A 288,358-nucleotide genomic window follows, 5' to 3' on the forward strand; every position below is an offset into this window, starting at 1 on the left:
TTAAAGAAAAAAGATACGATATATATATATATATATATATCTTTTTTACTACCTTTTAATTTAATATTGACTATTTTTTTAATTTCATATAGAAATAAATAAAATTATAACGAACACTTAATAAGTGTTAGACGATATTTCACATTAAGTGTAAATTCTCATAATTTTAGCCGGTCGAATTATTTTTGAGCAAAAGGTACAAATGTGTACCCCTTTTTTTACATGTACTATGATATAATAGCATTTGGTGGATATATTAGTATCAAAAAATAGTAAAAAATAGTTTTTATAAAATATTATTTATTTAACCCAAAAGGTTTTGTATGTATGTACTAATAGTTTATTTTTTTAAAAAGAATAAATTTTAAATGTGAATTTAAAAGACAAATTTTACTATGTATTCTGTTTAAAAAAACATATATCGCTTCTTATACGTTGCGATGTTTTAACTCTTCTATTGATATTCTATTGATTATACATTGTATATATATAATACATACTGTATGCCTTCAAACATATTTATGTATTTTTCCTTTAAACGTTTAAACAAATAAATAATAAAAATTTACGCAAAAATAATTTCACCATTTTAATATGTCATAACTTAGATCATTATTTATATAAAAACTGTAATAGTATGTTCATATGTAAAAAAGTACTTGCCATTTTGTTCCATTACCAAAAAAGTATTTCTTATATATATATATATATATATATATTATACACAATATTATTTGTACATACATGCATATATGACATTTTACTTGTTCCTATCAACATATCAATTTTTAAGCTTTTGCCTTAATTATATTACGAACAAAAAAAAAAAAAAAAAGAAAAATGGGGACGGCAATATTAACAACAGTGTCATATAATTAAAATATAATAATATTTTCAGAAAAAATTATTATTATTTAAAAGGGGAAAAATAATATATTTTTTCATTATCAAAAAACATTTATAATAATATCACATTTTGTCCAAGCAAAATTTTGTAATTGCAATTAAGAATATCCTTCTTTAAACACATTCATTTTAATACATCGGAATTACAATTTATAATAAAGTATTACATAAATACTTGTTTCAGTTATGCATATATATAACATTTCCCAATCCTTTCCTATTTTTTTTTTTTTTTTTCTTTGCTTATTCAAAAAATATATGCATTTTAAATGCTTCTAACTGATAAAATAAAACATTATAAAAAATGTTTTTAATTTTAAAAAAAATTATAGAATAAATATTCACCACATTTAAAAGCACATAAGCACTAGGGGACTGTTTAAAAAAAAAAAAAATTGAACATTTTAATACATCAATTGTATAATAATATACATTAGAATATTTATATAAAAATACTTTCAAATAAGTTGCACAAAATCAACTTATCGTTTATATTATAAAAACAACATTATTTAATTCTTAAAATAACACCATAAAAAGTAGTTTAAATATAACATTATCATTGTTTCCAAAAAATTTCTTTCATTTAACTAAGTATTGCAGCGCAATAAGTAATTATATGTTTTGTGAGCAATTAAATATATATGTGTATATCGTATATATATATATATATTATCTACATATATATATATATATATATATGTCAATATATACCTATATATAATTTAGTATCTTTTTATTTTCGTTTGAACACAACTGTAATAAAATATTATGGAAAAAAATTTCCCATCATTAATTTATCATAAGGGAAAACACCATATATTTAAGCATTCTTTTTCACATTTCAATATTTTGCAATATTTTCTTATGCAGAAGTTATGTGAAAAAATATAAAAAAAAAATATTTAGTACCTTTTATTATAAGGACAATATATAAATTATTTGTTTACTGCTATTGTAAATAAATTTGTAATTATATAGTAAAAGGGGTATATTATATATATGTATATATATATTATATGTATATATTTTTTTTTTTTCTTCCCCCGAAATTATATAATGTATACATTAGAAAAATGATTAGGCGTTTTATTCCAAGTACATACGTTTATATAACAAAAAAAATTATATAAAAAAATTCTACATTGAACTAAATATATTTACACCTCTTAATAAAAGAAAAAACATTAAACATTTACATATATATATATATATATATTTATATACATATTTATATATATACATATTTATATATATAAATACATATTATTTATATATAATATACATATTATTCATATATAATATACATATTATTCATATATATATACAGAATATTATATATATATAAATATATTTTTATATATACATATATATATATATATATATATAATATATTTTTACGTATATACAAATTTATTATTTTTCAATGTACTCTTTTTTTCCATAAAAAAGTACTGGTTTGCAACGAAACAAATAAAATAGAAAAAAGAGAAAATCCATTTTTCATTTTATCTAAATTTTAGCCCATTTTTCTTTTCCATAGTAAAAATTTATTTAAAAATTAATGATTAATGATTAATTTTTTTATTTTTACGTATTACATCAACACAAACTGCATTTGTTGGCGTTTTGAAGTTTTTAAATAAATTATGTAAAACGTAAATGGTAAATATAATATATATTTACATTTATATATATTATATAATTATATATATAGTACTTTTTTTTTTTTTTTCCACGATAATTACGTATATTTATTATTATTATTTTTTTAATTAATTTTTTCATTATTATTGTACATTACTTACATCATTATTCTCACTTTTTTCACAATTCATATACATGCTTTAAAAAATTTTGCACTGGATAGTACTTTGTAAATTAATTTATGAATTACATATAATATATAATGTTATTATTTATATAATTATTTTTTTTATCATGTTTTACTGAATTTTTTTATTAAAATAAATTATCCAAAAATAATAAAAAAAAAAAAAAATATATATATATAAATAAATAAATTAATTAATAAAAAAAATGAGTTGTATTGATGTGAAGCAGGAAAATATACAAGATATTGAAAAAAACGTAAATGAAGTAATAATATATAAAAAAATAATAAAAAATAAAATATTTGTTATGTTATATTCGTTATTGGAGTTGTATATATACATATACATATATGTATGTATATATTACGTGCAAATGTACATTTGTTTATTTGCACGAATATTCATATAATCATTAATTTTTTCTCTTTTAAGGCAAAAGATTTTGCAAAAGACGTAAATAAAAAAAAAGGAAACAGTCATCATATGAAGAGGTACATACAATAATGAAAATATGTGCAAATGTATGTGTGAAAATGCGAACCATAGAATGAGCCTAATTGTCATTATTTAGTCATTTTAATTTAAAACACATACTTGTATATGCATATGTATATATTTATACACACACACAAGTGCATATCGTATATATTTTTTTCCCCTTACAAAGATTTAACAAGCCAGCACAAAGTAACAACACGTCGAAAACGTACAAACTGCAAGGATCTACTAGCATGAATACAAATAATAATAGCCATAAAAATAGTAGCAGTCAAAATAATAGCAGTAATAATAATAATAACAGCTCTAGTAATAATAACAACATTAATAATAACAACAACATTAATAATAACAACAGCAATAATAATAACAACACTAGTAATAATAACAACACTAGTAATAATAACAACAGTAGTCATAATAACAACAGCAATAATAATAATAATGATGAAGTCGTAGATAAGGAATGGAATAAATTGAGAAGCGGGTCTAATCAAACTTTTAGAAATACAATTAAGTCCATTGAAAGTGACAACTTTTCATCTGTCAATAAAAAGGATAGTTCAATGGATCAAGGAAATTGGAGATTCAAAAAAGAAAGAAATTCAACGAATTTTAGAAACAATAATAATCATAACACGAATGAAATGAACTCAAATATGAATGGTACAGAATTTACAAAAAATAATTACAATAAAAGTCCGAGCAGATCAAATAGCTCAAAATATAATTTTAATAGGCCATTTAAACATAGCCATAGTAACAACAGTAATAGCAACCACAATAGTAATAGTAAAAACACAAAGGGGAATAATTCTAGTATGGAAAATTCCAAATCCATTGAATCAAATGCCAAAGGAATGAACAAAAATTTTAATTATAGTAGTAGTGCTCTAACGAACAGTGTGAATAATGTGGATTTAGAGAACTATACAAATAATGAAGTTATTTTGAATAATCAAAATCATCAAAAAAATACTAGTCAGAATAATTACAATAATTCTAGCGGAAATATGAATAATAGTTTCAACAACATGAATAATAAACCATTTTATAAAAATTCAAATCGAAATAATAAATTTTATAAATCTAATAGTAATCAAAATAATGATGGTACAAACAATTACAGCAATAATATAGAGTATAAGGAAAAGAAGAAAAGTATTAATAATTATAAGAATCATTATAAAAATCATAATTATAAAAATGATGGGAATGCAAGTAATATTCGGAACAGAAAAACAAATACTGATGAAAATATGAATAGAAACAACTCAATTGATTTTAATGTGAACACAAATTATAATATTTCCCAAGCGAAGTTTACGGAGCAAAGGGAAGGTGCAGCAGATAATAATAGTAATAATAATAGTAATAATAATAATAGTAATAGTAATAATAACTATCAGAGCAATGATGCGCATTTCACGGGACAGATGACCATACCAAATAATACAAGTAGTCAAACTTATCTTAAACAGAAGTATGATAATAACAATGCCATGAAAAGTGAGGATTTTAACAGAAGCGATTCACCTGTCAGTGCGAAGGGGGATACGGGCAAGTACCACGGTAGTTACTTGAACCAAAATGATATAACTAACAGTAGTATAAATGTCAACAATAATAAAAACAGTAATATTAGCCGTAATCATGGCCGTTCTTATAATAATAGTAAAATGGGTTTATCACAGGTACAAAATTCTGTGTTCACGAATTATAACAATCAAAATAAGCAGAGCAACATGTACATCAATATAAATAATGAGGGATCCAATAGAAATAGGTTAGATTTTTTTAACAGTACAAATTCAAGCAATAAATTTACAGATAGAAACAAAAACAACGATGATATAAACAATAATTCTTATGTTAAACGAGGAAATAATTACATAGATGAAAGTTATTACATGAATTCCGAAATGAATGCTAGTTTTAGAAGCAGCGGAGAATCACGTAATTCAAGTAATACGAATAGAATAAAAAATAATAATGATAGTTCAAATTATATGAAAAGAGAATGTACAAGTGTAAATAATTATTACATAAAAAATATTGATAAGCAAAATAGCCATAGTTATAGTACATATGACAACTCACCAAATGTAAATACAAATGAGAGTTTTAATGATCACTCTGATTTTATGAACAAGACACCTGTATTTAGTAATACAAACATGAAGATGTGTGATAATACCAACATAAATTTTAATAATAATAATAATAGTAACAATAATAATAGTAACAATAATAATAACAATAATAATAATAATAATAATAATAATAATAATAATAATAATAATAATAATAATAATAATAATAATTATAATAATAATAATAATAGTGCAAATTTTATGAACAGGGATAGTGCCCAAAGTAGCCATAATAGTGTAAGTTTGATTAACACAAATAATAATAATAGCAATATTAATAATGACTGTATTAACAATAACAGTATTAACAGTAACATCATTAACAGTAACATCATTAACAGTAACATCATTAACAACAACAGCAATAACAACAGCAATAACAACAACAGCAATAACAATGAGGAGGAAGATGATAACGACGATTGGGGAGAATTAGGTGAAGACAAGTACATTGACATAAATTCAATAATTAAAAAAAAGAATGTTATTCTGAATCAACTAGAAGCGGATTTAAGTAGTCTTCCTAAAAAAGGTCAAGATAACAAAAATAAAAAAAAAATAAAGTCCAAAAAAGAAAGAGACAATTTGCATTCATTATTACTTGAGGTGAATGCAATACCACAGGGAGATAAAAAGAAAAACAAAAAAAATAAAAATAAAAATACTAAAAGTAGTAAAAAAGAAAATGAACCAAATGGGAAGGAAGCAAGTAACTATAGCAATAGTAATATTTTGTTGAATCAGAAAAAAGGAGGGATAAGTTCTTTTGAAACCGATAGTAAACTTACAGAACAAAAGACTAACACGTATAGCGAAATTGATATAAGAACAAACGAAGAGAATAATTTAGCAGAGGAAAAAACGAATGAAACTGGCACAGATAATAATATTAATAATAATAGGAATAGTAGTAGTAATAATAAAGTAAGAAAAGCGGACGATTGTAAAAACGAAGCATTGCAGATTAACGAAAAAAAGGAACAAGGTGAAAAACCTGCTAAGGCTATTTATGTTTTTAAAAAAAAGGAGAATATGTCCCCACTTGAATATATGGAAAGACAAATAAAAAGTTTGCTTAATAAATTAACTGTTGAAAATTTTCCTATTATAACAGAAAAGTTATGCCAAATTATGGACTCGCGTGTCAACACTGATGAAATTCAAACCGTGGTAAATCAAGTTATTAATAAGGCCGTCCTGGAACATGACTGGTCAGAGATGTACGCGGATGTTTGTCAGGTAGTAGCGCCTTACGAGGAAAAATATATACACATGCTTACGTACATATGTATGTAAGCATGTATATATATATATATGTATGTTGAAATGTGCTTGTATTCATTTATTAAGAAAAATATATAAACCGTAGTGTAATGTTACATGGTGTGATGTAACAAAATAAAAGGAGCCGGAAAAATTGCAGAATAATAACGTGTGCAAATTGAAGATATCAAAATGAAGGCCTTTTATTTTGCAAACTTTTGTGTTACATATATATATGCACCTTAAGACAAAAAGATTGTGTATTTTCTTGATATAATATTCCTTCGTTTTTTAGTTTTTCACTCCGTAGCATGTTGTACCCTCGCCGTTATGTTTTTTCTATTATGCTTCTTTTTATCATGCTTCTTTTTATCATGCTTCTTTTTATCATGCTTCTTTTTATCATGCTTCTTTTTATCATTATTCTTTTTATCATTCTTCTTTTTATCATGCTTCTTTTTATCATGCTTCTTTTTATCATGCTTCTTTTTATCATTCTTCTTTTAATCATGCTCCTTCTTGTCGTACCCCTTTTCAGGCTCTGAAGTGGAGATCGCCAAATTTCGAAATGAAGAAAAAAACGTCGTTCGAAATTGCATTATTAAAAAAGATTCAGGAAGAATATGAGAACCTACCAAGTACATTTGAATCTACCATGAAAGAAAAATTAAAAAATGATGAAAATGAAGAGGAGTTAAGTTTTGTTGAACAAAAACAAAAAAAAAGATTATTTGGAATAGTCAAATTAATAGGTGAATTATTTCAAAGGCAAATTGTGTCTATTTCAATTGTTATAAGTATAGCACACGATTTACTAATAGCATATGAGGATCCAAAAGAATACTGTATTGAGGCATTTCTTCAACTTATATATTCAACTGGATTTTTTATTGATAAGATGGAAAAGTATAGAAATATATTAGATACTTGGTTTGGTAGATTAAAAGAATTACAAAGGAAGAAAATGTATTCGAAAAGAATTAAATTTGTTATACAGGATGTGTTTGATTTAAGATTATCTGAATGGAGAAAGAAAACACATAAAGATACAGCCAAAGGATTAAATGAATTAAGATCACAACTAGAAACAGAGGAAATGATGGGTGGATCTATTCATTTAGCTCAGTTAGGAAATATTGTTATTGTAGGTGAAAGACATAATATTAGAAATAATGAATCTTATTCCAAGTATATGCAAGAACAGGAGCGATTGAGTAAAGCTAATCAAAAAAAGTAAAACTAGTCAAAAAAATAAAGCAATTTTTAAGTTGTCTTACCTTAGTATATTATATACAAAGCGTACAGTTATAGAAGTGTGCGGGTGGATGTGTCTTTATATATATATATATATATATTTATATATATGTACATACATACATACGTACGTTAAATCCAGTGTTAAAAAGAATGCGCAGTGCTAAAGTAACAGTTATTTAATTGCTTATTAATTCATATAATATATACAGTATATATGCTGTATATATTCTTTACATACCATGTGTACCGTATATTTCATTTATACTATATATACTATATTTACAATTTAATTAATTATAACCACCCGAAAAAAAAGGCAAACAAAAGCGTAAAATTAAAACTTTGGACTCTTTATGTTGTGTTTCCGTACAAGTAAAGATATTGTAGTAGTTTTTTATTGTAGTATATCATATTATGTTCTTGTACGTCTATTTGCAGGAATTGTGTAATTTGTACAAATTAATCTTATCATGTGTATACATGTATATGTATATACATACGTGAATATTTACATGCGTTATATACATACCTACATGCATGCATATTCGCGCAGCTATATACATGTGTCCTTAAAACGTACTTAATAGCACATTAAGAATAAAATATGTTTTGTCTCATAATATAGAAATTTATTGTACATTTAATTTTTTTATAGTATATTAATGTTTTACTTTAATTAGATAGGTCTTCACGTCATTTGCATATATTACGTACAAAAAGGGTAGTACGCACTTGGAAAAGGCGCGTGCATATTTGCATGTAGATGTATTTTAAGAATAACACATGAATACAATATGTGTGCACATACACACACTTACATTTGTGCTTTTGTTATGCGCACGCATATAATTTTGAAGATAACACAAGATTAATATGCAGATGACATAAAAATTTAGCAGAATTGTACTGTTGTATAGCACATTTATAAAAAAAGAAATTTGTAATACATAAAATTTTTGTTTTTTAAAATGAAATAATTTTTTTTTTTTTTTCCAAAGCTTCTATTCTTAGCTAAATAATTACTCTCTATATGTAGTAGTTTTTTTCTTCACGCATATTTATGCCTATTTTGAATATTAACCTTTATGTGTTAAAATTTATACTTTTGTTGTAATCAGTAAAAATATATGTATTTAAAAAAAAAAAAGAAAGAAAGGAAAAAGGAAAAAGGAAAAAGGAAAAGAAACATCATAATAAAGGTATTAAAATTACCCATTAATAATACTTATGGTATATTACTGAGAATAAGGAATGCATGAATGCATGAAATATTCATAGGAAAAAATTATATACACACTACTAATTCATATTTTTTTTTTTTTTATATAATTTAATATGTGAAAAAACTTGTAACGCGCCTTTCCATTTTGCCAATAAGTAATTTCGGGTATTCAACTACAACATTTTAAACTTTAAAAAAAAAAAATTCAACAAGTAAAAATTTATAAATGCGTAAACAATCGAATAAACAACGAGTACAAAATGACGAATAAATATATTTTGAATAAATAATAAAGTAATACTTATGTGTGCAACGAAAGCAGCTTTCATATAAGACAAAAAAAAAAAAAAAAAAAAAAAGGAAAATAAACAAAATTAAAATGTTACGTAAATGTTTTAACGTGTAAGACATTTAAAAAGGAAAAGAAAAAATTATGCACAGCGTGTGTGTATAAATAATGTATATTAAGAAATAATACAAACTAAGAAAGAGAAGGAAAGAAAAGGTGCTTCCTCCAAAATTAAGAAATAAAGTTTCTTCCCTTTTTTCTTTTTATCTTTTTCTTTTTCTTTTTTTTTTTTTTTTTTTTTATTATTAGTATTTTCCTCCTCGTAGTTGTAAAATCATATGAATGGTTGAACCGGGTACAACCTTGTAATCGCTTAACTTCATCTCATCATGCATTTGTTTTCCTTTTGAAAAAAAAATAAAAAAAAAAAAAATAAAGAAAAAATAATTAAGTCAGTGTAAATTTGTATATAAAAAAATGAGATGAACTTAGGAGGTGATATCCAAGAATATAATATATATCAAAGGCGAAAAATGGAAAAATAAAAAGAAAACAGATATAATACGTATAACAAATATAGCATACATCGCCAACTTAGCAAACATAGCAAACATAGCAAAACCTGAATAAATAAGCCTTATTTGTTTCGCATCTATTCCTTCTCTTTCCTCAATAGCCATCTTTATTTGATAAACAGTACTTGAGGGTTCGAAATTAAATGACTGTCTTTTTCCAGTTAACGTTTTTACTAATATTTGCATCTTTCTTTCTATTCCTATTTTTTGTTTACTATTTCAAATTGTTACATTTCATAATAAATTTAAAATGTATACACAATTCAATTGAGGGCCTTTTTATTTTAATTATTCTATATTTTGTAAAATGGAGAATACTTAAAAATCTCATACATATGCAGAATGAATTGTAATACATATGCAGAATGAATTGTAATACATATGCAGAATGAATTGTAATACATATGCAGAATGAATTGTAATATATATGCAGAGTAAATGGTAACATAAATTCGGACTGAACTGCAATATAGACTTGGAGTGAATTGTAAAATTTTTTTTTTTATTTTTTTATGTATCACATGGAAGTATTAAAAATACCTCCTTCTTTTTCTGTTAATTATATTAGCGCTTAATATAATTGTAAATAATTTGTGTAAACGTATATTATAATGTGAACATAGTGTAATGTGATTTTTAATTTTTACTGCTATTACTTTTCTATAATTTAATGGGGAAAAAAAATTTGCTTCTTTTTCTTTCTTTTCTTTACTTCTATACTTCTATACTTTTTTACTTCTTTACTTCTTTACTTTCTTGTTTTTTTTTTTTTTTTTTTTTTTCAGTAACTTATATAATAATATCTAATGCACGTTTTCATTTTACGTACAAAATAATTCGCGACAAGCTGAATAAAATATAATGAGTACTAATGTCAATACAAGCCTTTTTCCATTTTCTCTTTTAATTTAAAAGTATGTAATGGGAGAAAGTTTTTACCTTTCTTGAGTATTTCTAACTGTATTTCGTAAAAAATATTAATTTTTTCTGCTATAGATCAGAGGAGTGATAAATACATACACTACATCAATAACACTTAGAGAGTAAAATATTTAAACGTTCTTGAAAAAAAAAAAAAAAAAAAAAAACTGGATAAAAAAGAAATAGCAAAATGGGAAAATTTAATGAAACAAGTTAAGGAAAGCTTTAGCTATGAATTTTAAAATCACAAAGAACGCCCAAGTATATTCAAAATAGTAACTTGTAACATAGGCAATTATGGCAAATGGAAAATTTTAATTCTGTCCTTATATACACATACATAATACTCGTATATGTATATATATATAAAGTACGTTGAAATGCTTGAATTTTTTACGTTAATTTATTTTACATTGCTTTTGTTTTGTTTCATTTTGTTTCATTTTGTTTTATTTTGTATTATTTTATTTTGTTTTGTATTATTTTATTTTGTTTTGTATTATTTTATTTTGTTTTGTATTATTTTATTTTGTTTTGTATTATTTTATTTTGTTTTTTTTTTTAACGAATGAATGCGTGCTTTAAAATATTACTTTACACATATATACATATATACATATAGATATATATATATATGTATATATATATATATGTATATGTATATATGTGTATATATATATGTGTATATGTGTATATATGTATATGTGTATATGTATATGTATATATGTGTATATATATATGTGTATATGTGTATATATGTATATGTGTATATGTATATATGTATATATGTAGCTTAAAAACAATGGAAAAAATTACATAACTGTATGTACAAAACTGCCATACCTTCAACATAAACATACTTTTGCGAATTTGATGTTTTGCAAAAATATAAGAAATAAACAAAATTAAAGAGAAACGTTCGCAAGAATTTGTAATACTTTTTGATAACAGATATTAAGGATAACGTATGCACATAAACATATATATATATATATATTTATATACACATATACACATCATAATACATATATACATATATACGCATTTGTGTATATTTTTATTTTTAGCCCTTTTAAAAGAATATGAAAGGCACAATACACTTCTGGTCTTCTTATGTGATATTCACTGAAAAGTAGTGTTCTCGATTCAAATGGGCCTTTTAACATTTTTTTTTTTTTTTTACTTCCCTCATAGGAATTTTGCGATAAGTTTTTTGGAATATACTATTTCCATAAGGCACTCAAAAGGATAGAGCAATTAATTTTAATTTTTTTGCATACTTCAAGTAGAATGTTTTTTTTTTTTTTTTTAACAAGTTCATAGAAGTTTCTCATTTTTGTGCTCTTTTACCCCAGTAAAAATTTACAAGTGCAAATTGTATAATTTTAACATTTCGAATGTTCAATTTTTTTTTTTTTTAATTATTCCGTAATGTGTGTAGTAATAAAATTGTAATAGATCCGTCTTACACATTTATGATATGGGAATAAGTTCCTATTCATCAATTAAAAAAAGTAACATTCGTACTGTAAGCAGTTATGAAATTAAATAGAAATGAAAAAAAAAAAAAAAGAAAAGAAAAGAAAAGAAAAGAAAAAAAACAATTCAAATACTTTTCCTCCATAAGTGCCAAAAAAAAAAAAAAAATACACATATACATATATGTATATATATATATATATGTATATATGTACATATGTACACATTACTCGCAAAAGACAGCGCAGCTAAAGCAGTATACGAACGATTTATTTCTTAAATTTTAGCATCTATGCGTTTTGGTCGTACAAGTAGATTATTAATTCGTGCAGACCCCTCTTTCTTCTTCACCAGAAAAATGTAAAATTCCGCATCCCCACTTTTAATGGGAACATAATAGAAGCTATAAGTAGAATTAATGCGCATACACATACTCATATATATACAATATGGAAATAATTTTTATAAAAAAAAGAAAAAATTTTATTTACTGCTTTTATTTGAAGTACTGCAGAATAAATACAGTAAGTGCTAAAATAAGTAAATCTGTATTTCTGCATGCATTTTCTGGCATATTAACTATATATATATATATTTTTTTTTTTTTTTTTTTTTCTTTTAATGTAGAATTTTTTTTTATTCCATAATATCATTTTTCTTTCCTGAATTTCTTTGTGCTTGGCCTCTAATTTTTTTGGATCTTTTTTCCTAATCTAGTGCAAATAGAGGAAATGTAAATGTGTCAGCACACTCGTATGTTTGCATGTTTGTTTTGTATTTGTGTTATACACATTCCATATGTACATAATTCGTTTATGTGCACATTACAACTATCTAAGCAAACGCATTGTTTGGAAACTGGAATTTTATTACTGAGGAAAAGAAACAAAATGAAGTAAAAATAATGTTAAAAATGAAAACCCATATTTTACTTAAAAATTTTGCAAGTTATTGCATAGCTGGGAAAAGAAAAAAAAAAAAAAAATAAAAGCTATTTAATTTTGTTCTTCGAAATAATTTTTTTTAAAAATCATATTTTAAACAGCTCACACTTCTTTTTTTCTTTTCTTTTTCTTCACATTGGCATCTTCTACATGTATACATAAATATGTACACGTGTGTACATGTATATATAGGTAAATTTATGTACGTATATTCAAGTTGATACTTGTCACTGCAAGAATTATTCTGTTAAGGAAGATCTGAATATTTTATTTTGCTTTATTGTATTTTACGGTATCTTATTTTGCTCAATTTTATTTTATTTTACTCTATTTTCTTTCATTTTGCTCTATGTTGTTTTTTTTTTTTTTCTCTCTTTTTTGTTTCATTTTGTTTTATATTTCTCAGTTTTATTTCATTTTGCTCTATTTTTCATTTTATTTCCCATTCTCCCTGAACGGATTGTGCGTACGTTGTATACGTTTAACACGGGTTGCATGTATTACACTTGTTCAACATTTGCTTAATCTGGGGCTTAAAAAGTAGAAACTGAAATATTTAATAATGACATTTGGCACTATATAAATTTGTTACTTCATAAATTTGTTACTTCATAAATGTGTTACTGCATAAATTTGTTACTGTATAAATTTGTTACTGTATAAATTTGTCCCTATTTTAATGTGCTCCTATTTAAACGCTTTTATAATATACGAAAAGTTGAAAAAATAAGTAGATAGTGTTATCTTACTATATGTATGTAACGCAAATCGCTTAGTGTAAAATGCTTTTATATTCTTCATTTAAAATTTTTTCCACTTTTATGCCTTCTTTAAAAAAAAAAAAAAAAAAAACTACTCTTCACTTTTTAAGCATACATGCTTTTTAAAATGTATTAATATATATAGAGGTACATATATGCGCATATGTGAACATATGTTTATATATCTGTAGTGTTGCTGTTCTTTTGTTTTATATATATGCTCATTTCCCCCGAACTGACATCTTAACTTTTGCTCATCTATTCACACAGACTTACCATCATTAAACATACATACATAGACAACCTTTTATGCTTTTCTTAAGCATCCCTTTTTTATTTTCAAATGAGTACTGAAAGGAGCGAAATTCTTTTAGAAGATAAAAGTTCACTATTTAAAAAAAGAAGAAAAAAATGTAAAATAACACGTAAACGTAAAAAAATAAAATTATATTACAAAAGGAAATCTCAAGAAAAAAAAAAAAAAAATTATAAAATTTTTAAAAATAATACAAAAATTACAAAAAGAAGGAAATTAAAAAAGAGTTATAAAAACATAAATTTTGTTATGCAGAATGATAACCTGATGAAACTTATTCAGATAGATACCAGTGAAGAAAGTATAAGGTATTATGAACAAGCAGGCTACGAGGATTCAATAGTTGCATGCCATGTGGAAAAAATAAAAATGGAGTTATGCTCTAGGAAAGAGAATGCTTATTCAGGCTATACCAGCCCCAATGAGAACAAAAATGGTACTACTAGGATTAACGATAGTGGTGGTAGCAGTAGTAATAATGGTATTAGTGGTAGAGGTAATCACAGTCGTAGTAGTAGTCGCTGTAGTAGTGATATATGCATAGAGAGAACTGATGGCTTCACTTGTGTACACGATGACCGCGGCAATGAAAAAGGGAATGTAGTAAATATTTCAAAAGAAATTGTGAGAACAGCTGAAAATTGTAAAAGTAACTCAAGCAGCCCAGGAAGCACAAGCTACCCAAGCAACCATTTCAATTTGAGTACCCAAAAAAAGACAGAATTTTTCAAAGCGCAGAAAAATAACTGTGCTACATGCATAGCTACAACGATAAGCACAAAGAAACATTTTCTGCAAACGGACAGATTAAGAGAGAACGACAAACGTTCCAGAAATGTTCAGAAAAAAAGATTACACGGTGAAAGTGATTCTACTGTTTTAAAATGTGAAGAAGAATATGCATCTAATGTAAACAGGGTAAAGAGCATCATAGATGAGATGCCAGTTCAGGAATATAAAATCGTAGAAAAGGAAAATACTACTACTTATAAGAGCAGTTCTGATCGTGCTACTAGTTGTGACGATATGAATTATGTTCACGTAATACTAAAATACGAACAGGAGGGGAAACAAAAAAATTTAATTTTTGAAAAATCGCAAAACAAAGTGTGTGCTATAAGAGCAGACGCTTTTGCAAATATTACTTCTAATACAGAGGACAAAGAAGGGAGGGATCCAGAAACAGAAGGGGGTGGAAAGGTTGAAGGGACTCATCACAAGGGAGGAAACAGAAGTAGTAGTAGTGCAGGGGAAAATGGAAGTAGCGGTATAGCAGGGGAAAATGGAAGTAGCGGTATAGCAGGGGGAAATGGAAGTAGTAGCATAGCACGGGGAAATGGAAGTAGTAGCATAACAGGGGGAAATAGTTGCAGAGCAAGTGGTAATAGAAGTAACGGGAATCATAATAGCCGCACCCATAGAGGAAATCCCTATGGGAGAAGACGCAAAAATGTAACGCAGGATCCAATTATCGAGCCCGTTAGTAAAAATATATCATATGGTGAAAATCAAGATAGAGGTAAGTTCCCAGATGACCAAAAGTTTATATCAGATATAGAGGACATATCAGCTGATGGATTTAAAAAATTATTAATTTGTATGAAAAATAACATAAAAGAAATATGTGAAATATTAGAAAATTTAAGCGAAGAAAAATTGGTTTATTTGTCTCTTCCTTTTAATGAAAATTATGAAATAGTAAAATACTTTTATTTATTGTCTATAAAAAAAATTGATAAAATGATAAAATTGTTAAATGTAGATAACTATAAAAGTTTTATATTACTATTTGACGAAAATAAAATAACAGAAATTGTGAATAACGTTTCTTTAAATACATCGATAAGTATTTTATTGCATTTACCTCAACACAAATTAACACATATATTTAGCCAGATGAATGTTAAAAATATTATAAAATTAATAAATGTAATACCTTTGTGTAAATTCTATTATATTGTAGAATGCATACCTATAGAGATAATTAGTCCTCTATCTAATAATATTACTTATGAAAAATTATGTATTATTCATAATTCCTTATCTTCAAATAGCTTGGATCTTTTAACAAACAATTTGTGTATAAAAACAGTTAACAGACTTATAACTGATTTACCCATATACAAATCGATAAAAATTTTGAAAAGTTTGCCCCCCAAAAAAATTGCAGATTCGATTAATGTAAATTCTGCTTCTTTCAATTTTTCTGTCCAGTTGTACACATCTTTTAGTGCACATGAAATAATCGAAATAATGACTCATCTGAATATGAAATGTATAGGAATTTTACTAAAAGAATGTTGTAAATTAACCAAAATTGTTTTGTATATTAATTACCACATATCTGTTGATAAATTTAAATTAATTGTCCAGAAATTACCAACAAAGTTTTTAAAAAAAATTATAAATGATATATCACTAAAATTATTAGTAGTATTCTTTATATCCTTTTCTAAAAAAAAGACAGTGCCTTGTTTGTATGTTCTATCACGTAAAAAGTTAAATTACATTTTGCATAAGATGCCAGAAAAAAAAAAAATAATAATAATAATACGTTCAATACTTGAGAAAAATTATACGAAAAATACATGTAAAAAGTGGGAAAGAAAAAACCAAAAGTTAATTAACCAAATGGATGATAAAAATGTATGCCTTATTTTAAATATGTTGAAAGGTCGAGATTACCTTCATTTTTGTAAGCTATTATTATATTCTAATAAAATACAAAATATTATTAATACTGCTATACATAATAATGATGATAAAAAAACTGCAACTATTATTCTCTATTTACCTATTAACAATATTATACAAATAGTTCAAATGTTTGAGGAGAAGAAGTTAGACAGAATAAGCAAATATTTTCCCATCTATATAAACGATAGAATTATAAAATCTAATGTTTCTATTCATAATCAAATTAGCAAAATACAGCAAATATTTATTATGTGTAGACTACTTCGATTGAGACATATTTGTTTTAATTCTCATATTATTAGAACATATACACAAAACGTTAAGTCTAACTACATTGTACATAGAAAAATGAATCACATAATTCATAGCATAAATTTAAAAAATTATAAAAAATTTTTAAATAATATTTCTTGTGCCAAAATTATCGATATGGTTAATACCATAGACAATGTTATGTCTAAAAATACTTATAATGAAAATAAATTAGTTAACTGTATTTTTATTTTCTTCAATATATATCATCAAAATGGGGCAAAAAATTGTGTGGGGAAAGAATTTCTTTTTCAAAAAGAGAGTAACAAAAAAAACATAATTAAATATAGATGTAAAAAAGATTTATCATTATGTAAAAGTCTATCACATATTAGGAACACCTCTTTTGACAACACTAAAAAGTGTTATCCTTTTCAAAATATAAATAGGGCGAATACTTCAAATGAGAACAAATCTGGAAAAATAAATTTCCCTATACAAAAAAGAGTGCTCACTTATGTCAGCAGTGAATCGGAAAACAATATAGTTCCCTTGGTCATCCCCTCAGGAAAATCTATTATTAGCAAATTAAGAAACAATTTCTGCGCATTTTTGATAAACCTAGTTTCGTTCATTAAATTGCACATTCAGGAATACGTCCTACTATCCCCTGCTAATATCAAGAATGGCAAGTGTGATATCTCCGCGTATTGTGGAAACTATGCTCAGTATGACAAGTGCGATAACTGCGATCACTGTATCAAACATGGAAATAGCAAAGTTATTGTGAAGAACATTCCAAATGGGTTAAACAGTGCAGTTCGGATAAATGCATACACAGAAAACCATTGCAGTAGTGATAACAAGATACTTACTAATAATGATGAACCGACGTTAATATGTAATCCCCTCTGGGGAAAGGAATACATATATAGTAAAATTATTTTTAATGCGGTAAGAAGAATTATGAAAAATATTTTTTCAACTGTTAAAAAAATAAATCAAATGGAAAATTCATCATATATCAAAAAGCACATTTCTATATTAAATATTGTTAATTCAAATATTGTACATTTTAAAGATCATACAAAACAGAGCGTATTAAACATGCTAAATGAAAAGGCTGTCTTGAAAGAGATTAAAACACCATGTAGATATTATACAGATGGACACATTAATTATAGTGGAAAAAGTAATAGACAAAAAAATTCTGGTGGTAAAAAGTTCTTTATCAAACATCATTCTGGTAAGAATAGAGAATGCGATGAAAAAGGCGAAAAAATAGGAGAAATAAAAGGCGAAAAAATGGGAGAAATAAAAGGCGAAAAAATGGGAGAAATAAAAGGCGAAAAAATGGGAGAAATAAAAGGCGAAAAATGGGAGAAATAAAAGGCGAAAAAATAGGAGAAATAATAGGCGAAAAAATGGGAGAAATAAAAGGCGAAAAAATAGGAGAAATAATAGGCGAAAAAATGGGAGAAATAATAGGCGAACAAAAATACGAAAAAAAGGAATTTACAATTAAGACCAAACAGACAACTAATGAAACAATGCTTAAGTATGACAGCAAAGGGGAAAAAAAAAGTAAATTTAAATTAACCAAAATGCAAGAAATACAAGATGAAAAAACAGTTTTAGGAAAAAATGAGAGGAACAAATTAGAACAAATAAGTAGCAATAGAATAGACTTTAACATTCCAGGTGATGACTTATTATTACATAATGAAAAAGAACTATTACGGCACTTATCTATTGATGTGCCAATATATTCAAAGAGTAAAGAAATTGCTCTTTTCGATATCAATCACAAGGGAAAACGTCCATACAGTGGTGCAACTAGTGATGAAGCAAGTGAGGCGCGAAATAACGGGGAAAATATCATACCGAATAGCATAGCTATTAATGTGCAGAATAATACAAACAAAACGCAAGCTCCTTCCTGGGATAACCAATTGGTAACATCCTCTACATACAAACAGAATAAAAGTGAAGCCAGTGAAGTAGGTAGAAATACAGATAAGAAAAGTTATTTCTTTAAAAGATTAGCTTATTTTCAAAACATATCCATATTTAAAAAATTACCTCGAAGAAAAAAAAATATTTTTCATAGTACACGAAATTTATCGCTAGCTAACAATTTTAATAGTGCTAAAGGTGCACGCCAAAAAATTTTTGGCACCATAAATAATAGAATAAATTCGAAAAATGCGAAACGTGTACATTCAAGAAAAAAGGGTATAGGAAGTGGATCTGGTATATCAGGCGGATCGGGCACAGCGGATGAAGCGGACGGAGCACGCAGGGAAAACGCATCATCGGGCGTGAGCAAAAGCAACAAGGAAAAAACCTGCTGCTTAAAATTCATATTCATGCTAAATGATGCTCACCTAGAGCGTGGCACTAACAAGAATGCTACTCTAGTACTAAACCTATTTTTTCTTAGAAAAAAAAAGCTTTTTAAAAATTATGACTACACAATTTCTGGAAGCTCATTAAATATACATATAAATAATAAAGGATACGAAAAATTTGTAAACGTTAATCCTGATCACAAGGACACATTTTGTTACATTAACTCAAATATCATTTCGCTAAATTATGATATTACTGATAATAGTAGTAGAATTAGCAATAGTAATAATAATAGTAACAATAATAGTAACAATAATAGTAATAATAGTAGTAATAATAACAATAATAATAATAGTAATAATAACAATAATAATAATGAAACTATCAAAAATTTGTATTCACTAACGTCTAACATGTCTTTTCCAATGTCCAATATTAGAAACAATTTTGCTCTTAACTGTGATGTTTACAATATATCGAATAAAAACACAAATGATGGAAAGAATTTTCAAAAAATTATAACATTCGCATCTACAAAAATAAGCAAAAAGTTAACAAAATCGACCAGAGAAATATATCACAATTTAAATAGTAACATTACCTTATTATGGTCCTCCAAAGAATTAGGATACATATTTTTAGATGCCCATAAATCATTATATATAAATATTAATGATTCTTCAAATCGTTTGCGAATAAATTTGAGTAGGCAAAACAATGATATATCACAAGGGGGCGTTACCTACAAAAAAGACAGTCTATTTTTTGTTAAAGATATTAAAGAAAAAATAAGTCTCAGAAAAATAAAAACAATGTTTTCCAAGATATTCGAAAGGAAAAAATCCAATTATCGTATGAACTATTTAATGCCAAAAAAAAGACAAAATGGAAAAATAGAGGAACAACAAAATAATAATTACTCCGAGAATAAAACTACTCTTAACGGAAAAAGAGAGTACTGTGCGAAGATATACAAAACTGATATAAGCGCAGATATAATTAAACAAGTACGCGCTAAATATGAGGAGAAACCAAAAGTAGAGGTCAACCTTACGGATGATGAAAATGAAATATACTTCGGCGATGAATACTACCATTTTTATAATGAGGAGGGGGAGAAAGAGGAAGAAGAAGAGGAAGACGAAGAAAAGGATGACGATAATGACAAAGATGAGAACGAAAAGAGTAACTTAAACGATCTTTCAAAATTTTCATATAAAGATATATCACTTCTATGCGAAGAACTAAATCAACAGAACAACATAACATATAAAATGACGCACCAGTTGGAAAAGACAAATGATACGGTTAAAACTCAAAAAGAGGGCGCTAGTATTATGATCCTTCGTCATTCTACTCATGGACATAAACACAAAGCGCTTAAACAGAAAACACTTAAATGCAACACAAACGATATTAATAATAATAACAACAAATTTCCGCTAAACAACAAACACAGTATAGTTATTAACAGCTTTAACAATGTTATAAATGAAGCGCAAAAAAAATTATCTCTCAAGGAAAAAATAATTAATATGAAAATATTAGAAGATGCTAATTTAAATGCAATATCTCTCAATCCATTAACTGAAAGTGAAAAAGAAAAATTGCAAGAAATAAAAAAGAATGAGCTGAATAAAATTATTGAGGAAGAATTGCATAAAAGAAATATCAGTTATAAACCGCAGGACGTATATTCCTTGGGTAATTCCAGCTTTACTGATGATGAATTTAATATAATATTATACTTGGAAAAGAGGAAAAAAAAAAAGGACAAAAAAATTACAAAAAAAGAAAAAAAAGGTATACCATTTAAAAAAAGCGTTAAATATTTTATCCCGTCTAGTTTTAATGGTAGTAAAATATTTAAGTTAAAATTACTTTCCCTTATTGAAAATTCTCTGTGTAATTATAACGTTACATTGGATAACACTACTATCAACTGTAAAGGAAAAGACTATACTGAAAATAAAAAAGATTTTTGCTGCATTTCACCTAAAAATAGTGCTCCTGTTTGTCATTTTTCAAGGAAACACCTCTACTATAATGCCTCTCCTACGAATGAGGAAAACCCTTTATTTTTTTTTATAAATGAATATGAAGACCAGAAAAAATTAGAGGTAAAAATAGGGCTCGAAAAATATGCTCAGAGTGTGCAAAGTGTGCAAAATGGAAAAAGTTTGCATAATGGGCAAAGTGTGCAAAATACACCTCATAAAAACACCCTAGCAGAAAAGGTTGATAATATCGCTTCTTTATATGATGGAAAGAACTCCTTTTTTAGCAGCGATAACAGTGTTAAATTATCAAATGAGTTGCTTATCAAAACAGAGAGGAAAATATTTCACCCTAGGAAAAATATAAATTCAGGAAATTATCTGCGGTGCGAAAAAAAAAAAAGAAGCACAGACAGCGAAAATAGTAACATCACTACAAACAAAATTAAACAAAACATGGGACAAGAGAAAAATGAAATATTAAATAATTCTTCAACCCTTTTGGAGTTTGATTCATTTGATAGTGCCACATATTCTTTAGCAGATAAATTCTCATTAAATAAGTCAGAATTATGCATGAAAAAAAAAGCTCTGAACAAATCAGGTATTATAACAAAAAAATGTACAGAAAATCCCAACATGCTCATAAATAAAATAAAAAAAAAAGACAAAAATAACTCAAGAAATGGATCACAAAGAAGTGTATCAAAAATATCTATTAACAATAAAATACGGCATGAAAATATTCAATCTGTTACTAAACTATACCATGAATCGAACAAATTTATTGATCATTCCGTGAAGGACTCCTTGAGAAGAAGTAACGGCACTATTGTTGAAATGGGTAAAAATTACAGTGCAAAAAATAAAATAATGAACCGCAAAATAGTTAGCAGAATAAGTCATAATAATTTATCTTTGAAATACAATGAAGTGGAGGATATAAATTTAAATAATAAATGCGAAGATTGCAATATAAGCCCTATATTTCTTAGAAAACATAAAAAAGGTAGCAGCTCCTTGAATCAGGAAAAAATAAATCAACCAAAAACTTCTAATCCTCCACTGTACGAGGAAGAATCAGATAAACGTTCACACTTCAGCTTAGGGGAATATTGTGTAAAAAAAGAAGAGGATGAACATATACATTTAGCACAAATAGAGGAAGATTGCTTAAATGGATTTCTAAACTGTGAAAGGAGAGCTAACAATTCCGTTGGTAATAGTAGCAAAGGTAATACTAATAACAGCAATTGCCACAGTAATTATTGCAATGATAGCAATAACAGCAATTGCTACAGTAATTATTGCAATAATAGCAATAACAGCAATAGTATTATTAATAATAGCAGTACTAGCAATAATAGCAATTGCAGTAGTAATATCAATGATAGTAATTGCAGCAGCAGCAATAATGGTGGAGAGGGCAGGAAAGAAAAATTGGGCTTCTTAAATTTGCACTGTTTGCTGGAAAATAGAGAAGAAAATTTTTACTTAATCAGCGAGGGTTGTGCTAACGCTAGTAATTATGTTAAGGATAACATGTTAATCCATACAAAATTATACAATGAAATTTTCAATATAAAAAAGAATGATATGTTGATATCAGACAAGTTCACTATACTTAATAATATGTCAAATGAATCATATAAAGATAACATATTCTGTGTACATAAAAAAAAAAAAATTTTATGTAATATATGTGGAGATATATTAAAAAGAAATATTTTAAATAATTTATTCTTTTTCAGAATAACGATAATAAATAAAAAAGGTCTTTTTTCAAAACACGTAATTATCAACATTTATTATCAGAGTCCTTTAATCAAAGCTCACTTTACCGAAAAAGATAAAATTAAATATTCCTTTGAAAAAAACTCAAAGGATTATAATTTAAAAATTGTCGTTATAAATAAAAATAAATTACACAAAAAATTTTCCTGGTCAAAATCAAAATTTTTTAGAAAATGTCTAGAAATCCAGTTGATAAGCACATTAGAAAATGTTGGACAGTTGCAAAATGTGCAAAACGGAAATACACAAAGCCGAAATACCCATAACCAAGGTGTTCAAAAATATACACAAGAGCAATCTTATTATTCTAAAAAAGAGTCAAATCCTTCTAATGACAATGAGGAGAGGGATCCTTTTGCAACAAAGAAAAAGTCTTTATCCTATGAACAAATGAATGACTATTCAAAAAGCTTATCAAAAATGAGTCAAATAAATGATTTTTCCCCCTGCACATATAATAACTCGCATTTTGCTATACTCAGCTTTAGCATCCTTGATGACAAAAATAAGAAGTAACTATTCGTTATTCTTTCAATTGTTCCAATATTTTCAATTTTCCTACTTCTTCATTTTTATATTTATCTCTCTTCTCCAATATATGCATTTGCTTTCTTAACTTTTTGATTCTACATTTTATTATATGAATGCGAAAAAAAAAAAAAAAAAAAAAAGGACGATTTCTAAATTTTTGCCCAATATATAAAAGAATTTGTTCGCACATTCCTTCTGCAAAAGAGATACTTCACTATTTTAACATATGAACATTTCAATATTAGAATGTTTGGATGATCTCTTACGTGCATTCCTATCACCTATTATTTTATAACTGCCTCATATTTATTTAATACCTTTGCTTCTTCTTTTTTGCAGGAAGTATGAAGTAGAGAGTTTTGTTGTTCCTTCCATAATGCTCTGTACAAATCGTTGATAAATTTTTTAAAAGTTTCAAAATTATAAGATGAAAAAATAAAAAAGGGGGAGGAAGAAGGCCTAATTATCTTCATCAGAACGGTAGAAATCGGATTATACTACAAGGTGATAGTATCATTAAGCGTTACGATCTATAATTTTCCGTAACTCGTACTTATTCAGCAATTATTCTTTTTCTAAGTTTAAATTTTATGTTTTTTGCTGCCATCTACTTCCGCTTCTATTGGCTATTTTTCTTAAATTTCATTGGCTCTTTTTCTAGCATTCTTTGGCAACTTTTTTTAAATCAGTTTTTTCTTCCTTTTTTTTTTTTTTTTTTTATCGTATTTATTTCATTTTCCCCTCGTTTTACTGTAGCTTTTTTTTTTTTAACTTTCACTTCCTTTTTTTTTTTTTTTATGTGTACGAGCACTTTTTACGTCTTCATATTGTATTATTCCTTCTCCCCATTTTTACATGGTTTTTTTGTAGAACTAGTATATTCTCTCATCCAGATATTTATTTGTTTATTTGTTTATTTTTTTATTTTTTCGTTTGTTGTTTGTTTATTTTATTTTATTTTTTTTTTTTTTCCGAAACTTCGAACATGCCAAATCGTAACCTATAAAATTTTCTAATACCTTCTAAAAATTTATGCTTCTATATTTAGTATACATTTTAAATTCATTCTTAGCATTATTATATATGAAAACTAAGAGAAGCAAAGTTTTAGCACATATTTATGAGAGTAATATGGGCAGAAGCTCATTTACTTTTTACACCATGTGATAAAGCTTGAGTAATTTACAAACAAAATAAAATAAATTAAAATGCAGTAAATTAAGATACGTTAATTTAAAATATAATAAAATAAAATGCACATGAGAGAGAATAGCGCATGTTTACAATATAAGTCCGTCGTGTACCCCTTCAAGGAGAAACAGGGAAAAGCAGACGTATATATTGTTATATATGTACATATATACGTAAATGTATGTACATAATATGAATGTACGAAGATTATGTTTTGTGCATATATTGTTCATAATCCTTTTGAGAAGCCATTCTTGCAAATTATGTTATATACCTAATCCAGTTTTAAAAAAAAAAAAAATATCTTCCAAAATTCTGAATTACTTTATGGAATTAATTAGTACTAAAAATGTGAGAACGTGTTCCCAAAAAAAAAAAAAAAAAAAATATTTTAATACATCAAATTTCAACAGGTTAATGTTAAATGATGATAAGACCTATACAAACTTTTTAAAAACTGAACGAGTTGTTATGAATGATAAGGATGATGCTGCTATCATTGGCATGTTCAATTACATATCTCAATGTATTGATAAAAGTGGGAGTAAAGATAATAATGGGGAGATAAAAAGCATGATAAAAAAAATTAATGATATCACAAATATAATATTTATTGAAGTAAAAGGTGTTGTTAAAAAATACCCATTCTTTAAGTATCAAATTGGTGTCAATAATATACCTAATAGACAAGTGGAAAATAGGGAATTGGGAATAACCAGATTATGCCATAATTTGTTATTCCCTAACACATGGAAATACTATGCTGTAAGGTTGTATATGTATAATGTGTACTTAGCAATAATTCGTATAATTGAAAATACACTAGGTAACAAAATATTTTATGTAGATATGAAAGAAGAGCTGACAAAAAGAAAGGATATAATTATTAATATGCTGTATGATATTTACAGAGTTAAACATGTAGATAGTACGTATAAGGATAGTTACAATAACATGTGTAATGATAGACATAACAGTAATGCTCATTGCGATAGGAAGCCTATTCGCATCTTATACATTGGAAGTAACGAATTCAGCGCTATGTGCCTTAAAATAATTTTATTAATAATAAAGACAATTAGAAATGATATAAAAGTAGAGGATATTATTACGAAAAGCCCAAGAAGAAAGGGAAGAAATTTACATGTGAAAAAATCAAATGTAGAAGAAGAAGCTAGGAAAAATAAAATAAATGTTTTTTATTATGACAAGTTCAAAAATACAATACATCAGTTAAAAAATAAATTATTTGATCTTTGTATTTCTATTTCTTTTGGAGAAATATTTAATAGCTCATTTTTTAAAACAGTCAATTCTAATATTTTTTCTTTACATCCGAGTTTGCTCCCATTATATAAAGGTGCTTCACCAATTCAAAGAAGTTTATTAAATAATGAATCAATATTTGGTTACACAGTTTTCTTAACTAATCTACGCATAGATGCAGGAACTACATTAATAAAAAAATCTTTTCACTTTGATGAAACTTTTAATTTTAATGATATAATCACTATCCTCTTTACACTAGGTACTTTACATTTAATAAAAAATATTTTCTTTTTGGCAAATTATAATAATTTTATTCATAAGGAAAGACTAGTATATGATATATTTTGTAACTCCTTTTCTACTCGAGTAAATAATGAATATACAGAAAATATCAAATGTTCATATGCTAATAAAAAAGGGGTTTTCCCAATGTTATCCAGTGTAAATTCAGAACTGAGTGGCGTCAATTGCCCCCATCCTAGATGTTTCCCCACGAGCTCATATAACAATAGTGGTAGTGGTGATAGTAGTAGTAGCAGTAGCAGTAGAAGTAGAAGTGATGAACATACCAGCGGTAGTTGTAGCTGTAACGGACAAAGTAAAGACAACAAGAATTACGCCCCTAAAATAAAAGCTGAAGAAAAGTACGTTTGCTTCTTTTGCTCCTCATCCATGTATATTCACAATAAAGTAAGGGGTTTTATAAACTGGCCCAAAGCAGAATGCTCTCTTTTTTTATATCAGAATAATGCAATTAAAAAAATTGAAGTCAAACTAATTAAAACATCCTACGATTTATATGTTAATAATAATAATTATGCATTTCGGAAATTTCATAATTCGCTTGAAGGTCATAAATGTTTTGATAATGTTCCCAGAAAATTTGCAATCCTCGATAAAAACTCCATAAACATTCAGTGCAAAGATAATACTTTGTTAAGAATTTATAAATTACAACGAAAAAATAAAAAAATTATGGATGCCATGTCCTTCTTTAATAGTATTAATAAAGTATATCTGCTGTACTAGCCCTAAAAATAGCGTTGTCTCCCTTTTTTTCTCTTTCTTTTTTTTTTTTTTTTAAACAAGTGAAATGCTAACCGTGTATTAAGCATTTAAGGCTTATAACCCCCGTGCAACGTCTGAACCATTCTGGTATTAAAATTATATGAGTTATATGTATTTTACTATATTATATGTTATTTTATATTTTATATTTTATATTTTATACTTTTTACTTTATATTTTATATTTTATATTTTATACTTTATATTTTATATTTTATATTTTATACTTTATATTTTATATTTTATATTTTATACTTTATATTTTATATTTTATATTTTATACTTTATATTTTATATTTTATACTTTTTACTTTATATTTTATATTTTATATTTTATTTTTTTGCTAAATCTTTAAAAAAGCGCAAGTGTGGGTAGTTTGATGTTTTCCTCCCATTAATTATTTGAATTATACATGAAGATGTGCAACATTGGAGTATGCATGAATGTATAAATATAAGCATGCATACATACATATAATGAGAATAATAATTCTTTTCGTATTTTATTTGTTTTCCTTTGCTGGCATGTCAAACATAATTTTGCTTCCGACTGTTCCATTTGCGTGTATCCTTCTTTTTTTTATAGTAAAAACAAAATTCAAAATTTAACAAATGAACAACTTTTTATTTTTTTTAATTTTTTCAATTGTTTCTATTTTTTCAATTGTTTCTATTTTTTCTATTTTATTCTATTTACAATTTTTTTTTTTTTTTTCCATAATAAAATGAAAAAGAACCTAACAAGCATTTTTATATGACAAAAGCTGAAAATAAAGTTCAGAACTAGTAATACTGTCATAAAAAAATGATAAACTCTATCTATAGGTATTTTTTTTTTAAACTTCATCACAGGGATCATAGGAAAATTTTTTCATTGCAAAATCATTATTTTAAGGAGAAGAAAAAACAAATCTTCAACAGTTTTTGTAACCTCTTTTTTATTTATTTAAATGCATATTTTATAAAGAAATTCCTTTTTTCAAAAAACATTAGCATTCTTCTCTTGGAGGAAAAACTAAATGGCTCCTTGCAAAAAATTTGTAGGGATAATGCCCCCTATTTAAAAACAAAAAGGTAATAAAAAAGACGAAAAAAGGACGAACAAAAGGGAAAAAATAATATAACTACATAGAAAGGATATGAAAAAATGAATAAAAATCGAATGAGAATGGATTGAAAAATGAAACACTGTGGAGGTACAACTTCTACGTGTACAAAAAGCTACATCACACATGTGGGTTGCGAATGCAGACAACCTTAAATATATATATGCCCATATATATATATATATATATATATATATATATATATATATTTACATTTATGTGTGTGCGTGTGTGTATATATATGTACATATATATGCACGGGTTAAACGTCAATTTTAATTCGTTTTTCAGCGGCATACTTTATAAGGATATTATAGAGGGTCAATTAGACGGTTATACTGTCGAAGAAGGCGATACAGTATATATTCATTACCAAGGAAAAACGACAAACGATTTTCGATTAATTCAATCGACTTTCAGTTGTGTGTTCCCCCCTAAGATAAAAGCAGGTTATTATGACCATAAACATATAAAAGCTATCTACGAAGTTGTCATTGGTATGAAAAAACATACAAGACGGCAATGTATCATCCCTCCTCATCTGGCCTATCCACACCATTTCCCAAATCAGGCATGTTAAACGAAAATTAAAAAAATAATATAACAAAATAAAATAATGTAACATAACATAAAAATATAAAATTATATAGAAAAAAAAAAAAAAAAAAAAAAAAAAAAAAAAAATAGAAAAAAAAAAGAATTTTTATACACAAGCCTTCGCTATCTTAATTTTTTTTTTTTTTTTTTCCTTTACCATTAGCCACTCATTTATGAAATCGATGTAGTAAAAATAGTTAAAAAAAATTCACCGAACAGAACTCTTTATGAAAGAATAGAAATGAAAATTGAACTACTAAGGCAAGCCATATCTTCCTACTTTTAATTTGTTACAGTGGAGCAACTGCATAACTAATTTATCATTCTTCTGCCATTTTGAAAACCTTATAAAAATTTCCGAAAGCCTGTTTTGCCAATTCCAAGACTTATCTGCGTAGATTCTTTACTCCTTGACGAACTCCTTCCACTTACTGATTTATTTGTTATTTCATTTTACTATATATTTTCATTTTTGCCATAATTTTTCTGTAATTTTTACCTTAATTTTTTTTTTTTTTTTTAATAGTAATTCGAATAGCACGTTTTATGAATCTCATTTGAAAAACGATGGTATGTTCATTTCTCTCCGTATACCATTTTAAGTAACAAAAAAAAAAAAAAATAAAATAAAATAATAAATAAGTTAAAACAGATATCACATGATAGGTAAGCGATGAAAGAAGAGGTATGTTAAATGGATATACTCATTGTTCCCCTTCTTTCACTTCTTCTTTTCGTAGTTGTTGCTTCAAAACCCTCGAAGCATTAGCGCCACTTGCTGCACTCGCTATATACACAATGTGTTATCGCCCAGTTCATTTAATATACACGATGAAATATAATTCAAGTCGTTTTTCTTCTGGGTTGTTTTCTCTTCACTCGAAGATTTTCCTAATTTTGATAAGTCTCTTTTCAAGCGCAATTTGTTAAAGTCCACTTTTATGTTATTTAACCAATTTCTGACCATGTTAATATTTTTTTCATCTTCCAATAGTATTGAATGTCCCATATTATCTCTTCTGCCAACTCTCCCACACAAATGAATATATTCATTTACATTTTTTGGCTTATTACATAGTATAACAATGTCTAGGTTATTTATATGAAAACCCCGAATACTGTCAAAGGAGCTAATAATAATGGGAAATTTATTTATATATTTTTGTTTTTGTTCTTTTTCCACCTTCACATCCACTTCTGCTTCTGTTGTTGCTTCTTTTGATTCTATTACTTTTTTTACCTCCTTTTCTACCTCTTCATCCCTAGAAGCGATTTCTCTTAAATTTTTTATGTCTTCGTAACTTCTACACATTTTACTTAAATTCTTGTTGTTGTGCCGTAGGGATATTTGTAACTTCTCATGGAGTAAAACTGAGAAAACTTTTTTTTCGTTTAGGTATTTTTTTAGATCCATTAATGAGTAACCATTTTTAACTAAAATTAGAATTTTTTTATTTTTAAAATCTTCTATTATTTCATAAGCTTCCTTTATTTTACTGCTATATAATTGATCACTTACTACATGATAAAAATGATATATACTGTTCGGTATTCTAACTTTTATAACATATTTTTGCAATGTATCTTCACTATTTATGTAATTATCAAAGTTGAATAGATTAGCATTTTCTTTATCCCATTCTTTACCCTCCTTTTTATTGAAGCTGTTTTGCTCATGAGAACACATAGTGGAACAACTTTTCTCATGTATACTGTCACAGTGTGAGCCTTTTCCCAATTTGTTTATTTGTGCCTCCTCCTTAGGCTTTCCACAATTTTTGATCACTCCGTTATTCATTCTGTTACTTGGAGTGTCGCTCAGATTGCTATTCAGACTGTTACTCATATCGTTACTCATATCGTTACTCATATCATTACTCATATCGTTACTCATATCATTACTCATATTGTTACTCAGATTGCTACTCATATTGTTACTCATATTATTACTCAGACTGTTACTCATATTATTACTCAGACTGTTACTCATATTGTTACTCAGACTGTTACTCATATTGTTACTCAGATTGCTACTCAGATTGTTACTCAGATCGACACTTGTCATGTGCCTTGTTATGTCACTTGGCGTCGCACTATCCGTGTCACCGAATGCACCCGATGAATAGTTCTTCTCCCTCAACACGTAAATTTTCTTTTTTTCATTGCCTCTGTTCAAACACAGAAGCTTACATATTCGTCTGTGTGTTTCCCTATTTAGAGTACTTGAACATCCAACAAAAACTGTATCTTTTCTATTCATATACATTAACGTTTCCAATATTAAATGTGCGTTTTTTCTTTTAATATTATTTTTCGTTCTTAATGATCTGCATCTCTTAACTGACGGAAACAACCTATCAATTTCATCAAAAAAAATATATTTAATACTTTGTAAAAAAGATTTTAACATACCCTTTTCTAGCTTTAAGATGTAATTTTTAAAGCACATAGGGGTTCCTACAAGAAAAGTAGAGTCCCTTAAAGTTTTCATTTCATCGAATATAATCGCGTCGCTTAGGTTTTCAATATTTTGGAAAATATGGCCCCCATCGCTATTACGGCTATTAGCGTTATTATTGATATTATTATTAATGTCATTACTATCACTATTACTGCTGTTATAATTGTTGTTACTTATGTTGCTTATCTTACTGTTATTGCTGTCTGAGCTAGCCAACTTCATGTTTATTCCCAACTTGTGTCTTTTTATTTGTCCCACCTTTTTTTCACCATTAACACTGTTTTTTATGTTCTTAAACAAATTGGGGTTTACATTATCACCAATATCTTTGGTTATTGAAGGATCTATGTCTAATTTCCCTTTTTGCTCTTCGTTTTTTTTGTTTTTTATTATATCCCTCGTACTCTGTTTTTGCTTTGCTATCACCTCATCTTGCTTATCAATAAACAACTTAACAATTTGTGCCTTTTTATTATTTATAAAGGATAGTATATTCTGAGCAATCTGTACACATAATTCTTTAGATGGGCATAAAATAAGAATTTTTTCCCCCTTTTTTAATACACTTTTAAATCTTCCTTCTAGTAATAAATCTTTGTTTTCTTTAATATCATAAATTTCCTCATACTTTTCACTAAATGATGTGTACTTAAGCTTATTTGCATGCCCTCCTTTTTTCGCCTGTTTATTTAAGCCATATATGGTACTGCAATTATTATAGTTGATGTAGTTATAATAATTGCTGTGGCTATTATAGTTACTATGGTTATAGCTGCTGTAGTCATGCTGGTCATCTGAGTTATTATTATAAAAATTTTTGTAATATGCACTGTTATACAAATATCTGTCTCTGTTAATATCTTCGTCAAAAACAAATTCACAATTGTAAAAAAATTTTAAAATAAAATAAAATAAACAAATAGTTGTTTTTCCACTAGATGTCTTTGCATGCATAAGAACATTATTATTCCGTTCGAGGAGGTAGATAAAATTTTTTTGTAAATTACTCAAGGATTTGATTTCTTTTACACTACTATTATTTTTAAAATTGCCTTTTATATAACTTACTTTATTCTCATCGTTTGAAGTACCCTTTTCAATAAAAACAACAGTCTTCTTATTTTTATTTCCTTGTTGTTCATACTTTTTCTTTAAATAATAAATGTTATGGATATTTTTATCATCACTGTTTCGTAAAAAATTCTGCGCTTTGACAGAAGGTACTACTTTTCTAATAAAAGAGAAATGTGTATTTTCCTTTGTCCTCATACATTTTTTCGCTAATAAAATATTTTTTAAATAAATGAAGAAAATTATATATCTGTAGAGGGAACACCTCTTACTGCTGTTCAAATTAAATATAAAACATTTCAACAAAAAAATATATTCAATTACATAATTTTCCATAAAACTGTATATAGTAATATATATGTAAGTATATATATATTCAGGTATATGTACCGGTATGCGTGCAGTTATATGTACAGGTATATGTACACGTATATGCAATTGTATATGCATATGTTTACAATTAGCGCAACAAATGTTTTATTTAAGCTTTACTACAGCTTATCCATTTTTCGTTTAATATTGTAGTAATAATGCAAAATTTCATAATTTATTTAATTCACTTATTGCAATACAGCAAGCATACTAATGTTGTGGATTATGTTTCTACAATGTATGAAAAATTTATAAAAATGGTGCGTAAAACGATGAATCGGTTTGCTTATCTGCGGGGAGAAGCCGCATATGCATTGTATATATTTTGCAAAGCGGCAGAGAAATTTAATGAAAATGCTTATATTCACACCGCTAAATAGATTTAAAAAAAAAAAAAAAATGACATAAAAAAAGGGGCATAAAAAAAAGGGACTTAAAAGAGGGCATGAAAAAAGTGTTTGCCTCTTGCAATTTCGAACAATAAAGAAGCCTAAAAACGTACAGGCATCCTCCAATCTGCAAATACATATATATTTATATATGTGTGTATATATGCATAATTTTTGATCAAATTTTATGCAAAATATAATGCAAAAATACACAATACAATTATTTATTTTTGTTTCTATACGCACACACATGTATTAATAAACATTTAAAACAAGCTTCGTCTTTAGTAGGATTTTATAATTTTCTTTTTAAACTACTGCAAGTCAGTGTTCTACAAATTCTGGTGTTGTATCAGCTATTTAGCTTCAAGCTAATGCATTCTTTTCTTAAATGTTATGGTATTTGTTTTTATGTAAGCCCTAAGAATGCATAATAAATATTTATTAAAACGTTGCGTCCTGGCGGATTAAACTTATTTGAATAATTTATATTTTTTTCTTTTTTTGTCCATCTCGTTTCTTCGTTCTCGTTTCTTCGTTCTCGTTTCTTCGTTCTCACTTCTTCGTTCTCACTTCTTCGTTCTCGCTTTTTCGTTCTCGCTTCTTCGTTCTTGCTTTTTCGTTCATTTTTCTTTTCTCTCCTTTCTTCGTGCTCCTTCCCCATTTATCTTATTTTTTTTCGCATAAGGCACTTGCGTCATTCGTATTCCATCCCATGTATTATCCTTTTTTTCCCCCTTTAAAGGTCCGATTTAACCTGTTGTAGGTACTGCTTAAAAGATGAAATTCTGTTTTTATTTGCAGTAACTATTTCTTCGTTCATACATATTTGACTATTTATTTTTTGTATGTAAGCCTCTGATGAACTTAGCAACTTACTTCGAAATTTCCATTGTAACTGTATTTTCCTTAAATCCGTCCGTAAAAGGTGCACATTCTCTTTTAAATTATCACTTTCCTTTTTCAATATTTGCGTTATATCTTCCTTATTTCTTAGCTGATCTCTAAATATTTCAAAATACTGCAATATATTATGAGTTTCCTTATGAGCAAACTGTTTTATTTCTTCATTTAAGTACTTCCACTGCTCATTGCTTAAATGCGTTAATGTAAAAGAGGAAAAATCCTCTTTTTTTTTACTAGCTATTTTTTTTTTTTTTTTTTTTTTTTTTTTTTTTTTTTTTATTAAAATTAGGTAGCTAGCTAAAATGGGGGCGAAAAAAGAATATATAAAAAGAAAACGTATTAAAACTAATTGAGGTAATACAAGAAATAAAAAATAAAATGTATTGCATTTTAGATATATTTCCATATTAACTAAACCTAATAAAAGTACAACAGAATACATAAGCTGTTGACATATGGTCAAATCGTTAAAGCCATCAATACCATAAAAAAAATAATGAAACATAAAAAAATTAAGGTAAATAAATAATAACATGAAGAAGCATTTCCTTATTTGCTTTTTATTAAAACACAATGCTTCATATAGCTTCTCCCTTTTAATGTATTTAGACAAAAAAATAAACATGTTGATTGTGATTAAAAAGGTGAACAAATAAAAAATATTTGTAAAATGTGAAAAAAGGTAAAATAAATTTATGTATACATTAAAATAGCTGCCAAAATCATTTGAATAAAATTCAATCATGTTGATATATATAGAAACAACAAACCACAACACAACAATAATAAAATGTGCAGCAAAAATGAGTAAGTTTAAAATGTCGTATTCGCAAATATACGTCAGATAAATTTTCATTTTAAACAATAAGCTAATACGAGAAGACTTTTCCGTTTTGTTGTTCATATGAATATTACCATAATTTCCGTAAAAACCGTAATTTGTGCTATCGAAGTTATTTGCAGCTAAGTAGTTACTTGTAGACACGTAGTTATTAACATAATTGTGAGAGTTAATATTATTTACGTTCTCCAAATTTTGCAGTTCACCCATGTTACTGTTTAACTTGTTACTTTGCCATTTGTTCATTGGTAAATGGACAAAATTCTTACTTAAAACTGAAAGAAATATATTATAAAAATCCCTAAAATTTGTAATAAGATATATATATATGACTATAAATAAAGAGAACAGTATGGTGATAAATAGTAGATTAATTACTACACCTTTAAAATAAGAAATATTAAAAGACTTAAAAAATAAATGACCAAAATATATATTTTTCGATATATATCCACTTGACGTAAAAACAAAATGTATGGTAACTAAGACACTATGAAGATCATTCTTATCGAATAAAATAAAAGAAATTTCAATTCTTTCAACTGAATTATTAATTAGTAACGCTATATCGTCTAATTTGCTTTGTAATATTAATCTTTCGTTCTTTATATTTATATAACAATTTTTCCTCGCTCTATCACATATAAGAGCATTATTTGAAGAATTGATTTTCTCTCTAAATGTAATATTAACTTTTATTTCTTCACCCCGAATACTAAATATGTCCATCCACTTAAACGTTTCATAATTATGAACGTCATTTCCAACAGCAGTTGGACTATTTTGCAAAAACGAAATAAAAGAATTATTTAACCATTTAATAACATCACTTTTATTCTTTATTTCATTAAAATTAAAATTTCCTTTTTTAATATTAACATTTATATTTTTTCTTAAATGATGAAATATCATTTTCGTATATATACTACTTCTAGGTGAGGAATCTATATTTTCCAATTGATATTTCAATAAATTATCGCTTTCTCTTATTTTTTTATAATCATTAATAAGGAATAACATAATAAAGATCAATAAAGTTGTGTATACAAATATAGAAAATATTATTCCCACACTTTTTTTTTTATGGTTATTATATATTCTTAAAATAAGTTTTTTTTTTTTAAAGGAAAGAGGTAAAAAGTCATTCAAGTTTAAAAATTTATTGAAAATTTTTTCTATGCGAAATAAGGCCTTTTTTTTTTCTTTTTTTTCATTATTATTTTTTTCCTTTTCCACATTCCTTATATCTTCATTTCCATTTGACTTTTCACATATATCTAAAATATCATTGTAACATAAATCCTTGTTGTCTAACTCGTCCGGATCTACTTCATAAACATTTGACTCGTTCGAAATGTTCAAATCATCTGAGTTATATAACGAGTGCACACCACCACTTATACTGCTGTTACTGCCGCTACTTCTGCTACTTCTGCTACCACTACCATTGCTTACCATTTCTCCAGTGTATTTTTGCGTATTATCACTTCTGTCTTTTTCATATTGTTCGTCTATCTGTTCATGCGAATGTACAATTAATTCCGTTGAATTGAGTCTACTTGTTTTTTTTTTTTTTTCTTCTGTGGAACATTCTCTTACGAATGATTTTCCTTTCCGAACTTTACCTTCGTCATATATGGTATCATCATCCTGTCCGCTTTCAATTTTATTTCCTTTATTTTTTTTGTATTTATTATTATGTCTTAATAATTTAGTGCCGTATTGATATATAAATGCATCATAAATTTTTTGATTTCTTTTAATGAACGATTTAATAGCCAGAAAAAATATAAAAGAAAAGCTTACAGTGACAATAAAAAAAAGAGCAGGAATCGAATAAAAATAGGATAATGTTGTTTCTTCACTAACAATGGACGAAATATTAAATCCTTGGAAATTTGCAAATATAATACATACATTAAAAATAAAAACATAAAGCATACTAGAGTTCACATTTTCTGAAATATGAAAAAGTTTATAGCTAAAAAGAGAAAATATAGCTAAGCATCCTAATATTATAGCTATAATGATGAAAAAAGGATATAAAAAATCTTTTTTGATATTTTTCTCAACGTTGCTATATTTTTTTATTAACAGTCCAAAACGCTTTAAGAAGACGAAACACGACAATGTAAACGTTACTATTGTTATACTAATCAAAATATTTTTTATTAATTCGATAATGGAAATAGTAAAATTCACTTCTTGTAATAAATCTGCAACTGCTTTTACGTCCCCTAGAGAATGTAATGCATGCATTTTGTGTTTTCCCTCTTCGTAACTGGCCAGCTTAGGAAGCATTGAATGGCACAAACAATAAATGAGTAAGAATGTCAAATTTGAAAGGAAACAAACTGAAAAAAACAGGTGTATGAAAAAATAAAAAAAAGTTATTAAGCAGATAAGGATGTAACTTCCTATGCAGTTATGTAGATATGCCATTATGTAGATACACGACTAAGGTGATCGGTTTGACAACTAAATCCCACGGTCCCATTATCACAAAATGAACGATTTAAGTGCAAGCATGTGTATATGCCCACATGTACGAATATACATACCCATATATGTATGTATGTATGTATGTATGTATGTATGTATGTATGTATGTATGTATGTATGCATATACATTGCTCAAATCCCCTGCGCGAAGATGGAGGAAGCGCAGTCAGTATATTGCCGAATTACCGATGAGGAAAAACTGGATATAGTAAGATTTCACGTACAGCTTAAAACCCACCATTGCAAGTTTTCGGATATTTGTTAAAACATATATAAAAAAAATAAGAAGAAATATAGCTAAGGAAAGGATAAAATAAATACTGAACTGATTATATGATGCAGCCATTGTTACTATTTCCTTATACGTTTTCGCATTAGGCAAAAAGGCAAATTTTAAAACATTATATGAGATCATATTTAATACAGGATTAAATAATAAAAAGTCTAATGCCACAGAAGATACATTATAATTTGTTAATATAATAGCTGGTATAAAGTAAGGAAAATCAGCTGAGTATATATTAGTACCTTGAGAAAGTTGTTCTTGAATTTTATCATAATCCTTTTCACATATTATTTGATATAATCCTCCTATTTTTTTATATGATTTCTCATATGAAAATAAATAATTCCATTTTTTATCAAAATAAAGAGAATTAACATTTCTTGCGTCTTCTATATCATTTGAAAATATACTGTCTGGATATATTTCATATATTTTTTTATATTTATATATATTCCTTAATATATCCTCCCCATTTTTTTTATATAATCTCATAGTTATTCTCCAGCAATTTCCAAATAAAATATTGCTGTTCAGAAAATTTGGATAAGACACTTTTTCAGTGAATGTATTTTTTACCCATGAGGACAGTTCAAATTTACTGTGTATATTTTTGAACAGTGTATAATCCTTCTCTCTCGTTGCATAAGAAAAATCATTATTTATTTTTTTTATCTCATCACTTAAAGATTTATAAAATGATTCAGAATATGTCTTCGATTCGTTTATGTTGTTATATATATAGTTTTGAAAATTTTTTGTATTTACTATACTATTTGAGGTATAAAGAACAATAAAAAAAAAAATTATTACAATTAAATCAATATTTATTTTAATTAATCTTTTTCCATTTTTTATTTTTTCTGACAATAAAGCTAGCTCCACAGACACTTTTTCCTTTTCTTCCACTGTATATTTAAACAAAATATTTGCATATACCTTTAAATATCTTAAACCGTCTTCATTGTATATCTTTTTTTTATCACTTATCATTTTTGAGCTTCTTGATCGTGTGAACTATTTCTCTCATTTTACCTGCACGCGTGCATACTTAATCTGTACAAGCGTTTGCCTATTTATTTGTATGAAAACATAAACGTGCATATGCATAAGCATATGCGCACGTACATATATACACATCCACACATATACGCACATATGCACACACTAGTTGATCAATTAATATTCTCTGTTAACCCTCATGCAAATAACACTATTAATTCTTTCTTACCACAGAAAATTTTTTAGCATTTCGGCACGGTTCGTCCGTGTCTAGTACATTGGCATTTTGCCTTTCCCCTCAAATTGCGCATTACTGCTGTGCTACACATACGTAGATAGCCTGCGCAAATACATATACATATATAAGAAACACTTGTGTATTTTATTTTTTTTTTTTATTATAACTTGGTCATAATGATCAGAGGTGGCAATTAACACTCCTGCTTACCTGTGTTAACATGTTCTATTTTGAATACGCGTTTTACTTTACTCTTTTTAACTATTTTTAAAATAGTCCAATATGTTCATGTATATTTTTGCCAATAAGAAAAATAACAGTGAATTTATGATTTTACTAATGTATGGTTATTTGTGCCTTTGGGCATTCGGAGATGCATTTAGTGTAAGTCCTTATAAATATGTATACATAATATATGCATATATATATGCATTTATACATATATATAAATTCAAACATATATATATGGGCAAACATAGATAAGTTTAGCTCTTGCAATTTCTGCCCCTACAAAAAAACACGAAGGCATACTAGCATAAATTAAAATTAGCCAACACTAATTATATAATTAATTTTTAACAAAATAACAAATTATGTTTAAAAATCTGAAATTAAAAATATTCTGGGAGATTTAACCTAATTTTTTATTCTTTCATGTATGCACGTTTTTGCATAAAAACATGCCCACTTTTGAAGATACAAAAAAAAAAAAAAAAAAAAAAAAAAAAATTGGCAAATAATTCGCTTTATAACATATGCATTGTAATTTTAAAGAACATTTCATCTTGTATTATTTTCTTTTTATATAAACATGGTTCACCCTTCAAAATATATTTAAACTCATCACATGGTCTACTTCGCAATTTTTTCATTACAGGGGAAGTATAATTTGAACGAGGACGACAAAGTAAAAATAAACGAAAAAAAAAAAAAATAATACAAAACAAAACAACGAAGCAAAACAGAACAGAACAGAACAGAACTAAATAATAGATCAAAACTACTAGTACACTACAAATAACTTCAAAAATGTTTTAAAAAATACTAACCATTTAATTTTATTCGAATATTTATCATTATCATTTCCATTATTATTATTTTTATTATATTTTATTTTTGTTGGTTCTTTTAAAAAGTTTTCCTTTATTAATACATAACTTGTCCCTTCTTGCCTGTTCGAGGTCGCTTCGTGCCTTTCTTCATTCTGCTGTGTGCGATTTTGATCTTTATTTTTTAAGCCACGACTAGAATTTTTATTTTGCTTTGTTAAACGCACTGGGGAAAGACAAAATCGTAGGGTTATTCACAGCTATGTTTGACAAGAAGTCAATATTTTTTATTATATCCTTTCCATTGAATGTTGAAATTTCTGGGGGTAAATTATTACGCGCATATCCTGAATTCTTCTCTCTATTTACATTATTTACTAGATCAGTTATGTTCTTTTCCTCCTTATTTAGTAAATGTTGTACGTATTCTGAGTACTTCTCATAATCTCTAATATTGTTCAATGATTTTACACGAAACAAAACTAGCTGTTTTTGTAAAGGTGTCAAAAATAATTTAACCAAGTCGATTAATATAAGTAATTCCATGTGATTACAAGTACCTTTCATTACACTAAAAAAAAGTACATCAAACCATACAGTTGGATTTAATAAATAACTAGGCTTATTTTTCTTAATTTGCATATTTTGCTTATTTTGCTTATTTTGCTTATTTTGCATATTTTGCATATTTTGCATATTTTGCATATTTTGCATATTTTGCATATTTTGCATATTTTGCATATTTTGCTTTTTTTTTTTTTTTCCTCTTTATTATTATAGCTTTCACACTTCAAATAGCAATATTTACATATATCTTCTATACTAAAATACGTATCATCAAATAATATTTTTTCTATGGATATATAATCGTACTCCTTTGTATAGCAGCTCCTATGAAAGAAATTCTTATGTTTGTTTAAATGAAAATCACTAATTTGAAAATTCAGTATCCCTCCTATATTCTTTTTATGATCATTCATGTAATTATCGTCAATTAATTCGTCTATATGCACACCATCGTTGTAGTAGTAGTTGTTGCTGTTGCTGTTGCTGTTGCTGCTACTACTGCTACTGTTGTAATTGGTTTTATTATTAGGTCCACATACCACTGCTTCTACACCTTTCCCTGTTCCCCCTCGACCCCCTTCTAACCGCGCACTTAACTGATCATCCATACGATACTGCATAGAGTTAAATAAAGAATTAGAATATTCCCCTCTTCCATTCCTCCTAAAAGTCAGTTGCTTAACAAAGGATGACGAGTTTTTTGACAAAACTACTGCAAGCAATTTTGAAGCTAACATAAACTGTTTGTTCATATTTAATGAAATAACTTTAATTTTCAGGATTTGTTGTATTACTGCAAAAATTCTTTCCGTATAATCCTGTATTGCATTCTTGCTACTGTCTTGTATATCGGACAAATCTTCTTTGCTATATAACTTCCCAAATATATCCTTTGCAAATACTACACTACAGTTCTTTTGTCCTTTTAATTTATAATATAATTTAATATATAAATCTATAGCTTCTTTTCTATATTTTTCGTTTTTTTCATTTAAATAGTACTGTTCAAATGTTACAAAATCAGGTAAAGAAATTTTCTTTTTTAAATGAACATTCGAAATATTGTCTAGCAGTATATTTGGACATATCAAATCTTTGCAACCAATATATTGTTTCATTTGAGCTAAACGATAAATTGTATATAATGTCAAATTATGTGATGACCAAGATGAACTACTTAACGTATTTAAACAATCCTCAGCTATTTCTATTGCCTTATCAAAATTTCCATTATTTTTCAAAGAATCAGCTAATAAACATTTATTTTGTAAAATAATAAATTCTGATATTTTACTTCTTTTACAATATTGTAAAGATAGAGTGTAATATTTTATTGCTCTATGATATTTATTTAAAGACATTAAAATATTACCAAGTAACAGTAAGGAAAAGATACATATATAATGAAAACACATATCATTTAAACCAGTATACAGCATGTGGTAACATTGTTCAGAATAATATTCTCCCTTTAGTAAATTTTTTTTTTTTTTCTCAAAAAAATAAACCGCATCTAACATTTCACCCCCTACTTTTCCTGTTCCCTTTCGCTCTTTATTAAAATCTTCATCATTCGATTCGTCACTCGATTTGGCATAAGTTTTCCTCTTAAGCTGCTGAGTCTTTTTATGAATCTGCAACTTCCCCCCATTCTTCTGTTTCGTAGACCCTTCTCTTGCTCCATCAGTCTCATACCATTTGGAAGCACTGCACGCTTTATCATAATAATAGTTAGCCAACAAAATATTGGACAACAAAGTGCTCAAGTTACATTCTCCATCGTAATATTTACTAAATATTAAGATCAATTTATAAATTATCAATGCGTCATCTATATTTTCTTCCTTAACCTTACACTGTAATATTAAAATCAATATATCCCTTGTAATAGTACCTATATGAGGAATGGCATTATAAATATAATAACATATTTTCAGGCATTTGTGCACATAACCATGTTCAAAATGTAAATATGCCAGATACAAAAATTTTTTAGCTATATCAAATATATTTTTATTAATACTCACATTTAATAATAAATAGATACTCTTCTTAGCTCTAATATAATTTATACATTTCATTTTTTCATTCAAAATACAATAAGGATGACAAGGAATATTATATTCATAAATAAAACTTTTTATTTGACTACAAGATCCAACATTACATATGTTATTTACATGTAAATAATCGCTCTGTTTTATACGAATTATTTCTATAATATTTTCTTTCAAAATATTCCTTATCTTAAACTTCTCTTGTATTATAATATTAGAAGATAACATCTCAATAATTTTATGATACCATGTTGTATATTTTGGATAGCATATTTTACTCTTAGGATAAAAAAAAACAAAATTTATTTTTTCGCAATGATAATAATTATACCTTGGCGTTTTTTTCTTTCTAATTTTATTATCATATACATTTTTATCCCAATTGTTCATATTAAAATTATTTATAGTCGGATCCTTTCCCCTAGTTCTACTACCATCTCTTGATTGAGAAGATAAATAGTTCTCTTCACCCATTCTTTTAAATATGGAATAAATGTTTTTAATGCCTCCCCTTTTCCTTTCGTAACTTGAGGAATCATGAGTTTTACCTAAACTGTTCAGGCTTTTCTCCGTCTTTTTTAAATCTCCATTTAGCCTATTATTATGCTTTTTTAATTCACTTAAAGTTTTGTACTTTTTCTTTGACTTATATTCCCTACTTAAACAATCACTATTCAGGGAGTATTTTTCTTTATTCTTACTTTTGATTGGTCTTTTTTTTAAATACCTTTTTCTGTTAGGAGCATCATGGTCATAATCTTCATCGCTGTTATCGTCATCGCTGTTATCGTCATCATTGTTATCATTATGGCCATCATCACAATCATCTTTTATTTTGCTCCTTTCATAAGCCCGTCCTTCCCGTATGCATAGATCCCCCCTTTTTCTAATACCCGCTTTAAAAATATTTTTCAAATGAGATACATTAGGAAATAGGACTTGCTCCTTTTTAGAATCAAAAATGGACATATCCTCCAAAGTTAGAGGCAGTTTAACACAGTAGTTCTGTTTACATTCCTCTTTAAAATAAACTCCAAAATGAAATTCTATACATAGAAGTAATCCATATATTTCCATATCTTTTATTTTTATATGATCATTTAAATTAACTTGAAATTTTTCCATGCACTGAGGTATTAGTATGTTATGCCAAAATTTTACTGAATCTACTGTATTAAAATTTAAGGTTAGATTTATCAGTCTAATTAGGATTTTATGTGGAGCTAATTCTGGAAAATAATTCCAACATGTATAACACTTGTTACATAAGCAAATAAAATTTTGACACTTATTTGTGTGATATTCGAGATGGTTATTCTTCCTGCAACTATCTGCAGTCGTGCTACACGCGCTGCACATGCTGCTACTGTCCCTACCATGATCATTGCTGTGATTACTGCTCAGAACATTTCCGCTAATATTGCCACTAACATTGCAGTGAGCTCTACCCCCGCGATAACTACCTCCAACTCTGTGCGGTTCCTTCTCTAAAATTTGTGTTATGAAAGCATGTACGTGTTCATAATATATACATTTTAACGTGCGGCAAATAATTTCCCTGCATAACACTTGTGTAAGGAATTCAGGTTTTTTATCACTATCTAAGAGATAGCCTAAGTTTCGCATATTTACCCCATGTGCGTGGTAAGACTCAGTTATATCATGACTATCACTAAAATTAGTTAAAATTTTTATAATTTTAGGAAGAAGGTAATTTTCAATATTATTAAGATTCTCTTTACTAGCATCCTTTAAAATATCTATATTGTTTTCGTGATTCTTCGTTTTATCATATCTTATATTAATAGCTGAAGTAGTATTATATAATGGACGATCCGAATAATAGTATTTTATAAACTCATATCTTATTCGGGTGATATAGTTTTCTTTACTAGAACTGAAAAGAAATGGAGGCAGTATTTCTTCTGTTCCTCTTATGATAAATAAATTGTCTATAACTGATCTATACATCTTAACATTATTTCTTTTTTTAAATATTCTACTCTCAAAATAATTAGATAACCCAAAAGGAAAAATGCAACAATTGTAATTTAAGTAATCACTCATTTGTTTTATCTGATCATAGATTATATGATCATAATTTTCTATTTCTAGCATTAGTCTTTCATAAAATAGCTTTTCCTTTCTTCTTTTAAAATATTCCTCTTTTTTTAAGCTTCTTATCTTTCTCCTCAAGAACTTCATTCTCCTTCCTTTTCTTCTACCATTTGATATGCCTTTTTTCTGGATGATATACTCACCCGTGGGTACGTTCTTTTCTGGGTAGTTATTACTACACTTCATATCGTTCATAGGGTGATAAAAATTCGCCCCCTTAGCAGATTTAGAAATAGATTTCCTATCTACCTCTGCTATATATTTCTGAGCTTCACCCGATTCATCCGATTCATTCGATTCATTCGATTCCTCTTCACCCTGCATTTCATTCCTTTCCTTCTCTTCCACCGCTTCCCTCACACAGTAATCACTAATTTCCACTTTGCTCAATAACTCCTTAACCACATCAACCGGAAGGTGCGCTTCATTTAGTGGCATGAGTGGCTCCGAAATTACCCGCATGCCCATAAAATCAATTTGGCTAGCTATAGGCAAGGAAAATTTGGAATCCCTTTTTAAATTAAATATACAATCACATAGAACTTTTTTCCCCTTAAGATCATTGCTATATATTTTTCTTGCTGTGTTAACATTAATATTTCTTTTTTTGCTTCCTAATATTACCGTAAATACAAGACTATCAAATAGAAAAACTAAATCATCTTCAAATTTTGGTTTATATATTTTATAAATGTGCGCATAATTTTCTTTAGATATATTAACAAAGCATTTTTTGAAATAGTTATAAGTATCATTATTTTCATTATTACTTAAAAATAAACAATATATTAATCCACATGCACCGATTTTACTAGACATGTGATATAATTCTAGTTCATTAAATAATTCCTTCTCGCGTTCCCCTTCCTTTTTTTCATCATAAATATAATCCTTTAATGCCCATATATTTCGAAAGGCATAATTTATTCTATCATGCCAATTAGAACTCAAATACGAACTTTCATCTTTGCACAGAAAGTTATATAAAGGGTGGATAGCATCGATGTTATGGCTTCTCGAAGGCTTAACATTATTCATAAAATGGTTAAAGATGTTAGTTTTACAGCTCAAGAAATTCGACGATATTGCGTCTTTAACTAACGGAGTACCACTTCTTCCGCTGCTTTTGTTACTATGCTGGCCACTACTGATATCTCTACTACTGTTAATACTACAACGCACAGAATCATCTTCAGACGAGTTGCTACTACCCCATTGTTTGAATTGCTTGCACTTGGTAGTACTCTGCTCCTTTTCGCTGATATCTCTTTTGTTGTATATTTTTCCAAACAATTCTTGCAAATAAGGAGCATTTATTTTATTTATTTTGACTTGGTATTCTTCTTCTGATGTATTTCTATCACTTAAAACATGTTTATCCTTTCCTACGTTATTAAGCAGCTCTACCTTTTCCGATACATGTTCTTCAATAGGAGGGGTATTATTATTTTTTAAAGTTTTATTAAAATCATTTATTTGTTTATCAATTTTAGGTTCCTTCTCTTTTACCTCTTCTATTGTATTTTCTTTTTCATCAGATTTTTTATTTATTACTTTAATAGGTATTTCCTTTTTATTGTCATTTTTATTTTCATTATTATTTCCTTTACTATTTTCTTTTTTATTTACGAATTTAACTTTAAATAATTCATTTTTATGTACTACTTTTTTTTTTTTTTTTTTAAATATTAACCCCCTTAACTTCTTAAGTTTGAATAAATATATTGTGTTATTTATTATCCTTTTTATATGTCCTTTCACATTTTGCACTTTTATACCCCCCTTCCTATTTTTCGAGCTTATTATTCCACTACTATTTTTATTTCCATTTCTTGGCTCCCCTTTTATATCACTTATTAAATAATTGTCTAAAGCAAGTATGTCACTATTATATGTAGAACCCTTCCCTTTGTTTCCTTTTAGACGTTTCTTTTTCTTTTTTAATGAGGTAAATGTGCTTTTCAGAATACTCATTGTTCTTTTTTACTTTTATTTTTACCTTGCATGTACATAATTTTTTATTTTGATTTTCTCCGCATATTTATTGTTCCTCAAATAATATATTTTTTTTTTTTTTTTTTTTTTTTACCAATATAGGATTATATCTATTTGTTCATTATTTTTCATTCCCCCGTTCCTTCAATTATTGAAACAAATTATTTGTGCTCCGTAATGTAGCAAGACGCTTCTTATTAAAAAAAAATATATTATTAATAATAATATTAATAATATTAATAATAGTAATGATAAAGGCGAAATTTTGATGTATCTACAGAATGTTTAAATATAAAGGAAGAAGTGAAAAAAAAAAAAATTAAACAAAATATATGACTAATAAATGATGGCTTACAACCAACAGCTGGTGCTACGTTTATCCGTTTTTTCTTTTATGTTTATTTTAATGTGGCTAACTTTTCTTCATTTTATTATTCTTTTTTATTTTGTTATATTTTTTATTCCATTATTCTTTTTTATTTTATTAAATTTTATATTTTATTAAATTTTATATTTTATTAAATTTTTTATTTTATCATATTTTTTATTCTATTATATATTTTATCAAATTTTATATTTTATTATTTTTTTATATTTTATTAATTTTTTATATTTTATTATTTTTTTATATTTTATTATTTTTTTATATTTTATTATTTTTTTTATTTTCTTATTTTTCTTATTTCCTTATTCTTTTTATTTTATTTTATTTTATTTTTTTTTTTTGATGTGTAAAATTAGACGAAAGTTACAAGCGTGATACAAGCCGATTTTATAAAATAAAAGAATAAAAGACAGAATTACACATAAATATATGCACATAACATGTATGTATTGCAACAGCAGGTGCTATTCCTCAGATTATTGTGTGCTAAGGTAGATACATACATAAAAGGAATATTTACAGCGTGTTTACTCTTACAAATTTCAGCTGCGCATATATATGCGGGCGTATTCGTAACGGATTCTTTTTATTTCAAAATGAGAGAATTAAATGCCTAACATTTCAGATATTTTCACGCTCCAAATAATAAGCACCTGGTATGTACATTAAAATGTCGTGAATGAGTTCCTTTTAGTAGATAAAACAAATTTATTCAGATAAGCAAAAAAAAAAAAAAAAAGAAAAAAAAAATATATAATTATATACATAAGCACATACATATGTATTATATACATGTACATATTAGCTCACTCGTCTCCACCTGTTCTTTTTTTCTTTTCTTTATGTTTATAAAAGAAAAATTAATAAATGAGAATTTTTTGTATTTTCTCGCATTTGTATTTTTCCCACCTTTCTGTTACTTCGTTTGGCTGCATTTTATTCTGCTTCAGTTATTTTTGGTATCTGCACAGTAGTGCATATAGTCTTTTACGCATAAAATTGTCTCTCCCTTTCGTAAATATATGTTAAAAAAAAATGTAGTTCGGGAGTATGTTCTCAATTAATGTATTTTCTTTCACTTCATAATTTTTGCAAATTTTTTTCTCACATATCAGGTGTTATATCGTTGTAAATTATATCGCATTTTAATATGCATTATGGCATGCTTTTTTAATTTTTTTTTTTTTTTTTTATCTTTTTTTACTTTCCATCAATATTGCTTTATGTAGCTACAAATGTAGCACACTTTTTTCCTGGAATGTCTACATTAATAGTACAATCTCATTCCGACTCAGGATTAAAAAAAAAAAAAAAAGAAAAAAAAATTTTTTTTTTCATGAACAATTCTGTAACAGAAAAATTGTAATAACATTTGTGCAATAATGAAATATATATGTTTATTTATGCATATATATACAAATATACCCCCACATACGCATATGTTGACATATGTTCAAATGTATTATGCTTAGGTTTACTTCCCCCGTACCTATTTTCTACCCCTTCTCAAGGGGCGTATCAAAATGAAAATTTCTTTTCCATGTATAACTTAGTCAATATTTTGGAGAGCTTATTTATGGGCAGCCCCATAACATTGTAATAGCATCCATCTATTTTTTTTATAAATTGACAGCCTACTCCTTGAATGGAATAAGCACCAGCTTTATCATATGGTTCCTTCAAATTTAAATATTCTTCAATATCTTGTTCCTTTAGATTATCAAAATGTACTATAGTTCTTTCAACAAATGTAACAGGGATTTTTGTTCTATATAAAAATATACATACAGCAGTATAAACACTATGGGTATTTGAGGATAATTTTTTCAATATTTCCTTCGCATGATTTTTATTTGAAGGTTTTTCTATTATTTCTTCATTCAGTGTAACAATAGTATCACAAGAGATTATTATATTTGGTATAGGGTCGTAAGTACTTTGCAATGTTTTCATTTGACTTATATTCGTTACACGTTCACCCAAATCATTCATCTGATTTGACCCACTTGGCCCATTTGGCTCATTCGGCTTATTCGTCTCATTTATTTCACTTCCTTCATTTCTGTCCGTATGAATGTTTCTACCCTTTTCCATTTCTACCACCTTTGACTTATTATTATCATTCATATTACTACTGCAATGATTGTTACTGATCTTATCGTTCGCTTTGCTAAACCATACGTGCTCCGCTACGTTTAATCCTTTATTTAAAGCATTTTCTTTAACATAATCTTCAGCACATGCAAATTTCTTTTTATCTAAATTCTCTTCAAATCCGGACTCACAAATGTATAAATTTTTTATACCCATTAACTTCATTAGTTCTATTCTTCTTGGGGATTTACTTGCCAACAAAATCCAACATTTCCTTTTATCTTCAAATATATTACCTAAACCGATCACATGAGAACATTCTTTCATTTCTACTTTAGGTATAGAGGTAAATAAGGATATGAAAAAATAGCCGTGGAAACACTTCCAATTTGTAAAAAAGTGTATGATATGAGAATACGTTGACCCGTTTTTTTTTTTTTTTTTATTCTTCAAAATAATCCAAAAATGAAATCAATTTTTTACATGTATAGGCTTTAAAAAAAGGGGGGGAAAAAATAATAATATTAACAAATTAGTGAGCAGCTAAGTGCGCCTTTATATTTATAGTAGTAATGCTCCTTTATTTGGCAAGTATTTAGAGTTCACGCGAATGTATACCTATCTGTTATGTATATACGTATGTATTTAGTATATATGCACACCTTACAATTCAAAGTTGCAACAAATGTTATTCTTGTGTTCATTTGCTTATCGAATGGACCATTAAAAGTTACGTAAATATTTGAAAATTTTGATTTCGATAGTTCATCAAATGAAAAAACTGCTTAAACCAAATGACAAAAACGTTTTTACACACAACTGATGAAGTGGTTTGGAATATGTATACACATATTCTTATATGCATATGATATGTATGTATATGTATATGGGCATTTGCCTCTGCCCCTTCACATGTATTACAAACGCATATAGCTAAAAATATGAAGCAACTTTTAACTATTTACTAACTCCATTTCTATAAAATAAAATTTTCCAAAAAATAGCTAAATCTGATAATTTTTCAATACTCTACTTCCTTCAATTACAAAGAGTGTTTTTATTTAGTCCCTCGTTCCTTTTGAAAGGTAGAGCAACGTTTCTTAAGTATAAAAAAGAACATTACATGTAAATATACAGCTTACTTCATAAATACACTACTCATAAAGTAAAAGTGAGGCACTAATTTCTCGGATAAAATATACCCAGTAGTTATCGCACTTTGTGCATTATTCGTAACGTACATATATGTATAATTATTTAAGGTCATCTATGTACGTATGTATGTATACATATATATATGCGCATATGCATATATATCCATGCGTTTGACCTACACTGCAACGGAGGCGATATGGCCGAATGATTAATAGTTTTAAAATTTAGGATAAGTGGAAGAAACGCAAAAGATTTAAAAATATTACGAAGAAACGAAAAAAAAAAAAAAAAAAAAAAAAAAATATATGTGCATATACGTATATACATACATATATATGTGTATGTATATATATATATACACGTATGTGTGCTATAAAACTACAGCATGGCAAAACAACAAAAAACAAAATGTAGTAAAAAAAAAAAAAAATAATTCTCTATAATGAAAATATCACATAGAGTAAACTTACTCGACTAATGAACCACATCGCAATTACTTGTTCAAAACAGAGTAACTGCAAAATTGTTTCATGTATACAATTCTATACAATGGTAGTCGTAGAATAAAGCTACAAATTAACATCCCACAAAAAATTGTTCCAAATAATACAAATTGGTAGGAACGCTACTCTTTTTATACTAATTCAAAAAACTGAAATCTAGCTTTTCACTATTCTGTTTATTTTTTAATTCCGTCTTTTTCTCTGTATCAATTGATTCTTTCATTAAATTATATATTAACAACTTTTCATCCGAATTTATATCGGTAAGAATTTGTTTGAAAAATGATGAGTTTTTAAAGGCAATATTTCTGAATATGTTAATGACCTCTTTAAAATAAATAGTCATGTGATTATTATCCGAAGGAATAAAATTAGACTTGATCAGATTATTATGCAAATACATACTTTCACTGTGACTTTTTAACATACTTGTTATTTTTTCTTCGTCTAATTGATATATTAAAAATCCTTTTGTAATTAATATATAGTCTTGTTTACATATATGTATAATGTTGTATATAAAACTGATGAAAGGAATTAATATTATCCTCATTATCACTTCATTGTTTATAAATACGTCAAAAAGGGTATTTAAAATTTTTATAGAATGACACACTATTTCTTCTATACATGAATTACATGGAAATAACTCATCATATTTAATATTGTCTATTAACCCCTTGCTTATTATTACGGGTAGAATATTATTCTTAGTTAGGTTATAAATAAAGTAAAAAACAAGTGAGTCTTCTTTATCCTTAATTTGGATTATGATGTTCTGAATAATATTTAACGCTGAAAGGATTATTTGCTTTTTTCCGTTCCTCTCCTCATTTGCACACTCATCAGTTGCATACTTGTGGCTATGATTAAATCTGTTAGTTCTGCAGCTGTGGTTAGTTCTACCTCTGCTGTTAGTTCTACCTCTGCTGTTAGTTTTACCGCTGCTAATGCTAACTTCACCATAGAGATACAACATTTTCATGGTATTCGAGAAATGTATAAACAGCTGCAAAATCTGCTGCGTGTAATATAGCTTGCTTTTCCTACTTAACATATCAGTTGTAGAAACAAAATGAATGTACACAATTATTTTAATGTAAAATATTTTTAGTCTCTGTAAATCTCTTTCATTTATAATAGTAATAGTCTCTTCTTCATACTTTTTCATTTGTTCTAAATAGCTATTTAAATCATTTATAGAAGAATTCTCAAAAAAATGTCTTAGCAATCTGCTGGACAATTTCTCCTCCACCAACAAATTCATTTTTTTTAAGAACATTTTTTTTTGTAATAACTTAATGTTCTTTTTTAATTTTAAATCTTTTACTTTTTCTATTATGATGAAACAGTTTAATAGAGTATGCCAGAGCAAAATGGATATTTTTTTTCCCCTATCTGTAGTAGTATTTTTTTTAGTTAAAAATTTGTTCACTAGAAAGATACTTAAAGTGAATATTTTGCTTACAGTCAGATCATGTGCTTCTTTAACTTTCTCATTAATTATTAGTTCATTATTAACGACTGATAAAAATTCTAAAACGCGTACTACATTATTTTCACTTATACATTTCATCAAATGTTTTAATATATAATCTAAAATTAATCTAAAAAAAAAGAGGGAATCTCCTTTCATTTTATGAGCATAATTACTACCAGGGGCGTATTCAGATTGGCGAGTTTTATTACCTGGTACAATTTTCTTGTCAATGTAATTGTTACTACCCCCCTGGGAGGGTTTTACTCCAATCTTGCGTTCTATCGTTTTATTCATATTTTCATTCTCATTGTTTTCATCCTTTTTTGGTATTTCTCCGGGATCAGCGGTATATTCCGTTGTATTATACGATAACCCTTCGGCAAATACAAGCAAACATAGGTAATTCAAAATGAAGGTTAGGTAAACCTCTTTGGTGTCCTCCTTTAACGACTTGTTATATTCTTTCAAATGATAACAAATGAAGAAAATTAATATTTTAAAAATACGGTAATTCTTTTTATTCAATATAACATATTCTCTTACAACGTTCAAGAATTTTACAAATATAGGGAAGGATGTAAAATAAAAAATGGATAGACTTCGGGCCTTTTCATTTATACAGGTAAAAAATTTATGTACATTATTATTCAAAAAATCATCCTCTTCATTACAATCAATGAATGACCACATATATAAAATAACACTGTCATATAAAATATAATTAACTATTTTTACGACTGATTTTATATTAAATATGGACAATTTATTTTGAGCTTTCTCGTTATTTATTATGTAGTGGCAAAAAGATTTGTACGAAATGAGATAATAAACACAAGAATCGAACTCTGAAAAAAATAAAGAAGAATACAGGGGAGTCCTTCTTTCCTTCAATATCGTAGTAGTACTACTACTGCTACTACTACAACAGCTAAAATTATCAACGCTCTCTTTAACAGAATTGTCTATCTCATTAGTAATTAAATGCTTTTTTGTGTAACTACTATGTTCATACACCTGCCTCTTCACATCAATGCATTCTTTTTTCATTGCAAAATAGAAAAAGTCTTCTTCAAATTTTACATTAGAATTATACAGCTTAATATCGTTAAGTAATAGAAACAAATTGTATATATCCATTAGGGGGTACAAAAAAAAATGTGAGAGCTGAAAATATTCCGAGCCTTTATTACTCGTGCCATTTGAATTATACCTACCAAGACTATATTTCTGATCCTTAAAATTTATACACATAAAATTAAAAGATTCATAATACATTTTCAGAGAAGTGAATATATTGATTTCATAATTCGTGAGTAACCTGATTTCACTGCTTTTACAAAAATCATCAATAAGTATTTTTGAAGACTTAAAAATATTCAAATATACACTTAATACTTTTATAGCATACCTTGACAATTTATAGAATTTTATTCCATTATTTACATTCTGTAAAATAACATTTAACAATGATTCAAAATTATGATATAAAGAAAAATTTTCAATGATGCTTTCTTTCTCTAAGTCTTTCAGCTGCTTTTCCTTCATTCTAGTACCATTATTTGTATCTCTTTTGCATATTAATATTTGTTCAATGTAATTAATTTTGCTGAATATATCGTCATTATCTTCTTTGGGTTTATTCTTCCCTTTACAACATCCACGGTAATCGCTGTCGCTCTGCACATGTACGTGTTTACTATCTCTGCCAAGGGCTGTACCGTGGACTTTGCCTTGAATATGATCTTGAACTTTGCCCCTAACTTTGCCCCTAACTTTGCCCCTAACTTTACCACTTACTTTACCGCAGACATTTGCACGTTCGTTCTCCCCTGCAAGTGATGCATAACCTACGTCTACAGTACTGCAGTGGTAGCTACTACTGCGCCTACTTCTGCAACTTCGACTACTACTAGTACTACTTCTACTACTGCTGCTACCACGATGATACCTTCTCTTGTCGGAGCTTTTTCCGCTTTCTAAAATAAGCTCCTTCAAACGCCTTTTCATGTAATTTCCGTAATATGCATCATTGTGGATGTAAATATAAGGTGAGGTACTTAACTTCCTCAAAAAGAATAACAGTAATTTCATCACTAGTAGTTTTGTGTCGTAGGAAAAAGTAAAATCATTTTTTCCTGTTTTAAAAACATTGAAAAAGTATTTTGCTTTCTTATTTTTTATACAACTACTTTTTATAATATTTTTTTCTTCATTCAAATTTATATGAGTAGAAAAATTCAAATTTTCATTGAATAAAGAGGTATAAAAATGGAAGTAACTACTATAACTATTATTTTTATTGTTCTCGTTTAATGGTCCTTCATTTGATAACAAGTTATTTTCTTGCCTATTCATATGTTCATACGAATGTTTACCCTCCTTTTTATCTGCTCTGTTTTCCTCGTTACAACTTGCAGCATTCCCCCCATAGTTACTTCCATCATTGCTTCCACCACTGTTTCCATCAATGCGTCCATCATTGTTCCCATTATTGTTCCCATCTTTGTAGTCATATTTGGAGAAGGTATCCTTAGATTTACATTTTATAATATCATAAAGGAAAATATTTCTAATATTTAAAATACTTACAAACAGTTTAATCCACTGATTAACATTAAAAAAAGCATATTTCAAAATTCTTAATTTTAAAATGTTCAGAAAATATCTGTCTAACTTCTTAGTATTATGCATATTATATATTACCAAAAAATAATAATCAAAATTTTCATGTAACGGTATTATAATATTCTTTTTCAATAGCTTTCCCAAGCAACGTATAGAACATTTCATAACTCTTTCACTATTTGAAAAAAAAATATTTTTCTGCATAATTACAGATATTTTATAAATAAACTTTTTCAACTTGCTCATTTTGAATAAACCAAATATATGGTTAATAGTACAAAATAAGGACATGTTTATTTTCTTTTCATACGAATTTATCAATATTTCAAAAATAAAAAGTATTTTACCTTCAATCCGTCTGAATACTTTTCCACGTTTTTTCTCATTTCTTTTCGCAGTTGCCATCTTTGTCATCTGTGTAAACTTTTTCGCATTCCTCCTCTTTCTATTCCTCCCCTTTCTATTCCTCTTCATTCTATTCCCCTTCATTCCATTCCTACTTCTGTTCCTTTTCTTTTTCCGTATTAGGACACTCAACAAACTGTTGAACAACCTTATAACGTTTGTTCCCCTCTTAATTTTAAAGGTATACGCATCAACATTGTCGTTCTTTAATATATATGCTAGCACGACTTCTAAACAACTTTTTACTCTGCAAAAATTAATGCAATGATGTAATTTCTTTACAACCGTACTAAAGTTCCTTAACACAGTTGTAAATACATTTTTCCTGTTCGGTATTATCCTTAACATGTTCAGAAGGATGTCAAAATATTCAAACATTTTTGTTTTTTTATCATTAAAATGTTTACCATTTACTACTTCAAGCATATCTGATTTGTCATTTTGTTTCTTATCTCCACTTACAGCTGATTCATAATCCTTGTCATCTTCTACATCGTTATTATTCTTATCACCATAAGGATGTTTCTTTCTTCTTTTGTTTTTATGCCAACTCATTATTTCTAAACTATTAATAACATGACCTAAATCTAAAATTCTAAAATTTCCTAGAGAATGTGATTTCATCATAGAATGTAATAATCTGGGTTTTTTATTTTTATTTAAAAAAGGATCATATTTACTCTTATTATGTAAGTAACCGCCATGGGTACTTCCATAAGTATCGCCATGGATATTGCCATATATCAAATTTGTTTTTCTATTGTTCCGAGATGAAATGCTTCTAATTACTTCTAAATACTTATATTTAATTACTCCATCTATGGAAATTCCATCTTTTATTTTATTATAAGACAAGATAACATTTTTTAATATAATGGAAATAACAACACATATGTTATGACCCTCCTCACACATTTGATTTGAATACTTTTGATATAACTTCATAATATACATGAAAATAAAAGAATCAATATTATGGTCATTACATATGAAGTGTGCCATATTTTTTACCGTCAGAACGATGAGAAGATTATAACTATTGCTATTATTGCTATTATTATTACCAATATTATTGCCTCTATTATTTCCAATATTATTCCCTCTATTATTTCCAATATTATTACTATGATTATTAAAATGATTGTTTATAGCATTAAATACTGGTAGCATACTTTTAAATAACTTCACTTTTTTATTATTATAAAATTTCGTTTTTAAAAGTTCATCAAATATGAGCAAGTACATGATCAACTCGTTTTCGTTTAAATCTATGTTTAAAATGCACCTGTATACATTTTTAATTATTCTACAATAATATTTTTTCTTTTCTAAATATACCTTAAACAACCTTATAAAATTTAGCAAAGTGAGTTCATAATATGTATCATAATTGTTGGTTAAAATGTTTAATATGTCTAGTTCATTTATATGTTCAAGCAGACATTTCTTTCTTTTACAGCTACTCGTAGTTATACGTATATTCGACTTGGAATTCATTTCACGTCTTTCTAAGATGTTAACTACAAAATTATTGAATGCTTCCTTATCTTTATTCTTTACAAAATTAATTAAATGATTCAAGAAAAACTTAAAATACGTTTCTTCATTTGCTTTAGCTTCTATCAACGCTTCATATATTGAAAGCAGCCGCTTGTCATTTTGAATTACATATTTGGAATTACTACTGTTATAATATTTGCAAGAAAGGGGATCATTGGTAGAATCCATCTTTCTATTGATTCCCATTTTGTTATCGGAGACTATCTTACTACTGGAGCCCATCTCACTATTGGAACCCATCTCGCTATTTGAATCCATCTCAATAATAGAACCTATCTCCATATTATTATACATCTCCATATTATTATACATCTCCTTGTTATTACACATCTCCCTGTTATTACACATCTCCTTGTTATTATAAATCTCCCTGTTATTACACATCTCCTTGTTATTATAAATCTCCCTGTTATTACACATCTCCTTGTTATTATAAATCTCCCTGTTATTACACATCTCCTTGTCATTATAAATCTCCTTATTTGAACCTATCTGCTTCTTAACATGACGAGTTGGTTTACTTTTTTCTACGTTTCCGTTTATCCCCAGCTCGTCTACATTTCTTTGCCCCACTTTTTCTGCACTGTTCAGGGAGGTTCCCAAAATTACCCTCAAAAAAATAGTAATTTTGTACAAAATTGCAAGCATATATATAAAAAAAATAAGGAGTATATTTTCGATGTTTATTAACCTACATATTTGAGTAAAACCATATTCAAAGAAATAAAATATATTACTTTCTCTTTTAAAATAATTACAAGTCGAATTACCTCTGTCCCTTTTTATTTTTTTTTTTATATCTATGTCGTTAATGTTATTGATTTGTTCTTCATAAGATTCGCTATTATAATATTCATAGTTCACTTGATATATTTTACGTAAAAAGTGGAACAACTTGTTTACAATTTTGTAAATATAATCGAAATAGAGATATGTCAACATGTCTGATGAAAGAATTATATGTATACATTTCAAAATGTATACTAAAATGAAAAGATTATCTACTATAAAAAAATTATAAGAGTTCATTTTCTTTTTTTTAATTTGTTCTTCATAGCTGTTAATAAAACATTCAAGTTTTTCCTCATCCATTTCACTTAGTATTTCATTCAGAACATCAGTTAGTAGTTTAAAAATAACATTATCATATAAAACTTTTTGTTTATTAAAATAGTTCATCATATTGCTTATTAAGGATGTGCTACTCGAATGGATATTCCTCTTATTTGCACTTACTAACATGTACTCATCATCATTTAATTTGTAACAGTCATTACTTATTACTTCATAAATAATTATGGAAAGAATTGAATGAATTAATGTAAACGATATTATTCTTCTCAACTCGTTAATTGTTTTAAGTGGATGCGTTTGAACTTTTGATAGAAACAGTTTGCATATATCAAATATACAAAATATTAAATTATTTAAATGATATATTTTATAAAAGCTTGAAGAGTGATATAAGATTTGTTTTAACGACACAGAACTAATTATCAATATACTTACTTGTTTTTCTATATCATCAAATGTATTTAATGTTAAAGAAGTCATAAAATTTGCGTTAACTATTGTTATGTAATTTACTAATAAGGTTATTAAACTGTATATATAATATGGAAATTTTAGAAAAACGCTCAAAAATGTATGTATGATATGTCTTACCAAATCTATATCGATGTGAATGCCATTCACATTATTTATTATCGTTTTTAAAAAGTTTTCATACTTTTCATATTTATCTTTTTTTATATTATTATTATTTATTATTATCTTATTGTATAAAAGGATTAACGCTTTTAAAATAACATCATTCTTTTTCTTTTCATTCACATCCAAATTCATATCATTGTTTAGGATTAGAAAGCGCCTCACCTGTTTTTCTATGAATATTCTTATGCTGGAATCTCTGGGAGGGTTTTCACCATTCTGGTCTCTGCTTGCATGTTTGCTTCCGCTTCTACCTCCGCTTACGATTCCACCTTTGTTCATATTTTTATTTTTTTTTACCGTTTTTGCTTCCTCCTTGTGGTCATTGAGGTTTGAGAGGGTTATCCCTTTTTCAGCATGATGGTCTTCATTGGTACCACTGTTTCCTTGGCACTGATAATTGCAATGTTGAGCAGCAGAAGAGTTATCACCTGCATTTCGTGAAGTACTCTTTGTTAACTGATCATCCATAGAGAATCCACTGTAACCCCTCGTCTGTTTATTTAACGCTTCTTTTTTCTGCATATCATATTTTAGCTCCTTTTCGTCGTCTTCCATATGGTTCTTCCCTTTTTCTAAAGAGTAATTCTGCGCAGTGCATTTATCATCAACCTGATTAACTTTGGTAAATATATTTTCATTCTGCTCATCTGCTACAGTCTGTTCATCCTCTAGATTTAACTTGTCTTCCCCATCATCATACGCATCAGTGTTCTTCGAACTGTCGGCGTAATGTATCACATCCCCTGTGTACTGCTCATTTAGTTCTGACTTATTTTCCTTCTCCTTAACTATCGTGTACATGTCCTTCTTTCTATGAACAATCAGGTGACTAATAGTTGTAGTAAAGTAATATATCAAATGCTTTATTTCAAGACTATTTGATATATTATTTGTGTATAAAGGCATTTTTGCATCTTTCCTTTTAGCACAATTTGCACTCACAATATCTAGAGTACTTAAAAAAAAATTTATAATTTTTATAATACTTTTTGCAGTAAATTTTTTAGAAAAAAACAATAAATTTTTAAATGATTCTAAAAAAATACACCTTAATAATGTATTTCGAATTAACATATTATATGATTTAAGAAAACGTTTTTGCTCTGCAGATAGGTTTGACTCATCATCATAATTGGCTTCTTCTTTTTCTATCATTAACTTGTGATCCTTCTCTAAGAGAAAGTTAATAAGCACCTCCTTATCTGTAGTGTCTACTGCACTTCCTATTTTTGTTATACTTTTCCGCCTTCTCATAAAATTATAATTTTTAGAACGTTTTATATATGAATCTTCGTTAGGTGATACTTTCCCAAAATAATTGTATTTTTCTAATTTTTTCCAAAAATGCATTCTTCTCAATACTGAGTAGTCATGATGTGTATCTGTGAATATATTTAAAAGTATCTTCTTAAAATATACTAGAAATGATGGAAAATTATAAACGTACAAATAATTTTTTTTTTTTCTAACTATTTTTTTATTAAAATCGTTATTATTCATAAATAAAAACCCTTCGATAGTGTCTGCTTTAATATAATTCTCCTCCTCCTTTTCGTCTATTTTTATTTTATTAATTTTTGAAACTATTTCATCTGTTGCAATTTTTAAAAAGTCCGAAAAAAAATAATTTTTTTTGTTCTCATCATCTTCTTTTTTCTCATACTTGTAATTCTTATCATTGTAATTATTATTTTCACTTAAAGGTCCTTGTTTATTATTGTCACAAGTACTTTTTTTTTTTTTTTTTTGTACATTAGATGATGATAACGAATCATCTAAATTTTCGCCTTCATTTTTTTTAACCAAAATATAGTCGCTATTTTTTCTGTATTTCACATTAGCACAATTACAAAATAGTACGCTAAACAGCTTGACAATATATTTAATATTCAAAATACTCAATTTGCTATTTAGACATATGCTGTCTATAACATAATTTATAAAATATTCATATTCTATAATGGAATATTCAGGATGGGCTATAAACAAATTTGTAAGGCATTTAATTGCACTATATATTATTATGTCTTTCTTTTCATTAAATTCTTTTTTCACTAGCTTGTAAATCTTTTCACATTCTATTGAATTTGTTGCTGAACTTTTTATTAACTCATTAATATATCGGTAGTAAAAATATCTCAGTTGGGTATCTTCTGATTTTCTTATTTTTCCTAACAATAAAAATAAAGGGGAAAAAAAAAAAAAAAAATTAGATAAAAATGAAGAAAATTAAGAGGATGAATCCGCCCACGTAGTTGTGGAGAGTTTGCATAGGACAAGTAAAACTTATACGTGCACAGTACATATATATATGTATTTATGTATATGCACATATACAGGCGTGTGTATAAGCCCCAGACGAACGTGTGGTACGTCTATACACCCGCACATTCACACATGTATAGGAGAGAAATGGTAAAAAGACAAAAAAAGGAATACATTATCGCAAATATTAGAAGTTCTGAGGATATACAGGATGAACTATTCACTACAACCAAAAAGGAAATATGCATGTGCTAACACATAAATATATTCACGTACGTGTACACTCACGTATGTATTCGCGCACACATGTATATATTGACTTATGTATCCATGCACGTCTGCATTACTCGAATAGTCAACCAGAGTAACCACGTGGGGTATCACTTTTGAATGCACTTGAGCCAGAATTAAGGAGAGTAGGAGAATAGCATTTTTGAGCAAATTTTCATGCACAGCTTTTACTTCACTGGGAAAGTTTGCAAAATTTTTATTTAACGTTACTTCGAATATATTATTATAATGTTCATTAATACTATAGTTTGCATATGTACAAAGTTTTACATAAAACGTTGATAATAATTTTAAAATAAAATTGTAATTATTCTTTTTTAATATTAATAGTAATTTGCCATCTATGTTCTCAAATGTATTTACCACATGCTGTATATTCACTTTATCTATTACATCATTTAAAATTAAAACATTCTTAATTATTCTAAAGTGGGCAATATTATTACTTACGTTTATGTTTGCTATCTGTTCATACTCCTTTGTCATTAAGTTATAATTCTTCTCAAGGCTGTCAAAGTTTTTAGTTTCCCTGTTATTATGCTCTATGGGGGAACTAAAACTAGTTCTCATTTTCTCTTTATAAAATAATACAAACAAACTGAAGCAAAAATTAGGATATCTGAATATGATAAAAAAATAAAAAGAAATAAATAAAAAGAAACGACATTAAAGCAATTTATCACTAGCGTATAGTAGTAATGTATGAATAGCATAACAATAGTGTTATTCAGAATTCTAATCTGAATAAACGAACAGTAATACTTCCCAACATGATGTTTTTTTTTTTTTTTTTTTTGTTACATTACATAATTAAAATAGTTATAGCATATGGTACATATGAAATACTTACCACATAACTCTTCAGCAAATATGTGCAAAATGGTAATATACATAAATACGGATGTATGTGTATGCTTACGTATATGTATGTACGTATGAGTATATGTACGTACGTATGAGTATATGTACGTACGTATGAGTATATGTATGTACGTATTAGTATATGTATATATATATATATATATATGGGAGCATGTATGCCCTCTCAATGCGTATATGTGACAAAGGGCAAAATGGTACGTTCGTAGTGTAATAGTAGGTGTACCACGTAAAAAAAAAAATGGGTAAGGAGATATAAATAAATATCTACCCATACGCAAACATATATATATAGGTAAGGGCTTACATGTACACGCCAAATAATTCCAAAGAATTTTCGGTAAATACACATAAGTCGTTTATCCCATTTTTCTAAAAATCGTAGTAGATCCTCTGCGTTGCTGCATCAATTTAATATAAACACAAGGAAAGATATTTATTAACACAATTCATTTAAAAAAAAAAAAAAAGAAGGTAAACATTATAACGGATAAAAATGAAAAAAAGGGAGGGAACCTATACCATTATACATATTAATATACATACGTATATATATATATATATATATACATTTATACACATATACTACCGCACGTGAAAAAGAACATATTTTTTCTCGATCTTTTAAAAAAGTAAAAAAAATAAATATTTTTTTTTTTTTGTTTTTTTACATTTATTAATAAAGGGAAATATATCCTTCGTAATAATTTTCACTAATATTAAACCCTCGATTTGGTGCTTTTTTTTTTTAAAAAGAGCTAAATTTTGTTTTACAACAAAAAAGGGCATTTTCTTAATGTTCCTCTGGTTTTGCGCACGTCAATTGGGATGTTACGTAGGAATATATACATATATATATATATATATGTACATATGATGTACGCTTATGGGTATGCGCATATATTCGTTGATGCACATGTACCCATGTACGTAGTGTAAATGGTGAACGGAGTAGGATTTACATCCTGATGACAATACCTTTACTTTTTTATACTTCTTTAACTTTAATATTATATATTCTTTTCTTAATTACATTTGTAGAAGGCTCATAATGGTTATAACAAAAAAAAAAAAAAAAAAAAATTTAATTGTATACGTATTTGTAACTGTAAATCTAAATTATACTGTGAATGTGCAGAGACGAAGGAAATTCATAACTCCACCCAATACAGTATTTTAAAATACATACTATATCACAGTATCTTATCATTTTCCTTTATTTCTTTTTTCTTTTTGTTAAACGATAATTTACATACAATTATTTTACCTAGCAGTTCGAGCAAACTGTTTTCATTAAGATGAAAAGGAAGCAAAAAAACAAAAAAAAAAAAAAAAAAAAGAACATATAAATATGCAGATGAGAGTGAAGAGCAATATAAATATAAAGAAAAGAATAGTACATATATGCTTGTATGAAAAAATATTTGATATGCTTAGCAAGGCAATTCTGTAGGCGCAGATGACAATCTAGGGGCCAAAAAAAAAAAAAAAAAAATACATATCCACACAGGTATATGTATGTGTGCATGAATGTATGCACGTACATACGCCTGACACGGGTAAAGGAACTACAAACCATACGATGGAATCATAAATGAAATTAAAACTCAAATTACAAACAATAATTCGACATAACGACGTGTATGTAGACACGTGTGGAAGCTTTACATCCCATTTTAACAATATGAGGGAACCACGTGTTGAGAATATATTTCCCTTAAATGGTAGAACAACATTATGTAATACACCATATATATATATATATATATGCACATACTTATATTTATATATATGATGGATAAATAGGGCTGTGAAATCTATTTGTATAAAAGGTTTCTAAAAAAATTAGAGGGTTACATTAAACGAAGAAACGCTTCGTTGTACCTGTTCATTATTACTTTTATTATTACAACTACAACTACTACAACTACTACAACAGTTCAAAAGAATAATCGCCCCCGCTTGATTAAAGATATGATTAGGCTGTATATAAACAGAGAAGTAAATATAAAGGAGACTATATAAGACACATATTTTAGTTTTCTTGTTCTTCTTTGTTCATCTAACATTTGTTGATTAGCTAAGTTCCTTTCATTTTGTTGCTCCTCTATTTCCGCATAATACTGTTCAAGGGCATTGAAAAATCGATTTCTGTCTTCTTTATTTAGGCTCATTTTTTTTAAAGATGAATCATGAATTTCTAGAAAAGCCCTATCTACATATATATAGTTATGCTTGTAAAAATGTGGTATTAGTGTTTCTAAATTGTATGCTTTCAAAAAATTAGACACATCCGTTTTTAACATTGCATGTTCATAATTTTTTCTTTTCCTTATTTCCTTTTCTTCATAATTTTTTTTTTTTTCTTTTTCTTTTAATATAGCATTTTCTTCATGTTTTTTTAAGATATCACTATATGTTTCGTTATTATTATTTTTTATAGATTCATCAAAATTGTATTTTAAATATAAATTGCATAGGCTTTTTATATTTTCCTTTGCTGCTATATGTAATGGAGTATTATTTTCCTTATCCATACAATCGTTAATATTAAATTTGTGGGTTCCTAATATATATTGTGATATATTACTTAAGTGTTCCTTTGCACAGATATGTAGAATACTGTTCATATCTTTATCTTTAATATTTACATCTGCATTATTTTCAATTAATAGAAGAGCTGACTCTTCTTTATTTCTTCTAATTGAACACATTAATGGTGTATTATTATCATAATCTACTGCATTTATATCAGCATTATTTTTTAATAATAATTCAATACCTTTTAAATAATTATGTTCGCTAGCTATATGTAAACTAGTTTTTCCATTTTTATTTTTTTCATTCACATTTATTTTCTTTTCTATTAATAGTTTACTAACATTTATCATGTTATTTCCTGTAGCCATACATTTCATCAGTGCATTTTCCTTTTCTTTTTTATCTTTTAAAAAAATATTTACATTTTTCTCATTTATTAAATAATAACAACATTCCGCACACCCCTTTTCAATACCAAATAATAAAATAGTTAGCCCATCTTTGTTATATGCATTTAAGTCGATCCCTCCTTCGCTCTGTAGGTAATTTGCAAATTTACTTACGTCATCTTTTAGTATCACTCTCCAAAGCTTGGAGCTCATCTTACTTGGTAGGTGGCATAAAGGTGGGAAAATAAAGAAGCGGTGTAGTGATAGTGGTAGTGGTAGTGATAGTGATAGTGATAGTGGTAGTGGTAGTGGTAGTGGTAGTGATAGTGGTAGTGGTAGTGATAGTGGTAGTGGTAGTGGTAGTGGTAGTGATAGTGGCAGTAGCAATGACGGAAATATGGTAAAAACAAAATACACGAACAGATGCGTGCGAAAAGAACAAAGCCGCAGCTATTTAAAGACCTCTCTTTTCCGCCTTAGAAACTGAAAAGAAAATGTGCTTATTTAGGTGTCCCTAGAAAAAGTGGTCTAAAACGGTTGAACACGTAAGTACGCACCAGTTTGTGCTGCTATTCGTTCATGTACATGTACATATATCTATATATATGTGTGTAGGTACATGTGCATATTTGCATATGTGTACATATAATTCATAAAAAAAAAAAAAAAAGGAAACTAAATGAAATAAAAGAAAGTGACACCTAGGCACATTTCACGTCGTTCTAATTTTGTTGATATAAAAAAGAAAAAAATTGCTTAACCTATTTTGCACACGCTTCTTTGAACTTTTCTGAAAGAATTATTTTACTATTTAACTTTTATATACAACTCACAAAAAATTAAAAAAAAAAAAAAAAAAAAAAAAAATTGTTCTCTCCCCTTTCACAAATTTAACAATCGTTATTAAATATCCCTCATTCACTTTCTCACAAAGTAAAATACCTGCTAATTTTGATGAAGGCGTAATTTTTTTGTTCTTTTATATTTAGTACATTTTAGTAGATGCCATACCGTTATCCCTTTTTTTTTTCTTTTTTTTTTTTTTTTTTTCTTCCTTTTTTTATGTATTCTTTTTTTTTTTAAATTTATTTTATTTTTCTTACATCTTTTTTAATTTCGACAGGCAATAAAAATGAGGTGTAACTTAACTCTTTTACTAAAATACCAAGATGGTATAAGGAGTATTTTTCCTTTTTTTTAAATCCATTTCTGTAAAATTTTACGTATTTTTAGTTCATTATATTTTTTTTTTTTTTTTTGTTTTAATTTTTTATTTTACTATATTTGCTCGTTCTATTGTACTCGTTCGTTTCATTGCGTTTTCTTGTATTTATTTTTTTTTTTAATTATCGCTTCCTCATTTCACCACTCAGAACATGATATCTTCAAGAAAATTTTTTCTAAAGGGGAAGGAACATTTAAACGTTTTTGATCAAATAAAGCGATTTAAAAAAGTTCATACTGAAAAGAAGGTTATATCAGATAGTTCGGTTACTCTCGATAGGCATACCCCTATTTATAATAAAAGAGAAGATAATATTAATAATAATAAAGCATATTTGACAAGTTCAAAAGGAGGTAAAAACGATTTAACAGTTAATACGGAAAATGCGAAAACGATAAGGGGTGAAAGACCAACAGATAGTAGCTCAAATAATGTAGACAAAAAAAATATAAGAAGAAGTTACATGCCCATAGTAGGGTATGAGAAAAATGTCAAAGGATTGGAAAATAAGTTGGGGATCTGGGAGCGAAGCGCTACTACTGTTAGTAGCAGTGGTATTGGAACAGGTGGAGGCAGTGATAGCGGCAGTGGTAGAAGCAATGATAGGGGCAGTGGTAGAAGCAATGATAGCGGCAATGGTAAAGGCAGTGGTATCGGCAATGGTAAAGGCAGTGGTATCGGAAATGGTAAAGGCAGTGGTATTGGAAATGGTAAAGGCAGTGGTATCGGAAATGGTAAAGGCACAGGAAGTGGAAGTGGCACCAGCAGAAGCATCAAATGGCTGAGTAACAGCGCGCGGAACAGTTTTAATGCGAAGAGCGATAGTGAAAACGCAAATGCAAATGTGTACATCAACAAGTTACATGATTACTTAGACATTTCCCATAAATCGGAAAATGACAAGATAAAAATAAATAAGCTCCTGAGCAAATTAAGAAAGGAGAATTTAACAATTTTAGTTATATTAGATGTATTAAAAAGTTTGTGTAATTTATTTTTAAAGAAAGGAAGCTATATAAATTATAATTCAGATTGTTTAGTAGTTACTGAATATTTAAATACTAATAATACATTGAAGAGATTTAAAAATGACTTTGAACAGTATTTTATGTATATAGAAAATTATTTAAAAAAGTATATTTCTTTTATTAATGAACAGAATTTATTTGATTTATTAAAATATTTTTATTATCTTAATTATTCACCTTCCTTAGACACTATGGAAATTTTACAGGAAAAATTTTATTTACATATGGATAAACTTGAAATTTTGAAAACTGTTCAAATATATTATATCATCCAGTCTTATTACAAACATTCCTATATGAAAGATGTTGATACATTTCTGTCCCTTGCTGTTGATGAAAAATTAAGAAAGTGTTACCAGGATAAGGGCATTTCTAACAATTGTGCTTCTTTTATAGAGCATACAGATAAAGACACTTATAGAAGCATTACAAGTAGTGCGGTGGAATATACAGGAAATGGAAAGTACACATTTAGTAATGCTTACGATCCTAGTAGTGTAGTGTATGATAGTACCTCTAGTACTACAACACTCCATTATGAGAAGGCAAAAAGTGAAAATTCTACCTTCAACTCAACTACCCCATCTTTGAAGGGGCCTACAAACAGAAGTAATTACAGAGAAGAGCATCCACAAAGCAACTACGAAAATATAACATACAACAACAACAACGTACACAGTGATTATACTCCTTTAAACATGCATAGTTTTGTCAATATGGGAGATTCTTATGTAAATAGCGTAACGAGTAATAAACAAAATCAGCTGCATAATGACAAATCACTGCCATATGTCTCATCAAACACAGTAATACATAGGTTAGAAAATAATGATAAAATAAATAAAGTACAAAATAACGATATTATATTAATTTTTAAATATATGCAAAATGTACCACATACAATGATGAAATTTTTTTATGAATATAACATAATAAACATTTTAGAAAAAAATATAAACAATTTCTCAGTGGACTCCTTACTACTTATATTAAGTATTTATATAAATAGTTCATATAAAATGTTAGTAGAACATATATTACATATCTTATATCATCAGATAGATAATATGACAGAAAATAACATACTACTATTAACAGATTGTTTGAAAAAATCAAAAAATTTCCTGAACAATATAAAAGAAGAAAACAGAGATGTTAGTCAAATGGAATCCATCAGCAAAATGGCGTCCATCAATAATATGACGTCCATCAGCAAAATGGAATTCATCAATAAAATTATAGATAAAATAAAAAGAGAAAACGAATTATTTATCCCAAATAATCTTGCTTCTATTTACTTAAATATATACAAAACAGTATATGATAGAGCATCATCAGTGTCTAACTGTAATATATACAATCAAGATAATACAAGTGAGCTTAACAATTTCGTGGATAGCATTAGTGAAAACACGCATAATACATATGAGTTCGCCCTAGAAAGGTCCGTAGCTGACTCCTCTTTTAAGGAAGCACATATAAGTAGTGGTTTGAATAGTAATACATATGAAAACTCAGATTTTATCTGCGCTATTCCATTAAGGGGGGAAGACGAGAAATATAAGGTCAACCGAAATAGATACACAGAAAAAACACAGCTCACAAGTGAACTAGTGAAATTCTGTGATGAGTATATTAACAACATATCATCATTTCCATTAGTTTTGAATTTGTACCTCATATATATTAAAAGCGAAGATATAAAAAGTAAAACAATTTACATATTTGAAAAGAAAATTAAAATGAACAAGAACAAATTAACACAAGAAAATATAGCGGATATAATTCTGTCGTTGAGTATATATCCTTATCATACTACACAACTGTTTACCTATTTAGAAACTTTAATAAATGAGAAGCTAAGCAATATAAAGAACAATTTTATGTATGAACGTGTTCATGCAAAAATTGGAAAAGAGTATACAAGAGAAGATACAAGGGAAAATACAAGGGAAAATACAAGGGAAAATACAAGGGAAAATACAAGAGAAAATGTAAGAGAAGAAGAAGATGATACAAATGTAGAAATGGTAAATGAACGTTTTGTAAACATAGATAATGCAAACTACTTAATAGATATATCTTTAGCATATGGAATTAGTGGGAGAAGAAATCTGCATTTCTGGAATTTGGTAGATGTACATAAAATAATACTAACCTGTAACAAGAAATTATTATTATATTTAGCTTATAGCTTTTTGCTGACTAATTATTACTGCTCCTTATCATGGTTCTTAATAATTAAGAGAATTGTAGAAGATGTTAAAGCTTTCAATAAAAAGCAGTACGAATTATTATATGAAATTTTAAAATGTAGTGTATTATTTAATTACATCGATTTAAACCATTTTACAAATAAATCATTTAAGAGCATACAAAATAGGAAAAACGCTGTTAACAGTAGTAGTTATGACTATTACAGTAGCAGCGGAAGTGGAAGTGGTAGTATTAACAAAAACGACGCAACTGCTTTTTTAAAAACTTTCCACTATTTATTGAACACGTCCTACTATCATTACAAGATGAAACTAATAAACAATCAATATAATTCAAATGTACCTTATGAAGAAGTACTTATCTATTTAAAATTAAATTACGAAAAAAATGTAGAATTCAAAAATTTGTATATAATTCCATTTCTGTTGAAAGACTACAACGTAATTATCGACCCGTTACCCTCGACACCTATTCATAAATCTAGTGGTTATGTAATGGGGGAAATACAACTAAAACATAAAGTTTTTCAAAACGATAATTTTGTTGTTTTATCTTTTTATGATGGTATATGGAATGAATTTTTAAAATATTCTACTAACACTGATCAACCAGTTTACGATATTAAGTCCCTAGCTGAGCATTTCAAATCGTACACAGAATCACATATTAAAATTAAAATTAACAATAAAAATAATGCCAATAATAGTACTCATCTCTTGAACGAAATGAAAAAACAAAAGGGTAGTCCATTCGTTAATTACTTAAAATACAAAAGAACAAATTTATCTAAAGAACAGAATAGCAAATATCTAATAAATAAAACGAACAGTATGATGGACACTTATGATGTTCACCATAAATATTTAAAAATTAAGACTAAAGTTGGTAAAAAGAGCATGTAGTTCGTTTTTTCTAATATATTTTTGGAAGTGCTGGACGTGGAAAACTTTATACATGCATGAACCTATGCACATACCCATATGCATATCCATATTTGCGATTAAGCTACTTCATTCTGTTCGTTTGTCCCATCATTGCGTTTGTTCCCTGATTCCTTTGCACATACTTTAATCTGCGTCTATTTTTTCACCATGTACTCATATCTCGACCTACTGACGAATGCATAATATTGTGTATATAAGTATGTATGCACGTTTGTTTAATTAGGTTCACTGTACTTTTCTGTGTAATCTGGTCTATATTTTCTCCCAGTACCATTTAACTTATTCTTGTAAATTCAAACTGCGGGGAAAGCATAGTTGATAACAGCCCTATTAGTTTGAATCATGAATTTAAAATAATTCAATTTTTTTTATCTCAAAATTAAAAGAAAATGCCTGGTTATGCCAAGCAGCTGCTGAGGTCCCTATTTATTAGGAATTAAGCAATTGGCCATATGTATGTATATATATATATAAGTATGTATGCATGTATATTTTTTATAGTAAATGAAATGTGCATGCATTGTTGAACGCCCAGAAATAACACGGAACAATTACAATATGAGTTAAAAAGGACGAAAGAAAATTAAGTCCTTCAAAATTAACAGCTAAAACAATGAATTTATAACATCCCATAGTCATTTTTATTTTTTATTACCAAAAGTTGTAGCACATATATATATGCTTATTAACACGTTCATACATAATTGCCCTTACAATTATAAATTTAATTTTTAATTTTATTAAAATAATATATGAACCTTCTACATAGGTACATAAAAGTGTTATATGAACAATATTTTTAATTTTGCAAATACAAAAAAAAAAAAAATAAATAAGGAATACAAGATCTATTTTAAAAAAAAATGCGGTAAAATGTCAACCATTTTGCAAAAAAAAAAAAATAAAAAAAATAAAAAAAGTAAAACGTCACTACCTCCTTTTAAAAATAATTAGCCCCAAATATTTAAATTATACGTATGTGATATATTCACCTACAGTACTTTCCTGATACCATTTTAAGTTTATTAACAAGTACTCTGCTAAATATTCGTGTTATACGTTATTATTTCATCATAGCTTATATTATTAAAAAATATTACGATATCGTGATATATCATAATAAAATTAAATTTTTAATTTGTAACAGCTTGGTAAAACACATTTGCCTTTACTTATACGTACCCTTAGGAGTTTTGTTAATACATACACATATGTATGTATATGTATACGTTTGTTTGTGTATGTTAATGTATGCATATGTATATATATATGCCGTCGTTTCAGTTGTGCTGCTTTTTCTATATTGCATATATAATTTCCTTTTTTTGTTTTTCTACTTTTATAAATCATAATAAAATAAAATGTACTTACTGAACAGCTCACTATTCGAATGTACATTAATTTTGTTACAAATAACCTTTGCTTAGATTTATTTCTCAAATGCTTGTGCGCATATACATATGTTGTATATACATATGTTGTATATACATATGTTGTATATATATATGTGTATAGGTATATGCACATAGGGAAGCCCACAGCGAAACTCACTGGCAGTTATACTAGCAATATATCTGCAACGTAGAAGCAACATATAAGCAACCCTTAATAAACCCATCGTACGTATATCAGTGTGCACTTATGTAAAGTAGTACATGCCATCGTAGAAGCACGTACCATGGCCGAAGTGTACAGTAGCAGTAGTATCCCCAACGGGATAAAAGACATTCTTACCTCTCTACACGAGGAGCATGTTAATTTTCAAAAATATTTATCAATCCTAAAAGATTATTTAGATGTTGATCCTATTAATAACACAAACAAGTTAGTAAGGTATATTACAAACAATTTGAACATAAGTGAAATTCAAAATAATATAGGTCATTATATCGCAGATATAATAGTGTACATTCAAGATATTAATAAATTAGATAAAGAAAATTACAGTGAAGATCTAGATGAAGAGCATATGGAAAGAAGTAGGAAGGAAAAGGGGGGGAATAAAAAAGTGCACGAAAAAGGGGAGAAAAAAGAGGACAAAGAAAAGGACAAAAACGAGGACAAAAAGGAGGATAAGAAAGAAGAGGCGGAGGAAAACCCCGCTTTCATGTTTTCTGAATATAGGATAAATATAAAAGATGAAAATTTGAAAAAATATATGGCAAAAGATTATAGAAAGGAAATAATAAAGAATTGCACAAAAAATGTAAACTATTTAAAGTTAATGTATATAATTAGTACAAACATTTTTCCAAAAAATGGATATGTATTATTTATTAACATATTTCATAAGCGCGAAATAAACTATCAGTACAAGTTATTATCTCTAGAATACTTTGCCAATGTAGCAAATAAAATTACCCTAGAAAGAGCAAAATATATAGCTCAAATACTACCCCTTGTTTTAGAAAATTTTTATAATATTGATGGAGAACCTTATTATAATGATAATATAAATAATGTAGATATACTAATATGTATGTGTAAATTCGTTAATGTGTTATGCGATGAATCCATTAAAGCTCAAGAAGATGACAAGCAAGACGTTGCATTATATTCTATAGTCGCTTTTATTATGAGAATTATAAGTTATCATAATACAGATTTATCATTAAATAGAAATGTGGAAAAATTATTTAAATATATAAATTATAACAATATAAATTATGAAGAATGTATAAAAATATATTTCAAATTATCAAAAAATCTGTATAAATCTAAAAAAGAAATTGTGGTTAGGGATTGCTTGTCATCATTAACTTGGAGACTAAGTATAATAAATCCAAACTTACATAGAATTTTAGAGAGGGTAAATATTTTAATTCCCAACACAAAAGCATGTGCATTAGAAAATTCTACCTTAGAAATATCTATCCTATGCTATTTAATCCTAATAGAAAGAATAAATAAATGTTGTTTTCCTCTTGTCTTTTCAGAATTATATTTATTTAATTTAATGATCAGAAATAGTTATAATCTAATTCTATGTGCACCTAAAGCAAGAGAAAAGATTAGAAACAATTTAGTTATCAAAGCATATCATTTTATATGCATTTGTTCAGTTCTGTCTAAAGTTATTAAAAAAAATAATAATGAGTATTATAGTAATATTTATAAGTTTAAATGGAGACCTTATGATTTTCTTAAAAAATTATATGAAACACTATATACTTATAGAGACTTGAAGGTATATTCAAAAATAATATATAACTGTATAAGTAATATTATGAGAAATTTCCAATGGGATATATTTTATTCCCTCTATAATAAATTAATAATTGAATGTACTACTGATCATGTTAGGAGTATAATTTCCTCCTTTGTAAAAGATGAATTGTATAAACAAATGCTAAGTGTCGTTAAAAATTGTGAACTCATTAAAGAAAACTTACAAAAAAGAGAATGCACTTCTACATTATTAATTAGTAACAATGATTCTTACAAAAGTAATGCAGTTATGTCAATGGAACAGGAACAGGATGAAGAAGATGAAGAAGATAAAAAAAAAAGAAAAAAGAAACAAAAAGAAAATGGAATAGAAGACACAGGAAATTTTGATAATAAGATTGAAATAAATAAATTAGGATATCAAATAAGGAAAATTATTTATATATTAATAGGTGAAGAATCTGTTCTTTTATATATTGATTCAATTACTGTTGTGCTAAATGTAATAAAAATGATTTTATTAAATAAAAAATTTCGGCCCTTTTATAAATATATTTTAAATTTTGATCAAACGTCTACATGTTTTTTACAAAATAAAATAAAATATTTTCATGATCAAATTAAAATAGAAAAATCTGTTTTATCAAGCGAAAAACGTAGTTATAATTCCTTAACCTCAAAAGCAAATAATATACTAGAAAAGAATATCACCATGAACAACATTATGAGTGATATTGATATGAACAAATTGGAAATTATTGTTATGTTATTATCAGATATTGAAAAACTCATTGAGAAAATTAAAATGAATGCAAAGAATTAGTTTTTCCTTTTGCTCCCATTTTGATTTTCTCCCAGTACAGCAATGTACATATGTGTGTACATATATATATTTATATATATACACGAATTTTTATATTTTTTCTTTTCCTTTTAAAATACCTTTTTATAAAAATTTACATTTCGTATCCTTCCATCTTTTGCGTATTTTATTTAATGATCGATTTTTAATAATATTCTTTTTAAGATACGCCTTCGGGTATTTTTAATGTACATATATATTTCATTTATTTGTCGCCTTTTCCTATATAAGTATATAATATATTTGACGTTAATTCTGTCACAATATGAACAACTGTTAATAATGTATTGCCTGTTCATGTAAATATTGAATTAATTCATATGCACACATATATACATACATATATACATACATACGTACATACATACCCACATACATACATATATACATACCCACATACATACATACATACATGCACACATACATATACACGTATACACATACATGTTGTTATTTAACTTTTGGTAATTTAATTTGCAAGTTGATTATTCTACATGATTATATTTATACGTTAATGTGTATAGATCAATTCATATGTACTTTATTTTTTTTTCACCATGACAAGAACCTTAAAATATTCGGGGGGTTGTGTTTAAGGAGGATAGAAGTTTGAACAAAAAGGAGTAGCATATTAAAATAATATTTTGTTCTTTTTATTTAGCCTATTTCTGTTTCTCCTTTTTTATCTCTTTTTCCTCGAATTGTACTAATATGTTGAACATTTTAAACACTTCATGGGAACACTATTTTTTCCTATTTTCTATTCTATACGTCACGATGATATTTATAAACATGTTTCTCTTTTAATAGAACAAAATTGTCGTTATAAGTGGAAGAAAATGATATATATTCGCAAATGTGCGAACGTTATTTATGATTTGTACATGTACGTTAATACGTACTCATGTGCAAAAGTAAACAAAATCTTACATATTTAACACCCAACATATATAAGGGGTTTCACAAACAAAATATATATTACATGAAAAAAACTTCGCATATTATATAATATGCATAGCGCTTTTTTTTTTTTTTTTTTTTTTTTTTTTTTTTTTTTTTGTCTTTTAGGACGTGAATATAATACTTACGGTTAAAAATGTTCCTACATGTTAAGTAGTTTTATTTTGACACATACGTTCATATATATTTTTTTTTTTTTTTTTTTTATTTTGCATCGTTCTATTTGTTTGATTTTGCCTCGTTCTATTTGTTTGATTTTGCCTCGTTCTGCTTGTTTGATTTTGCCTCGTTCTGTTTGTTTGATTTTGCTTCGTTCTGTTTGTATGATTTTGCTTTATTTTGTTTTGGTTCGTTTTGTTTTATTTTGCTTGATTTTGATATATTTTGTTTGGATTTGTTCCTATGTGTTTCAATTTGTTTCAATCTGCTTCATCTTGCTCAATATTGCTCTATTTTGCTCCACATTGCTGCTCTTTTTTCAGTTTTGTTTCAATTTTAGATTATTTTAATTTTTTATTTTATTATTTTATTATTTTTTCTCTTGAACACATTTCACATTTTAACTGTGCGATCTCCAAAAAAATAAATCGCATATGAATCAAAAGAAAAAAGGGAATAATTAGAATGCATGAAACTTATATAAATTTATAAAATTCGATTTAAATAACTGGTTATCCAGCATAATTTCAATTGGAAAATTAGTATAAACATATACTCCTTTAATTTTATATTTTTGTATTTTTTTTTTTTTTTTTTTTTTTTTTTTTCTCTCTTGTTCTCTAATATGACAGATAACGTGTCAAAGAATAAAGTTCATTTAAAAAATGTATTTAAATGCACAGACAAGAAAATAAAAATATTTAAGTATTATTTAAAGAGCAAGTTAAAAGTGAAATCCTATACACTGGGAGAATTTTCCCTTATGCATGATGAGAAATTTAGGAAAATATTTTTATCTAACATATTAAAAGATCATGTAATAGCAAAAAAGAAAAAAGATAAGCTGTTTCTTATAAATGAAATAGTCATAGATAAAACATTTTTTCAAGATGATTTTTACTTTCAATATTTTTTAGAAAATGTATTATTATTAGAAGACTTACTTTTGAAAAAGCTAGAAAACAATTTAAGGGAAGATTTTTTTTTTAAGGAAAAAAACTACTCCATATGTAATTGGAAGCAATGTTATAGTCATATAAAGAAAAAATTAAATGAAAAAGGAATAGACAAAAAAAGCAAAATATATAAAAATTCTGTTCTATTATTCAATTCTACCAAATTTTCGTATGAAGACAAAAATTGTTGTGATTTCTTTTATAGTTTAAAAGTGTGGGATATATTTTTCAATTATGTATCTTTTGATTTCTTAAATTATTTATTGTCTAATACACTTATATTCATATCCGATTTTTTTTTTATTAACTCGTATGAAAGATCGACTGTTCAAAATTCCTTTTGCATAATTATCAGTCATATTGAATTAAAATATGAAGACAGTAAAGAAATAGAACACAGATTATTTTCTAAAAAGAGAAAGCTATTTTACAATACCAAACAAGTAAAAATAATTTATGAAAAAGGGAATAAGAGACAAAGGAAACATGAACAGAAGATAATTAAAAAATATTCTATAAAAGATTATGCAATGAAAGAGGAGCAAAAATATGAAGGGGAACAACAACAACAACAACAACAAGCAGACTGGACAAGAAATGTAATAGTAATAAAGAAGGATTTGGCAGTAGATAAAAATAAGGAAAGGATGAACAGAAATACAATTATAAACCTATGTACAGTTAAGCGAGAGAAGGAAAATATATATGAGCAGGTAAGTAATGAGGGTAAGGAGTATGATATAAACATTTGTGAACACAAAAAGTGTAAGGTGAAATTTAATGGAGGGAAGTATTGGGAGAATTATGGGGAGAACCATGAGGAGAAGTTTGAGGAGAAGTACAAGACGAAATATGAGGAGCAGCATGAAATGAAGTTTCAGGAGAAGTATGAACCGATGTATGGGACGAAGTGTGATACTCAGTTAAGTGAGCTGTGTGATGGGATAAAAAGCGAATTAAAAAAAGGAGAGAATGAAAACATGCAGGAAATTTTAATGAAGGAGAAGCAAAAGGAAAAAGAAGAAATTATGAATACACACCATTTTATGCGGCTTATGGGAAAAAGAAGAATAGAAGATACTGTTGGAGAAACAAAGACCTATGGAATAGTTAAGAAAAGAAAGGTTTTTAATCAGAACAATTTTGAAAAAAACGAAAGAAAAATTGAACCACAAAATGTTTCAGAAAGAAATACATACGAGAGAAATAGTGTAGCAATAAACTTAAGGTTAAAGAAAAAATATAAATATTTATTTAAAAGGAGGAAAGAAGGTTTTACCGCTAGTCACTGCCATTCGTGCGAGAAGTACTTGTATTTAATTCAATGTAGTGGTAGGATTTTAAAGAATGAATTTCTAAAAGAGATGAAAGAAATGCAAAAGGAGGAGGATGATAAAGGATGTAGGGGAGAAGCAAGGCAAAGCGAAATGAACAAAGTAACGGAGGTGGAGGAATGCAAGAGTGAATCTTGGAAGAGAGGAATGAGCAGAGTAGTAGAGATGGAAGAATGTAGGAGTGAGGCTGGGCAAAGAGGAATGAACAGAGTAGTAGAGATGGAAGAATGTAGGAGTGAGGCTGGGCAAAGAGGAATGAACAGAGTAGTAGAGATGGAAGAATGTAGGAGTGAGGATGGTCAAAGAGGAATGAACATAGTAGTAGAGATGGAAGAATGTAGGAGTGAGGATGGGCAAAGAGGAATGAACAGAGTAGTAGAGATGAAAGAATGTAGGAATGAATCAGGGCAGAGGGGAACAAGCAGAGTAGAAGAGATGGAGGAAAGTGGGGAAGAAGCAGGGAAACAAGAAATGAGCAGAGTAGCGGAGGAGGAACAGAGTAGCAGTGAATCGGCGTGGGTGGAAGGCGAAAAAAGTAAAAGCAGTACAAAATTAAAGGAGATAAATACGAATAACTTACTGGAGATAGACTTATTTTTTGAGTCTGAAAAAAAAGAAGGGGAAGAGTTTAGTAATAATAATAGTAAGATGAAATATTCTTCTAATGAGGAAAAACAAGTTAGCGAAAAAAAAAAGTGGAATAAAATAATAATAAATAGAAATAATATTCTGCAGCATAATACAACTAATAAATATAAAAACTTTCTATTTAATAAATGGATAATTTTTGACAAAATAGAAAATACGTCTTTATTTATATATCATTTATTGAACTATATTTTTAAGTCAGATCAGAAATATTTTTTTCATAATAATTTTATAGACGAATATAAACAAAAAATTTCGAAACAAAGAAAATGCAACACAAAGAAAAATGATATATCTTTTATTATACTGAAGAAGGAAAATCAGTCACCTGGTATAAGAGAAAATAAAAAAAATAATAAAATATCTTCACGTTTGAAAAAAACAAAAATCCTCAAGTATGTGTATTACCATTTTGAAGAATTTATAAATAACGTAAGGAGTACAAATTTTGAAAAAATATACAATAAATTTTTTCCAAAAAATAAAATAAACAATAAAATAGTCAAAATTTTTAAGACAATAAAATCATTAATTATAAAAAAATATCGTATTATAAATATTAGAAAAAATCGGAAATTTTTAAAGCAAAAAACGTATGATTTTTTTTTTAAAAATTATAATTTTCTTTCTTTTTCTTTTAAAACTTATCATGTGATAGACTTTGTTGTATTTATTACTAAAAAATGTGTACCTGTTAAGTTACTAGGCAATAGGCATAATTTCAAAATTTTTTTAAAAAATGTTAAAAATTTTTTATTATTTAATTATAAGGAGAGTTTTTCTATGGATCAGGTTATGAAAAACATAAAAGTTAAAAATATTTTCCAGAAGGAATTAAATAAAGGTAATTGTAATATTAAGAAGTCGAGGGCAAAATTACAAATTAGGAGAGATACACATATGGGAATCTCATTAACAAATGATTCTGAAAATGCATCAAATGGAAAGGATGATATAGAAAACGATAGAATGGATTTAAAAAAAAAAAAAAAAAAAGACACATTAATTAAATTTTGCTTGAATAAAAATTATCTTTTCGAAAAACTAAAAAGAAAATATAAGGTTAGCAAATATAAAAAAATTAATATTGCAATTCAAAAAAGACATCTTATGAACAGATTAATATATTTTCTCTTTAATTATTTTATTATGCCTTTAATTCGGAAATTTTTTTTCCTGACCAAGTCAGAACATACCATTTATAAAACGATCTTTTTTGATAGAAAAATATGGAACTATTTTACGAAAATTTCGAATTTTTGTTTGTATCATCAAACTTTTACAAGTAAAAAATTGAAAAAAAAAAAGGAGAAAATCGAATATGCGGGGGAGGTTCAGATGAATATACAAAAAAGGAGAACAAATAAATTGAATAGGCGAAAAAAGAAAAGTTGTAATAAATTCGCCAGAAAGTTATCACGTAACAAGACAATAAGAGAGAAGGTGAAAAAATGTACTCCTTATGACGCAGTAAGTATCAGGGGGGAAATTTCACAATGGAACGATCTGCATAATAGAAAGGTTGACGAAAAAAAATGCATTGGACGATACTCTGCACTAATGGGCTTATGCCATGTAGCAGACCACCCACGAGACAGAGCAAACAGAGTGAAAGAAGCGAACGGAATAAAAGAACCAACAAACTTTGTTAAGCCAAAAAAATTATACAAGTGCATAGATGATTTATACAAGATAAAAGAGCTTAATAAGAAAAAGGTTAAACCTTATTTAAACAAGTTTTACTACAAAATGAGAAAGAAATATTTCTCAATAAGGAAAAAATATATTGCAAAAAAGGCGAAATTGATGCCTAGCTCGATAATACACTTCACTACTTATATTAATTTTTTGAACGACAAGGAGCAACTTTTGAGGTACGTAAGTAAAAGGTTTTTTAAACAAAAGAAAGTGAACTATGTTAGAATGTTTTACAAATTGGCTAAAAAGGTAAGAAAGAAAATTTGTAATATTAGTGGTAATGGAAGCGATATTAGAAGCGGCATTGGAAGAAATAGTGCTATCAGCAATGGCAGTAGGAGTGGCAATGGCAATAGGAGTGGCAATGGTTGTAGTAGTAGCAATGGTTGTAGTAGTAGCAGTTGCCTGCACGGTAATAATAAGCTGAAGCGTAAAAGACGCAGCTGCAGTGATGGGGCTAGCGGACTGAGAACAAATAAAAGGAAAAATTCACTTCTCGTTGTTGATGCTAACACGCTGTTTAATTTAAAAAAAAATAATGGCAAAATGGTATCCGAGATAAAGTGCATTAACGAATCAAGTGATACCTACAAACATAATGATAAAATCAAGAAAAAAATATACATTTATAAGTTAAAAAATATGATAGAGAAACGAAATTTTTACATTAAATTTAATTCAATTAATAACTTTTTTTCAAAAAAATTAAGAATAAATTGGGTGCCAAAAAAGAAGAAAGGACTAAGACCTCTTATCAATCTTTCCACTTTAAACATTCCTGAATGTGTAAAAAATCGAATTAGAGAAATTTTGAAAAATAGGAAAAGTAGTGAATTTTATTTTCATAACATTCTGAATAATTTAGAAAGAGAAAAGGAAAAAAATGTAAAAAATAGAAAAAAATATAATCGAAAAAATTATAATCCTTTATCTATAAATAATATTTGTAATTTTTCCTTAAAATGTTTAGGTAATGTAAGACATAATAATAATAATTCATTATTTAAAAATACCTTAACAAAAACGAATGAAATAGAAGTAAAGTTAAAATTGTGGCTACATTATATAAAGAATTATTTTTATCATAAGAAGAAAAATAAAAAGTTTATAAAAAACAAATTAAAAAATAAAAAAAAGGTATATGCATACATATGTGTCGGAGATTTTTCGAATTGTTATGAACATATCAATCATAATTATTTATTTAAAATTTTAAAAGATTTTTTACAAGATATTTCTAATTTTGAATTTATATATTTATTTAAAAGATCCTTTCGTTTATATAATTCTCATTTAAATAATTCCCTACTAACTTATTATCCTGTTAATGTAAAAAGTTTTGGTCTACATTATATTAGAAACTTAAGAGAATTAATCATCAAATCGAATACACATTACTTCCATAATTTTTTACTCAAACAATTATTTAAAAGTACTTCGGCATCTGACTTTTATATTTTTGCTGATTCGTATAAAAGTGTCCTAGTAGAAAAGAGGGATATATTCATGACTATTATAACCATCATTAGGTATTATTACCTTAATATATATTTTAGCATAAAAGAAATAAAACTCAAAAGAAACAATATATTTTATTTTCAAATATTTAAAGAGGATAAAAACAAAGACAACCACCTAAATATCTCTAACTTAATAGAAATGCAAAAGATTAGGAAATTCTACGTACAGATAAGCCCAAAGGAGGTAAAGCAGCAAATAGGGCAGATACATGTACCAAACGGTGTAGAGAGGACAAAACAAGCTGGTGAATTGACAAAAATTGATAGAGAACTATGCGAAGAGCTCAACATATATACTGCTTCTTCTACATCCTTTGTACCCACGGCTATGGGGGGAAGGAAAACCAATGCGAATGAAATGAATTCATTCTGCTTAACCAAAACGGAAGATACGTATGTATGTAGGATTTGTAAAGGTATAGACAACAGAAAAGATAGTGATAGAATAAACGATGCAGACAGTCATAGTGATAGTAAGGCTAACACCACTTTGTTAGAAAAGTATAAAAGGGAGAACAATGACAACTGTGTGCCATTTTGTAGTAATAAAGATTTTTATACCTTAGATAAAACAGAAGAGACTAATAAAACATATTCACATAAAAATTTAACCTTTTTAGATAAAAAAATTATCAGCAATATATGTGGGTTGCCACAGGGATTTAGTTTGTCTAATATTTTGTGTTCCCTATATTATGCATATTTAGATAAAAATGATGAATTTCAAAATATACTACATTCAGATAAACAGAAATATAATAGATCTTATTTATGTAGGAGAATGGAAATGTGTGGTTATGAAAATTTGAATTCTCTTCTAATTAGATTTATAGACGATTTTTTATTTATTACACTTAATAAAAATCATATGAAGAATTTTAAAAACTTGTTACTGAAAAAAAAAATTTGGGGAAGGAATATCAATTCTTCAAAAACGAAGATTTTCAAATTTCCATTAATTTATAAAAATGAATTACTAACGTATGACATGGGTACAGAACAGGAGAAAAATAAAAGAGCTATAAAAATAGAAAAGAAAAAAAAAAAAAAAAGAGAAAAAAAAGCAGAAGAAAAAATAGAAAAAATAAAAGAAACAAATTTCACTTGGGTTTCATCACAACCATATAAAACGTTCATCATGTGTAAAACTGGGTCTCCATTAAGTAGTGAAGGGAATAGTATGGTAAGTTTTTCTACCGGCACTACTATATGCAGCCGCGCTGGGAAGGGCGATATACATAGCTCTAATAATTTTACTTTAGAATGCGAGAAGGGTGAAGGTCTGATACATGGGGAAAAAACGAGCAAGACTGATAGCACGTGTAACATGAGTAATACTAACATGGAGAAAGGAAAAAAAAAAAAAAAAAAAAAAAAAAAAAGAGCGGAAAAAGCCTCTCAGTACCCGAAATTAAGGAAGCCATCAAACTGCTGTATAAGAAAAGGAAAAGACTGACCGGAATTTGCCATGAAGAGAAAAGGATTAAATTTAAAAAGTATATCAAAAGATTGAAAAAGTTAAGAAGAAAAGAGGGCAAAAGAGCCAAAAGGAGTAACAGGAGCGGTAACCTAAATAACTCCACAGAGGATATTGCTACTATCACCCCTGTTCCATCCGTAGAGTGGCTTAACAACTCGTACACATTTGATTTCGTAAATAACTGTATTCATAGTACATCCTACCTGTGGAAAAATAAAAAGGATGCAACAATCAGAAATCACGTGCACTTGAATAATGTAATTATAGAAAAAGGTAACAAGATAAATTTCATGAAATTATTAGTAGAAAATAGAATAATACGAAATGTCATATCAAAACAAAAAAGAAATAAATCGTTATATAAAAATAAGCAGAATATTTATTTCTGTTATAAAAATTGTTTTATTTTATTAAAAACGTCTATATTAAAATTTATTTGTTCCATTAAGACTTTGAAAAAATTGTTTAATGCTTTTTATAATGCCAACTATAATATCAAATTTATACTACACCTTATTACGTATATGAAAAAATCTCTTGTGAAAAATAAAAAGTTAAAATTTGTTAAATTATTTTTAATTGAAACTGCCATAGAATCATTGCTATATGCTAAAGTCTTTGTTCCAAATAATTATGCTTACTACCCTTGCCTCAAACTGCTCAAAAAAATTAAAAGAAGACTAATACGTACATACAAAAGAAGAAACAAAAATAAGGAGCTCTTATCTCACTTTTATAATTTATTTTATCTTATCAAACAAGAGTTGTTTAATTCGTGGCCATACATGTTTAAAATTCGGAAGTCCAACGGGAAAAAAAAAAAAAAAAAAAAAAAAGGAAGAAAAGTGGCGAAAACAGGAAAAACAAACAAAACGTGAATAAGAAGAAAAAGGATGAAGAAGCGAAAGGGGAAGGAGAAGAGGAAAAGTAAAAGAGGAAAAGTAAAAGAGGAAAAGTAAAAGAAAAAAAGTAAAAGAAAAAAAGTAAAAGAAAAAAAGTAAAAGAAAAAAAGTAAAAGAAAAAAAGTAAAAGCAAAAAAGTAAAAGAGGAAAAGTAAAAGAGGAAAAGAAAAAATGGAAAAGAAGAAATGGAAAAGAAGAAATGGAAAAATATGAAGAATAATAAGAAAAACATATTTGTTATTCATCCGAGCGACGCTAGCAGGTCCACACATGCACACACACTACACATATACAATTGTCCTTAAAAAAGTTCAATGTATTAAAAAAAAAAAAAAAAAAGGGATAGAACAAGGAAAAGAAATTTATCACAAGTATGCGTATGTGCCCATTCACCCAGACACAGGCACATACACATATATATATATATATGTTCACGCACGAGAAACAAATTTTTTTTTTTTTTTTGGACATACTCCCAGAATGAAAAAAAATTTTACAAAAACATTTTAAAATGTTATATTTTTTAGTTGAAAAATATTCTTTCGTTGACCGTATTTAAATGATCCATCATATTTACAAAATTTATATCCTTTTATATTTGTTTTGTAAGAAGTGCATATTTCGTCTTTTTAACCGTCACTTGTTTTAGGCGTTCCGGATTTTGCGCCATTGGAAACAAGCTTTTGGCATTTACCATTCAGCATTTCGCATTTTGAATGTTATATTTTGTATTTTTTTTTTTTTTTTCTTTATTACCAAATGAGGTATATAAATATATTTGACATAATATGGACTGCTCAACTGACACTCATTTGTCACTTGTTTAATTCTCATGTGGTAAAATAAAAAGAACCTCAAGTGGTTTCACCAGTTGGCGATATCTCCATCACTATGCTGCCATTAATATTCTGTTAATATGCTGCTAATGTGCTTCTAATATGCCGCTTCCATCCCGCCTACAAGCGCGGTTTCGTTTCCAGTGAAATGTTAGAAATACTTTTGAGGGCCTGCAATTTTCCGTTTCGTCCAACCCTAATATTCACCAGTCCCTTTTTGTTAATATTGTAAAGAGTATGTGAAATACCTTTGTAGTAGTAAGGCTTAGATTTATACTGATAGGAGCTGGGTTGACCTGAATTTTTGTAAAGAAGAAATGGATTTGGTTCAATTACTCTTGAGGCCCTCCATTTGAATGGTCTAATATTACTATAATAATTTTGTAGTTTTCTTCTAATTATACCATGATATTTTTTAAAAGAAATTTTACTTTGTTTTCGGCAAAAATAAACAACATTAGAAGGTATTTCTAAAAGGCGTCTATTAACAGTATTCCAGTATTTCGGAGCAGGCACCACTTTTTTATTAGGCAGATAATTTCTTGATACGTCTTCAAGAGCCTCACTAAATAATTTACAAGTACTTAAATCTTTATCTACAAATGATATTGAATTTAAGTTATATATTGGAATGGTATTATATAACTGTAACAAACATTCTGCACATTCCTCAATCAAAATAATACTAGAATTAGTAGGGGTATAACCATAAATACCTGACGATATGTCAGGTAAAATAATTGAAGAAATACATAATTCATTTAATTGTTTTAAAACATTTGAAAATGCATATCTTAATTTATTGGATGATACGTAAGTATTTCCTTGCCAATAATATGGCATTATTAAAAATGCTAACAATTTTACTTTATCACTAACATTATATGGTTTTGTTAATATAACATCACCTATTTGTAATTTTTTAGAATTTTCTACTAACTCTTTAAATCCTTTTTCTGAATTTATTACAGTCATTCCATTTATATATTCTTCTTTATGTTCATTTAATGTGTCAATTCTCTTCTTAATTAAACTCTTTATAGATACAAAAATTTCCTTTACTAATTCTCTCCCTCCTTTTTGCAATACATATGCTCCAAATCCGCTTAAGGGTATAAAATTCGAAACCATCGGTACAATCATGCAATCTGCCTCTTCTTCTAATATATCATTATGTATTATTTTTACGCAGCCAAATTCGTCTAAAGTCATACTCTTCATTTCGTGCTCGTACTTGTTTTCTGCTACCTGCATATCTAACAAATTTTCATCATCTGCATTATCGGTGTGATGGGAGTGATAGTCATAGTTTAAACCGTTATCCTTTACTCCTCTTAAAAAAAACAAATCGTTTATTTCGCTTTTCTTATTTGGGAATATTTCTTTCATTACACTTCTATTCTTACCTTCTAGAGCATCCAATGATCTAACATAATCCTTGTGATACTTCAAAGCTCTGTCATTTATCGTTTTCAATTTTTTGGTCAAGTAGGAGCTACCGAACCTTCTTTTTTCGATAGATAGAATTTTCATCCATTCACCCATTTTCAATATTGCTTCGGAATCTTCTCCTCTATTTCGTAACTGGTACCTTCTGCTTTTTATTTATTTTTCAACTTGAAACTATTCAAGTGTGAAATTTGTACGTTTGTACATTTATACGTTTGTACATTTGTACGTTTGTACATTTGTACGTTTGTACATTTGTACGTTTGTACATTTGTACGTATGTACATTTGTACGTTTGTACATTTGTACGTTTGTACATTTGTACGTTTGTACATTTGTATGTTTGTACCTTTCTACCTTTGTACGTTTTATTTTTTTTTTTTTCCTTTTCTTTTTATCTCTTGCAAATTTTTATCCTTTAAAAAATTGTCAAGCACACATCTGCTATAACATTACTATTATTTTGCAAAAAAAGAAAAGGTGTGTGCTCTTTAGCTTGCAGTTGTATTACTCTTCCCTTATTCCTTTTTTCTACAATTTAAAATAGTCATTGCATTATATTCAATACATTACAATGAATACATAATAATTTATGTATTTATTTTATATTTTTTTTATATCATTTTATTTTTATCCTTTTTTTTTTTATCTCTATTTATTCATTAATTTCGACTTGTTTGATCATTTATTCTTTAAAATGTACTTGTTAAGTCTTTTAAAGAAATAATAAATACAAAATTGATAATGCTATGTGTTTAAAAAATTATTAATGAAAAAAATTATTTTTTATATACATATATATATATAAAAGTAAAATACAAAATAAAAAGGAGAAAAAAAGGATACAATATTATATATATAGCATATATATGCTTAAGGAAAATAAAAATGACAAATAATAAAAAGATAAAAGTGGAAATTTTAGCTTATTGAAATAGTATAACATTTAAATAAAAAGTTTTATTCGTGATAGTTGAATTAAGCATGATTTTGTTACGATAGAGCAATATTGCCGTTACATTCGTTTACATATAAGCAAATGTATTCACAGACGAATACATATATATATAAATAAATAAATATATATATATATATATATATATATATATATATATATAAGTATGTGCACAGAAATATGTAGTCATGTATATATTTATGTATGTGCACGCGCGCACATGTAGAACTGCTTAACGCATGGAAGGATTAAAAACGGATTGTATTATATTCTTAGAACAGTTATTTCCTTGCCTGTTCTTAAATAACTACAATAGTTCATTTATCCAACATTTTTCTATATCCATTTAATTCAAATACTCTAATTACATCTCTAATAACATCATTGTTATCCATTCCTTTTATACCATATTTTGAAAAAACAAGAGATAAATCATTCGATAAATTACATAGTCCACTTTCCACATCAGAATAATTGTACTCAGGGTTAATATCAGGGTTATTTTTTAGTAAATTTCTTAATAAAGCTTCATCTACAAATAAAGATATAAAAAAAAAAAAAAAAAAAAAAAAAAAGTTTAAAAAAAAAAATACTGAGTGGTTGTGCATACATATCCATATAAGCATTTTTACGTAGAATGCAGAAATAAATTACCTTCCTTCTTAAAATAAACTGCTTCTTCGGACGTTCTATTAGTATCGAGGAATTTTACACCTCCAAATTTTTTCTTACACATAAACTTTATATTAATGGTAACATTGTCATTTACTTTACTTTTGATAAAGATTTTTCTAGCAATTGTAGGTACCATTTCTGCACACGTATGATTTTTAATCTTTTCAAATTGGTAAATTTAAAAAAAAAAAAAAAAGAAAGAAATTGGAAATACGGAGTAATAAACAAGGAACAATTTATATCTTTTTCGACAAAAATAACGATGCAATAATTATGAATTCATATTTATACACAGCATTTGAAATAATAAAATACTAAAATACTCAAGTTTCGTAAACAGTTAAGATTTTGTATAAAAAAAAAAAAAATTACATTATTTGACTATATATCACTTAAAAAAAATTGATACATGTGCATATAAGCACATATATATATACATACATACTCACATGTTTATGCGTAAATTTTAGTACATTATTTGTTCTCATTAAGTTTATTATTTGTGTAAAAGCGTTATTAAAAATATGTTGTTTAAAAATTCGTTTCAACGATAATTTAATTTTTTTTTATTCATTATTTTATTTTTTTATTAGTTCATTTTTATTTTTTTATTATTTCATTTTTATTTTTTTATTATTTCATTTTTATTTTTTTATTATTTCATTTTTATTTTTTTATTATTTCATTTTTATTTTTTATTATTTCATTTTTATTTTTTTATTATTTCATTTTTATTTTTTTATTATTTCATTTTTATTTTTTTATTATTTCATTTTTATTTTTTTATTAATTTATATTTTTCGTTTGTTCCTTATTTTTACAGAGGCCTTGAAAAATATATTTATCGTTTTGTTATATTTGAGGATGTGCTTTTAAAAAACAAGAAAAAAATTAAAGTTTTTCCAAAAAAAAAAAAAGTAAATAATAAAAAATAAAAGAAAATATAATATAATAATGGCACAAAAACAAATTGTTTTTCTTAAATGCAGTACTATTTGACATGAAATACATACATGTGTAGTTCGTAAAAGCGCGTAAAGTTTTTACATATGTAAGTTATATATATACATATATACACACATTTATCTATATGTGTATATAGCAAATTTACGTATACACAGGCATTGGTATCTTCTAGGTTAACTAGTCATACATTTGCATGAACGTTAAAGCATTAGACTATTGTTTTTATTTCAAAAAAGGATTTTATAAAATATATATGAATTAATGTTAATAAAATTAACAAGACTATTTGAATTTCTGACCATAGGATTAGTTTGGAATTCATTTTTTCGTTAAATTGTTTATACAAATCTGCATTCTCCATCATTCGCTCTTGTTCGTCAAAAACCTCCAAAAACTGAAAGGTAAATTAAAGTTAAAACGTTTCCGTGAAAGTGTGAATACTCGTAAGTAAAAGCATTTGTATTTATTATATATATACGTATATGAGAATACACATGTGCACACATACTGATAAGTGATGTAAAAGAGGGTTAAACTGAACTTCAAGTTAGGAAAACAAATAATTTCAGTTTTTCTTTACTTGTTCATATACTTCGGACGCTTTATTAGATATTTGTTGCACATCATCAACTGTACCATAATCCAAGTCACCAACATGATGACCTTCTTTTATTCGCAGAGTAAACATTATTGTCAGTTCAGAATTTTTTTTATTTTCATAACAAAAAGAATAAATCCCTGCATTTAAAGCCTTTTTTTTTTTTTTTTTTTATTAATTGTTAAGGAAAAAAAAAAAATTATAAATGAAATATATATATATATATATATATATATATATGTATACATACAAGCAAACATATATATACATAACAACATGCACACACGTACATATACATACAGTATAAAACACAATCTCTTTACTCTCTTTTATCTCAATATAAATGTGCGCGCAAAATATTCCTAAATTGATTAATTTTTAAAAAATATATGCATGGCCATTTTTTTACCTCAAGTTCGAATTTCTCTTGTTCCTTTTCTGACGTAAAAACATTTTCTTTTTTATTATAATGTCTTTTGACAATGGATATTGTGCAAGCCGCGTTCGTTTCAATTATTTCATAGGATCTAATAGGAAAGAAATGTACACATAACTGTATGTATGTGTGTATGTGTGTGTGTATGTGTATATGTGTGTGTGTATGTGTATATGTTTGTATGTATGTGTATATGTGTGTATGTATGTGTATATGTGTGTATGTATGTATGTACGTACGTGTCCACTAACATTTAAGCTTATATATATGTTTATATATAGACACAAACACAACTGACGATACGCAAATGTAACAAGAAAAAGTAATATTCTTTATCTCCTTTTGTACCCAACAATAATGTTATTAACATCAACTTTAAAGTGAAAACAATCCTTTTCAAAAGGTGCTACGAGAAAATGAGTACATTGAGTTATTTGTAACAGTACCACCAAAAAAAAAAACCCAAACAACGAATTATTTAATAAAATCATCTTTTACTTTATTCTGCTTATCGTTACATACACGCATATATGTGCTTCTTTCGTTACCTTCAATAAATGTTACACTTATGCACTGGAAAATTTTAAATTACAACGGCTGATATACATGAACATATGTATAATATATATACATATACATATACTTGTATATATATTTACACTACAGTATTACATAAAAATTTAGTTATTAACATATGAACATATATATATACATACATATATATATATATATATTATATTTACAAAATTACGCTCATACAGTGAACTATCTCGAATGTAATTTGTATTTATTTATTTGCACTTATTTTTAATTTCTCATTTTTAAAATACGGAAGCTTTCTCTATTAAAAAAAAAAAGGAGAAATCTTATGTGAAAGAATATTAACTAGAATGTTACAAAATACCCTTAAAAAAAAAAAAAAAAAATTATATTAATTATCTTAAAGCGAGTAAATATATATATGCATACCTCATTACGATTACAAAAGAAGTATTTTTTTATAATGATGTTACGGTGTTTGTACTTGTGTGTGTTCTTTTATTAATTGCAGAGTAGTACGCAAGTTATTGTAAAAACTCGAACATTAAAAAAAAAAAAAAGAAAAAGAAAAAGAAAAAATGCAAGAAAAATATATGTACATCATTATGTATATATGTATATATACCTCAGTGCAAAAGTAAAAAAATATTCACTCGAAAAAAAAATATGCGCGTTCGAAACAACGCTTACAAATTTTACGTATATATTTACACATTTTGCCCCTCCCTAAATAATACATTTTAAGGCTCGTTATATCGTATGGTATAATAAAATATATTCTGATTTGTTCATATTTTAATTGAACATTTTTTCAAGTTGTATATTATTACCCTCATTTTATTTAAAAGGGGCAAATTATTAATTTGAGCCTTGTTAACATAAGTTTCTGAAAGTATGAAGTTGAAAGAATAGTGCTATTTTTCAATTCGTAAAAAAAAAAAAAAAGAAGAGCAAAGAAAAGAAAATAAGACTTTTACTGCATACGAAGATAACAATTTGGTGTTCATTCGCTTATATGTATATATAGATACATATACATACTATCCTACATACTATCTTACATACTAGCTTGCATACAAATTTGCATACATACGTACATACTCAAACCCTTGAATACGTTCGTACCTCCACTTGACGCTTTTCCTTTTTTAAAAACTTCACCCCTACCAAGTGGCTATTCGAAGCTGCACCACGACGCAATGAAAGGAATTTTCTCATCACTAAGAAGATGGTACTCATCTGGAAAAAAAAAAAAAAGAGCCAACCCCGTAATTTTAATTTCGAACAATCGTAATATTCATTTTAACTTATCGTTAGAAATATTTCTATTAAATAATTATAATGATCTGTTAAAATATTTAAATGTAAATACAATTGAGAAATTTAATGAACCTGTTTTATTTTTATGGAGAAACAACAAATCCATAATTATAGGAAAAAATCAAAATATATGGAGTGAATGTGATTTAAAAAATATAAAAAAAGACGATGTGTTAGTAGCTCGACGATTTACAGGTGGTGGTGCAGTGTACCATGATTTAGGTAATGTATGTTTTACATTTTTAAATAATAATGTAAATACATCAAATAATTTCTCCATAATAGTAAATACGTTAAAAAATCATTTTAATATTAATGCTAAGATACAAGGAAGAAATGACATAACAGTAAATAACCTCAAATGTTCAGGATCAGCTTTTAAAAAAGTAAGAGGTGTTTTTTTACACCATGGGACGATATTAGTAAATTTAGAAAAAAATGTTTTAAGTAAATATTTAACACCAGATAAAATGAAATATTTAAAGCACGGAGTAAATAGTGTTAGTGCTCGAACAGTCAACTTGAAAGAAATTAATGAGAATATCACATGCGAAAATTTGAGTATAGCGTTAATCAAGGAATTCAACGCTTTTTATGGAAATTACTGCAATGAAAAAAATAGTAATCAGAATGGACAAAACTATGATTATTATTGGGAGAAGGGTGAAAAGACGGATAAGGATATGCAGGAGAAATCTCACCTTATTAGCAATAAAGCAAAGGATTCAATAACAGTAGAAATAAAAGAAAACAACGTGGATGAAAACATGCGAAATGATAGTAGTATTCAAGTTAGTAAAGACAATATATATAATTTAATTAACAGTTCATTCATAACCCCAAACAATTTTAACATTCATTATATAGACACAAATGATAATATCACAAAAAATCCGGAGTTTCTTAAATATTATAATTTGTTAAAAGATTGGGACTGGTGTTATGGGAAAACACCAAAATTTCAAAATAAACTTTGTAAACAATTTAATTTTGGAAAAGTGGAAATATGTTTTAATGTATACAACGGGGTTATAAAAGATGGCAACATTTTTTCAGACTCATTAGATGTCAATTTAATTGATCAACTTAAATCTATTTTTAATAAGGATATTAAGTATTCAAAAGAAAATATTAACATCTTTTTGCAAAATTTACAAGTAGAAAATAAAGACTCACTGGCGGAAATTACCCCGTGGATTTTACAAGAACTGTGAATAGGACCTGAGAAATGGGACTAGACCCAATTTCGTAATTGCAGAAAGTGGTTTTTAATTTTTTTTATTTTATTCTTATTGTTACGTTCATTATTATTCGCATTGTTGTTATTATTACTACTATTATTACTACTATTATTATTACTATTTTTATTATTACTATTACTATTACTATTATCATTACTGTTGCTATTATCATTACTGTTGCTATTATCATTACTGTTGCTATTATCATTACTGTTGCTATTATCATTACTGTTGCTATTATCATTACTGTTGCTATTATCATTACTGTTGATATTATCATTACTATTATCATTATTATTACTATTATCATTATTATTATTATATTTTATTATTTTTATTGTATTATTTTTTTATTATTTTATTCTTCTCTTTTATGGAGAATTAATTTGCTGCGCTTACATTTGTCCATTTTCCCCTCATTTAAATTCTAAACACAGTTCCTACATTTTATGTGCCTCTATTTTTAAGTGTATTCCCCTCACACACATACACACGAACATATGTACTACGTACATATAATTAATTCCCTTTTTTTTTTTTCTTAATTATTATGCACCATTCGGATTCTCGACTCCACTCATTTAATCCACATGTGTGGGGAAAAAATATACCAAATGTGATAAATAAATAATTATATATATATATGCATTTATTTGTACATGTACATTATGTGTGTGGGTACGTGTACAGAGCCGTTTAAATATGTCAATTTTCCAATATTCAACTTTTTATTTTAATCTTTAATTTGTTCTCATGTTTGTAAGCAAAAAATTAACGAAAAAAAAAAAAAAAAAAAATACAGTACAATGCGGTACAATACAATATAATGCAGTATAATACAATATAATGCAGTACAATACAATATAATGCAGTACAATACAATATAATGCAGTATAATACAATATAATGCGGTACAATACAATATAATGCAGTATAATACAATATAATGCAGTACAATACAATATAATGCAGTACAATACAATATAATGCAGTATAATACAATATAATGCAGTACAATACAATATAATGCAGTATAATACAATATAATGCAGTATAATACAATATAATGCGGTACAATACAATATAATGCAAATACAATATAATGCGGTACAATACAATATAATGCAGTACAATACAATATAATGCAGTATAATACAATATAATGCGGTACAATACAATGCAGTACAATACAATATAATATGCAAGCATTTATGAGTCTATGCATTTATGCACTTATAAATTTATGAGTGACCATATTGTGAAAAAACAAAAAAAAATATCAATCGACGAGCTATAATTTTTATTTTTTTCATTTTAAAAAACAAAGAATTAGCAACATACACATAACTAAATTTTAAAATACACATTTGTTATATGATGTTGATTTAATAAAAAAAAAATATTAATAAAATAAAATAAAAAATTCTAACACGTCAATAATCATTATATAATAAATCCATTTTTGGAAAATTTTTTGAAAACATGCCATTTCAGGTAAGCGATATCTCTTAAGTCATATTTTCTTCACTATTTAGAATTACATATATATGTAACACGTACGTATGCGCAAACATTCTATCACATGTATGTTTTGCTCAAACGCATTGGCAATCAATTACTTTTTGTTAAAGCGGAGTTTACGCAATTTTTCCTTTTCTCCTACCTTTCCTTCGCACTGCTCCTTTTTTTTTTTTTTTGCTTTCCATTTGTTCCTCTTCCGTATCAGTTAAATCGTCTTTTACATCTTCCACCCCGTTCGTAACTAAGTCTGCCTCTGCATCTTCTCCCTTGTCTTTCTCTTTTTGAGTCAAATTAACTTTTGCCGCTTTATTAATTTTTCTTTTTGTATTTTTTTTTGAGTTTTCTTTTTCTTTATGCTTTGGTTCTTCATCTACGTTGGGTATGGGATTAATACTATCAGCACTTTTACAAGTACTTTCATCCTGCACAATATTATTTTTTTTTTTATCATAAAATATTAATGTACAATCATTAATGATATCATTTTCCTTCATTTGTTTGCTTTCATCTTCTGCTTCTTTGTCCTCCACTACTTCCCTTTCATCTTCTACTTCTTTGTCCTCCTCCTCTACTTCTCTCCCAGCTTCTGCTTCTTTGTCCTCCTCCTCTACTTCCCTTTCATCTTCTACTTCTTTGTCCTTCTCCTCTACTTCTCTCCCAGCTTCTGCTTCTTTGTCCTCCTCCTCTACTTCCCTTTCATCTTCTACTTCTTTGTCCTTCTCCTCTACTTCCCTTTCATCTTCTACTTCTTTGTCCTCCTCCTTTACTTCCCTTCCATCTTCTACTTCTTTATCCTCCTCCTTTACTTCCCTTCCATCTTCTACTTCTTTATCCTCCTCCTTTACTTCCCTTTCATCTTCTACTTCTTTGTCCTCCTCCTTTACTTCCCTTCCATCTTCTACTTCTTTGTCCTTCTCCTCTACTTCCCTTTCATCTTCTACTTCTTTGTCCTCCTCCTCTACTTCCTTTTCATCCTCTTCCGCTTGCCTCTCCCCGTGTGCCATAATCTTCCTGTTTATCATTTCCTTTAGGTTAGAAAATTGCTGCATCCAACCCTCATCGTTGAAATCTATTTCATAATTTGTCGATTTTATGGCTTCAATTTTTTTTTTAATAAAATCTTGAGTATTCTTTTGTAACAACTCTGTTTTTTCATTATATTTTAAAGGACGCCAAAATATAGTGGGGTATGTATTTGTACTAATAAAATTTTTCATTTTATCATAATGATTAATTAAAGTGAGTTTAACTAATTTCCCTTCATCATTTTTTATATTTTTTTCTAAATTTTTTATATCTTTAATATATGCTATTATTTTTTTCTCTATATCCTCTAGTTCATTCTTTTCAAACAATTTTCTTTCTTCTTCTAATTTATCTTCAACTCGTTTGTTTTGCATTTGATGCATTTGAATAGTCTTGTTACTCTTTTCCTGTTCTAGTGCATCCTTTGCCTTTTTCAAATGATCAAAAAGACCTATCTGTAATAGTCGTTTATTCCTCGTTACGGTTGTCAAATCGTCTTCTAATTTTGGCTGCAATACAGAAGTGGGAAAAAATAATGAACGTACCCAAGCTTATAACGTACGTTGACATATATACGCATGTATATACACAAACATATACCAACGCATACAAACACATACAAACATATACCTACACGTACAAACACATACAAACATATACCAATACAAACAAACATATACCTACACGTACAAACACATACAAACATATACCAACACGTACAAACACATACAAACATATACCAACACATACAAACATATACCTACACGTACAAACACATACAAACATATACCAACACATACAAACACATACGCACACATATGCTCATGAAAGAGGTCATATGAAACGTTTGTATTTCATACCCGCTTTTCTACCGTGAATTCTGGAAGGTTAACCTAAAAAATAAAACAAACACAAAAGAAAAGAAAGAAAAAATCATGCCAAAATGAAGAAAAATTTGGAAAAAGAAAGAAAAATAATTGGGTACACTCAATAAGCTAGGTGTACATTTCCATAAATTTTACTATTCATTTGCTACCTCATCACCTTATATATATGTACATAAACATACATACATACATACATACAATCGCTCATATCGTTACCAAGTGTTCGTCCAGAATCGCCCGCTTGTGCCTTGCTCTTTTGCAATTTTCCCATTTTTCATCTTACAAAATTGAAAAAAAAAAAAAAAAAAACCATTTTCAAGATCATTCCTTGCATTACCTAATATGTTACATATTAAAGTGAACATACAAATGTACACACATATATATATATACATATGTACGTACATAAAGATATGAACATACGAACATCATTAGGAATTCATACAGAAAGGGGAAAAATGCATAATTCAAAAGAACATTCGAGCATGTACCTGAACAAAGATATGTTAATCTGTTTATATAATTTATTATTTTTGCTTTAATAGCATCTCGCTCTAAGTAGTTCTTTCTTATTGTTATCTTTAACCTATCCTCTTCCGACAAATAACTTTTCATTTTACTCCTAAAACGTGGGCACAAGTTATATACATATAAATATATATATATATGTACAAATACATAAACAAATATTAATATACATATACATATATATATATATATACATGTATGTTACTGCTTCACTTACTGAGCATATTTTTCCATACAATGATATACTTCATGCAATTTATTTTCCTTTTTTTAATTTTCCTTAAATTCGTACTTTTACAATTATCTGTACAGCAGTAACAGTACTCTATGTTTGCATTATTTTTGTTTTTCTTTTTTCACATACTAATCATTATTGCATGTTTGTTTTATCTCTTTTTGTGTAAATGCTCTGTTCATATAACTTAAATTTTTCATACTTTCTTTAAATTTGTTTATTATGTTTTGCTATTAACTTCTGTATTTTTGCTATTAACTTCTGTATGTTTGCTATTAACTTCTGTATGTTTGCTATTAACTTCTGTATGTTTGCTATTAACTTCTATATGTTTGCTATTAACTTCTATATGTTTGCTATATTTCGCTTTGTTGGTAATTTTTTTTTTTTTTTTTTTTTTTTTTTCCGTAAAACGTTTTACTTGCGCTTACGTGAACAGCAACCTTAAGATGTTCATCAAGTAATTTATAGGCTCAGTGCTTTTTACTTATTTTCTTTCATTTTTCTTCTTTTTTATCATTCGCATTATTATGTTCAACTTATTTTTTTTTTTTTAAAAAAAAGAAAAAAATAAAGAATACACCTATCAATCGTAAAAGGGAAATTTTAAAAAGTAGGAAAAAAAGAGAAAAAAAATAAAACTTAGCCAAACATAATGAACGATGAACCATTAACAAAAAGTGAGCTCACTGAAAAAGAAATTAAATTCCACCAAAACGTAATCTTATAAGCACCCAATGTATTTTGAATTTTTGATGAGCTATAATTTGTCAGTATTATTAAAAAGAGGAAATTTTTTTTTTTTCCTTTTTTCCGTTTCATATATATATATTGATAGATATATACTTATCCATTTTGTGTAACATTAGAAGAGGGAACAATCCAATAAAGAAGTGGAAAAAAGGTCAAAAAAAATTAACATGCTTATTAACTACTTATATTGCCGTTTTTTATGTTTAAAAGGATTTATAAATGAAGTAAAAAATGAAAAATAAAAAGTAAAATAAAAAAAATAGTATGTCGGAAAATACACGTAAAAAACGCTCATACATATGCACACATACATACAAACTACATATGCATATATATATATATATATATATATATATATATATATATATATATACTTACAGCGCGTAGTAACGTGTTTAATCTTTTCTGAACATAGAAAAGAACTTGCAATTTTTTTTTAATTTTAAAAAGGAATGAATAAAAAAATTAGGTAAAAATTTGCAAACATTTTGAACACCTTTTAATGGGTTAAGGTTACATGTCGACACTCCCATGCTCTATTTCTGGTATATCATTTTTATCAAGGATAGTAACTAAGCTTTCTCGAGTTATTTCCTCTTCTTTTAATGTTTTTGTATTGTTTAAACATCGTCCACTGTATATTAATATTTGATCTTCTTCTTTTATTTTTAAATGCTTCTCCACTTGTTTATGAAGCAGGTCTACTGAGTCTTGATGGTTTAGCTCAATGCACTGCATATGGTAGGTATAAAGCGGCGAATAAATATTTGTACACACAGGGGGATTCATGTATGTATGGAAGCACAAATATATGTATGCATTCGTGTATGTATTCACTTACATACGCACATACGTACGCACGTGCTGACGCAGGAGTGTATGTAGCCGAACAACAAGTTCGCATCGAAGCTACTTTTTCACTTCTTTTCTGCACTTACGTGAACTCTTCCAGATTTTTGATGAAACAAGTAAATCAAGTAGGGGAGGGGAGCAGGCTCAGGTAAAATGTAAATCATTTCATCTGAATTTATTTTATAATGTTCGAAGGTTTTGTCTAGGTCTATTAATTGACTTCTAATTTGATATAGAAGACGATTATTTTCACATAACATCCCGTTTCTCTTCAACACTTCCCTAATAACATCATCCTCTTCATATTCAACTTTTTTCAAAAAATTTCCAAAGCCCTTTATATAAATTGATTTGGTTTCGTAATTGTTCTTATACTTGTACATTTCTGACAACTCCTCCATCTTTACTGTGGCTGTTTATACGTAACAAGTTTTACGCCTCAGTCTATAGGGGCGTCCGTATATATGCCCGTATGTGTGTACGTATATATGCCCGTATGTATGCCCGTATGTGTGTACGTATGTGTGTATCTATATGTGTGTATCTATATGTGTGTACCTATATTTGTGTACCTATATGTGCATACCTATATGTGTGTACCTATATGTGTGTACCTATATTTGTGTACCTATATGTGTGTACCTATATGTGCATACCTATATGTGGGTATTTCTATATGTGTACCTATATGTGAGTACATCTATATACTTGGGCATCTCCCTAAGTATGCAAATATATACTTATATATTACATTAACAGAATTCAAAAAAGGAATAATTTCTCTTTTGCTAGTTTTCTGTTCATAGGAATAATGCATAAATGAAGAAGGGCATTACTAAAACACATATGTAAGCAATTATTAAGTACTACCTATTACATCTTAAATATATACATGTAAAAAGTATTTACGGTAAGCCTTTAAAAAATTATCTATGTTTACAAAAAGGAATATAAATAGAAACATATATATGTACATAAATATAAATAGCTGTATATATATATTTATATAAAGTGTCTATTCATAATCGTTTTAAAGAAAATACATTTTCATATAAAAAGTTCTCCTAATAATTGAGATAGTTCCATTAGCTATTAGAACCTCTTGTTCAAAGTTAAAAAAAAAAAAAAGAAAAAATAAAAAGCAATATTAGGAGAAAGGGTGTTTAGCTTACTAACATTGCATCTATATAACTAATTTATAAATATATAAATATGTATTTTTTTTTTTTTTTTATTATATGTTCAAAATAATATATCTCTAAATTACATATTTAAGTAACAACATTCTTTTATGCAGTAATTCGGAAATAAAAAAAAAAATTTTAATTAAGAAAAAATAAATAGAAGTAAAATAAATAAAACAATATCTATCTATTGGAAGAAAAAAAAAAAAAAGATATCTATATATATTGTATTTTCAAAAAAAAAAAAAATTAATATTTATATACATTATATCTGCGAAAAAAAGAAAAACAATATCAACATATTATATTTGCAAAAAAAAAAAAAAAAAAGACCTTTATAAGATACCTCTTTTTCTTTTTAACAATTTCCCTATGGACTAACTTTCATATGAACATATCAGACCACATATGCGGAATAGCACTTAGTAGTACATAGTAGTTTTCTCTTATGCACATTTAGCACTGAGGTTGAATCTACATAGTATTTCCTAACAGGTATTACATTAAAAAAAAAAAAAAAAAAAGGAAATAGGAAAAAGTAAAAAATAAAAGATAAAAGATAAAAGATAAAAGATAAAAGAGCAAATACTAAATAGTAAATACTAAACTGTAAAAAATAACGACAAAACGGTCCTATGTACGTCTTCAGATTATGAAAAATATTCTAGGATTTTAAAATCCTTTTTTAGGACATTTCGCTACGATAAAGTAATCTCTTTTGTTTTTTTTTTTTAATTTTAAAAAGTAGGTACAGACCCTTTACACATTTGCGCATGCTTGGTACGACAAAATGATGCCATAAAAAACGCAAATTTTTAACAAGAGACGATAATTTTTTTTAACAATAGCGTAATATGTATGTGTACTTATATATATATATATATATATGTACGCATAAATTAACTACGAATGTATAGTGTGTTTCTGCCATAGCTTTTTTTGACAAATTTTGTTTTTATAAAACAAGCCATTTTATTCGCAACGTGCCATTTTTTTCCTTATTCGTTAAATACGAGATGTGTATTTTTCATTTTATAATTTTTTCACTATCTAATTTTGTATAGTACTATGATATGTAAATAATAAACTACCAACAAAGAAATTTTTTTTTTTTTCTTTTTTAAATTACCTTTTAAAGACTTTCTAGTATACCTTTTGCTTACCATTCTAGGAATGTGTATTCATACATGTGATATCATTAAAGTACAACTGTATCAACGTCCAATATATATACCTTGTCTTTGTTGTAATACCTCTTTTCGTAATTGAGAAATTTTCGTCGTTTTACTTATCGACCCTTTTTTTATGTATTAAAAAATAAAACAAAAAAAAAAAAAAATAAAATAACACCAAATAAGAGCAGATAAAATAAAAAAAAATAAAATAACACCAAATAAGAGCAGATAAAATAAAAAAAAATAAAATAACACCAAATAAGAGCAGATAAAATAAAATAAAACAAAATAAAACCAAATAAGAGCAGATAAAATAAAATAACACCAAATAAGAGCAGATAAAATAAAATAAAACAAAATAAAACCAAATAAAACCAAATAAAACCAAATAAAACAAAATAAAACAAAATAAAACCAAATAAAATGAGATATAACCCAATAAAACAAAATAAAACAAAATAAAATGAGATATAACCCAATAAAACAAAATAAAACAAAATAAAACAAAATAAAACAAAATAAAACAAAATTAAATGAGATATAACCCAATAAAACCAAATAAAACAAAATAAAACAAAATTAAATGAGATATAACCCAATAAAACCCAATAAAACCAAATAAAACAAACTAAAAAAGAAGCAAAAAACAGGAATACCCTAGTAACTATAACTCCGTGCAAGCGAGTTAATTAAGATCTGAAGAACTAGCCGGAAAACTTAAATTTTTTTGCATGTTAGTTTTTTTGTGTTCTCTTTTTATACACTTTTTAGCACCCATGAATGCAATGTACAAAATATGATAAATAAATACACCGAAAGACACCTTGTAAAAAATTTTCTTTTATGTATATATATATATATATATATATACACACATATAAATATATACACACATGTATATATACACACATGTATATATACACACATGTATATATACGTATACTTATATATGTATTAATATACATATTATATGTATTGTATATCTTTTACATTGAAACAAAATAGTGTAATTTTTTCATTGCAATGAAGTAGTTTCCCTCTTTTCCCCCCAAATTATCTTGAATATGGGACTTAAATAAAAAAGTTAATATAAAAAAAAAAAAAAAAAAAAATTGCACATATAAAATAGCTATTTTTTAGTAGTAAAATTTCTTGGTTAAATGCTTCAAAGAAAATTTTTTATGTATGAAATAAATATGCTATAATTCCCTTTTTATTTTATGTTTTCATAATTTTTTTTTTTGTTTTTCTCTTTTTCAAAAAGAACAAAAATTGGGGGCTATATCCATATCAAACACATGCGTTTGTATGTACATACATACACAAATACATATATATGTATATACTACATATATAACACAGCAGAGCAAACGAAGCTCAAGATTACCCGTTCATCTGAAAAAGGAAAAAAAATAGCTATTAAAAAATCTCATAAAATGACACAAAAGAATATTAAGGTCATATACTATTATTATCGTAACATATAAATTTTAACCTTATTACAGCATCTTAGAAATTTATCATTTTTTACATTTTTCAGTAAAAATTTTTTTTTCCTTTTCCAAAATAAAGAAAAAAAGCAGAAAAAAATAGTTAAAAAAGAGAAAAACAGAAATAAACAGAAACAGAAATAAACGGAAACAGAAATAAACGGAAACAGAAATAAACGGAAACAGAAATAAACGGAAACAGAAATAAACACAAATAAGCACAGATATACAGTAAATAAGCAAAAAATATATAAGGAATATGCAAAAATTGAAAAAACACAAAATTTTAAAAATTATCATTTAATAAAAAAGAGAAGTAAATAAAATATGGAAGAATCGTACATCATAACTTAACTACTAAAAATATATTTAGTGGAGCAAAAATGAAATTGTGTCTGCTGTACTTTTTTAAGAATGCAAAATACCCAAAGTTCTGAAAACAAAGTTCGTAAAATGACCATCATACATTTATATAATATATTTATATTGCGTACACACGTACATATGTACATATATATGTGTACATATAATTATCTCCATATTTCTATAATAATTACACTGTACGCCCCTCTCTCCATCTCTCTCTTTTTTTTTTTTTTACATTTTTATTTTAAATATATAAAAAATAGGCTACCTTAGTTGAAGAAGTTGTAAGAGATTTTGATAAAAATGAAGTTTTTGAAGAAATAACTGCTAAGTTTACGTGGGAACAAGGTAAATAAATGGGAGATAAAGAAAAAAAAAAAAAAAAAGGAATTATAACATTATAAAATTACTAATTATACATTTCCCACTTCGAAACTGCAAATAACATCTATTTCTTCAGATTAGGCTATTTTATGAATATAATATTACTATATATATTAAGTACATATGTGCTCAATGACATTTGTATGCATGTACTTTTTTATATTTCTATCTCTCCCCAATTTTTAGATGTTGAAAGATCGTGGAACTTACTTGTAGAAAATAACGGTGTTTTACAACATGTTAGTCAAGAAAATTTAGAAAATAATAGTAAACAAAAATATAAAAAAGATCAAATTGCTTCCTTAAGAAAAGGAATATTCAGGTTTTCCTTCAGCAAAATTCTCAAAAATGTGCGAGATATTTTTTATTATATTATTATTTTATTGTATTATATTATATTTTATTATATCATATTATATCATATTTTTTTATTTTATTTTACTTCTCTTTGTTTTTATTCTTATTTTTGTATTATTTTTTTTTTTCTTTTCTATTTTATTTATTTATTTATTTTTTTTTTTTTTCTAGCTGTTCCTTTAGAATTGATAATAATTTTTCACACATTCACATTAACAGTTCATATTTTTTTTTTTTTTTTTTTTTTAAACATTTACAGACATATAATAATACTTTTTGATATGTCGAGTAGCATGAAAGAAAGGGACTTTAAGCCAGATAGAATAAATGTTGTCCTGGAATGTGTAGAAGTAAAAATAGGAAAGAAAATTGCTCTTAGAGGGGCAAAGCGAAAAATTACAGATATATATAGTCACGTATGTATGTATATGTATATATATATATATATATATATATATAATATGTGTGCATACTTATGTACACGTGTATGTATAAGTATGCATGTAATATCATTCCCTATTTGTGCACGTTCGTAGGCATTCTTGAAAAATTTTTTTTTCAAAAATCCTGTTGGGCATGTGGGAGTTGTAGCTTTAAAAAACAGTTCAGCAAAATTAATTCAATCATTAACATCAAATATAGATGACATATTAAGTTCATTGTTAAAGGAAAGAAGTAATGGTCTTCAAGGTTCACCATCACTACAAGAGGGCTTAGAAATTGCGCATGATTTATTAATTGATATGCCTATGTATGGAACGAAAGAAATAGTAATAATGTATAGTTCTATAAGAACATGTGATAAAAATAATATATTAAATATTTTGGAATTATTAGTAAAAAACAACATTTACGTAAATTGTATTTCTATTGCCCCAGAAATGCATATATTAAAATATATATGTGAACGAACAAAAGGTATTTATAAAATATGTACAAGTAAAAATGAATTATTAAATGAAATAAATAGTGTTGCAGAAACACCTTTATGGATGTTTGGAATGGAACCACAATTAATACATATATGTTTTCCAGTAAAAAAAAAAATAAGTACACAAATAATGTGCTCTTGTCATAATAACCTAAACACAGATACGTATATATGTAATTTCTGTAATAGCTATACATGCAAAATACCATCAAAATGTAAAGTATGTGGTATACATTTAATTTCTATGCATGATTTATCACATATTACAAATAATCTTCAAGAATCTCCTTTATTTATTGAAATGAAAAATGAAAAAAGTGCGCATTACTCTTGTTCATCATGCCATCAAAAACTTTATGAAAAAGTATCACAGTGTACTAAGTGTAAACATGTTTTTTGTGTTGAATGTGATATATTTATACACGAGGACTTGAATCAGTGTCCTTTTTGTTTAATCCATCACTCGTAGGGGTTGTAAGCTAGTGGAAATGTTCGATTTATTGCAAAGGTGAGTTCAAGTTAGAGTGTAATTATAATGAAGCTACATAGTAGTTACAGTGCAGTTAGATTGTAGTTATAATGCATTAACAACGAAACTACAATGTAGTTACAACGAAGATACATTGTAGCTACTCTGAAGTTATATGCTTGTTAATGTTAAAATATTGAAATGAAGGAAACATGTAAACATATTAATAGAAGAGCAACAGTACACACTCCTATGTTTGTGAGTCATTCTGGTTACGCATTTTTAATTTGTACTAATATGAGCTAATTTGAGCTATATTGTGCTAATTTGTACTAAAGTTTGCTAATTTGCGCTAATATTTGCTAATTTCGAATCGGTTATATACATGGAGTGCACATACTAATGTTTACACATCTGATATACGTAAAAAACATAAGGATATCCTTATGCCCCTTTTTTTCAAGCATTATATATATATATATATAATAAAATAACAAGGTAGTTTGTCCTGTTTAATTTCTCTTTGCTTTGACATATTTTCGCGTACGAAGTTGAAGAAGGTGAATTATCCATTTGGAGTGTATTATATTGTCACTCAGAGAATTCAAAAAGATGCAATGCCCTTTGTTATCTAAATGTAAATAAGCAAGTGCGAATTTACGTGCGAGTTTGCGTGTGTGTTTGTGTGCGCGTTTATGCGCGCGTGTGTACATACATATATATATGTATGCGTACATACGCATTGCGACAGGATGAATGAAGTTGAAGGGAGTACTGTTAAAATTTGATGAACTCACGAAAATGACTAGTTTCATTTTGATACCAACAGAAGTCGATATTAATAAGCACACCTAAATTATATTTACTAAATTGAAATTCCTTAAAAATTCAGAATTTGGTACAAGATATAATATTCCTCTTTTTTTGCAGAGGGTATTGTGTGTAATTATGATTTTTTTTTTATCATATTATATTTTTCTGTATTATATTTTGTTAATGTTATATTTTGTTAATGTTATATTTTGTTATATTTTTTTATTTTATTTTTTTAACATACATACATACATACATTACTTTTTATTAAGTTTATTTGTTAATATCTTTTTGCTCCTCTCTTTTTATTTATTAACGTAGTATGAAAATTAGTTATAATATTTCTTCTTTTTACTTGTCCATTTTTTTCTATTTTATATCATTATGATTTATTTTTATGATTTATTATATGATTTTTTTAATCAAATTTTATCAATTTTTTTCATTTATTATCATTTCATTTTTTTTCAATCTTTTTCATGTAATGTCTTTTTGATAAACATTCAAAAAATGTTTTCGAAATTTGTAACACATTATTATAATGTAACATGATGTAACATAATATTATATAATATGATAAAACATTAATACGATATAACATTATAAAAAATGATATAACATAATGTAATATTTCATTGAACATACAAAAATAAGAAAAATCAGTGTCATACGATCTAAATTTTTTATAGTAAACAAATAAATGTTTTCTCCCATTCATGAACATTGAATTAGTATGAAAGAAGCAACATAACACATGGATTAATAAACTATAGTAATATAAAATTGGAAACAAAGTGTTATATAAAATTTGACTTTCAGCAAAAGGAGCCTTGCCAATTTGTAGAATATGTTTTGTAACAAACTGAATAGGATAAAATAAGATAAATTAAATAAAATAAACAAAATAGAATAAATGAAATATATATAACAAAATAGAATAAATGAAATAAATATAACAAATAAATAGAATATATATAAAAATAGAATAAATGAAATATATATAACAAAATAGAATAAATGAAATATATATAACAAAATAGAATAAATGAAATATATATAACAAAATAGAATAAATGAAATATATATAACAAAATAGAATAAATGAAATATATATAACAAATAGAATAAATGAAATATATATAACAAAATAGAATAAATGAAATATATATAACAAAATAGAATAAATGAAATATATATAACAAAGTAAAATAAATGAAATAAATATAACAAAATAAAATAAAGTAAAATAAAATAAAATAAGCAGGAAGAACACTCTTATCACTTCTCATTTGCATTATGATGCTTCTACCAACTAAATAGGGAAAAACATAACACTGTATAAAAAGCGCAATATATAATAATTTATAAGCAAAAGATAAACACCTTTTTTATTGTTGCAAATTTGCCTTAAAAAAAAATTAATAAAAAAATTATATTCTACAAGATGAGCGTATATATATATGTATAAATATATAAATATTGGGATAAAATAAAATGTACAAATTTAACTTAGAATATATATATTTTTTTTCTTTTAATTACTAAAGAAGCTAATCGGCAGGGTTGGATTTAAATTTAAAACGAAAAAAAACATTTACAATATGTTTAAAAATAGAAAGCAAAACTTTTTTTTTCTTTTTTTCTCGCTTAATATAAACTTTTAAAAAAAATATGCTTAATTTTATCTTATAAAAAAACGAAAAAAGCAGAAAAAAAGAAGAAAAAAAGCAAAAGAAGAAAAGAAAAACAAAGAAACAAGAAAAAACAAGAAAAAACAAGAAAAAACAAGAAAAAAGAAAACGAAAAGAAAAACAAAAAAACAAGAAAACAAGAAAAAAGTAAACACTATCATGTATTATATATATATATATATATATATATTTATTTTTTTATATTTATATCATTTTACTAATTAACAAAATAAATGATCAAAATCTACGACTTGAAATTTTTTGCAGAACATACTTTTCTGATAACTTTTTTTTTTTTTTTTTATAATACTTTTAGCAGTGTCAGCCTAAATGTGAGACTTCTAATGGCACATTTTATTCATAACTTTATGTAGGTGTTTATATCATTATATATACCCATACATATATACATACATACGAACATATATATATATATATATGTATATATACCTATACATATATGTAAATCCCGCACTCAAAAGACATAAATTTGAATGTGATAGTTGCAAAAAATTGGTAAGATTAACCCTGTGGAGGACTTCCCTATTTTTTTTTTTTTTTTTTTTATTGTTACTATTTATATATTTATAGCTTATGATCGACGAAAGAAGAAGCGTAATATACTGTTCAGACGTAGAAATTTAATAAAGGAAAATATAGCACCATATATTTTAAGATAATTTATGGAAATTATGAACAACATTATAAACATATGTTACACATTTTAGAAAAAGAGTAAAAGGAATATTTTATTCTTCTTTTGTTGAAGATAGATACTGAAGTGGTTTGCCGTATGTACAGGCTCTTCCAGAATAACGTATTTATAACGTATACATAACGGATGTATAAGATGACTTAATATATGTACATATTCATATATTTGTACATATATATGCATATGTACATGTGTGTGTTTGTGCCCCCTGTCCATATGTACGGAAAAGAAACATGCATATTTTCCTTGCATTTTCCAAAAAAAAATAAATACATGGTTAGATACAAGCAAACGATTATTCTGTAAAATGGCCGGAACGTTAAACTTAAATGATTTGAAAGATGAACCCATTTTATATTATGAAAATGCATTAAGTTATGTTTTTTCAAATTCCAGCGAAGAAAATAAAAAAGATATACCTACATGTGTTATATATCCAAATGAAACCATAAAAGTTGGTTTCCCTATTTATTCCATAAAAAATATAAATAAAAATGAAAATTTAATAAATGATAATGATGCTCAGAATAATAGAATTAACGAAGAGCCATTAATTACTTTTGCATCCGAATCGAAATATATTTATCCCGTGAGGGTTCAAGTTTATTATAGTCTCCTTTACTTATTAATAGCAATTCAGCTTTTCGTTATGCTATTTTTTAAAGGTATATCTTTATACAAAGTTTTGTGTGTGTTCATGTGCCACTGCAGAGGGGCGAATCTGTCGAGCATGCACCGGTGTATATATGTATGCATGGGTGTGTGCTTATACGTGTGTTATGAATATGCGCATGTGTGTACGTATGTCTATGTACGCGTACACACGTGTATATATATCTTCTCGTGTGCATTTATCTAAACGTGTAATCCATGTTTTCCACTTCTTCCCTTTTTGCAGATAACATAAATTACGCATCCACGGGTGAAATAAATTACGGGCAAATTTTTGTATTTTTTTTTATGGCCATCTCACACAGTTTAGTTATTATGTCAAAACTGGGAAAATTCAAAACCTATGTATTTGATATATATACATCATTAAGTTTATTTTTTTTTATATTATCTGTACTAACAATCAACTGTTTTAGTAGTTCTTTGATTGCTTTATTACAGTTTTTTATTTTTTTTTTACATGCAAAAATTGATTTTTATGTAATGCCACAGTCATGTGTCGTACCACCATGAGGAATTGGTAATTATTGTGTTGAAGTACTTTTCAAAAAATATAATTTCGACATTTGGTTAATTGGCAATTTTGTTTCATTTCGACATTTTTCCATTTTGCCGTTTTGCACTTTGTCATTTTCTCATTTCGCATTCATTTATTTTTGCGTTTTTCTATTTTTTCTCCTCTCATCTTTTCTTTTCCCCCTTTTATGGTTTTTTTGTTTTTTTAACTTTTCGGATTTAATACTTGATTTTTTTTCATATTAGGCTTTTGCAAATTTTTCATTTCCGTTCAAATGCTTTTGTTATAGTAACAGCAGTAGTAATGATACTATTACGAATGAAGGCTTTATTTGAAGAGGAAAATAAATGAAAAGGCATTTATATACTCCTATGTGTATATAATACGTACGAAATAAAATGTGTTGAGGTATGGAGGAAAATGTTTATAGAGGCTAACTGCTTATTGGCAGCGATCAGACATGCATAAAATGTAATCGACTATTTACATAAATACGTAAAAAAAAAAAAAAAAAAAAAAAAAAAAAAAAAAATGCATTACGCGTAGAGTGTACGCGCGAAATGATTGTCATACTAATTTTATGTCTTCAATCGTTTAAGTAAAAAAAAAAAAAAAAAAAAATCATCAAGTCTCTCTCGATTATCACCTCCCTTTTCCCTATTATATAGCGGATACATCGCGTTTTATCATATAAGAGAATATTTATATAAGTAAAACATCGTTCGAAAAATAAATGACAAGCGTGTAGTAACATTCACCTATAACTAAATTTGCGCATTACTTACACACTTCTTGCAAATTTTGAACACGTTGACAAATTGACCAATGAGCATAGTACTTAAAAATTTTTGGCACGTTATAAAAATTGCACAAACTGGAGCCGACTTAGTAAATGCAGCAATTTATCCTCAATAGACGCGTTTCGAAATAGCAATAGAAAGGAGGGGAAAAAAGAAAAGAAGCGGTTACATATGCATATATTGTAGCAAAGTTAGAAGCGTAAATTGACCAAATGTTTACCAAAAATTAAATGAAAATTTACCAAAAATTAAATGAAAATTTACCAAAAATTAAATGAAAATTTATCAAAAATTAAATGAAAATTTAGAAAAAACTGAGTGGAAAAATATCCCATATTGACTCGATTTTCACGTTGTGGTTGTGGTCAACCAAGGATACACACACACACACACACTCACACACACACTCACACACATACTCACACACACACTTACACACACACTCACACACACACTCACACACCTGATTGCGCTGCTTCACTCAACATGTACCTGGGGAGCATCAAAGACATTGAGGATGACCTTCTTTGGAGGGGAGAACACAAACAGGTATACGTGTGTGTAAATAAGAACAAAAATAAAGAAGCGATAAAAATAGACATCAGTTATGATAACAATATTTATGATATATTACAATTAGGAAGAGAGAAATATGGAATCAATGGAGAATACATAACTGACAGTTGTGGGAATGTAATAAAATCAATAAAAGATATTATTGATGGTGATACATTATATTTAAAAGAAAGTGTAGATAAATTATATATTGATAGTAAAATGGAAAATAATTTAATTGTTAATGATTATGTAGTTCAAAAGAGAATAGGATCTGGTGGATTTGGAATAGTATTTCAAGGTATCCATATACAAACAAAACAGAGAGTTGCTTTAAAATTTATTCCTAAAAGTAATTTCTTAGATGTTACAGATGTGCACAGAGTTTTTATTGAAATACAAACATTAAGAGGACTAATACATAATAATATAATTAAAATGTATGATGTAAATCATTTTCAAAATTACGTGTGTTTAATTATGGAATATGCTATTAATGGAGATTTAAAAAATTATATTTTAAAAAATAATGGATACTTATCAGAAAAAGAAGCACATGATTTATTTCTTCAAATTGTTAAGGGAGTATATTATTGTCATTCTAAACATATAGTACATCGAGATTTAAAATTAGAAAATATTTTATTAGATGAAAATATGACTTGTAAAATTGCTGATTTTGGTTTATCTGACTTTGTTAATGTTGATCAGAATATTAAAACAGAAGCTGGTACTAAAGCTTATATAGCTCCAGAAATTATTTTCAATCAAACTATTAATTATTCTGTTTTTAAGCTAGATATATGGAGCTTAGGTATATTATTATTTATCATGACTCAAGGATTCGCACCTTTTAAATATGGAAAAAAGGAATTAAAAAACTTTGAAAGTAACACTCTGCAATATCCAAACGATGTATCCGATGATCTGAAAAGTTTAATCTCCATGATGCTCAACGTAGATCCGAACAAGCGCCCCATTATTGTAGAAATACTTAACCACAGGTGGTTTTACAAATACACGGAGGGGGTGTAATTAGCAGGTGAGCAACAATTCAGAAGCTATTGAGAAGCAATTGAACGGTGGGTGTGCATCGACTGAGATGCGAATGGGAAGCAAAACGGATAAGCACACGATTAAACGCGCTTACTCGCTGTTAATACTTTGCAAAACGAACTCGATGGGGTCAGGAAAAATTTTCAAAAAATAATTAAAGCTAATTAAAATTAATTGTAATAAAACGTGATAAGTGCGGTACAATAGCATAAGGCACAATATATTGAAGAAATACTGTATAAAATAAAGTAGAATAGTATAGTATAGTATAGTATAGAACAGTATAAAAATAAATAAACGGTACTGCCGAAATAAAGCGCACATCTATTGGCACCCATTAAACTGCCCTGTGAGCAGGTACCCCAGATTTAGGCACTCAAGAGAAGCACCGTTTTTTCGCAAATATTGTGTGCATGGATAGACATACATCAGATAATACAACTTGTAATGCTCCATATAACTCACTTTGCATCTTACTACGTAATATGCTTCTCAAATTGATGAACACACCACGAATTACTTCATAATTGCGAATGTATCAAACTAATTCTATCATCCTTTCCACAATTCTTCCAAATGTTATGAACCAAATGTACTATATTTATATTCTTCTTTTTTATAAATCTTGTTTTCAAAATATTTTCTCCTAGCGGATAACCATCATATGTTGTATTAAGAGGTGTATATAAAAATATAGCATATTTCTTATTCTTATATTCAAAATATATATCAATTAAAAAGCCTTCATAATCAAATACTTTTTGTATATATTGAAATACAGCTCTGTCTTTACTCGAGCTACAATTATTTGATAAAATAAAATTATTTTCCTCAACTAGAGTTTGTACTACCTCATCTGCAAACATGTGAGGGTATTCTACAATTTGAAAATTCCAGTACGATTCTCTTAAAAAATTAAAAATTCTTAACACATTATATGAATCTAAAATAGATGAATCAACTAAATTAATATATGATAGAGATGAATATAATAAAGAACATCGAGCATCATTATAAACTTTTTCAAAATCGATACCATGTAACATACACTTCCAGAAATCTGAGTCAAAAAATTTATTAACACAATAACACCATAGAATATCACTAATCTCGTGATAAGAAAATTGATGGACCCTTTGTAATATTTCATACTGCAAAGAACTTAACAAAGTATATGAAGAATAGTAATAGAAACATCCATACGTATATGCTATTTTTGATATGTGTTGAGGAGATAAATCATATATTTTGTTTAATAACACAGATTGAATTAAAGTGTGAAATTCCCTGCTACCTGTTCTTACTAACGAGTAGGAAAAACATATATTTGCCAGATCTTCGGCAGTAAAAAAATTCAAAAAAGTCAAATTGTAGTATTTCGTTTTTTGTACCCCTTTATTTGCTGCTTTATACATTTCACTGGTTTTGTGTTTTCCACTGATTTGGTGTGTTCCCCCTGTTTTACATTTTCCCCCTACTTCATACTTTTCCACCACGTTTTGTAATAAGTACTGCTCAACTTCGGCATGCAAAGTAGTGTCTACGTATCCGTCGTTATTTATAGCTCTGCCTAAAGTTGTTGACAGTCCTAGTAAACAGTTAGAAAGTTGCTTAGGAGTCATACTTTTATATAACTGTAAAGTTCTTTCTTTTAATTTTATATATAAAATGTTATTAAAACATAATTCTTTGCTTTTATTTTCCACAGTGCTATAAGCCCATACGAGCATACTTATCGTTGAGGTACCCAAATTTTGTATATTTTTCAAAATAATGTTTTCACATCTTTTTAATAAAAAAGGGTAATTCTTAAAATATTTTGCATTTGCCCATATACCATTCAGTAAAACAGATAAGGGAAAAATCAGTTCGTTCTCTTTTTCCTCCGTTATCCTCTTCTCTAATTTGCTGTAATCACTGGATAACGTTCTGCTATTATCTCTTTTATTCTCTGTATTCATCCCCGCTATAACGAAATGATCAGATGCATTGGACTGAACATCTACTAGTTGCCTTTCCAGAAGTGCGCTATTTCGGGTGAACATATCTACTATAGAATTAATGAAGCTAAACATGAACACAGTATCGGATGCTGTTATATTTTTAGAATATAGATAAAACAATTTTATTATTTGTTCTTCGGAAAAATTATTATACCTTTTATATACTTCACTTTTTGATTCTTTATAAAATTGGACATGCTTATAATTGTTGTTACTAATATATGTTAGCACTTTTATAAAATTTTGATTATTCATTGTCTTTATTTTATTTTGAACGAAATTTATATACGTTTCGAACAAGTTCTTACTGCTATGGGGATTAATATGTGTTATGTTTTTATTTTTATTTGAATTGTTTAAGTAAACGTATCCTACCCTCACTAAATATTCCTCATCAAGATATTTCACATTTTGTAAAATTGTATTTTCCGCTAACATACTTATATTTTTTACAGATGATACATTTGTTCTTTTTATGATATACAAAAAATTAATTACATCTACACATGAAAATGTAAAAAAAGTTTTATATATTCTATTTACAATATTATCGTAAAAGCTTTTGTATTTATGTGTTAAAAAGAATGTTACATATTCTTTCCATTTATTCTCCTTAACATTTAAATTTTCTAAATCTATTATGTATTTAATATATATGTCCATCAATATGTTCAACTTGGTTTTACCGAAAAATATTTTTTTCTTAGTAAAATGAATTTTCTCTAATTCTTTATTTTGACTACAAATAGTTGCTTTATTATACCCTAGTTGATGTTTTACTGTTGTATCTTTTACATCTCCATTATCATTAGTCTTATTTCTCTTTACATTATCTAGAGATTCCTCCTTACAAATAGAATTATTACCATGTTCAGAACTATTTTGACCAGTGTACTCCATATTATCACATTTATTTCTGTCTGCATAATGACTATTCAAATTCACATTTCTGATGTTGTCCACTGCTTCGTCCGCTTCTTCTCCCACTTTTTCTCCCACTTCTTCTCCCACTTCTTCTCCCACTTCTTCTCCCACTTCTTCTCCCACTTCTTCTCCCACTTCTTCTCCCACATCTTCTCCCACTTCTTCTCCCACTTCTTCCTCCTCCATCTCCTTTACCGAGTCCCTATACATTTTGGCGTGATCATATTTTTTTTCCTGTTCTTCTATATACTGTTCAAGAGAAACATATTTAAAATTTGGATTGTCCAGTCTCAAAATCTCTGACATTTCGTAAGTTTTATAAAAGTTAGAAAATATTATTTCATATATTTTAAATAATAATAATATATATTCGTGGTTTTTCAATTCATTTAGATTATTCTCCAAGTAATCTTTTAAATCGTCCAAATTGTTCACAAACAATACGCTTTTAAAAAATTCCTCATCGTAGTTATTATTATTAATAGTGCTGGAGGTGGTAGGGATAGTGGTAGTGGTGGCGACAGTATAAGTGATAGTTTTAGTTGTAGTATTGGCAATGTTTTCAGGATCCGTGCAGAGTAGTTCTTTTCTACTATTTATGCCATTTGTGTTGCATGCGTTACTTATATCACTCGTATTCCTTATGTAATTTCCATGTGCTAAATCACATTCATAAATACTTCTAAACGAAGTGAAATTTCTGGATTTTTTTCTAAACATTTTAAAGGAATTACAATCGACACATATTTTATTGATAAACTTTCTATGACTAAACACAAGATGTTTTTTTAAATAGTGCATTTTCGCGCAATTTTGTCACATCAAATTGTGGAGAAAAAAAAAAAAAAATAGCATAACGTAAAGGAGCAAAAAACGAGAATGAAGAATAACCCAATGCTGTTTTTTCCTATTTACATTGCTCCATATTTTTAGAGGTAAAAATTACGAAAATGTACTTCTAATTTGTTCTATCCATTTTGTTTTTAATTTTTTTTTTTTTTTTCGCTTTTCTAATTTTTTTTACGAATTACATGATATTATTTATGCAATTCTTTGGATAATAAGATTTTCCTCAAGCCGCAAAAGAATACTTCATATTTCAAATCTATTATATTGCGGCAGGGGAAGGTGGAGAAAAACAAAGAGTAAAGTTTTGGGAAAAAAGAAAAAAAAAAAAGCGTTTCTGCAAACATTAATAGAGCAATAAAATTTCATACTGAACTTTTTATTATTTTTTAGAAAAAGTTGCCTTCAATATATATATATATATATATATATATAAATATATATGTGTATGTGCGCATATTTTTTCCTCATTATTTTTTCAAAAATGGAAGGAATATTTTTCATTTATGCCGAACGTACATTCCTGCGCTTATTCACATATCTACATTATTAATTTTTAAAAAAGTACATACCCCTTTTATTCTGTCGTCAACTTTTTGTTTCTGTATTTTACTTGTTTTCCTTCAGTATGTTTTTGTGTAAGCGTAAATAAACCCAAAAGGGAGAAGTGGAAAAAAGAAAAAAATATATTATAAATTAATGAAATAAAGCAGAACAAATAGGAAGCAGAAGAATTAAGAAGCATTACAAAATAACGACTAGCTCATCCCGTGCAACAGTCAATTAAAAAAAGTTTTCTGAAAACGATCATATAAATCAATAAAAAATAAATTGTTCTTCCCATTTTTTAAGAAATATACAAAACAAAGTTTTCACAATAAATAATATTCACCATTAATCAGAAAAGTACAATTTTTGTGTGAAGCAATCTTTGGAATTGTTCAGGAAAAAAAAAAGAAGGTTAGTTAAATTCTAAAATAATATACATACATATGTACATATATATGCATACATGGTGAAATGTTTTGAAAAGGGAATGAGAAGGTGAGAAGATATTTTTATACTAAGATAATATATATAAAAAGAACATTTAATATGTACTATAAAAGAATTTAATTTATTTTACAAAAATGTCTAAAGGGTAACATCTTAAGCTTATATAACACTCTTGTGTGTTTCAACCCCATGTTTTGTTTCAGTATACTTCTCCATTTTGCACTTTTCTGTGTTGAAAAAAATATGTTGTAAACATTTATGATATATATATTAGCAACTTGTTACATTAACATGTTCGAATAGTGAATTCACAAATTTTTAAAAGAGGAAAATAACAAATGAAAGGAATATAAAACAGTTAACATTTTGGAATTAAAACAGTTTTTATCTTGTATGCCTTAAAATATTTTCTTTATAAAAAATTTGCACCTGCACACGTCAAGCAAAAAAAAAAATAAAATAATAAAATAAAAAAAAAAATACTCTGTTGTGTTATTACACATTCATGTGCATATATAAAAATTAATACAATTATTTACCATTAATATGTTAATATTCAATTTTTATCTATTTAGATATTTTATCTATTTGGATATTTTATCTATTTGGATATTTTATCTATTTGGATATTTTATCTATTTGGATTTTTTATCTATTTGGATTTTTTATCTATTTAGGTATTTTTTTCATTTCATATATTCCTTTTATTTCAGATATTTTATTCATTTCCGATATTTTATTCATTTCAGATATTTTATTCACTTCAGATATTTTATTTATTTTAGCCATTTTTTTATCTCTTATTTTTTTTTTATTTAATTTCCTGTTCAGAATATTTTTTTTTTCTTATCTTTTTTAATATCTTGTTCAGGATATACATTTTGTAAGTACATATACATAACCATAAGTATATACATAAGTATGTATACAAATGTGTACAAATGTGTATAAATATATATACATGTACGTATGAATATGTACATATTATGTATGTACGTATGTGCATGTATTATGTATGTATATGTAAATGTTATGTATGTGTATTTTCTTTTTTTTTATTCTTCTCACCACTAACAATCATTATTTGTTTTGTTAACCCTCGTTTTAATCTTTTTTGTACATATTTCTTTTTGGAAAATTCTTATACTAGTACTTATGATTACCACTTAAAGTGGATTTTAAAATAATACGAAAATCTTGGCAAGATTAATAGGATTCTGAACATTCTTCGCTAACATTTTGCGAAATTTTTGTTAAAACTGTAATTTTCCCTTTACGTTTTCCCTTTTCTTCTATTTTATTTATTGATGGAAAATCGCACATGCAGTTCTGGTTCAGGAAAAATTATGCCGCCAGAACAAAACCGTAACAATGTAGCAAAAAGAAGAACAAAAATAAAATAAAATAAAATAAAAGATATAAAGTTTAAACATATAAAGATTACACATATAAAGATTACACATATAAAGATTACACATATAAAGATTACACATATAAAGATTACACATATAAAGAATAAACATATAAAGAATAAACATATAAAGATTAAACATATAAAGAGAACAAATATAAAGATAAAAAATATAAAGATATAAAGATAAAAAATAAAAAATATAAAGATATAAAGATAAAAAATAAAAAATATAAAGATTAATAATAAAAGAATAAAAAACAATTTCGCGTGCTGACAATTTTATTTAACTTATATTTGTACAATTCAACTTTGAGGGAGAATACGTATTTTATGTTTCTTTTGTGTGTACACTTATGTCACTCTCGTAAATTATGAACATGCGTTATTATGTATATACTTTCTTCATAAACGTTTGCAAAAAAGTCTTGAAATAAATTTGTCCCATGTGCAAAACAAACGAGCAATAGCTGTAAATAAAAAAACGGATTAATCTCCTCCTACAACGATTGTTAAAAATAATGCTGCAGATTTAATCTATATCATTTTTGTTTGTTTCTTTTTTTTTTTTTTTTTAATTTTAGGCTAATGTAAATAATGAACGTGATATCACAAACTTGCACGATCAAGAAGAGTATATAGATTATAATATTTATGATTATGCAAGGGGAAATAATATAATGGATCAAAGCGGGTATGCAATCAATTCTACGCAAAACAAGCATGGAGAGGTAATTAACCCCGCGATAAATTTGTATAAAAGCGAAAATAACATATATGAGAATAATCATTTAAATGTAAAATCTAATAATTCTTTTAATGTGGTACCAATACCACCAAGAGATGCAGAACATTATGACTATGTAAATGTGCCTATAAGCTATAACCAATATAGTTGTTATAATCCTTTAGAGATGAAAAACAATTATTTTGCAAGTAATGATAATAATAAAGATGACATAATTAATAATGATATGGGAAGAATCCATGCCATCCCTAATTTAAGTACCAAATTAAATAACTCATTTAATATGAGTTTATGTAATAAAAACCATTCAAATGAAAAAATTATGAACAGTCAAATTAATAATTATAATGAACAAAATAATTATAATAATGATTTATATGACTACGTACATAGTGACCTGAATAAGGTAAATTATGACTACGCTGTGCACAATTATAACGCTGATATAAGTAATAACATTAATAGTGTTAACCATAATAGTGGTATAAACAGTATTAACAGCATGGACCATATCAGCGGCATGGACCATATCAGCGGCATGGATCATATCAGCGGCATGGACCATATTAGCGGCATGGACCATATCAGCGACATAAATAATGTGTACAGGATGAACCATATTAGCAGCATGAATAACATGCACAGAGTTCCCTACGATCCGCAGATACACACGAACACTTTGAACAGCGAAAGATATCACTCCTTCCCTGTGAATACCTTTCACTTATTACTCAATAAAGGAGGAGGGTCCGAAATTAATGATAGTGAAAAGAAATTTTCAAAACTTAAAAATATTAACATGAGTAAAAAAAATTACCATCAACATCAATTTAACCATCCACATCCACATTCATACTCTCACCCGCATGCTCATCATAACTTAGATCAGTTACAGGCAATTGTGTGTTTACAAAAGCTAGAAGAGATTCCAGCTCCTTTTTTAAATATAAGTGAAATTAAATATTCTGTTAGTGTATACTTTAATACGTACGATGATATATTACAAAAGTATCAATCCAAATTTTATAATTGTAAATTAAGTGAGTCAAATAATTATGCTGATTGTGATTTGCAAAATGAAATAATAAATTTGCCTTTCAATAATGAAGAATTTATTTATTTAAAAGTAATAGAATCATCTGTATATAAAACAGAAATAACTGGAAGGTTGCAGTTAAAAGTTAAGTCCCTATCTCAAGAATATCCTCTACGAATACCTATAATAGGAGATGATGGAAACTCAAAAGGATTTTTAATTATGAATTTTTTTGTTACTTCGTCATACTATGATGTAAAAAATGATATACTAACAGACAACTCAACTTTACCAAGTAGAACAAAGTTCACTAGAATAAGAAGGAAAAACAATGGCTTTCATTTTTTTGAAAATTTTACTAAGTGGTGTTGTGAAATATCGGACCATCATATAAATTAACAGAGGGGGAGAAAATGAACATAAAACAAAATGAAGTAAAAATTAACGTACAAAAATATAAAAATAAAAATAAAAATACAGCTATTTACATCTCATGTGAAAAAAAAAAAAAAAAAAAAAAAAAGTGGCTCATTTTTAAAATATTTTCTCCGTAATGCTTATGGTTTACTCGTTTATTTATTATTATTATATTATTTTTCATTATTTTAAGTAATTTTTTTTTTTTTAGTTATGTCTGTTTTAGCATTGTCTCTTCCTTTTTCCTTTTTCTTGTTTTATTTTTTGTTTTTCTTCATTTGTTGCATTTGCTTTTTTTACAATTACGTATTAACGATATTGCTATTTATCAATAATTATCGCACATCAATGGGCAGCTCATATTACGAGCGCGAATATGCATATATATATATATATATATATATATATATACATATACATATATATATGTGCTCCTGTACTAGGGCTTATATTTGTGCGTACACATTTGTATGCATGTATACACATCATTTCACACATTATGAAAAGTCAAAAGATATATGTAGATTTCTTTTGAAATACCCGACAAATATATAAATGCATCTCATATATTGCAAAGCATACAACTGTTTCCACATTTTGTCATTTAGACCCATTCAAAGGTAATATTTTTTTATGATCTGTTCAAATGTTCGGTTCCCCCGTTTACCTGTTCATTTCTGTACCATTTTTGTTTTTTCTTTTTTCCCCCCATGAATAACGGTATTATGCATTATAATATAAAAGATTTTAATTTTTTCGACTGAACATTTTTGTTCAACATTGCGAAACGGAAAAGGGACCACATATATAAACATACATATAAAAATATATGTATATATATGCTTATATGCATGCGCCCCTATAAATTAACTACTAACTCTATGAGATGTTCATTCGAAAAAGAACCATCTATATACTGCAGTAATGCAGTGTATGGAATGTTCAGTATACTAATTCTGCAGTAGTATACATACATTTTGGAGGTGTACATAAAGGTATATATATACACATAAAGAAATAAGAACATTTACACAAATACGAATGCTTGTATACTCAAATGGCATACTTTTTTCGAATTGTAAAATAATACTAGTTTTGTAACTACATTTAACTGAATTAATGAAAAAAGTATCTGTTAAAAAAAAAAAAAAAAAAAAAAAAGCATCGTAAGATAAAATAATTTAAACTTGTGTAAAATGCAATTTTAATTTTGTAAAAGGGTATGCACAATTGATACTATATAATTTTGTTGTGTTGTGTATTTTATATGTTATATATTTACAGTGGTATTTATATAATGCAAATAGTAAATATAATATGAAAATAAATTTAAAAAAAAATAAAAATAAAAAGTTTATGATGGTACAGACTTAAATATACACACATATGTATTGTAAGCATTTATGTAATATGTATGTACTTATGTATAATCCTCCTCACGTATGGATATATATATATATATATATATATATATATATATATATATATATATACGCTTATATGTCCGACATAACATTGTACCATTTATTACACTTATGTAATTACAATTACAAAATATTGCATGACTACGTTTTTCATTAAAAAAGATCATGTACGAGACAAATACAATTATTGCATGAAAACTTTTTAATTAAAAAAAGTATACTTCTAATAAAAAAAAAAAAGTATTCGAATTTTTGTTCATTATAAATTTACTATATTTTATTTGGTAGACTACTTGTGTCTTTATTATTATTATTTTTTTTTTTTCTGCATTAAAAACAAAAACTGCATTAGGGTTACGTACGTATGTATGTACATATATATAAGTGGGTGCGTACATAATAAAAACTACCTAACATACGTATTTACCAAAATTTTAAAATAAAATGCATCCAAAATGTATTGTAAATTATTAAATAGAAGATTAATTACAATTTAAAAATATATATATATGTACACATATATATAGGTATGCACATATATATGTACACATATATATAGGTATGCACATATTTAGGTACACATATATATAGGTATGCACATATTTAGGTACACATATAAATATGTATTTGTATATGATGTGTTCACGTTAGGACCCCTTAAATACACAATTCTGCAAGGGCCACTCGAAAAAATAAACTACTCACTTGACTCCCACTTCCAAACTCTTGCATTACCATCTGAAAAGGGGAAAAAAAAAGAAAAGAGCATAAATGGGTAAAAATAGGATGAACACATACAAATATATATAAATATATATATATATATGCATGTATATACGTACGCGCGATGGCATGATATGCCATCGCACACACACTGATCTCTATTCATTTTTCTATTATTTCATTGTGCACTACTACATAGATATATACATCTTTTCACATAACTGCGTACAGCCCTATGAACTTGCAGTTCTTTAAAACTTACTGTTCGAAAAAATGACTATGAAATATGGCCCTGACAGAGCGAGTATAAAATCTGGATCATTAATATTAAACTTGAGCATCATGTTATCTCTGTCCTTTAAATACCCATATGGATTGAATTCAGGTAAAGAAAAAGTATATAAAGCTTTGGTAGATCCATATATTAATATTGGCAAATTTCGTTCATTTTTCAAACCTGCCATACAATAAATAGGCAAAGTATTCATTTCAAAATGTGCTTCGCCTGTTAAACCAAATGCTACAATTTTACCATCACTCATTGCTGTTATAACATTAGCTTCATACTGTATAACTGACACAACGCTTCCATATTTACACTTAAGATTATTTACGATTTCAAGATTTAGCAAATTAATAATAGTTATACCATCACCACAAACCCAAAGAGTCCTACTGTATTTCGACACTTCAGAATTAAAATTTTCATTACTAGGATTATTGCCATTATGTGCACTACTGGTATTATTTGCACTATTTGGATTATACGTATTATTTGTACTACTGCGATTGTTTGTATTACTCAGACATTTTCCTGATATTATTTCTATCATTTTGTAAATTCTCGTTCTTGTTTCAATCTTTTTTATTGTAACAAAACTTAAGTAACTCTCTTGATACTTCCAAAATTTTACTTCCCCATTAATACATGATGATATGATAATTCCGTCAATACATACAATACTATATATGGCATCTGAATGCGCAAAAAGAGTAGACGAATCCGAGGAAGGCAAGTGCATAATTTTTATTAATCCATTGTCTAAACCAGCGAATATACATTCTTCAGCATATAATAAGGATAAGACTCTTTTTTTATTTTTTCTTCCACTGTTCTTTTTATTTTGTTTTAATTTATTGTCAACATATGATTCTTCTTCTTCTGTTAACTCAAACTCTATTTTTTTTAAATGTTTTATGTCTAGTTCTTTAGATCCTTCTCCAGGTACAAACAGCCATACATTAATTGTATATGGAGATACAGACGTAAACAAATATATTTCATTATTCGGCCCATGAACTATTATAGCACAATCTATGTATGATCTTTGTAAATAAAATGAGTCAACTAGTTTTAAATTATGTAAATTTCTGAAAAAAATTGGCCATTTACAAAATTCAAAAAAAATTAATATATATATATTCATAACAAAAACGTTGGCACACAGAGGGGGAAAGATGGACTGTGAGATGGATATAAAAAGATTAGGAACTAGAGGGGAAAAATCGTTCCATATATATATATATATAATAATCTTTCCGTACAACAATTGTACGACATTTTTTTTTTTTTTTTTTTCTCTTTCTTTTCACTAGTCTTCTACGGGAGCGCAATCAGTGAGCAAAATAATACACAGAAAAATAAGCAGATAAATGGACAAATACATGAACAACAAAATAGACGGAAAAATTAATAGAAAAACAAATATAACAGATATAAAAAAAAAAAAAAAAAGGGGGGGGGAAAAGGAAAAGGATGCACTCTGACCACCCAAAAGAATAAATCCGTAGAAAAACCATTTTTCTTAAAAAAACCTTAGCAATCATTAGTGCTTCTTCTTAGCAATACGCCCATCACATCAATGTATATAAATATATATATATGCATATTACTAATGTAACAGAAGTATGGAAAAAAAAAAAAAAATAAAATAAAGGCCTAACAAAATATATTTTCCAAGAATTAAAACTAAACCAAACAAATGTAGGTCTTACGCCCATAAAATGTAAACATCTATTTATACAGTATAATATATATATATATCCTATATACATATTTCATACATATGTGCTTCAATAAAAATACATCCCGGCAAACTGGCGTAACTATCGTTATCAATTCTTTATCCCTACTTGTAACCTTCTTCTATCTATTCTATTCTATTCTATTCATTTCCTCTGTTTCGTTTTTTTTTTTTTTTTTTTTTTTCTATTTTCCTTATTTTTTCCCTTTTTTTCTCATTTTTACTTATTTCGTTTCATTTCGTTTAGTTTCTTATTTCCCTTTTTACTACATTATTCGTCATTTCTTTATCCACGTTCCATTTTCTACTCGTTTTTTTCCATCTTTTTTTCTTTCCTTTTTTTCTTTCCTTTTTTTCCTTCCTTTTTTTCCTTCCTTTCTTTTTTCTTTTTTAACTTTAAATATATATGCATATACGCGTATACAAAGACACGATGTACTAATGTGTATGTACATTACGGGTGTGTATTGCGTTCATTTAATAATACATATATATATACACGTGTATATTCCATAAAAAATATAAATAAACATGCATGTATATGAATGCATATGGGAACTTATGCATGTATATATACAAATAATTAATTTACTTGCAATCATTTAAATAACGGCATGATCCTGAAATGGCGAAAATAAAAATGTGAATTACGATAAGGAATACTCATAATTTTAAAGGGATCGTATGGGGATACAATTAACAGCGGTGTTACAAATATGCATATATGTACGTATATATATGTATATATATATATATATATGTATGTACATATATGTATCATAAAATTAACAAAAAATTCTTAACCTCTCAGGGTGTAATGCGGACAAAATGTTATTCCTTTCTCTTTCTGTGCTTCTTTCTTTAAATAGATATTTCTCCTATTATAGGAATTCTGCATTTTATTGTTTCCATCTGATCCTATTAAATGAGTGCAAAAGTGAATACACAGGTAAATAAATGTGGACATATATGTACATGTATATATATATATGTATAAATATATATGTATATATATATATATATATACACAATTTGTGTTCCCCCTTCTGTACGTCGGGATAAGTATTTGTTATGTACATCCAGGTATGGCGTTACCATTTGCGTATCTGTACTGAGACCTATACCCATCTCTGACATAAGAACCTCTCATATTTTTTACCTATACGGGAAAAGAACACGTACATATGAATATGGATGTACGTTTGTATGTATTCACGTATAGGTATACAATGGCGCATATATAAAAGTGTAACTACGAATTATGTATAATTTGCGTCAAGTGAAAAAAAAGTGCTGTGGGTAAATAATTTTCATATTATGTAACTTCAACATTTTCACTTTCTCTCTTAACACTATAATTCTTTATGTACACAAAAATTTTATATGACTTGTATTTTTACAATCTGAAAAAGAATAGAAGCTATTTTTATTATGCGTTTTATTTATCCTTACATTATAAGTCGCTATACATGTATATATTATGTGCTACTTTTGCTTTTCAGCCTAATATATCATACATATATGTATATATATATATATATATATAAATACTTATAACGAATTGTTCCCCCCCTCGTTTTTCTTAATTTTTTTTAATTCTTTTAAGATTAAACAAAATTATTAAAAACAAATAAAACTCGCAAAGCTCTGTTTTAAATGCAATACAATTTAATGTAGTAGTAAATCGCGTTAAATTTTTTTTTTTTTTTAATTTTCTTTCAAAAGATGCTCCTTGACATTATACGAATATTTGTGAGATATAAAAAGTAGCATAGGAACACCTTATTGTGTTATCGTAAAATTGGGCATAAATACGTATAAATAAATATATACATTCAAATAAATAAATAAATATATATATATATATATATATATATATATGTATTCATAGGTATATATGTTTATATTTATGTACATTTTACTTGTATTTACGTATACATATACATATATATATGTATATAAGCAAAATTAGCGTATACGTTTATCCATTAAAACGCTTTTTTTTGAAACATATGAAAAGGAGATAAAAAAAAAAAAATGTATATTATTTAACACATGACTTCACTTATTTCTTTATACAAATAATTATATATGTACATTTATAAACATTTGAATATATATTTTATATATAATATATATATTTATATATATGTATATATGTATATATATATATATATATGTATTATGAATATACATCGAAAACAGAATGAATTTATATTAGCAATTTTCATTTATGTATATACTAATATACGCGCTTCGCCCCCAAATAACATTTAAATAATTTTTAAAGAAAAAAAAAGGTAAATAATAAAAAAAAAAAATAAAAAAGTAAAATAAACTAACGTAAATAAAGGAAAGTAAAATAAAGGTAAAAATATATCAGCGTAAAAATATATCAACACAAAAATAAATTAAAAAAAAAGAAAAAAAAACTGTGAAAGGTTAAATGTAACTGCGTAAAAATAAAATAAATATAAACATTTGAAAGAAAAAAAATATAAAAAGGCGGTTAAAAAAAAAGGTACACCATCATATATATTTAATAAAACTAGTAATATAATTGAGCGCATAAAAAAAAAATGATAAGTACTACGGACAAACATTTTCACGACTTGTTGCGCCCCTTTAAATAATTTTAACAAAACAATAAAGATGCCGAATGCTTATTTGTACACATGTATATATAGAAGTTCTATAATCCTGTCAACGCGTTATTGTGCAAAATGCTTTGTACAAAAAATAAAAATATATAATAAATAAAATAAAATAAATAAAATAAAACAGATAAAATAAAACAAATAATATAAAACAGATAAAATAAAACAAATAATATAAAACAGATAAAATAAAACAGATAAAATAAAACAAATGAAACAAAATAAAAGAAGCAGTCGCTTTTTCTTTTTATTTCTTCAATTATGATGAGCATAATATCCTTGGATAAAAAATATAAAATAACCAAAAGATTTAACAGACATTTATATATTTATAAAATATATACAAAAATAGAAATGGGCCAATAAAAATTAAAATGAAATTTAAAGCAGGTATAAGAACATACAAATGCCATATTAAAGATTAAAGCTTAAAATTTTGAACAAATGAAATATTATAAGCATACAGAATACTATAGTCCTTTCTGTTTATAAAAAAATAAAAATAAATACGTAATAAGATTATTTTTTAAAACGCATTTAAATAAGTAAAGAATGAGAATACAATATGTAGCTAGCACGTCTGTTAATAATATACCTATCCAATATTTAAATAGGTAGGTTACTTTTAAATGTTGCTACAAGCTAACCCATGTACTGTTACAGTGAATGAGTATTTTTAACATAACTTTTAGTAATAAATATGAGGGAAAAACAAGAATAATAAAAAATATGGAAGACGACTATTATGCAAAAAGATATTTCATATATAATTATAAGAGGTATACTTTGTGTGCGCTTGCGAGTGCACGTATGTGTGTGTGTGTGTGTGTGTGTGTGTGTGTGTATGTGTGTATGAATGAATGAATATGTATCAATGTGTATGAATGTGAATGTGTGTATGTATATGTATTATATATATACACATGGACAGATGTAAATGGATAAAAGTATAATTAGTCCAGGTGATCATTTTATCGTACTTGGACAAATTTACGTCCATATAATACATTTCATGATAAACGTATTCAAGAGGAAAAGCATAACCTCGTTATATTTTTTTTAATCAATGTAAATAGAATAAAAAGCAAATAATCAGAAATAAAATGAAGGAATACGATAGTTTTTATTTATTTATTTATTTTTTTTTTTTTTAACTTGTTATTGGGCCATGACCAAAGGGACGAAAATAAAAACTGGACGATATAATAATAATTCTAACAGTAAATGGGATACTGCAAAAGTGATGCGAACTTTTTTTTTTTTTTTTTCTTTTAAATATAACTAATCTACCCATTTAGTCAACTCGATTACTCGAGAATATACTAATTGAAATTAATAATAAATTTGACAATTTTTGTTTTTTAAATTAATAGTTTAAATTAGTTGTGCATTAATGTAAATATACATACACATACACGTATGTTAAAATTACTAAAAAAAATTAAAATTTATTGTATGTAAAATGTGATGTTTGTTAAACAGCTTGCTTGAGGCAAATATTATGACATATAAGCATGTGCGCTTGTATATATATATATATATATGTGTGCAGGCACACACAAAAAGATATAGTTTTAACGGCATATTACATTAATAAGTAAATCCATATAAATCCCCAGAATTATACTGGTAGACGTAGTGCCCTAGAATGGAGCATAATGCAAATGCATAGATAACACTCAAAGCGCTACCAACACACAAGGCCTTACTAGCATACTTGCGCCTGGGTGATGATACATCATACTTTAAATTAAACAAATATGATAAGCAACCTGAAAAAATAATTAAAAAAGCGCATTTACAAAAATGGAATGATACTCGACACACGTATAAATTGCAAATCTATAATGTTAATTTTACGTTTTCCTTTATTTAATTTTAATTTAAATTTTATTTTAAGAAACCTATAAAGGGTATAAAAAAGCTTAAAATCATATGTATCCGCGGCATTAATGTGTTGTATTCCTTCTTTTTTTTTTTCGTGTCTTCCGTATCCTACGCATTAACAAATTTCATATTATATATTTACATTGGTTTAAAATAAAAGGGGATGGGGAAAAATAAATGATACAATGAAATGAAAGTGAAATTAATTAAAAATAACATAAAAACGTAATAAAAAAATTATTCATACCATTAATTTTTCATTCGTTGATGGTTCTGAAGTAAATTTTGGTTCTGAGATTTTTCTTGAATTCAAATTAAAAATTCTTCTATACTCACTTTTTTGATACTGTTAGAACATAAAGAGAAAAAAAAAAAAAAAATAAAATAAAATAAAAAAATTAAAATAGCTATTTATATTATGACTTGTTCATGTATATTGTGTGCATATGCCCCCAACATTCTGTATCATCATTTCACCTTTGTCAGGTCCATATTAAATAGGTCAATACTACCACCGTCCACTAATATAGCGTGTGGTATGCATTCATTATCATTTTCGTTAGCAATTGACAACGTGTTTTCTCTGTTTAATGTACTTAGGTGAAAAGCATCTTTTAAATAAATCATTTCCTTACTTTCCTCATTGGTGCTAGCCATTTTTTCTTTTCTTTTTTATATATTATACACAATTTTTTTTTTTTCTAGCTTTTTTTGGAATAATCTTATTATATATGTATATATACTTACAAATACATAAACTATTATTTTCAGAGTTAGGTTAACTATATACAGTGCACAGGTTTCACTTATATATATGTTTAAGAATGTATTTCTATTTTATAATTCATTTTTTGTGCATTTTTTAGTTCATGTTTTAGTTCATTTTTTTTATATTTTTTAGCGCATTTTTTAGAACATTTATTAATACATACATTTAAATAAGAATATATTTTTAGTTACTTCTATCAATGAAGAGAGAAACATATTTTACGTTTCTATCTTTTTCTTTTTAAAAACTTCGAAGAATGCAATAACTTCAGTGTTAATAGAAAACTTGGTAAAAAATGTGTTTCTTTTTATAGTACTACTAGAAAAACTATTATTAGTTTATTTATTTATTTTTTTGTTTAAATACAAATTAAAATTGGTATATTACATATATATATATATCACCATAAACAGTGTGAACAATGAAAATAAAGGAAACAATATAAATAAAATGTAATTTATATGCTCTTTTAAAAATAAAACACATTCAATATTTTTACTTTTAACGGAAGAAAAAAAATTGATAAACAAAATTGAAAAAAAAAATAGGTTTTACTTCGTTATATTTTTTATTTTTTTAATTTATTTTTTTATTTTTTTAATTTATTTTTTTATTTTTTTAATTTATTTTTTTATTTTTTTATTTATTTTTTTATTTTTTTATTTTTTAATTTATTTTTTTTTTTTTTTTTTTTTTTTTTTTTTTTTGCTTTATGCATGAACAAAAATATTTTCTAGTTCAAAAATAAAAAAAAAGCGCTGTGCATAATTTTTGTATATATATAAATTTTTACATCAGTATATTATATATATATATATATATAATATAAATTAATATATAGATTATACACATACATATAGCATTATGTATTTATATAATACAATACATCATAACACAAATGAATACGAAAAATACATCGAAAAATTAAATAAATATTTTCAACTTATGTTAACATTCTTCTTTTCTAACTACATTTTTCAAAATTGTATCTTTTCACATTTCTTCAATTTGTTCTTTTACATGAACCTCCTGCTTAGATTAAATTTAATGTAATAGTGTTTCCAACAACGTAAAAAAAAGAAAATAAAATAATAAAATAAATTAAAATATATTAAAATAAATTAAAATAAATTAAAATAAATTAAAATAAATTAAAATAAATTAAAATAAATTAAAATATACTAAAATATACTAAATTATACTAAAATATATTAAAATAAATTAAAATAAATTGAAAGAAATTGAACTAAAATAATTTATTATCAAAACTTAAAAATATGTTACAATGGTAAAAAGAAAAAGAAAAAAAAAAAAAATTATATATACATAATAATTAAAATATTTTAATTATTAGTACGGATTCATCCTCTTTTATTGTCCATCTCTACTAAACTTTTTACACCGTGTATTCCTTGAGATAAGTTTGTGAACTAGCCAAAAAAAAAAAAAGAAAACCACAGGTACATATGTATATGCATATGTATATTTACATATTGATACATAAGTAAATATTCCTGTTAATTCATAAGCATAATATACACCAAATGCTAATTTCATTAACTTCTTTTCTTTTATCTATACTGTTTTGAACGCTGCCAGTGGACATGAAAATATGAACATGTAGTAACCTTCAAAGAAGAAAATAAAATAAAACAAAATAAAATAACAAGTGTTATATTTTAAAACTATCCACAAAAACAACTCATTTTAAAACATTATTACGTTTCATATATTCTTGTAAGTTTATTAATTCTATTTTTTGTAATCTTTTTATTATTTACCTATTTTATATATAAATTGTCTTTTATCTGCAACTTTTAATATATATGCGGAAACCCAAAAGGTCTCATAAGCAATTATACAAATAACCATCACAGCTGAAAAAAAAAAAAATTAAATTAAATTAAATTAAATTAAGTAAAGCAAAATTAAGTAAAAAAAAAATAACGTAAAACAAAATTTCGTAAAATATAAAATTTTTGTTTTTTAACGAATCATTAAATAACAGCGAAATGTAAATATATGAGTGCTATTATATTAGAACTATGTCTATAAAACCATATTAATTATGTCTATTTTTATTTATAAAAAAATAACAATAATAAAATATATATTAGATTAGTTGGGATAGGAAAAAAAAAAAAAAAAAAAAAAAAAGTCTATACAGTTAAAATGCATATACATTCATTTTCTCCTCTTTTATTGAACACAAAACAAACGAACTTGAAAACATATCTTTTATTTAATATTCAATATTTAATTAATTATGTAGACTACGCATGTATTTGTTAAGATTTTGTTAGTGTATACTTGGTTTCTCATAATATAGTTTAAGCAACATATTTCCTTTTTCAATTTTCTTATGAGTTTTATTTCCTTCGATGGCACATCTGAAAGAAAAAGGTTAATTTACAAAAAAAATTGAAGCAAATGATAGCTCTAAACTCATATACGTATTACATACATAAATACATATATAAATGCATCTTCATTAATACACGTATATGTTCACATTTGAACTACTACATATATATAGGTACATATGTAGGTATGTCTATTTTTTTCTATACGATGTTGCATGAATGTAGTGCCCCCCTATATCCGCAATCATAATTAATCCTATAACTACAAGGAAAAAATAGCAAGGATATTTTATTTCTTAAAATATACATATATGTATACATATATACATAAGCAGTAAAATGAATCATATATGACATTATGATTTTTAAGAACACAACCGTATGCAATCATATGTGAATTTAAAATTTTTCCTTTTTATTTACTTGTTATGTACTCATCGTAGACACTAGCATTGAGGAGATATAACAAGCTCGTTGATAACCTAAAAAAAGAAAAAAAATATGATTTCAATTTCATTTTTTTATTACATATATACGTGTTCCGATCATTTGAGCTACTTAAAAATCATTTTAAAATAATTGATATTAAATAATACAGTGTTCAAAAAGAAAACTTAAAAAAACGATAAATGACCTGTCTGTAATTTGATCTAAAATTTGACCAAAAACGGATGCTACATAAAAATAAAATAATAAAAAAATAAAATATATTATAATAGGGTATAATATACTAAAATGAAATGAAAAAGGACAATATATGTTTTTATTTCCTTAGGATTCGTAAATATATATATATATATATATATATATATATATATATATATATATATAGGTAGATAGATAGATACATACATACTATGAGATTCATCTCAAAAATGCAGACATATTATTGAAAACGCTGTTACACAATAGTAAATATTTAAAATGCTTTCTTTTTATTTTCCTTTCCATTTTTTTAAACTGATGAAAATATATATATGCATAATTTACATGGTATATATATACAGATACACACACATGCACACACATACACACATACACACATATATACGCACATATACACACATATACATATATACATTTATTATGCATATGTCTGTATCTATCATTTGTAGTATTTCTTCTTTCTCATTTTTATCTTACGAACTTTGATTAAACTTCCTTGCTGTGAACCCATCCAAGGAATCTAAAATTTGACTAATAGCATAAAATATTGCAAAGAGTAGTACATTCTCCTGACGTATTACAAAACCAGCTAATAATAATAAAACTCTAATATAACCTTTAAAAAGGGAAAAAAATTACTATATATATATATATATATGCGTCTACTCGATAGCCATATGAACGATACGGGTATATGTATGCATTGTATAAGCTCATACTTCTACATGCCCATATAAAGACATGTACATATTTTTCTACAAACCAATAATATTTGGTATGTACAAATAAACGTTCTTCTGTTTCATTTTAGGAAATGATATAATTTTCTCGCTTACAATTTTTTTTTTTTAAACAGTTAATTTATATAACCATATACAAAACAATATTAAAAACTTTAAAAAAAGCAGCAAACACATTATGTGAAGAAGCAGCTACACATACACTTTTATGTACACTTATTCAAGTACATATAAATATGTGTAAGTATATATATAAATACACATATACATACAATACTATGTATTATACATATATGTATATTTATATATAAAACAAAAAAAAATATATATATTATTAAAATAAGCACTTGTTTCTTCTTTATGTGCCAAGAGTTAATATTCAAAAAAAAAAAATAAAATAAAACGAAAAGTGAAAAGAATAAAAAAGAATAAAAAAGAATAAAAAAGTATAAAAAAGAATAAAAAAGTATAAAAAAGTATATGAAAGTATAAAAAAGTATAAAAAAGTATAAAAAAGTATAAAAAATTATAAAAAAGCTATAAGAATTATGACAAATATTGTTAATTATGGACGAATGAACACAATTTTAATGAAATTGAATTTTTTACATTTTTTCTTTTTCTCTTTTTCACTTATTCGCTTTTTTAAAATTAGATTAAAAAAATATACATTTAATGTACGATAACAAAATATTCAACGTAAAAGCAAGAATTCGAAGTTTATCTTGTGCAACACTGATTAAATTTGCACTTCAATACAGAGCAGACGGATATGTATAAAAAATACGTAAATAATAAATAAATAATGGATAAATAACACATAAATAATGCATAAATGTATCGTAAATATATACGTATGTACCAATCATTAAATAAATTTGCGTATATTTCGACGTTTGCGTAGCTTATTTGTACATGTATGTATTTTCGAGATATATACATCATATATGTATTAAAAGTTTACAGCAAAAATTAATAAGAATTTCAGGTGCACTTTTATGAAAATTTTTTCTTAAAAAAAAAAAAGGGAAGAAAGAGAAAGTATATCTCTATATAATAAAAATTTTTAATATGAAAAAAAATTTCCATTGTTCCGTTATATTTTATAAAGGCTGCCATCCTTCTATTAAGCAAAGTCGCTGCAATTGTACGTATACATATACGTACATATGTACGTATGTATAAAGGAATGATATACAAAATAAAACAAGAAAAACTCCCTACACAAAACATAAGTATCACATTTACGTACTTAACTGAAATAAGGGAGTAAATGCACACGATATATATTTTAAAATTGGGATGCCTGAAAAAGGTGAAAAGGCAGAAAATAAAAAGGTAACCTACGAAACATGTACTTATGGGTATAATGTGCATAAAATACTTATTTATATTGATATATCGTACATTGTAAATACCTGCTTGCGCACACAATTACGTGTTGCATTCTTTTTTTTTTTTTTTTTTTTTTTTTTTTTTATTGGCCTTCTTCTGACCGTCCACACACATTTGCCTTTCATACCGCAATAATGTTAATAAAAGAAAATGATAGCGTAATTCTGTATGTTGATGAGGACAATATAGAATTAGTAAAATTAAAAAATGATGGCATGTTAATAAATAAAAAAGGAACATTTTTACATAGAGATATAATAGGAAAGGAATATGGAAGTAAAATATATGATACGTTAGATAAAAATTTTATCTATGTGTTGAAAAGAACTCCAGAATTAATAGCTACAAGTTTAAAAAAAAAAACTCAGACTTTATATGAACATGACATATCTTTTATATGTTTATTATGTAATGCATTACCAAATAAAAAAATTGTAGAAGCTGGTACAGGCACAGGTTGTTTAACATATGCCTTAGCTAATTGCATTTTACCATATGGAACAGTTTATACATTTGAATATAATGAAGAGAGATATAATGAAGTAAAAAAGGAATTTGGAAATTTTGGAAATATAAAAAATAATATAAAATTTTATCATAAAGATATTATAAATTACAAGTTTGATGAGTTTATGCCTGATGATATAGACTCAGTTTTTCTTGATATGCCTAATCCATGGCTATGTGTTAAAAATGTAAAAAAGATTTTAAAAGAAAGGGGAGTGTTTGTTATTTTTTTACCTTGCATTGAACAGGTTTATAAAATAAATGAAACTTTAGAAGAACATTCCTTTTGTGAAATTGTGACATACGAACTGATAAATAAATCGTGGAAAATTATTTTTAATAAAAATGAAAAAAGAATAACAACTCAAAGGAAAGATGATCTCTCGAATGGTAGTCATTTAGTTCTTCCAGACAACCCTCTCGTGGATTGTGCATCTCTCATGTACCGCTTATGCCAGAGGGATAACAAAACGCACACTGGATATTTGACCATGGCAAGGAAGCAGTTGAATGACGAGCATGAGCAAGTGGAGTTTGAATTTAAGGGGGTTATGGAGTAAATAGGTAAAGTGGTAAAGAAGTGGTAAAGAAGTGGTGAAGAAGCGGTAAAGAAGTAGTAAAGAAGTGGTAAAGAAGCGGTAAAGAAGTGGTAAAGAAGCGGTAAAGAAGTGGTAAAGAAGTGGTAAAGAAGCGGTAAAGAAGTGGTAAAGAAGTGGTAAAGAAGCGGTAAAGAATTGAGCTGCTGTGAATAGCCAAATGAGCTAAATTGACGGAATGAAGACTGCATATCTTACTTGAGCTACATATAAAGCGCATTTCGTATTTATTTTTCATACCCCTTTTAATAATACATTTATTTTGTGTATCCTTTTATATCTGTTAAATCGACTGGGGTAAAAGGTTAAAAATTTTTTGCCATGTTTTATATAAGTATTAACACATTTTAAGCTAACACCACTTTTTTTTTTTTTTTTTTATAATTAATTTTAAGCCAAAATGTTCTCATTTTTTAATTAATTTATGTCTAATTATTCCTTTTTTAAATTATCTATTCGCCCATTTTTTTTTTTTTTTTTTTTCATTAGTTAATTTAATTTAATTATGTACAGTTGGGCACAATTTACAATTATTTGTTTTGTGTGTATTTTGACATGTCTTTAATTTTTAATACATCAACATTTTAATGTTTTTGTGTTTGAGGCAAACTAACAGCTCTAACAGTGTAATCATATAACTATTTGGTATTTTTTAAAAAATATTCAAGTTTATGCCGAAAGAGGAACAAGAAAAATTAAAAATTAAAAATTAAAATAAAATACAAATTTTTTTTTTGAAATAATAGCAACGAATTTTTTTGCTAATAATATTGTGACAAATTCTATGTTTCTTTCTTTTTTGTTTTTTATCGTTACATCGAAGAAAAAATCGTTAAGCAAAAATTCCTCGACAGTATTGACATTAAAATAAATTTTTCGGCATGGATGTGTAAAAAAAGTACCCCTACAATGTACATAAAATATAAAGTATGCTCACATATACACACATATATGTTGTATATATATAAATATATACACATGCATACGTATGTGTGTGCAAATTTTCCTGTAAGCCCTTACAAAAATATGAAAAAACGGACCAACGCATATTTTGTTGAATGCTGATAATTTAAAAGTATTATATGTTCACTTTTGAAAAAAGAAATAGGGTAGATGAATTTGCGATAGGCATCGAATCGTACATGGACCATCTTACGCACCCTCGACAAATGCGTCTATATGGCTTCGAACTGTATGCATGTGCACATATATAAATATATATATATATATACATGAAAACAAAACATGGATCTTATCAACGCCCATAGATATATTTCTAGGAAGCTATTTCTTGGTGCTACTCATTGCCCTTCCTCGACTTGGCAAGACGGAGATACCTCCTCTTGTACGAGATTTCGTCGTTAAGGAACTTCTTGTGTTTTTCATTTTCACCAGTACTATTTTTTTTTCTTGTTTGAATTCTTTTAATATTTGAATAAAGACTTTCCATATGCTTTTTAACATCAGACCAATTTTTATCACCAATAATAGACACCAAGATCTGTAATTGTATATCTTCTAAAGCATTAAATGCTATTCTTTCTAATTTGACTTTTTTTTCACTTGTATCATATAATTTATTTATTTTAATATATTGCTCGAAGCAACTTAATGGACTTCTATTTGTATTTAACTCCCTTGCAATAGTTTTCCATTCTCTTTCATTATATTTTTTGCTTAATAATAATAATTTATTTAATTCTTCCTTGGACCATTTTTTTTGTTTGTCATCCTCAAAACATCCATAGTATAACCAAGTCTTCTGACACTCTCTTGCATTTTGCACGTTTTTCAAGCTATCTGCCACAAGATTCCAGAAATCTTTAGAAAACATTGCAAAACTGTTCGCATTAGTGTTTTTAGCCAAACCATTAGCTATCCTGTTTGCAGCCAAATCGTTCTCTTGCCCATTTACCGCTTTCCCTTCCTCACAATACGAATGCGCACAATCGCAATCATCCGTAATCGTCGCTAATTTTTCCTTTTCATCAAAATACAACTTTATTTTGGTGAGTATATTTTTAGCATCCCTTTCGTCTTCTATTTCTTTTCGTTTCTGCTCTTTCACTTCATATGATAATTCTGGATCTATTAAATAATGAAGAGCATATTTTTTTGATATATTCTCTACTGTGTTAAATAAAAGATCTATGTCTTTCTTTGTCCATTCATTTTTTTTATATTCATACTTCTTACGATAATTTGAAAACATAGATTGGAATTGTAATAATTTTAAAGCATCATCATTCGAAGGAGCAAATCCTATATCTTTGTTATAAAATAAAGACATATGCGTTCTGTTTTCTGCCTTATCCCAATTAATTCTTGTTGGTTTCTTACTTGCTAATGTTTTTATTTCATTATATTTTTTGTTTATATATTCATTTAACTTTTCTATATTATCCTTTGTTATACTTATTAACTTTTCTACAATGTCTAACTGAGTTTGCAATTTTCCTTCTAGTTCACTCAAATTTTCGAATTCCTCCCTTTCCCCCTCCATTGGTTTTACTTATACACACGTATCAACCAGTTTAGCAGTGCGCCTCTGTGCATGCACACATATACCAATGTGAATATATATACATCTACGTGTATGTACATATCTCCGCAGTAATCTAGCGCGTCAAAAAAATGCAGCTTATATGTAACGTATCAACGTTAAGTCTCGTGCAGAGTCAGTATGTTCACCTTTATACACGCACACAGAACGTTCCATGTGTTTGTAAAAAATATGATAAAGGGGAATAACTAAAACTTTTCTTTGTACTTTTTAAAACGTTTGCCACAGTCATCACTAGGGTTGTACCTACAACTGATCGTACGTACAATGAGGAAAATGGTGCGACAACCAAAAGGAAAGAATATAAACAATTTTGCACTAAGATAAGATCAGTTCCTATCACAAAATACACACGTATACATAATATATATATATATATATATGCAATTGCTATATTCGTCTCGATTAGTCTGTTAGTAAACCAAAAAAAGGGTAATAAGATAAATACATTGTTTTATCATCTTAATGACTACAAAGGGGAATTTTTTACATGCTTAAAAAAAGGTCATATTGGAGAAGAGAAGATGTAAGATGTCGTTTTTCTTTCCTTTTTTAATACTTATTCCACTTCCTACATTTCCTATTTTTCCTCACTTCTCATTAAAAAATTGTGATTCATTTAATTCATTTCATTTGTACGTTTTTTTATTTATTTTTTTATTTTAAACTTTATAATAATACGCAGAATGAAGTGAAATTTAGCCGGATAATAATACTCAAGCCATCGTGCAAATATTATTTGCGCTCACGAAATGATTTTTAGTTAACATTCATTTTATTCCATTTTACACCTCCTCTAGCAGCTTAACATCGCTTCAAACTGCTTTGTTAGATTATTTTATTTTTTTCCAACTAAAGCGCGCTTCTACAAGTTTGCAATTACGTATTCAGCAAGTTTTTTTAACGATTTTGTTATGGTACTCTATTTTATTATATTTAATTTTTTTATACACCTTTCTTTTTTTTATTTTTAATTTATTGTTTATTCCATATTTATGCGAAAATTTTGTTTCCTTCCCTCGCGAAATGCACAAAGGGTTTCTATAGGAATATGAACAGAAAAATGCATACGAGATATATAGCACTAATTTTTGAGATTAAAAATGAGTCATAAAATGCCTGTTCAGAAAAACTAAAAAAAATTGAACATTTAAGCGTTTGAATGTTTTATTTATTGATTATACATGTTCTGTACAATTATATAACACAAGAGTTACAAATTATTAGCATAAATAGAAGAACTTTTTTTTTTTTTTTTGGGTTTTATTATATACAGTTTGAACGTTTTGCAAACAAAAAATGAGCTAATCGTTACAGGGGATCTTTAACAAATATTTTTGGCAATCCTTAATGTAAACCTTTTCTGGCTGTCATTTCAGCAAAATTATGGCGATCCTTTTAGCAATATTTTTTTTGAAGTTGCTTTATATCAGTCCTTTTTTCCCATCTTAAGAGTTAATGGTAAGATACAACACAAATATATTATGAAACATTTTTATAACATGCGTATACATTATTATGTATTAATAAATATCTATATATATATACATACAAGTATTATATTAAGGTACATATAATATATATATATATATATATATATATATATATATATATATATATATAATGTAGTATATTTATGTACATTTCCATATAACGTTTGACATTTTTTTCTCCTTATAACGTCGAATTGCTTTTTTTAAGTACAAAATTTTTTTTTTTTTTTTATAATTTAAAGTAATTCTTTTTCATTTTTTGTTATAATATCCCTTCAACGTAAAATTAATCTTTTATTGCTGTGTTGACTATTTGTACATTTACATGTACAAATGCGTAAATGTATATCTACGTGAATATATATATATGTAAATGCATAAATACATAAATGTACATATACGTAAATGCTCTAACATATTTATGTAAACAGAAAAAGGTAAAACAAAATAATCGACATATTCCCTTGTGTTATAATTTATTTATATGTATACTAGTATTAATATATATATACATATACATTTATTTGTATATATATGTATTATGCGTATATGTATGTATGAAATTTTGTAGGCCATTTGTTAAATGTAAAAAAACCCATTTTGAATAACTGCCTCATAAGTTCATTTTATTTATAACATTTGAATTTATTACATCACATAAACTTACATACATGTATACATAATTATATACATATACAAATATATATACATATATATATACAAATATATATACAAATATATATACAAATATATATACAATATATATATAAATATATATACAAATATATATACATATATATATACAAATATATATACAAATATATATACAAATATATATACAAATATATATACAATATATATACAAATATATATACAAATATATATACATATATATATACATATATATATACAATATATATACAAATATATATACAATATATATACATAAATATATATACAAATATATATACATATATATATACAAATATATATACAAATATATATACATATATATATACATATATGTTACATGACGCGTATTATTTTATATTGTAATCTTTAAAAATTTGAATGGCAGCTTAAAAAAAAGAGAGTGGGGAAAATGTACATTGTATTACAATAAATTTTTATTTTATCTTATCCCATTTCCACATTTTTCTTTTATTCCAAATTTAATGGCTATTTTTATGTAAACCCTTAATTCTTTAACGTTCATGTGATTACGTCCATACATACGTACATAAACACATACATAACTCCATATGTACATAAACACATACATATCTCCATACGTACATAAACACATACATATCTCCATACGTACATAAACACATACATATCTCCATACGTACATAAACACATACATATCTCCATACGTACATATGCATAAATGTGCTCATGTTTAAAGTGTAGTACGAAACGAAAATAAAAGTGTGAAATAGTAATAATAAAATAAACATACAAGTATGCAAATAAATGAACTCACAAGAATGAAAAATAAAGAAGTTAATTTATGCCGATATTGTAAAATTTTATAGGTGCCAAAACTCGTTCGAACGAATTACCAATTTAAGGTAATATATAAGCATCGCAGAATAGAAGAGTGCATGTACGTTCATATACATATATATATATATATATATATATATATATATATGTGTGTGAATACACTTGTATATGTGCCTACATACATATATAGTTATAGGCATACCACAACAAACACTACATATATAGTGAAATAATCGTTGTGTATATAGCTCAGTAAGCACTACTTACATAACTGACTAAAATACAGATTGCATAAAACGACCAATTCCCTTCCTCCACAAGCGTTCAATACTTAGCGAGTACCAATCCCCGCTCAATCCGCAGGCATGCCTCTGGCACTACTCACCCGCGCCTCTATTCCTCGCACATTTTAAAAGAAAAAAAAAATATAAAAATAATAATATAAAATAAAATAATAAGGTAGAATAGAGTAAAATAATAAGGTAAAATAATAGAATAAAATAATAAGGTAAAATAATAGAATAAACTAAAATAATGGACGAGCTGGAAGTAGCAATTTTATGCTTGTATGGAAACGAAAATGAGCAGATCAGCAAAAATGATGCGCAGAAATTTTGTGAGAATTTTCAAAACACTATGGATAGTTGGAAATACTGCATTAACAAGCTTGTTGAGTCAGATAAATTAGAAATAAAATTTTATTGCGTTCATGTATTAATTGATAAATTGTCCATATTGAAAATAGATGATTTGATATATATAAAAAATTCCTTATATAATTATTTAGAAAAAAAGTATATTACAGTGAATGAAGATATATGTGTGGTAAACAAAATAGTGCAGTTGTATGTATCATTGATAGAAGTATTATATCCTAACAATATGAATGATGCATTCAAATTTTTACTAAATTTAATTATGATAAATAATGATATGAGAATAAAAAATTTATATATAACTTTTTTTTTAAAAATAATGAATATGATTGATGCAGATTATATTGACAATATGTACTCCAAAAAAAATATACAAGTAACAACACATTTGAAAGAAGCAATAAAAAATAATGATTTGCCAATAATTATTGAATGTTTTTATTTTATAATGAATTTAAATATTGAGAGTCAGAGTAGTCTTAGTATTTTTACTTTATCCAAATATATAACCTGGATTGATATAAATTATGTTGTAAATGATAAAATTCTTGGTTTTATATATCAGGGATTAAATTCGATGAACACTATAACTGAAGCGAGTTATTGCTTCTTAACTGCGTTAATTCGTAAGGGTATGAGTGCAGTTAATAAAATACAATTTATTGAAAATGTAAATATTATTTATATACTTGAAAATGTACCTAAAACTACTGAGTTGTCTTTTGATATAAACAAAAATATTATGTTAAAAAGAGGAGAGCTGATTAACTACTTATGTTTAGAGTTAACGGAATCCATATATGAAATTACCAAATTGAAAGATTATAATATGAACATATTAAAATATAATGAAATATGTGATAAGGCAAATAATATGATATTTTTAGTTTTACCACATGCTCTGAATATATTTGCTGTGGATAATTTTTACATAGCTAGTACAGTAGAAAAGTTTTTCAGTTTGTTTTTTACAAAATTTAAAAGTATTGTAGATTTACCTTCATCTACTCTTACAATCAATAATTCTATTTCATCAGATAAAACAAATAATATTAATATGAATATAAATACTTATAAAATACCCGTCTCAAAGTTAAACGTATTTATTAATACCCTTATTTGTACTACTGTAAATAAATTTGAATTTCCATTATATATTAACGAAGATTATGATGAAGAGGATGAAGACTTTATAGCATTTAACACATTTAGAGGAAATATGGAAAAACTATTTCAACGATTAATATTATTCGATAAGTTAAAAGCCATCGAAATTATTAAGAATGCTATTATTTACATTAATCAAAATTTTGATAACCTTAAATGGAACAGTATTGAATCCAATTTATATGCCTTCTATATCACAACGTCCATTTATACAGATTATAAAAGCAGTGCATCTAGTCTGAGCGCAAATTCTAATACTAGCGCAGTTAATAGTACAAATACTGCTAATCATAGTAATAGTAATACGGCTGATTATACTTCTAACACCGTTAACCACAATGGTATTAAGAACGCCGTAATAGCAGCGAACAGCACGAGTAAAAACCATATGGACAGCTTCAAGCAACAAAAAGAGTTAGCAGGTCTAACGGCAGATTATAACAAACTACTCTTTGATTGTTTAATGGAGTTACTGAAAAACAGAAAAATTGTAAATTGTAGTAATCATCTTATCAATATCAATTTGATGGAAATATTTCAAAGACTAAATTTATTTTTTCTTAAAAATCCTGAGTATATAGAATATTCTCTGCATGTATTTATAACTAACGGTATTAGGAGTAATAAAAATAAAGTAGTAAAAAGGGCTGTTCATATTTTCAAGAAATTTTTAAAAACTAATTCGTCTGTTATATCTAAATATATTAAAGAAATACTACATATGTTGGAACCTTTTTTAGAAATTCCATCAGTACAACAAAAAATAAACAAAGGGAATAATACGAATAACACGAATACCACAAATAATACTAATAACACGAATAATACGAATAACATAAATAGAAGCATGCTAGATAATAACATATCTTTAGATGATGATACCATTAAATCCATTTATAATTACATTTATTCGGATAAAAATTATACATACGAGGATCAGATAGACATATACGAAACTGCAGGCCTATTGTTATTGCACTATGATTTCTCGAGGATTAAAAAAGCTTCAAGGAGTGAAAAATCTCATCAGCAGCAGAGCACAATCGTGGGTAATGTTAGTATTAGTGGTAATCTTAGTAGTGATGGTTTAGGTGCAAACATAGGTAATGCAGACACTAATAGTGTGTACACTGACGTATGCACGGATTTGAATACCCGAAATGAAAAAATGAACGAAGAGCTAATACCGAATTATAAGGATAGAATATTTTTTTTCAACGGTATTTTGAAGAAATTAGTAGAAAACTTGGCTACAATTAAGAATCTGTTTTTAAATTCATCAAGAACACAACATGATAATTTATGCTTAAGTTTTACATGTAGTGTCGTTATTAGATGTATTGGTGCCTTATGCAAAAATGTAAATATTAATATGACAGATCCGTTAATAAATGATTTGGACAATACTTTAGGTATGATTATAAGTGAATCTTTAGAATTGTTTTATAATAATTATATTGTTAGAGACTCAGTGTTGTTTACTTATAGAATTCTTTCTAACTTATTTAAAGAATTATCTCTAAATTATACTATTAAAATTTTACCATATTTTTATAACATATCGTATAATATTATAATGACAAAAATGGAGAAATCTGGTATTCGTACTGTTCCAGGTAGTAGTAATAATAGTGATAGTGCTAGTGGAATACCTCCTGGTAGAGCACAAAATGATAACTCGTTTTCATTCGATATGATTACACCTACGTCATATCAAATGGTAAGTAGGGGCACAACAAATGATGGAACTAAGTTCTCTAGCTTATATCAAGAGGAATTGAAATATTTATATAATGAATTGAATGAATTAAGTATATTAGTTTGCCATCTCATATCAACATATAAAGAGAAGTCGTTTGACACTTTTGTTAAACCATATATACATAACATTACACAGATTCATATAAATGTATGGAAATGTATTAATGTACAATCAGTTGAAATGCAGAGAGAACAGAATTCAGTATTATCCCCCTTATTACTAATACTTTATAATATTTCTTTGAATATACCATCATCTATTCATAATTTTATCTCATTTAAAAATATTGCTTTAAATCATAAACACTTTTGTGAGTTATTTTCGAATGACGAGATTATGAAAACAAACATTTCAGATGCCATTACTAGTATATTACTTATATCTTTAAATTACAAAAACACCAATGATTTGAATATTTGTTTTTACTCTGCTCAAACGGTTTCTAACATGCTCAACAATGCCGCATGCATGGCCAACGCAAATGAGGTAATGAGCGCGGAGGGAACGGAAAAAATGGAGACCACCAAAATATGTGTACATTTTTTCTTTTTTCTAATGGATTTGAAAAATGGCTGATTTTCCAATTAGCCATTTATCCAGTTATCCATTTAATGAATTTCCCCATTAGCTACAATTTGAGAGTGCCCCTTTTTGTTTAATTTTTTTTAACCTATTATTCTTTCCACTTTGTTTTATATATATATATATATATATATATTTTTTTTATTTTATTTTTATAATGTGCTACAGATACTGAGTAAATATCCCTTAATACAAATCATAGACACTCTGTGTGTTACTCTCAAATCACTTGATTACTCGGATCCGAAGAATAAGAAGGTAACTACTCAGATTTGTACGTGTTTGTGTCGATCTGCATACATATAAGCATATAATAACTACATACCTGTGTGTGCATTTTCTTTCCCATGTTCATGTTCCCATATAGAGTTAACTTCCTTTTGTTTGATATTTGCAGATAATTCAAGAAGTTTTAAATATATTTCGACTATTTTGTGGGTTTAAAGTGAATGCAAATTGCTTACCAAACAAAATTACGCAGAATTCACAAATATGCTTACATAATTCCCTGCTGGAAGTCTTTAAAAACAATCGTAATGATATTGGAGTTTTATTTCAAGTAAGATAAAAACGTTTATTAGTCATATTTTTTTTTTTTCTTTTCCCTTTTTTCATTGTACCCCCAGCATGTGTACAAAAATATACATATACGTACTTACGGACACATATATGCTAGTACACACTCCACGTTTCTGAGAACGTAGATATATATTTAAACAACTTTTTTCTCCACGTGCAGGCTATCAACGCGAACAATCAACAACAATTTAGGCAAATTTTGTCAAATCTAGTTATATGACGAACAAGATAAAAGAAAATAAAAAAATAGAAAGACAAAAAAATAAAATGGAATAAAACGAAATGAGAAAAACAAATGACAAAACAAGACAATACATGAAAAAAAAGGCCAGGTAATATACAGTATATAAAATGGAAAGAATTATAAAAGAGCAGTGTTGACAAAATTACAAAATTATTATTTCATTATATACTACCTGACCTGTTCATGCAAAAAAATTTTTTTTTTTATTTTTTTTTTTAAATAATAATAAAAGAAAAAATTAAAACGAATTTGTGTATATTTTCACAGTTGTTTGGTAAATAACTTAAAATAATTATTCAAAAATTTTTAAACTTTTATATATGTATATAATATATCCCATATTTTGTTTTTACATCCAGTACTATAATCCCATTTTTTTATTCAACGTTTATATTCCTTTTTTTTTTTTTTTTTTTTTTTTTCTCCATATTTTCCACCATTTTATCTCTTTGTTTCATCTTTCATTACAGTTATATATCCGAATATTTTATACACGAAATGTAGAAAAGTAAGGGTTACTCAAAACATCATCAATTTTTAATCGCTCATTTGGACACCTTAAAATTAAAAAGAAATTATATGTAAAAAAAAAATATATTATATGAATGTAAAGGGGAAAAGAGTAAGTAAATTATATACAATATTGAACTATTACTATGTAGTTGATAAGACATGTACATGAATGAGCACATGTAGGTGTATGTACGTATATAGGTACATATAAGCATACATATGTATATATATCTACGCATAGACGGTCATATATATCTGCAAGCGTAACACAACACGAAATAACATTTACAAAAGGAAGCGCATATTATTTTTAACCATTTTAAAAGTCCGTCTATGATATTAATTAGCTCCTTTTCACTGTAAATATTTATTTTGCAAAACATAATAATTTTAACATGTCCATTACTTATATTTAAAAACAGAAATATAGATTTTGCACGAATAACTAGGTGTTTATAAGAGATGAAAAGACAGGGAATCTGCCTTTCCGCTTTCGCTGTTTTGTTTTTTATTCTTTTATTCTTTGTTTCTTCCTTCTTTTGTTCTTTTGTTCCTTCGTTCTTTTGTTCTTTTGTTCTTTTGTTCTTTTGTTCTTTTGTTCTTTTGTTATTTTGTTCTTTTTTTCTTCTTTTTTTTTTTTTTTTTTTTTTCAATATTTTGCCATGACGTAACATACATCAAATAATCCACGTGTGCAATATTGAATATCTTAATTTTTATGTTAATAAAAAATTAATTTTCTTGAAATATTTTTCTAGTTTCATGCTTATCTGTTATTCTAACCCATTTCCCAAAACATCTCCTAAAATACTAGTCCATGATAAGGGCTCAATATTTAATTCACATAACTCCTTTATAAGCAATTTCTTAATTTTAAAAAAGAAAAAAAGATAAAGAAATAAAAAAGTTTTCTCATCTTTTAAATGGATATATATAACAACTGTTTGACGTTATTTATAAAAATAGTACACTCTTTTTGGTACATATTTTTAGTACATTTTTTTTACTGGTGCTATCTTTTATGTTCTCGTAGAAACTCCTTAATAAAAAAAAAAAAAAAAAAAAAAAAGATTACAAAAAATTAAAAAATACAACTCCTTCATTTCTATGCTATTCATTTTTACAGTGCTTCTTTAAATGTACGTTGCGTATTTCATACATTTTAGGGGATCCTAAAACTTCGATTAAATTTATTATTTGTGAGCATTCTTCTGAAAATCTTTGGGCAAAAAATTAAAGAAAAACCAAAAAAAAAAATCGAATTCAATCTCATTTGTTCTCATATCTCATATGTGTTAAAAGGAAATTTATCCATGTATACACATACATTATTTTATATATAAATATAAATATAAATATATATATATATATATATATATATATATATATATATATATATATATATATATACATATATGACGAATTTTTTATCTTATTTTTTTTCAAATTAATTGCTAACTCATTATTTTTGTATTTTCCTGGAAACAGAGGGCAGAGAATAATCAGTTCAAAAATTATACATCCCAGAGCTGAAGAAATGCGGCACCACCATTGTTTATGAAGGAATAGCACAAAGCGAAAAATAAAAAAACAGAATACAAACACTAGACACAACAGAAAACATAATATAAAATAAAACAAATATGTAATGAAAAATGATAGACTTCAGTTATCAGCTGTAATTTAAACAAAAAGGTTACTAACACCATAAGTCCACGTCTGTCTGGAAAGGGTTAAAAAATATAAATAAAATAAAATAAAAAATTTATGAAACCACAATCTATTTTAACAATATACCTTTCCACAGAAGCTATTGCGTTCAAAGCGGAAATAGCAATTTTAAATATTGATAATATATGTATATATACTTGTATATACGTATGTATATATATGTACATAGGTATATATATCTATATATAAAACAGAACAAAAAAATAAGGAAAAATAGCAGCTGACCGTATAATACATTGAACCGCATAACAGCTCCGGTGCTCTGTACCATCTCGAACAAATGTAAGGTATAGAAATAATATCTGTTTCAACTTTTTTTGCCGATCCTTTAGAATTTAAAAAAAAAAAAAAAATTCGTAAAAAAAGTGTAAAAAGAGGGTAAAATGAAGGTGAAATGGAGAATGGGGAAATAAGCTTTTTTTCGTTTCATGATATTTATATTATTTTTGTTTTTTTTTTTTTAATTTTTTCAAACTTATTTACCTAAATCGCATATTTCAACTTTAATATTGGAGGCATCAAAGTCGATCTATTAAAAGAAAATATATCGTTTTTATAAGTCGATCCTACTGTATATAAATATGTGGGTGTGCAGAGAGCATCATAGGTGTTATTGTTATTACTAAAATATTGTCAGGCTTTAAGTCCCTATGGGCAAAATTATGTTCATGCAAATGCTTGACCCCTATGCATATTTGACTAAAGCGTTTTACAAAAGTTGAACATGTGTAATTAAGCTATGTGGATCATTATAGGGGTACTTATGCATATACAGATGAACATATCCATGCACATTCCCACTCATAAATATATACATTCACGTACATATATATATGTATGTATATACGTGTAAGTATATATGTGGACATGAATCCTATTTTATTCAAATCATCCTTTTTTTGTTAATTACTAAATGATACTTCGCAAGTCGAATGACGCGATGCGATCGTACCTAAGAAGATCAAAAAGGACAAACATAATTTTACGTTTATGAATAAAAATGAAACATTTTATGCTGCGATATGGTTTCATTCTGGTGCTCTTTATAAAGTGCTATGTTTCTCAATAACATTCAAAGGTATTCATTTTTATTTTATTTTTTTTTTTTTTACTTGTTTTCTCTTTTTTCTTGTTTTTTTAGTCTAATATATTTTCCTAAACTGTACGTCATGTGCTTGAACACAATGTTTTGAATTATAAATCCTTTTTCTGTGAATGTGTAGAAGATTGATTTTATATTTATTATGTTTGTGCTGTATCTCATCTTTCTTAATAAATGGACTTCCCTCGACACTTTATTCCTCCTTATAAGAAATAAAAATAAAATAATAAAATGAAACATGGCGTATTACATACTGATTGTGGCACTCGAGCAAACAAGTTAACGAAGTAACTGGCTGACTATCTAATCAGCTTCCCATTTTTTTTTTTTTTTTCCTTCCTATACCATTTGGGAGATCTTTTGATAGCAACTGCTTCCTGCGTAGACAAGTCTATCGCGTAATAGACTTTTCCAAATGTACCTTTTCCAATTAGTTTTTCTAATTTGTACTTGGGTTGTACGTTTTTACTGTTCGCTGTTTTATTCATGATTGTTTGATCTGTTCATCGACTATTCACGTAAGTGTAATTAGATGGAAATAAATGTGAGATGGTACTTAAATATATATTTGTAAATATTTGTATAAATTAATTTGTAAATGTGTATGTCGCGTGCACACTTAAATGAAATAACGCACACATACTTCTTTTGTCGAATAAGTCAGGTAACTATTCGAAAAACTTATATTTGCTTATTGAGAAGGAATATATTATATGCTTTTATAAGGCGTATTTTGGAATAGACAAGAATGGAAGAAGAGTAGCCAGAAACAGTTTGATATCGGAAAAAATAATAAAAAATAAAAAAACTTGAACGTGAACGTAAACTTAAGCGTAAGCGTAAGCTTAGAAATAAACAAAACAATAAAAAAAAATTTTAGTCTACGTTTCTTTACACGTTTCTGGAATTTACGTCAACACGCAATATGGTTAATGAATAAAAAAATAAAGGAAAGGTACAGAAAAAGAGACCTAATTAAGCAAAAGTTTGTTTGCGAAAAATGAGTAATATTGATACCATTTTCATGTAGGTACATAACACGTTAAGTCAATTTTTTTATTTTCCTTTTTCTGCTCCTTTTGTGTACACTTTTGTGTACATTTTTGTGTACATTTTTGTGTACACTTTTGTGTACTTTTTTTTTTTTTTTTTTTTTTTTTGTGGACATGCGCAATTTTTACTTACACACCTCACCGATACGCCCCCTTCTTTTTTTTTTTTGTATTATTATTCCATTTCAGTGTTTTTGTATCTTTTACCTTTTTGAATTTATTTGCACAAACAATACAGCAATATATGTATACATTTGGCCTACTCTTTTTTCTTAATCTGCTTTTAAGTTGAATGTACTTGCTTTGGGAGAAGGAAAGTAAACGTACAATTTGCAACAACCCCAGTAGTATATTCTCTTGTATATTTTATAATTATTTTTGACTATTATAAAGGAGTCTTATTAAAATACTAAAATAATAAAACTTTGAATAATTGTTTCTATGCGTATGCATTTGTTATATTTCAGCACCTCCTATTACACGCACATTAATATTGTGTACATCTACATGTACATATGCACATAACCATATATTCAAACATAAGCATATTCATCTACACTTATGCATTTACGCACACAATTAATTTTCACTAAAGAACAGTTTCCCATTCATTAACCTACGCATAGTGCCACAATGAAACTAGGTAAGCAGCTTCACATTTACAAATTTTATTTACAAGAGGTATGATATTAACCACCGTTGTTCGTTTTACTTATCTAAGATATAATATACCAAGGGTACATCAAATAGAAAATGTGTTTGTATGTTCAAATATACATATGTGTGTACCTGATTCGAATTCTATGATACCATTTTAAATTTATATATAAAGGGTCAATAGATATAAAATAAAGATACAAAAAAGAAAACATGTATTTATGTTAACCATTTTTCTTTCTATTAAAAAGTATATATATTCCCTTTATTTAATATCAATTTTTTATTTTATTTTTTTCTCTTTTCCCTTTTTCCACCTTTACCTACATATGAACAGCATCATTTATACACTTTTAACTGAGTATGTCATTCTTTAAAATCATAGAAAGTATAATGCTTTAAACGTGTTAGAGATAAAATTAAACTAGATATTTCTGTACTTGCATTTCCGTTCATTCTCATATATATACATACATATACGTATATATGGACGCAATAAGCACATATCAAAAGTGCTGACCTTGGAATTATAATATAAAACTTTTTTTTTATAGTGCAAGTTTTGTTCAGTTAATATATAGATCTTTTTGCTTTTGTGTATCTTCATTTATATTATTACGAAAGAGTGTAATGCTATATTTACTTGAAATATACATACATAAATGTATATACATGTGTATATATATATATATATATATGCACATGTTGCACATTTTAACAGTCCTTGTTGTGTTTACATGTACTTACGGATTAGACGAAATTATATTCTTAATAGTACCGTTGTTGGAATTTTTCCCATTTGGTGTAAATTTAATTTTAATACCAACGAGGGCCGAAGAAATATTCAAGCAAAAAAGATGTAATGCATTAGTAAGATGAGATAATAATAAAAAGAGTAGTGTGAAGAAGCGAAAATGAACAAAACGGCATTCAAAAAAAGCCATTATTAACTCTTATACATAACACCCTTATCTTAATTTTGATTTTACTGAAAACGCAAGGATGTATTTCATTTTATCACGCACTAGACATAAACATCGTTCTCTCTCATTTTCTACTATGAAAAAACTGTTCTGATATATTGTTGTGGTATGTAGTATACCCTTGAAAAATAAAAAATGGAAAATATCGCAAATAAAAAAAAAAGGAAAAATTATATTAACACTTTGTTACTTCCCTTTATAGTATAAGAACCTACTTTTAAATATTGTTATTTATATTAGCGTTCTTATTGTTCTTATTTTTATTACAGTTTTTATTGTTCATATTCCTCTTATCGTACTTACTGTTCTTATTGTATTTACTTTCTTATCATACTTACCCTTCTTATTGCACTTGGTCTTATTTATTCATTTATTTATTATTTTTTTTTTTTTTTTTTGTACATTTTGTATTTACAAAGTACTTGATATATGCATGTATAATAACAAAAGAGAAGCTATATTTCACAAATAGGTGGTACATTAACGTGTTCATTATTGGGTGTATAAAATAACTGTGTACGTGGAAACTTGAATAGTTTCCTTTTTCCATTGTAGCACATATTTTTATTTTCCTTAATATGCAATATATACTTTCAAGTGTTTAAATGTGTACGTGTATATTCATATGTACGTATTATGTATATACGTACGAAATATATTTACGTACAAGAGTACAATTTTTTTCGGCCATTTCACTTCAACTTTCTTTTCTTCTGCCATTAAAATGTAAGACTGCTTTTTCTTACTAAAATTTTTGGTTCATATTATTTAAAAGTATTTCTTTTCTTTTCTTTTTTTTTTTTTTTTTTTGTTTTTTAAAAAAAAGCTCCTTAAAAAGAAAAATTTTAATATAATATTCAAAATGCTTATCAATATATTTCCTAAAAAAAAAATTTAAGCCTAAATTTGCTTCAAGCAAAACAAAATAAATTAAACAATTTTGCAGATTTTATAACAGGAAAATCAAAAAAGAATAAAAATCACTCCTGTTTCATTTTCCCATTTTTAAAATATCACCTTTTCATAATCTCACATTTTCAGTTTTTCACATTTTCAGTTTTTCATATTTTCATAATTTCACATTTTCAGTTTTTCACATTTTCAGTTTTTCACATTTTCAGTTTTTCACATTTTCAGTTTTTCACATTTTCAGTTTTTCACATTTTCAGTTTTTCACATTTTCAGTTTTTCACATTTTCAGTTTTTCACATTTTCAATTTTTCACATTTTCAGTTTTTCACATTTTCAATTTTTCAAATTTTCAGTTTTTCAAATTTTCAGTTTTTCAAATTTTCAGTTTTTCAAAATGTTGTTTTCTATACATAATACAGTGTTACGAAAGTTTTGAAGGGTCAACATTTTTTTTTTTTTTTTTTTTTGAAACACTTTTTTATTTTTCATATTGTGTATTCCTTCTCCTTTTGCATGCCACTCGTACTCTCCTTTTCGCGCCATATTTTTAGTCCATATTTTCATCATTATTGTGCTTCCATTGTTCATTATTGTGTTCCCAATCTTCATTATTCTGCTACCATTCTTCATTATTGTACTCCTATTCCTTGTTATTTTTCTTCCACCCTTCCTCCTTTCGTTATGCAGAAAAAAAAAAGTTTGCTCGAATATATCGAATTAAACCCATATTTCACGTGAACTGTTAATATTTTCTGTGATATGTAGAAATTTACACATCTGTGCCAGTACATATATATATATATATATATATATATATATATATGTATGTATGCATGTATGCATGTATATATGCTTATGTTTGTATGTTTATGTATATATGTGCATGAATATACAGATGTACATATGATTATGCCCCCATTTTTATGCACCAGAGTCCTTACAAATGCATTTGGAAAAGAACAATGGAAAGGATCCTTTGCATTTTCTACTAATTCATACTTCAATATATGAACGATATTTGTATAGTTTCTTATGTAAACATATATAAAATGTGCATGCACAAACCTGTTGTACGCGTTTATATGTATGTATACATATATATATGTATATATATAAATACAAATATATATTTGTATACATATATGATATCCTTTGCGTGATAAACTAAAACGTAACTCAGACAGTAGGACCGATGAGTTGAATTACACAGACAGGGAACAAATTTTTATGTATGTATTAAGGCACTTTATTCAGCTATGAAAATGACCAATATATGGAAAATCTAAAAAGTCGCAAAAAAGCGAAATAGAAAAAAGGCTAACTCGCAAAATAGCGAAATAGAAAATAGGAAAATTAGCAAAATATCTAGAGAAATAAAAAAAAAAAAAAAATTGTGCAGGTTAATATTACTAGAATATGATAAGTCAGCAGTTTTACCGCCTATCTGTTCAAACGATTTGTGAACAACATCTGCTATGATAAATTTTGCTTCTGTAAGGCATGAAAAATATGGGAACCGAAAGGAATATAAGGAGCAAGGAAATGTGTGTACATATAAACTTGAACTAGCATCCGTATAGGCATTTGCAGATATATGTATACGTATATATATGTACAAGAATATATTTTTTGTGCAAGTATATATATGTATACGCACATATTTGTATATGCATATATACACACGAATACACGAGAGCTCACATCCATGTAAATAATATATATTGTGCAACAATTAGTATATGCAAATCTTAGTTTTTTTTTTTTTTTTTTTTTTTTTTTTTTTGCACATTCCACTACGCTTTATAATTCTTTTTTCCTCCCCCTCCAATCCCAAATTACGTAAACATGTATGTTGAAGAGTATAGACATCAAGTAGGTGGACACTGTAGATTAATCAAACCAAAAGATTCTTCAAAAGTGTATAAACCGTTAATAGAAAATGAGTATATTTTTTATGAAAAATTAACGAATTTTGGCTCTTCTTCTGCTGAATCGGGGCCATTACATATTCTAAAAAAATTTATTCCCAAATTTTACGGGGTAACAGAAATTGTCGTTGAATCGTCCTCTTCTTCGTTTTCTTCTTCCTCCATCTCCGATTTGGAAAGTGGATCAGACATGAATGGAAATCAAAACATCGAAATTAGGGAAAAAGAAAAAAACAAACAATCACAAACAAGCAAAGAAAACGAACGAAACGAACGAAACGAACGAAACGAACGAAACGAACGAAACGAACGAAACGAACGAAACGAACGAAACGAACGAAACGAACAAAACGAACGAAACGAACAAAACGAACGAAACGAACAAAACAAAAAACAAAAAAGTAAGCACAAATACAAATACATTAAATTGAGTGGAATCGAAGGTGAACTAATTAGAAGGGATTATTTTGAATGGACTCAAAGTGGACGTATGCAAGAAGAGGCAAATGATGAAGGGGTTAAAACGAACAAAGATGGAACCAAAACTCGTGTAGAAGAAACTAATGTAGGGGATGTGTGCATAAGGAAGGAAGATGAAGATTCCAAATTGTTAATAATTCCAAAAAAAAAAAAAAAAAAAAAAGCTGAAAATACAGATACATGCGAAAAACTTACAAACAGAGGAAAAAGAAAGAAAAAAAAAAAAAAGAAAAAATGTGTTCCACATATAGTATTAGAAGATCTAGTATACGGTTTTAAAAGACCATGTGTATTAGATATAAAAATGGGTAAGAGGCAAAGAAAGATAGGTGCATCTTTAGAAAAAAGAAAAAGACAAGTTGAAAAAAGTTTTAAAACAACAAGCCATTCATTAGGATTTCGATTATGTGGTTGTCAACATTATAATAAATTAAAAGATACATTATTTTATAAAGATAAATATTGGGGTAGGAACTTAAGCAAAGAAAATATACCATTAGCCATTAGGAATTGGCTATGGAATGGTACTCTATTATATGATGAATTAATACCATTACTATTAGAAAAATTACATCGATTTTTTAATTGTATAGTTGAGTTAAGACATTATAGGTTCTGGTCATCTTCACTTTTATTAGTTTTTGATGGAGGATTAAATGATAAAGAAGCTAGATCTAACTCACTTGATATTAGAATGATTGATTTTGCAAATACTATTTATTTACAAGATAATCCTTCTGTTGATGATGAATATATTTTTGGATTACGTAATTTAATTAAATCCATTCAAATTTTAAATAATTCTATTCATAATATTTACTTCTTACCCTATGAAATTACCACTTGCTTCTATTCGGAAAATTATAACATCAAAGAAGTTGGATATCACAATCATTTTAGGAAATCCAAGTCGGCCATTTTTGAGAGGCACGCAAAAAAAAAGAAAAAAAAAAATCTCTACGTCAACTTAGAATTGTTAAGAAATACAGAAAGAGCGGGAGAAAATTATGCATGCGGAGTAACGGAGAACGGGGAGGGAAAAAATAAAAATGATGAAAATAATGCAAATAGGAAAAGTAGTAAACATGATGCACATAGTAATGATGATAAAAATAGTAAAAGTAGTAAAAATAATGAAAATAATGCAAACAGTAAAAGTTGTAAAAGTAATAAAAATAAAAAGAAAATATCGTATTCAAGCGAAGCTCGAAGTGGATCCAATTCGAACTGGTTAACCCAGAAATATGCAAACATTTTCGCGGAAAAAAAAAAAAAAAAAAAAATTTCAAACGAACATAAATATAGGAATTACTCTGAATGCGCTTTCAGAAGTCAAACAAGGGTTTCCCTCTGCAGAGGAAACAATGGATGGGGGATTGAAGGGCAAAGTGTAAACAGAACTAGACCCAACAGGAATAACAGCCGTGAGAGCAGCATGTGCAGAAGCAGAAGCAGAAGCAGAAGCAGACGTGGAAATTTACATGGAAGTAGGTTTATTCACACCAATAACGATAACGCCTGTAGTAGCCCCCTGGTGAAGGTTAGCAATGATGAGGACCACTACAATGGGGAGGAAATTTACAAGAATCAAGTGAACGCGGAAAGGAGTAAGAGCTTCAAATATAGTGAAAAAATACGTATTCAGGATAGAAATAATACGAATGAAAAAGGAACCAACAAAATGATGCGTACACATTTGTATAACGAAGAAACGAACAATATATATTACGAAGGTTTGAGAGATATTATCACTATAAAGAATTTAGAGGAGGTTAACAGTAATGCAGAGATTTATTATTATAGTTCATATAAAAATAAGAATAGAATGAAGAACGTATCGAATGGGGGGGAACACAGAAAAGAAAATTCACAAATAGATCAACCGTATGGAGGTAAAATTAACAAAGAAATTTGCAATATTGAACATAGAAAATGTAAGAATAATATCGACATTCCTATAACTAAGAGGAAAGATGGGCACACTCAAGGAAATGTAAAAAATAAGGGAAATGTATTACATAACCTTTTGGAACTAAATGAATCGCGCATTTCGGATATAAGAATGAACAGTAGTCAACTGGGATATGCAAACATGATAAATTCGGTAGAAAAGGATAAAGAAAATTGTGTATTGACAAATAACATGAACATAAATAATGACGGCACAAAGGTTGACTATGGAAAAGGCAATCGCGATGATAGATCTGATACTAAAAAGTGGATGAATAATATTTTTTCCGAAGAATGGAATAATCAAAATAGACAAAAAAGCGACAAATCCATTTTACTACCAAAGAGGAATATAATCAAAAAAGAGGATATAGCTGTACCATTCCAGCAGTTGTCGTATGATTTGATTATACAAGATATTATCTTCAAAACATTAAAAGTTACATCTAATATTAATAGGAGGGTTAAGACAGAAGTAGAGGATATGTTAGAGATTTCTCAACCACCTTGGGATAATAAAAACGTTATTACTACTCATAAGAGTAACAATACTTATGAAATATTATCCAAAGGAGGACGAACGCAAAAATGTAAGTATACAAATTATCCGGATGATGCGAATGGAAGTAAAAATTGTTGTAAGCATGAACATATATATATGAACGAAGGAAATTATAGGAGTAGTTGTGTAAATTTCCAAAAGAAGAATTTAAAAATTTGTCCAAATGATAATTTTAACATTACTCATTTGGATGTATACGCTTCAGAAGGGCCTAACATTCAAGAGAAAAAAACAATAGAAGATACAAATCTACATGATCAGATAAATAATTATAAATTTTTTCACAAAGATACACCAAAATATTTAAATAACAAAGAACAACATACTAATTGTACATTAAACAACATCCTTCATGATGCTGATATAATTAACGATACTACGAAACATGAGTCAGGAAACAAAGCAGAAAGAAGTAGGAAGAAGGACAGTACCAACAATCTACATCTATTAAATAAAAATATAAATCTGAAATTATTTATTAACTACGTGATTAGAATAGAGATAGAAAAAAAGAAAAGACAGGAGGAGGAAGAAGAACGACAACAACTCCTTTTAGATAAAAATAAAATAAACATGAAAATGAAAAATATGTGCACCAGTCATTTTTCTGATAGCAATAAAGATACGTTAGAGTTATACAAGAAAATGAAAAAATTGAAATTACAGAAAAGCGCAATTAGTAAGGCATTAAATTCAGAAGAGAAACTGAAAAAAAAAAAAAAAAAAAAGATACAGGGGGGGTTGGAGGTGTTAGAGGAGGAAGAGGAACAAACGAATCATTGGAATAGAGAAAAGAAAGAGAAGAAAGAAGATCCCACGTGTAAAAGTATCGAACATGTTTTAAAAAACGTACACTATAATTCTGATACCAATATAATTTATAATAATAGATTAAGGGATGATTATGAGATGGCAAATAAAATGAATAGACAAAATGATAATATATATAAAAGATGCACTTCATGCACAGATATACTATTAAGTATTAAAAAAGACAAAAAGGAAAAAAAAAAAAAACCAAAAAAAAATAGAAAAAGGCTTATGCGAAAGATTAATATATTCTCACGCACGAAGAGTAACATCATAAGAGCAAATCGATGGCACTCCTTTTTTAATAATGACAGGAATAACAGGAGTAACAGGAGTAACACTAATAGCAGGTATAGCAGGAAGGTCTCTAATTGTGGTAATAATAATAATTACTATTATAGTAACAAAATGCGTACAAAACTTGACTTAATGGAAATAAACAAAAAGGCGCTAAAGAGTGAGTGGTTTTATAAACTATATGACGATTTTAATGTTTTCAGCCCACATTACCAAAACAGTATTATGTGTCTAGATGATATTACAAATCGAAATAATATCTTGGAAAACTATTTAAAGAATAAAGATGTCCATTACGATTGCACAAGAAAAAATCTAATAATACCATTAGCAGAAACGAATCCATATTATAAATATTTGCGTAGGTCCTTATCAGAGCCAAACTTCTACAAATTTAGTCGCTTCAGATATGTACCAAATGATATGTATGATAGCAAAAAAATGAATTATAATAATTTAATTAAAAACAGGTTATATAAGCTTAGCAAGGTACCCATCTACAATCAAATATATGGGTTCACCTCGAATTCTGGCGGAACCGGTTCGTCGGATATATCATTGGAATAATAATGTACTCCAGAGCATATTGTATAAGTACGTATATGTGGGAATACATATATACGCGTGTGTGTACATATGTATTATATGTATATTTTTTTTTTTTTTTATACTTATAATAACTCGTATAAGCGAACTGAAGACGTTTGAGCTTGTACACTGACATATATGTATATGCCTACACACACAAATTCGTGATAGTATGGCAAGTTTTTACTCAATAGTATCTTTCAAGATAGGGATTATTTGGGCCCTTCAGAATTAGGGAAATTCAATATGAGTCAAGTGTGCGCACATTAGCTTATTGATGCATGTATATATATATATTCATATAAATATGAATAACTATTTACACATATATTTGCGTACATTTAGGCACATATTTACGCGTATTTTTACCCATTACATACGAATATTCCTGTTTTTAATTAATTCTGCATTTTAATTTTTTCCTGTCAACTTATGAAGTAAATTTTTATTTTTATTTTATTTATTTTTTTTTTTTTTTGCCTTTTTTTTGGACATTTTTTAGAGCAGTGTATAAAAGAAGTTAATTTTAATTCTCGTTATTTCGTTTAATTTCATTTTGTATTATTTCACTTCTCTTTATTTCATGTTACTACATTTCATTTTATTTATTTTATCTTTTTTTTTTATTGTTATTAATTTTGAAGTAATTTTAATAACAAACTCATTTAAATATTGTTACAATATACATACAAAAATATAAAAATGACGAAGTGATATAATGACAAAATGGAAAATTTGTACACTTTTTTCTATTATCATTTCTTCAAGTGCTTTGTAATTCCTTTTGAATCGTTAGATTATTAAATATATATCATACTTGTGTTTTTACAATATTTAATACGATAAGTTAATATTATAAAAACTTCCAAAAAGGGGACGGGAAATAGCACGTACATAATTGCATACATATACAAGTATTTAATTGCATACATATACACGTATTTAATTGCATACATATACACGTATTTAATTGCATACATATACACATATTTAATTGCATACATATACACATATTTAATTGCATACATATACACATATTTAATTACATACATATACACATATTTAATTACATACATATACACATATTTAATTACATACATATACACATATTTAATTACATACATATACACATATTTAATTACATACATATACACATATTTAATTACATACATATACACATATTTAATTGCGTACATATACACGTACACTTTTGCATACGTATAATCATATGCAAACTCACGTACATATATATGTATACATGTGTGCACGTGCTACACTATTTTCATTGTAGCAAATAAGTTGTAACAAACTGTACATAAATTTGGGGTTTTTTGTTTTCATTTTTTCAAACAAATATTTCACAGATAAATGTATTTAACATATGATTGTTATATTAAAAGAAAAAGAATTTGCACAAGTGCTATAAATGCGTGTAGTACACAAAGGCATATTCATACACATATATGTACATATGTATATATAAATCCATTTCTGCTTTTTCATTCGCATTTGAAAACATTGATAAATCATATCATTTTAACCTATATGTTGACAAGTAGCTGTTTTACCTTTTTTTTTTTTTTTTTTTTTATATATACACACTTGCATATGTACGGGTATATAAATATTTTCTGGATTTGTAAAGAACAAATTTTATAATATCGAAAATGTGTAGCACAGAGAATTAATTCGTAATTAAAAAATTATACATACAAATACCCATCACATACGCATACCCATACAAATATTATATATATACGCATATACGTATAAATATGTATGTGTATGCATGCTATGAACAAATTGTGGGAAATGAATATTTTTGAAGTTTTAAAAAAATGCTTTTCGTTTTTCTTTTTCATGTTATACCGTCTTTTTAATTTTAAATCTCCTACGAAAAAAAATTTCATAATTTTTGGATTACCTTCTTCGGGCAAAACGTCTATAATATATTTTTTCAAGTTAGGCTATCTCATACCTACGGTAAACACGAACAATTAAAAAAAAAAGAAAAAAGAAAAGAGAAGAAAATAAAAAAAAACAGTATAAAACAAAAGTATCCATAAATACAAAGTTTAAACAACTTATATTACGCCTTCCTTTCTCATTTTTTTTCGTAAATTAATTGTAATGTGTAACAGACCAAAAAAAGAAAAAAAAAAAAAAAAAAATACATAATAATAAAGCTGAAATGAGCGCGGAAATGCTAAAAATTAGCGCACGTGTGAGTGCGTCTATTTTTCCGTTTATTTGAGTGTTTGATCATCTGCCTGTTCATCTGTTTATTTACACGTTTCTTAGACATCCTGTTGACACATTTCTTCATTCATTCGTTTGTTCGCTCATTCATTCATCCAGCTGTGTACAATCTTAGTCTTTAACGCACTTATTACACCCTTTTAAAATGTAGGTTAAAACGCTTTTCATAAATGAAGAAAGCTTAAGCATAAAAATAAAAAAAGATAAAAACAGCTTTGAAGAAAAAAATTACGAAATAACATTTTTTGAAGTAGGAAAAAATTGTTCATACAATTTAATAAAAGAGTATTCGAGCATTTCAGATGATGTGATATATATTGTTGACAGTGTACACAAGAGTACTTTAAATGAAGCAAGAGATGAATTTATAAGAATAGTATATGATTTCCAATTTATATATAGAAAATGTAAATTCTTAATTTTTCTGAACAAGCAAGATTCTAAAGGATGTCTACGGTCAGAAGAAATAATAAATTATTTCGCTTTACCAAAAGAGCTACTCTATAGGTGTAAATTTGTTCGATGTAGTACCTTATCGGGTGAAGGTTTAACAGAAGGTTTAGAGTGGTTGTTAAATTCAAACGTATTTGTTGAATTAAATGATTTTACTGATAGGAATAGAAGGCCATACCGTTATTAGATACTCCCGGGAAAACCATCTATTTCATATCCCCATATTCCTGTGTGTGGATACGTAAACATATGCCCACATATTTACATGTATTATATATGTATGTATATGTATGTATATGTATGTATATGTATGTGTATGTATGTATATGTATGTGTATGTATGTATATGTATGTATATGTATGTGTATGTATGTATATGTATGTATGTATGTATGTATGTATGTGTATGTATGTATATGTATGTGTATGTATGTATATGTATGTGTATGTATGTATATGTTATCGCCTGTCCACGCGTGCATTTTCATTAATCCTTTGAACTTTGCTCCTCATTACGTTTTTGATTTTTCAAGTTTGAAGTTATTATATCAATCGTTTTATTCTGTTTTATATTATTTCGTTTTGTTTCATTATGTTCTATTTCATTTAATTTCATCCCGTTTCGCTTTTTTTTTTTTTTTTTTTTTCTTCCTGTTGCCATGTAAACCCGCACAACTTTTTCTATTTTGTAACAAGTCGTTTTTTAAAAAAAAAAAGGAAGAAAACATATTTACAGTTAAATGGACAATAAAACAAGAATAATGAATAAATAGAAATAATGAAGAATTAAATATAACGAAAAAATAAAAATAACACAAAATGTAAGGACTACTATGCACAGTAATTATTCGAAATGTTGTCTTATTGTTCTTTCCTAAAATATTGTAAAATATAGAGATCTTTCCCCTACTATATCGTTTATCTGTATAAAAAAGGAAGTGGGATAATTAAATATATGCATGAGCACGTTCATGTGTATAAATATTTGAAAATTAAGCAGGCTTAATCCTTTTCAATTTTTAATATTTCAATAAATTTTAAATTATGCTCCTTCTTTTCAGCATTTTTTTTTTTTTTATAACAACATGAATTATATATAACTACTTCACGTATAACACTTTTTTTTTTTTTTTTTTTTTTGTATAATGAAATTACTTGGTCTAATTCTTCCAATATATTTTCATTCATCTCTTCTATTTCTTGATAATACCTCTCTGCAAGTTTCTACAAATTAAAAAAAAGAATCTCTTTTAGTTTTTCTTTAATATATAATATAATAGTTGCTACTTTTTTTTCAACGCATGTATGTATATACAAACACGCATGTGTGTATGCACACATATACACACCTTTAACGAATTTTCCGAATACTCCTTTTCAAGCTCGTTCACATTGTCCTGTATTTTGTAAACTTGTAAGGATTAAAAAGAAGGGAGAAAACAATTAACGGTTAAAAAAAAAGGAAAACACAATGGTTGAACAAATAATGATTAAAAAAAAAATAAATGCAATAGAAAAAAATAAGCGGTTGATAAAGAAAAACAAAAAAAAAAAAAAAAAAAACCTGCTGAGATTTTATCCCCCGGCATCACATTGACAGATTGAGAATTTAAAGGCTAAAGCGAAAAAAAATTTGTCGAAAAATGGAGTAATATTTTAAAATGTTTCAGACATACATAACACACATGCGCGCTTCCATTAACACACGCAAATCGTAACTCACGCAGATTCATGCACATAGACATGGGTATAAATACGTCCATAAAATTTGTGCATATAGGAAATAATGCCTGAAATAAAACTGAAAGCCGACCTTGTAAATGTTCTGGACGTCATATGGGAGTTGACCGTAGACAGTATAGAGAAATGAAAAAAAGAAGAAAATATACTTGCTCATTTTTAAGGAAAATATTTGGAATAAAGGGAACTTGGAGCAACAAAAATAAAAAAATAAAAAAATAAAAAAATAAAAAAAAGGATGTTAAACTGTGATAAAGATAACAAGAACAAAGGAAATGCCAAAGAAAATACGTTTTACATTTAATACTGCCTACTTAAACAATAAGCGTCTCATATGAAGGCAAAAAAAAAAAAAAAAAAAAAAAAAGACTTAGTTTATCAAAGAGTAATTATAAAGTTATTTTTAAAAAATAATGGACTTCGTTCACTATTTCATATTTTATTCTTTTCATTTCTTCATTTTTATTGTTTTTTTTTTTTTTTTTTTTTTAATTCACTTTTATAATATCAGCAGAAAACATATAATGTTGAGCGTTTTGTTTTTGCAAGATCTACGTATCGCGAACATGTGTAAATACAACTGAATTCCATATGCCCCCGCATAACTCTTCACTGAAAAGGAAGTTCAAAAAATATTTATCAGCTTTATGTACAAATGTCCGTATAGCATTATGTTTTTGAAAAACTTTATGTTATTCTTCCCCCCGTTAAAGGGACGTCCCCGCATAAAAAGGAATAAAGGTCCACTTATTAATTGTAAATTTTTTGTATCGATGTGCTTGTATTTGTATATATATGTATGTATATTTATATGTGTACACACACTCCTATATGTAATTTATATTCCCTACTTAATATGCTGCACACTTTTTTTATATACGATGGAAATTTTCTTTATCTCAAAAATGTATTACAACATTTTTGCACCCTTTCTGGTATTTCATTTTATAAATTATTTTTTATATGTACGTTTCTTCCTCCTTGTATCTTAATAAATACAGTTGTGAAATTGTCCAGAACAGAGGAAGTTAATCGAAATAAAATAGGAAATCCTTTTATATATTTACACTAGTTTATTAATTTATTTAGCTTCTAACATATTCGACAGGGGGTTTTCATTCTAAAAAGTCTTGTGCACACTTACACCTATTTTTTTTTTTTTTTTTTTTTCTAATTTATTTGTGAAATTAAAAAAAAAATAAAAATATATTTTTTAAAAAAACTGTTCGGATAAGCAAACTATTTCCTGTAACGTGAATATAAAAAAAAAAAAAAAAAAAAAAAAATATATATATATATATATGGAAAAAATTAACCAAAAAGAAATGTTCACTTTTTAAAAATGTTTTTTCAATTTTCTATAGATATATAGAAATATACACACACCATGAGGTTAAGAGGTCTTGTCCTAAAATTTTATTCCCACTTTTTACCCTTTACATAAAGTAGGTACTACGTAATTGTGCACATGTATGTCTTTGGATGCATATATATACATATTTATATATTTACTTTCATAGGTATGGGTATATTTTTTCTTTCTTTTTTTCACCCTAAGCAAAACTACTCATACGCTCAATAAACCTCTACGCACAGTAAATCTCTATTCACAATTTAGAATTAAAAAGGTAACCAATAAAATGAATAAGATGAACAAAAATGAAGTGAATAATTTTTTGTGCCAATTTGATTTCTCCTCCCTGGAAGAATTAGACCCTTCTTTAGGTTGGTTTAAAGAAAGAAAAACAAAAACAAAAAAGTAAATAGAACTAAGGAGAAAACAAAAAAGTAAATAGAACTAAGGAGAAAACAAAAAAGTAAATAGAACTAAGGAGAAAACAAAAAAGAAGTCCAAAATATTCATCGTCAACAAAACATTATAATCACAAATGTAGATGCAAAAGTTACATTAATAAGCGTTTAAAATCATATGCGCATTTATATGTTACATCCTTAAGTCATTGAATGTATGTGCACGCAAATTAACATTGTTAGCTGGAGGTTACAACGTGTGCTACATCAAGGAAGTACCATTCGAAATAAGAGTAGAAGAATCTGAAGGAAGACCTAGAGAAATAGGTTCTTTAGAAATTATAACTGTAAAAATTTTGGTTTTGGTAAGGTAAAAAAAAATGTTTTACATACAAATTACTAATATTTCGAGTTAGAAATTCCTTCATTTATTCTCTCACAGGATTATAGTAATATCATAATGCGTACGTGTATGTATATGCTGCACATAAACAATATAAACAATAACAGAGATAATAAAGGAGATATAAAGGGCCTTTTGAGCATTACACTATCTTAAGTGAAAACAAAATTTGAAAAAGTTTTCTACAATTCTTTTCGCAGGGGGAGGAATTAAACGCAAATCGTGTCAAGATAGAGCTAACAAGCGAAACAGATTTATTTTTTCATTTTACGCAAACGTACAAAAAAGGATATACATTAAATATATACACATATATGTACACACATATGTATATTCATATGTATACTTATGCATTTTTATTTATCTCTTAAAATAATGGCAACATTTATATGCCCATTTGCCTGTTCCTCTTCTTTTCTTACCCCATTGTATTTCCTTACTTCAATTTTTCCCCCTCAGAGTTGATGAAAACACTTTTGAAACAATGCAAGATAACCAAAAGCTTATGATAAACTTTTCCGAATATTTAGAAGTCTTAATAAAAATGTGTAATTCATGCATAAGGGAGCCACAAAGGTACATAAAAGAGTGACAACCATTAATTAGATTTTTTTTTTTTTTTCCCTCCCCCATTAGAGCCCGTAAATATATACCTTTTTCGTACCTTTTTGAGCTTTTTTTTTTCTATGTTAAACCAATATATTTTAGCATATTTTGACATGCATGCGATTTTTATTCTTACCCCCTCCTTACAATTTAGCTTTTTGGCTGTATTTACTATAAAAAAAGATAGCGTGGCTCAACTAGACTTCATAAAGGTAAAAATGGGGAAAAAAATGAGAGCAATGAATTTGGCCATTATATTTCATTTTCTTATTTTTCCTTTTTTTTTTTTTTTTTTTTTTTGTTTGTTTTTTTTCCTTTTTCCTCATTAGAATATGGAATACAAGTTTATCGAATTGCTCAACTGCGAGTTTACTCAATCATCAGAAGAAATTGTAAAACAGCACATTGCCTTTAGGTACAATGTCATTAAATCGAAAAATACTATTATGCACAGAAGACTTCAAGTAATACCAAAAAGATAAAGCAAGAAAAAATAAAATAATATAATATAACTAAACTGAACTGCGTTGAACTACATTGAACTGCCTGTACGTGAACAGAAAATAACGGAGAATATTACATTTACTATATATATTACATTATACGCTTTATTTTTCATCTAATTTTATCCTATGTGTTTTCATCTGTTTTGTAAACTGTGCAGGATGTGAACATATTAATAAAGTCCAAAAACCCTTCTCTCTTAATGCAACTTCAAAAAACAGCTCTAAGGCAGCTGGACCTTATGAAAAATAGGAAGAGTTAATAAGTGCTTGTACAACGGGAGGTGAGTGTGTGAGAAATATAGTTTCTATGGCGTGCCCTCTAACTTATATACTCATATATATTTATATATATATATATATATATTTATATATATATATATATGTATATATATATGTATATGTATATATGTAAGCGTATATATACAACTGTTCATCCTTCGCCATTTAGAAGGTGCCATCATAACCTAAAACTAAAAATGTTATGAAGCGCTGCCAAAAAAAAAAATCCTACCATTATGTATTTTAAAAGATCCGAAAGGATGATAATTAAATTTGGTATTATTCTGTAAATACAACCGTTTGTCTTTCTTTTTTTTTTTTTTTTTTTTCTTTTTTTTCCTTCCTTTCTTCCTTCTATTTTTCCCTTTTATCCCATTCTTACTATATTTTCAGCTTTGCCCCTAAGTTCACTTTTTAAACTCTTTTGGGTATCATCGCACGAATTTTTATGACATATTTAAAACAAACACCAAAGGGTATATTTTACAAAAACAAAATGATAATACAAAAATTTAATACGAAATTTTAATGCAAAATTATAAGCAAACAAATAAGCAGCTTCGTTTAATTCTCAAAAAATGGGCATAACGACCATCATAGGAGCAAAGGGGAATGGTGTTTTATTCGTATGTGTCATCCCACAGAATTTTTTAATTATTAAATATAATATTACCTGAATAATATTATATATACAAATTTCCACACCTGTTTAATATGCATTTACATACATTTTGTGCATGTATATTTTTTATATCCCTCAAAAGGAAACCATGTTAACTATTAGCTGTTATTGTTTTTATTTTTTCTAAAACATAATATTATACATATTTCTTTGAATATATGGAAAAAAAAAAAAATCTTTCATTGAAGAATTATTTATTCCTGTAAAAAACTTAGCAAAAAAAAAAAAAAAAAAAAGAAAAAGAAAAAGAAAAAGAGATTTACTATTATATGCCATATAGCAGTGGACCTATAACAGTTCACTTAAATTTATTCTCCATCTTTACAAACATTTTTATAGTTCTATATAAAATTTGCATTGACTAAAATTTTGTACTTTCGCCTTTGCCTTCTCTTTTGTTATTGTTATTCTTTTTCCGTCCCCACTTTTAGCTGTCAATTTGTTCTACAACAACTCCCATAACAGTCCATTTATCAAACGAGAGCAATTTTTTTTTTATATATGTTCGAACGTATGTATGTATGTATGTATGTATGTATGTATGTATGTATGTATGTATGTATGTATGTATGTATGTATGTATGTATGTATGTATGTATGTATGTATGTATGTATGTATGTATGTATGTATGTATGTATGTATGTATGTATGTATGTATGTATGTATGTATGTATGTATGTATGTATGTATGTATGTATGTATGTATGTATGTATGTATGTATGTATGTATGTATGTATGTATGTATGTATGTATGTATGTATGTATGTATGTATGTATGTATGTATGTATGTATGTATGTATGTATGTATGTATGTATGTATGTATGTATGTATGTATGTATGTGTATAAACTAATAAGCACTTACAAAGTGAAGTGACACAAGAAAGAAAAACATAATAGTTATATTGAGTTACAAATTAGGAGCAAAATTTTCAACAAAAATACACAGTGTGATACTCTTAAGCGCATAAGGTAATATTATATGTATATATATATATATATATATATATATATGCACTTATGCAAACATCCATGCATAAACATACATATAAGGACAATTGAATTGCATAAATTTTTATTAGAAAAAAATAAAATAAAAAATCATTGAAATGGAAAAAGAAAAAACACACAGCTAACATTGACGTATGGACATATATTTTTGTTTTTAAAAATGTAGGAATAGAAAGTACAAATTTTCATAAATTTTTGATGAATATGTTTTTTTACAAATGGGAAGCTATCAATTGAAATAATTGTTTATGTTCTTAAAATTTTATAATCAAATTTCAGTCTATACATAATAATGACATATATTTTAAAAAAATTCCTTTTGGCATAGAGCTACAAGTATATATATCTTTGAACTCCGGCTAGCAACAAATAGTAGGAAACGCATAAAATAAAATACAACAAAAAAAAGTTTTGCGCATACGTGTACATATATGAGCATACAATTTTTTGTTTACATATATGTTGTGCATATAAAAACCCACCTATATTAATTCTAAGCGACATTGAAAAAATGAGCAACTATGCATATATAAATACTTAAATATATATGTATATATATATATGTTTGGATGTAAATTATTTTATTAAGTCCACCTTCCTCAAAAATAAAAAAGGAAAATACTCATAGTATTACTATTAAATCATCAAACTATATATACGTATAAGGATTATTTTTTAAAACATTTTGCATATTAAAAATTAGGGTCAATTGTGATGTGAAAATTTTTAAAAATCACAAGGGATGACAGAAAAATAAACACAAAGTCATTAAAATAGATGAATAAACAAGTCAATTTAACGCTTGATGCTCTTTTACCAAATTATAGGGAACTTCCTTATTTTTTCCACAAAAATAAGCCTGTAATACCCTTTTATATTTTCTTACATTCTAATTTTTTTGTTTTGCTTTATATGTTTCTTTTTTTTTTTGCGTTATGATTCAAACATTTCTTTTTTTTTTTTACGTTATGCTTAATGTGTTTCTTTTTTTTTTTTGAGATATGCTTCATACATTTCTTATTTTTTTTAGCGTATTATCTTATATGTTTTTTTTTTTTTTTTGCGTTTTACCATATATGTTTTTTTTTTCGCGTATATATTCAAACACGCATATACCATATATATATGCTCACAGTATATACATATATGTACATATATGTATATATATATATATATATATATATATATATATGTATTTGAGCGTTTGAATATATACTGACTGAACGAGTGAAACAATACCATCGTTTACCTGAAAAAAATATGTGCCACAAAAAGATACGCTCCTACATATATAAGTAGTAAATCCGAAAAAAGAAAAAAAAAAAAAATCGATAATTTAGAATTATGAGCAAACGGACTTGATAAAAAATAGGATATAGTAGAGAAGAAATATAAAAAAAGAACAGGAGATAAATATAAAAATAACTTATGTAATTATGGGTAATAAGGGTATAATTCCAAATACTTAAAATATATTTAAAATATATTTAATAATCGTAATAAACCTAATGTAGCAAATATGTCGAGTGCTACTAATAAGTCTAATTCTTCCAATTTGCCAAATTTACCCGGTTTGTCAAATTTACCGGTTTTGCCTAATTTACCAAACGTACCAGTTATCCCTAATGCGTCAGGTATTCCTAACGCCCCAGGTATTCCTAATGCGCCAGTTATTCCTAACGCCCCAGGTATTCCTAATGCGCCAGTTATTCCTAATGCGCCAGGTATTCCTAACGTACCAGGTATTCCTAACGTACCAGGTGTTCCTAACGTACCAGGTATTCCTAACATGCCAAATATACCAAATATGCTTAATATTCCCAACATGCCAAGCATACCCAATATACCAAGCATTCCCAACATACCTAATATTCCTAACGCACCTACCATGTCTACCCCCACCAACCATAATATGACAAATCAGACAATGAATAACTCCCATTTTATGAATAACAACTCGATGAATCAAGTTTCTATGCCATATATATCTGGTTTGATGACAAATATGAACACACCTGATTATTATGCTAAGAACTTAATGCATATGAATTCTGGATATGATAATTACAATTCATTAATATATGGACAAGCAAATAATAATATGAATGTACCATTACCACCAAACAGTTTAGACAATTTTAATGATATGACAATGCATATGAACAACCCTAATATTATGAAAATGTACAATAAAGATTTTATGGGAAATAATTCTCATAAAATTATGAACAACCACTTAATGAATTTACGTAACAATGTGAATATAAATTACATGAATAATTATAATATAGAAAATCATGGATGGTGTGAAATGATTGCTAAAAATGGTAGGAAATATTATTACAATTCTATAACGAAAAGCTCAAAATGGGAAAAACCAGACGAACTAAAAACTAAGGTAGAACTAAAAATTTCACAGCAAACAAAGTGGAAAGAATATTCTTGTAGTGATGGCAGGAAATACTGGCATCATGAAGAAACAAATGTTAGTGTGTGGGATGAGCCAGAAGAAATTAAAAAAATTAAATTAGAATGTGCTGCAGAGGAAGAAGAAGAGAACGGAAAAGGTGATGCAGCAAATCGAGCTCCAACAGGTAGTCAAATGGGTAGTCTGTCCGGTAGTCTGACAAATGCTTTGTCGGGTGATCTAACGAATGGTCTTCTGAGCGGTCCAACAAATGGTCTAACAAATGATCTGCAAAATAGGGGTAATAATCTCACATCAGAGAATCCGTTAATTAATGGAAATTCCGAATTCAACAGAATGAACAAACAATGTAGCATCGTTAACAACGCAGTGGATCATCTTAAAGAGGGAGGGTCAAGCATAGAAATAAATAGAAATACATTCCTGAATAGTAATGATATTGATGAAACGAATAAAAACAAAATAAATAATAAAAGGAATAATAGTATGATATGGGAAAAATTTGAAAATAAAAATGACGCAAGGGAACATTTAAAAATTCTGTTCGAGGAAAAAAATATAAATCCAAAATTGACATGGGAAAATGCGTTAAAAATTTTGGAAAGCGATAATAGATGGTTAAGTTTAGTTATATTAACCAAGGGAGAAAAAAGGCAAATGTTTTCTGAATATGTCAGTCATGCTGTTAAAAGGGCTAACGAAAATGAAAGAAGAAAACGACAAAAATCAAGGGAATTAATTTTTCAAACACTATTATGTTGGGATAAATTAAATGAACAAACAACATATGTAGAATTTGCTAGGGAATTCTATAATGAAGAATGGTTTGATTGGATTACAGAAAAAGAAAGAGATGAAATATTTCAAGATTTTTTAGATGATTATAAACATAAATTTAAAGAAACTCGAAGGAAAAAAAGAAAAAAAACATCAGAAAATTTAAAAGAAAAATTTCAAGAATACGCAAATAAAAATAATCCCCTAAAATGGAAGGACGTTAAACTTTATTTTAAGGATGATGAAGATTTTAATTCTTTACATAAAATTGATGCTTTAGCATCTTGGGAAAGTTTTTATGAAAAATATCATAATGAAGAAAAGATGGAACTTAAAAAAAAGGTTTTCCGAATTTTACGTAAAAAAAGAGATGCTTTTATTGAATTATTAAATGAATATTATGAAAAAAACGTCTTAAATATGAAAACGCAATGGATTTATTTTGTCTCTAAAATTTATAAAGATGAGCGTTATACAGATTTATTAGGACAACAAGGATCTTCACCAAGAGTATTATTTGAAGAATTTATTGACACCCTACAGGAACAATATTTGAGACATAAATCGTATATAAAAAGTGCATATAAAGAAATGGCTTGTACAGTAGATGAAAATACAACTTTTGAAGAATTTTTACAATTTTTTACAAATGTACAAAACAAATATAAAATTACACACACAAATATGAATTTTATATATCTTTCTCTACAAAAAAAAATAAAAGAAAAAAAAAATAAAGAGTTAAAAAATATTAACAAAGTAGCTAAATTTTTAACCAAATTTCCTGAACTTAAAATACACATGCCATACAATAAAGTAATTAGTATCATAAAAACATCGAGAAAATGGGGTGTGGTTTGTGATTTATGTCCCAAAGAAGAGCAAAAAGTAGCTGCTTATAATATATGGAAATCGTTTGCAAATTCAAAAAAAAATGGCATCTCCACTGATTCATTAAATTCAAATTCAAATAAAAATTTTAAAAATACAAGAAGAAAAGGATCTATAAGATCAAGTGAAGAGGAATATGAAGAAGAATATGAAAACAAAGCAAATTTAAAATACAGGAAATATTCCAGAGAAGATTCTGACTCAAGTGCACAAACAATCGAATCCTTGCGAACTATTGATCATAATACGTCCAACTAGCCATATATATATATATTAATAAAAAGTATTTTATGTAAATAGCCCTTTTTTTTTTTTTTTTTTTACCAGAACAGGCAATATATTTTAAGTGTGTAAAAAAAAAAAAAAAAAAAAAAAAAAAACACACACAGATGTACATGTATGTATGAATATTAAAATACACATATATATATATATATATATATATATATACATATGCATAAATGTCTATGTTTACGTAAAACAATTCAAATCGTAAAATGAGAAACATCAAGTGATACCATATACGATACCCAAGTAATGCAAACGCAAACATACACATTATACTATGTTTTATATGCTTATGAATTACATTTGTAGCATGGACAGACGAAGGATCAATTTCCTGTTAACATTTTATGTTTTCTTTTCCACAATTTAAGGGTAGAAATACATACATATATACATTGTTTATGTATATATAATTAACTATTTATCTGTTTTTCATTCATTTCCACAATACGAATGAAGTTACTTGATATGCTATTATATACGTAGTTATTTAGTATCTATATTTAATCGCTGCCTCTTAAAAAATAATGGCTAATGTTTTAATATTACGACTTAGCTTGCTGACGTGAACACATTATTTGATTGCGCATACATATTTGAAATTTAGTTACTAATCCCATTTTTGAAGATTTATATATAAATGTATATTCATATAATGTATAATTCGTAATACATGGTACTTCTGTAATAATCCACAGTAGTAACCCGTGATTTAAAAATATATATAATTAACTTTTACCTTTTAATATATGTGAAAACAATGAACATTTGTGTTATTTTATCATTTATTATTAAAATATAATTAAAGATTAATTTCGTTTAGGTTTTTCCTTTCTACTTCTTTTATGTTATGTCATAAGAGAAACTTCAAAATGAATAATATTATATATATAAATATATATTTTTTTACCATTACGTATATATATACTAATATTTTACGCTTTTATCATTATTATAATTTTTTTGTTTTTTTTTTCTTTTTTAACATACAAATATGAATAACGGTACGCAACTTATAAATTCAGTACTTTTTTTTTTTTTTTTATTTATACGTATTTTTTCACAAACATGAAGTTTTTATCCTTGTATAAATTTTTGATATATTTTACATAATTTTTTATTTTTTTTTTATTTCCTTTTTAATAATATTAAGATGTAAATAAGTATATGGGTTTCATTAATGTAGATAAAATCAAATTATGAAAATGTTCCGCATATTATTAGTATCCAGAAGTTTTTTAAAATATAAGAACGTTCTTTTTTGTTCATTTTTTTTAATTTTAAACGCGTAAACGTTAAAATGTATTCCTGCTGTATATATATGTGTGATGAATGTTTGTTTGTATGCCTTTCCCACTTTTTTAAACTTCTTTAATGATGCATTTATTTTATGTTTATTTATTATTACTTAGTTAATTCATTGTATATACATACATACATACGCCCATACACATTATTTGAAAATTTTAAAGCAATATTTTATTAAAAAGTTGAAGTTCAGAATTTTAAGTACTGAAAGACGTATTACCAAAAGAAATTTATCACTTTTTTATTTTTTTTTTATGGTAATTTAATTTTTTAATTATGTTTACAATTATATATAAATTATGTTTTTTTATATTTTACAATTTTTTTTTTTCATTTTGGTCTAATATTATAAATTTTTATAAATTTGCTTTTTAATATATTATTAATTTGATTATTATTTGTCCGAAAAAGCGTAATAATAATACATTCATAATATATACATTATACTATAATTTTTACAATTTTTTCCTATTTTTTTCTAAAAAATACGAGAAATATAAAACAAATTTGATATTTTACGTATATGAGCTAATCATCATTTTGTTTAAAAGGAAATATTCGGATCTACTGAATAAATTAAAATATACAGAGTTGAATATATATATGTGTATGAATATATATATGTGTATGAATATATGTATGTGTATGAATATATGTATGTGTTTTTGTATGCATATATATATGTGTATATTAGTATGTGTATATGTGTATGCATATATGTGTATGCATATATGTGTATGCATATATGTGTATGCATATATGTGTATGCATATATGTGTATGTATTTATATATATATACTCATATGTATACTTTTATATATAATCTCTGAAAGCAAATTTACAGTAACTTATGAATATTTGTTCTACACATTATTTTAAATAATATATTAATTTTATTTTTACACATATCCTATACGTCCATTAATATAATGTAACAATTCTTATCAAAAAAGATATGCATAAAATATTTTTTTTTAATGTAAATATTACACATATTTATATATATATATTTATATATATATATTTATATATATATATATATAATATATATAATACATACATGTACATATACAATTATGGCGTACAAAGCACATTTGCTTGTTTTGAAGGAATGATATATGCACGATGTACTTTTCCATCAAATTATTATTAATTTTATAATATAATATACTTTTTTGTAAATTTTGTGTGTTTTTATAAATAAAAAAATCCACAGTATACATATTTTTTTATACATTTAATTATAGTTGAATATTTTTAAATGTAAATACTAGAAAATAATATTTATATATTATATATATATAATATATATGTATATATATAATATATATGTATATATATAATATATATATACACCACTATCCTTTTTGTGATAAAAAATTACCGTCCTAATTATTAAGATCATGAGTTAATATAAAATGATAATTAAGGTTAATGCGGTTCAAAGTTTGGAGGTAAAAAAAAAAAAAAAAAAAAAAAATTTAATATATCGTTTTCCGTAATATACATATGTGAAGTTCACAATTTTTGCAAATTCCACGTACATTTATCCATACGCATGTATGCCTGTCTATATGTATATATATATATTTGTATGTATGTATGCATATTAGCTTATAAGTACTCTAAATAAACAATGTTTAAAAGTGTTTTTTTCCAAAAAGAATAATTTTGCGTTCTCTGATAACAGTGTTAATTGCTCAATAAGCAGTTGTCTTCCTATAACATGTGAATATACACATATATGCACATATACATATGTGTGCCTGTATATCTTCGTATGTATATATACCTGCATGTAGTTGCGCAAATAAATGTACGTTTACTGTACACATTTTTGTTGGATATTTATTTATTCTTTATTTTAGAGGAAAAACCCAGAATTTCATATCAAGGGAAATGAGAATAAGTATGAAAAAGGAGTAAGAATATACGCCGATGGTTAGCAAAAAAAAAAAAAAAAAATTATAATAACAAAATAATACAAAGAAAAATAATGCAAAATAATGTAATAAAAAATTAAGTAAAACAGAAAAACGATATTATTATGGAGAAACTGCTTAAGAGCGGTATATTAATTAAAATGTTAATTTCTTTTTTTTTATGTTAGTTTTTTTTCTTTATATTTTTTTGTTTTTTTTTTTTTCTCGTAGGCATTTACGACCTCCTACATTTAGGTCATATGCGGCAGCTTAAGCAAGCAAAACAAATGGAAAAAGAAGTTACATTAATAGTAGGTGTTTGTAGCGATATTGATACAAGAAAATTTAAAGGGCAAATTGTTCAGACGCTGGAAGAGAGAACAGAAACGTTAAAGCATGTTAGATGGGTTGATGAAATAATTTCTCCATGTCCTTGGGTAATTACACCTGAGTTTATGGAAGAGCACAGGATTGATTATGTTGCACACGATGATATACCATATGCTAATAATCAAAAACAAAAAAAAAAAAAAAAAAAAAATAAATCAAATGGTATTGAAGAAGCATCTGATGATATATATGCTTGGTTAAAGAAATCAGGGAAATTCAAGGCTACTAAAAGAACAGAAGGGATATCAACAACAGATCTAATTGTAAGGATTTTAAAAAATTATGAAGATTATATTGAACGATCTCTTCAAAGAGGTATTCATCCGAATGAATTAAATATTGGAGTTACTAAAGCACAGTCAATTAAAATGAAAAAAAATTTAATTAGATGGGGTGAACTAGTTACAGACGGTATTACCAAAGTAACGTTAACAGAAAAACCTTTAGGTACAGACTTTGATCAAGGTATCGATATAATAAGGGATAAAGTACATGGTTTGTTTAAATTATGGAGATGCCATTCAAAAAAACTATTAAAAGATTTTGCCAAATCTTTCGATCCAATGTTTATAATTATTAGAAACAAAAATAGAAAAGATAACATTTCTTCAATGTATTTATCTGATTCTAATTTTTGTTCTAGAACAATGAATGAATATTTAAAAAAAAAAAAAAATTTAAGTAATACTATCAACAATATTGATGAATATTATTACTCGGCAGATGAAGATGACTCCGGGGTTAATAATGTTTTCGACGTAATACGTAAAATATCAAGTGAGTCTTATAATAATAATAATAATAGTAATAATGATGATAATAATGATGATGATAATAATAATAGTAATGATAATAGCAATAATAATAGCAATAATAATAGCAATAATAATAGTAATAATAATAATAATAGTCATAATAATAATAGTGATAATAGTGATAATAGTGATAATAGTGATAATAGTCATAATAATAATAATAATAATAATAATAATAATAGTCATAATAATAATCATAATAATAATAATAATAGTCATAATAATAATAGTCATAATAATAGTCATAATAATAATAGTCATAATAATAGTCATAATAATAATAGTCATAATAATAATAGTCATAATAATAATAATAGTAACAATAATGATATGGAAAATTATGAAACCTGTTTCGAGTTAGACGCAAGTCTTAACGATAAACAAAGAAAACAGGGTTGTAATAATTCCAGTAGTAACATTAATACGAAAGGTAATAATAATAATAATAATAATAATAATAATAATAATAATAATAATAATAATAATAATAATAATAATAATAATAATAATAATAATAATAATAATAATAATAATAATAATAATAATAATAATAATAATAATAATAATAATAATAATAATAACAGTAATAATAATAGTAGTAATAAGGATGAACGGAATAACCGAAGCAGTAGTGACAACAATGATGTTAGTTTTAATGTTAGTAATTACAAGGGGGATATCAATTGCTGTACTGTTAAGAACAATTTGAAGTTATCACATGAAGAACTGCTGTCCATCTCGAATCCAGTGAACTCAATGAATAATGAAGATGAGTATAACAGCTCAGATGATGACCTAAGTAAAAACTCATTCAGCACAGATAGTGCAAAAAAAAATAATAAATTTGAAATATACAATGAAACGACATATCATGATATTATTGATGAAGGTGATTTCACGACCTCAGTTAACAGGATTAATCATATGGAAACTAATATCATTAATGGAAAGAAAAATTCCAATAAAGAGGTAAAAAGTATTAACTTTGAAAAAGTGGAGTATAATAGTTGTGTCGATCAGCACAACACATATAATAAATGTAATCATATTGTAATAAATAAAAGGTATAGTAGTAGCGGTGAAAGCAGTGGTAGTAATGGACGAAGTAGTAGCATCCGCGAAAGCAGTGGTAGTAATGGACGAAGTAGTAGCAGCTGCGAAAGCAGTGGTAGTAATGGACGAAGTAGTAGCAGCCGCGAAAGCAGTGGTAGTAATGGACGAAGTAGTAGCAGCCGCGAAAGCAGTGGTAGTTGTGGACGAAGCAGTAGAAGCGGTGTTAGCTCGACGGACTCCTTGAAAAGAGAAAGTCTTGTCAAAGAAAATCAGTTAAGTGATAACAACAATATAACACACGAAGATGATAATTATAGTAATAATAATAATAATAATGTAACAACAAATTCAAAATCGGAGCAACGTCAAACAGTCATAATAAACGATAAAAACGAGAGTGCAAAATTGAACAATAATAATAATAATATAAAAGATGAAAAAGAAAAATCTAATACAACTCAGAAAAAAAAAAAAAAAAAAAAAAAATTGTGATATATGCAGATGGAGTATATGATATGCTGCACTTAGGTCATATGAAACAGTTAGAGCAAGCAAAGAAAATGTTTGAAAATACTTGTTTAATAGTAGGTGTTACTGGCGATAATGAAACGAAACTTTTTAAAGGTCAAATTGTTCAAACGTTGGAAGAAAGAACAGAAACGTTAAAGCATGTTAGATGGGTTGATGAAATAGTATCGCCATGTCCATGGGTTATTACTCCTGAATTTATAGAAGAATATAAAATTGATTATGTAGCACATGATGATATACCATATGCTAATAATCAAAAACAAAAAAAAAAAAAAAAAAAAATAAATCAAATGGTATTGAAGAAGCATCTGATGATATATATGCTTGGTTAAAGAAATCAGGGAAATTCAAAGCTACTAAAAGAACAGAAGGGGTATCAACAACAGATCTAATTGTAAGGATTTTAAAAAATTATGAAGATTATATCGAACGATCTCTTCAAAAAGGTGTACATCCGAATGAATTAAATATTGGAGTTACTAAAGCACAGTCAATTAAAATGAAAAAAAATTTAATTAGATGGGGTGAAAGAGTTACGGATGGTATTACTAAAGTTACCTTAACAGATAAACCCTTAGGTACGGATTTTGATCAAGGAATAGAAAATCTTCAAATAAAGTTTAAAGAACTATTTAAAATATGGAAAAATGCATCCAATAAACTAATTAATGATTTTACAAGTAAACTTGATACAACGTCCTATTTGTCATCTTTGCAAAATTTTATCGACAGTGAGTATGAGTATTACGATTACGCTAGTAGTAATGTCGACGAGGAATCTAATAGCAAGTGCGTTCTTTAATCAAAAAATTAGTAATTATGAATATTTAATGGGTGTGCGCTATTTTGCATATATATATATATATATATATATTATGTCTATTGGGGATATTACCATTCGCGTAGGCACGTGCATACATATGTGTGGGCATGTGTACATGTATATATATATATATATGTGCGTATATAGAATCATTCGATACATCATTACTTTTTAAACTTATAGGTTGTATCCCCCTTTTTTTTTTTTTTTTTTCTCTTTTTTTGATGTTTTTTTTTTTATTTATATACGTTTAATTAAACGTACCACTTTTTTTTTTAATGGTATTTTTATGAATTTTTATAAATTGTTGTGTACATTTATGTATACATACATGTTTGTATTTTTGTGTATATATTTGAATTTTTTTTTTTTTTTTCTTCTTTTTCTTTTAAATACATTATATGGTTACGGAATGAAGGGGGGAAAAAGAAAAGAAAAAAAAAAGAAAAATTAATAAATGCCTTAAAAGATAATTATACTTATATTTTATTTGCTCCAATCCATATAAGCAAATCATCATAAAAACGAAATATGCGATAATATATATCTTTATATGTTAAATATAAAAAGTTTTTTTTTTTTTTTTTTTTTTTTTTCCTTTTTCGTACAAAACATAAAATATAGATTGTTTATATTTTTTTTAAAGTATATGATTAGAATTACAACAAAAACTCGGTTCCGTTGAAAGGGCGTAATGTCGAAACTTCGTGAAGGAGATATACCAGAGGGAAGTTTGCACATACGTATATATGTATATATATATATATATATATAATGTGTTAATCGATTTTAGGACAACATTTTTTACGCAATACATCTGTTGTATTGCCCTTATTTCTCCTTTTCCTTCCCTACAAGTTCCTCAAATTTTATTTTATTAATATTATTTTTATTCATATTCATTTCATATATAATTAATGGTACATCGTTTATAGAAAATGGTAGATCTTTGGAATAACTATCGGTTGTCTTTATATTTTTTATTACATTTATTTAATTCTTTTATATTTATTAACATTTTTCATTATGATAATTTGCGCTTTCCTAAGGAGGAACGAAGTGTACTTACATGTCTTTTTCAGGCACGATTTTTATTTTTTTCGTATAGAACAAAATGGCTAGCAGACAATGCAATTTTTTTTTTTTTTTTGGAAAGGTTTTTTCATATTTTTCATTTCCGCACAAGTGAATATATACACACATACGTGCATATACATGTATATGGTTAAATTACCCTCCTTTGTTTTGAATTATGTTTACAATTGTTCATACATAAAGTAGTTGACGCACATAATAAGGCACACTCAGAATAAAAGCACACAATCGTGCAAGTATACAATCGCATAAGTATACAATCGTATAAGTATACAATCGTATAAGTATACAATCGTATAAGTATACAATCGTATAAGTATACAATCGTACAAGCAAAGGTACAAGTGTTACATTACGTCATCTTTGCACTCTCTTACCTTGTATGTCTTTGAAAAAATTATCTTTTGCTCCTATTTTTTTTTTTTTTTCTTTTTAGCTACCAATTAATGAAGAATGAAATATAATTTAATTTTACCTATTTCAATTGTATTACTACTTGAGTACAGCACAAGAATATTTTCTCTAAAATATGTTAAAAAAGAGGGAATAAAATGGATAGGAAATGATGAAGGATCTCTTCTTGTTCACGATTTACAAACGTACAAAGAGGAAATTGACTCACAGGTAGAACACTATATCTACAAAGTGTCGTATACACACGTGCATAATTTTGTTTTTTTTGGTTTATGCGATACTATATTTTCATACATATATATTTTTTCAAAACTGCGAAAATAAATTATTTGAGTGCATAATTTTAGTTCATCTGGAAATGATGTATTTACATGGTCATGTTTACTTCACTGGAATCTGCCTGTGAGTTAAGAGGATACTAATTGCATGGGGGGGGGTCTTATTTTTATATTATACATGTGCGTGTATGTGTGGTTGTAAATGTTCTTAAACGTTCAAGTTTACGTTTATGTATACTTATATTTTATTTTATTCGTTTTTCTTTTCTTTTCAGATAAGAAGCTTCAAAGAAGATGAAGCCTTGCCAAATCAGGTAGATTTCCAACTGCAGGAATTAAGCGGCTTAGTTAACATCTTAAAAGATACGCAGGTAGAGCAAAAACGAAGACTGTTCAATTTTTCGACGTCCCTAGAACAAACAAAATTATCATTGTTTAAAATGCTAAGCGAATATGAAAATAGAATTGCTCAACTAGAATATATTATTATGGAAATAAAAAAATATGACCCCTTCATAGAAAAATTTACATATCCTATATCAAAATATTGGCTAAAAATAGACTTTACAAGTTATAAATCTCTTTGGAAATATAAAAAAAATAAAAATTATATTACATTAATTCAAGCAATAGATATAATAAATTTAAGAAAACCTTCAACTATTTTGTTGCTAAAACATCATAAATTAATAGAGGGATATATAAATGTCGATGTTTTACAAAAAATTTTTCCTGCATCAGATATGAAACAATCTTCTTCAGGAATTATATTTGATTTTGTCAATGTTCAAAATTTTAGATTTATTGAATTAGCATTCATAAATAGTCAAGCTGTTGTTACTGTGAACGACGTTTCCAACGATGTCTATAAGAAGTACGCACTATTAAAAAGTAGTTCATGGGTGAATGTACCTATGGATATATATATCGATGTGTGTCTACGAGGGTTTACACCGCGCATAGTGTGATTCCACACACACATATCTATCTATATATATCTATCCATATCTATATATATATATATATATCTATCTATGCATACACGTAGTACATATATGACGCATTTGTATTATATGCATATTGTACGCCTAACATATATACAAATGTGCGAGTATAGTTTTGATATCGTTCGATTATATACAACCCGTAAACGTTGAATGTGCGTAAAGGGAATATCAATAAGTATATGCTCCTTTTTTTTTACCCGTCTTTAGTACCCTTCCTTTTCACGCTTCCTTTTATACCTTCCTTTTTATACCTTCCTTTTCATACTTCCTTTTATACCTTCCTTTTCATACTTCTTTTTATATATTCATTTTCATACTTCTTTTTATATATTCCTTTTCATACTTCTTTTTATACCTTCCTTTTCAAGCTTCCTTTTATACCTTCCTTTTCAAGCTTCCTTTTATACATTCCTTTTCAAGCTTCCTTTTATACATTTCTTTTCATACTTCTTTTTATACACTCCTTTTCACTCTCCTTTTCCTCCCCCATCTTATACACCTTCTTTTTTATGTACAATTTTTGAAGGATCATTTCGAGGAGTGTCGAGGCAGACAGCAGAGAGTACAACTCCCTAACCTGTGAATTAACATCAAAGAAAATAAATGTTTTCTTAAATTATAAAAAAATAATAGAGATATACGTTACAAGTGAAAGACGTGGTACAAGTAGCAGTGCTAACACCGCAGTAGGATTATTTACCAAAATCGGAACGGCAGAATTTAAAAATATATTAACAGGAAATATAAATTTTGAAAAGGCCCTTAAGCATAAATTAAAAGATTCAAATGATATGGACATATCAAAAGGAAGCCTACACAGTTCTTATCGTTTTTCAAAAAAGGGTACAAGAGATGATCTAAGTGTGTATGAAATACCTTATTCGTACAAAGATTATGATAGTAATAAGGCGGACGAGGAGGAACATCAGGTTAACAGTGTTTATCCCGTACCTGATTCAACATCTTATTATTATAGCAATCCATCGGATGAAATACGTACAAATATGGATGATAAAAAAAAAGTATCAGCCAAAAAAGAACAACAGCAAATGTGTAATAATTACAATAATTACAATTTTGACTTAAACGACTGGATGGACATCAATAATACCCCAGGTAGCTGGAGAATTATAAATCAATATGGAATTAGTAGAATTGTTTTTAATGATAATTATAAACTATCACTGTTAAGATCCTCCTTTATTTATAAATACAGTTTTTGTAATTCAATTCATTTATCAGCTTACATAAAATTAGAAAATAATACGGAAGCAGGTTTATTGTTCAGATATGATAACAAGGATAACATGTATATGCTAACAATTTCAACAACTAATAAAGAAATAATTTTAAAAAAAAATAAAAATAACACTGAAACAATTATTATGAGAGAATATATTAAAAATATAAATTCTTTTCAACGACATCATTTATTAATTAAAGATGAAGGAGAAAAAGGTATTATAACTGTGTACCTTGATGCTGAAAAAATATTTTCTATAAATAATGAACCCTATTACAAGTCCGGTTTAGTAGGGATATATGTCGAGTACGGATATGGCACATTTGACACGTTTAAAATTGAACGGGACCAAAAATAAACTGCTTAAAATGAGAACCAAATGTTTTTAATTAGAACCATCTGTTATGCGCGCGTTAACATTTTTACAATAAGTCCGTTCTTTTGTTTTCTTCTGTAAGGAGCTAATTTTTACTAGTTTTTGTTTTTTTTTTTTTTGCTTAATTCGTTGTTTTTGTTCCTCTCAACTAGTTGTAGTTCTTCTGAACTGTAGTTTTTGTTCCAAACATTTTTATTTTTATTTTTATTATTTTTTTTTTTATTTTATTTTATTGTATTTTTTTTTTTTTTTTTTTTTTTTTTTTTTTTTTTTTTTTTTTTTTTTTTTTTTTTTTTTTTTTTTTTTTTTTTCATTTGCCCTCTTTTATAACTCGCTGTTATAGGATACCTTTACTAAACTCTTCGAAACTGCATCATCCGTGTTTATGTCTTTATCTGTGTTACCCTTATTAAAGAAATGAAATACCCCGAAGGATAACTTTAATAAATAGAATAATGTTGAAAATAAGAGCTTAATTATCTATAAAATAAAAGTTTTTTAAAAAAAAATCAATGAAGCATTCTTGTCATAATGCGTGAAAGGTGGTATATATATACATATTCCTGTATGCTCATATATCTATATGTGTGCTTCTATATGAGACATGTTCATGCGTGGGTACTCTTTTACCGTTATGGCAGCTCTTATGAAACCCAATCTGCGAAGGATGATATAAAAACAGACACTCAGAAAGAAAAAAAAAGAATACCACACATATCTTGTGTCATTTTGAGCTCTAACAAAAAAAAAAAAAAAAAAAAAAAGGAAAAAAATAAGAATTCGAGAAGAGCAAATATATCATCATAATATTGAAGAAACGGGTAATGTTAAATATATCCATTTTGTTAAAATGTAGTACTTTTGTTTTAAAGATAATATTAGTTGAGCACTGGATTTTAACTTGCTTTCGAAAACTAAAATGAGAAATAAAAATAAGCGAATGTGTCTTATTACATATTTATGTTAAGCTTTTTTTTTTTTTTTTTTTTTTTTTGTTGAATTTTTTGAAATTTTATTTTAATATATTTTTTGCATATTTAAATAATTCTTCTTTGAACTTACTGTTGAATATTTCGTCTTGTTTTCTTAATTTTTGTGAAGATTCTAGCAACTCTGATCTTACATTTTTCATTCTGTTAATTTCATCTATCATCATCTTTTTTGTGTCTTTTAAATTTACATCAGTCATGTGTGTTTCATTCGATTCGCTTACTAACACGTTACCGTTACTAGAAAAGAGGGAAAGGAAAAGTAATAATCCAACAAATGAGTTATTCCATACATGTGCGTACACACGCACATATATATATATATATATGCATATATTATACCTCCTAGGTGGAGATAAGTAAGGAAAAATACGCCCAATATTTACCTTTTTTTTGCGTTCAAGAAATTACTTATACATAAGCGATGGTAGTCCTTTGCATTTTTATGCCACCAGATACTCAGTTCTCTCTTATGGCTTCACAAAAAAAAAGAATGAAGAAAAAAAAATAAAAATAAATAAATAAAATGAACAAAATAAAAAAAAACAAAAAAAACAAAAAAAACAAAAAAAACAAAAAAAACAAAATCGAAATAAACAAATAATTTGTAGTATTAAATTTAAAATGCTAGTTTGCCTTTTAGAATGCAAAATTAGCATTTAAATTTTTTGATGACGCAAATTTGTTGTTCTTTTCTACTTGTCTAAATTTTTCAAATGATATTCATATTGTCGCTTAACATCTTCTTCAATATCATCTTCAAGTTTTTCCGAGCTAAGTATTTTATTTTTATATTGCAAAATTAATTTTGAATAATGAACAATTCTTTTTGACACTTTTCCTCTAAACTAAAAATGTAAGAAAATGCATATATAAATATAAATATAAATATATATATATATATATATATATAGGATATGCATAAATCGAAACCTTTTACTGCCATTTTACTATTCTTTCATTTTGCTAGGATACATTTACATTCATTAGAAACTATTACGTTTTAATGACACACAAAAGAAAGGACTATATAGACTTAACGGCCATTTTGCACTTGCGCATTCGTATTTTGAACAAAAAGGACAACATTTGGTTACATACACATGTATATATATGTCCATAGATGTATATGCATATATATTCACGTATGCATGTATGAATAAACGTAATAGAGGTATAATGTCAACCATTCTATGCTGTTTGAACTTACTAACAAGAACGAGTCATGGTCATTTAAAACCTGTTCCGACTTAAATAATCTGTTAAGATTATCATCAATGAATTTCATATGGTTTATTATGGAGTTTATTTTGTTCAAGTTCTCTACATTTTGTTTTTTTTTTCCTAAACTTAGAAAATTTCCATTCATTTTTCCTTTCCCAGTTGCGTATGCAAATATGCACAGCACACTTAGCCCATATATGTGTACGTGTATCTATATGTATATATATATATATAAATGTAAATATATATATATATAATATATATATTCTAACATATATGTGTTTTATTTACGTGCATGTTATACATATAGGTCACCCTGACTTATATTTTTTCAAAAGCGCGTTGCAAAAGTATGAAATTTTTGTTCGTACATTTTGGCAAACCCAAGAATTTTTCCTTTTCACTTTGACTTGTCACTATATATATTTATACAAATACAGTGCAGCAAATTGTATAACAACAAAAAAAAAAAAGAATAATGTGTGAACATTTATTTACAAGCGGTACACATATTCTTTATCATTCCCTATTAATTATGCATCCTTTATTATTTTGCTTTTGCTTTTGATTTTGCTTTTGCTTTTGCTTTTGATTTTGATTTTGCTTTTGCTTTTGCTTTTGATTTTGCTTTTGATTTTGCTTTTGCTTTTGCTTTTGCTTTTGATTTTGCTTTTGCTTTTGCTTTTGATTTTACTTAATTATTATTATTATTTATTTTTTTTTTTTTTTTTTCCCCTGAAATTTTACGTTGTTACTGATTGTTACTATGTGATCATTACCGCACATTACAAATTTTTTTCCTCCATTCATTATATAAAATACTTTAAAAATAATTGCAAAAAATTTGAAAAAAAGGGGATCGCACTATGCATACATACGCACATAAATATGTATGTAAATATATATAAATATACATATATTTATATGTACACGCTGTTTTTTCGTTACGCGCGCTTATGCTTGTACATGCTGTGAGCACAATAATAACAGACCTAGTAAATGCACCTTTTGCCAATGATTTTAATCATTCGCTCTATTTTTATTTCTTCATATATGTACATATTTATTCTACTATGGTACGATAAAACGAAGAATACAAAATTAAGAAAACTAAGAGAAGAAAAAAACGAGATGAATTTTCGCTTCATAATTTTTTATGCCATCTTGTTTCCCAATCATTTTTATATATATTACTTGTAATATAAGAAAATCAAGAAAATAACTTTGAATGTTATTTTAAATTTTATTTTTTTGTATTTATCCATCTATATCTATATCTATATCTATATATATATATATATATATATATACAATTTTTCAGTTAGACTTAAAAAAATGTTCATAAAAAATAAATAACATAGAAAATATAAATTTTATATAATGATGTAATGTGCACTTGTAAAATGTACTTCATGTCAATGTTCATTTGGGCTCAATGTATACGAAGAAAAAGAAAGGCCCTTAATGTATTACATATTTATGATATATATTCACGCAGAAAAAATATAATATATATATAAGCACACGGAAAAAATATAATATATATATAAGCACACGGAAAAAATTTATATATTGCAAAGTATCCTTGTTTGATTTATTTTCCCTATGTCAACCTATCTTAAAACTTCGGAATTGTCCAAAAAAAGGAGTAGAGTATTTTTAATACAAGATCACGCAGAGAATATAGTTGTTTACTATGCTTTTTTTCATTTTTTAAAAATAAATAACAGCAGAAACATCGTATGCAAATAAAGACCCTTTTTAACTGATGATTTATTTGCTATTTGGAAATATATTATAATAACCTCTTTTTTTTTTTTCTGCTTCTTTCGGTAATATACACTTCCAACCCATTCTGTAGTTAATAATACACCTTCTTTTTGTTTGCCCAAATTAATGCCCTTGCTAGCGTATAATATTATCTTTTGACCTTTCCCCCTTTACGCTCCTTAACTTTTTTTTTTTTTTTTTTATTGTTATACAAACAACACATTAGCATCTTTCCTTATAGTCCATTTTTTTCAACTGTGATAATTAACATTAGTACATGTGTGAACGTAGGTCATCAATATGTCTTCAATTGCATTATATATCATATAACACCTCATTCGCATCAGGTTATAGTCAACTCATCACAATTTGACTCTTTGTTATTTTTTCCCTTAACAACTTTTGCAGTTAATGTATTAACAAGTTCATTTTGTGTTGAATTTCGATTGACTTCTTTTTTTCTACTTCTAAAATTATCAAAATTCAACATATTTTCCAGGTAAAATAGTATTCTTTTCTGAACACATGCATATTTACTTAAACAAAATATATAGTTATCTTTATTGATCAACGGATTAATCATATCTTCAAAATGAAAAATGGTTTTGTAATGCTGCTGACTGTAATTGTACAAAGAACTATTGCTTTCATTTTTATCATTCGGTTCAAACATGTTTAAACCGTCCTCATTAACTGTTTTTATTGTTGTGCCATCTTTTACTATATCTCCTAAGACGCAATTGCCGTTTGTTTTGCCGCTTATACATTCATTTGCGGTTTTGTTGACTGAAGCGCTCGAAAGCATTCGCCCCTTGTACTTATTACTTTCGTACTTATTACTTTCGTACTTATTACTTTCGTACTTACTACTTTCGTACTTACTACTTTCGTACTTATTACTTTCACTATTTTTATTGTTGTTATTTTTACTAGCATTATCGTTATTACTACCATTTCTATTATTATTAATACTATCATTATTATTATAATGACTGCTATTGTTATTATTATTCACAGTGGCAGTAGATTTCGCGCTATCAATTACATAGTAGCTCTTATAATTTGAGTGGTCCGCAAATGCATGACTATGCTTAGCGGGTACATCGACCTCTTCCTGCACTGTTGATGAATGCAAATTATTGCTTTGACAATGTGAACTATTTTTCTTATGTTCTTCTTTTCTTTTTCTTTTTTTTTCTCTTTTAACTTCTTCACACTTTTCATATAGAACTTCCCCATTTTTATTATCATCCTTATCTGTATCTTTTTCTTCATTTTGCTTGTTCATATTTTTATTATTGCTAAAAAAGTTCGAGTCCAAATTTTTTAAGTCTCCACTTTTTATATTCAATTTTATAGGTATATGTTTTTGTGTTCCTGCAATATAGTTACACATATCCTCTTCATAATTCCTTTTTAAACATAATGATGCATCTACCAAATCGTTAAAGGCATAGGACAAATCACAACACATTAGATCTTCATTATTTATATCATCTACATATTTTCGATCTATCCATATTCTATTGCTTCGGCCCCTTCTTTTTATTAACACCACATTTTTATACTCATTTGGATTGATTTTAAAACGGTTCAAATGTTCACAAGACCCTGAGTGTTTTGCCTTTTTCATAATCTTCTTATTAACTATGCACTCGTTACTACAACTGGTAAAATTGGTAAAATTTGTGAAACTGTTAAAATTGGTAAAACTGGTAAAATTGGTATAATTGTTGTTAAAATTAAAAGTACTATTACTATTATATTTACTGGTAATTTGGGGGTTACTGTTATCACTGTATTTGCTATTAAGTTTACTTTTAACATTAAAGCTACTACTATTGAAGCTGTTATTGTAACTGTTACTGTAACCATTGTTATAACTGTTATAATTATAGTTATATTTATTAATGCTATTACTGTAGTGGTTGTTGCTATTGTTATTGTTAGTATTCGTGTTGCTGTACAGGCTTTTATAATATTTGTCTTTTTTAAATTTTTTATAAATTTTCTCCATTTTGTAATCCTTGAAATAATTCCACATGGGACATACGTACGTCTTATCCTTTATCTCATTTTTCTTTTGATCAAATAAGATTGAATTCAATTGTAGCAATAACAATTTTTTTTCATCTCTTTGCTTCATTTTTCTTAAAATTCTATCTAATCTTTTAAAATCATCTATAAGTTCTTGCATCTTTACTATTATTTCGCTGTTTTTTTTTTTGTGCTTTCTTAAAGTCATTTTTTCTTTAACCCTTGATCTAAAAACTGAATAATGGGGTAAAATATTCTGAGAATTATTCCAAAACATACGCAATAATGGTCTACCTAATTTTTTCCTTTTAGCTTTCCAATAGGTATAAATATCCTTAATAATATTAGTTTTATAATTAATTTTTAAATCTACTGCTGCTTTTAATGCATCTTTAAAATTTATTTCTTCTTTATTTTCTGAATTCCCTGTTAACTTTTCAAATTTGTCTATTAACTTACAAAAATCTTCTTCGTTTACATGAATATTTAAATACGAATTTAAACTCTCTAAAAATAGTTCATCTTCTTTTAATAAATCATAATGAATAATACAACCATCGCTCAACTTTATTCCTGTAACTTGATCTCTATATAATTCATATCTTATATAATGGGTCGGTTTTTCAAACTTTTTTAACTTATAATTTGTATCTTCACATATTTTAAATCTTGGTATTACTATATTTCTTTTTTTTTTCTCCTCTTTCTGCGTACTACTTTCTAACATAGCTTTTAATGAAGTAATCTCATCATTGGAAGGGTTATCCTTTTTTATTAATTTTTTTATATCATCATTTGATTTAATTATAAGCAGCTTTTTATTTATGTCTATAGCCTTGTGTTTAGAATTTTTATGAGTCCCTACACCCTTCGTCATTTCGGAATTATGCACGGGAAAAAAAAGAGTACAAAAAGAAAGTAAAACCTATCTGCTATTTACACTAATCCCTCTTCGCATGGGAAACATACATACATATACATATATACATAAACATATATATATATATATATATATATATATATATATATATATATATATATATATATATATATATATATATGTATATGTATGTATGTAAAACGCTGAGAGAGCGTCACTGTACTTTCGCGCATAGGTATAGATGATTTTTTTATATATGACTTCTTCTCTCTATTTCACTATCTATTTGTATACATATATTATGTGTCTGTACATAATACAACACGGAATTCATTTTTCAAATACGTCATCATATGCACAGAACTAGCCAACTTTATTAACGCTTCTCAGTTCTTATCATGAAAACACTTGCATTCTAACACTTGGTCATCTATACATACTTACACACATACATACGCACGCACACATATGAATGTATGTTCCTATCTACGTATTTATGTATGTATGCATGTTTATGCGTCCTTTAGGTGACGCTTTTGTGGTTTTATGAAAAGTTTTTTACAAAGAAATGGGAAAGGAATATCTTCCCTTTGCTTGTGCTATGTATATGTCTATATATATATGTACGTATAAATATATACATATAAATACATACATATAAATATATATAAGTATATACGTATAACTACATGTACACCTATCTTGGACTATTTCCTATGCGCAACTACACAAACATGAGTATATGTTCATTTCTTACCTTCAAATGCTTTAAAAAATTTTTTTATTACTTTTATTTGAATTAGCTGCAATGTATAAGTTTGACGTGAATACAGAGCTCCCTTTTTGTTATTACGCACATACATATACACATACGTATATATATATATATATATATATATACCAATATAAACAAACGCTCGCGTTTTTGAGGAAATATACTTGGAAAATTCTACTAAGATATTGTTTTATTTTTTCTATATATACTTATAATGTTTTAAGAATATGTGGTTATGATACTTGCTATGATGGTTAGACAGTTGCGTTATATTGTGAATAGATGAATTATAACTAAGTTTTACATATACCAACATATATACTTAAATACTTACATGCATACATACATACATATATATGTAAATGTTGTCCCTTTGATATATGCGTATTATTTTAATTCTCACACTTATTGATCTTATTAGGTTGTTCTCTTATCTCTTCTAATTTTTTACATCAAAAGAATTACAATCAAGTAAGAAGTAGTAATGCTGCTCATATGGCAAAGACGCTTCCTCCTTATTATTTAATGCTATTTATTCTACATATACATGCGTACGTATATACATATATATATATATATGCACATATGTATTCATATATCTGTGTACATATATAAAATCACTAAAAAATATGTTCTTTTAACATTTTAAAAAAGGTAAGTTGTTTTCCTTATTGTTGAATATATGTGTTAATTATGTGTATAGTTCAGCTATTTAGCACGGAAAATTTGTGTATGCATTACTATTTATATTTGCACATATACAAAGATATATATACATACAGAAAATATAATAAATATAAAACAAAACAGACTAAAATTTATTTTAACTCTTTGTGCTTAATGTACTGATTCGTCAAATAAACTATTTATGTAAATTTGTTAAAGAAAGAAATTTACATTTTTTGTTTTTATTTTCATCACCTTTATTTTAATAAAAAATTATATGCATATATTACATTATATCAATTTTGCTGAAGCAATTACAGTCGCTTTTCGCAATTTTTCACTTATATACATAATAAAATATTTTAAAACGTATAACTGCCGCATAACATGCATAAATAGTAAGTATTTACGTACATATATATATATATATATACATAAATCCCTTCGTTTTTTGCAATATTTTTGTTTATGCAAGAACATTCGACTGTTTATACGCTTTTGTACTTGCACGCACTTTATATGCTAGTACTTTTTTCTGAAGGTAGGAGAGTAGCAGCAATTGCTAATTCTTCAGTACATTTATTCTTTTAAATAAATTTGGGCTAAGTAAATATATATATATATATATATACATATACGTATATATGTTTGTATGTATGTATGTACGTACCATTATAATCTTATATTTAATTAAAAAAGGAAAAGAAAAAAAAAAGAAAAAAAAATTACAAAATGCATTAAATAAATGGTACAGTAAATTTTATGATAACTTAAACAAAAATGTTGAATTAATCATTTTTCGAAGGCTTCAATAAAAATTTGTGTAGCATGCTTTAATTTTACGCATATCTCTTAAATCATTTGTATTTTTTCGTTAAATCTTGTACAAATATAAACATTTATTTATATATATATTTATATATATATAAATATATTTATATACATATATGTGCGTATTTATGTATGTATTTATTTAACCAGTACGGCGCGAAAAAAAGGGACAAGGAGAAAATTTCTTAAATATTGGGCCCACGCCGTATTATTTGATATTTCGTTTTTATTGAACTTCTATTATATTATAATTTTAATTACAAACGAGTAAATAATTTGCTAAAGTTGTATCATAAGTACAGAAATTTACACATATCCCTATATTCATATATGTATATTTGCATATGTATATATGTATTTTCTCATGAGTAGCCACATAACTCATTAATCCTCCGAATTCTCAGTAGGATGAAATTACTCCTTAGAAATTTAGTGAAATTGTTTTTTCCAATTTTTCTGTAAAAATAAAATATATGGAAATTCATTACATGATATAGAATAAACACACATAAAAATTAAAACAGTTACATATATTTTATATGATTTTGTTGTTGTCATTATTTATGTATGAATTTGCATGTATATAGTTCTTCTGTTCCATAATTGTGGAATGGAATTATATATTATTATTGCATGAAGATATTTTATTCTTCCAAATTCTGCTCTAACATCCTTTTTATTATATTTTCAAAACTTTAGATCTTTCAACATTATAGCTTTATAATTTCATTATTACAAATAAAATATACTCCTCTTAATATTTTAACTCTTTTTATTTATGGCCTGACAAAAATTTTACCTTTTTTTTTATTTTTTTTTTTTTGTGAAAAAGGATAGTACACTTTTTTTAAGCTTTCTACTTTTTATTTATTTTTAAACTTGTTTTTACAAGAAATGAAATTCTATAGAATTCCATAAAATTCTGTAAAACTATTTTGTTCATATATATATTCTTAACAAAAACATTTCGAATTCCTCAATTGTTTTTATTTCATATCAAAATGGTAATTTTAAAAAATGCACATTTAAGAAAATACATATCCATTTTAGTACACAGTTGCATATGCGCATAGGTATATGTGTGTGCATGTAGGTATGCATATGTATGTATAGGTACATATATGCATCAAAAAATAGAGCGAATTAAAAGATTACATGGCATGAACTGAATACCCATTCATATTAAATCATCTTCAAATGAGCAGTACTTGCGCTAATAATATGTAGACGTATAAAAAACAAGCTACTGCACATTTAACATAATATTTGTTTACCTATATATACCTATGTATTCTAGTAGTATAACTATAATAATAAGTAAATTTTTAAGTGTAGAGTTCAAATTAAGGCATAAAAAGTAAATAAAAAAAAAAAAAAAATGAACTAAAAGAAGAAATAAAAGAATAAAGAACATAAAAACGCAAGAATGGACGGACAGACGAACCAAAGAACAACTGTTACCTTATTTACATCAAGTATACTTTAAATAAATATAAAAAAAATAAACTGATGTTCGTTCCGTATATTTAAATATTTTATGATAGAATTTTTTTTTTTTTTTTTCCTTTGTTCGCATGGTCCTCGACATTTTTGTATTACAGTGAGTTCCTTTTTTTTTTTTACTGAACGCGCAACAATATTAAGGTTTCTTTCGTTTTTGCTTATGTTAAATTATTGCTAACGTTAACGTTTTGCTTACAGGATACATAGAAAAATTTATCTTATATTTATATTCTTTACAATTACATTTTTCCCAACTATATTTTGACAACTTGTTTAAATGCTTTCTCGCTTGCTTATGCTTCATTATAATTTGTTTTTCTCTTTATTTTTTCTTCGTTAACATAAAGCTAAAGCACATATGTAGTTTCGTTTATCATGAATGTGTTAACACTCAGTGAGTGTAGTAACACAAGGATTTCGAAAAAAAAAAAAAGGAAAAAAAAGAAATAAAAACGTGAAGCAGGCACAAAATTTTTTATTTTTAATAGCAGCATATATGCTTTTTAACGCCATTGGTGAATACGAAATATTTAAAAAGGGGAAAACCAAATATAGCTATCTTTTTCATTTTCTTATTCCTTTTTCATTTTCTTATTCCTTTTTCATTTACTTATTCCTTTTTCATTTACTTATTCCTTTTTCATTTACTTATTCCTTTTTCATTTACTTATTCCTTTTTCATTTACTTATTCCTTTTTCATTTACTTATTCCTTTTTCATTTTCTTATTACTTTTTCATTTTCTTATTCCTTTTTCATTTACTTTTTCCTTTTCATTTTTTATTTCTTTTTGTTTCGTTATTCCTTTTTTAATGTAAGCAGTATCGTACATATGAGGTGAACTATCTTTTTATTCTTAATTTTTGCAAGGTAAAATATGATTATAAGTGAATAGTACAACTACAGAAAAAAAGAGTATAATGTCAAATAAATAATTATGGATAAAAAACCCAAAAAAAAATTAAAAAATGAGGAGGAATTAACTCCAAAAAAAAGGAAGAAAAGAAGTAGGAACGAAAATGACATTCAGGAATTTAGCGCTAATGAGATGAATAAAACGATTAACCATTCTAATATAGAGGAGTTGAACAATAATTTAAGGGACAAGGATCATGTGAATGGTACTTTGAACAGTAAGAATGAGGAAATTAGTAGAAGTAGGGGTAGCAGTAGAGGTAGTAGTAGTCGCAGCAATAGTAGTAGCAGCAGACGTAGCGGCATAAAAGAGGATGTACAAGGTATAAGTGGAGGTAAAGGTCGAGGAAGAATTTGCCCTTATTTACGAACCATTAATAGAAACCTACTTGACTTTGATTTTGAAAAATTATGCAGTATAAGTCTGTCAAATTTACATGTATATGCTTGCTTAGTATGTGGCTTATACTTCCAAGGTATAGGGAAGGGAACGTACGCATATACACATGCATTAGAAAAGAATCATTATGTTTTTATTAATTTAGAAACGTGTAAAACTTGTTGCTTACCAGAAAATTACGAAATTGAAGACGCATCTTTGAATGATATAAAATATTTTTTAAAACCAGTTTATAAAAGAGAGGAAGTTGAATATTTGTGTTATAATTCTATATTAGGTAAGTCGTTAGATGGGGCAGATTTTTTTCCGGGTTGTGTTGGTTTAAATAATTTAAAAAATACAGATTATTGCAATGTTGTTATTCAATTACTTTGCACAATTATACCTATACGAAATGTATTATTATTATATAAAAATAAACAAAATATAGCAAAGAATTTAATTGTTGTCTTATCTGAATTAATTAAAAAAATATATAATCCTAAAAATTTCAAAGGTGTGGTATCACCCCATGAATTCTTACAAGCTGTAGGTATAGAATCAAAAAAGAATTTTAAAATAGGTACCAAAAATGACCCTCTGCATTTTTTTCTCTGGATTGTTAATAAGATTCATAGATACTCAGAAAGGACTTTGAAAAGGAGGAAAAAGGAACTTACTCCTAGTAGTGGTGCACATTATATACACAGCATATATAACGTGCACAGTATGTATGACGCACGTGATACACATAATAAACGTAACATACGTGGCCCACATACTGATGATCCTGAATTCATGGACTATGCTGCAAATAGTAGGGACACGAAAGAAAGCACAAGTTATAATTATAACAAGCAAAATGTGAATCAGAACAGTCAAGGTGAAGATCGAGTGAATATCCCACAAGAAGACGATGGAAATAATTTAGAAGTAGAGAAAAATGAAATAGGGGAGGGAAAAATGGAAAAAGGATTAACACTCAAGGACAAAAAAAAAAAGATAAAAAAAAGAAAAAAAGAAAAAAAATGGACATATGACGACATTAACATAATAGATTACTGCTTTGATGGAGAATTGATTATCAAAACAAAGAAAAAAAAAAAAAAAGACTCTGAAGTCGTTGAATCAGTGAAGGATGAAATATTAAAAAGAAAAAAAGAGGAGATGTACGAAGAGGATACGCAGGGGGATAAATACATATCAGATACTATGGATGATGATGAATTAAATGAAAAAAAAAATTATATAATTCAAAAAACGTCTTTTCGTACTCTTTCTTTGAAATTACCGAATCCACCAATTTTTAAGAGCACAACTGAAAGTAATATAATACCACAAGTTTCTATATTTGAATTGTTAACGAAGTTTGATGGAGAAACAGAGACGTATTTACATGATGACAAATCAGCTCCAAGCACATTAATTATTTCAAAATTACCAAAATATTTAATATTTACAATTGAGAGATTTTCAAAAAATAATTTTTTTGTTGAAAAAAATGGCACAATAGTAAATTTTGTAATTAAAAATCTAGATATGAAGGATTATGTACATCAAGATTATCTTAATGCAAACCCTGTTACCAAATACAATTTAATTGCAAATATATTTCACAGTGGTACTGTTAATACAGGATCATATAAAATTCATGTCTTAAACCAACCAACAAATGAATGGTACGAAATTGAAGATTTACATGTCATTTCGATACTACCTCAACTCGTTTTATTACCTGAATCTTGTGTGCAACTCTATCAACGACAAGATGTGCAATTAAATGGAGAGCTAGGCTAAAATGTGAACAACGCAGGAATGTATAAAAATTTTTTTTTTTTAGTAACACTCATGCCATTATGCACATACATATATATATATATATATGCATAAATGACACTTTTTAGTGGGTATATTTTCTTTTTTTCAATTTTAAATTAGCTCCTTTTTTTTTTTTTCAAGTCTCACTGTTGCCCTTTGCATGCTTTGTCTAGTAATCGTTTCACTGCATTTTGATTTGTTTGAATCTTTTTTTTTTTTTTTTTTTCTTTTATAAATTTCACAAATCTATATCAAAACTGTGTTTTTAAAAGCTCCTTATTAGCAAAAAAAAAAAAAAAATACTATAAGGCAAGAATAAAGTAAGAATAAATTGAGTGAAAAAAAGTGAAACAATAATATTATGTCGGAAAATGGAATAAATACACAAAGGCGTATCCTTTCCAGTATAATATCGTTTTATGTCATTTGGTAGGAAACACCATATTTGCGATGAAGAAAATGTTAAAATTAAGATGCTATAATGTGCACGTATATTTTTTTTTTTTCTCCTTTCTTTTTCTCATTTGCCAAGTAAGTTACGTGAAGAGGAACCCTTCAAAATAAATTCCGTCTTCTTTAAGCTGTGAAATGCAAAGTAGGATTATTTATTCTTAAAAATACACTTTTTTTTTTTTATCATAAAAAAAGGCTCATAATATTGAGCAAACGTAAAAATAAATAGCATTTCTTTTTTTTAGTTCATGGAACTATTTGGGCTCACTAAAAAGTAAAAATTTTTATGCTTTCATATGCATTCGCATAAATGTAACAAGAGTATTTGTTCACACATACGAGTTAAAACTTTTATTCGTAAAGTTTTTTAGTCGTTCTGTATAGGGGAAGAAAAAAAAAGATAAAAAATACCATAAAACAGGAAAAAAAAAATTCTTGTCTTCAAATATAATACTCCAAAAATATGAAAAAAAAAAAAAAAAGTAGCAATTTCATTCTTAAAATATGTTCAAATGTGACGGTAACCCCGAAAAATGCATTTATTAAGCTTGAGCATAGGCTCCACATTCTTTCATTTCATTTTATTTTATTTTTTCATGTTTTTATTTATGATAATAAGCGCACTTCAATGATAACCCATTAAAATTTTTTAGCAGGTTTTACCAACTTTTAAAATGTATAACTCAAGTATGTAAAATGACTATATGACAGTTCATCGAACAAAAAAATACAAATATAACATTGCGAAGAAGACGAACATGAACTTTTTCCTATTTTCAAAGACAAATAGTTGAAATTATAAAATGTGTATTTTTAATTAAATATATAATTTTTTTTGTTTATCCTTTGTAGTTGAAACAAAAAAAAAAAAAAAAAAAAAAAAATTACCAAAATAGCGCATTATTGTATATCTTTTAATAGATTAAAAAAAAAAAAAAAAAAAAAATTATACAGCAATTATCACAGTTATTTGTAATTACTTATATAGCATTTTTTTTTTTACCTTTATTCTTCTTTCTTTCTTTCTTTCTTTCTTTCTTTTTTTTTAAATATTTGCGTTAGCAGCAGTACGTATTGAGTTAACACATGAAAAACTGATATGTGTACCTGAAGCACGAGCGTATAAATATGAGCGTGTATGTATAAATATACCTGTGGACACACTAAAAAGCATAGTGTATTACCTTACTTTTTTAAAGATTCACGAAAGCTGGTACGAAAGATATTTTGCCGAAAACATGCTGTAGCGAAAATACATTTAAAAATAAACCCTTTTAGAAATTTTTTTTACCGTGCATGTTATATTTTTAATTGGTGTGTTACAGATTTTTTTATATTATAATTTTTTTTTCCTTGGTTCCCTTTGAAAATAATAGTCCGAAATATTATATGTACATATGCATATATACCAATACATACGTAAGAACTGTTTTCCTCACACCTCTTAAAATCGTTATTCCTCTTTTTTTTTTTTTTACCCATTCACGCCCCTTTATACTGACGCTAGATTGCTTTTCTCATATTTCCATTTTCCTGTTATCGCGTTTGCCCCATCGATAAAGCGCATACCATATCCTCCTAGCCGCACTGATTCACTTCCCCTTTTCAATACTTAAAAAATGGGAACCCCAAGGAGAAGGGTAGGGCAGAATGCTAGCCCCTATGGAATGAGTTCGTCAAATATTTTCGGAACGAATAATGAGATTTTTGGAAGTAATTTTATGAACACACCAATGTCAAGTAGGAGAACAAAAAACAGTAAAAGTTACTTGAACAGTATGTTAAATGAATCTAGATACTTGAATCAAAGTAATACAGGTTCGCAGTTTATGAAATATGGACACACACCACTAGCTATCAGAAGAATAAAATGTGCAAGAGCTGATATAGGAGATGTAGGAAGAGAAGCATTTATGGAAGATGTCGAATCAGGAAGACTTCCTCATTTTATTGATAGTAATTTAGAACAAATAAAAGATTTGTTTAACCAATTTTTTGATGAATTTAACATTACGAATTATAGTGATGTATTACAATTTACGGATGAAGATAGGAATATAACTGAATATATTTTGTTACATCGAGATAATTTAAAAGTTTACTTAGCATATTATGGATGGAAAATGATCAAATTTATAGAAACAGGTAGACAGAATGAATGTAAGTTAAACAATGAGAATGAGGAAAATGATGATTCTGAAGGAGTTAAGAATTTAGAACATATAAAATCTTTTGAAGTAGATTTAACACATATATATTTTTTTAATAAAAAATTGTATAAATTAATAATTGAATACCCATCAGATTGTATAAGTGAAATAGACAAAATTATAAGCTCAAAATATAACTCGCTTTTGACATTAGTGTTAGAGGGAGATACGAAATCTAGTTCTTCCGATAAATATTCTGTAAACAATACAAGACAAGATTATTGTAGGGTTCGATTTTTTAATAAAAGGCATAAAGATACCCCTAGAAAATTAGGACCGAATCAAATAGAAACATTAGTGTGTATTAAAGGAGTAATTATTAGGTGCTCAAATATTATTCCAGAAATGACAATGGCTGCTTTTAAATGTACTTCGAAAAAAAGAATAGGTGTTAATAATTATGAAAAATGTAATGAAGAAGTATATGAACATGTCATACAAGGAGAAGTACAAGAACCATTAACTTGTACTAATTGTAATAATAAAAACACATTTGAATTATGGCATAATAATTGTTGTTTTTCTTCAAAACAACTTATTAAATTAAGTGAAGTAACTGAACATTTAAAGCAAGGAGAAACACCACAATCTATCTCTATATATGCATATGATGATTTAATAGATTATACGAAACCTGGAGATACTGTAGAATTAACAGGGATTTTAAAAGCTTCTCCTGTTCGTCTAAACCCTAGATCTAGATGTTATAATAGTGTTCATAGAACCTATATAAATGTTATACATATAAGAAAAGAAAATAAGCAGAAAATGAAATTGACAGAACAGAATGATACAGGTGCTATAATTTTAAAAAGAAGTGAAGATGGAACAGTGGAGGAAAATTTAGAAAAATTAAATGAACAAGGAAATCTATTATTTACTACAGAAGTAATTCAAAAAATGCAAAAATTAAGTCAAGATCCAAACATATATCAAAGATTAGTTGATTCCATTGCCCCATCAATATATGGGCGTGATGATATTAAAAGGGGTCTTTTATGTCAATTATTTGGTGGTAGTAAAATTACGGATAAATATAAAAATAAATATAGATCAGAGATTCATATCTTATTATGTGGAGATCCATCTACAGCCAAATCGCAGTTACTACATTATGTACATAAACTATCCCCTCGTGGTATATACACAAGTGGTAAAGGAAGTAGTAGCGTTGGCTTAACAGCATTTATATCTAAGGACTCGGAAACAAAAGAATATATCTTAGAATCTGGAGCTGTTGTTTTATCAGACAAAGGAATATGCTGTATTGACGAATTTGACAAAATGGATGATTCTGCAAGAGCTATTTTACATGAAGTAATGGAACAACAAACAGTCACTATTGCAAAAGCAGGTATTGTTGCTACCTTAAATGCTCGTACATCAATTTTAGCTTCAGCTAATCCCATCAATAGTAAATATGATAAAAATAAAGCCGTCGTAGAAAATATCAATTTGCCTCCCTCCCTGTTTTCTAGATTTGATTTAATTTATCTTGTAATTGATAGAGCAAATGAAGAAGAAGATAAGAAGTTGGCCACGGTGCTTTGTAAGAATTTCTCGTACGGTGCAAAAGAGGAAGACGATGAGGAGGACGATGAAGAAGGGGAAGATGAAGAAGAAGGAGAGGACGAAGATGAGGATGATGAACTGAGTAAACTGGGTGAAGGGGATGGAATAAATGATGATAGATCACAATATAAAAAGAAAAAGAATAACATGAAAGATGGGATAGGTGAATCCAGTTCCTACTGTAACACTAGTTCAAATAAAAAGAATTCGAAGAAGTATCTAATTGATTCAAATACATTATCACTATATATAGCTTATTGTCGTATTACATGTAATCCAATAATTTCACTTGAAAGCAAAAAAATTATTATTGACGAATATATAAAGATGAGGTGTAAAGAAGGGTCAAAATCTCCAACTGCCAGCCCAAGACAACTAGAGGGTTTAGTTAGACTTAGTCAAAGCTTAGCAAAAATGAAATTAAAAAATGTAGTAACTCCTGAAGAAGCTAATGAAGCTGTACGTTTAATGAACATAGCAACCTTTCAAAGTTTGATTGATCCTTTAAGCGGTAGAATTGATTTTGATCAAGTAAATTTGGGTCAGACATCCCAGCACAAGAAAAAATCAGATCTTATAAAGGATATCATAATGAATGTCCTCGTTTTAAAAAATATGACGAAAGATGAATTACTTACACACTGTCACGAAACAATTATGAACGACCGAGATTATGCAACAGCTATGGACAGAAAATCTTTCGAAGAAGCTTTTTACGATCTTGAAAAATCGCAAGAAATTACTCGACTCTCTTCTGGCTTATACAAGAAAAAATAGATTCGCGTGGGGGTGCTGTATACACATATATATGTGCATATATGTGTATATATGTGGGTACATGTGTATGCCTTATCTGGGAAAGGATAAATGCATTAAATATTTACTATATAAGAATGAATATAAGACTATGAATTTTTTTCGTTTTATCTTTCTTCCCCATTAAAAATTATGTATATAACCTTTTAAATCAGTGTGAACGATGAAGTTCTGGTTTTTTTTTTTTTTTTTTTTTCTCTTTTTAAACACATTTTAATTATAAGCAACTTAATTTTTCTGAATTTCCTGTAAATATATTCATATTTTATTGTGTATGATATATATGTTGTTAAAAACATAACTACTTTTTTACACCTTAAAGTTTTTCCATCTTACAAAGAGACTTCATATTTTTTAATACACAGTTTTCTTCTTTTTCTTCTCTTTGTTTTTATTTTTTCTATATCTTTTTTTTTTTTTTTTTTTTTTTTTTTTTTTTTTTTTTTTTTTTTTTTTTTTTTTTTTTTTTTTTTTTTCTCTCTTTTTTTTTACTTTTTCTTTTTCTTTTCAAATATGAAAGAAACTTAAATATAAAGTTCTATTTTAAAAATTGCAAATAGTGAGTATTATTATTATGTGTGCCATTAAAGCTCTATTTAATATACGGAGATTTTTTTCTTATTTGAAAATACAAATATTTAGGTGTACTAGCAATTCGGAAATAATACAAACGCGTCTCAATATAGTAAAAGTTCCTAAATATATCAATAAATTAGCTAGAAAAAAAAAAAAAAATTTCATCACTTTGTAATAGTAAATTTTTTATTTTTTTTTTTTAACACTATTACACCCTATAGTACTCTAATGCACAGCTTTTTATTTCCTATTCAAAAATTATTGCTCCATGTGTACTTAGCATTATACATATATGTATTGTATCCCATAAGGGTATAATAATAATTCTTGGGAGAATGTAATATAATAACCCTAGATATCATAACCATATGAAAATGCTTAACAATTACTATTATATATAAGTGTATTAAAAAAAAAGAAAAAAAACTCAATGTTTTATATATACCGAAATTTAATTGTTCTTTTACAAGATCAAAACATTAAAAAAAAAAATTTTCAAGTGAAATGTCTTGTGTGTCATTTTAGCATTGATAGTATAAAAGTAAATTTAAAATACTTGCAAGATGTGCTACAAGTATATGATTTTTTTTTTTTTTTTCAACTTGAATAAAAAAAAAATTGAGCAGAAAAAAGGAAAAGATGTTTATATTTTTATTTCCTATTTACTAAACATTATACAAAATAAAAAATTATCCTATTTTTGCTTCACTTTTTAATTAGTATTCTTTCGGCACTTCGCTTATTGTGTATTAATCACATAGCATATTTTTTTTTTTTTTTTTTTTTTTACACTATTTATTTATGTATCTTATTAAAGTGTGCTTTGAATTTTTTTTTTAAATGTGCAACATAGTATATATATATATATATATATTTGTACGATATGGAAGAAATTACTATATATAATAGCATTTCTTCCTTAACTTTTATACGATTAAATTGTGGCTTTTTCTTTTCTTTTTTTTATTTTTTTTTGCACTAATCTACACATAGGAACTTGTTATATTTTACTAAAAAAATGCTGAAATTTTTTTTTTTTTTTTGATTTTTTTCCTATTAACGGAGACATTTAAACAAGGTAAATAAATTCAAATGGTGTGGTATAGGATAAACTTACTAGTAATTCTTACAAGGAAAAAACAAAATTTTAAATATATTCCTATACAGGGAATTTCATTTTTACAAATCTTCTAATAGATTTAAAAAAAAAATTGCAAATATTTATATATAATTTAAAATGTTTTTTTTTTTTTTTTTTTGTGTTTGCTATTTCCTATAAGATAAATAGTATTTTTTTCTCGTTCAAGATGTATTCTCACAAAAAAAAAAAAAAAAAAAAAAAAATGACACTATATATATTAAAATTAAAAAATGATTCTTTCATTTTACATAATGTAATGATTTTGTGAAAAAATTAAAAAAATACGAACTGTTAAGAATTCTTTTATTCAATTTAAAGTTTTCTTTTTTTTTTTTTTTTTTTTTTTTTTTTGTTTTAAAATGAATTTTTGTTCAATCATTTTTCTTTCTTTAAATATTCTCCTAAGTGAAATTTCTTTCGATACTTATAATTCTCTCCATATTTACATTTTGTAAAATTATATAAACTTAAAATCGCATAATATATATTTACAAATTTATATATGTTTATTTTACAAAACATTATTAAAATGTAGTTCCAGCTGTGTTATTGTTTTTTGGTATTTATTGCTGGAAGTATTATTATTACCGTTACTATTCCTGTAACTGTAAATGTGTATATTTATATACTGTACATAAATATATATATGTGCATAAGGAAATATACATAATATATATATTATTGCAACACACAAGAGATACATATGTATATAATAATTACATATACATCAAGGTACACACATTAAACAGATAAAGAAAAAAAAAAAAAAAAAGATACAGTGAGTGTATTACCACTTAAAAATACATGAGCTAGTGTGTTAAAGGCAAAAATAAGAAAATATAAAAAAAAAAAAAAAAGTAAAAAAATGAAAAAGACATTTTTTTTTTTTTTTTATTAATAAATAAATAGTAACAGGAGTGTAATTAGTGCTCTAAGTTTATTTATTTATCATGTTTTAAGTTTATTTCATTTTTCTTTATATTTTTTGATTGCATGCTGCATAAAGACAGTTCTTATATTTAAGGCTCAATAATAATAAAGTCCAAAAAATAAAAAATTGAACTTTTGTTGTTAATGAATCCTTAAATGAATAAAATCTAATATATGTGTGTGCCTTTCTTTTCTTTTTTTTTTTTTTATCTTGTATGAACAATAATTTTTTTTTGAGGAGTGTAAAGTTAATTTTTGTTACAGTAAATACACATAAAATAGTTTATGGAGAAGACTGCATGGAATTTACGATTTTTTTTTTTTTTTTTTTGGATAGAATAATAATATTAATTTTTATGTAGTTGTATCAATAAATATGATTTTCTTTCGAAAATAGAAAGTAATTTGCTTCTATGGAAAAGTTGCATTTTCTGTTTTGAGCTTTTCTTTTTTTTTTTTTATCCCCCTCTCCTAATATTTCTTTTTTTTTTTTTTAACTATAGACATAAAATTTTTTTGAAGTACGTTTTATTTTTTTTTTTATTATATAGTTATATATCATAGAGAAAAAGAAAAATTCATCCTATTATTTTTGTATTGCTTTTTATAGTTATCTATATGCAATTAAATTGTAGTGAATATAAATATATATGTACAACCTATAACTGATTTGAACTTATGATTTTTATTAATTATAAGGCAAAATTGTGCATATATATATATAAATGCATGTACACGTTTAATATATATAAATATATATATTTAATAATTGTAATAGCACTTTTTTTTTTTTTTAAAGTACTTTTTTTTAACGAATTTTGCAAATTATACAAAGTGTGCATAAACATATTATATATATATATATACATTTATGTAGGCGAGCAATTATTGATGTGCGATAATTAAATAAAAAAAAAACAAAAAAGAAAGATGGATCGTAGTTTAAAACGTTCTTATTGCATAACATATGAAATTCTTAGCTAATTCTTTTTATAGAACTACTGATCTATATTTTTACATATATATGATTAAAATTTCTAAATTTTATAATAAATATCTAGTATATTCCCTTTTTAATTTTTAAATGTAGTTTTTTTTTTTTTTTTTTTCATATATAATTTAAGTTTTCTCGAAAGATATGTTAATATATAATGCATTTTACATAACAGTATATATATCTTGGAATTAAAGCTAAAGAGAAAAAAAAAAGAGTGCATTTATTAAGTATATATATATATATATATATAGTAAATTTGCTGAGTAGGAATTATTTATTTATTATGTAGTATTGTTTCCCTTTTTTTTTTTTTTTTTTGTATCTCTGATTAAGTACATATATATTATGCATATTATGTATGTAAATATATGTATAACTAAATAAATACATCCATATATATATATGTATATATTTAGTGCGTTTTTATGTCTTTGATTTCAAGAGAAATATTTTTGCTATAAGCGCAGTAATTTTCTTGTTTTATTTATTTTTTATTTTTTTAATAGTAAGAAATAGATGAAAATTTATTTTTATGTTAAAATATTAAAGATAAATGTTTTTTTAAATGTATTGCTTAAATTTTAAAAAATAATTAAGTTTTTTTTTTCAAATTAAAATAAATTGTGTATCTATTTTTTTAATGAATATATATATTTATTCATATTGTATGCTTTATATAATATGTATGTACACATATATATAAATATATGTGTAGACATATAAGCACTGAATCATATATGAAGACTTATATTATAAGTGTTACATGCTAGTTTCATATGAAATATAGTAAAAATTAAATTAAAATTTAGAAAAATTGTATACGTGTATTTAATATCATAAATAATTATATAGGATTATAAAATTTTGTGCAGCAAAAATTTTGATATTGTTTTATTTATTTATTTATTTTTTTTTATATATTTTTCTTAATAAAAAGTTTAATATAATTTTATTATTTTTTATTATTTTTTTATTTTTATGTAATTTTTTATATTATTTTTTTTTTCCACAATTTTTTCTTTGTCCATTAACAATAAAAAATTCTTTTATTTTCTTTTTTTGCCCCTAATTAATGAAAAACATTTAGCTTCATATTTTTTATAAGTATTTTGTGAAGTAAAATAACATACTAATGTAAACGTATGATTGAAGCATGCGTTTTATTTTTTAATGCTTTTTACAAATTTACATAGAAACACACATACATCATAATTAAGTATATATGTATATATATATATAAGTTATAGAGATATGGAAACTTCTTTACCTATAGTAAAAACGTATCCATTTTTGTATATACATAAATAAACGCTATATCCATCAAAAAGTGGAAATAGAATTTTTCATTTTTATTTTTTTTGCCACCATAATATATTTTTTTTTTTTCATTTGCTTATGCAAATACATGACGAGGAATATTTAGAAGTATACAAGTTTTGCCCACATTATACCGCATTTCATAATTTATGTTATATATGTTATTTACTTAAAAATGAGTAGTAAAAATTTATATGATATGGAAGTGAACAATATACATTTATGCAGGGATACACATACAAATGCATGTACAAATACGCATACAAATACGCATACAAATACGCATACAAATACGCATACAAATACGCATACAAATACACCTACAAATATACATACATATACACGTACAAATATACGTACGTTCATATATACATACTTATATACATATATACATACCTATATACAGGTATTCATATATGTATATGTATATACATATGTATACATTTATTCCTATATTTTTTTTTATCGTTTAATGCAGATGTTCTAATGTAGTGATTTGCGTGAGCAGTTAACAGTTATATTTTAATGAAAATAAATTCAGATATGTGAAATACGTTTTAGTTTAATATTATTTTTTTTTTGTTAAATTAATTTTTTTGTTATACTTTTTTACGTCATATATTTTTTTTTTTTTTATTATTATATAGTTGTATCTTATATTTAAATGAAATTTAGAAAATTTTGTTGATATATCCTTAATTTTTATATTATTTAAGTCTTATGTACTATACATTTTATTTATCTATATTTTTTATATTACTTTTATTTTTGAAGTAACAGATGTATTATACAGATTTATGTGTGGATGTGAATGTATGCATAAGAAAAAATACTTAATTAAAAAGAAGAAAGTAAAGTCTTTTTTTTTTATTTCTTTTTTCCATTTTTATCTTTCAATTTAGTAGCTATAATCATTATTTGAACACCTGTTTAAATTTGGTGTGTCTGACTGAAGTAGCTTTTGAATTATACATTATTATACAAATATTATGTCCATAGAGTTTATTGTACTAGATACAGCTATATATATACGTACATATATATTTTTTTTTTTTTTGTCATTCTATATATAATACGTATGTTTATGATTACTAACTAGATGTAAATTTTATTTTATCTACAGTGTTCTATGGACTTTTTTTTTTTTTTTATATATTTTTGTCATAGGAATGGCATTATATTTTTTATTTTATATATTTATGAATATATACACATATGTGTGTATTTCAACAATTTATGCTTGAAAGGCTAATTCAGCACCATAACAAGGAAATTGTTTTGAAAGAGCGTATATTATGTATTATGCTTTAAAAGAAAAAAAAAAAAAAAAAAGTATATATATATATATATATTTAAATATTTAAACATATATATATACATATGTATGCATAGCTGTTTCATGTTCTATTTTTTTAGTTATTTTTAATAAAAAATATTTTTTTATTGTCTTTATGTTAAGAGCTATTTTTAAGTAATACATCCATAACTTTTAGGTAGTACCAACACTTTCCATAAGGTTTATATAATATTTTTCTTAAGAGAAAATTGATATTATAGAAGTGTAGTATTTATAATGCAATTATAAAAGCAAGAAAGCAAGAAGAATTATATCAGAGAGATATACAAGCATATGAACGCATATAATATTATATATAAACTTGTATTAGCAATATATTTAAACACTTTTTATACAGAAAATATAAAAAATATTTACATTAAAAAGTAGTCACAAAGAATTAATGGAAAAATACGTGTAAATGAACATATCTATGTCAGAAGTAATATAAGAGTAGACCTTTTAATAAATATAATAAGAGTTATCAGTTATATTAATCTATTAATTATTTTAATCTCATAGTAATTTTTTGAGAAAAATAATTATTTTAGAGGTATATTACCTTCATATAGTAGTTGTAACAATTTTGCAAATTTTTTTTGTATGTTCATACATAATATACATATATATATATATGTTTATAAATACGTATACACATTTATGTAATTGTAAATGCATGGATTCATATGAATATAAATATTGCGCTTGTGTTCTTTTTTATTGTCGTTTTTACGTCCTTTAGTGCAAATATATTTAGCTTTTATCTTAATGTTATTACGTAAAACTACGCTGGTTGTAATTTATACGTCCCCACATTGGTACTGAATTTCATATATAGTAAAGTTAAATTGAACTAATATATATATATAATTTTGTGCATATATTTATATATATGTATATCACGTAGTAAGGTTAATTTTGTGTAGTACTGTACGTTGTGTTATATAAATGCATTTTTCTTTTTTTTCCTTTTTTATATATTATATTCCATAGTAATTTACAAATAGAAATAATATCTTATACTATCTTTTCAAAAAATTGATAATTTTGTTCTTTTTGTTAGATACATATATAGTGTCTAAATTAATTTTTGCACATATCAGAATAAACACATTGTAGTTTATACATTATATATATATATATATATATATATATATATATATATATATATATATATATATATATATATATATGTATATGTTTTATATATATACATAGACGTGCTTATAATTCATTGCCATTAGTAATTGTATATAATTTAAATAATTAAAAAAAACAAAAAGTAGTGTGTTCGTTTAAAACTTATTTATAAGGTGTAATATTTCTTTATATTTAATATTAATTTTGTCCTATTCTATTTTTTGTTATTTTATTTCCATTAGTTTTATTATATTTTCTCCTTCTTTCCCTGAAATGCATACCATTTACTTGAATGTAGCAAACTAGTAGACTATTTTTTCCCGCCTCTGCTCACGTCCATATACGTAATTTTTTTTTTACATATAAACATTTACTTAAATTTTTTTATTTACTGTTCTTAAAACATATATTCATATATTACATATATATGTTTATATATTTGTACGAGCATAAATTTTTTCTCCTCCCCGTTTTTTCATATGTATTATAATTCCATTACATGCCTACAGTGTATTTTGATTTATATATATTTTTTTAATATTTTTTATCATTCCATATTCATTTACATAATATACACATATTTTTATTTAAAAAAAAAAAACAATTTCTAATATATTTATCATTACAATTACATGTAGTACATAATTAGAACATCGCATCTACGAATTATAACTTTTTCTTATCTGTTTCATATTGCTACCTCTAAAATTATTTTAATGCCATAAAGTAGTGTTTTACTGACATTTTCATTTTTTTCCATGTTATTTTATTATCTTCTTTTTTTTTTTTTTTTTTGACTTGCAATCATTTTACACATATAAAGTTTGCATATTGCGTAAATTGCACCCTTCCTTTTTTTTATTTTCTCTTTTTAATGAGTAACATGTAAATTGTTATTACATGTTGTATTAATTATATGATTACAAACATCTTTTTAAGTATGCTTGCCTTTTTTTTTTTCTTTTTCTTTTTTTTTTCATTACGACGTAGTTTATTCTTGTAATATTCTTTCAATTAGATATCCATTGTTACACATATACGTTTCCATATTGTTGTAGATGAATAACAAACTTATAATTTTTTTTCCATGTAAATTGCATTTTATAAATAGGTAATCCTAGTGGAGTACATTTAAATAAATAGTAATCAAATTGTGGGGATGTGTGTAAGTACGTAACGTATGTGTATATGGTATCAGTTTATACTAACACATCATTTGTATTTTTGTGTATATATGTGTAAACTATTGTAAGAAAAAGGAATAGAATCTATTTTAAAAATTATTATAAGTGACGTGGTATTTAGAATTTTTACAGTTCTTACGGTATTTTTGACTGTGTTACAACATTTTATTGTAGTTTTAACGTTTCATTAATTTTGTCATTAAGATAAATGTATTTCTTATACATATACACACATATGTGTACACATATTTGAATATATACATTATTACATATGTGTATGTACAATTATAGTGTGTATATATATATATATATACTAAGATATAAAGTGAACCGTGATACATGTTATATATTGTATAGTGTTTATTATAGGAATATATAATTTAGCTGTGGTAATAATTTATAGGTGCAATTTTTAATAATCGCAAGTTAAATCTTATTATGTTAATGGAAATATTATTTTGTATTCCCATTTTTAGTGTTATTATATCATCCAATATATCATCATATTTATATATTTTTTGTTCATTCGTAATTCACCTTATTTATAGGCATCCCTAAGTTGTATACATGAAAATCCAAAAAAAAAGATAAAATAAAATACTCGAAGTTTACAATATTTATAGATACACTTATTTATATGTATATGTGTATATGTGTTTACATATATATATATCTACATATACATATATTATATATATATATATATATATATATATATATATATATATATATATATATATACGTACACAAGTATAACAGTGTTATGTGTCGTTGTTGGAACAGAATTATTAATCTTTAATTAAAAATTTAGCATAGTATATTGTAATTCAAACGAAACGTACGTTTAAGTGAAGAGTAAAAATATTTACATCTAAGAAAGCAAGTAATTTCATTGGGTATATATTAATTTTATGGAAAATTTATAATTCATTATTTCTATTATAAAAAAGAAAAAATAATAAAAATTAATAAAAAAAAAAAAAAAAAGATTACTAAAAAATAAAAGAGTTCGTTATAGTATGTATATATATATATATATATATATATATATATACGCATATAAAATCGCTTGTATGCACTTACATACTCATTTATGCAGTGATAAATTTTTTATCACAAAAAAAAAAAAAAAAAATATATATATATATTTATATATATCCTCATATTTAGATATACTACATACAGGTAGGTACATTACGTATATAGGCGTTTGAACATAGACATATTACAGATAGATACATAATTACATACCAATATAATACACATATTAACAAAATGAAAGATATAACAGATTATTCGAAAATTAACGACAGTATAACATGTGGCTCAAAAGAAAATGTAGAGATAAATTATGAGTTAAGTAATGGAAACCAGGTAATTGTACATAATGAAGTGAACTATTTTGATGATAATAATTATATAGGTGCACAGGAGGAAAATGATATGATAAATGGCAATTTATGTTTAGAACCAAATATGTCATCAGAGGAGAATTATTATAATGATAATGTAAAAGATGTTAATAATTATGAATGTATAATTCTGGATAATAAAAATAATCGCATTGAAAATATTGCTGAAGAATATAACATAGATAATATTGATAAAGAAATATTAATAAATGGAAAAAACTTGTTAGGAAAAAAGGTTTATAACTGTATTATTAATGAAAATGTAAACTCTTTAATTAATGTAAACAGACAAATAATAAACGATAGCAAATTGTTGAACTTAAAGAATCTGGGGTATGATGTTACTTATGCTAACAATAGTCCAAGCATAGCAAATGATGATATACAAAATGTAGAGGATAATGAAAACCTTAATTATGTTAGCACCCTATTAAATGAATCTACGAATATGTACCATGAAGATAATAATGTGCAAGTCGGAAATAGCAGTGATGAAGGCACTATTAACAATAATATTAATAACGTTGACAATATTAGCAGTGTTAACAATATTAGCAGTGTTAACAATATTAGCAGTGTTAACAATATTAGCAGTGTTAACAATATTAGCAGTGTTAACAATATTAGCAGTGTAACAATATTAGCAGTGTTAACAATATTAGCAGTGTTAACAATATTAGCAGTGTTAACAATATTAGCAGTGCTAACAATATTAGCAGTGCTAACAATATTAGCAGTGCTAACAATATTAGCAGTGTTAACAATAATTTTAGTAGTAATAATGACATAACGAACAATAATATTGAGTCGTACATATCAGTTCTTTATAACAGTAATGTGGTTAGCCAAGATAACATAGGTAACAGCACGTTTACTGAGAATTTAAATTATGTTAACAATTACTCCAATGTTCCTATGGAAGGTGATAGGGCAGTTATAAAACAAACAGGCAGGGAGGATGAGGAAGATATGGGTAATCAGTCGGCAGATATATTTATGAATGATATAAATGAACAAACATTTGTGGAACAGAATGGAAGCGATTCAAGAGACGATAAATTTATGTATTTCAATAACATTCCGTATAGTATAAATAATAATAATAATAGTACAAATAATAGTACAAATAACAGTTACACGTACACAAATTATATGAAAAGTACTGCTAACCATTTCATCGACTCGAATAATGAAAATTACAGCTATGAAGTAGATGCTAAAAACAATGTGTACATTAATAATTTCATTGCTAATTTAAACAAATGTCCTGTGAATACTTTAACTAATGTGAGTAGCTGTAATACTGTTAAGACTAACTACAATATTTGTAACAGTGGCAGTAGTAACAACAACAGTAGTAGCTTTATGGGCAATGGAAACTCCACCGTAAGTAGTAGTAACCAAGGACACCTTATAAATAATAAAAGTAGCAATGGGAGAAGTAGTTATAATAAGACTGTAAAAAAGTATAGTATGAAAAATTGTGAAATGATTAACACCAACTCTACTGTTAGTGTAGATACGGCATTCCTGAATAACTATGAGGAGGAAGAGGATGAGGAGAAACAGAGTAGTAACCATAACAACAATGGAAGTGGCAGTAGTGATAGAAATAACAGTGAAAACGACAATGGAAAGGACAATAGCAATGGTAATAACAGTAGTAATAAGGGTGGTGGCAACAATAAAAACAATAATAACAACAACAACAATAGAAATAACTATGGAAGTAATCGTAGGAACAACAAGAAGAATGGTGGTAATAGCAGTTGTGTCAAGAGGAATAATGCAATGTGTAGAGAGAAAAAGGAACTGATGATAGTTGATACAAATTTTGACCAAATCGGGAATGTCCATTTAGAAAACAATGATTGTCGAAATAACACAGACATATTGAATACATTCAACGATGAGAATCATGTAAAATTAAATAGTAACTATAGTAGAGACGAAAATACGAATAATTGTATGAATTTATCAAATTTAAATGGTTCTGACCATTCTATGATTTGTTCCAATCCAGATAATAATAGAAAAGTAGAAGTGAAGAAAGAGGACATAAAGAAGTTTACAGATAATAACAGCTGCACATATATGGATTCGCGTATATGTAATAATAATATGAACGGAAGTTGTTATAGGAATTTTATTTCCAAATCAGAAGGGAATGACGTGAAAATGCACTCGATTGCGAACGGAAGTATCATAACAAACTCAGAATTATTAACAGGTGTGGTTAGCGGTATAAATGATAATGTTGTTGACAACAGAAGCTTAAATGGAAGTAACAACAATATTAGTTGTAGCAAAAATAATCTTGATATATCGGAAAATATGAACAATTCAGAAGAAAATTTTGCCATTTACCAACCGAATGAAAATGGAATTTTTAACAGCGTAAACGTTGATAACGGTAATTTGAATTATGTAGAAGAAAATAGTTACAGCAATGAGGTAGATGAGTATAACGTCGAGGATGATTATAGTTTGAACGATTCATACGATATTAATATGTATAATGGGCTAATTGCTAACAACAGTAATGAAAATAGTAGTAATAACAATCATAATGTAAACCATAAATTAAATGGAGGTAGCCATTATAATGTTCATAATCATATAAATATAAAGGATATGAATGTTCATATTAAGAATATGGAGAATTTTGCAAATGAACTGGTACCTAGTTGTATTATATGCAATCAGGAGGAATATCTAAATAAAGGGCATATTGATAGAGGGGATAATAACCATATAGGTATAAATTTGAATAATAATTGTTCAGTTAATAATAATACATCACACTGTACAAAAGAAATGAATGAAGAAAAATACAGTATTTGTAAAAACGATATTTCAAATAATAACTACAACACATTATTACTTATGTATAACCAGAACAATGAGGAATTAAATGAGAACGTAAGTGAGAACATAAATGAGGAAATAATTGAGGACATAACTGAGGATGTAAACGAGGCTAATAATGAATCGAACTGTAATATGCAAAATGTTGCTATAGATCCAATTTATCTTCTGGAAAATATGAATAATCAGTCAGCTAGTGGTACAAATAATACCATGATTAATAATTATACGAATTACGAGAGTGTACACCTAATGCCAATAGAAGATGCAGAATCAGAGTATGCTAGTAAGATGGGCTATTATGAAACGGTTAACGAACAGCTAAATGACGAAAGGGACTACGACTATTTGAGCAATCAAGCAAACGGTAATAACAACAACAATAGCAATGGAAATGGCAATACCAATGACAATAGCAATAACTATAGTATTAACAACTGTAATAATAATAACTACAGCAATATGTGCAATAATAATATCTGCAATGATAAAAACTGCAATGATAATAACTGCAATGATAATAACTGCAGTAATAACTTCAATGATAATAACTGCAATGATAATAACTGCAATGATAATAACTGCAGTAATAACTTCAATAACAGCAATGATCAGTGGATGCATCATGTTAAAAGTTATCCTGTCGAGGATAGCGCGGTGCTACCAATTAACGTAAGCAGCAGTTTTAATTCTAGTAATTACACAATGCTTTCCAATAATAGTTTAAATGGAGAAGCTATAATTCCTGCATATATCAGTAACACATATAATGAACCGATGTTAAATAATTACAATAGCGGTAACGATAACAACAACAGAAGTAGCGCCAATGGCGATAATAGTAATGACAATAATAACAGCTTAGACAGTGATAACCATAATAACATTAACAACATGAACATTAGCATGAATAACATGGATAATCCACTAAGCAATCTGAATATGCTGGTAATTCCTAAAATAAAAGGAGTTCGTTTTGACAAATCTGGAAGGAGATGGGTGGCTAGCTGGAGCCAAAATGGAAATCAAAAAAGACAGTATTTCCCTGTAAAAAAATTTGGTCAAACACAAGCAAAATATCTAGCTATTTATGCCCGAATAAAGGCTGTTAAATTCATGCAAAGAAAATCTCAACGATCGAATGAAAATAAGAGGGCCTATTCAAAAAAATCGTTAACAAGAGGTAAAGTAAAAGCAAACCCGAATGAGGAGAACAATAATGATGATGATAATGATGATGACGATGATGGTGATAATGACAATTACAATTACAATGATCATATTGAAGATTGTATGGATGATAAAGACATATTGGAGGAAAATAATTCAAGTATTCATAGTAACTGTACAGTACCAAATGAAGGAATATATAATGATTGGACGGATGAAGCATATTTAGCAAATTATGAGGAATATATAAATGAAGAGAATGAAAATTTTATGCACGATGTTGATATAGCGCTGGCGGCAAATCTAGCTGCAAATCTGTCAGTAAATGAAAGTGGAAACAATTTTCAAGATGGTAGTATTAGTAGTAATAATAATAATAATAATTTAATATATGATCCTGAACATAAAGCAATGGAAAATGTAATGGGTCTTCCGCATAACATGGAAAGTAATGCTTGCACTTTAGGAGAAAATGATTTTATCTTTAATTATAATAATAACCTTAACTGTGATAATAATGTTAGTGGGTTTCCAAATATTGACGATCCTAACTGTGATTTATATGTTATAAATGGTGCAATAGTAGGAAGAGATCAATTAGAAGAGCAAATACAGCAACAGATGGAAGAACAAATGGAGCAGCAAATGCAGAATGAGGTTCAGCAGCAAATCGAAGAAGAAATCCAACAGCAAATATATTTCCAGGTAGACAACATAAACAACGACATAAATGAGGTAGATGGGGTGGATGAGGTGCACGAGGCAGAGGGCATGCCTATTTTCAATTCTCATAATGCGGAACATGAAAAATTTATAATAGACAACAACAACAACAGCAGCAACAACAATATTATTGTAAAGAATGATACGGGAGAATATAATACAGCACAGTTGAGTAATGTGTATAAAAATGAAATAGGAAATTTGGAAAGGAATGAAAATGTAAATGGACAAATAAACAATTTTATTCATCGTGATAATCAAACCATGATGAACCTTCAAGATATAAAAGATAATAGATTATGTGAATATAAAATAAAAAAAGAAGGGGATGAACAAAGTAATATACACAAAAGGTATAGCGTAAAAGAAGAACAAGACAAGCATAAGAAGCAGAGGGGAAGACGTCTTAAGGGGTATATTAAGAGGGAAAAAGGCATATATAGTTGTGTACAAGGAGAGCAAGATGCAGGTGCAGAGAAGGAGCCAAACGAAGAAAAAGGAATGTATGTGAAGAAAAAGGAAGAACAAATAGAAGGTCCACAAACTACGGAGGAACAAAACAATCAATGGAAAGAAGGAGATACCGCAAGGGAAAACTATGATGGACCTGAGATAAATTGTGGAGAGAATAATCAGCAGAACGGCTCATTCGAAATAAATATGAGTAGCCAAAATGATGTAATAGTAAACTTTCACTTAGATACTGCAGATGAATTGTGTGATGTAAAGGAAAATTTGCAAAACAGAAATGATATAGACGAGGATTTAGCTAAGCTTATATTAAGAATAGAGAGATTAAAGAGGAGAACGATAAACATTATAGTGGATTCAAATGAACAACTGAGTGTGCAGTTAATTGAGGGACAAACTGAAATCAATGGCAGAATGGATAAAATAAAGAAGCTCCAGTTAAATGAAAAAGTAGCACTGTATCATCAATTAAAAAAGTACTACGTTAGGGAGGACTATATAATTTATCAAAGTGGAAATATCATTTCAGCGCGAAATGGTAGTAGTAGCAATAGGGGTAGCAGTAATGGGGGTAATAACTTAAGAAATGTCCAAGGTGGCAGTGAGAACATGACAAATGATAGTGTAATGGAAGAGAATGAAAACAAAGTATTACACATCATGGAGAGAGAACAATTTATAGAAAATGGTAACAATAATAATAATATACAAGAAATAAAACATAAAATTAGAAAAACAAGTGATAGTAGTAGAAAGGAACATTCGCAATTTATAAAACTAGAGAAGAACTCAAGTAATAATGGAAGTAAGGAAAACAAATTTATACATGTAATAAACGGCGATACAAAAGCAGTCCATGGGAATGGTAGAAATAGTAGTAAAGAAAATGGCAAAGACAGTGGTAAATGTGATAACAGTCGAGATGCTAACTATCTTTCAAGTGAAAATAATAATGAAATTACTTTAAAAGGAGAATTGGATGTTAATTTAAACTCGAATATGTATGTAACTAGTAGGGACGAAAATGATTTGCAAATCAAAAACGAGGCTGTAAATTTCATTAAGGCAAGTTCAGAGATAAATACAAATAAGAGAAGATGTAGAAGTACAAGTAGTAGTGATTTCAACAGAAATATGTATAATACGAAATATTCTAACGCTGAAGGTATTAAAAAGCAAAGAAGCTTAGAGACTGTGGAAGAATCACAAACGTGTAGCTACGTAGATAAAAACATGTTGAAGAGTATAATGAGCAGTAATAATAATAGCAGCTATATCAACAGAAACTACAACAATAATAATACTTGGGCAAATATAGCGGATGATAGAAACTTAAATAGATCTTCCGAAATAGTAAATGAAACCGCTGGTAATAATAAATTGGCTGTTTCACATTGTTCCCAACAAAGTGATAGCTCATTTGATAATATGAACATATTGATCAGTAAGCCCGGACTCGACAATACTTCGTCCACCACTGCCACGATTGCTGCTACAGTACCATCCGTACATGCGTCTGATAATTGTAGTAATAGCGGAAGCAATAATAGCGGCAGTGGTAATATAAGCTGTAGTAGCGGTAACACAAATGTCTACAGGGAGATAACCAGTTCAGGTATACTATGCGCGAGTGGAGATCGAGTGGAAGATATTTATATTAGATATCGTTCAACTAGTGTAAACAGAGATAATATTCATAATAAAAAAGATAATGAAAAGAATATGAATTATGCAACAGGAAACAATTTAAATGAAATGAATCATAATCGAAGGAACATGGATAACAGAGTTAACAATGAAAATTTTGAAAATTGCATTTTGAATCCAAACGATGGTAATAAAGTGAATGGTGATGAGGATAATGAAAAGAATCTATTAACCTTAGTACGAAGCAGCATTGATAATAATACATCAAATGGTTCACGTAATAATATTATACCTAACAGAAATAATAGCATGGATGAAGGAGATATGGTAAATAATAAAAATAAAAGAAAAATGGTCCACGTAAATTCGTGTACAAATAATGGAAGTAATATGATTGAAAATTATGGATATGGAAATGGGTTGAAAGGAGAACAAAATCAACGTATCTATAGTAATGGTGTAGTGTTAGGTAATATTAATAATAATAATTATTATGATGATAATGATGACAATTATGGTGCTTCTGCAAAATTACCATATATACCGGAGAATACTAGTTACGACTCTGATAATTTTATGGTATATAAGGATAATCAAAGTTTCAACAATATTAGTAGTGTAGTTTATGATATGAATCAAAAAGATAACAACGATTTTGACAATTCCACATTTATACATTCTAATAATCACCTAGGTGAATACAATCATATTAACAGTATCCTGGCGAGGGTGAACCCCAGCTCTGACAATGAAGAAATTGACGATAAAGAAGTGGAAGAGGTGAATGGTAAAGAAGTTGATAGTGAAGTAGTTGACTATAACGATGACAATAACACCAGTAACAGCACCCCGCATCATCAGGACTATGCAAACCCCTTGAATTACGCTTTTAATAATATGAATAGCAATTTTCATAACATCGTAAATAACACGTTTATAGATAACAAGGAAAATAACATCAATAGAGATATTTTAAACCAATGTAATATAGGAACAAATTATAATTTAAGCTACTTGAATAACAATAGTAATGGCAATTTTGTAGACTGTAATAATATTAATAATAATAATAATGTTGATGATGTTGCATATGCTGAACTGTATGAATACCACGAGGATGATGAAATAGTGAATCAAGTTCTAGATGAAGTGGTAGATGATGTAGTAGATGATGTAGTAGATGAAATTATAGGAGAAGGAGAAAATTGTGAAAATGGACCAAGAGAATATATAATGAATGCATCCCCTTTAGCTACATTGGATACAAATGATTATAATGCATTTCATTTGAGAAATTTTTTGTATGGGCAGAATACACCTTGTAATACTGATAATGCAGGTGATAACTGTAACTATGAGCACAGGAATATTAACATCGAAATGTATAGTAGCAATAATAATAACATCAGTAGCGTTAGCAACGTTAGAAGTGTTAATAACATTAATCATATAAGTAATAATAATCACGTTAAAAGGGGCGCTAATAATGGCAATAGTAATGGAAATATTGATGGAAGTAATGGTGGAAGTAATGGTGGAAATAGTGGTAGAAGTAATGGTGGAAGTAGTGGTGGAAATAGTGGTAGAAGTAATGGTAGAAGTAATGGTGGAAGTAATGGTGGAAATAGTGGTAGAAGTAATAATAACAGGGCAAATTCTACCATGAACGTTATCTATGATAACAATTTCGCCTTTATGAACGGGGAATACATAGGTGCGCGAAATACGACAGATAATAATATAGTAACTGAGGATAACGTAGATATCGATGTGGACAATACGGATATATTATACTCTGATAATAACGTAAATGTTTTTAATATTATTCATTCGACTAACAGTTCGAACTGTTATAATTATGGTACTAATAACAAGAATAATACTTACAGCATTATGAATAACACGAATGGCACGACTAACACGAATAGCACTACTAACTCTGCCAACACGAACAGTATAAATAACGTTTACAGTATGCACTACAACAATTTTAGTACTCATAACAATACTGACTACTTAAGCGAAAAAGACAACATTGTAGACTCATCAGATGCCTTCGTTTTTATGAACGATGTGAATAATTTCACACAAGATCATATTTCAAATGAAAATATGCAAAGCCAAATGACACAGGATAACAGCAGAGTGCTAAAAAATTATAATATATGTAATGATTATTATAATAATGATAAGAATAAAAATAACATAAATACTAATTGTAATGCAAATTATGCAAATGGTGCTTACAATAATTATATCTATATGTAAAACCTTTGGCTATTTCTGTGTGCTATGCATAAGTGTACATTATAGCGTGTGTGTATTTGAGCGCGTATAGTATATCTTTATATATATATATATCCCTTTTTTTTTAATTTAAAAAAAGAAATTCAAGTATTCTTTAAAATTTTTTTTTAAAATATCATTTTTGCATAATACTCATATTGCGTCGCGCTTTTTTTCTCCATTTATATGCTAGAATCAGCAGGTGTAGAAAAAGGTGCATATATATATATATATATATATATTCTTATTTTATAATTTACGTCTTAATGATATTTCATTACATGCATGGCTATATTTGCATAGTCGCAATTGCAGTAGAGTATATATATACGTGTAAACACATTTATGTGCATATTTATTCATCCATACATCCTTGTTTTAGTACGCTCTTACAGTTCACATATTTACATGTATTATGTATGTATTATTTTTATGAAGAAAGAATAACAGTAGTTTAATAGGTACGTGTATATATGCATATAAACACGTGCTTATTCTTTTTTGTAGTTTTTTTTTTTCATCCATTTTTTATGTTTAAAATTTAATTTCTTTTAATATTTAAAAAAAAAAATTTCTTTTTGAGGTCTTTTTTATATTTTGTATTTTTGCAAAAATATACCTCTTAGAAAACGTTGAAGTTTTCAATTCTTGCAACAATCTTTGCGTTTTTCACGAATTTGAATTTATGTACACAGCCTTTTGTCCATGCAATAACTCTATGTTAATTTTTCAGTTTGTCAAGGAAAAAAAAAGTAAATTACGCTAGTACAATTTTACTTTTTTTTTAAATGTCATATGCTTTTTACTGCACTTCTAAATAAGTAAACACCATAAACAACAAAGTCGATAATTAAAAAAAAAAAATTAAAAGGAAAAAAGAGTAAGAGAAAAATCATATTTCCTCTCCAGTGATATATGTGTTCATAAACACACAACACATATCTATACTTCATACACATTGGAATGACGTCCAATTTGTACGGTTCGTAAAACTCGTACATTTAATTTTGCTTTTATTTTGTTTTGCTAGTTACACGTACACATAAAAAAATAAAAAAAAAATTGAACTATAAAAAATAAAGCTGAAATGTAACAAAAAAAAAAATATGAAATTCATAAACTCAGTAAAAAAAATACGAAATTCATAAATGGAGACATTAAAAAAAATGCTGCAATATATTAAGTTGAAAAATAAAAATTAAAGTGATAATATACTATTATTTGTTGTAAGAAAGAAATTTATTTTTTTTTGAAACGTAGTCGAGAATATGTGTAGACATATCACTGTCTGTATCGGAGTTACTTTCATTTTTTCTGTTTATATAATCATTTTTCATAGCCCCCTTTTTCTTTTTTTTTAACTCTGATTTAACATAAGTATTCAGGACATCTTTTAAACTCGTATTAAACCATGCAAATAGAGGATGTCTATTCATATTCAAGGACTTATTTAACGCATCATAAACATTATCAGATGTTTGAAAAAATTCTGCATATTCTCTTTTCAATAAATCTATAATGTTGTAATCTAAATACCCTCCATGGTTATACAGCTCATCTTTTTTAATTTGTTCTTCTATATGCAAATCTAATTTCCTTACTTCAGCTTTTAGTTTTTCTTTTAAATAAAGTACATAATTTTGTGAACTGTCTAAATGGTAAAACTCTACTAGGCACATACCTAAAGACTTACAATAATTTTCATCTTCTATAATTACAACTCTTTTAACTTTACCAATATTCTCACAATGTTTCCTTATCAAAACATCATTTATAAAATAAAGTAAATTTAATAACAATAGATACTCTACTTTTTGTTCTCCTCCTCCTTCTATGTCTTCGATTGCTTGAGGAGCACCAAGAAATAGGCATGGATCTATTCAACCCAAGAAAAAAAAAAAAAATAAAATAAAATAAAATAAACAATAAACAATAAACAATAAAAAACGGAAAGAAAAAAATACAGAACGGACGTAAAAAAAAAAAGAAAATGACATATGTTATACTATTCACCACAAAGCTCTACATTTATTTGCCATTTCATTCAATGAATATGAACATACATACACGTATAAACATACAATCGTTTTGTCATAAAAGAGGCCTACATAACAGGCATGCAACTGTGTGTTAAACATATGTAAAAGCGTGTATTAAGCCATTCCTGTTTTGCTTAATGCGCTTAGAATTTATAAATATATATACATATATATATACCTTTTTTGGTGTATGTTGCTTTTGCGCCGCTCAACTTTTTATATAAACTTTTTCTAGACCTTTCATACAATTGCTATAGTTTAATAGAGACAACAAAAAGGGAAAAGATAAGAAATTAATGGAATGGAATGACAAAGAATGAAAAAGAAAATAAACGATATTTTTTACGTGTAAAAATTAACACATAATTTTATCGTAACACGAATTTGCGTTTATTTTACTTCTTTCGGTTTGACAACTTTTTCGACTTCCTTTTTTTTCTCTTCGACTTTTTTTTCAATCGTGCCCTACAAAGGGTAATTTTTTAAATATGTAGAATACTGTTTAATGTGGTAAAAAAAGGGGGAAAGAGTGGAAGGAACAAACATTACAAATGAAAAAAAAAAAAAATTTATACATATGTTTATACATATGAGTATAATTGCGTATAAGAGTGTACATATATGTATGTATGTGTGTGTACACGTTTGTTTGATTGTTTTTACGAATGTATATGTGCATATAAAATTCCAGTAAGCATACCAGGTTGTCTGCCTCTAACCCTTCATATAAATCTACTTCATCTTCATCTAACTTAAAAAAAAAAAAAAAAAATGAGAAATTACAAATACAGTTAACTTCTCACTTATTTTATTTGTTAATCATGGCACTTAACACATTTTTACATTTTTTTTTTTTTATTTATTTTTTTTTTTTGCATGTACCTCTGAATAATTCATGAGTAATAAGAGTAATCACAAAAAATAATAGGGAGGTAATTTAAATTCATACACATGTGTATATATAAATATATACATACATACATACATATATGCATAAATAAGCGTATGTGTATACACACATATATACACTTATATATATATTAATATACGGCTCAAATGCGCTTTCATTTCATGTTATTCAGTGCTCAGTCAACAGACAATATATTATGAATACTCCATAAAAGCAACTTTTCCAATATTAAAAAAAAAAAATACACAAAAATATTTACCTATAAAAATTTTTTTGCTATAACAGTTGTTTAAACAAAACTAATAAATATTATTTGTACCTTCACATTTTATATCTTCCAAAAAAATATATATGTTTTATATCTTTTCAAACATATTACCTTCTTTTAAAAACATTGCGTTCACATATAAACCATACAATATTGTTGAACAATACGAAAAATATGTACATGTATACATATAAATAAATATATATAATATATATAGAGAGAGAGCATATAAAATAATAGTCCTGTAAATAAATGAAAAATAGTACTATATGAAATGATCGTCATACGGAATGAAAGTTTGTTCACAAATTATATTCTGTAAAAATATTCCACAATAGATACATATATCATATATATACGTATATATAATACATATGTACGTTATATATATTTGTATACATACATGTAGATCTACGTATGTCGAATGTACGTGAAATATATAAATGTAGCATAGAATTCCATGTTTTTTCTTTTTTTTTCTTTTTCTACATTTAAGTATTAAGGATATTCCTAGTGACTCACGATATATTTCGTCATGCAAAAAGAAAAGGGGAAAAAATTAAACAAAATGAAATATATCAAAAAATAAACGAAAAGTAACGAAAAATATATGAAAAATATACTAGTATAAGAAATATAAATGTAAAATTAACAAAAAAGGAACAAATAAAAAACAATAGTAAAACGAATAAACATAAAAAGGCAAAAGGAAAGGCAAACAAAAAAAAAGAATACTCAAAGAATAGCCTATACTACTTATGGTTAGGGGTCATGTTTCATACGAAAAAACGCAAAAAGTTTTCTACAAAAAATAAAAATATATATTATATACGAACTGAAGTGATAAAAAATAAAAGATCAAGAAGCAAACAAGAAAGCAAGCAAATGAACAAACGAACGAACAAATCAGAAAAATATATAAGAAATAAGAAAAAATGAAGGAATAAAAAAAAAAAAATAAAATATATATATATAATATATATATAAAATATGCAAAAAAATAAACAAAAATATAATTAAAAAAATTAAGGAAAAAACATTTTAGCCGAAACTGTAACAAACAGTTATATTTATAAAAACACACCATTTTAAGCAAATCATTTAATCCCTCATATTTCATAATTTCACTGCATTCATTATATTTTTTATTTTTGTTCCCGGTTTTTTACTTTATAATTATTTTTTTAGTTTTAATTTTTTACTCTATATTTTTGTGAAATTAAAAAAAAAAATCATGGATAAGACCTGGAGATGTAATTCTTGCCTAGTTGTAAATGCTGAAAATGCAGAGGAATGTGCATGTTGTATGGAAAAAAGGACTGATGATACAATAAAGCAAATGAACGGCTCTAGTGTAACAACAAATGGTAACGTGAACAACGATAGCGATTACGATTGTAACAATGTAAGCGATAATGAAAAAAATAAAAAAAAAGAAAATGAAGAAGATTCATCAATAAATACAGATACACTTGTTCAAGGGAATGATACCAATGCAACTGAAACTACCAAAAATAATGACAGTAATAATGATGAAAATAAAGAAATGTTTGATGGTGGGGGATTTATACCGTCTGTTAAACAATCATATGACAAACAACTAGCTAACAAAAGTGTTTTTTTATCGGGTATTACTAATAATAAAACTATTCCAGTTAGTAGCAAAAATAATGATGAAAATAATAATATCAAAGAGAACAAAAATTCACAGAATTCTTCAGGAGAAAAAACAAAAAAAGGAGCAACAAGAAGTAAAGACAGAAAAAAAATTGATAAGAAGGAAAGACCTCCATCCACAAGAATACAACCAATTAGAAAATGTACTCAAAAAAAAATTTGCTACAAAACTTAGTCCGCAAAAGATAGCATCAACAGAAAAAATGAGATATGAAAAAAAAAAATAAAAATAGAAAAAAGTAAAAAAAATAAATATAAATAAAAATAAATAAATATAAATAAATAAATATAAATAAATAAATATAAATAAATAAATAAATAAAAAGTTATACCACTTTAGGAAATGTACACCCGTTAATTTTAAATTCATTTTTTTACAATTTCACTTGCATTTATTTATGCGTACGATTATGAATCACAGTTATTCCTTCGTACTTTCATTTTTCTATCGATCCTTCCGTCCATTTATTTCTTCTATATTTCTATATTTCTATATTTCCATATTTCGTTGTTTCCATATTTCTGTATTTCGTTATTTCAGTATTTATTTATTTCCATATTTCGTTGTTTTATATTTATGTATTCGTTGTTTCCATATTTCTTTGTTTCTATGTTTCCATGTTTATTTATTTCTATGTTTATTTCTCGCGTTCTTTCCTTTTTTTTTTTTTTTTTTCGCTTCATTCCTTTTTATGTAATTAACAAGAAATACCTTTATACAATTTTTTAATATTAATTGTTTTTAATTACATTTATGAATACCTTTTCATATACACGTTTAAACGAGCACGTGTAAGCCTATCTTACGTAAACACACGTAAATCCCATACATAAATAAATAATACATGCATACACATACATATATGTATGATTATATGTGTGTTTGTCTGTATGCGTCGGTATGTGTCTTGTGTACAACATATATAATATAGTGTAACTGGTAAAAAAATATACTAAAAATGAAATTAGTTTATTTTGCCTTTTTTTATTTGTAATAGAGAATTTATATTGCTCCTTTATATGATAACACCTCTTTTTTTTTTTTTTTTTTTTTTAATACCAACTAATGTACGTGTGTATATTCTGTTTCCGAAAAAATTAAAATGTTGAATTTTTTTTTTTTTTTTTACAAATATTTGTTTGTTTCCATTTGTGATGAAAAAAACAAATAAATGGAAAAATAAATAAAAGAAAGAATAAAAGAATAAATGAATGAAAGAATGAAAAGATAAAACAAATACTACAACAATCCAGAAGACAATATATGATATAATTAAATGTTATCTTGTTTAAACATTCAATTTTTAAGTACTGTAGAATGGTTATTTCTAGTTTACTTTATGTTAGTGTTCTTGGTAATAAAAGTAATAAATAAATAGAGAGTTCACACTATAGCACTTTTATTCTGTCTGTTCGCTTCTTTTATGTTTCTCCTATATTGCTGCCTATATGTTTCTGTTTTTGCCGCTGCTTATACATTTGTATTTTCATCATAGTCTGAACTTTTGGTTGTGGGTTTTTTGTCATGATATATACTTCGAATAATTTTAAAATCAACTTCTCTTGGCACTTCGATCGGTTTAAAGGTATCGATAAAGAAATTCAAAACGTAGTAGTTACTCCCCATATATGTTACAAATGTTGGTAACATGAAGAGACCAAGAACATAAATTATTTTCGCTCTTTTACCTTTTATGTTATTCATATTTGGCTTATGAAAGCCACTATAAAAGAAACCCATCATACATTCAAAAAAAAAAAAAAAAAGGAATAAGAGGAAAAGGAAAAAAATAAAGGTTACTAAAAAATTGTTCCTTAAATATGAATTTATAGATGGTGATAGTTTCGTAAATTACTTCGCAGTACGGGGTGGAATAGCGTAAAATTATACTTTTAATTTAAAAATGCTTTTTCTGTGTACGGGTACATGGGCATACACAGACATATATATATATATAATTATTTATTCGTACGTACGTGTATATATTTTGACCCTTTCTGCAAGTTGTTACATCATTTGTGAAAAGCATTTTCTCCTTTTATCGCCTTCCATTCGTGCACAATTATTACGAGAGTAACATGAATTTTACTCCCTTTTATTGAAATACGAACATGGAATATGAGCATACATGTTACGTACATACATACATATATGAATACATATATATTCCTATATCGATACAACAAATGTAAAATAGCGTTCATCTAATAAGTTATTTATGCCTCCTGCATTTAACTAGCTCCTTTTTTTCCTTCCGGGTTTACAAACTTTTCATTTTTTAATATAATTTTTAGCTCTCAGTTTTTATCTGACAATTTTTAGCATTCACTTCTTAGTTCCCGATTTTTAATTCAAAACATTTTTTTTTTTTTTTAGCCACCTTTCTTTTTATGTGTATTTTCAGCTTTGTTCATAATTTTTTTTTTTTTTTTTTTTTTTTTTATAAGTACATATTCCTCTATTTTTTTGTTGCCTTTTTGATAGACAAACCAACGTTTTTTATTTCAGTTTATTTTTCACAAACGATATTCGTTAATTTGTAGCTGGTAAATATATTACACCGATCTTTTGTGATAAGCTATTCCGAAAAAAGTAAAAAAAAATAAAATAAAAATAAAAAATAAATTGAACATTCAAACGTGAACACATAGCACATATTGCATACTACGTACTACTTATACGTACACATAAGCCATTGTCTGCTTCCTTCAAAAATGATGGAGGAGAAAGATAACAGAAGTACAACGCATTAAGGGAAATTGGAATACTACAAGTTCGACAATTCACTAGTAACCTTAAAAAAAGAAAAACAATAAAAAAAGTAAAAAAGAAATGATAAAAAGGTAAAAAACAGTTGATAAAAAGGTAAAAAATAGTTGAAAAAAAAATGGAAAAAAAAACGAAAAACGAAGAAGTGAACAATTTAATTAAACTTATTATGTCGGAACTTGAAAGTTCAAAAGCATATATTGAGAGGAAAGGAATAAATGGAATATACGATGCGAATGAGGAAAGGATACCCTCCAAAAGTTATAGTGAAATTTTATCCTGTATTAACGAGAAATTACACTTTTATCAAAACCTGAGTGGTTATGTGGATAAGAGGAATGAATGTGATGAAAAGGAAGGGAACGAAAATAAGAGGGACGATAATGATAGGGACGATGATGATAGGGACGATGATGATAGGGACGATGATGATAGGGACGATGATGATGATAAAACATCGAAAAGGGAAGGAGAAAACTTTTTTGGTGAATACGAAAAAAAAAAATGCGATTTATATAAATTAAAAAAGAAAGAGATTGCAGGATACACAACGGAAGGACATGCAATAATTATAAACAATGAAAAATTTTCCAAACTTTTTATGAATTATGATGTGTCTAAGGAGCTGAAAAGAAGTAACAAAGATGACAATTATAACTCCTTGAATTATTATGACAAGCATAAAGAGCTTATGAATGGAAAAGAGGAAAAAACTGGAAATATTGAAAATGGTTATTTAAGTGAAATATCGTGTTCAAGTTCAAGTGTTATATCACTAAACAGTTTTATAAAAAGTCAAAAAACACAAAGAATAAATAAAAATAGAGAAACATATGTGAAACATAAATATCATGACAATGCATTTGTCAGCCATAAGTTATATTCTTGCAGTGACTGTTCCTCAAGTACTTTTAGCTGGTATGATAAACAGTATGATGATTTATTCTACTATACAAATTTACTAAAGGAGGACAAGCACTTGAAAAAAGGAAAGTCCAAATTTAGGTATTTAAAAAAAAAAAAAAAAAAAAAAAGGGAAATGGGAAAGGGAATGGAAGTGGAAGTAGAAAATGAAACGGAAAAGGAAACTGCAAATGAAGCGGAAAAGGAAACTGCAAATGAAGCGGAAAAGGAAACTACAAATGAAGCGGAGAAGGAAACCTCTAATGAAGCGGAGAAGGAAACTGCAAATGAAGCGGAAAAGGAAACTACAAATGAAGCGGAAAAGGAAACTACAAATGAAGCGGAGAAGGAAACCTCTAATGAAGCGGACGAGAACTTGCAAACATGTGCGGAGAGGATCCAGTCCCCCTTTTACAGTTATATCTATTTTAAGTACAAAGAAAAGGGAAAAGAAGAATTATACCCTGTTTTTATAAACACTGTAAATGGGAAAAAAAAAATATGCAATTTGAAGAAAATTAATAAATATAGTCAAAAGCATCATCCTAATGAGCAGGGAGATATAAATAAATACGAACTAGATAGTAGTTTATTTAGTTATAAAAACTGTAAGCATCTGTCATCCGTTAAGAGTGAATGTATTAGAAGCAAACATTTCAAAAATAATCAAACTGTTGACGCCTTGAAAAGAAGGCATTTTGACTTGGATGAAGTAACCTAGTAAGAGCCCCAAAGCATCGAATATGCTAACATATGTATATGTGCACATATAGACAAAAAGCGATGGGTGTGCATATTGTATTAATGTAACGTTAACGTGAAAGAACATTTAAATAGGAAAAATAAAGCACATCTTCAAAACATCAATAATGAAGAAAGCAAAAATTAAGTTGTATTTGATTCATTATAGTATAATAATTTTTACGAATTTTCTCTTTTCAGTTCCATAGACAAAATTATTCATCAGTTGGAAAATTTATCAAACCCGGATAATCGAAATAAGAAGACAATAAATTACAGTGATCATTTTGCTAATTTTGTTAAGAAAAATAAAGAATACCTTAAAAGAGAAAAGTATCTAAAACGTCAAATTTTTCTATTTAGCATAAGTTATTACCTATAACGCTTGCATGTATATATATATATATATATATATATATATATATATATTCCCCTATATGCATATATCATCTGTACAGTTTTTGTATATCCTTTTTTAATATGCAGCAATTTTTCATTTAAAAAACTGTGTGATACGGAGAAAATAAAGTAACAAAGCAAAAAAAAAAAAAATTTTGAGCACTTAAGCAGTACAACTTGGAATTATCATGATTTTTATATGTAACTCCCCTTTTGCTATAGGTTAAAAGTAAAAATAATTGGAACGGATGGAAAAATAATAAAAAATAAAAGCCTTGATAATGTTCTTATAAATAAGGTATCATTTACACATTTATCAGCTCATAATACAATTTTGAACATCTACGATATATTATGCATATATGTATTCGTTACTCATACTAATTCTATTGTATTACATTTACTGCTTTGAATTTCCCATGGTAAATTTTTTTTTTTTTTTTTTTTTACCATTTTATTCATGCATAGAATAAAACCTTTGGGGATTTAGCGAATCGATTAGGTCATTCTTTTAACATTCCGAAAGACAAAATAGAAAAAATTAAAATGTTCTTTGATGGGGAATTATGTGATAAAAATCTTACATTTGGTAAAGCTTCATATAATAAATTGTAAATATGTTCATAATACAAATTTATTATTTATGAATTTCTTTTCATTTCTTTTTTTTTTTCGTATTTTTCTTACCTTTCCTTATAATAGATAATGAAGAACTGGGATTAGAGGATGGGTATCAAATAGATGTGAAGTTCCCCTTAACGGATGTAACAATTTTTCTTTTGCTTCAATCTATTTTTTTTTTCTTTTTTTTTATATATTTATGCTGACCATCTTGTATATGTTATTTCTTTGTACACATATTTTTGCTGTCAACAGAGTAAATTTTATTTGTGCATACTACATACTATTGTTTTTCATCCCTTCCTAGGAAATTACGTGTAACGAGAAAGACTCAAGTTGTAGTGACGATTCGTACGTACTTTTTTTACCCGACTCATATGTTATTGATTAGGTACTAAGAAGGAAAAGATTTTTTTCTGTTATGGGTAAAAAACGAATTTCTTAATTTTAACCCTCTCCCACGTTCATGTTGTTCTTTTTTTTTTTATAAGTTGATCAAACATTGAGTTGTGCGCAAATTTTTGAAGGATAAAAATTAAAAAAATAAAATGAAGCATACAGAAAATAGCTCCACTCGTGATGAGCATTATCAGTATTTTTAAAAACTTATGTCAAGGGATTGTTTAGAAAAAGTATCACTATATATATATATATATATATATACATACATACACGCACATGTATAATTAACAAAAACATTGTATACCTTTTTTTATCATAAAATAATTACATATTCAAACATTTAAAAAAAAAAAAAATTAAGGAGAATTCAAAAGTAATAAGATAACCTAACCTGAACATATATTTTATATATAAGTATGGAACACTCAATATTTTTATGAGCATTATACTATAAACCCGCGTACACACATTCACACAAAAAAAAAAAAAAAAAAAAAAGGTAAGGTATATGAAGTAGCACAAAATGTTACGATAAAATTTTGCGTACATCAAATAGCTACCATGGCAATGATAATTATAGGAATAATAATAGTAATAACGATACGTAATTTTGCCTATATAAAAAATGAGTTGTATATTACATGTACATATATACTTGTGGGCTTCTTACAAACTATTATGGATTACTTCTAACCCTTTTCTGGTTTTTCCAAATTCTTTGCACTTATTCTGTTTAAAAATCATCCACTGGCAAATTCTGCCAGTCCTGAAGTGATTTCTCGCTAAATGTACATCTCTTCGTAAATTTGGAAACTTTTAATATTCCAATAAATGCATATTTACAATTTGTAATATTATGAACCTGCTCAGGAAATATGATATGATCATCTGGCGTAACTTCATTATATTTTATTTTGTATTTGTTATTATCTATTTCAATAATGGTATATAATGTAGTTTGTTCTTTTAATAAATTGACTACTTTTTGCATAACTAATTTTGGGTCAAGATTAACATTATCTAAAACGAGTTTTATTATTTTCTTATTGTTATCAATGCTTTTAAGTGTATTTAATTTTTCTAACTTTTTTTTATAACATATGTTAAAGCCTCTTAATGATACCATATGTTCTTTTTCGGAATCAGAATCATCGCTGGAAGGAAATACGTTAACATTATTCATATTGTTAACGGGATTATTTTCATAATTACCCCCCATTTTTATTTTAAGCAAATTTTTTTATTTTTTATATAACAACAAAAAAAAAAAAATATAATAAAACAAAACAAAAATAAAGCTTTCAAGTGAAGTTCTACTTTTATAAACACAAAATGCCTCGTATATACCTATATCTATACATATATACGTATATATATATATATATATATATATCGCTAGCACAAAACATATACACAGTTTCGAAAAAAAAAGGAAAAGTAAAACACTACTAAAAAAAGCACATAATTATTTTAAAGGAAGAGTTACTATACTTTTCAGTTTTCCATCTTATTTTTATTTCTTACAATATTAAAGCTTATATTAATTTTCATTGACTCTTATATGTTTTAAAACTTTTAAGGTCTTAACAGGTACTTTTTTTTTATGTTCACTGAAGTAAAATTTGTTTAAAATGAAGAAACGAAATGGAGTACATAATATAGGAAATTTAAAACATTTAATTGGAAATATTTGCAGGCTATGCATATGGTATATTTTTATTTGGGATACATACATTTTTATGGAAGACTAAGTTTATTTTTTTTCATCTTTAAAATTATCCTTAATTTAATGCAACGGTTATTTATAAAGCCTTAAGATGCGTTTATTATACATATATATATATATATATATATAAATGTATAATATGTCGTACGTTATACATGCTATATTTTTGACAATACGAAAAAGATGTAAATTTTTTTTTTTTTTTTTTTAAACTTAAACGTTTCTTCGCTTTAAATTAAGCAAATAGCATATATATATATATATATATATATATATATATATATATAAATTAGAATGAAGATCGTATTCTTTTAATGAACACAAAATATTATTGGTGGACTTTTTGAAATAATAAAATATAAACTTCGAATATATATATTTAGCATATGTATATATATATTTAACAACAATGCGCATGTATATTTTTTACATTACTGCGAAAAAAAAAATTTGGTTGGGCTTTCATAAAAAGAGCTTAAAGTGTATTCCTAGAGGAGAGTGTATAAAATAAATATTATACTAAGCAAAATGTACTTAAAAATAATATAAATGTATATACGTATAATATACATATATATATATATATATATATATATATATATATATATATATATTTCTGTTATATATATTTATATGTACATATATCTATATGTGCATATTTTTTTACTATTAATAATTTTTCATCTGTAAGCCTTTTCAATAAAGCACAAATTAAACATAAAAAAAATTTCAGCAAAAATATTTGCAACGAACATATTTCTTATGACTTTACGTTTTTTATTTAAAATTTTTAAAACTCTATTTTAAATTTAAAATAGCTTTATAGTGTTTAAATAGTATGTACAGTTTATTTCTTATGTAAAATTTATTTAAAGAGAATAAAAAATAAGTAAGCAGGAAGCTATTTTACTTGAGCAATTTTGTTAAAGGCAACTTTTTTTTTTTCCTTAAATATCATGGTAAAATTTTCGTAAATTCCAAATTTTGAAATGAGAGTTGTCATAATAAATGTTAACTGACGTTTACATGTACGCGCGTATGTATATGTTTTAGTGTGCTTTTATGTACGAGTGTATGTAACCCCACCATCTGAAAAAGCTAAATAACCATGAAATAAAAAAATATAAATTAAAAAAAAAAAACACTGTTGTTACTTTTATTTATTTATTAATTTTTTTTTTTTTTTTACAAAATTTATGTTGTATACATTTAAAATTGCGTTGTTTCTTTAAATTTTTTAAATGATACATAGAAAATGTAAAATGGCGCTATACATACATATGCGTACGTATTTACATACACATATATTTGCATGCATATACATGTTCTTATGTATTTGCAAAATCGCATGAACTCACTCACAGTCATATATGAACACCTCTTTCCTTTAGGAGGACCCAAATAAACCTAAGAAAAGAACGTTTCGTACGTTTCATTACAGAGGTGTAGAATTAGATAAACTACTAGATTTAAATCAAGAAGAACTTATAAAACTTTTTAGAGCCAGGCAAAGAAGAAAATTCAAAAGAGGAATTAGTAAAAAAGCCAAATCTCTTTTAAAAAAATTAAAAAAAGCGAAAAAAGAATGTGAAGTAGGAGAAAAACCAAGACCTATACCAACACACTTAAGAAATATGACGATTATACCTGAAATGGTAGGTTCAGTTGTAGCTGTTCATAATGGAAAACAGTACACGAATGTTGAAATCAAACCGGAAATGATTGGATACTATTTAGGTGAATTTTCAATTACGTATAAACATACGAGACATGGAAAGCCTGGTATTGGTGCTACTCATTCTTCTCGTTTTATTCCCTTGAAATGAAGTGCACAAGGATGTGCATGTATATATGTATGCATATATATACCATTTCGCACGCATTAATATATGTATATATTACATATATACACATTCAACCACGCTCCTATGGGTGATTGCATTTTATAAATATATCATTCAACGAGCATTTAAGGAGTGAGCACTTATGAAAAAGAAACCTTGAAGTTGCGAGAAAATTTACGCGTATAGACAACATGCATTTATTTATATAATATATAAAAATTGCATTTTATTTTTCACAAAGCTTCTTTTTTTTTTTTTTTTTTTCTTTTTTTTTTATTAATATAATTATATTTATAATTTTTAATATAATATTTTAATTATCATATTAATAAAGACTTGTTAACTTGAGTTTTAAAAGTATAAAAAATATGAAAAAGCACAAGTGTTCAATACTTAAAATAAAAAAGTATTCTAAACTTCACTGCATATTAACATTAAAAAAAAAAAAAAAACATAAGAATGAATTAAATTGCGAACTGCAGTTAATGATTATGCATAAGTAGTCATTGGGCACCCAGATATATGCCCGCCTGTGTTGATTGTACTCATATATGTACACACTTATATGCATATACATATACGCGTAGAAAACTAGTGGGCCACAGCAAATGCAACCGGCACGTGTGCCAGCCAGCGTATTAAAAAATTACAAAAAGATGGTTGAGAAGTTTTTCTGCTGAACAGATAGACATATGTCCGATTCTCTCTTTTTTTTAAAACTTAAAATATTTTTTAAAAAAGAAAGAAGAGAATCTTCTTTTTCCCAATTCATTTTATTTGGATCATTATAGAACTCATGAGGTTTATATGAAGAATCATTATTAACACTGTAGTAATAGACGTTAGAATAATATCTTAAATTATCACATATGTGATTGTTAAGTAATATTATTTCATAAAAAATATGGTTAGCCATATATAACTCCTTTTTGTTTAAAGTATTCATATTTATTTGGTACTTATCTGGTAAGCAACTTTGTAAACTAAACAGATTTTTTTCTCTCCTATTTGGTTCATTTCCATCTCTTTCAGTGCTGCTATCCTCAGTTGACATTCTATTAAATTCATCTAGCTTCGTGTTTGATTTTTCAAGAACCAAAATACAGTCATCTTTATTTTCAATTTTTACATTACTTAAAATTTCATGGCATTTCGTATCCTTCTTCTCTTCTTGTATATAACGTACATTTAGCAATTTTGCATTTTGCTCTAACATTTCAATAATTTTATTTTTATCAAAATTTTTCTCCAAATTTTCAAAACAAAAAAAATCGTTTTTAAATTCCATGTTCATAAAAACTGGAGCTGAAATAAACATTGCGTCATGTAACTCATTTTTGAAATAATTTAATATATCATACACTACACTTAATATATTTATAGATATATTATAAGAGGTTAAACATCCAACACGAAGTAGCTTTTTTAAAAAGGATATAACATAATATAATGGAATCATTCTGTTTTTTATTGATGTATATATTATTTTTAAAAAACTTGTACCATCATAATAAAAACTCACCGGCATAATCAGCTCAAATAACCTCTTATAATAGTCTGTGTACATGTTATCATTTAATTTTTTCTCCCCATCAAGTTCGTCGCTATGGTTCTGGTATTCACTATTGTCTATATTGCCATCATATCCAAGGCTATGGCACTCGCTTCCATCCATATTGCTATCATATCCGAGGCTATGACAATCGCTCCCTTTCATACTGCTATCATATTCGAGACTTTGAAACGCGCTCTTATCAATACTTCTATCGTTGCTACTTCCCTCAATGCCATCCTCATCTATCGTATGCATATCATCGTCTCCTTTTTTAGAATAATTACCAGATGAAGCATTTCCCTCCTCAATATGCTCAACACAAATTAACTCCTTCTCCTCATCATAAGTAATATCATCAAGGACTTTATTGTTTTTCTTTTTTATAATTTTTTCACTTTCCTCATTCCGTAAAATTGTATCACCTATTGCATAATGTCTATCAGCTTCTTCCGTACACTGATGCTCTTCCTCATGCTTTATTTCATAGTTTTCATTTCTTTCCCTATCTTCATTTGCTTCCGTTTTTTCTTTTGTCCTACCCTGACTGTTCACTGTAGAACAATTCCTCTCAGTCAGTAAATTTCCAATATTTAGTTCTGTTAAAATATGAAAAATACCTGGCAGTGCTGCCAGAGATACATACAAATTTGACGCAGAATAAAATGCATAATTAAAAAAATCGATTAAATAATAAGGGTTATTAGTATAAGGAAATACATATAATGGAATAAAATGCAATAATTGCAACATCATAGTATATTTATGGTTATAGGTTGTTATAAAATAAAACCAACAATTTGCGTATAACCTAGCATAAATCTTATTATCTATATTTATATTTATAAATAAATTATTTTTTCTTTCTTTCATTTGACATTCATTCTTTTCTTTCCTTCTCTTTTGTATAATCATGTCGTCATATTGCTCTACAACATCCGACATTGTTTCCTCATCGCTGCTGTTACTCCCATTAGTTAAGTTACCACTCCGCAGAAAATTATAATCTCCATCACTGCTATGTTTATTACTGCCAATCTTGTCATTGCTACTCTCATTGCTATCTGAGGAAGAAGAATCTGAGGACGAGTGCACAATGGTGTCATCGCTTTCGTAACTACAAAACATTTTACTCTTCTTATAACTGTTGTTTCCACTTCTGTTACTATTGTAGTTTTGTCCATTTTCCCCCTTTTTTGGATTCTTATATTTTCTTTTTCTCGTCATTCTTTTATCCTTTTCGTCTAAGAATAAAAACATATCATCAATTTTACCCTTTTTCATAAATGCACTTTTTTTAATATGAAAACTTTGTACCTTTTTATCAGGTTTAATGGAATTAATTAAAATGCTATAAATGAACGAACTTGTGTTGTCATTATCTACGGTTGTGTCTTCCACCTTTTGCGCTATTCTTTCTGCCTTGGGTACCCTTTTCCCTTTCCGACCAAGGATTAAGCCACTGTTATTAGAAATGGCACTACCGCTACTACTACTGCTGCGGCTACTATTTGCACAGTCAATAATTCCATCACACGTGTTTCCATCTCTTGCATTTTTTCTATCCATACAATAGATTTTAAAAATTGAGAGGAAAAAGTAATTTAAGTCATAATAAAAACATAAGTAACTTTTACATATATGTTTTATAGCGCTAATACTCAGATTTTGCATTTTTAGTAAATAGACAGTAATACGCCTAAATAACTTAATGGGGAAACTTTTTTCCTTTTGCTTTTTTTCTTTTTCATTATATTCTATGCTACTAGTATGTTCTTCTGGTCTTCTTGTACTAACATCGTTATTATTTCTATCTACATTATCAACACTGCAATTTGGGATATTATCAATAACACTTTCATATATTTTTGATTCCAACTGTAAACACCCAAATAACAAAGACAAGCTCTTTTTTAAAAACAATTCATCATCATGACTTAACAACTGAAACAATAGACTTAGGAATTTTTCAAAGCATTCGTTTAGCCACTTATCATATTTTGTGAACACCTTTTTTTTATTACGTGTTTCCAAGATGATAAAGTCCTTTTTGAAAAATTTTTTTAATTTTATGTTGTCCTCATCACAGCTGTTTTGTTCACTCTGATCAGAGCTAGTACCATCATTACTATTATTACTATCACTACTACCATTAGCGTCATCGTATATTAATTTTCTTTTCATTCTCTCACTATACAGTAACACAAACAACCTTGTTAAACTATTTAAAATGCATTTCTTACTTTTTGCATTTTGCAAAACGCTAAACAGAGAACATATCTCATTTATGACTAAAGAGGTAGAAGAAAAACTACATTCATCCTGCTTCATTTTATTAAAAATGTTTAATTATGTGGGGGTAGGGAAAAAAAAAAAAAAATAAATAAATAAATGAACACATTCCCAGGTTAATCAAAATGGTAAATTATAAAGAAAAATTACCGCATGTTTTATAATATGCTTCTATATATGCTTTAAAATGTTCCAAATTAGTGATTTCTCTGCTTTTTTTCTTTTCTCTTTTGTTTTTTTATTTTTTTTTTTTTTTTTCGTTTTTTCTGATTTTTTTTTTTTTTCTCCTCTTAATTCTTCCGTTTTGTTTTAACCAGATAACATTTTTTTTTCTTTTTTAAAAGGCATAACGCGAAATTATATTTCTTCAGATTACTATTTATGTTATATAGAAGTATGTATATAAACAATGTAAATATGCATATATGCACATATGAATATGTAGATATATATATATATATATATATATATTGAATGTAAAATAATTCACCAAAATAAGTTACATGAAAATAAAAAATCGTCTTTACCATGTTATTCTTTTAAATAGGAATGTATTTCGTGGTTACAAAGGAAATGCACCAGGAAATAAGAAAATGAAAAAAAGGAAAAAAATATGTAAGAAGAGCAAAACAAAGTTAGCATAACGGAAAAGTCGAATATCTATACTTCTGTAAAATATTTAAAATGATGTTCTCATTTGAACATAATTATTTGTTTTAAAAATGTACTCTTAAAAATTTTTCGCACAATATCACTTGTATAATTTTTTTCTTTTTTCTTCTTTTCTTTTATCTTATTTCATCTTTCTTCTTTCTTCTTCTTTTTTTTTTTTATTTATTCATTTACATAACAGTTTTGTAGAACAAAGTTTAGTAATACTAAGGGAAATAAATTAGGAATGTAAAAGCAAACATGCGAAATGTAGGAGCGTAAGAAATGTTAGAAAAACGTTAAAGTAACAATTTTCTGTATTCGAATCTATCTTTTGAAATGTTAAAATATTTTGAATAGTTGCAACTGTCCTTTAACCTTTCTACTTCGTTCTTTTTTGTTATATATTTATGAATTAAAATTTTTTAAATAATGTTTTTGTCTTCCAAATAGTTGTATCAAGAAAAAAAAAAAAAAAAAATTCAGCAGATTTTTATGATTAAAATGTAGTTTTAAAAAAAAAAGAGAAATGAGCACGTTACGTAAATACATATATACGTATATATACATGTATATATCTATACATGTATGTACATACCTTATGACAAAGAGATGACATATATTAAAAGGGTATAACATATAGTTTTATATGGATCCTTTAAAAATACATAAACACTTACATACATGCGCGTATGTATATATATAATATATATGTGCATGTAAATGGGCATAATTAAAAGTAAATTTTACAACTGTCCATAACAAATAAATAATTAACCAATTAAATGAGATATCATGGTAAAATACATATAAAAGCCGAAAACATATAACAACACACATAAACTCCAAGAAAGCTAGTGTATTAAAATGTACTAAAAAAAAAAAAAATCCTAAATTTTACGAAAAAAAATAAGATACAACATAACAAAACAAAACGTAGCACAACTATACGTTGCATAACCGAACATAGCACAACAATACAGAAGAGCAAGCATTTAAATACAAGTAGAAACATTAAACTAATTTAAAATTTTATTTTTAGTCAATGTATTCATTCACATTTTAGCTGTCGCCCACAAGGTAATCATATATGTGCATTAAATAAAGAGTAAAACAAAACGACAAAAAAAAACAAAAAAAAAAAAAAAAAAAACCAAAAAAAAAAAAAAAAAAAAAAAAAAAAAAACCAAAAAAAAAACCAAAAAAAAAACCAAAAAAAACAAAAAAAAAAAAAAAAAACAATAAGTAAAATTATTTTTAATTTATTTTATATAAAGAAGATAACCTTAACAATATAACGTTTTTTTTAAAACATATGTAAATTCACATATAAGTAATACACATTTTGCATATATATATATATACTTATATATAGGGGAGTATGTGCAAAAGACCCAAATTCTGTAAATACATTTTTGAATGTTCTTCCTACACCTTTAACAAAAACTCGTTCTCGTCACCCATTAATTTTCCTGAATTTAATTTTTTTTTGCTCTTAATATGGTCATGTGAGTGCCTCAAATCATCTAAACACACCTTGGCATCTAACTGAGCTAAGTAATCTCCAATAGTCCACATAAAACAAAAAGAAAAAAATATTAACAAGTAAACTGAAGAACAAAAAATTAGTCCTACCTTTTTATCTTGTACTATATACTGTAAGAATTTAGAAGCTTGATGAATAGTAACAATATGAGGGTAATTTAAAATATCTATTAACAGAAATGTTATTAACATGGTCATAATAATGTTATTCACAATTAATAGAATTATTGTAGATCTTATTGACACAGCATGTTCTTTTATTACCCCGTAGCACCCAACTAAACATATTATAATGATTACTATGCCATAAAATACTGACAGTACTAGTAAATTATAAGTATTCCTTTGTTTACACTCAATGAACCCAAAAACTATGACTAAGAATGAGTAAATCAACGGTACTAGGTACAAAATAAATGCTGCCACTCTCGTAGATACACATTTTAAAGAGCTCATTTTCTAAAATGAACAAACATTAAATTTGTATGTATATATATGTGTGTATGGGTGTTGGGGAGGTATAGGTAAATATGAGGATTTACGAATATGTATTGGTGCATATATGTATGAATATGAATTAGTGCACTTATTTATGAATATGTATTGGCACATTAATTTATGAATATGTATTGGCACATTAATTTATGAATATGTACTGGTGCATGTATTTATGAATATGTACTGGTGCATGTATTTATGAATATGTACTGGTGCATGTATTTATGAATATTTATATAGGGGTATATATATTTGTACACTCATCCCTGCCCACATTCACGCATATATTTGCATTTACACTGTGTAGAATTTTAGTATTCCTATGCACGTAAGGAATATTTTATAATAGCAGTTTTGTTACAATTAAGTAAATTCAAAAAGACAAAATAGGAGGTAATTCCTACTCTAGTATAAATCCATATACATATATATTTTCAATTAACGCACAAATTTATTAACATAATAAAATTTCTAAAGTGCCAAGCATAAAAAGGTGCATTTAAAATTTATGATCACAAATTCACAGTGAAGAACTATTAAAACAATGAAGCGTTAAAACGTTAAAGATTAAAACACAAAATTCGTTAATTTGTTAGAAGCAAAAACTTTAAATTAATTTTATTTTATCTTTTTTTTTTTTTTTTCTCTCCAGTAAAACTATATTATTTTGTTTTTTCATATAAAAAAAGAAAAAAAAAAAAAAAAGACAGGTATACATATAGTTATATGTATAGGCAGTATAAGAGGACTTTTGAAAAATTAACATATATATATATATATATTTATACGTGTGTGTAAGCATGCAAATTTGCTTGTAGGTATAAGCTGAAAATGAAAAAAACTCCCTTTCAACTTTATAATAATGTTTACAGTAGTTACATGTAGGTAATAGAACTTCTTACATTTGTAACATGAGTTGCATTGTGGGTGGTATAGTACCCTTGTTTCTTTTTCTTTTTTTTTAAAAAAAAATATAAACTTTGCACATTACAATGTTTATACAATAAGGGCAATTTGTGAATATTTATCAGTTTAATTTGTGCATTCATGAATAAATTTATGCATTGTGTACGTATGTATATACATATATATACATATATATATATATATATATATGCATATATAACAACTCATTAACAGTAAATACAAAATGAGTGGCACTTTTTAACTATGCACAATATTTACAGAACAAGTAAAAAAACAGTAATTATTGTAGACATGTTGCGTGCACTAATAATGTCACTCATGTAAATGCACAAATAATATTTAAATTCTTACACGCCCTTGCAATATAACATATTTATCACAAGTATTTGTAGTTATGTAGCAAACAATTTAATGCTGTGACAAGGAAAATATGCAAGAGGCATGTGGAACAACTTGGCATTATTCTTTTCAACAAAACGCACAAGCGATTTGGTTATACTTTTTTGAAATTTTTGCAATTTATTAAATGTTATAATTTACTAAACACAGTTCATGTACTACTACAATTTATTAATTCTTATCGTTAAAAATATTCACTTTTTACTTTTGCTTTTTCAGTTTTTTTCCTTATTTTTCATTCTATTCAAATACCTATCAGTCAAACTTTTTAGATCCTTTGTCCAAGTGTTTATATTTTTCAGTCATTTCTTTAGGGATATATAAATGTACGTATCATTAATTTTTTGTCGTATTAAATCAAAACATTTCATTGTTTGTTGTAAATGTAAATTATTCAAATATAATAAACGAATTTATAATTTCAAAAATGGTGAGTAACTTTTAATATATATTATTGTAAAAACTTACACTATAAAAATGTTGAACTTTTCAGAAAAAAAATTAAAAAGTAAAATAATGGTTATACAATTTTAAATGATGAAAAGACTTACTCAATATGAAAATACAAAATTGTTTCACAAAAATGTGACTTTTTTTTTTTTTTTTTTTTTTTTTCTTCAAGTTGTATTATATTCCATTATTTCGTAAATTTACAACTGTAAAATTTTATTTTTTCTAGCCTGGCAAAATAACGTGCGCGGAAAGTGCACCATGTTTCGTATTTTTTGAGGGGACATTCCGCGTATTACACATTGACATATACATATATACAAGTACACATATGCAGATATATGTTCTTTGCACATGCGCGAATTTGTTCGCCTTTTTCGTCTAAAAAGTTGTCCTTACAACTGTTTTTACCTTCAGCTATTATACAGTTATTATGTTAAAGCTTTTGCGTTAATTTAAAAGAAAAAAAAAAAAAAATATAAAAAAAAAAAGTAAAAAAAAAGAAGCAAAAAAAACGTAAAAAAAAATTTTTATAATGGACATTAAAAAGGTGCATAAAAAAAAAAAAAAATACACAAAAAAAAATTTCCTTTAATAACCATATATATGTAAATGTTCATAAATACCAATGTTCCCTTCATCCACTTTATGTATTTTCCTTTTTTGCAAATCAAATTTAAAAAAAAAAAAAAAAAAATACCAAATATTTTAATATGAACAACATAGTATAAAGAACTGTATTGAACATTAATCTGTTTCTTTTTTCTTTCTCTTCTTTCTTTTCTTTTTTTTTTTTTATTCCATCTCCTTTTTGCAACATAATAATTTGTTTACGTTTAATTACGCGCTCCGAAATATATGCTTCTAATTTATAGGCACAAAAAAAATTCCTAGCTAACTTCATATGTCATGTAACTCCTCTTCTTTATGCGTTTCAATGATACAATCAGACTTGGGATAACACGTACATAAAAGAATATATTTTTGCTTTATCTGTTCTTCATCTAAATAACTTTGGTCATCATTGTCTACTTTTCCTTCTATTAATTTGGCGGCACAAGTTGAACAGCTTCCACCCCTACAACTGTAAGGTAACTCAACATTTTGTCTATCGCATGCGTCTAATATATACTCATCTTCATTACATTCAATTTTTTTTTCCTCATCATTTGTTCTTAGCGTTATGTTATAAAATAATTTATTCTCATTGGATGATTTGAAATATCTCTTTTTACTATTACTAGACACATCTATATGAAATATGTTTTTTTTGGGGTTTATAGGAGAGTATGATTCTTTAGTATAACTAATTAAGTTACTTATAAACTTCGAGGCAAATCTATTTTTCGCATTATTTACATTAATTTTAATACCGTACATATAATTTAGGGGTTGTTTTATATTATTTAATTTATATGTATTACTGTGTTTTATACTAAATAGAAGCAACAAAAATGTTGTAACTACATTCATGATTTTAAAGGAGTTTTTTATTTCACGGTCTCCCGCTTACAACTAATTTGTAAAAATGACAAGTCGAACAGTGCTTTAAATATGCTCCCACATATAAATATGTGGATATATACATGTAAACATATTATATATGTAATATGAGCATGTACATATGTATATCATATATCTATTCGTCCTTTGAAATATTAGTGACACATTTGTGGGTTGTACTATCAGTCTACAAATTTCTCGTGCAACTTGATATTTTTAAAATTTTACACCTTAAACTTTTAAGAGTACCATAAAATACGTAACTTTTTCTGATTTTCATATATATATGTGTACATATGTACTATTACTATACCAAATTTTTGCTTCTCATAAATACTCTATTTACAATATTAAGTTATTACTTCCAAATTATATCCTTTTGATCCCTTAAAATGTTGAATTTACGTTTACCAGGTATATTCAAAATAGGTATATAATAAAATAGTTCAACTCACTTGTTTTTTGTTCAAAATAATATTCTTTCCTTTTGGGAAAATGTTTATTTCTCGTGCGTCACAAAATTATAATTTACCCAAATATATAAACGAGCAAATATACACATAAATACACCTTTGTGAATTATGTACATATGTACATATTTATTTTTATGTACTCTTAATGTTCTACTTTTGTATACTTTTTTTTTTAGCTACAAGAGTCACATCCTGATATTGATCATTAATGCAGTTGCTACATTAAAAGAAAAGTTTTCAAATCATATAATATTTTTGCTAAATAATATTTCCAAATTTATAAAAAAAAAAATAAATAAAATTATATGAAATAAAAGGAAATAAACAAGGTATTGTTCTTTTGTTCTTTTTTTCCTAAATAATTGTAGAAACTGCCCTTGTTTAAATTTCTCGTATAACATAAATTGAAAACGTACATTTTATTTTTTTTTATTTGGGGTATAATAAAAGCCCAAATTAATAGAAGTTGCTGATATGCCAAAATTTAAAGCATGTAGGAGAAACGACAAGCATAATATATTTAAGGACACATAAAAAAGAACAGTGTGTGCATTTGTATGTATTTATATATGTATGTATGTATATATGTATGTATTTATATATGTATGTATGTATGCATGTATGTATGTATGTATGTATGTATGTATATTTGTATGCTTATATATATATATATACGTGACGTCACAAATATTAATTGCGCATGGTAAAATAGTTACACTTACTTTTGCACTTAAAATTTGTAAAAAACACATACAAGGAACGGTAAAAATGAAGAAGTAACTAGCAAACAAGAAAAAGTGTTCTATTATTATTATATTAAAAAGAAAAAAATGAATGTTTAAATTAAGTGCACTTCATATATAAATAATACAAATATAAGTTACAGTTACACAACAACAAAGAAAATGTTAAAAAAAAGAACAAAGAGCAAAGGAAAAACATCTTTTAGTAGCTAAAACGCATCACATATGTATATATTTATAAATAAGCAACACTACAACAGATTCACATATTTTTATATATTTACATGTACACATGGGTTGAATGCGCAGTTTTTTTGTATTCATATTATTTCACTTTTTTCTCCTTTTTCTCTTGTCCCTTTTTTTTTTTTTTTTTCTTTTCTTTCTTTGTTTCCCCTCCTTTGCCCTATTTGTTCTATATAATAATTATTACTAAAACAATGAAAAATTTTGCTAACTCCTTGTTAACTGCTTTATTCTTATTCATCCTTGAAATAATAATTGTTGAAAACTTAAAATATAAACCGCTTAATTATATAAAAAATCACAGTCATTATGCATATATGATTAAGGGCATTACTAAAAGCAGACACACAAATAATAATACCTACGCTTCTTCAAATATAACTAATTATACTGATAGTAACAATAATGCTACTAATAATAAAGTTACTACTTTATTGTTAAAAGAAAACTCATACCAAGAAGCGTACACACTAATTTCTAACGAATTAGAATTATTAAAAAAAGAAAATGACGATAATATAGATCACATTAATACTTTTACAGGTTTTTTAAAAAAATATTATGAAGAAATTAAAAAATATAAGTCTTGTTCACCACAGACATTCTTAAATATGTTTTTAATGTATATTGACACATTTAAAAAATATCGATATTATTCTTTCCCTAATATACATAGGTATGATGAGAATTTATATGAATGGTCATTAGAGTTTTGGTCCCATTTAATTGATAAAAAAAATTCGAAATTTTTTGGTACTCCAAATATTAACAAAACAAAAAAGTGGATAGATGAAGGACATAATGTTATTATATTTAGTAATCATCATATAGAAGCTGATGCAAATATAATTAAATATTATTTTCATATGAACAATGCACAAAATATTTCGAGAAATATTATATTTGTTGGTGGTCATAAGATAAGGGCAGATCCTTTATCAAGACCATTTAGTGTTACAGCTAATCTCCTTTCCATCTTTTCAAAAAAATATATAGAAAACCCACCACATTTAAGAGAAGAAAAAATTTTGTTCAATCACAAATCTCTGAATACTTTAAAAAATTTATTAAGTGAAGGAAAACAAATTATTTGGTTAACACCCAGTGGAGGCAGAGACAGAAAGGGTCCAGATGGAAATATTAACATTTCTCCTTTTGATCCGAAAATAATACAGTCATTTCATGTCATTGCAAAAAGGTCAAAAGTAAAGACACATTTTGTAGGATTAGCTTTAAACACTTATAATATATGTCCACCGCCTAACACAATCGATGTTGATGAAATTGAAAAGCAGAGATCTTGTTCTTATTCACCAATAGGTTTAAATTTAGGAGAAGATGTGTTTGATGTATATCCGTCCATGGATGAAAAGGAAATAACATCATGTCTTTACAACTACGTTAATCAGTTATACGAGCAGATACGCTAATGCGAAAAAGTTTGGTATTCCCATTTTTGTAGAGTTTTTCCAGTTATACACCAGAATGCGTAGCATATACGAGCATATACATACGTATACACACAAATACGTAAAATTTTTTTGTATATAGGTGTACATATACATGTAAATATCTTATGCTGAGTATAACAGATCATTTTCTTTTTTTTTGATCCTATTTAAGAAAAAAGTGTTTATTTGTTTAACTTATACATACATAAACTTTTTCCATTTTTGTATTAAAATTTTTTATTTGAATTTTCCCCTTTTTTTAGCTTATATCACACTATTTTAGATATTTTAATTTTCTTAAAATGTAGAGAGGAAATGAATAAAGAACAACGGATCGTTGGATATGCACGTTAAATTCGTACAACAGAGTTTATTGTTTATGCTTATACTGTATGCGTAATGTGTAACTTGCACTTATATTTTTGTACGTACGTACTCATGTATGTATGGCTGTATGTATGGGAATATGTAGACTTATATACGAATATGCAATGCTCTGTTTGCATTATTATTCTCAAGGCAAATGCAATTTATAATTAAACATCACGTAGTGAAAATTTCATTGACATATTTTACACACATACAATTAAAGTATGGCCCTTTTAAAATATTTTCAAAAATATAAAAAAACACTTATGGGGATATTTTTAAGACATGCATTCCTTATTATTGACCAATTTTAAATGAACAAAAAAGATACTTAAAATATTTTTTTCTCCATTCTTGTTTTTTGTTTTTCTTTAATAAAATTTTTAAAAATAGTCTATTAAATTATACAAATGGAAATATAATAAAATTTTTTTTTTTTTTTTTTTTTTTGTAGCTAGCCAATATAAAATGTTTCATTCTTATAGCATATACAATATGTAGAGACCAGTGAAATTATTTTCATTTTTGACGTTTCTTAAAATGTTTAAAAAATAAGTAAAAATTGTATGTAATAAATGATTGTACATTGAGTTAAAAGTTACCACTACAATTTTACTCATTTTTGAATGTAAGGAATAATAATTTTTTTTCTTTTTATTCATATACTTTATTTTTATTTGTTTATTTTTTTTTTTTTTTTTTGTGCATTTGTAAATGATTGTAAACGTATGATCTCTTTTTGCAGCAAAAAAAATTAAGAACATACAATTTTTACTTTTTTAATTGTCTCTTATAATAATGAATTGTTTTCGCCTATGAGGGGAATTCGCGTAACAGTTATATATTTATGTACATATATAAATATACATGAACATATACACGTATACATATTTTTGCCATTTCGCCTTATTTTCAAATCATTATGGTCTCATAAACACACAGTTGCAAAAATGTCTTGTTAAAAAGAAAAACAAATATGAATATATTGCATTTACAACAATTTTGCAAAACCTTTTTAATTTTTTACATGTGCATATATAATTTATGAAGTTAAAAAAATTTGAAAAAAATTCAAAAAATGAAAAAATATTAATGCCATAAAACTACCATCTAGCACAGCATGTGAATCATTAAAAACTCCTAAAATTACGAGTACCTCATTATACACGCTATATGTATATGTATACATATCATTGTTTATATATTATATTAAAGACATGTTTATCATTGTCTTTTTTTTTTTTTTTTTTTTTTGCATATAAAGTACACGAATAAAATGCTATAATAAAAGGAGAGAAAAATGAATGAACATAAAATGAGCAAAACGTTAATGCAACAAAAATGAGGAATATAAGAAAGTACAATATAATTATTATAACGTCATTAAAGGTATTCATATACATGTACATATGCACATACATATACATATGCATGCATACAAATATATACTGCTAGATCAGTTAACCCTGTTTTGTACCTGTCACATGTGTTACTATGCCATGTACACGTTATTTTTCCTTATCACCCTGCAAAAAATTGTTATTCCGTTAGTGTGAAATATCATCTTTCATAGTATCTTATTTTTATATTGCTAATTTCTAAAATAATATTTGATTGTTTTTGATTACTTTTAATTACATTTGATTATTTTCCTTTTTATTTGTTTTAATTTTCAAATTCACCCGCCGCCATCCCAATAATGTGTACCCTTGTACAGTTAATATAAAGCTAAATTAATGTATATGTATATGTGTATGTGTTCGCTTCTGTGTATTTGTATGTACATGTACGTTTACCTGAGCAAATATCTTCATGAACTTACAGGTGTATACACGCTTTTACTTGCATACTGTATGTATATTTGTATGAATGTTTTTTTTCACAATGAATTCAAAAAAGATATTAATAATATTATAAAAGTTTGAGCAGTGAAATACATAAAAATAGTTACATGAGTAACTAGGGAAAAAAAAACGTTTTTGTTTTTTCAACCCTTTTCCGTTTAATGTAATTATTTTGCGCAGTGCATATAGTATGATTATTTATTGTTTAAATACATAATAAAAAAAACTGTTTAAATATCCTTTTTTTTCTTTTTTTCGTTTTCTTGATTTCCCGTTTTTTCTCTTTTTCGTTTTCTTGATTTCCTTTTTTTTTTTTTTTTTTGTTTAAGTTGTATTATATGGTGTTTTGCTAGTGTATATTTATCATAAAAATCATTAATTGAATTGGTGAAATATATGGTATATTTATGTATGTATATATATATCTATGCAAGTTTTAGAAAAACTTGCTTCTCCAAAAAGAACATAATACACAATTGAAAAAAATGCATCAGAAGCATTTACAAGGAGACAATAATGAAGTTGAAACAATTGGAGGAGTGGTTAGTGATAAGGTTATTAATATTAATTCAAAAGGGATGAAGGACATCTCAAATGACAACCTTAACAAATCAAGAGATCATGCAGACAATTATGTGAATATAGGTGAATCATATGAGGAGAATCTACTTTATACTGAAAACAGAAAAAACAATAATGAAAATAGTTCATCTACATGTAGTGAAAAATATATAAATATATTTGACTCCAATGAAAAGGAGTTACATAGAACTAAAAATGAAGAAGCAAATATCAGAGAAAAAGATACCTTATACAATTCAAAATCAAAATTGTATAAAACGAAAAAAAAATTGTCGCCTTATTCTTATGAGGAAGAAACTGATTACACAACAATTATCACAAAAAGGGAGATTAATAATCAGCCTAAAAAGGAGTATATTAATGAGCATAGTGAGGAGAATAACAATGAGGACGCTTATAATTTGAAGGGCACAAATATACCAGGGGACTCCAGCGTAGGAGTTATAGTTAATAATAGCTTGATACTAAAACGTAAAGATACGGGAGACACGGAAAAAAAATGTTCTTTTAGTGAATTAAAACATAATAATGCACATAATGAAAAAGAGAAGAATAAAAAAGAGCTCAATAATACCGCAGAGGATAACGAAAATACACCGAGTGTGCAAAGTGAAGAAAATGGGAGAAGAAATGTCACAATAAGTCATATGGGGGAGAAAGAAAAAAAAAAGAAAAAAAATGAACAAAATAGTTGCCTGAACAAACAAGATTTAATAAAAAGCTTAAATGAAAAATGGTCAGATAAATTAAACGAAATTTATACAAAGAAAAGTATAAATATTAAGAATATACAAAAAGATGAAAAGATTGTTGATCATTTTATATCACCTATAGTAAAAAATGAAGTAAGTGTACAAAACTTAAAGGAAAAAAAAAGTGAAATTATAACGAATTTTGAAAAATTTTCCTCACATTCAAAAAAGCAGAATAATATATCTTGTAATATAAAAAATAAGAGTACAAAATTTTTTCCTAATAATAATACGAATTCTATGAACCACACACGAAATCAAAATTTGCAGGAAGAAATAATAATACAAAAAATTGTTTTACAGCAAAATGACATGAATGACAAGGTCCAAAAAACGGTAAATAGTATTGAAAATATGCTTGACGAAACGGAAAGGAAAAATATGAATAACTCTATGAGAAAATCTAAGAACTTCAATAAAAGGAGAAACAGTGAAGTTCAAAATAATTTGAGTAGGGAGGAAGAAATACAAATCGACAGATTGAGTAAGCATTTCGAATTTTCTTCATCCCCTTCTTCGTTTCCTCCCTCTTTTCCTACGTCTTTTCCTGCATCTTTTTCAACTTCTTTTTCAACGTCTCACAACAAATCATCCATTTTTCTTGTTAATCCATTAGTGGTAAAAGAAGAGGAAAGTATAGATAATGAAAATCTGAAAAAAGGAAATAATCTTCTATGTCCACAGAATATCAAAACAGAGGACACTGACATGTTAGCACTGGATTATAATTTACAACCTGATGATTCACGTGAAATACAACGAAAAATGAAAAATATTAAGGACTCTTTCATTTATGAAAAATTAAATAATACCAATTTATTTGAAGAAAAGGAAGTAAAAAGGAGTAATTCTAACTTATCAGAAAAATTAATAAATATAAAAATATATGATGACTCGGAAATAGATGAAGTGGATGACAATGAATCAGATTCATTTTGGTTTAATAAAGAAGTATCAGCTGTTTTAAATAAATCAGAATATTATCCTAATAAATATCTAGATGAGCATATTGAAGGTAAGGCGATAAAGAACGGTGAAAATTATAACTTTCTGGGATTGAGCTCAACTGGTAAATTGTCAATGAAAAAAAAAAATAGTAATAAAAGGATGAGGCAACAAATTAAAAGGTGTAACAGTGATATAATTATGATTGAAAGGGGGTTAAGCAATGTTCTTAGAAATAGAAATACCTTCGATAATGTAATGATAAGGGGAAATGATGATAAGGACAAAGAAATTGAGGAAGCGTTTGATGTACTCAACAGGGGTAGAAGCAGTAGATGCGGTAATACCTTAGATAAAAGTAAAAAACATAGTAACAGTAATGACAATATCAGTTGTAATAGCATTGACAGTATCAGCTGTAACAGTAATGACAGTATCAGTTGTAACAGTAATAGCTATTGTAGAAGTAATAATAAGAAAAAGACCGAAAGCATGAACATTTTAGGCATGTTCGAAAATGTTAAGGCCAAGTTAGCTAGGTATAACCTCAATGTTGATATTGATAGAATAAATTTTAAAAACGTTGACATATATCAAGTAGATTTTGAAAAACTAGGTTTAAATGTAGATAATTTAGAAAAGGAAGAAAAATACATTTTATTGTTATACATTTCAGAAAAGAAATTAGAGTATGTTAAGAATGAGAGACAAACATTCAAGAGGATGCATTCGAATATAACACAGTTTCAGTCAAATCAAAAGGAAATGATAAAAGTGAAAAAGAATAGCTTAAATAATGATTTTTATGAAGATTGTCAGAACTCGCATAAAGGAGATCAATACAGTAAAAAAGATAACACATTAGTGGATAAGCAGAATTTGAGAATTAGTAGAAATGATAACTGTACGAATGATTTAGGAAAGGCCGAAACAGAAGTAGAAATAGTAGAAGAAGAAAGAATTTTTACCCCCAAGTGCTCACCAGAGAATGAATGCATAAACGAACGAATAAATTCTAGTACATGTCACCCGCACGATTCATCTCTATATAAAATAATCAATTCGCATAAGTATATTTATGCTTCTAACCAGTCTAATGATTATAATATATCTTTGAAAGAAGTACCGGAAATGAAGAAAATTATGAATAATAATAATATTGGAAGTAGTGGTACTGGCAGTAGTGGCACATTTTGCGAAGTAGGGCTCTTCTTTGAGTTTTGCCGTAGAATGATAAAGCAGTACAACTTGCGGAGAGAAGTATCGAGTAACATAAATTATATCAATGAAAAAACTCTTTTAGAAAAATTTTTTAAAAGTTTTATTTATTTATTTATTCAAGATGAATGCATTGATCAATTTCTGAAATGTTATGAACATGTTAATGAGGTAAAAAATGTAGAGGATAGTTTGTTGAAAAACTCGCTATGTGTAGAATATATGTGTAACATTCTTTTGAACGATAGTGTAAACGATACAGAATGTAGTGAAAAAGATGTACTGAATAATGAATCTTTAAATTTTCCCGAAATGATGAAAAATATAATAAAATATTTTATAATAAATGACAATTTAGTTAGTAAAATAAAAGAAATACAAATAATTAATAGGATATTAAAGGATGAAGTTAAAACATACTCTATTAAAGTCCCATGTATGGATTTATATTTTGATGTAGAACCACATTTCATTGAAGATGTTGAAAGAGTAGTAGTTGGAAAAGATGTAGGCTTTTTTACTATTCAGATATTGAACCATGATTATACATATAATTATTACAAAAATAAGAAGGAAACTATAATAAATGATCAAAATAATAATCCTATTTGGAATTTTTTTTATGGCTATTTAAATGATATATATTATTGGTATAATGAAAAAGACGAAAACGCATTACTTACACCTGTACATATAAAGGATGGATCAGTAAATAGAGATATGAACAATTCTAAAAGACTATCTAGGAATTTTATTAAACCAAAAAAAAATGAAAATAAAGAACAACAGAATAATTTAAAACTAGAGGGAGAATACGATTGTTTTGAAAATTTTGTTGACGATAAAAGTAATGATTCTTTAAAAAATTATGAAGCACATAGTAAAAATGATACAGGAGATAAGAAAAACAAAGACTTACGAGGAGAAGGTGACAAAGTTAAATCAATAAATACAGACAAAATAAATGAGAAACTCAAAAAAAAATGTGAGCAGATTGATGAAGCAGAATATATTCATTTTATCGAAAAGAACAAATATGTAATGAATATGCATAAAGGAGAAGGCGCAAATGAGGATGAAACAATACTTAGCAGTTCTACTAAGATAGAAGAGTTTCAAATGTACAGTAACTTTTCAAGTGTTGACAATTCTAATTGTTTAGATAGCCATATGATGGATAGTAACCCTCTCCAAAAAAATCATCCCCTTGGTACAGTTGATAGTAGTACTATTTGCATTAGAAATTATACGGATGCTGTAAAAGGGGGCCCCACATCTAGCAGCAACAGTAGTAATGGCGATAGTAGGAACGATAGAAGTAATGATATAAGCAATATTAGTTGTAAATATAGTCGAAATGATAATCGTAACTATAGAAGTAATAGTAATACCAAACGTAATGATAACTGCGGTAGTACTAGCCATGGCGAAGTACAACCCTCTACCCATCTTGAACCGGACTATTATAGCACCTTTATTACAGTTGAGAAAATCGCAAAATGTGAAAATGAGGTACACAACGAGGATGTAGCACAAATGGTTTCATTCCAATATAAAGGATCCCTACCAAAAGATAAAATGAACGCCTCGAATAAGATATGTAAGATGAATAAAATGAGTAAGAATACAAATAGAATAGGTAGCTATTTTTCCTCATATAATAACGAAATATTAACTGCTGTTCATCTTAAAAATGAAAAGGTCGAGAATTTTTCAGATGCGCACTTTATATTGGAAAGATGTAGAAAGTATAACAAACAAATAAGTATGTCATATGTGCATATATTAAATTCAAAAACCAAAAAATATTTGGCTGTAAATCTGGAAAATAAAAAATTTTTATTTACAAATAAATATGATGACACATTTTATACAGATGAGTTTAATATCCAGAATAAAATATCAACATATTTCCAATTACAGTCCATAACTGATATGATGAAAAATATTTTAATTGAAGATATAGTTCAAACATTTGTTGATATTTTGTTGAGTCAGGAAATGAATATATTGAATCAAAAAAAAGATACACTTACAACAACACATCTCCATATTGGATAGTTTAAAATATTATGCATTCTGCAAAGAAAATTGCTTGTGTCATTTTTTACTTTTAACTGTGTACATTGGGAATAGTTTTGAGTTAATTCGTGTGTTTACTTGAATACAGATATAGGACTACAACTACATGATTACAGTTCCATTTTACATTATTTAGTGAAGTTACATGTATCTATTTTTCACCTTTGATACGTTACAATTATGTGCACGTTCACTTGCTTACTATATTGCAAGAAACGCCTTATTGGGTAATTTTTTTTGTTTTTTATTTATATTTTTCTAGCACTCCTATTTTTAGTAGTACATTTTATATACTTTTACATTTTCATTTTTGTTTCAATGACTACAATTGTTTTCAGCATATTTGCCATATTATTGCCTCCACCTTTATTCTTCTATAATTTTGATTAAACTATTAGTACCTTTTATTATATTTCGCTGTTTACATTGTAAAATGTAACCTTTCCATATATAAATATATATATATGTTAGCATATATATGGTATTATTAATGCAAAGAAGCAAAAAAAAAAAAAAAAATGATATAACATTATTGGGGAAATGTCCTAAAATTTATGTTCCCGACATTTCTACGTTTTTTCAATTTTCACGCACTAGTATATTTTTCCAAAAAACGAATGAATAAATCATAAGTAAAAGTAAATAATATTTATACTAAATATTATGTAAAGGTGATATAGGAACTGTAGCGAAAAATGGAAAAAAGGCTACCCCACGGGGTTGCAGGAAAATATCTACATACATATATACATACATATACATATATAACCCTGCGCTTATATGTGCACTTATACGAAATCCGGACCCCTTAAATTATACTAGTCATCTGGCTCCTTCTCATGAATCGTAACTCTCCTTCTCTTTACTTCTGTAACCTCTTTTTTGTTTGTACTTTGTCTGACATCTAATGAGTGCCTATTAACTGTAGAAATTCCATCGATAAATCTCATTTTAAATAACACATCTGCATGTGAAAACATACCTTCTTTTAATGATACAATAATAAATTGAGAATGAGGGAATTGTGTTCTTATCATATCACCTATATTCTGAGTATGATTTAAATCTAATGCTGCATCAATTTCATCTAATATATACATTGGTACTGTTCTAACTTTCAATAATGCTAAAATCAACGAAAGAGCCAAAAGACTTCTCTGACCCCCACTCAACTCAGTTAATGACTCCTTCCAGTTATTGTTAAATGCAATCTAAAAATTTAAAACAGAAATTAACGTATAGTAGTAAGTACCTCATCGCGCTTGTGCGCTGTTACGTGCGTAACTAAATAGGGAATATTAAAAATACGGGATCCATAAATAAACACGAGATATACAAAAAAGGACGCACTGCACTTAATGCACACACATAGGCATACACATTAATGTACACATAGACATATACATATGCGCACGCGCGTGTAAGTATGTTTGTATATCAAGATAACACTGGGCATGCCTCTACACGCCTGCAGCTAGCGATTTCATCGCAATTATAAGATTTTCCACTGATATTATCATTCCTTTATTTTTCATTTTCTTTGACAATTCTTTGCTTCTCTGCTTCCTTACCTTCATCTCTATTCCATTGGACAAGTCCCCATCCACTACGCTTAATTTAGCTTGTGCATTGTTCAGAAGTGTAGAAAAAATTGCCTGGAAATAATCATTAATTTGCTGGTACATGGCTAATAAGCTTTCACTTTTTTTTACATCCAGATCCGCTATAACTTCCTGTATTTTTTTCTTATCCTCTTCTACTTGGGACTTCTTCGTTATTAAATCCTTATAATCCTCCTGAACTTGTTCATACATTTGAACTGCTTTTCTGTTAATGTTTATTGACAATTTGTTTTGTTCATTCTGAAGTGTTTGAATCTTTTTTTGTATGACATCATGTCTAAAATTTTCAAAATCATAAGGAGTATATTTTTTATTAAACAACGGTTCATATGATTCAATCCAGACATGTGTTTTATTTAACTGTTTTATTGTGTCACTTCCTGCTTTAAAATCTGTTTGTAAATCTGTTAATGTATTTTCCAGTTTTTTCAATTTTAACATATCTTTACTCCTTTTTTTTTCTAAATCTTCAATCTTTTTTACTACTTGTTTAATTTCAATATCATAAGAACTAAAACTGATCTGAAGTTCCGTAATTTTTTTCTCTAATCCTTTTAACTCTTCCTTTGTAGTATTTATATTGTTTTCAATTTCGTTTATTTTTTTTTCTATTTCATTGATGGTTTCATCCGAATTAACTAAATCATTGCTTTCCTTTTCCATTTGTTTCTTATAATTTTCAATTTGCAACAACACATCATCTACCTCCTCTTTTTTTTTATGCTCCTCTGCTTCCAATTGTTTTATTTTATTTTTTAATTTTTTTACTGCTTCTTTTAAATGTTCCTCTTTTTTATCTTTATCATTTTCATATTCTAATATATCCTTTTCTATTTTACGTATAATTTCTGTTAATTTTTTTTGTTCTTCATATAATTCACTTAATTCTTTTCTCCCTTTATCAATTTCTTCTTTTGATTGTTCAATTTTTTGACATATGCTTCCATATTTACTAGTTTCCATTCTGTTTTCCATATTACTTAAGTTGTTCGTATAGATTTGTATATCTTTATTAATTTTTTTTTTCCTTTCCTCTGCCTTTTCTAGTATAGCTAGCTTTTCATTAATTTCTTTTAATTTATTTTCTTTCTCGTAGTATTCTTTTTTTTTATTTTCATATTTTTCATAATGTACTAAAAACAAATTTATATTTTTATTAGATCCTCCTGACATACTACCCGAAGTATCAAATTTATCTCCTTCTAATGTTATTGTAGGATAAGACAATTTCCTATTAGTATTATAAGTTATTTTCTTACATATGTCTACATTTGAACAAATCAGTGTTCCGTTAAACAAGTATTTTATAAGTTTTTCTAATTTTTTATCATATTCCATTATGTCTAAAAAATATATTACTTCTTTCTTATCATGTGCATCTAATCCTACAAATTTTCGACATTCCTCAACACTTTTTTCATTTAGATCTCTAGAAACTATACAGTCTTCTAATGGAAGCAATGTAACCCTTCTATTACCTTTAGAAAAATTATTATATTCGAATAAACTTTTACTATTTTCTTTGTTATGTACTAGTATGTAGGATAACTTGCTTCCTAAAATTAAATGTACTGCTAATGCTGTGTTGTCATACTCCTTCTTTATTTTAATTAATTTATATATTTGACCCAATACATCGGATGGTTTCATATTATTAGGAATATCATATCCTATTTTAATATTATTCACTATATTTTTCAATACTTGCAATTCTTGTTGCAATCGTTCTATATCATTACACAAAGAGTTTCTCTCCTCTTGTAAAGTGCTTAACTCTTCCAAATTGTTGTATTCCTCATTTAATTTTTGCAATTCTTTTTCACATGATTCTTTTTTTTTATTTTCTATTTCTTTTTCTTTATTTATTTCATTAAATTCGTTTTCATATTTTTTCCGTTGGTCTTTTAAATTGATAATTTCCTTTTCCAGATGTTTACTATTTTGTAATAAATTATTTATTTGCGTTTCTGTTTTACTCAAACTTGTTTTATAATTTTTTAATTGTTCTCTAAATGAACCAGTATACTGATTATTATTCGTACCTGCACTTAATAAACAATTAATTGTGTTCTGCTTTTCATTTAATTCTTCTTTTAACAGTTGTATTTTTTTTTGTAGATCTTCATAAGACTTTAAATTTTTGTTATTATTTTCATCATTTTTTTGATAATCATCTAATTTGTTTTCTATACGTTTTATTTCTTTTTTAATACCTTCCTTTTTTTTCTTTTCCTTTTCCTTTTCTTTGTGTTCTATCTTCGATTCTGATTTTAAATGGGATATTTTTTTTTCTAACTGTTCTTTCTCTTCAATAAGAAGTTTCATAGGTACACTTGCAACACTAGTTTCACTAGTTAATTTTTCTTTTTCTTGTTTATATTTCTCTATCTCTTTTTCAATATCTTTTATGTCTTTTTCTAAGTCTTTTTGTTCATTAGTAGCTTCTTCAATTTTTTCTTGATTCTTTTGCATCATATTTTTAGCTACATAGTATTTATACGCAATTTCCACTTTTTCATATTTTTCAATTTCTTCACTATTACTAATAAATTTATTATACTCCTCTTTCTCTTTTTTTAATTTTACTAAAGTAGGTTCTATCTCTTCTACTAACACTTTATTTATTTCGCTTAATTTTTGATCTTTTTTTACCATTAAATTTATTGCATTTGTTCTTTTAACTTCATACAGTTTTGTTCCACTAGATTCTTCAATCAAGCCAAGAAGCTCAACTGGTTTCATGTTAATAACTTTTGTTATTTTCCCTTGCATAATTAGAAAATGAGGATTATTAATATTTAATTTCAAAGATTGAAAGAAATCGCTAATGTCTTTTGGTTTTGCATTGTGACTATTCAAAAGATATCTATTTCTTCCACCTAATACTATTTGTCTAGTAATCGTTATATTTTTCATGTCTCTATATGGTTCTTGCAGTGGACTAGGCTTTTCTTCATTATTAAATTTTATAGTAACACTTCCTTTTGTTATCCCTGCTTGACCTTGTTTGTAGATTAATTCATCTAATCTATTTACTCGAATTAAACTTAAATTATTTATTCCCATAACGAAACAAATAGCATCTAGAACATTCGATTTACCGCTTCCATTTAGACCAGTTATTGCATTAAATTGGGGGTGAAATGGCCCTATCACTGTTTTAGTAGGATAGCTTTTAAAGCCATCTAAAATTATCTCTTCAATATGCATCTCAAAAAAAAAAAAAAAAAAAAAAAGAAGGTCTTTACATATGCAGTAAATTTTTTTTTTTTTTTTTTTTTTTTAAAAGGAATTTATATCTTCTTCAAGGATGTGCTACTCTGTTTAAGTATACATTCCATTTTTCTTCCGCGTTATCCTTTTATGGTGCTCTTTTTTTTTTTTTTTTGTATTTTTTTACATATAAATAAAATAGCTATCTCATTGCACTAATGAACCTTTAACATATGACTTGTTAATGCGAAATTTTCGGTAAACAATTTTTGTACAGAATTTTTAGCAAGTACTTTTGTTATATATAAATTCTTCAATATTATACGTTCTAACTTTTTTTCCTTTTTTTCTTAATTTAAGCAGACCATTTTATACTCCGTTATAATATGTATTATTCATATTTGTTTTTAAACTATTTTCCATCTATTTTTGAGAATTCATTTTATAAAGTTTTTTTCACTTTTTAAACCTTTTGTTGCATTAATGGAACAAATAATTAGTAAAATGTTGAGTTCACTGTTTGCGAAAATATAAAATAAGAAAATGTGCAGTCTTTTGGCCATTTGTGGTTTGTAAATAAATGAAAGCACTTGTTTATATAGCAATTTTACGCCATATGTGCATAAATGTATGCTTGTATATGTATAGAATATATGCATATATATGTGTATATACGTGTATATATGTGTATATATATATATATATATGTTTACATATGTATGTATGCACATATAAGCACTTTTTTTACTGAAAATTTACTTTGGATAGTTTTTCAACATTATTATTTCTAGCTATGCAAAAAAATTTTATTTAGTTATTCTTCTCATTTTTTATTTGCTCATACTCATACATATATAAGTTTATAAATAGTATTTGTAAAATATGGGCGCATCAAAGATGTATTGCATTAAAAAGGTATTTATATATTTATTTATATGTATGTATAAGTAAATGTTAAGATTGTGTATGTTCGATATGCATACATTAACTACATTGAAAGGAAATATACGTAAAAGACAAAACGAAAAAAAATTATGTTCATAATAAAAAAGGTACCATTTTTTATGTCTTTACTCATTAATTTGATTATTCATTGATAAATTTAATATAAAATATTAATTTTAATATAATAATTGGTATAAATAAAAAGAAGAAAAATTATTATTATTAACATTAATATTAATATCAATATTACAGTAATTTAAAAAATTGTACATAATAGACTAATTAAAATATAGGATAATATAAAATTCTCAAGCTAATAACCAAAAAATTTTATTCTTAAAATGAACACATGGAAAAAAAATTTAAATGTATGTATTTCAGTTTGCTATACATGAAAGCCAGGCTATGTTGATAAATGGTGAAACTGCGTTTTGAGTGAGAAAAACCATTCAGAAAGCTTAAATTGTGTACGTGTGTATGTGCTAATGCGTATATATGTACGTAAGTATATATACAAATACATGATGAAAGATTAATATGGTGTATACCGTGAACATTAACTCGATGAACCGTTTTACTCTTCTGTACCCCAGAAAAAAGGCGATATTTTAAATATTAAGAAAGATCATGAGCAATTCACGTAATCATTGTTATCGTAATTCATGCTTTTCATGTATCTTCTAAATATGTATAAATTTAACAGAAATTATCATTATTTTAAAACAAATACATATATATGTATATTTTTTTTTTCCAAAGAATACATCATATGCATTTGTTAGTATGTACTATTCGTTTTAATGCAGCAAAAATGGTGTATCCTCTTTATGACAAGAACAGAAGTATATTTAATAAAGTGATCATTATAAAAGTTACTGTCCAACCATATATATTAAAGGAATATCTACTTGTATATTAAACGTTTAGTAATTTTTAATCCTACATTTTATTCATATAAAAAGTTGTTTGATAATGAGACCTAACATTTCAACATTTTTATGAAAATTGAAAAGGTGTGACTGGATAGAAAAACAATTATAGAAACATACATGTACACAAAAAAAAAAAAAAAAAAAACTAGATGTATAAAATTTCTTAAAATTCAAAAACATATTGACACATAATTAGATCCTCTAAATGAAACTTTTTTTATAATTTTTAAATTAAAGTAGATATATCTTAATTTGGAATCGCAAAGCATGAAAAAATAGCACACACTTTTTCTCTATTTTTTGATTTATAGATATATATATATATATATATATTTTATGCCTACTATAAGGCACATACCATAAAGAGTTCATTAAAATGGAATACTTAATATTAGAAGAAAAATATAAAAATCTTTTGGTTAAATATGAACTCAGATTTATGCATATACACGTATATGTCCATACATATATTCATACATACATTTATACATATATATATATATATATATATATATACATATGTCTATACTTGCATAATTGTATCTACAATACTAAAATAGCGTTTACTTATCTGAAAATAATATATAAAAGTTAATCATATTTATTTATACTTCTTTATTAAATTGTGTACCTATGCAACCGCACATATGTGTTAAAAGAATAAATCTTGCTATGAAAAAACAATTCTTAAAAAAGAAAATGAAGCTCTCCAGAAAAAATTAGAGGTGTTTTTAAAACAAATGTAAATAGTAGCTTCATGCGCATTGCATTAGTACACATATATAGTTAAATATATAAATGTATAGGTATATGTATGTTCATGTATATATATGTATACGTATATACGTATATACATGTGTATGTACATATATGTGCGATAATATACACGCCTGCGTGTCCTTTTTAACACAAACTTGTCTAATTAGAATCTAGAATATGCTTATATTGAAAAGGAAAATGAAATCACCGAAATATTTGAAGAAAAGGAAAAACACGAAGATAATATAGTTAAATTAAAAAAGGAAAACCTAGATTTAAAAGATGAAATTTCTAAACTACATGAAAGAATAGTAGTAAAAATTAAGAATTTTGAATGAAAAAACGAACAAGTTGAAATGTATAATACCAGTGGGTTTACTGCAAACATACATAGAAACTTATGTATATATATATATGTGTTCACATATTCAATTTTCGAAGGATTTAACAGATTTATCTAAGACATACAGAAAAATGATAAAAAGTAGAAACAAAGAATTGCAACAATCGGATATTCTAATATCAGAAAATATTAACTTACGAAATAGCATTAAAGTAATATTATTTAAAAAAGATACTTATGATATACATTTTAGGGTCATACATTTTTTTTTAATGTAGTGATTTTTTTAGCTTTTCATTCCTCTCCTGACCTTTTCCTATTTTAGGCTGTGAACAACGAAAAATTAAATTTAGAATCAGAACTGAGAAAAAAGACAAAAGTCATAAATGTGATAAAGGAAAAATATAAAAAAAATATAAGCACGTAAACACAATTTTTATTTTTTAAAAAGTAGAATATTTCGTTCATTTATTCCGCATATCTGTATATTTCGAATATGTTTTGCACTTTTTGTACTTGCGCACATTTTTGTTTTAATATTATTTCAAACTATACTTCTCATGGCACAAATTAACCAATATTAACGTTAATTTTTGTAGATTACTTGAAAAGTTTAATGAAAAGGACAGGCGCATGTATGAAATTCAAAGTTTTATTGTAAATGGTACAAATATTAATATACATAAATGAATATGTGTAAACAAGGTCTTTTATAAATGCTACGAGCTATTTAACTAAAGTATACCATTTGAATAAATACACAAATATGAATACAATATGTATATATAATGACAGATATATAGATATATGCGTACGTGTTCCGCATGTTATACATCTTGCAGAACTGAATAATTTTAAAATTATTATTCAAGAAAATAAAAGTCTCCATTATCACGAAAATTTAACAGATAAAAATATTACGAATATATACTTTCACTTAGATATGGTATATTTATAAGAAAAAAATATATTCTATATGCGTTATTTTATTTATTTTTTTTTTTTTTTTTATCTTAATAGAAGCAATGAAAATTTTATGATTTTACGCTGTGCTTTTTTATTTTTAAAAAATAAGAAGAAAAAAAAATTCGAAATTATTCTCCTGCATTGTTCATATTACGTATTTACCATATTTAAAATATTTGCATATCCTTTCGAAACTTCCCTTATTAGCTAACAAAAAAATTGGAAGAGAAAATGACAATATCCATAATGAAGTAGAAAGACCCATAAGGAGATACGTACATGTGTGTTCCTACTTACGTACACCCATATATATATATATATATATATATATATATATATTCGTACATGCGTACATATGTACATATATATATATATGCATACATACAAATAATGCCTCTCTTTTAATTTTTTTAAGTTTTTACCACAAAATTTCAAGTAAAAATTGAACGGCAACTCCAAATTGTTTAGCGCATAAAATGATAAGAGAACGGGCTTAGGTAAATTTAGGGGGGAAATAAATATACATTACGGTGTTTTATGTGCATATATATATATATATATATATATATATATACACGTGTGATGAGGGGACGCACTGAAGATGGTATGTGTAACAGCTTCTAGAATGAAGAAAAGCAATAAATGTATATTATTTTTTCTTTCAAAAAAACGCAAATTTAATAGTTTTCATGAAAATTACAAAAATGTTGATAGGGAAATTTTCGAGTGCAAAGAAATTAATGATCACAATTACAATGACATAGTAACTAAGGAAAAGACTCTTTTAATTTATGGGTATGCTAACTATGCTTATACATGTTTAAGCTGTTTTAACAAATTAATGGATATAGCAAATAAGGGAGTGAAAGATAAGATAGATAAAAAATTTCTTATATTTAAATTAAATATAAACAATAATAATTTGCTAGTTCATAAATTTCATATAAAATCTATTCCTTTAGTGCAACTGAGACATAAAAATAAACTAATTGAAGAAATATATGGAAATGAGTTAAACAATGAAAATAATTTGAAGAATATACTAAATAGATATCAGAGCTACTTTCATTCAATATATGATTTAGGTAATATAAACGATTTTTTAAGTAGAGAAGATGAGTTATCGAAGGATGGGTTCATAGAGCATATGCAGGATTCCTTGCAAATAGACCAAAATAGTCCTGCGAAAGAAGGAAAAGATGAGAGTAGTGGCAGTGCCAGTAGCAGCAGCAGTGACAAAAGCAGTAATGAAAAAAGTTCTGTTGACCGAGTGCAAGAATTCTTTATAAGGGATTTTCTAAATAATTTAGAGTTAAATCATCAGTGCAGTTCTTATGTTCTATATAAAAAATTAGAAGTACTACTAAATGAAAAGCCAAAAAAGATGAGTAATGCAATCAAGTTATTTTTAAACGAAATAATTTTTAATCATAGTACCTACTTAGACATTAATAATCAGTATAATAAAATAACAGCAAAAGCTTTTCTCTATTTATTTGATGAAGACAATTTTTCATCCATTGAAAAACTAATTGAATTAAAGAATTATTTGGAATGTGAACAAGACATTACTCCTACGAAAATGCAAGACTTGAAGTTACTTAGTTTGAATGAACCTATAATCACATTTGATGATTTTAAAAACATTTATTTTAAAAAAATTAAAGGTATTGATGAATTTTTTTCAAGTGAGGGGGACCAAAACAGGATAACATTATGGTTAAGGGAAAATACATTGTTAAATGAAAATGATAAAGAAGATAATAAAAAGATAAAAATGGGAGGTGATATAAGAACAGTATACTTGAGTAGAGTATATAGGATACTCGCAATCAAATATTTTGATATAGAAAAGTATGACAATTCATTCCATTATGCTGTGGAATCATATAAATTAACATACCCTTTAAACAATATAGACACTAAGAAATCAAAAGTACTTATTGAAAATATGATTTTATCCTTAGGAGCATACAATAAAAGTGTTATAAACTTTTTAAGTAAATTACAATTTTTATTTACTGACAAATTTTTTAAAATAGTCAAATTTCCTCATACCAGAGCAATTAAAGGAGGAAAGCCTATGATGAAAAGAGGAAAGTCAGGAAAGTGGTTGTGGTTAAGCCAAGATTGGAAACCTAGATGGCTTAAGAAGAAAACAAAATTAATTTTAGAAGAGGAGTGGAAATGTGTTCCTGATAAAAATGTACCCTTTTGGAATTAATCCATTTTACTTTATGTTCAGGTATAAATTTATGTGCCTTTCTTTTTTTTTTTTTTGTATATATTTAAATATACCTGCACTCACGGAAGTATGCAAGCAAATATGTAAATTTATATTTATCCATTCGTGCACACAGCCAAGGTGCATATAAATATTTTAAAAGGAAATATTTATCTCCATAAAACAGTTAAATATTGATGTAATGAGGAAAAGCCATTAAGAAATAATGCTAGGAAAAATCAATTGGAGTCCACATAAAATTACATTTATAAATGTGATTGATGGAAGTGGTAGTCAACATGTGCGTAAATATATTATGCACTTATGCATATACAAATATATATACGTATATATATTTAATTATTTATATATAGATATATTAGTTTTAGGTACTTTTGTATATAACTGTGCATTTATTTTGCGTATAACTGGGATGATACACATTTCTGAGTTACTCAAATTTGTTAATCATATACCCCTATTAACCCAATGGTGAAGCATAATGAAAAAAAGGAAATGGTAAAAATAAAATCAGTATATAACGAAGAAAAATGAAACAAAATGAAGTAGATTGAAACAAAATGAAGTAGATTGAAACAAAATGAAGTAGAATAAAACAAAATGAAGTAGATTGAAACAAAATGAAGTAGAATAAAACAAAATGAAGTAGAATAAAATAAAATGAAGTAGAACAAAACAAAATGAAGTAGAATAAAACAAAATGAAGTAGAATAAAACAAAATGAAGTAGAACAAAACAAAATGGGCGAATTAAGACAAAATATGACGAAATTGATTATACCGTAATGTGATCATAAAAGATGGTAATTAAAATAAAAAAAAAGTAGTAAAAAGAGAAATATAAGACTATTAATTTAAACTATGTGATTTGAAAAAGTAAAAATCAGCAAGTTAATCGTCCCTCCTATAAGTTATATTTCTTTCGTTGTTTTTGTATCATATGGTATTAAATCGTATTGTATCGTATCGTATTTTTTTTTTTTTTTTTTTTTTCTTTTCTCATTTACCTGTTCCTAAATAAAAATCATGCCCACTTGCAACATTTGCACGAATTCACTATGATCAAAACGTACGTGAGTGTGCTTTCGCTTTTTCAGAATTTTACATTTTGCGCGTCTTCCATTTTTAATGTGAACTATCTACGCAGTTGTTATGGTTTCTTTTTTTTTTTTTTTCTTAACTACCGAATTTTTGGGTTTATATTCTATACCAACATCAGTCGATACTTTTTCTTCAAATGTTGTATTTACAGTGTTTTTTTCATTTTTGTATTCTGAAAAATTATGAACAATACTATTATCAATATCTACAGAATTATGTTCGCCTTTATACTTGGTTACATGACGCGACTTTGGAACATTTTTGAGTACTTCAAAAGCATCTTTTGCTTTTTGCATTTGTATTTTATTTAAATATAATTCTTTTTTTAAATTATGTAACTCATCTACTTGATGCTTTGCTGACTTGTCATATAATATTTCTTTAAATTTCATATTTGCATGAATTTTTCTATTTTTAGCAACTTCTTTTAAGTAGGCATTTTGTCTATGTACTTCATTTTCTCTTATTTGTTTTTCTAGCTCATTCATAAATAAATCTTTCTTATTTGATGCATCAATAACATTTTCTAAGTTGGTACACATTAATCGAAGTTCACTTTGTAATTCTTTATTTCTTTCCTCATATTGTTTAACTAATATTTCGTTACGTACTATTTCACTTTTTAATAGAACAATTTGCGAATCTTTTTCTTGTATCATGGATTGTAAATGTGAAGACTGTTTTTCTAAAATTTTTATTTCGGATATAAGTTTTTCTATTTTTTCTTTTGCACTTATTTGTTGTTTTCTAAAATGCTCTCTTAATTTTGTTAAGTCTCTTTCACATTTTTGTAACATGCTCTCCATATATGCAATTCTCATATCACGAGAAACGATTGATTCCATATATTCTAACGTATCCTTTCTTAGTTCACTTAATGCTTCAAATGTATTTTCATACTTAAAATTAACGTTCTTATTTTCTTCTTTCAAATCATAAATTTCCTTTTCTAGTTCAACAATGGTTGACTTCAATGAATACACATCACTACTACTTTCAAAGGAAGACGTTTTCATTTTTGAGATTTTTTTTTCTTTCATACTATACGTCCTTTTTTCACTGTTTGTAATATCGTCTGTTGATAGGAGGATATCCTCGCATGTGCTCCTTGTCTTATACCAGCTCTTGTCATCCTTTTTTTTGCTTAACTCAGAATCATCTAAATCTTCTACTTCTTCACTTTTGTACCACTCTGCAGTCTTTTCACCTTTCTGCCATTTTGCATTTTTTTGCTTTCTTCCGTTCTTTACATTTATTTTTTTTTCATTCTTTCCATTTATTTGATTTTCATTCTTTTCATTTATTTGGCTTCTATTCATTCCCATCCCTTTTACACCTCCATGTAGGCATTTAAAAATATTGTGTATGTCGTTCAAACTTGTGTTTTCCTTTAACTTAAGTAAGAAATCATTTTCCATATCTACTGAACCTATCTCACTTTCTAATTTTGTTAACACTTTATCTCGTACATTTAAACTCGATTTTAGGGTTCTTTTCTCGGTTTCTACTTTTTTCAAATGTTTTAGGGTTTCTTCATATTTTATTTTCTGATCTAGAAGCCTTTCCTTTAATTTTTGGTTATCCATTAAGTCGTTATCCTCTATTTCGTTTTGTTGTTTTTCCTTTTCTATATTCCTTTCTAATTCTTTAATTTGTTCATCTTTTTCTCTAATTAATTCGTTTATTTTATTTTTTATGATCGGTTCAGGTAATTTTTCTTTGGATACTCGTTTTTTAAACGGTTCATTATTGTATATTTTGTTTTTCACCATTTCTTTCATTTTTTCATTATGAAAGTTGGCATAGTTTTCTCGTGTGTTAGACTGTACATAAGGTGCAATGCTACGTACATGCGAATCGATTGAAACAGGAATTACAAATCTTTCATCGTATACATTTTTTTCAAAGCCATTTGACATAACAGTTGGTTTATTATTATTACTATTATTATTATTACTATTGGTACTATTATTATTATTATTATTTAAAAAGCATGCCCCTTTGCTAATCCTTCCTTGTAAATCGTTATTATTAGCCTTAATGGCATGCCTTGAATTCATCGGATTATTCGATCTAAAATTCCCCCTTAAGCAAGGAAACGAATTTAAACAACTTAGTTTTCTTCGTTGTGCATCTGGAGGATTATAAGTTTGAATTGTTGCTGCCCCTTTTATTATACTTGGTTTATAAAATACTTTTTCTCTGTACAGCGGAGGATGAGAGCTCACCGTAGACAAATAAGATGCATTTAATTTATTGTTACAGTATTCATATATGTCTGCATTATCCAGGTTATTTGTGTTAATTTCATTGTATATTCTCGGAGGTACTACGTTATTCGGTAAAACAAATGAAGAACCTTTCATACTGTTCATCTTATAGTTTGATTCAAGCATATAAATCAACGCATGAGGGAATTATTCGATTCATAAATTTTTTACAGCAATGACAACTGGTATTAGGGGTACATGCATGTATGTACGTATAATCCCTTGCTATATAGAAGGAAACAGGTGTACTTCCACATTCGCATGTACACGAGCTCATGTATATATTTGTACAAACGTTCCTTCTGGCTGTACGGGTGTGAATTAGACGAAAATTTTTATGAACACATACACACGCAAAATTGTGAAATAATTTTCCTTAATATTAATTAATAATATATATTTTTAAAAGATCTGTAATTTTAAAAAATATTTACGTAAAATAACGTTATATGAACAATAAATTAATTCAAAATATAAAATAAGTTTATAATTCATATAAGGAAATTTGTTTTTTAACTATTTAATTTTTCATTGTTATAATGTTAAAGAACAAATAATAACATGACACCAAACAAGCGTATTTGACACGAATGTCAAATACCAGACATGAAGGAAATGACAAAAATTGAGTTAATAACTATGACTAACATTACAACAAAGATATGGATCAAATAACATAAATTAAATAAGAAAGAAAAAATAAAAAGGCGTATATTTTACATAACTACGTAAATTATCTTTATAGAAACTAAATACAATGATGTGTTAATAAAAACGTTATAAAATAACAGTTCAAATTAAACAATTAAAATTAAAAGTCTTTTTTTTTTTTCTTTTTTTTTAATTTTTGTTCATCTGAAAAATGCTCTTATTTTAAATTTATCAAAAAAACAGAGAAAAAAAAAAAAAAAAAAAAAGACAAAAACAAAAACAAAAACAAATACAAATACAAATACAAATACAAAATAAGAATAAGAATAAAAATAAAAATAAAAATAAACGGAAAAATAACAATTTTTTTTATTTAACAATACAGATAATATATAATGCAACATGAAAAAATTGCTACATCTATAAAACAAAAAGCATGATAAATAAAAAAAACAAAATAGAAAAAAAAAGCATTAACACTTTTGAGTTTATAATGTATAGGTTTGTGCTGATGCAGAAATTTTATAAAGTCAAATTAAAATTTCAAAATGGAATTTAATTATAATTACATTAAACTTTTTTCGGTATAAATCATCCACACCCTTTTTAATTTTTACTTTATACTTTTATCTTTTATCTTTTATCTTTTTTCTATTTTTCTTTTTTTCCTGTTTCTTTTTTCTTTTTTTTTTAAATGACACAGACGTAAATTGTGTTAATATAACTATATACAATTACTTGGGGGGAAAATAATGTGGTGCAAATAATCATAATAAAAATTGGAAAATGTAAAATTTGAAAAATTTTTAACTTATCAATTTTTTAACTCTTTAACTTTTATTACATGTCTTAAAAAAAAATGACGTAAAACTGACTCGAAGTAGACACGGTTTTAGTTTTAGAAATAATTCAAAAGAACATTCTAACGAAAATTGTGTGTAAATATCTTACTACAGAGATGAACTTACCTGATTTTAAGTTCGCTTAAATTCATTTGTTTTTCTTTTTTTTTTTAAATTTGTCATTATTTAGAAGAGAAAAACATTCTGCACATTAGGTTGTACTGCCGCATTAAAATAATGTTTGTAGGAAAAGAAAAAAAAATTCACAAAATAGAACAAATTTTTATACCGTCAAAATTTCAATAGTTCCTATGTATACACAATATGTATAAACATATATACACGTATTAGCAATTTTGTTATATTAATTTCTTTTTTTTAACATATTCCTTACAAATACAGGCAGAATAATAATAAAAAAAAAAAAAGAAATTAACAAAACAGATATAATAATTTTTTTTTTTTTCTTTTCGCACACCCACTTTCCATGTAAAAAAATATTTATCATATATTTATCGAACCATGCTTTGTTCAAAAAGAAAAAAAAAAAAATTTTTAAGTATAAATGTGAATTTATTATAATTTTTTTTTATATACTTCTAATTTTCGTTTGTACATATTTAGTACTTTTTTATGTCTAATTAGGAAGAATAAATATTGTTTTTTTACGCAAGTTCAACATCATATATGTAACTGTTAAATATGTCGAATGCGTAAAATACGTCAAATATAATATATATATCATATATGTTAAACATGTCAAATATATCAAACACATTAATTGTAAATGTACTATGTAGAACAAGAAAAATGCCATTTGTAACTCTATTAAATGAAGGGAAAAATTTAAACAAAAATCAAGTAGAAAAAAAAATAAGCAAAAACAGTTACCCCAAGAAATAATTGCCGCACTATTAAAATAACACATATTCGCGAGTTTTTAATTGTTCTTCTGAAATTACATTTCATCATTTTTGAACAAATGGCTTATCAATGTTTGTAAAGCTTGCTCAAGTTGACACATAATTATTTAATGATATATAAATAAATAAATAAATATAAATATAAATATAAATATATATATATATATATATATATATATATATATATATATATATATATATATATATATATATATATATATTATATATTCATTCCCCACTGTTAGACAATATAAACGAAATAGCTATTTAACGAAAAAGCAGCCGCAAACATAATAAACCTTTTCGCGAATGCATCTATCTAGGAATAAAAGTAAGGGTTCCGCTCGATAAAAAAAAAAACACTCTTCCATTTATTAATTTGTTTAAACATGCCAAAAATGACAAATATGAACAGGTAAATAAACACATATATATAAATTTGTATCTAGTAGGTTAATTTTTTGATTCACTAATTGCGTCTGTTTGCATTACGCTGAAAAAGCAGCACACTTATTACTTATACTCATCCAAATAGATCCATATATATATTATTATTATTTTCTCCTTATTCGTAAAAACCTCTAAATGTTAAAATTTAAAAGCATTAATTAGACAAAGTTAATTTTTTATCATATTTATTTTTTTAATGAAATAATAAAAAAAAAAAAATTACATGAAACATTTTTCTGTAAATTAAAAAATATACACAATTATACGCTTGTACATATACATGTATATATATACTTTTTTCCACCTCTTTTTTTTTTTTTGAAAAAATATATATACATAACTAAAATGGTATTTACAAGTTTTTTTTTTAAAAAAAAAAGAAAAGAAAAGATTTTTTTTAATTAAGCAAATTTATTACTAAGACAACAAATATAAATAAGGCAAAAGTTTATATTCATCTACCCTATTAATATGCTGTATTTTACATTTATATCAACCAATCTTGATTTTTGAAGCCCATGCGCACATAAAATTCATAGGCTCCTTTTATCCATCATCAGAATCGTCATTTGAATCATCCTCAGGAATATAATTTTCATGATCACTTGGTGTATTATTTTGGGACATTTTTCCCTTATTATTACTTTTATAATAATTTTTATTTTTATCGTTATTATTATCATTATTATTATCATTATTATTATTATTATTACTTTTATTAGTATTTGTATTCCTATTATTTGTATTATTATTACTACTATTATTATTACTATTACTGTTATTATGATTATTATTATTACTATTATTGCTATTATTTTTACCACTATTATTATTCGGAGGGCTTGTTTTTTTCTTATTCTTTTCATGAATATCATCATCATCTTCTTCTTCGTCACTACTATCACCCCCACCTCCAATATCTCCGAGCATTTGCTGAAATAAAGTTGGTTCATTATCTAATTCTATGTCTTCAGGATGGACAAATATTTCTCTTTTTATCTCTGAAGATGAGTAGGCTCTAAATGGTAAATCTAGTTTTTTATCACATCCAAAATAACAATCACTCAATAAAAATATTGAAACACTTAAATTTCCAACTCTATCTACCATAAATTGTAATTTTTCCTCAATTTTTTTCTCACAATTTTTTACATGTGCATATTTTAAAATACGATCATCTCCTTTGTAAGTTGCAATAATCCACCATTCTTCAAATTTTGGTTGAGGAAAAAAAGGAGCATGAATATAACCTGCAGCTTCCTGTTCTTGTAAATTAGTTCTTTCAATATGAATATAAATAGAAGCTACGTCCCCTTTTACTATATGTGTTTCATCTTCAACCAATATTTCAGCAGTCATTTTTATATCTGGAACAACATTACAAAATGATTTAACATCAAGTATTTGATTATCATTCATTTCAGCTAACCCTTTTCTACTTTCGTGATTTTGATGAACAAACTCTAGTAAGTCTTTTACTGCAAATTTTCCCTTATGCACATGCTTAATAGTATTTTCATCAAAATGTGGAATTTGTAATAAACTAGAGCTTCTAATATCAAAAGCTTGTATTAAACATCTTCGAAATGTTAGGGCTGATTGAGCTGTTAAAAACCAATCTCTTAATATACTGATTTCTATCATACTATGTGTTATTAATAAAGAAAATTTAAGAATTTGTTCCAAATCATTTTTTAAATCTTCTGATAATAAATCGTATCGTCTTTGCATATGAGCTAATATTAAAAAATAATTTTTAATTATTATAGGTACTTTAAAAGTCCTTTTCTTTGGCTCAACAAGTTCTTCAATCATTTTTTTTATATATTTATTGTCTTCTTCTCTAAATTCTATATCTCTACTTTCTGCCGTAGCAGCTAACATTTCAGGGTATACTTTTGCTCTACTATTTTCATTTATTGTATATGTTAAATATTGTAATGTCTCAATTTTAACACCGTTCGGACCATATTGTTTTTGTTTTTGATAATACATAATAAATGTTGCAGGTATAAATACAAGAAATATTAAAAAAAAAATGGACAAAATTAACAGTTGATATTTTTCATCAATCAATAATTTTGGCAAACCAATTCCTACTTTCATCATACCTGGTCCATCTGGATTTCCATATTTTTCATAATTCTCCTTCGATATTTCATCAGTCAGGGCTTGATATGCCTTTGTTATTAAAATAAATTTTGCAGCAGCAGACGTATCATTTGGATTCTTATCAGGATGATATTTTAACGATTTTAATCTATAAGCTTTTTTAATTTCCCCTACGGATGCTCCAACATTCACTTCTAGTATTTCAAAAGGGTCAAATGTTTGCATTGGTTTCGTATTCAACATTTCTTTCACTAAGACAACTAATAATCCCCAAAATATTATCAAAAGAAAAAATTGAATTATTTTCGTATATCCTATTTTATCCCATATTGTAGTACTTTTATTTCCTTTTTCTTGTTTCTCCTTACACAGGGAACAAGCACACGACCGATAAACACTGTTGTTTTTCGACTTTTTCAAATTGTAATAATCATTGTTAAAAATTTTATTAATTAAATTTTTAATATATATATATGTACATGGAATTAATACACAAATTAAAACAGTTCCCGCAAAAAAAATAAATGCTGAGTCATCATAACTCAATAATGGCTCTTTTTTGCTATCTTTCGTAAAAGTATCGCGAAACTGCGACATTCTTTACACAAATTACAACAATGTATTTATAGTGTACATATATATATATATGTATATATATATGTATAACAATTAACGCATACACAAAAAAAAAAAAAATTAAATTATATTAAATTATATAAACAGAAAAGCGAAAACAGGCGAAAGAAGTGAGGGGAAGCAAAAAGTAACGAAAAGCAACGAAAAGAAGAAACTGATGATATGTAAAATAAAGTAGTGCAAAATTATGAAAAAACCTTCACAAGGAAAATTTATACTAAAAACTATAATGAAAAAATAAAAAAAAAGGGAAAAATAATTATTTATTTAGCAAACATTTTTAAAAAGAGTAAAAGTGTACGAATTATGAAAATATAAATGTAAATGTTCAATAAAATTACAAACCAGTTTAATCATCAATTTTTTTTTTTTCCTTATTCTGAAAAAATTCATCACTGAAATTATATTAACACACCTTAACCCCCATGTTAAAAAATGAAAAAAAAATTAAACAATATTATATAATTTTTCATGAATATACTTTTTTAACTTGAAAAGAATAAAATTAATATTTTATATTTGAACAAAAACATATTTTTCTAATATTTAAAAATTTTTTATGAGTTCACCTCAAATACAATTTTTTCGAACAGTTTAATGCTACATCATTACAATAATCAATATTTTAGAAATTTTCACTTTTGTGAACATGATTTTTCGAATTAGTTGTTGCTTTCTCTGTTAGCACACATTACACATAGTAAAAAACAGCTTTTCATATTATTTTCAAATGTATAAATTTGCATATAATCATATATATACATAAATATATTATAAATAATTTACTTAATAATGAATGTTGTTAATATATTAAATGTAATTTTATACGTGCTAAGTAAAAATATTATTATTATTATTTATTTTTTTTTTTTATTTGATTTTTTTTCTTTTTTATGTTAATTCGAATGAAATTTGATAAATGCTGAATTGCATCTTAGAATTACACATTTTTTTATTCCAATTTTTTTTTTTTTTAACATTTTTTAATTGTGTTGATAATGCAAAATTTTTATAATATATAATTTTATTTTTATCCTTATAAGCAACTTAAAATTTTTTAAACCTACAAATATAAATAACATTTAGTGTGTAAACAGAATAAAACCAATGTACTAATATATATATATATATATATATATAAATATAATAGTTATGAAGAATCGTTATAATCTTATTTATAACTTTTAAATTGTTATTAATTTAATTCTTCGTACAAAGGTTCACTCTATTTTATTTATATTTGATAATAAAACCACACATATAAACACACACACAAAAAAAAAATAAAAAAAAGATGAATAATAAAGCGAATAACACAGAAAAAGCGATATTGTAGGTTTTATAATAAATTTTAAAATTTTGGTTTTTCACTTAACTGAACTAATGTCTGGTTATTTGCTTAAAAGAATAGGGAAAATTTATTCAAAAGGCGTTTTCTCATAAAAATTTTGGTATATTTTTATATGTTATACTTCATATTTTAAAAACAAGTAAGAATAAAATAAGTGTGAAAGTGAAAAATTCTATTTTTATTTTATGAGCTAATAATTATGATACATTAATACTATAATTTTTTTTTTTATAATTGGCTGTTAAAACTGTTAAAGAGGAGACATGCTTCAAATAATATAGAACCATTCGTAAAAAGGTGGGTTTTTAGGATTCTATATTATACCTATATATACATAGACACAATTGCAAGGAATGCAATAAAATAATATATTTTAAATTAAGTATACTTTTTATTTTTTACTATTCTGGCTTACGTACAAGATATAATTATTCTTAAAAAAATATCATTTCAAAAAATGAAATGAATTAATTCGTCGGTACAACTGGAAATTATATTCAATGTGCTTTATGATGTTATGGTTAGCTATCTGTCTGTTATTTGGAATTTTTTTTTTTTTTTTTTGGTTTACTTTTTGGGAAGAATAGCTAATTGTAGAGCTAAATTTACTGTTATGTACTTATATATGAACAGGCAAGGTCAATTATTCATGTTTTTCTTTTTTTTTTTTATGACCACGTAAGAAAAGTTTGAAAAAATAAAACATTGTTTATTAACTTTTTTTTTTTTTTTTTTTTAATAAATTGCTAATATAACCATCTCTATATTTAAGCAAAAATATTAAAAAGTCTCAAATACAAAAAAAAAAAAAAACATATATATATATACATACACTTTTTTTTTTCATCATTTCGTCCATTTTTTATTATTTAACAAACTACTAGCATAAACTAGTTTTATTTTATTTATCGAAATGTTTCCATTTCATGTAAAATTACTTTCTCTTTAAAGTATCTATTATTATTCCAAGTTAACCATTTATCTGTTATCACAGTACTTACGTGCACACATCTTACAAAAATAGAGAAAACCATGTCACGCCTTCAGAGCTCCACAAAAGAGTGTTATAATACAAATGCTCACCTAGATTCAATAAGTAATTTAAATAAATGTAATGATATTTTTATAAATAGTAATTTTTCACATGAGCGCAATATTCCATATATTTTGAAAATGTATGCTAATGAATTACATTGCTCAAGCGATGAACACAAGAGTGAACAATCTCACATAAAAAGTGAAAATTTACTTCATCAAAGAACTGAACATATAAGTGATAACACATATCTAACTAGCATACTTCATTCAAGTAACGTAATTAGTTCACAAAATGAAAACTGCCAACTTCTGAACAATAAAACTTTTTATTCTTATCTGTCATCTGTAGATAAAAATATGTACAGTAACGAAAATAAGAACCAGTCTTCCTGTTTAACCTCATCAGTATCAACAAAAAATAATCCAGTGGAAATTTCGTATAATGAAGAATGGATAAAGTTGGAGAGTAATGAAGAATCAAATTTTATCCATAACAATAAAAGAGATAACTCTTCAAATTATGAAATAAAATATAATATGAAAGATAATAGAGGAATTGATGATACTGCAAATAAAACAAATAAAGAATTAAGTAATTTTTATAGTAATAATTCTACATGCATTAAAGATCACACGAATTCAAAGGAAGAATCTTTGAATTTTTTTACTAAAATAGACAACTCAAAAAATAAGCATATTTTGCTCGATTGCGATAACACCAGCAATGATGGATCTTCTTCCTATGACAAATCTTGTGATTCTTCTCATCAGACTAGTAAAGCTGCTATTACAAATAATTATCCATTAAATTATTCTGTCAAGATACCAACCGAAGCAAGCCATACCCGAGGTGTAAATACATGTACTATAAAGAAGGAAATTTTAAACAAGTCTACTTCTTCGAATTGGCATGAGAACGTTAATAACGTATGTTACTCAAATGGTAAAATAAAAATAGAAAATAAAATACAAAGTAAAAATTCTGATTTACAAAATAAAAGCAATTTATTTGGAGGGGAAAATGAGGGTGATTCGTGCTCGGGGAAAAAGAAGCACAAAATACATGTAGAAAAAATATCTCCGAATCGTTTGTTATCATCACAGATAGAAGATAACAAAACAAAATTTACTGAAAAAAATTGTAAAAAAAGTAATACAGAAGAAAAAACGGATGCTTCGCTTTATAATAAAAAGTTAAAAAGTTACTCACTAGATGATTTGAAAAAAGGAAAGGTACAAATTCCAGATGTTTTATTTATGAAGTTACCATTTAATTCAAAAGGAGATAATTTAATAGATTCATATAGAAGAAATAATAAATTGCTAAGTTTAATGAATGATTGTAATGATTCTGTTAGCCTTATTTTAAAGTATCCACAAATTGAGAAAAAAAAACAAACTAAAACATTTAAAATACCAACGGAAATTTCATATAATATTAGCAGTAAAATTGGCTCATCTATCATATATATAGATGAATTTGATAGAAAGAATTACCATCCTCATGTTAAAAATTTACGCATGGGGAAAATATTTGAAAAACACGTTTTTAGTATTTTAAAAAATAAGAAAGATTTAGGAAGAACAGTATTTAGTAAATGTAATAAATATAAAAAATATAAATACAACAACAAAAAAGGCTTCTGGATAAGTAATATTGACAAAAGACGTTTAGTGAACCCTGAAAAAAACGATAGTTATATTACAGAGCTAGTTTATGAAGAAAATAATTCATATGATAAAGAAATAAGGGAATTAATGTATTGTAAAAATTATAATGTTATTCCACCTATACAAGAATTATACAAAGATAATAATTTTTATCTATTTTTACGAAAAGAAAAAATGTGCCCTTATTCTTTAAGACCAACCATGGCAACTACAATGCGCAGATACGACATAGATAACATTTCGGGTTACAAAAAGGTCCAAACATCGGAATGTATTACTGCTGTTTACCCTTCTTAATTATATAAGTAATAATATAAACATAAACACAACTACACCAACACCCACGCATGTATGAACACGCGTTCTTAATACAAACATGTACTTAAAAATAAGTGTTTGAATGAACAAATACATATATATATGTAAAAGCATTTTTGTTTTTTTTTTGTATTTTTAAATTATATTTTTTTGTAAAGGGAAGTATTTTTCATAAAACAATTTTTATCTTTTATATCAAATATATATATTAATGACTTTTTCGTAATTACATTTTGAACCATGTAAATGTGTAATAGCAGTTCCACTATTTTTAATTTTCAGAATATTGAAAATTTATGTTTCACTTTTTTTTTTTTTTTTTTCCTTTTAAAAGACTTCTTTTTTTCTTCAAACAAGTTGTATGCATTTTTCCACAATGAAATAAACAATTTTATTTTATCAGCTTCATATTAATTACGAATAAAATAAACAACTCATGAAACTTTTGTTTAAATATTATAAAAATAACAAGTGCATGTAAAAAATATATGTTTCAGTGCATATACATCTTAATATATATATATATGTATATATCTTAAAATATGAACCAAATAAACTCAAACGTTTTCATGTATTATGAAATGAATGTATAAAATATAAATTTAATTTTTAAAGAAAGAATGAGAATTCACCTTTTAACTGAACGAACACATAACAAACCCAGTAAAAAAAGCTATTTATGAAAGATGTGTTATTGAGTATCTATGTATCTTTTTTACGAGAAGAATCTGTGAAGTGTTATTTAAACTGTTTTTAGATTATTTTTCTGTTTTTTCAAATTATATTATTTTGTATATGTTACAATCCCTTGAGTTTACTATATAATAAACAATATCAAATTTTTTCATAAGATTAAAAAAAAATTAATATATATTTGAACATCTATCCTTGCCAACTAATTTATCAAAATAAATATTTTATTCAGAAAAAGAGTTTGACTTTCAGAATTTTTTTTTTTTTTTTTTATATGTTTACTTCATTATAATTTATTTTAAAGATAGTTAATGATCCATTTACGGCAGATATACATATATGTATATATATGTATATATATGTATGTTTGTATTTAGTATTATACGAACTTATGCTTCTTATACAGTATTTTAATTTTTTTGATTTATGATTAAAAAATTTTTTCTCAAGAGCAAAAACAGTTTATTGTAAAACTTGAATATGATCATATTTTGTTTTCATATTTTTTATTTACATTTTTTAATACACAAAGACATAGACACTTTTTGGTAAACAATATTTTTTGTTGATAAGGTTGTACAAACAGCAAGGAAGAACCAAAATAAAGATGTTACTTCTGGTTTTATAATTTATTAGCATAATATGAATACATTTTACTTAAACATATATAATTATTATATATATATGTATATGTGTATATGTGTATATGTGTGTATTTTATTGTATTTCTTTTGTACAGTTTACGTTTATGTAATAAAATCCTTCCGTTGTTATAGAGTGTAACATATTATTGTACCATCAAACTTTTTTATATTTATTAGTACTGTTATTATTTTTTGTGAAACATATAGTTCTTAATGCCAAAAGCATACTTTACATAATATCATTAGTATTATATGGGTTCCAAATGGTTACATATTGCATGTTCACATATATGTATATATATATATATATATGTAAACACGCTTGTCGATAAATACGTTTGTGCTTGAATATGTTTGTATGTAAATGTGTTTGTATATAAAGACGTTCGTATGTATTTATATGGGGTTTTATAAATGTATATTTGAATTGAATACTTATTTCAGTAACCTCGAGTTTGCTTTTTTATGATATGCTTTATTAATATTAAGTCACTTTCACACATCATTATAATTTTACTAAAGACTGTTAGTATACTTTACAATAAATACCAATTTTTTAACCCCATTCTGATTAAATTATTGATAAAAAAAAAAAAAAAAAAATTAAAACGACAGAGTTTTTTCCCCAATTTTTATATACGCCTTTTATTTGTATGTGTTTAAAAATAGCTTATGGTAAATTTTTAAAGTATATCCGCACATATAAATGAAAATAAAATTTTTTCGTATTTATAAATTTGGTATATTGTTCTGCATAATTTTCACTTAATTTTATGTTAAGTGGCTTTATATGTAGAAAAAGGAGCATTTTTCACCATTCGGCTGTTTTGAATTTGTACATGTGTACATATATATGTATATGCATACATTTACACACATGTATACACATATATATACTTATATACGCATATATATACATATAAATACATATATATACACATATATACACATATGTATATGTGTGCGTATATGCATATGTGCTCAGATTTAAAAGGATATACTTCGAGATTCATAATTTTTTCTCATTACGAATCTGTTAAAAATATTTTAAAAAAAAAGAAAAAAATATTATGGATGTTGAAAAATCACGTACCACCAAATTTATGGGAGATAATAATATTCTGAAAGAAAAGACAACAGAAATAGGCTCCTATAGTAGCAAGGAAAAGGCTGAAAGCAATTCTGGTGATGTTACAGAAAATTATGATTTTATGAAGAGCTGTGATAGCATTAATACGTTATTTCAAGGAGGAAATGAAATAAGAGAAGGTGAGCTCAACGGAATTATGAACTGTTCAGAAGAAAGGAATAACGTTTCCAGTAGTGATAAAAATGCATATTATTGTACAAGCAAAAGTGATAATATATCCATAAACATTTATACCACAAATAGAAAAGATTTGTTACGTTATGTGCTTAACAATAATAGTATCTTAAAAACCAAAATAAATTTGGAAGAAAATATATCAACAAAAAGGAATGATAAGAAGAATTTTGACGAAATCTATGCAAATGATATAGATAGAAAGAGAAGCATAATATTAAGCAAAAGTAATTCTGTTCGTCGGAGAAATGCAAGTGAAGAGTGTAATTTGAATTATCTAAAATGTAATAAAAGAAACGAAAAATATAATAGCAATGAAAAAAATGTAAAACATGCATGTAAGGAATATACGTCTTATCATTATCATGAAACGGAGAAAACAGGTTTATGGCTAGTTGATTCAGTTAACAGATTATTAGATAATTTAAGTGATAATAATTCTAAGGATTTTTTTATAAATAATGTTCATTCGAAGGAAATGAATCACTACAGTGGTAATAATATGACTTGTACGAATGTAAAGGGATACTCAAAAATAAAGTGGTCAGATTATGTAAAATTTAATAGCCTTATTTATTATAGTCATATTTTGCCAATATATGAAGGTATACGTAAAATGTTTATAAATTTTCAAAAGGAAAAATTAGAACAGAGAGAAAAAAAAAAAAAAAAAAAAAAAACTGACTTAACCATGTTCGCCGTATCAAAATTTTCACGAAAAAATCTAAAGAATCCATGTAATTCTGAATCTTATGCAAATCTGTTTAGCGAAAGCATGTCTAACGGAGGAGTTGGAATGGCACAAAACCGTGATAACACAACAGATAACGGTAATGGTATTGATAGTGGTGATAACAGCGGTGGTGGAAATGATGATAATAATAATGGTTATGATGATGATTATGGTTATTATGCATTTTCGAACTACTTTATTCAACTGGTACGTCAGGTTAGAGATAAATATAATGAATTTTGTGATACTATTGGAGAAAAATTAGAAAATGTAGATAAAGAAAACTACAGCTTTAAAGAATATTGTATAATAGTATCCAAAATATTTGTTACACATATTTTAAATATGATTCCGTTTTATGAGCTCCCGTTATTTCTGAACAATATGCTTAATTCTTTTAATGCATGCATACAATATGAAAATAACGAATCAGTAAAAGAGGTTGACTTAACTAATTCTTATAACATAGATACACATAACAGAATTGAAACATTGTATAACCTACCGGTCAATTTTAGTAATTCCGTAACTAATTTAAATACAACCATTCGACTAAATTGTGGTGAACAGAACAAACCTACTATAGTTGTTAGTGGCACTTGTGAATTTTCATATAACGATATAAATCAAAATTTGTTGAGACGCTGTGCAACCGACACACATGAAAATAGACATAAGATGAATATACAACTTAATCGAGCGAATCGAGAAAATTCGAATTTTTTGGATAGTATATTACCAGAAAGAAGAAACAGTTTAACATCTATTTTCAGTAATTTACCAAAATATATGAAGACATATGCAAACAGTAGAAGTAAGTTAAATAACTTTGTTAGTATAAAAAGAGTATCTAAATTAAAAAAAGTGAATAAAAAAGCTCATTTAAATGAAGATTTACCATTGGATAGTAATAAATCAACTTATATTTATTCAAAAGATATAAAATCAAATACAGATATTAATATTGAAACAATAGAAGGCGACAAGGAAAATGTAGATGATCATTTAGCAAAGAAGCCTAGTACATCTTTTAGTCTTTATAGCGATTCTTTTAATATAACTAATAGTGATAATTATTGTAGCGTTAAATCTTTGCCACTTAATGGATTTACCAAATTAGGAAATTCACTGAAGCATCAAAAAAGTCAAGAAGATTCTGTTGAGTTTTTGGAATGTAAAGGCAACTGAACACCCGAACATTGGTGCTAATTGGAGCTATTATAAGAGTATATCTACATTTATACCAGTCTGCATTTACATACATATATGTGATATGTATATATATGTATATAATATATTTATGTAACATATTTATGTAACATATTTAAGTAATATACTTATGTAATATACTTATGTAATATATTTATGTAACATATTGAAGTAATATATTTATGTAGTATGTTTATGTAATATATTTATGTAACATATTGAAGTAAAATATTTATGTAGTATGTTTATGTAATATATTTATGTAGTATGTTTATGTAATATATTTATGTAGTATGTTTATGTAATATATTTATGTAATATATTTATGTGCATGCTAATGTACCTTTTCGCGTATGTATCCGTTATAGGCAACCATGTAGATACCCCCGCATCCCGTGTAATGAAGCGGCGCGTTTTGAACTAAA

The 288,358-nt window shown here is 26.4% G+C and overlaps 62 protein-coding genes across 62 annotated transcripts; 32 read left to right on the top strand and 30 right to left on the bottom strand.

Annotated features, from left to right (window-relative positions):
* Positions 1-2,946: 2,946 nt before the first annotated feature.
* On the top strand, positions 2,947-7,892 carry EIF4G (eukaryotic translation initation factor 4 gamma, putative; the record flags this gene model as incomplete). Its single annotated transcript, XM_029007849.1, has 4 exons — positions 2,947-3,006; positions 3,174-3,232; positions 3,409-6,631; positions 7,194-7,892. The coding sequence occupies 4 exons, from the start codon at positions 2,947-2,949 to the stop codon at positions 7,890-7,892; spliced, it is 4,041 nt and encodes a 1,346-aa protein (XP_028864197.1).
* A 1,836-nt stretch (positions 7,893-9,728) lies between these two features.
* On the bottom strand, positions 9,729-10,184 carry PmUG01_14029700 (ubiquitin-like protein nedd8 homologue, putative; the record flags this gene model as incomplete). The annotated part of the gene is made up of 2 exons (XM_029007850.1): positions 9,729-9,826; positions 10,046-10,184. The coding sequence occupies 2 exons, from the start codon at positions 10,182-10,184 to the stop codon at positions 9,729-9,731; spliced, it is 237 nt and encodes a 78-aa protein (XP_028864198.1).
* A 4,262-nt stretch (positions 10,185-14,446) lies between these two features.
* PmUG01_14029800 (conserved Plasmodium protein, unknown function) lies at positions 14,447-24,439 on the top strand (the record flags this gene model as incomplete). Its single annotated transcript, XM_029007851.1, is given in 3 exon segments — positions 14,447-18,748; positions 18,763-24,023; positions 24,382-24,439. The coding sequence occupies 3 exon segments, from the start codon at positions 14,447-14,449 to the stop codon at positions 24,437-24,439; spliced, it is 9,621 nt and encodes a 3,206-aa protein (XP_028864199.1).
* Positions 24,440-25,425: 986 nt separating this feature from the next.
* On the top strand, positions 25,426-27,531 carry MTFMT (methionyl-tRNA formyltransferase, putative; the record flags this gene model as incomplete). Its single annotated transcript, XM_029007852.1, has 1 exon — positions 25,426-27,531. The coding sequence occupies one exon, from the start codon at positions 25,426-25,428 to the stop codon at positions 27,529-27,531; it is 2,106 nt and encodes a 701-aa protein (XP_028864200.1).
* Positions 27,532-28,374: 843 nt separating this feature from the next.
* PmUG01_14030000 (peptidyl-prolyl cis-trans isomerase, putative) lies at positions 28,375-29,558 on the top strand (the record flags this gene model as incomplete). Its single annotated transcript, XM_029007853.1, has 3 exons — positions 28,375-28,643; positions 28,967-29,246; positions 29,436-29,558. 3 exons carry the CDS (start codon positions 28,375-28,377, stop codon positions 29,556-29,558), a joined length of 672 nt encoding a protein of 223 aa, XP_028864201.1.
* A 501-nt stretch (positions 29,559-30,059) lies between these two features.
* On the bottom strand, positions 30,060-33,140 carry PmUG01_14030100 (DEAD box helicase, putative; the record flags this gene model as incomplete). Its single annotated transcript, XM_029007854.1, has 1 exon — positions 30,060-33,140. One exon carries the CDS (start codon positions 33,138-33,140, stop codon positions 30,060-30,062), a length of 3,081 nt encoding a protein of 1,026 aa, XP_028864202.1.
* Positions 33,141-34,304: 1,164 nt separating this feature from the next.
* On the bottom strand, positions 34,305-39,090 carry PmUG01_14030200 (conserved Plasmodium protein, unknown function; the record flags this gene model as incomplete). The annotated part of the gene is made up of 2 exons (XM_029007856.1): positions 34,305-37,666; positions 38,001-39,090. 2 exons carry the CDS (start codon positions 39,088-39,090, stop codon positions 34,305-34,307), a joined length of 4,452 nt encoding a protein of 1,483 aa, XP_028864203.1.
* A 1,500-nt stretch (positions 39,091-40,590) lies between these two features.
* On the bottom strand, positions 40,591-47,102 carry PmUG01_14030300 (conserved Plasmodium protein, unknown function; the record flags this gene model as incomplete). Its single annotated transcript, XM_029007857.1, is given in 2 exon segments — positions 40,591-41,133; positions 41,148-47,102. 2 exon segments carry the CDS (start codon positions 47,100-47,102, stop codon positions 40,591-40,593), a joined length of 6,498 nt encoding a protein of 2,165 aa, XP_028864204.1.
* A 1,924-nt stretch (positions 47,103-49,026) lies between these two features.
* Positions 49,027-49,929, bottom strand: PmUG01_14030400 (septum formation protein MAF homologue, putative; the record flags this gene model as incomplete). Its single annotated transcript, XM_029007858.1, has 1 exon — positions 49,027-49,929. The coding sequence occupies one exon, from the start codon at positions 49,927-49,929 to the stop codon at positions 49,027-49,029; it is 903 nt and encodes a 300-aa protein (XP_028864205.1).
* Positions 49,930-51,396: 1,467 nt separating this feature from the next.
* On the bottom strand, positions 51,397-62,169 carry PmUG01_14030500 (conserved Plasmodium protein, unknown function; the record flags this gene model as incomplete). Its single annotated transcript, XM_029007859.1, has 2 exons — positions 51,397-61,214; positions 61,656-62,169. 2 exons carry the CDS (start codon positions 62,167-62,169, stop codon positions 51,397-51,399), a joined length of 10,332 nt encoding a protein of 3,443 aa, XP_028864206.1.
* Positions 62,170-64,418: 2,249 nt separating this feature from the next.
* On the bottom strand, positions 64,419-65,621 carry PmUG01_14030600 (conserved Plasmodium protein, unknown function; the record flags this gene model as incomplete). Its single annotated transcript, XM_029007860.1, has 1 exon — positions 64,419-65,621. The coding sequence occupies one exon, from the start codon at positions 65,619-65,621 to the stop codon at positions 64,419-64,421; it is 1,203 nt and encodes a 400-aa protein (XP_028864207.1).
* Positions 65,622-66,784: 1,163 nt separating this feature from the next.
* On the top strand, positions 66,785-70,780 carry PmUG01_14030700 (conserved Plasmodium protein, unknown function; the record flags this gene model as incomplete). The annotated part of the gene is made up of 1 exon (XM_029007861.1): positions 66,785-70,780. One exon carries the CDS (start codon positions 66,785-66,787, stop codon positions 70,778-70,780), a length of 3,996 nt encoding a protein of 1,331 aa, XP_028864208.1.
* A 1,720-nt stretch (positions 70,781-72,500) lies between these two features.
* Positions 72,501-74,813, top strand: PmUG01_14030800 (conserved Plasmodium protein, unknown function; the record flags this gene model as incomplete). Its single annotated transcript, XM_029007862.1, has 1 exon — positions 72,501-74,813. The coding sequence occupies one exon, from the start codon at positions 72,501-72,503 to the stop codon at positions 74,811-74,813; it is 2,313 nt and encodes a 770-aa protein (XP_028864209.1).
* A 1,783-nt stretch (positions 74,814-76,596) lies between these two features.
* TERT (telomerase reverse transcriptase, putative) lies at positions 76,597-84,485 on the top strand (the record flags this gene model as incomplete). The annotated part of the gene is given in 2 exon segments (XM_029007863.1): positions 76,597-83,502; positions 83,517-84,485. The coding sequence occupies 2 exon segments, from the start codon at positions 76,597-76,599 to the stop codon at positions 84,483-84,485; spliced, it is 7,875 nt and encodes a 2,624-aa protein (XP_028864210.1).
* Positions 84,486-85,465: 980 nt separating this feature from the next.
* PmUG01_14031000 (conserved Plasmodium protein, unknown function) lies at positions 85,466-86,890 on the bottom strand (the record flags this gene model as incomplete). The annotated part of the gene is made up of 1 exon (XM_029007864.1): positions 85,466-86,890. One exon carries the CDS (start codon positions 86,888-86,890, stop codon positions 85,466-85,468), a length of 1,425 nt encoding a protein of 474 aa, XP_028864211.1.
* Positions 86,891-88,066: 1,176 nt separating this feature from the next.
* Positions 88,067-88,560, bottom strand: PmUG01_14031100 (conserved Plasmodium protein, unknown function; the record flags this gene model as incomplete). Its single annotated transcript, XM_029007865.1, has 2 exons — positions 88,067-88,281; positions 88,404-88,560. 2 exons carry the CDS (start codon positions 88,558-88,560, stop codon positions 88,067-88,069), a joined length of 372 nt encoding a protein of 123 aa, XP_028864212.1.
* A 1,038-nt stretch (positions 88,561-89,598) lies between these two features.
* On the bottom strand, positions 89,599-90,915 carry PmUG01_14031200 (cop-coated vesicle membrane protein p24, putative; the record flags this gene model as incomplete). The annotated part of the gene is made up of 4 exons (XM_029007867.1): positions 89,599-89,784; positions 89,983-90,141; positions 90,398-90,515; positions 90,773-90,915. The coding sequence occupies 4 exons, from the start codon at positions 90,913-90,915 to the stop codon at positions 89,599-89,601; spliced, it is 606 nt and encodes a 201-aa protein (XP_028864213.1).
* Positions 90,916-92,163: 1,248 nt separating this feature from the next.
* LipL1 (lipoate-protein ligase 1, putative) lies at positions 92,164-93,498 on the top strand (the record flags this gene model as incomplete). The annotated part of the gene is made up of 1 exon (XM_029007868.1): positions 92,164-93,498. One exon carries the CDS (start codon positions 92,164-92,166, stop codon positions 93,496-93,498), a length of 1,335 nt encoding a protein of 444 aa, XP_028864214.1.
* A 1,664-nt stretch (positions 93,499-95,162) lies between these two features.
* On the bottom strand, positions 95,163-97,574 carry PmUG01_14031400 (conserved Plasmodium protein, unknown function; the record flags this gene model as incomplete). The annotated part of the gene is made up of 4 exons (XM_029007869.1): positions 95,163-96,581; positions 96,933-96,965; positions 97,176-97,237; positions 97,451-97,574. The coding sequence occupies 4 exons, from the start codon at positions 97,572-97,574 to the stop codon at positions 95,163-95,165; spliced, it is 1,638 nt and encodes a 545-aa protein (XP_028864215.1).
* A 1,414-nt stretch (positions 97,575-98,988) lies between these two features.
* On the bottom strand, positions 98,989-99,728 carry PmUG01_14031500 (ubiquitin-like protein, putative; the record flags this gene model as incomplete). Its single annotated transcript, XM_029007870.1, has 2 exons — positions 98,989-99,207; positions 99,414-99,728. The coding sequence occupies 2 exons, from the start codon at positions 99,726-99,728 to the stop codon at positions 98,989-98,991; spliced, it is 534 nt and encodes a 177-aa protein (XP_028864216.1).
* Positions 99,729-103,590: 3,862 nt separating this feature from the next.
* Positions 103,591-105,683, top strand: PmUG01_14031600 (general transcription factor IIH subunit 2, putative; the record flags this gene model as incomplete). The annotated part of the gene is made up of 5 exons (XM_029007871.1): positions 103,591-103,620; positions 103,806-103,890; positions 104,113-104,248; positions 104,543-104,625; positions 104,875-105,683. 5 exons carry the CDS (start codon positions 103,591-103,593, stop codon positions 105,681-105,683), a joined length of 1,143 nt encoding a protein of 380 aa, XP_028864217.1.
* A 3,526-nt stretch (positions 105,684-109,209) lies between these two features.
* PmUG01_14031700 (conserved Plasmodium protein, unknown function) lies at positions 109,210-110,087 on the top strand (the record flags this gene model as incomplete). Its single annotated transcript, XM_029007872.1, has 2 exons — positions 109,210-109,567; positions 109,801-110,087. 2 exons carry the CDS (start codon positions 109,210-109,212, stop codon positions 110,085-110,087), a joined length of 645 nt encoding a protein of 214 aa, XP_028864218.1.
* A 1,290-nt stretch (positions 110,088-111,377) lies between these two features.
* On the top strand, positions 111,378-112,481 carry PK9 (serine/threonine protein kinase, putative; the record flags this gene model as incomplete). The annotated part of the gene is made up of 1 exon (XM_029007873.1): positions 111,378-112,481. One exon carries the CDS (start codon positions 111,378-111,380, stop codon positions 112,479-112,481), a length of 1,104 nt encoding a protein of 367 aa, XP_028864219.1.
* A 542-nt stretch (positions 112,482-113,023) lies between these two features.
* On the bottom strand, positions 113,024-116,230 carry PmUG01_14031900 (conserved Plasmodium protein, unknown function; the record flags this gene model as incomplete). The annotated part of the gene is made up of 1 exon (XM_029007874.1): positions 113,024-116,230. One exon carries the CDS (start codon positions 116,228-116,230, stop codon positions 113,024-113,026), a length of 3,207 nt encoding a protein of 1,068 aa, XP_028864220.1.
* Positions 116,231-118,578: 2,348 nt separating this feature from the next.
* PmUG01_14032000 (conserved Plasmodium protein, unknown function) lies at positions 118,579-120,865 on the top strand (the record flags this gene model as incomplete). The annotated part of the gene is made up of 2 exons (XM_029007875.1): positions 118,579-118,644; positions 119,267-120,865. 2 exons carry the CDS (start codon positions 118,579-118,581, stop codon positions 120,863-120,865), a joined length of 1,665 nt encoding a protein of 554 aa, XP_028864221.1.
* A 2,139-nt stretch (positions 120,866-123,004) lies between these two features.
* PmUG01_14032100 (zinc finger (CCCH type) protein, putative) lies at positions 123,005-126,204 on the bottom strand (the record flags this gene model as incomplete). Its single annotated transcript, XM_029007876.1, has 5 exons — positions 123,005-123,045; positions 123,293-124,401; positions 125,647-125,674; positions 125,859-125,972; positions 126,150-126,204. 5 exons carry the CDS (start codon positions 126,202-126,204, stop codon positions 123,005-123,007), a joined length of 1,347 nt encoding a protein of 448 aa, XP_028864222.1.
* Positions 126,205-129,301: 3,097 nt separating this feature from the next.
* Positions 129,302-130,255, bottom strand: PmUG01_14032200 (conserved Plasmodium protein, unknown function; the record flags this gene model as incomplete). Its single annotated transcript, XM_029007878.1, has 4 exons — positions 129,302-129,483; positions 129,616-129,706; positions 129,846-129,944; positions 130,076-130,255. 4 exons carry the CDS (start codon positions 130,253-130,255, stop codon positions 129,302-129,304), a joined length of 552 nt encoding a protein of 183 aa, XP_028864223.1.
* A 1,473-nt stretch (positions 130,256-131,728) lies between these two features.
* On the bottom strand, positions 131,729-134,202 carry PmUG01_14032300 (phosphatidylinositol synthase, putative; the record flags this gene model as incomplete). Its single annotated transcript, XM_029007879.1, has 9 exons — positions 131,729-131,797; positions 131,949-131,995; positions 132,149-132,244; positions 132,678-132,757; positions 132,938-132,992; positions 133,154-133,212; positions 133,365-133,404; positions 133,878-134,012; positions 134,160-134,202. The coding sequence occupies 9 exons, from the start codon at positions 134,200-134,202 to the stop codon at positions 131,729-131,731; spliced, it is 624 nt and encodes a 207-aa protein (XP_028864224.1).
* Positions 134,203-135,665: 1,463 nt separating this feature from the next.
* Positions 135,666-136,598, top strand: GCD14 (tRNA (adenine(58)-N(1))-methyltransferase catalytic subunit TRM61, putative; the record flags this gene model as incomplete). The annotated part of the gene is made up of 1 exon (XM_029007880.1): positions 135,666-136,598. One exon carries the CDS (start codon positions 135,666-135,668, stop codon positions 136,596-136,598), a length of 933 nt encoding a protein of 310 aa, XP_028864225.1.
* Positions 136,599-137,931: 1,333 nt separating this feature from the next.
* Positions 137,932-139,137, bottom strand: MYB1 (transcription factor MYB1, putative; the record flags this gene model as incomplete). Its single annotated transcript, XM_029007881.1, has 1 exon — positions 137,932-139,137. One exon carries the CDS (start codon positions 139,135-139,137, stop codon positions 137,932-137,934), a length of 1,206 nt encoding a protein of 401 aa, XP_028864226.1.
* A 3,596-nt stretch (positions 139,138-142,733) lies between these two features.
* PmUG01_14032600 (exportin-1, putative) lies at positions 142,734-147,165 on the top strand (the record flags this gene model as incomplete). The annotated part of the gene is made up of 4 exons (XM_029007882.1): positions 142,734-146,270; positions 146,535-146,624; positions 146,764-146,925; positions 147,106-147,165. 4 exons carry the CDS (start codon positions 142,734-142,736, stop codon positions 147,163-147,165), a joined length of 3,849 nt encoding a protein of 1,282 aa, XP_028864227.1.
* Positions 147,166-147,676: 511 nt separating this feature from the next.
* On the bottom strand, positions 147,677-151,023 carry PmUG01_14032700 (protein kinase, putative; the record flags this gene model as incomplete). The annotated part of the gene is made up of 13 exons (XM_029007883.1): positions 147,677-147,746; positions 148,018-148,059; positions 148,486-148,568; positions 148,699-148,741; positions 148,862-148,921; positions 149,162-149,231; positions 149,407-149,425; positions 149,659-149,759; positions 149,917-149,962; positions 150,057-150,132; positions 150,344-150,385; positions 150,546-150,737; positions 150,881-151,023. The coding sequence occupies 13 exons, from the start codon at positions 151,021-151,023 to the stop codon at positions 147,677-147,679; spliced, it is 987 nt and encodes a 328-aa protein (XP_028864228.1).
* A 4,961-nt stretch (positions 151,024-155,984) lies between these two features.
* IPK2 (inositol polyphosphate kinase, putative) lies at positions 155,985-160,733 on the top strand (the record flags this gene model as incomplete). The annotated part of the gene is made up of 1 exon (XM_029007884.1): positions 155,985-160,733. The coding sequence occupies one exon, from the start codon at positions 155,985-155,987 to the stop codon at positions 160,731-160,733; it is 4,749 nt and encodes a 1,582-aa protein (XP_028864229.1).
* Positions 160,734-162,614: 1,881 nt separating this feature from the next.
* PmUG01_14032900 (ADP-ribosylation factor, putative) lies at positions 162,615-163,653 on the top strand (the record flags this gene model as incomplete). Its single annotated transcript, XM_029007885.1, has 2 exons — positions 162,615-162,737; positions 163,165-163,653. 2 exons carry the CDS (start codon positions 162,615-162,617, stop codon positions 163,651-163,653), a joined length of 612 nt encoding a protein of 203 aa, XP_028864230.1.
* Positions 163,654-164,340: 687 nt separating this feature from the next.
* On the bottom strand, positions 164,341-165,363 carry PmUG01_14033000 (conserved Plasmodium protein, unknown function; the record flags this gene model as incomplete). Its single annotated transcript, XM_029007886.1, has 5 exons — positions 164,341-164,388; positions 164,622-164,690; positions 164,816-164,877; positions 165,031-165,082; positions 165,280-165,363. 5 exons carry the CDS (start codon positions 165,361-165,363, stop codon positions 164,341-164,343), a joined length of 315 nt encoding a protein of 104 aa, XP_028864231.1.
* Positions 165,364-166,855: 1,492 nt separating this feature from the next.
* Positions 166,856-168,733, top strand: PmUG01_14033100 (conserved Plasmodium protein, unknown function; the record flags this gene model as incomplete). The annotated part of the gene is made up of 7 exons (XM_029007887.1): positions 166,856-166,931; positions 167,202-167,323; positions 167,562-167,638; positions 167,821-167,937; positions 168,122-168,179; positions 168,297-168,431; positions 168,632-168,733. 7 exons carry the CDS (start codon positions 166,856-166,858, stop codon positions 168,731-168,733), a joined length of 687 nt encoding a protein of 228 aa, XP_028864232.1.
* Positions 168,734-171,966: 3,233 nt separating this feature from the next.
* On the top strand, positions 171,967-174,801 carry PRP40 (pre-mRNA-processing factor 40, putative; the record flags this gene model as incomplete). Its single annotated transcript, XM_029007889.1, has 1 exon — positions 171,967-174,801. One exon carries the CDS (start codon positions 171,967-171,969, stop codon positions 174,799-174,801), a length of 2,835 nt encoding a protein of 944 aa, XP_028864233.1.
* Positions 174,802-177,557: 2,756 nt separating this feature from the next.
* Positions 177,558-181,652, top strand: PmUG01_14033300 (choline-phosphate cytidylyltransferase, putative; the record flags this gene model as incomplete). The annotated part of the gene is given in 5 exon segments (XM_029007890.1): positions 177,558-177,593; positions 178,008-178,080; positions 178,293-180,787; positions 180,802-181,119; positions 181,134-181,652. 5 exon segments carry the CDS (start codon positions 177,558-177,560, stop codon positions 181,650-181,652), a joined length of 3,441 nt encoding a protein of 1,146 aa, XP_028864234.1.
* Positions 181,653-183,221: 1,569 nt separating this feature from the next.
* Positions 183,222-186,068, top strand: PmUG01_14033400 (conserved Plasmodium protein, unknown function; the record flags this gene model as incomplete). Its single annotated transcript, XM_029007891.1, has 3 exons — positions 183,222-183,392; positions 183,736-184,406; positions 184,994-186,068. 3 exons carry the CDS (start codon positions 183,222-183,224, stop codon positions 186,066-186,068), a joined length of 1,917 nt encoding a protein of 638 aa, XP_028864235.1.
* Positions 186,069-186,410: 342 nt separating this feature from the next.
* SEC20 (protein transport protein SEC20, putative) lies at positions 186,411-188,444 on the bottom strand (the record flags this gene model as incomplete). The annotated part of the gene is made up of 7 exons (XM_029007892.1): positions 186,411-186,557; positions 186,717-186,822; positions 186,946-187,000; positions 187,149-187,315; positions 187,462-187,551; positions 187,775-187,923; positions 188,286-188,444. The coding sequence occupies 7 exons, from the start codon at positions 188,442-188,444 to the stop codon at positions 186,411-186,413; spliced, it is 873 nt and encodes a 290-aa protein (XP_028864236.1).
* Positions 188,445-190,412: 1,968 nt separating this feature from the next.
* Positions 190,413-192,983, bottom strand: PmUG01_14033600 (conserved Plasmodium protein, unknown function; the record flags this gene model as incomplete). Its single annotated transcript, XM_029007893.1, has 1 exon — positions 190,413-192,983. The coding sequence occupies one exon, from the start codon at positions 192,981-192,983 to the stop codon at positions 190,413-190,415; it is 2,571 nt and encodes an 856-aa protein (XP_028864237.1).
* Positions 192,984-197,697: 4,714 nt separating this feature from the next.
* USP39 (U4/U6.U5 tri-snRNP-associated protein 2, putative) lies at positions 197,698-199,851 on the top strand (the record flags this gene model as incomplete). The annotated part of the gene is made up of 1 exon (XM_029007894.1): positions 197,698-199,851. One exon carries the CDS (start codon positions 197,698-197,700, stop codon positions 199,849-199,851), a length of 2,154 nt encoding a protein of 717 aa, XP_028864238.1.
* Positions 199,852-201,944: 2,093 nt separating this feature from the next.
* MCM4 (DNA replication licensing factor MCM4, putative) lies at positions 201,945-204,884 on the top strand (the record flags this gene model as incomplete). Its single annotated transcript, XM_029007895.1, has 1 exon — positions 201,945-204,884. The coding sequence occupies one exon, from the start codon at positions 201,945-201,947 to the stop codon at positions 204,882-204,884; it is 2,940 nt and encodes a 979-aa protein (XP_028864239.1).
* Positions 204,885-214,819: 9,935 nt separating this feature from the next.
* PMUG01_14033900 (transcription factor with AP2 domain(s), putative) lies at positions 214,820-224,103 on the top strand (the record flags this gene model as incomplete). The annotated part of the gene is made up of 2 exons (XM_029007896.1): positions 214,820-215,533; positions 215,587-224,103. 2 exons carry the CDS (start codon positions 214,820-214,822, stop codon positions 224,101-224,103), a joined length of 9,231 nt encoding a protein of 3,076 aa, XP_028864240.1.
* A 1,235-nt stretch (positions 224,104-225,338) lies between these two features.
* On the bottom strand, positions 225,339-227,465 carry PmUG01_14034000 (conserved Plasmodium protein, unknown function; the record flags this gene model as incomplete). Its single annotated transcript, XM_029007897.1, has 5 exons — positions 225,339-225,997; positions 226,339-226,411; positions 226,560-226,625; positions 226,861-226,907; positions 227,450-227,465. 5 exons carry the CDS (start codon positions 227,463-227,465, stop codon positions 225,339-225,341), a joined length of 861 nt encoding a protein of 286 aa, XP_028864241.1.
* Positions 227,466-228,572: 1,107 nt separating this feature from the next.
* PmUG01_14034100 (conserved Plasmodium protein, unknown function) lies at positions 228,573-229,190 on the top strand (the record flags this gene model as incomplete). The annotated part of the gene is made up of 1 exon (XM_029007898.1): positions 228,573-229,190. One exon carries the CDS (start codon positions 228,573-228,575, stop codon positions 229,188-229,190), a length of 618 nt encoding a protein of 205 aa, XP_028864242.1.
* A 1,296-nt stretch (positions 229,191-230,486) lies between these two features.
* On the bottom strand, positions 230,487-230,756 carry PmUG01_14034200 (conserved Plasmodium protein, unknown function; the record flags this gene model as incomplete). The annotated part of the gene is made up of 1 exon (XM_029007900.1): positions 230,487-230,756. One exon carries the CDS (start codon positions 230,754-230,756, stop codon positions 230,487-230,489), a length of 270 nt encoding a protein of 89 aa, XP_028864243.1.
* Positions 230,757-231,903: 1,147 nt separating this feature from the next.
* Positions 231,904-234,840, top strand: PmUG01_14034300 (conserved Plasmodium protein, unknown function; the record flags this gene model as incomplete). The annotated part of the gene is made up of 7 exons (XM_029007901.1): positions 231,904-233,408; positions 233,631-233,762; positions 233,916-233,957; positions 234,051-234,126; positions 234,297-234,417; positions 234,531-234,592; positions 234,757-234,840. 7 exons carry the CDS (start codon positions 231,904-231,906, stop codon positions 234,838-234,840), a joined length of 2,022 nt encoding a protein of 673 aa, XP_028864244.1.
* Positions 234,841-235,584: 744 nt separating this feature from the next.
* On the bottom strand, positions 235,585-236,070 carry PmUG01_14034400 (conserved Plasmodium protein, unknown function; the record flags this gene model as incomplete). Its single annotated transcript, XM_029007902.1, has 1 exon — positions 235,585-236,070. One exon carries the CDS (start codon positions 236,068-236,070, stop codon positions 235,585-235,587), a length of 486 nt encoding a protein of 161 aa, XP_028864245.1.
* Positions 236,071-237,533: 1,463 nt separating this feature from the next.
* Positions 237,534-238,403, top strand: RPS19 (40S ribosomal protein S19, putative; the record flags this gene model as incomplete). Its single annotated transcript, XM_029007903.1, has 2 exons — positions 237,534-237,536; positions 237,969-238,403. 2 exons carry the CDS (start codon positions 237,534-237,536, stop codon positions 238,401-238,403), a joined length of 438 nt encoding a protein of 145 aa, XP_028864246.1.
* A 664-nt stretch (positions 238,404-239,067) lies between these two features.
* Positions 239,068-242,304, bottom strand: PmUG01_14034600 (small ribosomal subunit nuclear export protein, putative; the record flags this gene model as incomplete). The annotated part of the gene is made up of 1 exon (XM_029007904.1): positions 239,068-242,304. The coding sequence occupies one exon, from the start codon at positions 242,302-242,304 to the stop codon at positions 239,068-239,070; it is 3,237 nt and encodes a 1,078-aa protein (XP_028864247.1).
* A 2,040-nt stretch (positions 242,305-244,344) lies between these two features.
* Positions 244,345-244,917, bottom strand: PmUG01_14034700 (conserved Plasmodium protein, unknown function; the record flags this gene model as incomplete). Its single annotated transcript, XM_029007905.1, has 1 exon — positions 244,345-244,917. One exon carries the CDS (start codon positions 244,915-244,917, stop codon positions 244,345-244,347), a length of 573 nt encoding a protein of 190 aa, XP_028864248.1.
* Positions 244,918-247,635: 2,718 nt separating this feature from the next.
* On the bottom strand, positions 247,636-248,208 carry PmUG01_14034800 (ferredoxin, putative; the record flags this gene model as incomplete). Its single annotated transcript, XM_029007906.1, has 1 exon — positions 247,636-248,208. The coding sequence occupies one exon, from the start codon at positions 248,206-248,208 to the stop codon at positions 247,636-247,638; it is 573 nt and encodes a 190-aa protein (XP_028864249.1).
* A 1,686-nt stretch (positions 248,209-249,894) lies between these two features.
* Positions 249,895-251,130, top strand: G3PAT (glycerol-3-phosphate 1-O-acyltransferase, putative; the record flags this gene model as incomplete). The annotated part of the gene is made up of 1 exon (XM_029007907.1): positions 249,895-251,130. The coding sequence occupies one exon, from the start codon at positions 249,895-249,897 to the stop codon at positions 251,128-251,130; it is 1,236 nt and encodes a 411-aa protein (XP_028864250.1).
* A 2,719-nt stretch (positions 251,131-253,849) lies between these two features.
* PmUG01_14035000 (conserved Plasmodium protein, unknown function) lies at positions 253,850-258,922 on the top strand (the record flags this gene model as incomplete). The annotated part of the gene is made up of 1 exon (XM_029007908.1): positions 253,850-258,922. One exon carries the CDS (start codon positions 253,850-253,852, stop codon positions 258,920-258,922), a length of 5,073 nt encoding a protein of 1,690 aa, XP_028864251.1.
* An 839-nt stretch (positions 258,923-259,761) lies between these two features.
* On the bottom strand, positions 259,762-263,775 carry SMC2 (structural maintenance of chromosomes protein 2, putative; the record flags this gene model as incomplete). Its single annotated transcript, XM_029007909.1, has 2 exons — positions 259,762-260,154; positions 260,515-263,775. The coding sequence occupies 2 exons, from the start codon at positions 263,773-263,775 to the stop codon at positions 259,762-259,764; spliced, it is 3,654 nt and encodes a 1,217-aa protein (XP_028864252.1).
* Positions 263,776-266,031: 2,256 nt separating this feature from the next.
* On the top strand, positions 266,032-267,978 carry PmUG01_14035200 (conserved Plasmodium protein, unknown function; the record flags this gene model as incomplete). The annotated part of the gene is made up of 8 exons (XM_029007912.1): positions 266,032-266,073; positions 266,315-266,380; positions 266,582-266,728; positions 266,856-266,969; positions 267,083-267,180; positions 267,357-267,421; positions 267,600-267,703; positions 267,931-267,978. 8 exons carry the CDS (start codon positions 266,032-266,034, stop codon positions 267,976-267,978), a joined length of 684 nt encoding a protein of 227 aa, XP_028864253.1.
* Positions 267,979-268,324: 346 nt separating this feature from the next.
* Positions 268,325-269,947, top strand: PmUG01_14035300 (conserved Plasmodium protein, unknown function; the record flags this gene model as incomplete). The annotated part of the gene is made up of 1 exon (XM_029007913.1): positions 268,325-269,947. The coding sequence occupies one exon, from the start codon at positions 268,325-268,327 to the stop codon at positions 269,945-269,947; it is 1,623 nt and encodes a 540-aa protein (XP_028864254.1).
* A 1,159-nt stretch (positions 269,948-271,106) lies between these two features.
* PmUG01_14035400 (conserved Plasmodium protein, unknown function) lies at positions 271,107-273,443 on the bottom strand (the record flags this gene model as incomplete). Its single annotated transcript, XM_029007914.1, has 1 exon — positions 271,107-273,443. One exon carries the CDS (start codon positions 273,441-273,443, stop codon positions 271,107-271,109), a length of 2,337 nt encoding a protein of 778 aa, XP_028864255.1.
* A 3,307-nt stretch (positions 273,444-276,750) lies between these two features.
* Positions 276,751-278,913, bottom strand: SEC63 (translocation protein SEC63, putative; the record flags this gene model as incomplete). Its single annotated transcript, XM_029007915.1, has 1 exon — positions 276,751-278,913. The coding sequence occupies one exon, from the start codon at positions 278,911-278,913 to the stop codon at positions 276,751-276,753; it is 2,163 nt and encodes a 720-aa protein (XP_028864256.1).
* Positions 278,914-281,335: 2,422 nt separating this feature from the next.
* On the top strand, positions 281,336-283,309 carry PmUG01_14035600 (conserved Plasmodium protein, unknown function; the record flags this gene model as incomplete). The annotated part of the gene is made up of 1 exon (XM_029007916.1): positions 281,336-283,309. One exon carries the CDS (start codon positions 281,336-281,338, stop codon positions 283,307-283,309), a length of 1,974 nt encoding a protein of 657 aa, XP_028864257.1.
* A 2,428-nt stretch (positions 283,310-285,737) lies between these two features.
* Positions 285,738-287,912, top strand: PmUG01_14035700 (conserved Plasmodium protein, unknown function; the record flags this gene model as incomplete). Its single annotated transcript, XM_029007917.1, has 1 exon — positions 285,738-287,912. The coding sequence occupies one exon, from the start codon at positions 285,738-285,740 to the stop codon at positions 287,910-287,912; it is 2,175 nt and encodes a 724-aa protein (XP_028864258.1).
* Between the last annotated feature and the right edge of the window lie 446 nt (positions 287,913-288,358).

This window comes from Plasmodium malariae (assembly GCF_900090045.1).
Source record: "Plasmodium malariae genome assembly, chromosome: 14".
NCBI lineage: Eukaryota > Apicomplexa > Aconoidasida > Haemosporida > Plasmodiidae > Plasmodium > Plasmodium malariae.